Here is a 238214-nt window from a genome sequence, read left to right as displayed (position 1 = left end):
TTCAGAGGCCCCCCAGACAGACAGCAGGTTTGTTAAGAAACATTTTTACTATTTCACAGGAAAAGGAGGAAGGATTTGCCTTACTGGGCGCTGGCAGCACTGCCCGCTTGCTTGTGCCTGCGCCTTTCTCTGCCACCCTTCCTTCTGCCACCCACAGCAGTAGCACCCCCAGGCCCTCCCCTCACAGAATCACAGAACATTTAGGGATGGAAGGGACCTTTGGAGATCACCTAGTCCAACCCCCTGCCAAGGCAGGGTCACCTACAGCAGGTGACACAGCAACATATCCAGGTGGGCTTGGAGTGTCTCTGGAGAGGGAGACTCCACGACCTCCCTGGGCAGCCCCAGGGGTGCCCACGCTGCTTCTGGGTGAGTTTCTGCCCGCAGGGACAGTGCTAGGGGGTGGTTTTATTATCATTTATTGTCGTTGTTCACAGAATCACAGAACATCCTGAGTTGGAAGGGACCCATCCACAAGGATCACCCAAGTCCATCTCTTCACCCTGCTCAGTACATTACCAAGAATCACACCATGTGCTTAAGAGTGTTGTCCAAATGCTTCTCGAGCTCTGGCAGGTTGGTGCTGTGACCACTTCCCTGGGGAACCTGTTCCAGTGCCCAATCACCTTCTGGAATGAAGAACCATTTTCTAATATCCAACCTAAACCTCCCCTGACACAACTTCAGGCTATTCCCCCGGGGTCCTGCTGTCGTTGTCCCTAGCTGTTGTCAACGCTGTTATTATCATGCTTTTATTTTTTCCTGTTGCTCCTCATCCACGAAGGCACCAACCCCAGAACTCCCGACGCCTCTAGAACACCCCGCTCGAAGGCAGGAGGGAGAAAAGGAGGTACAGCACGAGAGAGCGCGGGGGCCGGCGGGGAGTGGGGCGGGATTTCTGAGGAGATGAGGCCTCCAGGGGGCGGGATTTTGGAGGCTTCCAAGGGGGCGGGAGCGGCTTCCCCCGCCTCGATCGCTCCGCGCTCCATCGATGTGCTCCGGCGGCGGCTGTCGGCGCCTGTCGGTGCCGGGCGCAGGTGCCGGACGCGATCGCGACGGCGGCGGGCGGTGAGTGACCGGCCCCGGCCCCGGCCCCCGCCCCGCTCCCCCCGCCCCGCGCTGCGGGGCACCTCCAGATCCTTACCCCCCACCACCACTTCCCCGGGCGGAGGCCTCCCCTTGTCTCTCTCCATTCGGCCTCCCCCTGCCTTCCGCTCCCCGGGCGGGGTCGAGCGCCGCGTCCCCGCCCCGGCTCCGGGGGGGAGGACGGAGCTGTCGGCGGTGGCTCTTGGGGTGCGGGGGCCGTCGCTGGTCTCCGGCCGTTACCCGGTGGCTTCCCGGCTGCAGCAGCTTTCCCGTGCTCCCTCAACGCCCTGGCAGGAGGCCGGGGACAGTACGGGGCGGGGAAATTCCCGTCACCTGCCACCCCCGCGATGAGCACACGGTGCCCCGCTGGGTGACGGCGGCTGCCAGAGGTCGGGCCCGGCAGCAGCAGCTCCGTGGGCTTTGCCTCTGTTCCTCATGGCTGTCAGGGCCTGGTGGGAGCTTCTGGGCCCGCCCGCTGCTCCGGGACACGGGGCTGGCCTGAGGCTCTCTGAAGTCACAGAATCCATTAGGTTGGAAAAGACCTCAGAGATCATCGAGGCCAACCTCTCCGAGATGGTCGAGTTCACACCAGTGAACCGTGGGTGTGCTGGATGAGGGAATAGGGGAAACGGGGGCAGGGAGAGGTGAGGTCTGACCTCTGAAAAGCTGGTTATTTACAGGACTGATTGGGTTTTAATTTTTTTTTTTTTTAATTTCGCATTTAGTGGTACTGTCAAGTTTCAGACACAACTCCCCAAAAACGAGTGGGTACTTAGGCGAGTGCAGTAGGAAAGTACCAGGGTAAGAAACATGAAAGGAATCGAAATAACATATACATGTTGAGAGATGGTTGTTTTCATTCAGATCTATCTGGAAGTGTTATACTTTTCTGTGACTTAATTTTTTTTTTATTTACTTCCTTCCCAGTTCTATATTTTTCCCTCATTTGCCTTGCAGTCCAGAAGGGTCCATGAGCTGGATGGCCAAATGTCTTTCCTCCTTCCTTCTATATCCTAATTAGGAACCTGAAAATGATCTCTTAGCAAGGGGTAGATATCTGAAATTTGGGATGATCTTGTTTCCAAAAGGGATTTTTTCATTTTCAACATAGTCTTCCTTCTTACACTGTCAGCCTTTCCTCGATTTTTTTGTCCTCTTTTTCTTTATTTCTTGCAGTTTGCTTGCTTGTTGTGGGTTAACAGCTTCTAGCCATAGGCTCAAAAGTTTTAATCAAAAGCCAGTGAAATAGTGATTTCTGCACATTTCATTACTATAAACTTTGTTTTGTTTTTGCTTTTGCCGAAGTTGTCAAAACAGTTAAAGGCTTGCAAATAAACAAACTTATGGCTTAGGAAAACAGGTCTGTTTTCTTCCTTTACCTTTTGCTCAGCTGAAGAAGGAAAGCTCTGTAATTCTTGCTTCCCTATTTTGATAGCATCTTATCACAGCTTGCACTGACCCAGCAAGAAGCAGCAAAAGGCATGTCCTGCTGCTGATTTCTTTCCCATGGATAGCTTAGTTTACAGTTTTTGTGATTTATGCCCACTTCTTGGACAACAATGTTTTTACTAAGATGGGATTTCTGTTGTCTGAAACATCACTTAAAACAGATGCAGTTATTTTCATCATACTGGTATGACTTAGTGAAACTTATTTTAAGTTGTAATGGTAAGAAGGTTTTCTCTATGGAAAACATAACTTTTTTAGGACGTGTCAGAGGTGAAACTATTCAATTAAAATCATGTTATCCATCAAACTTATGCTGGATTTTTTTCAAACAAAATCTAAAGTTGTCTTGTGTTTTTATGGCCTTTGTTCAATAAATTACAATATTTTTACAGACTTGATAGTTGTGGGTTTTTTAATCCTGTAATTGCTTTATCGTATTTTGGAGCTGAATAGCGGTCCAAGGTAATGAATACTTCAAATGAGTTCTGAAAAAACCCAACCATGTAAAGTTCTAAATCATGAACATTAAAAAAAAAATTAAAAAAATAAGTCTTTAAAGTAAATTATTTTTCACCTTGCCCTTGGAGCAGTGGATATTGTTATGTGAAGAAACTGTTTCGTCTTCAGTACAAAAGGTATTGTTCACTAAGTGTTTTTGAATCTGCAGTATTCAGATTTTCTTTTTAATTGTAGGATTTCTTGTGAGTATGAGCGAGGGTTTTTTTGCTAGTTGTTGAGAAGATTTGAGGGGAAAACAGGCATTAAAATATGTAATCCACCAATTGTTTTCCTGAGGTCCTATTAGAAAGAAACTCTATCCACTGATAGTCCTTTCTTTATTATGCTGCTCTTCCCAGAGAAGCTGGACTAAAGCAAAATAAGTAGGTTGACTAAAGAGGCAGAGGCAGTGGCAGTGACCTCTTTTAGTGATGAAAACTTCTAGGTACATTATGTTAAACCATACTTAATCAATTTCTTTCACTGTACTGGTACATTTAGCTGTAAATTCAGTAAGTCTTAAGCACTGTACTTAAAACAAAACATCAGTTTTGAGTTATTTTAATTCTGTTTATTTTGTGCTTTTCGGCTTTCCTACTTCATTTAAAAAAAAAACCCCAGCTAAAACCGAAAAATAATATGAAAAGAAAGAAGTCGTTATCTCAATAGGATGGTGACAGAAGACTGAATATAAACGATGTTCTTAAAAACACGAATTTTGACAGCTATGGAAAGTCTCCGTAAAATAATCTACAGTTAGAGCTTTGTACTCCAGGACAAAAGCCTCTGAAGCACAGAGGGAGACTACCTGCATGTACTATAAATACCCGTAGATCACTATTTACTTAAGCAAACAGGCAGAGAAAACTTTGCACAGGAGAAATAAGTAGTGCTTCATTTTACAATCATGGACTGAAAAATAGTACTCAGAAGACTGTACCTGTTACAGTGACTTTATTTTCTATGTGAGTTTTTCAGACAGAGTGAAATCTACTGCTCTACTTAAAAGTAAGCTTGAAGGTTCAAAATATGAAAACTGCTAAATTACTATCTTTTAGTAGAAGTCAGATGTTAGCTCTTCAGCTTAACTTTGACCTTCTGTCTTGGACCACCTACATTCTGTAAATCTGGGCTGTGCAACATTGTCTTTCAAATTACTTTTCCCAGGGGAGAAATATGGTGTTTGGTAATGGAGGGAATCTTGTTTGTAAAGGTGCTTGGAGGATGAGGGATGATTAGACAGCACATGTATAGCGGTCATGTCAGATTGATGTTTCATCTTCTGCGCTGAACATAAAAGCAAAGGTCTGTGTGTACAGCTTGCATAGTATGAGTTCAAAAATCTAGCTGATTAAAACTTTTGTAGCTTACCTTGGAAATTATTTTCAGGAATTTCACTCAGCGTTTCAGTTCCAAAGCGGTTGGACTTTTCTCTCTGTCAAAAGTTAGAGGAGAAGGGAAAGGCAGGAGAGAGAAACTCATTTTTGTGATCTCCTGGGTGGGGGGGGGAAACCTAACAAACCTGAAGCATGCAGTTTTCCCAGAAACTGAGTAATGAGAGAAATGCCTGAAAATAACTATTCATTGTGATCGCCATGTTACGGGCATTGCATAGGGAAAGGTAAACTACGTATTTAGTATTTTAAACAACACCAAACCAAACACTTCTCCTCCCTCCTATGGAGAAATTCTTCGGAATGGTACTTTGTATGTTGTTTTGGAAGCATTTACTGCTTTTTCTCCCAAAATAAATTGGGCTGTGTAGTCTTTTTTTATCAACAGAGGTTGTTATTCTGCAGACAGTATGTTCAGCATTTTCATTAGAAAATAGTGTGATTGCATCTGGTGATGAGTGTGAAAGCCTGTGTTTCCTTTTTAATTTTGTTTGCTTTGTTTTTAAGGAAAACAAAATTTCTGAGACACCAAGTCCTTAATGGATCTGGTTTTCACTTGACCTTAAGGGAACTGCAGATTCCCAGATTTCTAGTTTAATTCTCAAAGGCGGACCTTAGGCTATATTGTGCAGAAACCAGTGGGGTCTCTGGCAGTGTAAAAGTGTCTTTGGATCAGATTACAATATAAGTCAGGGGTTTTTAGGTATATTTAGACTTGTATTTTTTTTCTTTGACTTTGTGGATAACTGAAAAGTAATGTACCCTGTATTTTGAAGTTCGTAAAAAAAGCCTGTATTAATTAAAGATTTAGGCTTATGCTGAGCAAAAATTCCTTTTTAAATGCCTGCTTTTATATTGAGGACAAACTAAATTGATTTTTTTGACATATTCATAAAATGTCTAAATTAAAAAAGCAATTACTTTCAGTTTTATATGTAAGAATTCTGTGAGTCTTGTGACATTTCGAATCTCGCTGTGGTTTTAACAGGTGTACCCTGCTTTTTGCAATTGCACATTGGATATTTGGAAAAAAATTAAGAAGATGTGTATATAGCCAATGAGTTCTCTTATGTTTCCTTTTCATTAGCAGAGAAGGCTCAGGAACTTCTGTTTCTCAAAAGACAGCTTCACTGCTCTAAAAGCATGATAACTTCATACAGAAGGGATTTCAGATGCGTGAGTGGAAATGAAGACTTAGAGTATGTAAGGCAACAGCAGGCTTTTGTTAGAAAAATACCTGTGCACACAGTCTGTCAGGGCAAGACTCGAATGTGTGTTTGACCATGTGAACTGAGAAACATTCTGTAGTGTATGGCTTGAGTACTTCTCTGAGCAGAGGCCAGAAAGAGGTGTTTAGGAGAGAAAATGAATCATACAGGAATCTCAGTAACACAAGTGCACATCTCATCTTTTAAATACTTTTGAAAAAAAAGGAACTGCCAAAAAAGTCCCATGGCAATGTTAAATTTAGTGTTGCAGTCCTACCTATAAGCACCCAAGTTAAAACTTCAACCATATGAACTGTGTAATTACGGTGGTTATATAGTGTTTTTATAAAGAATATTGTGTGTAGTTATAGGGCTTAGAAAAAAAATCTGTGATGTCTTGTTTCTTTTCTCTAGAAAAAAAAATTTTCATCCCTTTGGGATTTATTTAGTTTATTTTTCTGAACTTCTGGATCTTTCTGAATGCATTTGAATAAACATATTTGAAAGTTTTTGATGCTTGAAGTATTGTTTTCAAATTTCTACCTGTGAATAGCAGAAGATTGAGGGATGATGAGGGTATTAAGATTCTTTACCATTTTCCTATTAACTGTAATGATGTACAGAAAATTATGAATAACTTTAGAACAAGAGAGGAATGAATGGCTTAACTGGAGGACAATAATGATAATGACTTCTGGATGAAGCAAACTTTGCTGAATGTTGGAGGTAGAAGCAGATGTAGGAAGATGTGCATTGTGAGAATTTAGAAAGTAATGGGAGATTTATGACCGTCTGTGATATGGTTTTGTATAAAGCTGAGTTGACTTTTTTTACATATATGTTTATATATACATGTTTAGGGCTTTTCTTCAAAACATTGCTGGATTATAGTGATGTGTCACGTAATAAATACAGAAGCTTTTACCCAAGGAGATGAATTAATTTCTGGGGATTTGTAATATAATTTATAATGGAAGTAGAGGAAATTTTGGGGAGAAACATCTGTGTTCAGACTTCCTTTAATTATATTTTCTTCTATTCTATTGCCTGTTTCTAGCCAATTCAGTATGACCAAACAGATGTTCAGAAAACTTCAATTGGTTTGACTTGAGTGTTGGTAATGAATAGGTGCTGTAACATTGAATATACCAGCAAAAGTGTTCATTCAAGAACTGGTATAAAGCAGCATGTTGACATAATTAATAAATCGGGGGAATAATTTATTTTCACTGTGAAGTTAAGGAACTTTAAAGCTAACTTTTTTGATAATGTATTTGATAAGGTGAAATATTTTTTTGAATTTTTTTCTTGAAGCTTTCCCAAACAAAAACATTTTAATCCAAGTTTATAGGGCTGTTTGGGTTATTGTAGTATTGATGGGTTTGTTTAATAGTGGCACTTGGAGATTGTCATTGTCACTTAGGTAAAAAAATTTTGAACTGAAGTGAAAATGTGATTGTGGTTCTGGGCTGCCCAGACTGTGTATATATTAAATTAAATTTCTGTGCTGGTGAGTTTGATGGAGGAGGTATGTGTGTTCGTGGTAGAAGAGCAGGGGGAAGGAAATCTTTTTTTAAAGTAGACTAACTAAAATAGATTTTATAAGTCTTCAAACATTTTATTCAGCTTTTTCTCTTTGAACAGGTGATATAATTGGCAGATGAAATGATCTTCTGAACTAAAAGAAACAAAGAAAACCCCCCATTTTAAAAGTCTCTGTTCATCTGTATTATAGGTTATTGTTCCTTTTAATCTATTTTTAGTGGTTTGCTATTTTTACTTCTTGCTGATGAGTTACGAACTCAGTGTTCTATGTTGGCTCATTAACTTCCTTCAGGTTGTTTACGGTGTATGATACTAATGAACAAAATTTCATTTTACAATGGAATGTTTTGTTTTGATGTCATAGGGGCATTTGTGTGGTTGATTGTTCTTTGCGGGGAGTATCTCCCCTCTCCAAATAAATAAATATCTCAAAACTCCTGATGTAAACATAGATCAATATATAGGTATGTTGTACATTGTAACTGACAGGGTGCTGTCGTTTAATATGTACAAGGAACCATGGATTTATGCTAGTCTACATTTTTTTTTTGACATGTGATAGATAGAAGGTTAATTGATGTTAAATGGATGCTTTATTAGCCCTTCATCAGCTACTAAACTAGTACAGGAGGAGTGCAAATCATTACTACAAAAGGCCAAGACCAGTATGTTTTCTTAGTGAGGTTTATAGGTCCTTTTTTATCCCTCCCTTCTTTCCCTCCTTCCCAACCACACAAAACATAACCAGCTGTAATGGTAGGAGGAGAGAGCAAGCAGCTTTTCTAAACACACACACACTCTCGCACTCCGGCCCCCCTCCTTCCCTCCTCATACCTCAGCAGAGTGACAGCTTCTAGATGTTGCGTGCGAGTGAGTTCAGCTGGTGCTGTGTGGTCTGGGTGTGTGGTCTCCAGCTCAACCGAGAGGCTGCTAACAGGGTGGATGAGAGAGAGCAACACTGTTTACTTTAATTTATTTCGGATGCCGGAACTGTGCCCGGAGTTTCTCCTGAGCCGGGTTCCACCGTGAGCGGTGTCAATCCCTCGCAGCTGCAGCCCAGGCTGAACTCCTCTGCCAGGGCTCTCGCAGCATCTGCCTCAGGTCCAAGCCTTTTAATCCCTTGTGACTCAGAAATGTTAATGGCATCGCTGAGTGCTGTGATTATTTTGCTTTCACTCTGTCAAGATACATCCCCACGAAGATGTACCTGGCTGGGTTATGGAAAGCAGGACCTCTGAGATACCGAGGAAATACTCGAGTATGGCTATTGTGAAAGCAAAACTGCTGTGCTCATTGCTTGGCTACCCTAAAACTAAAATCTCTAGTACACACTTTGTGGCTGGTAGGGAAATTCAGGAGCCCTTTCAAAAAGCAAAGGGTATCATATTATGTTATTTAATACTGCAAGTATTTTCTTTTTTCGTCATTTGCCCTTTCTGTCGCAAAACTCGCACATCCTCCCAAATTGAAAGGGATTTTTGGCATGTAGCGTTGTCCTGTAAGTTAACATGTTTGTCAGTGTTAATATTGGCTTGAATCAACACGCCGGATATGACAGGGCAAGACAAATGAGCCTTTGTTTTTTCTGTGTGACAGTGAAATTACCCACTTTTTTATGTTTGTTCATCTTTTCATTATAAGTAGCTTAGTGGTGTTTTGAAGAATTTCTTTCCCCCTAAATGTAAGATTCGTGAGCACTTCTTGTTTAAATTGACAAGTCTTTTATTATTTAAATAAACATGCATAGATTCTTAATATCACTTGGAATTTCAGCATTGTTTAGCTTATTCACTTCCCAGTCTTTTCTGGCAGGCTTGCAGGAATGGACCTTATATTATTAATGCAGTGTTGAAGGCTGTGGAAATTCTAGGGCACTGAAGATCTCCAGAGGGGTTAATAAATGTCAGTTATTTTCACAGTGCTGCTTTTTGGATGCTTTTAATTCTTGGTTTATGTAGATTGTCTGTCTGAATTTATGTTGTTGGGAAGATAAAGCACAGAAAAGGTTGCAGTAGTGTTTTTCTTCAGTTTGTAATGGTTTTGAGTACAAACATATAGGAAACATTTTGCATTGTCATCCTTCTTGGGGTCATTTGCCGTGTCCCGTCACTGACTCTGTCATAGTGTGTTGTTCTCAGGGGACTCTCCAGGTTTTCTAATGAGAACAGATTATTAGATTTACTTATTAGAAGCACAGGTTTGTGTAGTTTAAGGTGAAAAGGCCGTCACCTATGTACTGGACTCTGAGTATTTATTGCTTGTTTAAAAAGGCATTTCACAGATCTTTTAGTTTGGAAATTATTTAATGCTGTAATGTTAGTGTGATAAGAGGAACTCACCTATTGGTTTCAGATTGGTTTTCTTTTAAAAGTAAACAGCAACACCTGAGGCATACTGTGATTTGCACTTGGGTGATGCTTTGCTGTTCCTGCCTCAAAATTTTTTATATTGTATAGTTACATATATGTGACTGAGAACAAATAGTTGCTATGTGAAGACTTGCATGCTTGCTTGTAGCTTAGACTTCCTCAATGATGAGAAATTGGCTTCTACTTCCGTCCCTTCTTGACAGCTTTGATTCCATTTGCTAGATGACTGTGGCGCTTGCTTTGACCTTGAGTCTGCCTTCCTCTGAGAGAATCTTTTAGGTTCAGTGTCTGTGACAAAGTACTACTGAAAACTTAGCTGAATTTCCAGTCACTGGAACCATCTTTGTTTTAGAAGTCAGAAACTCCATTTTAAAACAATTCAACTGCTAATTTTCCCTAGAATTTCCCTGGTGAAATTTGTAAGGTGGCACCATATTGTTACTCACCTTCCAAAGTTCCATGCCTTCATGATGTTTGTAGTTTTTCTTTGGAATTTGAACTTACAGCCAGTGTAATAAGCGTCAATCCTGAATTTTTGTTTTTCATTTATTTAGTATTCTGGTGATCCTTCCAGAATGGTGATGATGATGATGATCTTCTCTGTTCGCCATTGAAAGTTGAATGTGGAAATTTCAAAACTCTTCTTTTAAACCAACTTTAAACTGAAGGCTTACCAAAGTCAAAAAACCAACTAAACTTGTGCTTTCACTTATATTGGACTGTGTTTCATTGCTTCATTATTTGTTTTTAAAGGGGCTTTTCTTAGGATAAAGAGGGAAGGTGTCCTCTCTTTAGCAAACTTGGAATGCTTACAATTGTCTGGATATTTTTTTTTTTTTTACCAAACCTTTGTGAGAGGACAGTTTGTTTAAGAAGCTCATGTAAAGACAAAAATTATGTTTATGAAAGGCATTTTTCAAGATGGCCTTGTAGTAGGTGGTCTTTGCGGAGACTTTCTAAGTCTTTGCACATTTGTAGCAAGAATTATGACAGAATAACAGAATAATATGGACAAGATAATGGGAGCAGTCAAACAGATGCCATCCATGTTAAACTGTTGGGGAGATACTGTGAGGAAATGAAGTTTAACAAAGAAAAGAATGGGGAGGAAAAAAGAAAGAAAGAGACCTTGGTGAGGGAGGAAAAAAGAGGGAAAGAGACCTTGGTTAGAGTAGAAGAAGATTGTCCACTGCAAAAAAATGTCTTGTTGACGCTTCTTCAGTGAGCCTGACTCCTCAGAGGAAATATCTTGTAGAGAAAACTGTCTATGTAATCTCCCCTAGTCAGGAAGAGGGCTGCTTTTTTCTAATATTATTTTATGCATAATATATATTTGTAAAAATAGATTTTATGTTTTAGGACAACATATAGAATTGCAACAAAAGCTTGTAATTACGTGGTTGTGTTGTTTTATGAAATGAAAAAGTAATTGGTGGAGTTTTTTTTTTTAGCTTTGCTTTAAATATTTTTAAACAAATTTAGAAACTTGCTTTTGGGACACAGTAGTAGTACACTGGCTAGACTTCCCAATAGGCAGTTCAGTCATTTTGGCTATTGACATGTTTGTCATAAGGAGAAGAAATATTCTAAATGAATTGAAGGCTCCCCTGCAGTTGTTTGATATTTATGATAATGACATATTCCAAAGATTTCCTTTACTTACTCTTTGAAATAAATGAAAGCAATTGCTGTTTGAAAATAATAATAATAATAATAATAATAATAATGATAATAATAATAATAGAACATCTCAGTGCTATAGTACTTTTGTAATGTGTTGAGATTTACTGTGGTATTCTCATTCCAGTGAGGTATTTTAAAGCAATTCTGCAGTAAGCATGGAAATACTTTGGAAGAAATATTAGATCTCAGAAGGCTCAGCATTTTTATTACATTTATTTAGCTCATCATGAAGGGGGATCTAGTGCCAATTTCTGAAATCCAGAACAATATGTTCTAATATTACTTTTGAGTTTTGGTATTGAAACAAGCCAATTACCTGTGTGCTTAGGTATTTTGAAAGAGACAATAGCTGCAATGCAAGGGAACTATAATGTTTTGGGGGGAGGGGAGTCAACCAAATAATACCACAGTAACTCCTATTTTACTTGTTTTCCTCGAGGTTTCTTCCTCTGCATATTACTTGAAGTTCCTGGAGATGGCTTTTTTACATCTCTATTACTGATTATTATTCTATGTAAATCTTTACCAAAAAAATTGCTCAAAAGTAAAATAGATGTTTTATGTTGATCTACTGATATCTAGACAGATGCTGCTTCCTGCAGAAGGTGATTAGGTGTGCATGTGAGGACACAGCACCACTGTTCCTTTGCTGCTGTTGTGCATCTTCAAACTCTGCTGAGAATCTGTGAGAAAAGCTCAGAAAACTACATAGGTAAGATTATGAGGAATAGATGGAGTTTGTTCTCCTCCCTCTTAATAAAATGAGACACTTTATTCTTCTCTAACATCCTCTTTGCACAGGACTCCAGAAGAAACTTCAAATGCAGAAAGTTCTGAGCTTCTGTGCATGTGCATCTTGTATAGGAGTAAACAAGACAGGAGGAATGTTGACAGAAGATGGGGTCTCGAATTTTCACCTGTGGCAAGGAAGTGGATCAGTAGTATTGTAGATGGGCTACTTGGATAAGGCAGCTTGGAGTAGGGAACGGGGAGGTAAAGAAGAGGAATTACCAAGGTGTCTGGATTTGAAAGGAGAATGGAATAGTACCACCCCTCTCCCTCCCTGCTTTAACTTATGGATAAAAAGTCAGATGGAGAATCAACAGGATAGGGGCACGAAGCAGTTTGTCTGCAAGACTAGAACCTGACCTCAGTTTTGAAGTGAGGCAGAGATTGTCTCTGTGCTAGGAGGGCGAAAAGCCAGTGCTGGGAAAGAAATAGGAGTAGGGCACAAGCACGGAGCACAGCTTTCTCTTCCGTAGCTGGATAAGACCTGTCAACTGATCTCTTTGTAATCTGCTGATACAGTCCTCTCCTTCAGTGCTGTTCTACCCACAATGTTATAAACTGCATGTGTTGACTACTGGCTTCTCTAGTCTCATGTTGGATTCATGTGAAATGAATGTTTTCTACATATAAGACAATAAGTTATACAATACTGTATAACTTAATTCCTTTTTCATCCATTTGTAGTTTGCAAAAAAACCCAGAGAAACTAATGCTTTATTAAACACAGAATGTAGTTTGTAATGTTATGAAGGCAACCAGTCAAGAAATATGAGGTTTGCTACTTGAAAATAGAAAACCAAACCAGCCCTACATCGTGTATGTTATCATGGGCTCTTACCAGACTTCCTTCGTGTACTGGACCTGGCTGACATACTGCAACTTACTATGTTCTTGCTTGTTTCACGTGAATTTGCATATCTTTTTAATTGCACACTTCAAAGGTGGTCTTAAAAGTTCTCTGAAGGTATTAAGAGTTCTGTTATGTTCAGAATATCTAGATGCCTTTTCTATATTGATGAATTTGTCTTCAAAAATAGGTTTGAGCATGATAGCACTCTTATTGTAAATATGCGAAACTGAAAAACACATTTCAGATCAGATGTAATTTTAGAATTGAGGTCGTTATTTAGGACCTCAATATTTCAGATCATTGTGCAGTATTCCCTGTATTCAGAGTGCATTTCACACTGACTTCAGGTGTGGCTGTGGATTCTGAAGTTGCATCAGAAAAAAAATGTACAGTTTTGTTATAAGTGACCTGCGATGCACCCATGGTATAGACAGACAGAGACAGGGTACTGTTCTGGTGGCATTACTTGATTACTTTCACCGTGAGATCCTCCTGCTGATTCCTGCCTTTTCAATTTCCATCTTCATTTTCAGCGTGCATTCCAATTTTGGAATGTGAAGAAAGAAACCAGTCTGTGGGAGCTTCTTTGATTCACACGTCAGATCTAGCTAGTAACACTGAAAAATTTGGGGAGGTTGTGTAGAAGCATGGTGTATGTTGGTACAATTAATTTATTTTTTATATGCAGAAGCAGCTGAAACAAATATGTCTTACTCAATTCTAGTATTTGCTGACTGTGGATGCTTGGAAACTGCAACTGTGCTGCAGTTTATTGTTAGGGATGATTTACAGAGTTTCTAGGTTTCATGGAATTGACCGTTTGCAAGTAAAAATAGAAAATACATCTCGATTCAAAATAGCAATAAGAGAAACCTTTTGAGGCTTGGCTTATATTCCAGTTTTTTACCAACCTGAACTTTTAAAATTGTTTACACTAAAGTGTTCTATGTGTGTAACTGGGGTTTTGGAATACTGATGGTATTTGGTAAGTGTTGTAAAAATGGAGAAGTTAGTGGAAGCTAACATACTTCAGATTATACTCATCACCTTCTTGTAGCTGCTTTATAGCTGCAGAGCTGCACAAAGGAAGCTGCTAATAAGCTATAGGAATTTGTGATGAATTGCGTGGTAAACTAAATGTAGGCAGAATAATGTGTTCCATATTGGTGTTTGTATGACAGAGCCAATTAAACTGGTTTGAGTTGACTCCTAATTTCAGGTGCAAAGGAATAGTCTTATGGAAATGGTTTTTCAGTGATTTTATGTACATTTTTGTTGACCTGTTGGGATATTACTTGTTTTGTTGGTGATCTGTGCTAGTGTAATGTCTGTAAGTCATGTTTTAATTTTCTCAGTTTATGTAAATGTTGATGCTTTATGCAAATAAGTACTGGGGACTTCTTCACATGGAACTGTATAGGCCAGTATGTCTAATTTTGATGGAGAAATTATCCAAATAGTCTATTACTTAGCTTAGCTTAGCAATTCTAATCTTTTTAAGGAATATAATACTTTCAAATAGAGATTTGAATAGATTCATTTGAATTCTGACATAAGTAATTTGGAGTGTGTATAGAGTTTCATTAAGAATTTTGAAATGTTTCATATTTTTCTGAATATACTTTTTCTTTGTAGTTCAGAACTAGAGCTATATTTAATTTATAAAAAAGGAAATGCAAAGAGGGTGTAGTTATTTTTATTGTTTTATAACTATGTGGCAGAAGAAGGCTTTGAGAGTGGTGTTCCATATTCACATTTATGTTTCTCTACCATTTTAGAAGAAGAGATTGAAAAGTTTTTAATAACTTTTTTTACGTAATATAACTATTGGTCTTTTATTATTTTTTGCTGAACAGATAAAACCAACTCAGATTTCAGTAACTGAATAGACATCATGTCTCGAGCACGGCAGCCCCCACTTGTAACTGGCATCTCTCCCAATGAAGGCATCTCATGGACAAAAGTGACAATAAGAGGAGAAAATTTGGGGACTGGGCCTACAGACCTCATAGGTGAGTTGAAAAGAAACCTTTTGATACTGAAGAATGTAACATTTTGGATATGATTAAAGATAATTTTTTTTGCATGGTAGAATCTGTGTTGGATGGTAGGAGAAATGTCCTTTACACAAATAATGTGCTTGAATCCAGAAATTCAAGGGTGCTGCCCAGTGTGTAAGTAATCAAACTTGCTAGATGAACCTTGAACCTGACTCAACATCCTGTTCTGAGCATGAACACTAAGAGTGAATGCTTATTGGAGTGTACTAGAAGAGGGTGGATGTAATGAGATGGACCTTTGTTACTTTCCCAGGCATTGAGAATCTCTACATGAAAACTTTCCTACCAGAAGTGTTTTCAATATATTGAGAAAGTCACTATAGGGTTGCTATTCCTTGAATTAGTGTAAAGTCAGTTTGTGCATCTGCAACAGATATGACAAAGCTATTCAGTGATTTAGCTACACATTATTTGAAGAACCATTTCCATTGCTGTTTTGATTTTAACATGTTAACTTCATTATTGCAAGAGGGAGCAAGATGTTTTCTCTATTTCTCCTGACAATACAGAGTTTGTTCATTACTGCCTCATTTCCAGCTGAAAAATCTTGGCTTATTTAAATTTTCTGCATGTATCTTTGGCCCTTCTTGTTGCTCTTTGGTGAATCTCTCTTGGTTTCAATACCATCATCTTGTGTACATGATGTGTTCAGGATATGAAAGCACTGTGGCATAACACTGTACTTTCACTTTTGTTTTGTATTTCTTTCATAGGCTTCTGTTTTCCATATAACTTCCACTAAGTATCAAACTAATGTTTTTTGTTGTTCTGCCTACTATATGCTTGAGGGTTAGAAGTCAATTTGAGCCTGTCATCTGTGAATTTAAGGTTTTGCCTGTGTGCATCATGTCTTTGTTTATTGAATTTTAGCTGTTGTATAGCATCTACATTATAGTGCATCCACTCAGTCTCATAAGTTCTATTCCAGGGTTTTTTTGGTAATATCATCAGCAAACTTTATAACCTTTTTATCTTGTAATTTATGAATATAGTGAACATAAGTGATCCCAGCATATATCCTGTGGAAACTTTCCTCAGTCAAAACACACCCTTTACCATAACCCTTATCTTTATCATAACCCTGTGTCTGTCTTAATGAGCTGTTTACCCATTTGAAGTTCATATCCTATAGCTGCTTAATTTTCATAAGTCTTTCAAGAAGGACTTTGTAAAATCTTCTTGAAATCCAAATTAACTATAACTACTGGAATTTCCCCTATTTCTTTTGTAAGTTATGCATATGTGTACTTTAGTAGTCATGTTAGAGACAATTTGTCTAATTTGTTGTGGAATCATGACTCCTCTGAAGCCCATTGGAATTTTGTTTGGCTTTGCTAGAAAAAATATTTCGTTTCATGACTGTAAATGAAGATTCACAAATTCCATTCATGGCCACCACAATGAGCTTTATGGCCAAGCATAAGCTACTACAGTTTTCCACTTCACTTCAGTTTGCTGTCTCTCAAAAAAGGAAGTAGTATTTTCCTGAGCTGCTAGATGAAGTTGCGGTACACTAATGATTCTTTATTGAGAAATCTCCAAATAACTGATGAGGTTTGAGGTGAGCATATTTCTTGTTTATTTGTGTATTTCTTGTGTATTCAGTAACCTCATTGTTGTGATCCTCTAGAAATTATCAGTGCTAGGTTCTTGGAAGGAGGACGTCTCCTGAACAGTATTACAGCTGATCAACTTCTTATATTTCCTGTATTTCCTTCAGAGTAATGATAGGAACACATAATTGCTAATAATTTTATGCTTTGAGGTAAAGATGGATTGCCTTATTTTTTTCACGAGCTCAATTGTCAGCTTTCTCCAGTAAGTGACTAAGGTCCAAGACATGTAAAGATTTCTTTTAATGGTTAAATTAAGCATGTGAATATTCCCTGTAACTCGAGTGGAAATACTTGCAAAAGTGAGGCTTTGTAGGCATGGGAGTTAACAGAGTTTGAGTGAGATTTTTATAAAGTTTATAAAGTTTGAGATGTGTTAGAGTAAAATGAAAAGCAAGAAACTTTTTTTCTATATATAAACAGAGTATCTCATATTAGAAGAACATGCTTTTTGTTTCATTTAAGAGAATGCCTTCTAATAATCTCTTTGTATCTTTATTTGTGACTCTTTAGGTCATTGTACAAAAAATAAAATCCAAGAGATTGCTGTAACATTTGTGTTTTCAAGGTTTAGTTTGTCTTTTAAGACATTTGCAGGTGTGTTTTGCAGGCATTGTAAAATTGTCCATATATAAGCTTAACCAAAATTGGAAAGTGTCAATAAGAGAATTACTTATGCCCATTTATTGAAAGGCACATGAAAGCTAGAACCCAAGTACAATGTTCTCAAAGGTGTTTGTACCATGCAACAGGTTCAAATTAAGTTTTATTTAAAGGGAAGTTTTTTCTTTTTGGAGAAAGAAATGCTATACCTGTACTATCAAAACTTCTCCCCCAATATCTCTTTATTTGCTCTAGAAATTGTGCCATTACTATATTTAGTATGGTATATAAAATGTTAATAGAGACTTAACTTTCTGTTGCATTTTTTAGGTACAGGTGAATGTTTCCCGCCATTTCAGAAGTGTTGGATCTTGCGGTCTTGTTCTCTTGAGAGCTTTTGGAACTTCCAATGAATAGAAAATAATTGATTCAAGGATCTTCTAAGCAGCTGATCAAAAATTTGCTGTAGCTTAGTTCTTGATTTACATAATCTGAGCATGACTTCAGACTTTTGAAATTCTAGGGTCAAAACCTCTTTATGAATGGTTTGGGCAAAGTCTTCTAGTTAGTCTTGTTCCCTACCACAATCTTTTTGCCTTTAGAGAAGATACTAGCATAAAACCAGAAAAGATCTAATAATATAACATAAGGTTCAAACCCATGCATCATAAATATATGGTTTTTTCCTTCCCCTGTGAAAACTAAAACCTGACTGGTTAAAATTTTGCAAATAAACAACCAAAATATTTTTTCATGTTAAGGCTTCTTTTTGTGTATCTGTATCTGATTTCGCACCACTCCCCCCACTTTATTCAGGCATCTTTTAAGTAACAAATCTGCTGTCCTTGCTCAAGTAAAATTAATTTCAGTTGTAATAAGATTCAATGCCTTTTGGGTTTTTATTTTTTGGATTTCACTTTCAAAATAGTTTTTGGCAGTGAATAAGACATTTTTATGTCTGACAACCATGAAAACTGCCAAATTTGTCTGCTGTGTCATGTCAGAGGCTTAAGTTGTGAGAAAAAGTAAGTGTGAAGCTTTGGTACTGAGCCACATATGCTGACCCTTTTCTGTCTCTAAGTATTTTTTAAATTGGTCAGAGCTTTCTAGAAATTAAAAACAAAACCCAAGCCAACAGAGAGAAACTGCTGTGCTTGACTAATTTGTACTCCAGTACAGCCAACACTCTAGTACAGCCTTGAGCTTTTGGACATAGGGCAAAATGTTCCTAGGTAGGGGTGTTATTTAAGATGAACTTAATGAAGGTGTTCTCCAAATCAGTACTATAGAAATTAGAATCTTGCTGGTTTTTCAGGACAGCAAAATTCCAGTTAGGAATATGGAAATTGTTGTTCTAGATCTCAGAAAATGATCAATCTATTTCAACAAACAGAGTCCTGATCTGACCAGAACCAGTCACATTGATTGGTTGGATTGACCAGACTGATTTGACATAAAATCTCAGGAAACCTTGGATCTTATGTTAAGGCATACCTTGACTTTTAAGTGTTTAAGAGGTGTTTTTAAACACTAAAACTTGATAAGTTTTAGTATACCACAGTCTCTACCTATGAGAAAAGACTTTCATGTATTTCATAGTTTGTCATTTTTGGTTCTGTTGTGAGAGAGTATAGAAGAGGGAATAGATGAATACTACCCAATTATTCTATCATATAACCAGGGCAGTTTATTCATCAGAATCAGTCTTGCATCATGGATTTTGTACAGAAGAGATTGGGGCAGAATATTTGTCAATACTACTTTGACCAAAGAACTATTCTGTGTCCACAAAAGTACTATTAAATAAGTAAGGCTGAAGAAACATTGTTCATTGTGCATATGTTGCACTGTCTTTTTTTTTTCTTCTTTTTTGCAAAGTCATGTAGGCTGAACTTATAAGACATTTGTTGCAAGCAGTTCTGATGGAAGTTTCACAGAAACACAATACTGAACCACAGTTCTCTAGTGTACTATATGAAGTAAAAGTCACAGTAACCCACAACTGGTAGAAGAGACTGAAATAAGTTCCAAGGAGTGCTGCGTGTGTCTCATGAAGTGTCAGTGGGACAAAAGACCTGAAGTCACCTAGGGAATATCTGAAAAAATTATTTGTGACACCTTGACTGTAATTGAGTGTAGGGGGCTGGTGAAGAGTCATGTATTTATGTAAGTACATGAAGCATCATAAATGTATTTGCATTACAGAATTTCAAAAGACACTTCTATTCACAGTAGAGTATTTCTTTTTTTTTCTTTTTCCTAGGTTTAACAATCTGTGGACACAACTGTCTGCTAACTGCTGAATGGATGTCTGCCAGTAAAATTGTGTGTCGAGTTGGACAGGCTAAAAATGACAAGGGAGACATTATTGTTACTACAAAGTCTGGTGGCAAAGGAACTTCAACTGTTTCCTTCAAACTACTTAAACCTGAGAAAATAGGTATATTTCTTGTTCAAATCCACATCTGTTTTCTTTGCTGAACAAATATATGACTGTCTCTTTATCTAAAATGTGTGTTTGAAATGGATCCGCCTCAGGATGATTTTCTGTTGTCTAGAAAACAGAGTATATCAATAAAATGTCCAAATATATGTAGAGATAAAGTCACATTATATGTAAATTAATCCTTTCTCAAAATCCTGATAAAACCCTCAATGACTAATGAAAAGTAACCCTTCATTTTTCTGCAAGGAGTAGCACTAAACTTCTAAATTTTAAAAAATTTAATGACAGATCCAGTAATTACTCTTAAGTAGTGTACTAGATACATTCAAAATATAAACCAGCTCATGAACTTTACACCTAAATCCTGAGCTGACAGTTAATCATTTAAAGAAAGTTGAGTCATCAGTGCCGTTTCTTATTTGTAATTCAAACCATCCTGCAAGACGGAAAGTCTTAAGTATTTTTCCTGAGATGCTTAACCACTGAAATGGTGTTGCCAAGCAGTCTAGGACCTCTACTTAATCTAGAATCCAGTCTAAATACCCTCTGGATTGGAAATGTTTCTTTCAGGACCCCTCATTGATGAAGTTGGATAGTTATCTTTTCTAAGGCAGGAGTTCCCACAAGAATTATTTTAGGCTTTTGTTCTCAGTAGTTTAGTGACAAATAACACATAATTTCTCCCAAGCTGCACTAAGATCTTAATAATAGAAAGGTGAATCAAGTGGAAATGTTACACAATGAAGCTTTTGGTGATGGGAGAGGAGAATTTATATTTTAAAAAACAGGTAAGTGTGGGGATTGAGTTAATTTCTGCTGTTGAGTATATGATGCGTATGTTAAAGGAGGGCAAGACCAAGAGTGTGACTGGCTTCATTTTCAGCTGAGGTTCAAGACCTCTTGTGCCTCACCTTTATGCTTTGTCTGTGCTAAGGCTTTAGAAACAAAGTCAATTCTGTGTCCTTTGAGTCATCTATCTTGACCTGTGGCCAAAGTTCACTTATGTACTCACCTTTTGGATAATTCATGGCACCAAAACCCTAAAGTATGCAAATAAGAAGACTTCCAGATAAGAGATGGTTTTGAAAGTAGTAAATGACAAGAACAGACACCAAAAGACCTGCAGGAATGAAAATACTAATAACTGTGATCAGGAAAATGCTCCTGTGCAGTCTGCAAGAGGATAATGTTTGGTGGTCAGCCATGAATACCTTTTCAGCAACTGTAATAAAATAATTTAGCATAATTGCATCCAGGTTGTTTTGCCATGTATCTTCCAATATATTACCTAGGCATGCATTTTATATTTATCAGGATTTTTGAAATTAATTCAGTATGTTAGAGGTTGATGGTGCTGGACCGCCCTTGTTGTTTTAAGGATCTGCACTTTGTTTTCTCTAGGTATCTTGGATCAGTCTGCTGTCTGGGTGGATGAAATGAACTATTATGACATGCGCACTGACAGGAACAAAGGGATTCCCCCCTTGTCCCTACGTCCAGCTAATCCTCTTGGTATTGAGATAGACAAGTGAGTACCAAATACCTTTAATCCACTTTTTTAGTGGTTTTCTCTATATGTGCCTTTGTGAATTCCAGAAAAGTTTAATGCTTTACAGGGCAGGGAAAGGTTTAAAAATGCATACATCTATTAGCTGTTGGTATGCTGGTTTGAACTGAAAGGAGTTGTTAGTGCACACAGTATCCTGCTTCATAATCCTCTATTTTGAATCATCAATTAGAGCTGTAGATAATCTAAAAGACTGATATACTGAACCCCAGTAATGTTTAGATTTTAAGGATTGGTAAATAACCCGAGGCTTCAGATTTATACATTGTAGTTATGGCATACCTACTGTTGCATTTGAGTTTCACGGGGCTTTTAAGGATGTTTAGATTGCTATCTGTTGCTAAAATTGTACTGTAAAATGTGATTTATTATGCCACATCAGCTAGTTTATTTTACTGTAATATTAATACTGTTTTCCAACCCACAGTCTTCTTTACTTTTGTTCTTAAGTATGGTGGAATTTATGTCATTTGTGTTCTAAAATAGAAACTTTATATTGAATGAAAATGGAATTAGGGGGGGTTAAATGGGACACTCTTAGGACTCCAAATATGTCTGACTCCTAGAAATAGCATTAGGAATAATATTTCTTTTGATCAAGATACCAGCTCTACCAAAACCACAGGTTATTTTAAAGTAAACTATTACTAAGGTCTCATCTGCAGAATACTCTGTTTGTGGGAGGTAGTGTTTTGAAGAAAATCTGCAGTGTCCGTTGTTACCTTGTTCTGATGGGAAAGCTGCACTTTGCCAAAATCTCAGTGTGATTTCCAGTGGACCCATCTTTACCTTCCAACCTCTGGCTATGCATTTCTCTTCTAGTTTGAATATGTATTTTTCTTTCTTTTCAAACTACTAACCCACTTTTTTTCAACAAGCTGAAGATTTTGTCTCTTTCTTACTATTTTTCTCTAGCCTCTGATATAACTTAGGTATTTGTTTCATATTCTTCAGTTTTCCAAACTCTGATAAAATATGGACCTTAGGACTGTGGACAATATTCCAACATCTTACTAGAAGATTTCCTGTCACTCCTTAACTCTCCCTGCCTTGTCTGTAAATTAAAAACCCCATAATAATGCTTTTTTACCACAATGCTGCACTGACAATAAGCAGTGAGTGGTTTGTTAGCTGATGCTCTTGAGTTGCAGCTTTTGCTGTTGGTATGGTTGCTCACTGCTCTGTAACAACTCTCTGGAATCCTTTATTCTAGCTTTATCTTCTTGCATTTGACCATATTCTTCTGTTTGTTGCTTCCTTGACAAGTCTGTCTTCTCAGTCCAGATGTCAGTCTTTCTTCCTAATATTTTTACCAAATATTTATAAAAAATTATTGGTGATAAATCCGTTAAATCCTGTTAAAAAGGTGATGTGGGCCTTAGTGAAACTTTACCTACAAATGTTCTCAGATTTACTTCTCCATGGATTTGTTTAGTTTTTGGGTTTTTTTCTGTAGTTAGTTCCTTAATCCATGTGATGTATTCTATTGCATATAAATAAGTTTTAATCAATCTTATAGTAGCAAGTCTCCTTTAAAAAGATGATATATTAATTTTGTCAGGTTACTTTTTCAATGAAGCACTTAATCTCAAAACTCATATATTCTCAAACATTGTCAGAAGCAGTTGTGACTGGCTGACATGAAAACTATTTTTCTCTACTTTAATCCTATACTCCTCAAACAACATCTTTTTCGATATTTTATCTGGGATTTAAGTAAAGATAACTTGTTCTTTTAATTGGGAGTGACTGGGATTTCAGTGTACAAAAGGTTTGAACTGTGAGTTAAGGGAAATAGATAATTAGGGGTCTAACAAGTTCTATTAATAATTACAAAACTGCCTCTAGATATATTGTAGGAGTAACGTGTTTGCTCAAAATATGCACTGGAATTCTCTTTTTGTATTCAAATGTTGCAAGGATGCAAAGAAAGAACTATGGATATAGACTCATCCTCCTGACTTTTTTTTGCATAGTCAAGATATTTTAAACATTATATGTACACACAATGTGTAGGCCATCATCTTTCAGCCTGCAGGTTTGACAAGTTGTAAGTATACATAATTTCTGTCGGATAATTTCTTCATATTTTCCAAAACTTAATTGCAGTTCTTGTGTCATGCAACTAAGAATTTCGCTTGCTAAATAAAAAAATAATTTAAATCGTAATGCAGTGTGAACTTGCTGATTATTAAAGTCACAAATGTATTTGTAAAAGAGTGTTCACAAGCATTTGTTCTCCTGCCTTCCTAGCAGTTGTTCATTCATCTTTTAAAACACAGAACTGATCCAATCAGATAAGGGTTTTTTGGCATTGCTGTAACTTAATGCCTGTTGTGTGTGTGCTATGAGGTATTTATTTCCCACCAACAGATAGGTATTTAAAATATTTAATCTTTGAGTTCTGTTTTTTTAATTTGCAGAATGAGAGAAAAAACTCATACAAAACTTTAGTGTTCTATCCCCATCTTTACGCTCACTTTAAGTGCAATGCAGGGCTGTGCCACCTTTCTCTTCCTGGCTGTGGTGTTACACAGATGTTACCAGGAACCCTTAAACAACCATAGAATCACAGATGGGAAAATCTCCAATGTCATGGAGTCCAGCCTTTGATTGATCACTGTCTCATCAACTGAACCATTTCACTAAGTTCCATGTCCAGTTGTTTTTTGCACACTTCCAGTGTTCAAGACTTCCACCACCTTCCTAACCAGTCCATTCCAATGCCTGATCACCCTTTCAGTGAAGAAGTTTTTCCCAGTGTCCAACCTGAACCTCCCCTGGTGCAACTTGACAACATTTCCTCTTGTCCTATCACTAGTTTCCTGGGAAAAGAGGCCAACCTCTGCCTCAGTACAACCTCCTTTCAGATAGTTGTAGAGAGTGATAAGGTCTCCCCCGAGTCTTTCCTCCAGCTGAACAACCCCAACTCCTTTGTCTGCTTCTCCTATGACTTGCTCTCCAGACCCTTCACCAGCTTCATTGCCCTTCTCTGGACGTGCATCTTTTAAAACACATCTCAATGTCTTTCTTGTAGTTAGGGGCCCAAAACTGAACACAGTACTTGAGGCGTGGCCTCACCAGTGCCGACTACAGAGGGACAATCACTTCCCTGATCCTGCTGGCCACACAGTTTCTGATACAGGCCATGATGCCATTGGCCTTCTTGGCCACCTGGGCACTCTACTGGCTCATGTTCAGCAACTGTTGACCAACATCCCCAAGTCCTTTTCTGCCAGGCAGCTTTCCACCCGGTCTTCCCCAAATCTGTAACATTGCATGGGATAGTTGTGACTCAAGTGCAGGACTTGGCACTTGGCCTTGTTGAACCTCATACTATTGGCCTTGATCCATCGATTCAGCATGTCCAGATCCTACTGTAGAGCCTTTCTACCCTCCAGCAGATCAACACTCCCACCCAGCTTGGTGTCATCTGCAAACTTACTGAGGGTGCACTCGATCCCCTCATCCAGATAATTGATAAAGATATTAAGCAGGACTGGCCCCAATACTGAGCCTTGGGGGACCCCACTAATGACCATCTGATAACTGGAGGTAACTCCATTTACCACCTCTCTCTGGGCCCAACCAGCCAACCAGCCAGTTTTTAATTTAGTGAAGGCTGCACATATCCAAGTCGAGGGCTGCTAGCTTTTCCAGGAGAGGTCTTAAATAAGGAAGGAAGAAAAAGAGTGCACAGTTATCGTCTCAGCCTGAGAAATGTGGAACTTGGTATGAAAATGCAGACCTAAACAGTGATGTGGCAGTACATGGGTTGGTTTTCGTAGTTTAGAGCTGTTGGTAGGTTATGTCCTACCAACATAGGATCGTTCAGAATTTTCAACAATTCTGGGAGAGAATATGTGATGCCTATGTCCTAAAGATAATGGTTGAAATCTGGTAGTGGAAAATTTAGATCTACATAACGTTTATGGATTAATTGCTTGTTCCAATGTACTGCATACTTTCCCCTCTTGCACGACAAGTCCTTGTTTAATCAAGGATTCCCTGACTCTTCTAACTACTCTGTCAGACTAAGGAAATCCATTTTCTGCAAAGCTGTAACAGCAGTCAGATCTGTGGTGGTTAGAAAATTTTTAAATAGTGTTTGTTGTTTTGCATGTAGCAGAGGTCACTATGGTGGATCCATCTCGTACATGAAAGCAAACGCTGACATGCTAAGTACATTCCACATCTGTATCCACCCACTCAATACAGATGCTTCCCTCTTCCCACGCCAGTTTCCAAAACAGTTCATCTGGGAGAAGGAAACAGATGATCTTACGCTGCCACCTAATGGTAAACATCAGCTTGCTACCATGACATAGGAAAAGACTTTCTGGAGACTGCGATGTTTATTTATTTTTAAAGGGCTTGTGTGGAAGTGCTGTAAAGTTCATCGTTGAATGTGATGGGCTTGTGGAAACTTGAACAGAGTGATGCATGCAGAAAAATTGTGAAAGCTGTAGAAGAGAGTTGCAGTATATATTCCTAGCTTTATGACATTAAAACATAAAGTAGCACTTAACTGCTTATTAAACTGATGCATCACTTGCAGCCACCAGCCTAAAAGCTCTTAGTAGACTTCTCTTACCACATTCTGTCAGTTGTCAAATATGATTGCCACTTTCTTTTTATATTTCTAATGAACCTAGTACTACTAGGTAGGAATTGCCAGAGCATATCCTTGTCTTGTTGCTGTTGGAGAGACCTGTGTTAACACCTTCTGATTTGTTGTGTTTAGTCTACAACAGTGTCCCTTATACTGGTCTTCTTACACGCATTATTAACACAGTACAGCTGATACAAAGTCAGCTTCAAGGAGTCTGACTGGTACCAGACAGAGGGGGGAGTGTACAACAGCTCTAGCTGGAGCTTGTTTATGCTGGTCGCTATTCAGAATCTGTTTATTTAAAGTTAGTTACTCCTTTTGACCTGTCAACTCCTGTGGAATTGAGGTTCAAGTTACCTTTTGGTGGCCGTATTCTGTTTTCGGATCTACCTTTAATCTGCAAATATTGTCACACATGCTGAAAAGCACACTATGAGATTCTGAAATTCTAGAAGTGAAATAATTTGTACAGAAAAATTACAACTTGCTGAACTGTGTTCGTAGTCAGGCTCTGTTCATTAGTATCCATTGCATCCTCTTGCTCTTACTTGATTGTGACTGCTTGGAGGCTGTGATTTACCCATGGAGATTTCAACTAATCTTAAATCTCTGGAGAATATAAATGATCTCTACGTGCACAAGTTCTGTAAAAGCCAATATATGCTGTGTTTAGTAGGTTTATTGACTGTCAAGCTATACAGAACGTGAAGTTTGGGGTAGTGGAAGAATGGGCTCGTGCAGCACAAGTGAATTGTTTGTATGCTATGTGTTTTGAATCCAAAGTAGATGTGCATGACCTTTACATGGAAGCAAGGACCACTACGTTAATGCTATATGACTGCATTAGATGTACACAAAATTGGTTTGAGGGAAGTGGAAGTGTATAGTGGCTTGAACCCAAATGTAGTTTTATTATACTTCTCATTAGTATCACCAGTATGCAAAACCTCATTTTCTTTCATATTTGAAATTGTTGCTGAGGGATGAATAAGACTATTTTAAAATGTTGACTATAGGTCTAATACGAGATCTGATTCTGTTTTAGATAAAATAGTGTGCCTAGCAGAAAGTACTACTATATAAATCCAATACGTGTACCTTTCCTGAAATTGTAAAGGTAGCAAAGTACTCAGAGTTGTCAAGGATTGCAAACTTCACTCTTTTTTGGTGGTTTTATGGATTCAGTTTGTGGCTCCCAGTTTCTTTTACATGATTACTCTTTAATAATGATGAAGTATCCAGAGTTGCTTCCTGAAGGGATTCTTGTATAATGAGCAAATCAACAGAAAAATGATCAATAGTTTAATTGCATGTCAGCATGGTGTAAGCTTTTGTTACTAGTTCATCTTCACCCTGTCATTCTGAAAAGAGTAAAATAGAAATACTTTCTCAAGTCACATATGGGCTTGTTTATGAGTAAACAGTAAGCAAGTTTTCATGAAAACAACTTCCAAAAACTGACTTATTTAATTTACTACTGGAAGTTAATGAAACAAACTTGTGTGTATGTGGAGTCAACCAGTCTCTTTTTAGATGCATCTGGCCAGACATTCTAGAAATACGGTTGCTTTCAGTTTGAGCATTTTAGCGAGCAGTTTGTTGTGAAGACAGCTGTAGCAAGTCATTCCAAGCTCCCCATATCTGTTAGTGGAAAATCTACTGGTAAAATTTATGATAAAAATAAGGATACTATACCATGGAGTATAGCGTATTGTTAACATACCTCACACATTCACATTCATGTTTCTACTCTGTTGTGACTATGTCTGAAATATGTCTGCACAGATAAAAGCGTTGTTAATTTATGGTTCTACACAAATGCATCTGCTGGAAGAAAGCTCCTAATAACTTTTCAAGACAGTCAAACATCAAATTGCAAAAATCCCTTCATTAATATACCGTTGCCTTTGGGCAAGATTCATTTGCAGGAATTGATTACGTGTCTAGCTTGGTCTTTCTCAAGATAAATATATATATAAATATATATATATATATAAATAGGGCGTTTTTTTCCCCTAGGAATTGTATAGTTCACATCTTATAAATTTGCAATAATAAGTAGCATTTGGTAATGGTATATTTGAATGTGTGTGCTTTTTGTCTTATATCAGTTTCTTTTGGTTTCTGGGAACATACATGGAAGTTCTGAAAAACATGAACAAAATTCTGCTTCTGTATTGAGTGCATCCCCTTTAAGTAGAGCTTGCACAGAATGTCTGAGTCTCTTCTCAGATAATTCAGATTTATTTTCTTGCTTTTGTTTTTTTAGCATTAAAAACTGTAGTTTTCCAAAAAGATGCTACCATATGTGGATCTAATATAAATACTTTTATGTACAGCTGTACCTTGTATCACATATGAAGTACTATCCTTGAAGGTCATGTGCCTGCTGGGCACTTTTGACTAATTTGAGTGAAAAATAAGATATCTTAAATTTTATTCAAATGAAGAATAAATTGAAACTTTCTTCTCCTTCTTACATAAATCAGCATTTTCTGCTTACTGTCATTCATGAAATTTAAAGTCATTGGAAATACTCAATCATGCTACTTAAGTTTTTAAGTTTTGTTTTAACATTATCACTATTTCATTGAACACAGAGAAATGTTGAGACCCTCATTTTTAGTTGCTACATTTGTTTCTCACACTATTTCCCCTGTATCTCTACTTTTCATATCTGTCATCACTTTTCCTTGCATCTCATTAGATTTTTTTTTTCTGGTTTTTAAAAAGTGTTGTTTCATGCCCCTGCTGTAATCAGGTGCTACTGATGAAAGACTTCTGTGCCATGTCATTATGTACGTAATTCCTTTGTACCTGCTTGTGCTAATGGCCATTTTGATATGAAAAGAAACTTCCAGAAAACAGCTCTTCCTCTATATAATTGCACTTTTTATTGTGCCTGCCTTTAGATTTCTTTCACTTAATCTGCTGTTTGCTTTTTGTAATAGAAACGATTTTAACTATCTTGAAACATGTTTAGATTACAGAAAAACTTAAACTAATAAATTGCTACTTTCGTGTCCATATAAATAGCTTTTCATACGTGTTAAATGTAATTCTAATAACTGACTCTGGGTTCCTGCTGCCACCAAGTTTTCTCTCAAATGCAAAGTGTGACATATTCCCCTTTGCATACAGTATGCTTTGCATAGCAAAGTTCACCTAACTTGTGAGCATCAGAGAGGGATTTTATTGACTTTTGAGTTAAATGTTGTGATCTAAAAATGACACAGTGAATTTTTAGAATAGATAAGAATATTTCAGTTGGAAGGGACATAAGTCCATCTAGTCCAACTGACTGACCAGTTCAGGGCTGACCAAAAGTAAACTTGTTTGCCACAATTAGTTTCTGAAGATGGGGTGCAGCTGGTGGTAAAGAATAAAGGGGGGAGCGCACCTAGTGATGTATTGCCAGTGCATGGTGGAATGAATATGGCCAAGTGCAGAGTGTGTGTCTGGACTGAGGGATGAAGATTGTCATGTTCTCATCAAAAACTGCTTTAAATATTTTTATTACATAGTCTTAAAATAACTGGAATACATGTTCCATATGAGTATCGTAGAAACTCTTGGTAGTTTTAAAAATGCTGGTGTAGAGAATCTGTTTTCACAAGGAATCGGCTCGCATGTTTCGTTATGCATTTGTAAGACAATAAAAACTAAAAAAACATGCTGGCTGTCACTTGGGATATGCCTGTTTTTCTTGTGTTTTGTGTACTATGAACAGACAGATCAGTGTGTTCTGTTTTGCAAGATAATTATTTTAACTCGGGATTTATTTCAGTGTTTATGTATAGTGGAGATATGTTCTGTCTCCCTTCATGTTTCTCTGACTTCTGCTGTACAGGGATCAATACACAATGATGGTGTGAGATCACTTGCAAGCTCTTAACCTGTTGATGCCCTGCCATTTTAAAGTTGAAATAGAAGCATTTTGTACAGAGCACATTTCTGTCATATGTGTAATGGTAAAATCAAAATGGTAAAATTCATTTTACTTAGATTAGATTTCAGTCTTTCCTCGTCACGCTACATGTGTCTGTAATAGCAGATTTAATTTCATGGTGAGATACAAGTTTATATTTCCATCTTACAGGAAAATGATTTGGGTCTTATGTTTTTGTTGAGTTTTTTTATGTGACTTTTAATTGTAAACTGTTCACAAGACTATGGCTCAGTGAAGAAATGAATATTCATTTTTCAGGGGCAGATTTCCTCAAAAAGATTTGGAGTCACTGTTTCCTGGGATGAGTGCTGATTTCACAAGTGAAAACTTTTCTGCTGCCTGGTACCTGATTGAGAATCACTCAACAACAAGGTTTGTTGCTATCATATAAGTAATTGCTTTAAATGCAGGTCAGTTGATGGTATTTCATTATACAGTATTGTGTCATTGGTGGTTTGCATTTACAGTAATAGACCTGTAGTCACTACTGTCTCTGCTCGACTACAAACTTGAATCAACCGATTTGTTCAATGTGCTTCTGAAAAAAACTTCATTTTGAACACCCCCTAATTTGTGGTGGGGTTTTTATCCCCCACGCCAGCCCCCCATGTCAGATGGAAGCTATCTTTCTTCAGACAAAAGCCCTTTATGAATCAAGAAGTTAGGCACCTAGCCTAGAGTGGAAACTCCAGGTGTTAAGTCATGACTAGAGGCACCGAGTAAGGGCACTTGAACAGATGACTAAAATTGTTACTAATATAAATTAGTGTTTAGTTAAAAGGTAACACTTGTGGAAAATGCTAAAGTAATGAGTGTTGGACAAGTGAGTAGGACCTTTGAAGTAAATCCCTTAAAATCTTGACCATTAAATCTTAATTTTTAAATATAGTTCATAATATGTACTTACATGAATGCATTACATAAATATATTTTTGCATATCTAACTGAGTTTGGAAACTTTGATCTGCTGGTGTTTGGACAATACTGGAAGACATTTTTAATAGAGAGGATGAGCCTTTTTTGTGAGTTTTTTCTTTTTTAGCTGGGTATTCTGATTAGCATTTTAAAAGGAAATACCACTTTTCAAATTTATTTAACATACTTTTTTTCTGTCTAATGGTAGATAGACCATTATCTGTCTGGGATGAGGGAGATGTTTGGCTTTAGGAGCTCCAGAAATAACCATTAGTCTACTTGGGAAATAATTGAATTTCCTCTCAAAATGATGGCACATTGAAGGGCTAGAGCAACAGCTAGAGAACATTATTACGTAGTATGCATGTAGTGACAGCATCTTTTGAAATGAAGTAACTAAGAGGAGTGATTAAAAATTTATTCAATCTGTCAGAATCTGGTAACTTCAGGGATCACCAAGTTTTTAAAAAAGCTGAGAGGATAATAAAGTGAGAAAGAACTGAGAGTGAGAACACATTTGATGTAGTTGTTCTTACAAAAATTCTTTATATTTGACACTTGGACTGTTGCCATTTTGTTGCTCATTCATATGGGCATCAGTGACACTGCCAGGAGAGATGTAGAACAGATCAAGAGTAGCTGTAGAGCCCTGGGGACAAAAGTGAAGAGCACATGAGCTGTTGAAGGGGAAAGCTTCAGGCAATAGGGGATGCATCCTTTAGATTCACAGATGGCTGTACCACTGGTTTCAAAGGCAGCCTTTTTTTACTGCTGTAGCCAGATCCATGACCAAAGAGCAAAGCCTGCTAGTGAGAAATGGGGTTCATTTGAAAAAGTGGGACAGGAGCATCTTTGCCAGTGGGTTTGCACTTTGGTGGCAAAGACTTCAAATTCAGAATATCAGGGGATGCTGATAACTGCTTGCAATTAAATGAAAGGGACAGAGTGCTACCTGTGTGGTTCAGTGATGGCATTGAGAGTGCTGTTGGTAGTTACAAAACCAGTTGGAAGCATCTAACCTCAAGTGTCTTTACACACTCACATGCTGCCCAGGAAACAAGTATGAGGAGACGGAACTCCTCAGGTGGGATTAGACAAACATATCACTGGAATAAAGTAGGATAGCTCATGTGCCTGGTATTCTATGGTGGATGGGAATAGGCCACCTGAGGAAGATACCCAGGAAAGAGCATAGGGACTTCACCTTCATGTGAAGGAACAGCTTCAATAAATACTTAGTCCCTCTTATGGAGCAGGATGGTTGAGAGCTTGTTTGGGAGGCTGGAAGGGGTGACATTACAGTGGGATAAGGAAATGAACAGAAGTTTTCCTTAAGCAACTTGAGGAAGTTTCCAGAGAGCAGACCCTATTTTTTGTAGAAGACTTTAAAGTCCCTTATATTTATAAGAGGGGAAGCAATCCTAGAGGCTTGTGGAGAGTTCTGGGAATGAGTTCTAACTTAGCTGTTAAATGGGCAGTCAGGGGTGCTACTTTCTTAAATCTGATTCTGAAGGCAAGGCGAGGGATGTGATAACCAGTGACAGCCTTGGCTGTAGCAATTGTGAGATAGTGAACTACAAGACTCAGAGGTATGAGGAAGGGAACAGCAGAGTACACACCTGGGATTGGACAACAGCCATACAAAATAAAATCCAGTGTTAGTAACATGCCATTAAATACCAGTTGACTGTCTAATGCAAATCATCTTCTGGGGTGTATCAGCAAGAATGTGTTAGGTAAGATATGGGAGTAATTATTCTGTTATTAAAACTGCAGTTGAAATGGTCTGCTCAGCTATGGCCACTGCTTTAAGAAAGATATGAGCTGAGCCACAGACCCAACAGTATATAAATGTTGGTGGCTATACAGCTTGAATGAGTTAGGTGCTTTTAGAAAAGAAAATAAAAGAAAAATCTGAGACTTTGTCTAGTATCAGCTTAAGTACTTCATCTTTCTCGCTGAAAAAAAATTTCATCAATTTGTGTCTTTGCATGTCAACAGTTTCAAGTCATGGTCCCATCGGTCCAGTGGAATAGAAAGTGTTAATTTTTGCTGTTAAATGAAGCAAATGGGTTTTTTGCATATTAATTCAGTTTATATTGATTTATAAAATCCAAGTCTTAGTGTTGAAGGTGCAAAAGGTGTGTGAAACTCAACTGGAATAAATGCTTAAAGGGTACAGTCATATTTTGAATCTAATTATAAGTATATTTTTAAACAAAGAAGCAGCAAAAATGTTTTGGTTGGTGTTTTTCTCTTCCCACTTCAAAATGCGTAATCTTAAAAATATTCTGGAGTTGTATAAATATCTGTCCTATATAATTTGTGCTGTTTTTCTGGAAACACAGCAATGGTTTAGTTCTTGTCCTCTGTATAACCTCAGGTATTGGGAGTGCTAAACGTGTGGTGCACTGATGTTTTGTTAGCTTATGTCTGTTTTTTCCTTGAAGAACATTCTTTTTAAGAAATCAATATAACATCTTTTTTATTATGTTTTTTTTTTACTCCTGGCAATATCCTGACAAATATAAATGAACTATTTAGACATCTTGTTAGATCATCAGATAACATGGAACAGTGCTTAAGAGGAGAACTGTACATATTTTTGTTAGTTTGAAAGTGCTGCTGGTAAGTACTTTTTGTAAGCTCAAGTAGACCAATCCAGCTATTGAGTAATGTGATTTCTGTCCAGCAGATGGAAACAGGAAATAAGGCATAATATTGTGACATCAACAATATAAAAAGAAAAATGCTTCTAGGTGCACCAGTGTGCTTTGTCTCCCAGCAGGTGGTGATAGGTTTCTTGCTGCTTGGGCTAAACTTTGGTTTGTTCTCTTAATGGTCTTTTTCTACCAACTCTTTTTAAAATGGGCACAGTATTGGTGGAATTGTCTTTTGTTGTAATTTCCTACTTCATTGTTTCCCTCTCCTCACTGAGGTATAGTGTAGTTTTTTGTTTGATTCTTTTGTATTAGAGAGAGGAGTTTGACCTGCAGGTAGGTGGAAAGACCTTAGGGATGAAAATCATGTGCTACATTTGTATTTTTGAGCTTGTTCATGATGGTGTTTTTATAGTAAATCCAGTAGTATAACTACTGAGATCACATTCATCATCAAAACCAAAAAAAATTATATGCAAATAATGAAATTTTCTTCACGACATAAGACTTCTCAAATAATTGCAGTTACTTGCAAAAAATGAAAATGTGATATGAAATGTAAAGTGGTAAGAATCGAGAAATATTAGGAAACTAAGGTAAAAAGAAGGCTGCCAAACGAACAGTGATGATGAATTGCAATTAATATCCCCCTACGAAGTGTCCTTCAAAAATATTTCAGTAAACTACATGTAAAAACTATACTTTCATAAAGTGGGAATGGGTTTAGCTTTTCTTTATTTCTGCACTAATGTTGCATTCAATTCTGAACTGTATGTTCAAACCAACATAAAAATATTGAATGAACCAAAAAAGTGAAAAAAGGTTGTACACTAAGCTGCAGAGTTAAACAGATGTCGTTATTAAAGAGGCTTCTAACATCTCAGTAGATAATCTAGTGTACTAAATTTAGTGAATTATAGTCACCTATTTAATACAGTACAGACAGTTCATTAAGAGCAATATTGCATGTGTAGAAGAAACTTATTGACTAATTTGTATTATAAAGAGATCTCTTCCATCACAAGTGATAGGAGCCCTCCATTTAGGATTGAAACTAAAAAAACAAGATTTGTGGACTAACAATAAACTGTCATTATTTAAAAGCACACTCGTTAGCAATCACTTCGTCCGTAATAGTTGTTCTGAAAGTTACTGGTTTTATTTTCCAAGTAGTTTGTTCTGTTTATTCATTAGCTGACCTTATTTGTTGTTTGAATGTCATGGAGGTTTTCTTGTTTGTTTTCAGTTTTGATCAGCTCAAAACGGCTGTTGTGAATTTGAAGAAACAAGCCAATAAGAAAAATGAGGGGAGTCTAGCTTATGTGAAAGGAGGTCTCAGCACATTTTTTGAAGCACAAGATGCGCTGTCAGGTAAAGATGCTTTGCACTTACTAAATACAGTATTAAAGGAAAGACTATGTGCATGTATGGTTACATTTCATATTAAGAATATAGTTTTCCTTCATACTCTATGCTAAACGTGTTAATGAGCCCAAAATCTGTGTTGTGTTACTGGAACTGGCTAGCTGATTGTTGTGGTATATTTGCAAAAGATGACATCAAATGATTCTTACAGGAATTGAAGGCATTTGATGAAACTGCTTAGACTACAAATGCAGGAAAGAGAATAAATATTAAACTGGAGATAATATAGATAATATATAAGATGACTTGAAAACTGTAGCAACAGAAAAACTAGATTTTATGATGCCTTATCCAATAGTCAGATGGTAATATTTATATGAATATTAAGTTCACTCTTACTTTGGGGAATCAAACAACCTTTATATTATGCTTACCATTGGGAAAATGAGGTTATCTTAGTTGCCATTTCAATATTTATATTTATTTTATACACACACACACACACACACACACACACACACTTTTAAAGCATAAAATGTCTCTCTGGTAAGAGCTCATTGTGGGCTTCTGTAGTCCAATCTAGTTAGGCTGGATAAGAAAGCAACAGTGTCCAGTAAACCATCCCTAATAGGTTTGTCATTTGCCGATTATCTCTCCTGGTCACTGATCCTGTGTTACAGGTATCATGGAGTAAGAAAGCTTATATCTAGGTATAGCCTCAGCTAGGCTAGCACTTTGGTTGGCTTTAGAAACACTGCTTTGGAGAAAAAGTAGTGCTGACAGACATCTGTGTTACCTTGTAAGTTTACTTTTTGGATCAGCAAATTCTTACTAGGATTTACAGAAAGCTAAGGCAAACCTTAAATGTGAGGTTTCAGAAAGCCTGAACACAACTATTAAAGTATAGGCTTTTTGCCTTTGAAGACTGATTTTCTGATAAATGAAGAGGTCTGAGAGCACGTAGAAACTTAAAAAATATTAATAAAATAAAGATAGGGAAAGCAAATTTATTTATTTTGTTAACTACTATATTATCAATTTTAAAAAAAATTATAATAGTTATATATTGTTTTGCATCTTTTATCTTTATCTGTGTTATTTTTACCTGAAATTGGAGTTTATTGGTGCAGTCCTTTAGCTAAATTATGAATTTAAAATTTGGGATGACTCAAGCGGTCCTTGGTGCCACTTTTTGTCTAACCAAAATGGCTTGGTTTTGTCTTCCCCTCGGTGATTCCCCCTTAAGTGCTCAAAAGGAAGCAGACTTGTAGCTTGTGCTGTTATACAGTGAACTAAACTGGTACAACAAATGACTAGTTTTGATGCTGTTGTAAAAGAAAATTAGAGACTTAAAGCCTTAATCTCTTATAAAATTCAAAACTGTAACACTGGAGTTCAAGTGACTTATCAATACACTACTTAGTTTTTAAATTCTGAAACCAAATTCTTAATGAGCATGGAGTACAGGTCATAACTGCCTTCTGTAACATTTTAATGCACATTTCTCTGTTGAAATTTCATATTAAATGCATGTGCCAAAGTGGTTTTGCTTCTTTTCAGTCAAAAAAACCACCCTTATTGCATATGAATTTCAGCTGGAAAAATTGCATAACTTTTTAAAGACTTAAACTTGTGGTAGATACAGTCAACTGTTAAGTTGGATGTGGAGAGGATTCCAGTAGAAGCAAGCAAAAGGGGTACCTTTGATGCCATCATCCAACCCTTCTGCCAGATGTCAAAACTTTCTCCAGAACATTTGATCACTGCAGTTTTCTCAAATGAAAGAGGAGGAGAATTAAGCATAAGCATTATTAGCATTGTTCTAGAGAAACAGCTCAGATGCAAATTTTAAAAAAACCTCAACAACAACAAAACTACCAAACTAAAAAACCCAAACAAACAAAACAAATTCTTCAGCATGCTGTTATAAATTCAAGCTTTTTAACAGAAGAACATTAAATTAAAAATCCAGTTATACTGTGGCTAGACAGTGTTTGTGCATATAATGGCACTTTCCTGCCCTTACACATGTAAGGGTGAATTTGTGTGTCTTATTTTCTCCTTTAAAAAGACGCATACAATACAATATTTTTGAAATGCATTTTGACAAAGCTGTATGAGGAATAGTTGATATTTGAAAGATTGTTTCAGCACAAACTCTTAGGGATGTAGCCATTGTTCTGCAAAATTAATATTTGAGGCAGAGCATACAACTGTCACAGATGAAAAGGGAATCAAAGGAAAATCATTATTAAATGTATTTGTTCTACCTTCCAATATGATTTAAATTTTCTGAGCTCATTTTGGTTTGGATTTTTTTTTTAACTTACTTCCTTTGGGAAGATTTCTAATATCTAATTTATTTTCTAAAGATATGTTTTTCTTGAGGGCAAAAACTCAGACTCTCAATTTTCCTCTTCACATATCTTTGAACATATCTTCTAACCCCAATGGTTATGCTTTATAAGCTGCAGATCTGTTCCATTGTTGTTACAGAATGGAGCTATCTGTAGGCAGTTATTTCTCGTAGGTTTCCCTAAATTAGTACAGGATGTTACTTTTTGTAGGAGGATCCCTTTAGGAGGTATAACACTTACTTTACCGAGTGCTTCATATTCATCTATTTGCAGAGGTTTTATACATGCTTTTTTTAACTCATACACATTTAACAAGGTTATTTTTAAATATATTACCTTGATCTAGGAAACCCTGAATTACTGATTATTGTGCAGCTTTTAGTTGGGACCCAGTCAGATCAGTTTGATCTTAAGCTTGCTATCAGACTGTATTACACATTTAATTGAGTATTAATATTTTCACAAATAAGCAATGGAAACCATAAAAAGCAGTCCTAAGATGTTTATTGTATTTTGTGATTTAGAAAGTGTTTACTAAGAAAATAGGAGCTCAAATAGGCCAGAACCCTTGCTTGTTTGGTTAAATTTCTGGGAAAATAGAATTGTCTTATCAGATCCTCATGTCTCTCTGCCTGTTAGCTTGGCTGACAGTTTGACAGTGACTCTGCTGCAGAGATGATGTTCAACAGGAAGTTTGTTTCATCAGCTGAAGGGAGCTGTAAACTGAGCTGAGGGGAACAGGGCTCACCTCAACTTGACCCACTTGTCAGCGTCGTGGAGTTCAGCTGATTTATTTCCTGTAATTCTAATTGCAACCTAGAAAGTGGCATTCCTGAAAGGTTGGCTGTTTATATGTTTGTAGTTAAGACATAATTTATTGTCATGAGCAAGTCATATCCCACACAGAGGTCTTTGGAAAGTTGGCAAATTAATTTTCTTTGAATATACCTTTTCAGAAATGCTCTTTGCTCTTAGGCCGTGGTTTCTTCTCATTTAAGTGAAAGGAAAAAAGTTGGGAAATGACTACTGCAGTCGTTCACTTAAGCAAAAACGTGCAAGTATGACAGTTGTACTGGCAAGTAAAGTTGTCTTTGAAACATGAATATCTTGAACAAACTCGAGGTTTAGATTTGACTCTCTAGTTTGCCATGGCAACAGTTCTTGTGCAACTACAACTGCAAACACATTTTACACGATTTTCAGGAAAAAATCTGTAGGAAAGAAGCACTACTGGCTATTACAGCGCTGTTCCTTTTTTCCTCTTCCCAGTCCTGTTCAGATGTGTGGCCTATGGGAATACCTGCATGATGGGCAACTTGGACTATAGTTGGCCTTTTTTGTATTACTTTACTTAATACATAAGCTAGGATAATGTTTAGCTGAAATGATCCTATATCTGGTCGATGCCTGGGGTTTTGATTTGGTTTTTTTTTTCTTCCTGTAGAGTATTTTCACTTCATCCCCTAAGGCTCATTCTAAGATGAACACGTTAATGATCCAGGATCAGATTCAGTCTGAATTAGCCTATGCTGTTGCCATTATGCCTGTTAAATTAATTTTCTCTGAAACTAAAACAAAAGAAATCACCTATTAAATTCTGAGTCAGAGTGGGAAGTTGAGAAGTCGAGAAGCTAAAAACTGAGGCTTGTCTGTCATATAAATGTCCCTTTGCTTCTGACTTTTGAGGAGATTTGTCATGTTTGAATTTAAAGGGAGTATTTAGAGCCAATTTTTCATTAGTGATTCTGTTTGCAAACTATAGACTGATGACTAGTTTTGAAGTGGTTTCCTTTTGTCCAATTAGATGTCGGTAGCACAGCATGGGTATGGTATACCAGGTTTTGCTGTTGTCACGTAGCTGTTTTGTAACAAATCTAATTCACACTTTTGCCTTACTTCACTCTCGTATATATTTTCCCAGATAGTAAGAATTTTTATTAAACATATGGATTTGGGTAAATCAAATTTAAAGATATGATTACTACCTAATGTTACACAGCTGACTTGAAATATCTAGAATAGCTCTCTGTCCTCTGTGTGGTGTGCGTCTGTTAATGTTGTCTTTCTCATCCCACTTCAAGTGACAGAATATTCTCTTTGCAGGGTAAGACCAGTCTAGCTACTATAGCTAGTAAATTTAAATATGGTCATTCATAAAGGTTAAGAAAGAACAGGGCCATGGAAACAAGCTTGCAAGGGTAAACTAAGATGCTGCATGTGTCAGCCATGTATCTAAGAGCGTATCAGTCACTTCAGAATAGCAGTTCCAATGCATGTATGTACCCCGCAGTAGGTGCAAGTTAGATTATTTCTGATTAAAAATTAAGATCATGCCTCCAAGTAGTCTTGAACTAGTATCTGATGTGCTCTCAACTCACTGTCTAGCTTTCTGAGAGGATGTTCCTGTCTGAAGACTTCAGTTAGCTTTGTGCTACACTTACACTTTCTGCTGACCGAGAAGGATAAGCACTATCATTGCTTCATTTTGTCCTTACATTTATAGGCCTACTCATGTATGCACAATGAAAAAATAGGCATGCTAAATTAAATTAAGTTTGTTTGTTGAAAACTTACATTCTGATCTTGCAGCACTAGATAACAAGGGGGGGCATTGAAATGAGGAATGTATTCTGGGAGAGAGATGACCTGCCAAAGGAGTGCCAGTAAAGTGTGTAAATGGTGGTAGGTAGTTTGGTCTTGGGCAAGTGCTTCCTTTTCATGCAAGGCCTATGATCAATTTCTGTAGCAAACCAATTTTTATTTTAATGCAACTCTATAAGAGCAAAAATTATGTGATCTTGGTTGATAAAAGGCTCAAACTAGCCTTTCATGCAGGTTCTAGCATGACATTGTCTAGGAGGTGTTTTTTGTCTCAAGCAAGAGATGATCTGACTTGAAAACGTGAAACAGCAGGAGTTGTCACAGTCCATAGTGAAAATTTTGTGCCCAGGCTTATACCTGCTTTTATGCTGACTGCTCATATATCTTCTTTGAAATCAGTAATTGTTTTAGAGATGAGAGCTAATTACTAGAGGAATTTTTCAAAATGGATGCAGTTATGGCAGCTTATAGCTACTATGTAGTTGTCATATTTTATGAAATTGTGTTTTTCAGGTAAGTTAACTTTTTTGTTTGCATTTGAAAAATAGTAAAGCATCAAAAAGAAGGAAAATATGTTTTGAAATTGAAATTTTCAAATAGGTAGTGCTGCAATTGATTGCAAATGTGCAAAAAGTTCCCTATAATTATATTTGAGCCAGACTTAACCTGCAAGCCATAACACCGGCTTAATTGCATGATACGTTGTTCCATTTTGATTTCCATATCACTTTTTAAATTCATGCAACGTTTAAAAGCTGCTTTTATTTCTGCCATCAGCTTTCACAGATTCAGGACGTTAGCACTGTGTCAGTAAAAAGAGAATATAATTTTGAAGTGCTCTGGTAAAGGCATGGGTCCAGCCCAGAATTTTTAGTGGATCCATAGGCAGAATAATAAACCCTATTTTCCTGTCTATTTCTGAGATGTTTGCCTAGAAATATCAGACTTGCTTAAATATAAGCCCATGTGAGAACAAGTTATCAGACCTCACAGTGTTGTTAGACTAAAAGTTTTGGTCTCTTATTTTCATAAAACCTCCCCTCCTAGCACCGTGCTTTAATTGCCTTAAATTAGCATCTTAAGTCTGTCCATTTTCTTTGATTTTTGCCACTGTGTTGAGTAAGCAAGCTTGAAGAAGTAAATACTAGAGAAACAAAACACATAAAGACAATTAAGGACAATACTACATTTACTTCATTTTTTTGTAATTTTTGCTTGGATTAATAATATTTACCAAAACAAAACCAAGTTTGCCATGCCAGTGCAAAAATATCTAGAAATCTCAGAAAACTGGAGGGATGACCAAACCAAACTAAACTTAGCACTACTGACTAGGGGCCATGGGAAAACTTTTTTTTTTTTTTTAAGGTTTTGATAGATAGTGTAATGTATTAAGAGCTCTGTTCATGGCATGCTGTCTTTATATATTGCTATGCATTCCTGTTGAATCTATTCAGAGTTTTTACCCTACATAGGGGGGTACTGTCCTCATCAATAACTTTCTTACATCTTGTTCAAGTTACGGAAAAATCACTGATCTTTTAATAAAGGAAAACAAAGGTATTTTTGTTCCAAAGGCACTGAGCATGAATCCTGACAGCATGTTAACATGTGTTCTTCGTTCCTCCATTACTGTGCTTTGGTGCCAGGTTCTTGACAATTACTGTATCAGATCTTCAGAAATACTTTGCTGAGTCGGTCTTTCACTTTTTGTATTTTTTTCCCTCCTGTTTTCTGCATCTGACTAAAAGGATGTGATTTATTTCAGGTGCTTTTTTCTTTAACGACATTTCTTTGGAAATGGATAAGCTTTTCAGATATATCAAATGCCATCTTTTAATCAGAAAATGATGAAAACTTGCTTCTATGTTGCTTTGAGCTGAGTTAGGCTGAGAAAGTTTGGAGAATACCTATACTCTTGGGGCCTATCTTGAAATATGTTTTAAAAATGTCTAATGAGTAAATCAGGAACGAAATTTGCAAGTCAAAAGCTGCATGAACCTGGCGAGTATGGTTTAATTTGTTAGATTTATGGTTGCCATAAATCTAAAAAAAACCCCATATCCTTCCTTAGATTCAATAAAACTGTTTTCAACACAAGTAGCAATTAATTAATTGCAGTTAATTTTACTGCAGTGCCTGTATTATGGCTTATTTGCCATATTCTGGTGTATTTAGTCACAGCTTAGAGATTGTGAGCTCTGAACTTAGTCTCTTTACTATTATTAGTTAGTACCTCACTGCAGCTTTTAATGCCTTTAAATATTGGGAAACTTGAACATAACAAAGATGATACAAAATGCAGTTAATTTTCTGGCCCTAGACTTAGCCTTTCCTCATTTGTATTTATTGTATGCTTCTTACAGTATTGCTCCTCAAAAATGAGGAACAGATTCTCCTAGGTTTGCAACTGCTCTTCCAACTTGTATAGTTTGTGTCGGGTAAATCCAGGGTAACTGGCAATTCAAGAAAAAACCCCATCCATCCTTTACTTCAAGGCTTCAAAGACCTAAAATTTTCTCCTTGCTCTTCTTACTGCAGCCAGTGATGAGTGGAGGGTACGAAGCTGCATTTGAAGGTAATCATAAGTATTGGATACTGTGAGGAGAATTAGACTGGCTTTCCACTTGCCCTTGGCCATGTGCTTTTTTTCCCTCTTCCTTTATACTGCAGTGCTGCAATTGGGGCAAGCTTTAGACAAGCTCGCTGATCAGTGAAGAAACGTTTCTTCCTCAGTGAGTTAGTTTTCCCCCAAATCATCTCACTACAGCTGCCCTGCAGCTGTGTGATTGCTAGATGGAGCAAAAGGAAGCATGTGGGTGCAGGAGTACAGGGGTTGTCCCAAACGTATCATTCTACTGTTAGATGGTTTTACTACTCTAAGAGGAAAAAAAAACTTAAATGTCTCTAGATTCTTTCCAACCAGATTAGGTCTACAGATATTTTTCTTGACTCCATACAGTTTTGCTTGTCTAAGCTTCTAACTCAAAGACTTTTTGTCTGGTCCCCATAGAAGGAACATACACGTAGCTTTTTAAAAATCATTTGATGCATACAAAGTAATCGTAGACTTTCTGATAAAACATAACATTTTTTGCTCTGAAAACTTAAGACTTTTTTATAACTCAGCTTAGGAATACAATGAATGCACTATTGCTAAATCTGTTTATTATGAGTAAAAATAACTTCAATACACAAAGTAGCACATTAACATGTAGAAGGAAATACAACAAATTTATTGTGTGTAGACAGAGTAACTTAGGTAGGTCTAGACCTTTACCATTTGTCCTAAATTAGAGTTATTTTTTTCCCCTTTGATGACTCTCAGAACAAAAATAATGAGTTGCTCTTGCATTTTCAAGAAAGCAAGACTTCCTGGAATTTTTTGTGTAGGATCAAGAGATTTAAGGGTCAACTTCAGATGTTTGAGAATAATGTAATTTTCTCTTTTTTTTTTTTTTTTAATCACATACTCCCATTCCTCACCTATTTTTCCCATCCCCCCCAGTGAAAATTCCGCCTTTGATAGAGTCTGGAGAATATCAAGGGCCATCATGTTTTGGAATAGCCACTTGCTGTAGGACTGAGGCCACAGGGCTGCCTTTACTAAAGGTGGTTTCTGTCCTTGTTCACTTGTTCTTAATTTGCGTCTACATGGCAAGGGCATGTAGGGATGGCACTGTAGGGGAAATCAGTTGGCAGTGGTGTCTCTAAGCTTTTTATGTGAAGTTTAGGGTGATATTTGAGAGTAGTTCAAGTACCACTTGGTGGATTGAATTCCAGGTATCTCTTACAGCACATTATCTATAGTCATGGAGTGCATCTTCTAGTGTTGTTTCATCTTAAAAGAATCCAGTTGAGGAGCTCAGGCTGCTCAGCAATGCAAACCAGAGCAAGATAAGCTGGGGCAATTGGGAGACTGGTTTCAAAACTGTATTTGTGTTTTGAACTAAAATATATAATTATTTACTTCTTTCAAAGCGCTGGATATTGCTCTTTTCAAGTATAGCTTAGCTTCACTCCATCCTACTGAGAACCAGCAGAAAGCAGTAGGAGGTTTTTAAGCCTCAAATTTATCTAAAGCAATAGGAGCTGATGGCTATTTGATAGAGCAAATTTTACAAATGTTAACAGATTAAAAATTTTAAAGGAAAATCATATTTTTAAATAATTGTTTTATATATGGTCCATATATACAGGGATACTACCTAAAAAAAAACCTGGATACTGGTTTGGATCAGTTGTATTGAACAGAGAAGAAGAGGGGAGGAAGGCTGTAAGAGAGGGGAAGTAGAAGAAAGGACTACCTACCCTGCATTCACTGTTCATATTTTCAGAGTAATATAGTATTATCACGTTGTGCTGATAAATTTCCCCCCTCCTGAAAAAGAAATTATAATAAAAGAAGAAATTAATGCTGTTACTATGCATTTTCGCATCCATTAGTAATACCACAAAGAAGTAATAATTGGGGATTTTATCATTTTAGGACAGGAGAAAAATAGCATCTTAAAATACAGCAACTTCCCTTCTGTTTTCATGTTGTTTTGAGCAAGAGTATCAGTGTTTCTGTGTAATGGTTAATGCTTCAAGAAACTCTTAAATTGTGTGTTTTGAGAGTGCCTTTTTATAGATGAAAACAAGTGAAGTGAACATGTTCTAGCAGATCATTTTGGGATCATCCAAATTCCCCATGACTGTCTTTCTGCCCTTTTAATTGTTGGTCATTTCTTTTTGGTAAGATCAGTGATTTAGAAAGCAAAGTATTTTGTGCTTAAATGATACCTACTTTTCAAAATACTAATTTGTGTTAGTACTACAAGATAGCTAATTTAGATTATAATAGCTAGTAGATTATTCTGTCCACATGGTTTTGTTTTCCTTAAGCATTACTGTCTTGTTCAAGATGATACAGGAAGTCTATGTCAAAGTAATGGTTAAAATTCTGCAATGTCTGGCTCTTAGCCCTTCATAGTCTCTGCTGCTATGAAGCATGTTTGTATTTTTACATGTCTAAAAAGAAAAATAACGCTTTATTTTTAATTTTAAAAATGTTTAGAAGTGTCACTTTGACGTAATGTATTCCCACCTATTAAAATGTTCTGCATTTTAACTAGACACTTTATTCCAGCAATCCATCAAAAACTGGAAGCAGATGGAACGGAAAAAGTAGAAGGATCCATGACGCAAAAACTGGAGAATGTACTGAACAGTAAGTTTTGTCCTTCCAGCAGCAACTATTTATGGATTTTGGACTTTCTAACAAGCTTTAATATATTCCTAGGGATATGGTAGAAAGTAGAAAACAGTACAGCCTCTTGTGCCCTGTTTGATAGTATGGTTTTATGGTGTGATAATACACCTTTTGAAGTAAGTAGCAGCTCTTCCCATGACTTTTGTCGGTGTTTGTGATAACAGAATAAATATCAAAGTAAAGACATGATAAATCATTTAACTTTGGTGGTATCTCAATTTTGAGTGGACAAAGGAAACAGAGGAACTATATGGATAGACAGAACTGTAGAAGGATGAGCAGAGCTAAATACCAGGATTGTAAAAAGTTCGAGTAAAAGCAGAAAAAAACCCAAATATAAGCTGTTTGCAATAACAAGGTCTATTAACAGGATCATTTCCACTTAAAGTGTTGGCATTTAGACTATTTGGCATAAGCATTCTTTCTAGAAACCTTGAAAAGCTGTCAGTATTTTCTTTTCTGTTTTTCTGTATTAACTCTAAGGTTGCATTGAGAGAGATGGCTTGAATTTGCTGCAGTTCGGCATGTGTTTCATCAGATCAAAAAAGTTACTTTTTTTTTTTTTCATTCTGGGACTTCTGCCAAGATAATTTTACTTTGTTTCATTGTGATTTTTTTCACAGAGGAAGGGATGTTTCCCTTAGTGCTGTATCAATAAGCAGGAATGACATGCAGATAGCTGACTCAGTGTTGGAAAGTCTGAGTGTGTTTTATGAAATCAAGAAAGTGACATGGAAGTTCACTGTTTTTCTTGTCTTGTGTGAAGAAAGCAGTGACTGTATGTGTGTCTGTGTGGGGAGCACAAAGAAAGCAGAGGGTTTTGTGAACAGCTCTAGCTCGTTTCAGTAGAGATTCATTAATGCTCACAATAAAGGTATAGTTTGAACATTGTTATTGCCTCATCTTGTTTTCTGGAATAAAAAAAACAAACCCACCAAAAATTTTAAAAATTGCCAAAAAAATCACAAAAAAATGTCACACCACTATATAAAGACTGTAACGTGTGTCTGTGTGTGCAAGATATTTGGTACATCTACGGTAGAAGTAAGAAGCACGTGCTGAAATTTTCCAGTACAATTCTCAGTGCTCTGTATTTATGCCATGTCATGCACCAAGCACAGATTCCTTGGAGAGCACTTTCCCTCGTACAAAATTGTGTGAAAGATTTTAAATAAAAAAGCAAAAACATTGGTTTGTGATCCTTTCCTATATACACTAATATAAGACAAATTTACCTAGAATGTATAATTACTGTTTCATTCGATAAATGGTGGCTGAATTCCGTATGTAGACAATGCAGACTGTATTTCAAGCTGGATCTGTAGAGGAACTTGTGCCAGACACTTCAGAGTGTTTTTAAGTTTGGCTCTGCTATGAAAAGAATTGGCTGCTTTTCCTCATGATACTTTGCAAGTCATGATGGGTGGGAGGCAGGGAAGTAGGAATACAAGGATTTAAAAAGAGTAAATAACATTATGCAAAGTAGTTTGGGATCAAAGCTTTGTTTCTTGTCTGACCATTGAAAAGCTTCCATAATCCATGAGTAACAGGGCCTGCTTTCAAACATGACTTCAATTCTTTAGTCAAATTTTACATTTTATGGGCTATAGGTGCATGTTTGGGGAGACACTTGGTGTTGTGTGAGCTTGGTTACAAACTCCTAAAAATAAGGATGTTTTCCACAGCATCTGAATGTATGTTAAGAGGGTGCCAAATTATTGAACTGAAATGACATGGGGTAGTAGAAGCACAGTTTGGTGTTATAGGTGGAATTATAAATGTTTGGAGTTTTTGCAAAATTTAATTGCTAAACAAGCTGTTAAATATATGTTATTTAAAACATACGGTGTCCTATAATGAATTTAATGAATAATTGCACATTAAAGGAGGTCAATCAAATTTCATTATGTGATGTTTTTGTCAGACTCTGTGACAGACACTGTTGGATAACTAGAGATTTATTTTGAAGTAAAAAATTCATGCACTGTAGATGAATCATTTGTTTTGAAAGCATAGTTGGTCAATATAAGACCTGGAACTTTGTCCATGGGTTGTTTAGGTTTAGATTGTTCATCAGTAATCAAGAGATAAAGATTGTTAATGTTGAAGGGATGAGGAGGGAAGAAATTTTACAATATTATAATTCTAAAAACATAGACTTGCATGAAGTATTGAATTTCATTAAGACATTAGTAGGTAATTTGATATATTTCGATTTCTTTGTAAAACAGAAAAAGTACCATTAGGAAAAAAAAAAAGTAAAATCATTTACCTGAATTAAGGATTTATACAGCAAAGTAATTCATAAAGAGATGAAGATAGAAATCACTGTGCTTTTCCTGCAGTTGTCAATTACCTTTTTAAGAGGTTTGCATTGAATTTAAAAAAAAAAAAACAAACCAACAACTTTTTGAATATAACTTCATTTCTCAGATACAGTACATTGCTTCTGGGTTGTTAAAAGAAAGCACAAGAAACATATGAATTCAGACAAAGCAAATGTTAACTTACTGGAAGGATTTACAAAACAAGCATTTTTTTTATAACCTTGAGAAAAATCATACTTTACCAGTGGTCTGTATTTAAATGTCCAGCTAGCTGTTTTCATTGTGCATTTCTCCTTAATGGATTCAAGTGCATACTGAATAGTATGCAGTAGAAATAGCTGTCCTGACAAAACTTTTTTTACATCAAGGCTTCAAAATTTCAACAAAGTTTAAACATTATTTAGATATAACAATTATTTTACAAAGACTACTTTTAACATGAGCGGGCCACCCACAGTGTTGACTAGAGAAAATGGCATGCAAGCCACCCAGTGAGACTGATGTAATTTTTTTCATCTTTGCTTAAAGTATAGTCACTAGACCAGATAATGTAGAAACTTCTACATGCAACGATCAAAAAGGCTAAAACAGTTCCACTTTTGTTTTTGTTTTTTTTTGGTTAATTAAAAGTAAGTCACAAGTTGAAAAATGCAAATATTCACATGCGATGAAAATCTTCTCTACCATAAATGTAATTTTATTATTCTGTGTTAGAAAATAATCTCCATTAGAAAATGGAATGCTTTTTAGTTTGGATAGAAAAGGTTTTAGGGCTATATTTAATGAATTTATTGAAGAGTATCTGCAGATAGTAGAGACTTAAATGCATGAAATTGTTGAGCAAGGCTTGATCCTGTGTGTAATGAAGCCAGTAAGACTTTTAATGCAATGCGAAGGCAATTCTGTTACAGTGACCAGCTACTTAGACTTTTTTCAGCCATGACACTGTCCTTATCTTAATCGTTGGTACTTCTTAGAGACTCACTTAAATATCAAATATTGCTAATAATTTTTAAGACTTGATTTGAAAACACGGAAAAATTATTTGCAAAACCTGGTCATAGCTTTTAAAGCAATGATAGTTAATATAATAATTGAATTATATTTTTTTAAAAAATAAAACTTTCTAATGCTTTTTCCATATTCTGAGATGCATAATTTGGTTGTAAAATGTACATCTGGAGCCAAAGCAAACTATAAAATATCTGCAGCAAAAGCTAAGCATTTGAAATAGGAAAGAGTGATTGTTTTTAATTGCACAGGGGTCTTACCACATTAAAATGCTAAGTGGTTCCCTTTGAAATAGTATTTCAGCAGTTGTAAAATGTTAACACAGTTAAACAAAAAAGTATGAAAATCAGCAATAATTACTCATTTACTCTAAAAAACTTGAATAACTCATTAAAATGAAGAAAATCTGTTCGTGATTTCAACTGATTACTTACTCTACTTTCTCTTATTGTCATCCTTTTTGAAATAGGAGCCAGTAACACAGCAGATACCTTATTTCAAGAAGTGCTGGGTCGCAAGGACAAAGCTGATTCAACGAGAAACGCGCTTAATGTTCTTCAGCGTTTTAAATTTCTTTTCAATCTTCCCTTAAATATTGAAAGAAATATCCAGAAGGTATAATCCTTTAAAAATAATTTTCTATTTGCTGAAAGGAATCTGTTGAATTTAGTCTTTTTCTTGACAAATATAAATTCTTGGTTTTGTTTTTAAGGGCGATTATGATGTGGTTATTAATGACTATGAAAAAGCCAAGTCCCTCTTTGGAAAGACAGAGGTTCAAGTATTCAAAAAATGTAAGATATGTGCTCTGTTATTTAATGGGTTTGGTGGTTTTTTTTAACTTATAGGCTAAAAAGCACATAGTAGACTAAAGAGCTTTATGTGGATTTGATATGAATTTCTATCCATACAAATTATGGATTTATAGGAACCATTTACACAGTATTTCTGGCAAGTATTCTGGGTGAGTTGTATATCCCACAACATGAAATCACAGCCAATTTAATTTATTTATTCAGGCTTGGTATTACTGGACATAAAAAATGTACAGTAATTAAAATGTGACTTTGGGTATCTCTCACTGGCATATTGTTGAAAGACTTGAAAGTCTAATTTTCTGGGTTTTGTAGGACTGTCATGTACAAAATGTTCAGATGTGGCTTGTTATTATAAAATGAATTATATTGATTTCCACGTTAACTCCAGAAGTGTCTGATATCCTATGAAAATAATGTAATTTTCAGTTCATAGCCCTGCTGAAGGACACATTGGTTTTGTTTCTGCTCCCTACTCCTAGATTACGCAGAAGTTGAAACCAGAATTGAAGCTTTACGAGAACTTTTGTTGGATAAGCTGCTTGAAACTCCATCAACATTGCATGATCAGAAACGTTATATAAGGTAATCATTTGACTGGTGCCTTCATCAGACATATGGTGTTAGATGTGTATTTAAATGTTTCCTAAATATGTTAGTGAGTAGTTTTACTGTGGTTTAAATACTGATTTTAAAGCTGTAAGTAGAGTATTTTGAGATTTTATGATTATATAAACAATGGCAATGGAATGTTACTTTTTTACTGAATGACTGAAAAACAGTTCTTGAATGAGAACAATGAAGCATAATTGAGTTTTGAATTTAATTTTTTTTAAATCTTTAAGGCATGTTTAAATTCTGTTGCTTTCTCTAAAGCATCATATTGCAAGCTATGTTTGAAATGATTACTTGCAGTTCGCATGCCTCAAAATAGATTCCTTATTTATTTTTCTTACACTTCAGCTTGGCTGGTGTTGAAATGGAATCATCCTGAGTCAGATAACAGGGAGATTTTAATCCAGACTGTCATTCGAATTTGGCTCTTTTACTGCTCAGGCTAAATAATGAAGTTACTTCATATTTCATGAACATGAACTGGTTCCCCAGTTTTCATTAACATTTCTAGATTTTCTGTTTTTCGCAAAGCTGATATCAAAGTGTCTTGTAGGGATACTGAGACAAGTTGGCCGAACCTTCTGCTGGTAGATGTGAATCTTATGGTGGCTGGTGCCAAACTTTAGAGTGCTCTGAAACATCTGATGGCTTTATTTAGAAAGCTTTTGAGGCATGGATGGTGCTAGGGCTCCTAGTGTGTCTTGACAACTTCACTGCTTTTTTCAGTTACCTTAAAAGATGTGGACTAAATGTGCTTTGTGGGAAGCATTTGTAAAATTCTGGCGCTTGCACGAGGTCTTCAATGTTTTGTGTGCACACCAGGCCCAGTCACATAGGACCAAGTGCAGTGTTGGTATCTTAGGTCCCTTTGTGTTGTGTGAGTTTGAGTACAATGACCTGTGTGCATTTATGTAGAGTGCTTCTCATGCTTTTGCATACTTTATAAATATTGCCTATTTATTGGAATTGTGTTTTGAGATAAATAGTTAAGCATTTTCTGTCTATGAATAAGTCACTGCTATTTCCTTTCTCTGTCAGTCTTGAAAAGTATAAAGAGCAACTGCTTTATCTAAGCCATTTTTACCTTTTCTAAGGATTCTTTGAAAGAATCGTAGTTGTACATGTGGCTGATTCTAGTTGCATTTTGTTTGGGGGTGTTTTTTTGGTTTTTTTTTTGGTTGGTTGGAGGTTTTTTTGTTTCTTGATTGGGTTTGTGGTGCATTTAGTTTTTGGGTTGGTTGCTTTTTAGTTTTTTGCTAGCCCCTTACCTTGAAGTATTGAATCTTTAAAAGCATCCTGGTCTACATTAAAATAGACTGTGTTAATGTAACTACCAACATGTAGAACAATATAATGAGGGAGAGCATGGAGTGAACAAATGTGGAATAATTTAGTTCTAATAAATTGACAGAATCCCAGCCTACAAAATGATTAAATTAGTTTCACTACTCTAGATATGCTAAGGTGGCTATACTAGTGTAAATTTTCTGGAGGCAGGGTGTGAAATAAGTTTTCTTCAGAGCACTTCAGCTAAAAGGAAATTAACAAAATCCTAATTTTAAAATTGTTTGGATAAACCCTGCTATTTTTGTGATGTTTTTTCTTCCTTGATACATTTGTTTTGTATGTCTCTGAAGTCTAAGGCTGAGCAAGACCTGAAATACTGTGATTTTTCTCCCTCAGATATTCAATGTTTATAATTAAGCTTCAGTTCATGTTTTCCTCTCATTGTCTTATGGTATTTACATTGTTAATTATTTTATACAGTCCAGGAATAGTTTACCATAGCACTTAGCAGCCAAGTAGGTATATTTCTTTCAAGACCAGTGATAATTTTGTTATTTTATTTGGTGCCTAAGAGAAGACTGAAGTCCCTCTTAGCATTGACGAAGGACTTGAGCTCATAATCAATAAATGTCACCCTGTCAGAATGGTTAGTTGTGTAATTTTCTCATCCATCCAACCAATCCTACTTTGACAGTTTATTTTTTGTTCAACACTGCAGACAGTTGGCAAAGACAGAATTTTGCAACACAGTCATAATTAATGTTAGGTATTATTGTAGTAATACAGCTTTTGTGAGGGAGTAAAACATTCCCGGCACTGCTTGAGGTAATATATCAGTATACTTCATGTTAAGCTTCTTGAATTTTTTTAATCTGCTCTGCATCTCATTAATGCAGAATATAATGGAATGCCTTAAATAGTAGAGCAGCTACATCTATTTTTGAAAGTACTATTTTGAAAGTACTGTTGTTAGATAGTCTTGAATGCTACACATTAGACTATATTCCTTCGGTGTTCTCTTTGAAACCGCAGCAGCTGACTTCTAATACTCCTCTCTCCCTAAAGACAGATGGTGTTTTGCTTCTGCAAATTAGAAGCTCCAATCCTTTTTGTAATCTCTCCCCCCTCCTCTTTTTTTCAGACCATGTGCATGCATAAAAACACCAGACCAAAACAAACAAAAAAAGCTCACCCAGTAGTTCGGGTTACATTTGCTTGTTGCATGCATGTGCTAAAAGTAATGACCTGCCAGAAATTAATTCTTTCTGTAATTACTTGTTAAGATTGCATGATGATACAATCAGAACATATACAGTAGGAAGAAAAATACCATATTTTATGTGCTTGAGATGTCATCACTGGTTCCAAGTGAAATATGAAACACTAAACTGCAACCTTGCAGATAAATAGTTTGGTTTCCCACATACTTTACTCGAGGCACAACTGAAAATGCATATTAATATGATATTAACAATATATGGTTTTGTTTATTTCTATAAGGTTTTTTGGTGGAATTTTGCCTCATTAAATGAGGAAGGGAGAATGCAGTGGGTATGAGCACATCTTAACAGCTGTTCTTGAATTTTTAAAATTATGTAGAAAAAAATATTTCTTAGTACGTCTTAGGTCTATTTTAATGAGGCCTTCAGTGTGTTAAGTCAGAGCTGTGATTTTTGGACTGGGTTTTACAGATATCTTTCTGATCTTCATGCGCCTGGGGACCCAGCTTGGCAGTGCATTGGTGCTCAACATCAGTGGATTCTGCAGCTCATGCACAACTGTAAGGAGAGCTATGTTAAAGAACAAAAAGGCAAGGACACATTTTTATTTTAAATATATATATATCTATTTGACATTTAGGACTTTGGCATTGCCTTTTATTTGACAAGTACAGATGATATTTGGGTTTTTTCCCATCAATTTTGATAGCTTCCTACAAAGTTGAATGCTGACTTGTATTTTTTCTTTATTCTATTATAAAACCAAAACAGCAGTTGGAGTTTTCTTTTTGTTTGACTTATAACTTCTAAGCTTTTTACATGGAAAAAACATTAAATTTCAATCATTTATCTGTAGTTTACTGTCCTCTTGAAATATTTCTTTGAGGTCACATGAAGTTTGGATTGTTCTCTGAATCTACCAGTTAGATTTCTTTGTCATAAGACATGCTGTTAGTAAATAGATACACAGGAAATTGGGGCACAGTGGAATAATGTGTCATTTCTTGATATGCTGTGAATGATAATATGGTATTCTCTTGTTCTTTGTGTGCAGTTTCAAAATTCAGGTTACAGTGTTTGGGCACAGATCTGTGAGCTCGACAAATGGGATATTTAGACAATGTTATGTTAAGACCAATATGAGTACATAGTCATGTCTTTGCCAGCATTGCTCCTCAAAGTAGGTACTGCTTTCAGGTATGGCAGCAACTTAGCTACAAGTTAACATTAGCATATATGTTAACAAAAGAGACAAAAGAGAATAGGTGTAAGGCTGTTGGCCTGACCTATCTGTAGTAAAATCTGAAAATTGGATTTTCAAGTTAGAAAATTAGAAGCAGTGCCTTGTTTCTCAAGAAGTCTTACAGAATTTGCTGCTAGTTCTGAAATGATTAGGCATATTGGAATCTGGCGTCCCTTGGCTTATAGGTAACTCCCACATATAGTGTTAGTACATGCATATCCCAAACCAAATAAGGTGTTTTATTCTCAGAAACCGCAAAAATTTTACTGATTTGGAGCTGCAGCAGAAATGTGCTGTAAAATTGCTGCAGGAGGCTTGAACTCCATCACAGAGGTTGTGACATTAGGTATAGAGTTCACAGGGTGCATCACATATGACAGCAACATCAGTAAGTTTTAGCTTAAAAGTGTGCACTGGCTATCTTTGTTCCATTACACGGTGTGAAGTGCAGTGGAACCAACTGGAATACCAAATTGTTTTCCTGGCCTCTCAGTCAAAATTCAGAACGTTTGCAGAACCTCCCTGTCTTCTCTCCTCATCAAAACCCTGAGACACCACCACCAGCCTCACAAGATACAGTTAGCAGGAGCAAAAAAAACAGCCATGTTTAATAATTCTAAGTTTTCTCCTCTTGCTTGCAAATTGTTGTATAGGCATCTCTCAGCTTCTTAGTTAGAAAAATAAGGACATGAAGATACTTAGTGCTCGAGACTTTTGTTTTGCTAGTCTATATAATTTTGATATGCAGGCTCCAGTGAATGAGTGGAAAACATGTGTAAATTCCTAGATTTATCTTGAAAAATCTCAGCCTTTTTGGTATTTTTCTTGCAACAAATCTGCTTACCTCAGCCTTACTTTCAAAGGGGCTATTATGTTAGCAGCTTTGTTTGGCTCACAAAAGAGGGAATTTAAAAAACTTGAATGCCCAGTAAATGCATGTATCAATAGTTAGTATTTTATGCATGTATGAAAGAAATGCTAATATGACTTTTATTAAAAAGTTCATCAACTTTCAATAGCTTTCTTCCAGCCTTCTATGTGGTCCTTATTGATTGTAGGTTTTTGTACAGATTTTAAAATTCTCAATCTTAGTTGATTTAACTTCTCACTTAGTACCTAGTAGGACAAAGGAAAGTTGCTAAGCTTGATTTTTCCTTTCCATAGATCTTTAATTTTGGCATACACCAGATGGGAGATGGAAAAAAGAAAACTCAGAAAGATTGGTTTTGACTGCCAAGTAGAACAATGCTGATTGTGATCAGAGACATGGAATGTGTTTTAATCTACTTTAACAGATGTATACTTCTCAAACAGGAAAAGTGTGGAGTTTTATTCATGGATATCAATTTTGTTATGCAAGACTTTGGGGCATATAATCAATTTCAACAAGTCACAAATGTTATTTATATGTTCATAAATTCATAGACTCTTTTTGAGAGAAAATATTAATTAATTTTCAAACATTTAATTCCTCCACTTAATACCGGCTTCCTAAAAAGATTTTTTTTTTTTGTATATCAAGCATTTGAAGGAAGAGGTGAGTCATAAAGCTGATTCTCCAATGAGAAGGGCATTAAATTTTTTTCTAGGTTTCCCTTTTTGACGGGGTAATGAAAATGGTTTCTAGCAGATGGCAGTCTTCATATTGCATATGCTGGAATAAGCAGACAGCGATTATGGTTCCACCTTGAGCATACCAACTATTTCTGGCTATTCTTACCTTAGTTCTTCTGCCAACTGAATGTATGCATTCAAATCGCCTAAATCAAAACTTTTCAGCGTAGTAAACTTAAACCTAAGTAGCAGATTGTATCCATTTTTGCATTTGTGCACAATTTTTCAGCTTTCAACTGAGCTTGTGCCAAAGCATTTTGCTGCTATTTTATTAGGTTTCAAACAGAACTGTGCTTTGAGTCACTACACATGAATTTTACTACTTGAAGTGCATTTGGAATTAGACAAGAGTCTCTTGCTATTTCTTACCTGGATAAGTTGTGGGGTTTGTTTTTTTTATTTTTTGAAAACCATTAGGCATTCTGGACAGGATCTTTGTAGCTGATTGTCAAATAGTAAATATTCTCTAAAGAATTTATTTGCTGGCCATGATGTGTTCAGGAAGGAGAGGTTAAGTTTGAGATTATTTTATCGCAATCCTAAGTGAATTCTGAGGAGAATGTACTCCAAATTTAGTCAGTAATATGATAAGCCAACAGTGTGTTCTGTGGGACAGAATCGTTCCAGTTGTCTCTGCATAGCTAGAAGGCTGACTCATTCATTAGTCATCTCAATTGAAATAATTTCATTTTCTTATACAGAAATAGCATCTTCTATCTTCTGTAAGAGATTTGGTGACATATCATCTCATCCAGACCAATACTCATGGCAGTCAGGAAAAATCCCCAATACTGACAAGAATTAAATCTAGTTTTCTATATCCTCTGTGGGATCTTCATCTAATAATTGTCCTCTTATTAATAGCTGCACTTTCAAGGGTGTCCTAGTTGAAGGAGAAGAATGAGCTAATTTAGATGCTGTTGGAAGGAGCTATCAGAAAATTGTGTATTAGAGATGTATTTAAATAAATGTTTGGTTTGGGTTTATATCTATTTTTCATCTGAGTGTGTGAATCCTTCGGTCTCAGTAGTACTATAACATGAAAAGTTTTTTAAAAAAACAAACCTCTGTGCTTGGATATTACTAGAGATTAATTCCACTTTGTATAAATACTCAGCAGTTGTAATGATGTCCTGAAAGTACAAAGTATCATAGTGCCATAACATAGAACAATCTCTGATGGAACCGGAAAGAAGAAACTGTGGCAAGTTCACAGAGCTGTAATGATCCTGGAGTTCTCTTTCAGAATTTTTTTCAGGGATTAGCAGAAGTCTTGCATGTTTCAAATGCTGTCTGTTTTCAGTTAATCCCACTTGTGTTAATACTATTTCCAAAAACTGGAAGGGTATATCAAGCTGTGCCAAGCTTTGTCAAATAATTTGGCAGTGTGACTTAAAAAGCTGACAACTACCAACAGCAAATTATTCAGTTGGATCTTTCCTTTGATTTTAATAGACATTTATTAATCATAATAGATGCAGTAATCTGATCATTAGTTAATTGGCTGCATTTATTTCTGTGACTACAAGTAGGATGGGGGATTCTCTCAAGTCCTGTGTGTGATGTACTTTACAGCAGTGCTTTGGAGTCTGTTATTTCTCTTGAGGAATAGCTCTGTATGCATGTGAACATACTGTTTCCCCTCAGTCTAAACAACCCTGTTGGTTTGCTGATTAGTCTTGCATTATGTAGGTTAACATTTCGTTATGTGCTAAGATGTGGCTGTTGTTACTCACCCATTGTTGCCTTTAGCCTATCTATTTCTTGTTCCCTGTAGCCATAGCAGACCTTCCTCAATTATGAGGTAAAAAAGTACAGGCAGATGATGTTCATGTTATGTGAAACTGTTTGAATCCAAGCCCACAGGTTTTAAGTAGTGAGCGAAAATGCAGATATGACAGCAGATCAAAATTTCTCCTGCTCTGAAGCATGAGTAACCAAGACAAAGAGACCAAATAGCATAGCCAAAGTCAGTAAAAGCGTGAGGCAGTACAAGGTATACCCAAATCATAAAGTTCCCATGCTCCTCTCCTTATATTAAGCCACTCTCCTGCTTCTCTGGTGGTCAGATTCTTCCATTAAAGGTGCAGCTGTAGATATGGGACCCATGTGCAACTGACTGGAGCTCTAGGTCTGCTGATGTAAATATGTAGGTTTGTTACATTAAGTAAAAAACTTAAAAAGTTAATCTGCCTTACTCATTGAATAGAAAGTTGTGCTTTTTTATTGTGTTTTATGAAGTTATTTCCTGAAGCATAGACGAATTCCTTTTATGAATCCGGTCACATCCTGCTGGTTTTGTCCCCTGGAAGGACCTGAAGTAGGTAAATAGAGATAGCTGCAGTTACTTAGTATGTAGATATGTTAGAGAGAAGGAGATGCTTGAGACTGAATAAACTGGAAAAAGAGCATTTTTTCAGGCCGTGAATATTAAGTTAACAGAGAAGAGCATATGTTCACTCAAAACAGTACTTATTAAATCTCTAATAAGAGATATTTGAATTATAAACTGAATTGTATGTTAGTATTTTTTATGCCTTGTATTGGCTAAAGTCTGAATTGCTGCTTCTGAACTTTAAACTTATGATTTGTGGGAGTCTAGGGACTTTTAAGTCTGGTACCTGGATACTAAATGGCTTCCTTCAATTAAGATTTTACATATTCGTAATTTTTAACTTTATTTTGCAATTCCTCTATCATTAGGACATAATTGTAGTTTTTCACTGTGGTTTATGCTTCCCAGACTGACTTGTTTGAGTGCAGGAAACATGCAGAATATAATGACGTAAAATGACATGAAAATAAATGTAAATAAATGAGGTTTAGTTTAAAATTTGCCTGGGGTACTGGGCAGATAGCCAAAATGAGTTAAGCAACGGAATTCTTAATGTGAGTATCAGGGATACAAGCTATGGAAGTTAAGCCTGTTTTCTGTGTGGCCAGTGGTTGTTTGCTTAGACTTTAATAGTGGCTTAGTAGGTTTCATGATCCTTTGAACTAAAATGGATGAGGATTCCCATCCAGTTTTCATCAAACTGGCTGAGAAAGCCTTCGTTTCCTAACAGGTTGTTGCAAACTTTAGGTCACACTTTTACAAATTCATATTAAAACAACTTTTGCCAATACCTTTGATGGTAATTCTTTCAGTGACCTAAATCTGTGAGGTAGGTACCATGTAATGGTGTTGCAAATAAGCTACCTGTTAATACCCATTAGAAACTAAAACTGTAAATGAAAAGACTGATATGGTTGTGGTGTGATCTTTTTTCTGCCTTTTGGGTTGCAAAATATTCAACCTATTAAAGTTCCGAAAATGAAGCCAGCTTTCCAAACAGGAATATGCTAGTTCAGTCACTGTGATTTTTATTTGCTTTTTAGTTCTTATTGCTGGAAAAAAGTATTATTTTTGCAGAGCTGAGTATGATGCACAGCTCTCCAGATATTGTAAAAAACTATGCAGGGTTTTTCTGTGCCAGAGTAGCAGCAGCTGTACGTAGTGTGAAGGAGATAAATGTATGCTTAAACCATGTTGCTCTTTCTTCTGTGCCACACTGAGATTCTATTCACCTTGCAATGAATGATCCATCTTTGTTAGATCAGACAGGCCAGCAAGGCTTGTGTCAAAAGGGCCTTTTCAATTTGTTATCCTAGCAGCTGGTTCTCTTCCATTGCCTTTGCTTACTGTACATCTGGAAGAAGAATTCTTGCAGCTGGGAGCCATTTCATGTCTAAACCACATCCCCTGTCCATAGCAGAAATACCCTTTTGACAGCAGATGTCAAGCAAACCCTTAATGGGTTATTAATTAAAAAAAAAAAAAGAGAGAGAGAATAAAAATTGATCAATGCAAAAATTAACAGTGGAATCATTTTCCTCTTTTACCACCCATATTTGTAACTTTAGTGCTATTTAGAAATTTTAGTAGAAGCTGACTTGATTAGTAGTGCAGGGGGCATTCGTATTTTATATATTATTTTAAATAATACTTAAGTATTATAAAGACAGTAAATACTGTGATTAAAAAGCAGCACAGGTAGCTTACAATCAAAATTTAAAAGGTTAGTATTACTGAACATAAAGTGAAACTCTTCTTATCTTCTGAAGGTAAAGTGAAGCTCTTCAGTGGCCAGAATTTTACTTTTATGTCCACCCTAGCCTTTTAAGTCCTTATTTGGGCAATTAAGTTGAAGTGAGTTGTTTTGAAAGGTGCTGATGATTTTAATGTCCGCTGGAGCTAGTGCTAGTAAAATGACATAATTTTTATTTATGTGCTAAACTTGAAGTATTTGGCTCTTGCTTCAGTATTTTTTGGCCTGAAGGACAGACAGTAAGCCTTATCCTTAGGCTGTTAAATACTTAGAACACCACTAGGATGGATATGCCCAATTACCCTTTTTGTGGTAAACTGGAAAACAGTTTCATTGTAAATATGTTTTCTATAATCAAGACTAGCCTTAAGATTTAAAAAAAAGCATCAATTTTTAAATGTATTCCAAAAACATATTTTGTGTGCATCAATTTTAATCTTCTGCACTCATGTCTTTTTCTTTTTAGAAAAACAACCCATTTTCTTTTTGATCTCTTAGAAGTGTCAAATCCCTATAAAATGTAATGTTAGAAAGAAAAAGTACTCAAGAAAAAGAATAAAATGCAGTCATTCATCTGTTGAGCAGGTTAATTTTTCAGTAATTTCTCCTGCTTGCCTAATTTCTTGCCTAGACAAATTGAAATGCTCAATGTGGTGTCCTTGAAAGGAATCTTATCCTGGTTGTGTCGGTGCAGGCTCCAGGCACTGTGTGTTTGGTCAGCAAGCAACAGTGGGTGGTCAGGCTGTAGCACAGGACAAGGGCCCGCTGTGCACAGGAAAAAATGTTCAAAGGTGTTTAAGGCTGGTAAGGAAGTCTGCCGCCCTTCAGAGAGTCCGGAGGCTATAGATCAGCCTTCCCTCACTATTGTAGCCTGTGAGAAAATTCACTATAAGATACATAATGGATGAGAAAATACAGTAACTGTATTCACCTGGTTGCACATCTGTAGGGTCTTTTTTTTTTTTAGTTTGATATTTCTCATATATATGGTGTATATGAGCAAGTCTGTGTAATGACAAATGTTTGAATTACCATGGAAAATCTCACTGAAAAATCATTTAACCTAAGGTTGGTCACTTGTTAACAAATTTTCTTTGTCACTTCAGAAAGTACTGGCACTATATTATCCCCTGATCACTAGCAGCTTTTGTAAAAAGCTTTACTGAATGTCACATAATTATGCACTGGAGTGGCAGAATTGCAGAGTGGCTGAGGTGGGTTACAGAAGGGATTCAAGAGGCGTGTGACTCCCACGAGAAAAACTTCCACCTGCCAGACTGCAAGGGGAAAAAAAACAGGCAGAGTTGTGGAGCGTCAGATATTGCAAAACAATTTTTATTCTCAGTTTAGTAATAGTTAAACAATATGAAAATGAAGCAGCTTTTAAAAGTTTATATCATTGACTGGTTTGCGTATCATGGAAAAATTTATTTTAGGCAAATTTCATGTTAGTCATCTTTTTAATGGAGGTTGTAACAGCTGCATGCAAAGAGCATGCAGGTAACATTCCAGAAAATGGTGTCAAGGTTTGTACATGAGCTATAGGTACTGTAGGAACAGTAGAACCCTCTAGTAACTCCAGTACTGATAAGCCTGCAATTAGGAGTCAGCACAGGTGACTTTTGATTTATAGAAAACGAAAACACAAATTAGATAAATAACATCAAAAAGAATTGTGCTTTTTTTTTTGTTCTCTAGATCCTTATTTTGGTGAGATCTTACTGTGCTAGAACAGAAGAGATGTGAACAAAACTGCTGAAATATTTTTATTTCACGCAGTGTCTGAATGTACACATTCAAAATACCTGTACAAAAAGTTGAAAACCTGTACTTTTTTCAAAAAAAAAATAAAAAATTAAGGCAGTTTTAAGCTCCTTAAAATTTTGTATTTGATCTTCTTGTGAATGTACAGTTTTAAATGTAATAAGGCATTAATTATACTTATGGTTTGTGATGACTGTTTGGTAGAAGAAGAAAATGTAGTACATTTATTTTTCCTGTGTTTCCTTGGTTAAATATATACTTGGCACTGGAGTCACTGACATATACACTCCATGTAGATGCTGTATTTTGGAAAAAATTACTTTTGTAACTTCAAAGATGCAGTGTATTATTTAAAAGTAGAGATCTACCAGGAATACTTTGTTCATGCTGTTTATACTTCTTAAAACCTTTTAGCACAGTAAAAAGTTAATTTCTTGAAACTGTAGATTGTTGCTGTCCTATATTCAGGATCTAGGAATGTAAAAATAGTACACAAATCACATAGTGAATGGGCAGTAAATTACTATTTGGTTAGTTTATTTAGGTTTATAAATATTATTGTCTACAGTCCCTACTACTGTTAATTCATTGTATTACATTATGCTGCTAAATTTAAGCTGCTGGCTCCAGAGAGGGAACAAGTTGGGATAGAAGAAAAATTGTTTGTAAGTTAACTCTCACTTTTTTTACAAGATTTATGCATTGATGTGCAGTCTTTAAGCGCTATCTTCTGGTAGGGTGAAAGCAAGATCAGCTTCGCTAATGTAGTCCAGATGTTTATTAGTCCTGAGGGTATAAGAGCTGTTGTAGTTCCCTGCTGCTGTGTTGTACTTGCTTGTAATGCTAGACAACCAATTAAGAAATTAGTTCATGTTAAACTTTCTTTTCCTGGTACGCCTGCAAACTGATGATGTGGTTTTTCTGGTGGAACAAGAAAAGTGTTCTTTACATGTTTTCTGTTACTGGTGAATACATAAATCATTTGGACTGCAAGGGGTTAGTGTATCAGCAGCAATATAGAATTTTCAAGTTTTCACATACCTTGAGCAAATGGTTTTAATTGAACTAATTCGTATTAAGATATTTTGGTAAGTGTGTCTGTTTTTCTTAATTCTGAGGTTTAATTGGCACTGTCATTTTTAGAGACCATCTGTTTACAAGACATTCCTCATATTATCAAGATGTCTGAAAGCTGAGAACTTAAATTCTATGCAGAGAGATTAACTTTTTTGTTATAATTTTTGTGAAAATAACATTGCTATACTCTTTATTTGTTTTTGTTGTTGTTTGTTTGGGGTTTTTTATAATGTATGTTTTAAATAGCAATGCCTGTGACAATTCTGACTTGGTCTTCTTGGCATACTTTCTCCCCTCCCACCCCCCAAATAAAATGCGGATATGTTGAATCTCAGTCAAATGCTCTTGGAAGCCCATGAACTATGAGAGACACTGAATTTCTGAGGGTCTTCTACAATTTTCTTTTTATTCTGTGTAGGATTTCTATAAGATATTGAATGTGTGGGTTTTTTACTCTGGAAAGGAATCAAGTTGATTTGGTTTTACTTCATTCTGTAAGGTTGCTGGATTGTTTTCATGGATGTCAATTACTGCAAAACTTTAGTTTTTTAATTTCTCATTAGTTTGTATTTTTAGTTCTTTTAAAAGGAAAAGTCTTTCCACAAATTCTTGTTAAAACTCACTGTAGATCTTATCTGTGGTGACAGTGGAAAATACACTTGAATCACTGCAGTGGATTCTGTGTTCTGAAAACTCATCAGTTTTAAAGATATCATAAATATGAGTTGTGTTTAATAAGTGGTGCAGGAGTTAGTCATTAGAATCATAACACAGCCTAAAGATAAAAAGGATGGGTTCACCAAGTCAGTTAATTGTGTCAATCACAATTGTGAACAATGTAGCAAATTGGATCTATTTACTTAGGTGTCTTATAGTATGAACAGTAATAAAAAGAATGGAGGAACCAACAGTTATCTTGGTAATGACAATGCCATGGAGAAAGGCCACAGGACATTTCTTTAAAGGCCTTTGTAGGAGGAAGAACTTCTTTCAAAATGAACTAAAACCCAATACTGTCACCTATTGGAAGTTTGTGATAAGTTTCACAATACTTAGTATTGCTCTTTAAGACCCAGCTGTTGAAGTAAAATGACTAGGTATATCTTTTCAGCCATGCTAGTCTGACACCAGCATAAATTTAAAATAAATGTGCTTTGAGACCTTTTTACTTTGTGTTACTCTTGAATCTGAGTATTGCAGTGTTACAGCTGGTGCTCTTCCTCTGTGGCCTTCCTATTATTTTAAATGAATGTAGGTATCGCTGGAAAAGATCAACAATATAAACTCAAATGCTAAGATTCTCACTACAAAATTTAGTGTGAATTTTCAGAGTAGTTTCATCTCAATATAAGAGAGGATTTTTTTGCCATGAGAACAATCAATCACTGAAGTAACCTCCCCAGGGACGTTTTAGAGTTCCCATCACTGGAGGTTTTCAAGATGAAATTGCACAGGGTGCTAGATAATCTCACCTTGGTTCCCTTTCCCATGAAAGGTTAGACCAGATGATCTTCTGAGATTATTTACAACCTGGACTGTTGTATAATTCTGTGAATTGTGATCAATTTAAATTTAGTTGTTACAGCTCAGTTGGGCAATGCTGAAATAATTTTTGATGGATAATTTCAGAAATGTATCTATTTTGAGAAATGCATAAAGCAGCATTATTCTTATGTGGTTGTTTTTCCAAAATGCATGTTAGACTCCAAGTATCCACCTCCATCAGATTAAATCATTGCTTAGGGCTTGCAAGTAGTGACCTACATATGGAGAGGCACCCAAAGAAAAAAAAATTGTTTGATACACTGGAAAATATTTTATGGGTTTGTAGATAAGTAAGGGGTGCTTTACAGACACATGCAAACATACAGTGCCATTAGTTCATCTGCTTCATGATGGATGGATTCTTTATACTTGAACTCCGTAGAGGTCAAACAGCTAAATAAGAGTTGAACACTCTGCCTTTAACTGCTTCAACTGGACACACAAGAAACTTTTGCTGTTGAAAAGTGTATTTAGAACATACACCAGAAAAAAAGCATGGGCTGTGTCACTTAATGCATAAATACATATTTATCCATAACTTTCATCAGCTAATTAAAAACACAGAAACATACAGACCAAAGAATGGTATTTTCCACATGGTACTTTTGGTTTTGGCTTTGCTACAGGAATCAGTAGTAGTATTATTGAACTGTGTTAATATATGTGAACAGTCAAGATTAAGAATGTTTTTGTAAGATAACTTTTGCATCAGTAAATTAAATTAGAATTCCACATGCAGCATGCAATTTCATGTCAACTAATATGCAAAATTATTCTAACTTCTGGGGTTTTTTTCCCCTATCTCTAGGCAATTCATTGCTCCACAGCCCCATGTTAGACCTGGAAAGTGATGTCCGTCCACCACCAATTGGCCATCTCAGTCAAACTGCGTCACTGAAAAGGGGCAGCAGCTTTCAGTCTGGCCGTGATGATGGTAGGCATCTGTTTTATTTGAAAAATCAAAGTTGCAACCCCAGTGTCCAGTGTATGGTGTAGCCAAAAAAACCACAAAAAAACCCAGAAACCCTGTGTGTTTGTTTTAGTTTGTTACCAAATACAAGTCTTTCTTCTCGTATGTTACTGTTGCTTACTAAAGGGGTCCTCTGTGTTTTTTGCAAGCAAAGAGCAATTCGTAGTCAAAATTTGCTTCTTGAAATGTAGTTAAAATAATAAAAGTCTTTCTTCTACAAAACCAGAATTATTTTTTTTTATGCATAGCCACCTATGGCCTACTACCTTTTGCTAGTTTTATACCTTTTGCATGTTTGCTAAGATGGTTCTCCTTGCATTTGCACCTTATGTGACTTCACATATCTGGCTCTCCAATTATCCAGACCCAGAAAGGGAAACAAAGTGTGTGACTAAACTCAAGCAATCTGTCTGTCCACAACCATCTGAGTCCTTATGTGTCTTAAGTGTCCTCAACACCCTTTCCAAACAACTTCATCTCAGGAGTCTTTCAATGGTGACATCACAGGAGACAGAAAACATGTTTTTCACAGAATAGATAATTTCTTACTGAAGTACTGTTTTACAGAAAGCAAGTTTTTATGAAGAAATTTCTGGGTTTGGTCTGCTTTGATGTTACTCCTCTCCCCGTTCTGTCAACTTCCTTGAAAAAACATCTATAAATATGGTTGTGGGAGTTCCTTCCAAAAAGAGGAATGAAGGGAAAGGAATCTTTCAAGAACGTAGAATGAAGAATAATAAGAATTCTACATTCTTGTGCTGCCATGCACATACAAGACAATTATATTGTCACAGTTTGTGGTTGAATGATTGTCTTTCAAAAAGTGAATTACACAGACTCTTCAATGAAAATATACTTGTATACTGAATAATTACACTACTGTCTTACTGTTACCCTTGTCATTTCTCATCCCAAAGCCTCAAATGAAGTTGATTAACAAGTCTTACAAAGCAAAACAGTAAATTATTGGTTGTTTTTGAATACCGTCCACTAACAATATGCGTGCCACGCTTAATGTAGCAAACAAATCCAAAATCCAGTTTATTTTTAACTTGTTTGAATTCTCTTGCAAGAGCAGAGACTTGTATGGCAGGAAATTCTGCTTCAATCAGTTACCTTTGCTTTTAGAGTATTAGTTATGGATCTATTATCTCTTACAAACTGGTAAAGGTAAGTTTTCGGCAAGTTTTGTGTATTCTGTAGCCACCAGTTTAAACGAAGATTCAAAGGAAAACTGTAAGGATTGGAGCACTATAATAATTCACCCCAAAGACCCTACAGTTAGAATGATTTACCTCCAAGTTGAGTTCCTTGGTGCTTAGGTGCACATGACTGATGCATGCGAAGGAGCAGTTGGAAGCTCTGCCATCCTTGCTCTTCTCTGAGTGCAGAGACAAAGAAAACCAACCAATACCTATGCAAGAGCTGCCATTCCAAATGTGCCATGATGTGCTCTGGTTTTGGGTCGCTTGTGGATCTTTTTTTTTTAGTAGATTTGAGGAATGGCATCTCTGGACTGTTTTGGTGTGTTTGGGTTTTTTTGTCCAATGTGTTTGACAGTGGTTGTCCAAGAGATTGTTAGAAGAAATTACTATGAATTCAAAACTGCAGCATGGATGTAACATTCAGCTCTTGCTTGAGCATATGTTCATGAGAATTTGTAAACAACAGACAATAGCTCTAGTTTCATCTTTAGGTTGTTATAGCAGAGATTATAATAGAATAAATGGAATTAAAGTAAATTTTTGCTTTAATATAGATTGGAGCTTTCTCTAGCAGCAAAGTAAAAAATCCTGAATTTCTGGCCAGAACCTTTTGTTATGATGTGCAATAGCTTATCCTAGGAAGTATCTGCTTTCTGTAGGCTTGGGGCTAAGCCTAAAGTGTGCTTCCTGGAGGAGAAAAGAATTTCAAAGATGCAATAAATCTTGCCACTATGTTTCCAGTTACAATCAGACATCCCTGGTTCCTTGGGTTAGCTTTTGGCTTTTGGCAAAGGTGAAATGGTTTCTTGAAGGAATAGAAATTTTTTGGTTAGAACTTGGGATTTGTAGACATTACAGAGCCTCTGCTGCTATAGGAGTGTTGGCACAGCTTCCTGACATAGGCACAGCTTATGTTAATAATAGTATTTCTTGCACTGGGTCTAGACTAGTTCTCTGACAGTCATAAACCAAGCTGGCAAAAGTATCTTATCTGTGTCCACACCACGAGCTCTTCTAGTTGAACTTTGAAGTGTTCATGCTTCCTAAACAGATGCATCTCAATCAGCACAGTTGCACTTGAGTTATGTCAGAACCTCTTTCCAAATTTTGGGCTTCCATTGTGATACTATTTTCAAATGCTAATCCAGATTGCCTTAATTTTTTGGCCATGAGAAAAAGTAATATTTTGGGTAGTGCAGACATTTATTTCTCCGCTGAAAAAATGGACCAGTATTTGACCTGCATCTTGACAAATGGATGCTGCTGAAGGCATGATGTACTTAAAGGAGCTTCAAGACTGTCTACCAACACAATAAAATAGTGAGGCTCTAGTGAAGCCTGCTAGTTATGTAATGTGGAGCTATTTTTGCCTAACTGGTGAATTCCTGTTCTCTGTAGGCAGTATTCTCCAGCAAAGTAAATACAAAAAGTGCTATTTCATGCAACATTTTTCTGCACTTCCACAGAGTTATGTAGGATAATACCACATTTTTAAATTTATCATTTGTAGAAGACCCGAGTTTATACACAAAAAAGCCTCACACCAATAAACATGGCATTTTAAAGTGTTTTTATTTTGTTTTGTGGGGGTTTGGGCTGTTTTGGTGGTTTTTTTTTTTAAATCTGTGATTTCTTTCTCCAGGTGTTCTAAAGTAGATTCTAATTCTTGAGGTGAAATACAAGTCTCTTATCACTGTTATGCTGATAGCCTATTTTGTTAAATGATTGTAATCACAGATAGTTATAGAAGAATATTTCACAAAGTTTACTTTATTTTTTTATGTATGTGTATATTAGTGCTTTTCTTCTGCCACTGTTCAGCTTTCTCTTTACCCTCTTTCCCCCCACAATCTCCATTTACCCCACTGGAAAAGAAATTGGGAAAAGTTACCTGTTGCCAACATTTCATTTGAAACTTTTCTAATATCTTGATTGCTTTCATGTAACCTTACTTTTTAGAATGGTTTGAAGGCAAAAGACTGGATGGATTGTTAGGTCAATTGCCTTAGACACCCCTGCAAAGAACCCATTCTATATATACTGTCATAGTGCTAAAACGTTGTAAGCATGTGAGAAGAGATGAAAGAGCTTGTATGTATACAGATTTTGTACACATATATGCACTAGGCTTTAAATTTTTTCCTTTCTATCTGAAAAGTTTTATATATACTCTATAGTCACATGTAATACAAAGCAGCAGCAAGCTAAAAACACATTGTTATTATTTGTAAAATTTTTAATGTTGCTTTTTACATCTCCTCTCCCCTTTTTAGCTTGGCGATACAAAGCTCCTCAGCAAGTTATATTTGTTGAGAAGTTGACAAAACTCGTTGTAAGTCAGCTGCCCAACTTCTGGAAGCTCTGGATTTCTTATGTGAATGGAAGTTTATTTAGTGAGGTATGGACTCTTCTATATAAATGAGTTTTAAGTAACAAAGGTCTGTAATAATTATGTTTGAAGTATTATATTTCACTGGAAGAAGACAATTTAATAAGAGGTTTTTATTTTTATTTTTAAAAGAATGTAGGCATACAGTGGAATTACTACAAATTCTGACGGTGGGGGTTGTATGAGTGTGTCTTTGTGTTTGTCTGTGTTCTAGTTGCTGGACTCTATATCTCTGTACTGTCACCTCTTACTCATAGCTGGCCCTTCATTGGTGATCTGAAGAAATAGCACATTGCATGAAAGATAGAGATTCGTAAAAGACAGAGTCATACAGAAAAATATTGTTTCCTTTCTTTGGAAAAGGAGTACTCATTTCTTGAGTTTTAAGTGTTTGGAAGTGAGGGTAGCTTGGAGACCAGGGTTGCAAAATGACCAAGGCCCAGAGTAGTATTCACAGACACACTAGAGAGAGTCCAGTTTGGAAGTGCAGTCAGCTGCAATCACCTGTGCTTCTAGTCCTTCTTGCTCCGGTTATCTGGTTGTTCTAAATCACGTAAATATAATCTTGATAATCCAAGAAGCAGGGGAAAAACAAAAGTAATGATTCATGACACATGCCATTTTTATATACACACTATTTCAGTTCTTAAATCATTATGCATACAGTATTCTACTACAAACAGAACTGCAGCCATAATATATCTATTATTCTTTGCAGCTTTAGTAGAAAATGAAACAAAAGCCTTGGAAAAAGGACATTTGGAAGCTTATGTTCTCGTTTTCCATTTCTTTAACTAAAGAATTAACGTATCAAGCATTCGTTCTATTTAATGCCACTATTTATAGCCCTTTATATGAACACATTTTACAGTGCGTTATAGCTCCAGTGAAATCGATTCTATTTGTGATCCTCATTTTACATGATAAAAGAAAGATACAGCGTTTACACCTAATGTTCAGTGAAGGAAGTAGAATCAAGAATAAACCTTAGTACTGTTGACTTTCACAAAAATAATTTCGTAAGGGAAGTGACAACCTTTTTATTTGACAGACAATTGAAAACCGAACTTTACAAATTCACCTGTTAAGTTCCTGTGATTTTTTTTTTTCTGTGTACAGTGAAAAATAAAGCAATTTCTAGAAAAACAGACTTGAACTGTAAACAAGGCTGAGAAATTCTGCTTATGAAAATGACTACAAGTGGAAAATGTAGTGATCTTATGTCATGCCTGAACAAAACATTGTTTCAATGTACTAAAAAAAACAAGAGAGGTAGTTTTCCTCTTCTTAGGGCCAAATTCTGAGCTGCTGAGAAATGAATCCCCATACATTTGATTTCTTCTGCTCCCGTGGTCCTTACAGAAACCCCACAAGTTCTTGGGGAGAGAGAAGGGATCGTATCCTTCATTCCTCCTTTGTGTTCTGCATGCCGCAGTCAATTAAGGATGAGTGAGACAAGGGGGTGGCATAAGCTAGGAGACTTCTAGAACACCTAATACTATCTGTGATCACCTTGAATTCAAGACTGAAAATTTGTATGTTTTTCTATCAGAAATAGTAGAGATTTTAATTGTCCATGAAGAAATTTCTTTTACTACATTGCTTGCTATTTATTCAGGAAGTGAGGTGATTGCTACTTTTTTTTTTTTTCAGAAGCATCCTGTGAAAAATGGCATAGAGGATTATTTCAGTTAGCTTATTCAAGTCTTCAAGACATTTTAAAAATACGGGAAAAATCTCCATATATCAATTTCAAGATGTATCTTCTCTTGTTCAGTTTGTAGGGTTTTTTTGGGGGGGAATTGTTCTTTTTACTTTTGAAAGGTTAAAAATGACTTAAAATATTGTCAGTTAAAAAATTATGTGGTATTTCAACAGTTTGAAAAGTTGAGTTCTTTGAATCACTCTTAGGTGAAATCACATATGTGAGGAGTAACCGTTGATCTTACCACAAGATAGTTTTGGTCTGTCTGTGCAGGAAAGGTTTAAGATTGGTCTTCAGCAAAACCACTAAGGAAAAAAGAAGATATCAAAGATCTATGAATTGTTCTGTTAAATCCAGCTGTAAAAGACTGTGAATTTTAAGTTGCGATCTGAGGTTTCAAGGAATACAGCTTATTTTCTTTTTAAAGCTTTAGATGAAAGAATTGGGAATTATATGCAGCAATAGCTTGAATGTTGTTCTCCTTGTCTGAAACCATATAATTCAGAGCTTAAAAGTACAATATTTTCATAGTTATGTATTTTCCAAAACTGTTAAATAGTTTTATTTTTCTCTAATTTTTGTTCACTTCAAATTATTTATTTTACCTTAAAAATCTTAAGTACTTTAATTTAGAGGGATTTTGAAAAATATAGCATTTCAAATTAATTACTTGAAAGCAAGCTGATTCCCTTTGAGAACACTCTTGTCATGTTGTTGCACTTCTTGTCCAGTAGATGTTGCTGTACAAGCATAAACCAGGAGATTTTCTAACTAAAATTCCACAGTATCTGCACTTAACCTGGTATTTGAAATAACTTTGTCAGTGTAATTTACTGTGTGCTCAGTAGATTCCACAGAAGGCTAGAACTACAAACCGGAAGACTACTAGTCAAAGCATGTTTTGTTTCAAGTGTAACTTTCATGCAAAGTGTACTCAGATTCTTCTGTTTTCAGAGGACTGACAGTGAAGATGTCACTTATTTTGCAGAGACTCTTTTACAAGTAATTGAATTATTTAAAGAGAATTTTCCACAAAATACTGTTCCTAAAACCAAACAAACCCCCCCTCAACCCTCTCCCTCACATCCTGCAATTCCAAATTACCCTCATTCCAAAAATTATCTCATACTTGACATTGATGTCTTTCTCTAGTCAGCTTCCATGCTGAAAAAATAGAGGTTTTTTTATATAAACCTAATGCACAATTGGACTATACATTCTTTAGTTCTCTCTAGCACTGTGGTGACAAAATTTTGACCTCAAGAAGTTTGTATTTAGCTATTCTTATGCTTGTCTCTGACTTTGTCTTAAGTACACATTGTTCCTTAGAGTTAAACATTAGCTTTCTGACCTACAGTAAGTAGAGTTTATTGAGATATATGTAGTCTTTGCTTATTGAAATGCCATGGGTTAGTTTTTATAATTGCATCATAAACTCATCAGTTTTCACTTCTTCACTTCGAAACCCCCTTTTTCAGAATTATTTGAACAGTGGTTATAAGAGACTTACACTTTTCAATTTTCTCATTTTCACAAGACTGCTGAAAAATCTGGCCAAATGGAGAGATCAAAGAAAAACGCTAGGCAAAGACAAAATGATTTCAAGGTAAGTAGTTGGGCAGATGTGGCAGGGAGAGCCTTACTTTCTTTCAGTTGTCCTTCATAGCAAGGTACTTTAGTATCACCACCTTGAAAATCAGATTTCTTTAATCATTTGTGTGCCTTTATGCCTCCTTCTCCTATACTCTGTACCATGTGTAATCACCTGTAAATCATGCGTTCATAGCTCTTATGTATAGCAAGTACATGTCTGCTTAAGCATATTGGTAGAGCTTTTTCCTTGATTTTTTTTTCTTTCCCATCTTCTGATGCAGAAAATGATTCAGGAAGTGATGCACTCTCTGGTAAAACTTATCCGTGGAGCCTTGCTTCCATTCAGCCTCAGAGAAGGAGAATTAAGACAGTATGGTGGCTGGGAGATGAAATCTGAACTTTCTGGCCAGTGGCTAACGCATGTCATCCAAACTGTAAGGTAAATGAATCAGTGGACCTACAAAAACATGCTATTCCTGGAATACGTGTGTTTTGAGACAAAATGTTTTGTTCATTGCGTTAAATACCCTGAGTTGTGAGAATGTTAACATTTTCAAAAATAGGATTGCAAAAAAATTTCTTATGGCAAATTTAGGATTCTGTGTACAAGTGTAATTACTGATGTCTCATGATCATACCAAGGTTGTGGCTTTGATCCGTGTATGGGCCATTCACTTAAGAGTTGGACTGAATGATCTTTGAGAGTCCATTCCAACTCAGAATAATCTGTGACATCTTCTATGATATAGCTTTATTACATAACAGTATATTCATTTTTTCCCCTTAGTGTCTGGTGAAAAAGTTGGAGTAAAATATTTGCCTGGCACAGCATAGACACTCAATGAACAAAACAGGATTTGATTCTTTAGGGTAGAAAGCAATTATTTGCTTCATTTGCTACATCTTCCCATCTTTGCAAAAATGGTTGAAAATATCATGCTTCTGACTACTGTATCATTCTTAGATCATAATTTACCATTACAGTTGTTTGATGGAAGGTGATATTCCTGCTTATAATGTCATTCTGCTTATCATTATATTTGTTTATAAAATTAGTAATATGCATCTCATTAATTAGAAATATCGCACTAATATGCAGAATTTGCTTCCATTTGTCTAAGGGGGCTACAAGAACTGTCATTATCTTTTGTAAACTTGAGTAATATCTGCATATGATACTGTGCTTTTTATGTAGAGTTTTCAAAGCAGGTAACAAGCAAAGCACAGATGAAGAAAGGGGTATAGCCACTTATAGATATACTTAGTGCAGATGGACCTAACAGTGATATATACTTGTTGTTAAGTCTGTTTAACACTTTCTCAAAGTCTGTTGTCACATTATCTGTACTGTACTCATTTAGAAAAAAAAATTCCATGTGAAATTTGTTATTCTGACTAAGTTTTATGGAAAGCTTCTGATTTAACAAGGAACTGACTTGATATTTGATGAAAAGATATAAAGGGCAGTGTTGCCCCTTTATGAGAAGCAATCCAGTTTCACTCAAATTATAAAATTCTAGAATTTAGCACTTGCACATCTGTAATATTGGCTTGGAAATGTAACCAACAGATTCTCTAAAGGTTAGTTGTGCTTTTGCCATCTGAGATAAGATCCATGCTGAGGTTATAGGGTATATGAAGGCTCTCTTTCAGAGAATCTCCTTTTGCTTTCCGGGCACTGCCCTGGTAATGAACAACTGAACTGAGAGCTGGGGAAATCCTCTTCTCCCTCCCACTCTTTTCCCCACCTCATGTTCTTACTGATGCCTGTGATGGCACTTTAGTAAAGTGAACTAGACTTTACTGCAAAGCAATCAAAAGTAGAGAAGAAAAGGGGGCAGTCTGGAGAAGAGAAATTAAATATACCATTATAGGGTGATGACCAGGTCAGAAGTTTATGCAAGTGTTGCAAGTACTTTTATTTTCAAGCCCCCATGCTTTGACAATCTGATAAATTCTTGTGGCTCGCACCAGTGATGAAGGTGGGCTGTTCCCAAGAAAAATCTACACAATGCATAAAACCTCTGTTTGTTGCAAAGTTATGTAATAGCTTGTCTTATTTTCATGGTTTGTAACTTAAAGTCATGATGAAGCACATAATAGAATTTTACTCTTTTATGTCATCTCACAAATGATTTACTGTTTTCTGCTTGTATTTAAGAATGATAAAACTCACAATGTTATATAACAAGGAGTTGTCATTATATCTGTGTTATCTTTATTTTTTTGGTCATATGCATGTATCACACAGCTTAAAGTGGGGTGGTAGCACAGTCTTTCTGTTGTACCCTATTCTGTCTTAACCCAGTATAAACAGGTTCCAGATCACATGGACTATGTGATCAAGTGAGCCATTGTTGGCAACACTTTTGCCTTACTATAAAAATATAAAAGGTATGTGTGTGTTAGGGTGAATTATATGAGGAAAAAGATGATCTTAGGCATATGACAGCTGTGTGCTCCTTAAGAAATGGAATCAACTCTAAAGTACAGGACTTCTGTTCAGTCTAAAGTAGCTTGAATTTCTCACAGATGGATCTTTACATTCTGTGTATCCTGACTGGCTGAGATAGTACACATCGTTTTAATCTGCTAATTCAGTAGTTGTGCTGAGCGGAGAGCAGTCTGATTAATATTGGGGTTTTGATGGTTTATGCCCAACACCAGGAGTATGGAACTGGAGCCTACAGGTGGATGGTTGGAAATGTTCCACTTGCTTGCTTGTGCCTTCGTATTCCTCCTCTTTGGCACTTTCTATTACCTGTGCTTTGCTCGGTGTTAGGAGTAGGGCAAACAACGTCTGCCTTTGAATTGCTCAAATATCCAGGAGTTGGATAAAAGTGCTTAACCTCACTTTGTGCCTCTGAGTCTTAGCACAACTTCAGCCTTTTATTAGAAAGCTGAAATGCTATTTCTTGCAAGCAGTTGCTATTTCTAAAAGGAAAAAACAGAAAATAATGTCTCCATTCTCACCTATAGTAGCAGATGATTTGTACCTGGTCAGAGTTGGAAGCAAAACAGTGAATGAATTCACTCTGCACATGATGTAATAGCTATATTTTGTCTCCTTAAATGTCTATACTCTTAGCGATCTGATGCATAGCCACAGCACCATTTATGACAGCTTAATCACTTCTACTTTTGCCATGCAGGTAAAAAATATCTCAAAAACCATGTTGTGGATCTTGTGTTTGATCTAGGCATTAACCTAAAAACAGCAAAAAAAACCTACTTCTGCTCCAAAAGGATTATTCTTGGATCATAGGACAAGAGATGGATGCAGAAGGGCAAGCGGTGAAACAAGAAGAGAGTAGAAGTTGGCCTGTTGCTGTGATGACATTATTGTAATGCTAGAGAAAATTAAATCTTCATTTGCAGTTGTTTGAATTAAGTAAAAAATCGATCTTCTCAGAATGGTGTAATTAGTTTTCAAAGATACACTGAGGATGGAGCTATTATATTTACATACACAGAAAATCTCTAAAAAATTTAATGTAGTTATATCAGCTTTAAAAACCCTGCACATTTATACTTCTATTTTTATTTGCTTTCAGGCTTAGTTCTGAGAGTCTTACTGCACTCGAGATACCCAATGATATGCTTCAGATCATCCAAGATCTTATTTTGGACCTTCGTGTACGTTGCATTATAGTGACCTTACAACACACAGCAGAAGGTAATAGAAGGCTGCAAGTCTCTTTGCTTACTGTCATTCTTTTTTGTCTTTGATTAGGCCAAATCACATTCTGAAAAATAACCATCTTTGTTACATATATTGTAGTGGCAGTGGACTCCTCTGAGTTCTGTAATATCTCACAAGAGTTACTCAAATATTTCATTTTTCTGCCATAAATAGAAGTCTTTTCCTCTCTTGGTCTGATGAATAGAGTAGGTTAGACTTGTTTCCTTTGGGTTGAGACAGTTCTACAGTGCAAGTGATTTATCTCATAATGCAGTTTTTCCATATTAGAAATATAATTATTTTTTTTTCCAGTTTTTCTATAACGTGAAGAATTAAATGAGCAGTGACCCACTCTCAAGGACAAAAAACACCCCAATCCACAGCCCTTTATGAAGTATTTTAGTTGTGTGTTTTCCAACGCTTTTTACTAACATTGTAGTCCCCAGGGCTTCCTGCTGTGTACACAATTTTACCATAAATGTCTGGATAGTGAAGGCCAGTAACACATTGTCTAAATCTCATGTGACTCTATGCCATCAGAGACCATTCATCTTGCCATCTTGTATTCAACTCTGAAACTTAAATTTGGATTAAATAAATCTTTCAGAAATAAATGTCTCTCTTAAAATAAGGACAGATTGATCTACTGATTCACTTAGCGGGGTTTTGGTTGTTTTTTTTCCAAAAGACTAATCACTCTCAATGCTAAAAAATTTGGGGCTTTTTTAATCTTACAATTTAATCACTTTTTAATCTTTAACATATGATGATTTTTTAGGCTGACATGATGCAAAGAGTTTTACTCAAAGTTTAAATGTGCCAAGCATAGGTGGCTATATTAAGCAAATTTTTAAACTTGTGGTGACGAGAAATCATTAGGCCTCTGTAGTTTATTTGATATAGTACTGATATGAATTGTATTCTTGGCTCTTAATTGTCTTGTTAAACCCTATTTCACTATTAACATTATTTTTCTCTATTAATATTAAGCTAGCTAGCCAAACAAGTACATATGTTGTCTTACCTCCGTAAAACTCTGTTTGAAAAGTATTACCACTATTTCAGATTTCACTTAAACGATGAGAAAATCTGTTTTGCCTATTTTTTTCTTAGCACAATTGAGGTCAATTGTTTGTTTTTTCGTCATAGAGGGTGAAAAAGATTTTTTTTTTTAATTGTGACATGAGGATGGTCTTATTCCACTGTCTGTGATTCCTCAGATGTCCTACTGTTTCAAAGGAAGGAAGTATCTAGCTATGAACTGATTTGCTGACAGTTTTGAGCTTACCAAATCTCTGAGCTATCTATGTAGCACAGTCCAGAGAGATCCAATATGTGATAAATGATGGAAAAAGTCTGCTGTCTTACTAGTTTTGCCTGCTTGTTGCATCATGGCAGTAGCCCAGCTCTTGGTTTGGATGCAGAGTTTCTGCTCTGTTATGTTCTGACTCCTGGCCACACACATTCTGTGTAGGAAAAAATCTTGTGGTAGTCTGTACCTTAGATTTTTATAAAAGCGCATTTACAAGTCTATATGTGAATGATTCTCTATTTGATCTGAACATCTTTATTCATACTTTTCTGTCTTGAATCAAAAGAAATGGATCTCTAAGTTGGCAGTGTGTTTTATTGGTTGGATAGCCATAACAGCAACCTTCCTTGACTGCAGCTTCCATCCCCTATCAGTAAAGCTTATGTATTTGCTATAGCATCAAACAGGAGAAAAGATGCCTGCATGTATTATGACTCTCATTCTACACTGCTGCACTGCACACCTTGTCCATGGACCCTTTTTTTTGTTGTTCTTTGCCAACTAAAGCAAAATTTTAACTGCTAGATGTATTTAGATAATGGAGGCTTTTTTCTGCATGCAACCAGGTTAATTTGGCCCTTGGAAAAACTATTATTAGGGAATGAGTGAAAGAACAAGTAATGGGTATTTTCAGTGTTCTCATGGAGCTATGTAAATGTATCTCAGATGTAGCTATCTGTAATACATAAGTCAAAAAAGCTCCTCCTGGACTTGAATTTTGCCTCTCTAATATCTCCAAAACATGAGATGCATAAGGTGCTGATATCAAGGTCAATCTCATCTCTCTCTGCATGTTATAAGTTGGTAAAGGCATTCACATGTAGTTACAATTCAGATGTAGTTAAAATATTCAATAGAGCACTTCAGCCCACGCACAGGGTTTTCTTGTCTTAGGATAAACACCATGTATACATGCTGGCCCTGAGAGGCAGTCTGTATTCTTTCCCTCCCATATGTGATCGCTGCTCATAAAGGTCATGAAAGACAAATTATGTGAATGCCAGAGTAGACAGGGGATTTACATGAATGTATTTGACTGGAATTTGGTGAACAGTGAAATATGAGAAAGAAATTTGGGGGAGGTTATATTTGTATTAGCTAAGAAGAGAATGCAAAAGTGAACAGCCAAAGAAACATGTAAAGGCTGACCAGTACAATCTAAACCCTTACAAGAATATCAGTTGAATTAAGAGGTTTACCAAGTAGGAAAATGAACAGAGTAATTATTCTGCACAACTCCTTAATGCTTTTTATCCTTACTGAGCCTATACTTCATGAGATACAGAACTGCAGAGTATGACGCTATGACCAAGCTTCTTAAGTTAGCTGATTAAACCACCTAGATAGTGAAAATACCTTTCAGTGTGAATTAGTTATCCTCTTTTCTTGTATTTTAAGGAGAGATGGTAATTCACTGAAATTTTTGCTCATTTAAAAGGGAGTTTGATAATGTGCAGACAGTTCTGATGAGCAGTTTGTGTGGGGGAAAACTGTATGTCAAAGCCCAACAAACTGCACACAGTTCATCTTTGTTCTGTTTACAATGTATAATGCACATGTCCATATAACAGTTGTGTTTATAGCCCATGAGCTTTGGATTCACATCCCTACTTAGCTCCTGTTAGCTTTAGTAAGCCAATAGAAGTTGACACCTTCTGAGTAGTGGAAGAGTGCTATTTGCATACACCTTCATGTATTTTTTTAAGAAAGTCTTGTGTCATGGATCCTTGACCCTGAGTGGGGACCTTGTGCCTCTTTTATAGTTCTGAATATGAATTATATGCTGTCCTTTCTGTCTTTGCTGAAAGGCTAGGCAGTTGTTCTTTCATTTTTAATTAACAGTTGGAATATAATAGACTAGAGACTTGGGTTCTTAAATGCAGTATTTTATGTTATGATTAAAAATTTACAAAATAAAAACACACTCAAAGCCTTCACAATATTGCTTTAATTTTAAGCTTTCCAGTAAACAATGTGCTGCATGTAACTCTTGCCATGTATCATAGATGTGTTTCTCTGTGTGGTGTCACCAGCATACCATGTATGAGTTCCATTCTGAGTCATTTGAGAGTGTTGAAAGCTTTGAAGCTTTTAGTGCTATTTGCTCGTATGCCTAGTCATTGCAGTCCCAATGTCTGTGGTTTATCTTTTCAAGTTCAAGGAGTTTTTAATAATAAAAATGAATACCTTCTCTCCCCACACCCCCATCCCCCCTTTCCCCTCTTACTCTGTCTTACAGATATAAAGAGATTAGCTGAAAAGGAAGACTGGGTTGTTGACAATGAAGGTTTGACATCGTTGGTGGGTATACTTGGTGTCTGGTAGGCACTTTGCTGGATTCTTTTTTTTATGTGTAACAAAACTGGTTTCTATATTGTCCAAAAATCAAGTAACTTTGGACTTTTTCTATATGTGTGCATACTGGTGTCTATAGTTTTATAAAAATATGAAAATATAACAAGATAATTTTTTAAAAATTGTATGAATGGTTACAATGTCTTTACAGCAATCTTAACAGGTGTCATCACAAACACAAATTTATTTGTTGCTCTTTTTTCCAAACTTTTTGTTTATACTTTTTATGTGTAGCAACTTTTTATGTGAAGTAACTTTAAGTGATAATAGATCTACTAGACAGCACTGTTTTTGAAGGTGCAAAACAAAAAAACCCCCATCATAAATAAAAGTTTTGCAAATTTGTACTGTATATTAAGAGAAAAATATAAATAAGAATTTGACATCCAGATACCATACCATGGCTTTCTGCCTTAAATAGGGTTATTTAAATGTGTCAGTGTAATTACTGCTGACCTCTAGCATGCTTTTGCTGAGATAAACAATAATAACTTCCATTGTTAAGCAATCTTATTTTAGGGATGGTTTACTAAAGTAAAAAGTCATATTTGAGGTCACAAGTTCAGTTCACATCAAAATGCTTTATAACTTAGTAGGCACATTACCATGGAATTGGTCTGTAGCTAAATAAATAGGTCACTTATATGTTATAATGAGAAATTGAACTGAAAAGCAACTAATTTAGGAGATTGCCTACATGCAAACAAGCAATGACTTGAAACCAAATTCAGATAAATTAGTGAGATACTTTCTGGAAATAAACAGTAATGAGTAATGCCTAAAACACAGCAAGCACGTTGTAGGTGTGACTTAAAAACAATCTGCGAAAGCAGAAAAGGCCTGTGGGAGGGGGAGTTGCTTTGTGTATATTATCTAAGAGAATGCTCCACAGACTTTTTTAGTTCTTCTTATTTGCTTCTATAAATATGTGTTAGAAGTTGAGTAGGAGGGCAATAAGCAGTCACAATATACATATTGTAGGAAGGAGTGTTGTTGGGCAATTGTAGTACTATAACCAGGTTTACAGCTTCTGATCTCAATTTCAGTTGCCGCAGACTTGGGCAAGTCCCTTAAGTTTTCTGTTTTTCACTATATTCATCTGTAAAATAGAGGCAGGGGAAAGGGTCTTCCACAAAAGTGTTGTTTCCTTATGCTCGTGCTGTATCCTAACTTATCTTTATTAAGAAACTGCTTAAGTCTTTTTTGTGTTTAGAAATTGCCTATTAATTCCTTGTATACTGCACTGCCTAGATGCCTTTTGAGGTCTTGGCTGAGACATGCCAGATTTTAGTGGTGGAAGTTGACTGTGTTTTTTCGTGGAAAGGTTATTTGTCTACTAGAGTTCATTGTGGTAATATTATAGCAAAAACTAGCAAAAATTGAGCATTATGAAAAAGGGCCAGGCAGTCTCTTTAGGGACATCTTAGGCTGGAGAGTGAAATTGTGTTTTAAGTTTGCAGGAAATACGGGTTGATAACCACTTTAACATTTATATTCCAGGTAAAAGATACAGTGAAACACAGAACTAGCCTTTCTTAGCTTCATAATATCCAAAGTAGCAAGTATCTGAAAAACTTTCCTCTCCTGAGGTGTGATGTTTTATTGTGTGGAAGCAAAAACCCAAAAGCAGCACTTTACTGCTGGCCTTTTTCTTTTAAGGAATCGAAAAATAATAAATATAGATTTTCTTACTGGCTTTTTTCATGATTGTAATTTTACCATGCGGGCATCAGTTTCACAATCCACCTCCACCATTTACAGAAATAAAAGTTACTCCTAAGCCAGTTGGTGACATGCCATAAACTATCTACTGAATGAAAAGCAAGTTTATGTGGCTTATAAACTTTTTTGTTCACTTTTACCCAAATCCACTAGGATGATGTCTTTCTTTTCTGGAACAGTGTCTGCTTCATGTTGCCTTGCACAACAGCCTCATGCCTAATACCAGCAGCTTTAAAAAAATAAAGTGTGAGTTACCAGGGAAGAGAGAAAGACAAGGAAAAAATGACTAATGACTCTCCTGTGAACTTGTTTGCACTTTCAGAATGATATTGATATATGTATCAAGATACTTACGCTTGAGGTTTGGAAACCTGAAGGTAAAAGAAGCCCCCCAAACCAGTGGGGGTTTTGTCTTTCATGTGAAAGCGATTTCAGTCCGATTTTCTTAGAAACCTTTTGCAGGAATAGAATGCAGAAATATCTGATATCCTAGGTGAAATTCTATTCCAACTTGGATCAATGAGGACAGGAGGAAGTGTGTCACAGGTATCTGTAATGCTGCCACAAACAGCTATGAAAATCTTTCATGACCCTTTTGTAAGAGGCTGTTTGGTGTAAAAGTCTCTCATTCATATAAAAAAATGTACATTCATCTATGGTAATAATTCTGTAGATAACTTATGTACAAAAGTGCATTAGTACAAAAGGATCCTCTGGCAATATACAAATTGTGATCCTCCTCCCCCCCTTATTTGGGATAAGTTGGAAATAAAAAGCTTACTGTATACTTTGGAAGCTTTTATATATTTGTGTGGTATATACTTAAGATGCTTGTCTAAAGCTAACAACTCATTTGACTTTCAGCCATCCCAGTTTGAACAGTGCATTATTCATTCCTTGCAATCTCTTAAAACTGTGCTGGACTGCAAACCTGGAGAGGCCAGTGTAAGTTTTGATTTACGCTTTTATTTTGTTCTTGTTCTGAAACCAATTAATTTACATAAAAAGAACTTTCAGAGAATGATCCAGGGGTAAAACTTTCCTCTTTATTTTTTTTCCATGTGCACCCTCTTCACTTCTGCCAGATTTTAGAATTCTGCTTGTGCTTCCTTAGTTAGAGCTAATTTGTGTGCGGGGCAGGTTGAACCTATATTTAAATCTTTAAAGTTGTTCTTTTGAAAAATAAATGCTACTCATGTAAGTTTCAGATAGCAGTTGATGTTACTTTACATCTGAAAAAAAAAAAAGGAAGGGAGAGGCCATTCCTAGGAGTTACTCTTCACTCAGTGTTGCATCCAAACTATTTGCAGAACTTGAACTCAGCTTTCTGTCCCCATCCACTCAGTACTTTGAGGCCCTGGTTTATTGTGATACTGATGTTTTCTTTCAGGTTTCAGCATTCTAAGGGAGTTTAACACTTTTCCAAACTCCCTTGGGCCCCTCTGTATAGATATGGTTTCTTTCTCCTCCATTATTTTAATCTTTATGGCTAGCTTGTCTAATTTCTTAATGAAGATTTTTCAGAAGGATCTGCAGTGAATTCACTTGCGTGATGAATCCTTCTTTATTCGGATGCAAAGATCTTTGAATATCCTGGGAGTTTTTGCTCCATCCTGGAGCTTTTTGCTCCGTTAGCCAACAATGATACGTATCACATGTACTAGGACTTCCTTCCTTTTGGTGTGTTATCTCCTCATGCTTATCAAACTATTTACTGGGACTTGTATTTTCTCTCCCATTTTTAGGATGGGAAAACACTGTGTCCCAGCAACCATTCCTCTAATTGTGTCATCTCTTTAGGGATGGATTACTCAGGCCTTCCTTGAGAATAAGGAAGCTGTTCTACTGAAATAATATGCTTGCATCCTCAGGTTTTCCAGCAGCAGAAGACACAGGAGGATGTGTGCCAGCTAAGCATTGGGATCATGCAGGTAACTGGAGCGCTTTGAAGTATGAAATAGTGAACACAAGTCACCATCCAAAATGTGTACTTTGTACCTTACCTACCTCCCAGAAGCTAGCTTGAGTTGATGACTGTATTATTCCTCTGGTACACTCTGGGATACTGAGAAATATTGACTTTAAAAGTATGTAGAGCTTACTAGCTAAATCTGATGAAGCCAAATCCTCAGAGGATAAGAGACATATTCAAGTATTTTGCTGATTGTGATTGTTCAAGATTTTACTGGCAATTGACACTTACTGAGCTGATGCCATCTAACATCTATATACTGCAGTAAAAAGAACAATGCCGATTTTCATCAGCTGAAGATGTAGCTTTTAATTTTTCTATCAGAGACCAATATTCTTTGTAACAAAATCCGATTTTTTTTAAAGCTATTTAAATGGCATTCTTTGGATTTTTATAGTCTCCTCAAATAAGAAATCCTAAGCCAAAGCAAAGAATGAATTTTAGTGAGGCTTCTGCAATTTTTCCTTGGGATCCAGTGTTCAGATTGAACACGACAACTATTACTAGTGCTTCCTTTGCAAATCAGCAGATTATCACTGTATCATTTTAGACATGCACGATGAAAATGACTTATCAGTATTAAAAATTACCGTGTTTTACTACAAGTAAACTATGATACCTACAAAGTAGAAAATATGCATTCAAAAGTTATAACTGAAATTTTACTGTGTTTATGTAAGGTTTAAGACAAAGAAAGGTGATGATGATTGTTCTGCTTCTATTGCCTGTAGTAAAAATGAATTTAAGATTTATTTTTTTTTTTCAGTTTTGGCAGAAAATGTAGATCTTCCTTTATTGTTTCCTAGGTCTTTATAGACTGTTTGGAACAACTGAGCACCAAACCTGATGGCGACATAGATACATCACAGTAAGTAAAAAGAAATAAGATTTAGGTGTAGTATTCTAAAATTGTGGGTGCAAGTCTTACATTTCAGTGGGGCTGTGGCTTTATCCCTTCTCTAGTTCATATTTCTTGTGAACACTTTTGCCTCTGAATAGTAATGCTTTGAAATAAGAGCATATACTTTTTATGCCAAACAGTTGCGTGACATCATGTAGTAAATATTTTAATATGATATTACCTATACAATGTTATTCAGTGACACACAAAACAAGTCAGAGTAGCCTGAGTTTCCAAGAGCTGAAAGCTTTCGTTTGTGAAAAGCCAGAGACTTGGCAAATATTGCAATATGCATTAGGAAATGGCAAAATAACTCTGTTTTTAATGCAATTTATTTTTTTCTTCCTATATGAATGATTGTTGGATGGATAGGTGTAAAACCGAAACAGAATCTGTGGCAAAACAGAAATTATAGAAAGAAAAGTAAAATGCTTTAAGAAGGAAACGTCTGTAGCTAGAATAGCACTGTCAGTCCACCAAGCTCCTGCAAGGCTTTGTGGGCATCTTGGAAAAACTGTACAACATAGGCTGCTTTGTTGTCTGTGTGAGGGGCTTTGAAACAAGATTCCATTTCGTTCATGTTCGTTTAAATCCACCATGTATCAAATAGTCAAAAGCACTTACTACTCACTTTTTAAACATTATTCCTAGTCTTTCAGTTGATGTTTCATCTCCAGATTTGTTTGGAAGCATTCATGAAGACTCAAGTCTTTCTTCAGTAAGTTTGGCTTCTGTTTCTAAAAGCTGATGTGAAAATATTTTTCAAAGTTGCAGGAATGTGGTTCTTTTTTATCATTGCAATATCGTAAGAATTGTTTATATTGTTTTCCTTTTTTATAGAGAACAATTTTGTGTTCTAGAGGTGTTTCCTAGATACATAAGCATGAGATAATATAAGGATATAGGGCTTAAATATAAGGCTTTTATTAAAAGCACTGCTTTTTGTGGTATCTTAGTATACTGTCTTAAGGTAACTAATGAAGATGATTTCTGAAAGCAGGTCCTTCTCAGAAACTAAAATGGCATCACAGAAATCAGTGAAAAAAGCACTGGTGTTATGTCAGCTGAAGATCTGACATTTGATTTTTTTACCTTGTTTTAAATTAGAACCAGTCTGATTATTAGTTACTTTTTAAAACCCATTAAGATACAGAAAATCAGTAATGTAGTTTTCCCCAGAAAATTTACTTGAAGTATTGATTATTTGTTTGACTTGTTTGGTTTTGGTTTTTTAGGAAATTGGAAAAAAGGTTTTTGATATTCTTGACACTTTGGTCAATGTACTTTCTTCTAGTTCAGCAGCTTATTAAAAAAATGTAGTTTTTTACCTGCAAATACTACTACCTTACCTGCAAAAACTACTGCATGAGATAATGAGAACCTCTTGTGAAGTTAATATTCCTTAGTACAGGTTTTAAATGTTGTCAGAAGCCCAACTTTGCCTCATTTACAAGAGCAGTAAGCATTTCTGCTGCAATAAAAGAATCACAGATTGCCAAATTGGGGCAAGTTTCTGTATTGCAGATGTTAATAATTATTACAAATTAGAATATCTAGAAATTATTAAAAATTTTTAGATATTCTTTATGTCATTATTGCAACACTTAACTTTGTCAACAATTAATGTAAAAATCTAACTTTTTGGGACTGGAACTTTCTGCCATATGTCATAGGTATGAACATTTAAATAAAAAAGAAGAAATCAACAATTTCAGACAATGTTTGGCTTCCATGGTATCATTATTTTTTTTATAGAAATCACAGAACATTTTGTCTTTCTGTAATGAAAACAGCGAAAGTGAATGATCAGAGTAAGATTGGTCACTGTATTTTTTAAATTCTCATTTTTTTAACAATCTGTACACTAACCGATTATAACTTTAAGTAGTGGGCAACTGCACATCTCAAAACTAGTCATCATATTACCAAAATACAGAACTGTCAGGAGTTCTGGGTCTGAAAACAAATACCATTTTTAATCATATCAGTGCTGTTATTATGACTTCATTGTCAAATAATTTTGTTTTCAAAATATTTTCTTGGTTGACTTTTAACTTCCATCTGAGGTAGAAAAATGTTTTGCCAATGGAAGAAGGAGAAGGGAAGAGGGAATACCCAATCTATTTAAATAGTGGTTCTGTCTTGTTTAGTTCTTTGGAAACTACACCTTGTTACATCAAGGTCAGGGAAAGGCAACTGTGGTACCTCAACTCCAGAATGTATTTGTTTCCCTCGTAATCAAAAAAAATCATTGAAGAACAGAGAGAAGTTATAACCACCTAGAATTTTTTCAAAGGACTGAAATTGTATTTTATTTGTCTGAACCTTCTAGTATTTTAGAGTGGGTGTGCATTCGTTCAGTATCTGTTTTTACTTCCTCTGCTTTAGCCAGCTTTGTGTAAAAGTGAAGATGATAGTCAGTTGATTTTAGGATGGTCATAATTGTTACCATATTTCTTGAAACACAGTAAAATCCAGAAACAGCTTCCTGGAAGGCTGTCCAAACCCAATTTTCATTAAGTCTTAACTGCGATTCTCTATTAGTCACAACTATTCCAAAGAATGCTCCGGATCCTGTAAGAAAAAGCATGAATGTTCAGTCATCATACCTGATACTCACTCAGTTCTCAGTGGTTTATTGACGAAAGTATTTGTAAACGCCACCTTATTTATGAGCATATTTATCATGCACAGAGAGCCAATAAAATACTCTCTATATGTTTACAGTATTGCTTATACTGATATTTCTTTTTTCTAATTATTATACTTTTTCTTCTCTTAAAACAAATTTTTAGGAACAGAGGCTTTTAATTGCACTCAGTAACTGCCGTTACCTGGAACGTCATACCTTCCTAAATATAGCTGAACATTTTGAGAAACATGGCTTTCAAGGTGTTGATAAAATAACTCAAGTAAGTGAGAACACTGGAATAATCACCAGATTTCTGTTTGGTTTACTTTCTGTGCAAAGTAGATGCAAGTATCAAATAGCCAAAAGGACTCTTAGGTGAGCCTTCCACAAATGAGGAGGACTCCAAGCATCAGTGGGACACAACAAGCGTATGGCTCTATGTGTTCATACAAGGCTTAAATAGCTGGTATAGAAAATGTGACCTCTTCCTCAGGACTTGTGTGTTCAATGGCAAAGCTTATCAGATTTCTTAGTAGAGCTGTTTAATGTCACTGTGTTCTCTCAATGCAGAGAGTAAAAGATTGTTATCTCAGAAATACTCTTGATAAATTATTTCATCTGGCAGTATGCGTTACTGATAGCTGTTGTTCATAAACTAGTTCATGGGTTTTTTGTTGTGTTGGGGGGGGGTTGTTGTTTTTTCTTTTTCAAAGAACGAAAATGTCAAAGTGGGTGGCAGTAGCTGTCTCATTTTCCTGCCTTTTTGTAAAGATTAATCATTTCTTATGAGAAATGTTGTGACTTAATCCTTAGGACCATAAAGCTAGTTTATTTCCAGAAATATTAGTTGATGGGAAGTAAAATGTTATCTTTTCCAGTACAGAGTACAATATTTCACTCAAACTGATTGTTCTACTATGTAGTACGTCCTTAGTCCCATAATGCCTGAATGTTGTTTGAATTTCTATGGCTGAAGTAATTTTGAATAGCATTTAAATGGGATTGCTAAGATTTGTATGTTTAGTACAATATAGAAAATTACTCTGGATATTGCCATTTTTTGCTACTGGGAGTTGAGCTAAGTACAGTTAGTGTTGTCTTTATAAGCAACTAAGACATCTGTCATGTATGTATTCAACACCCTGCCTTGTACAACCACGTCAGAGTAATGCCACTAAAAGTTTGGTAGGTTTATAAATTACCAAATTCGAATGTTAAAGTGGCAAATTGATTTCAAGTCTGCGTTAACCCTTTGAAAGCACTAACTAGTGCAATACTGCATATATGGGACACATCAATTGGTAATGCTAGCTGGGAGGATTTGGATAATTAGATAGTCATCTTAAGAGGGAAATTTTTGAGCCCTTCATTAATTTTAAAAGGATAGAAACTCACAGATGTTTAGAGGAGTGGGTTGATTGTTTCGGTTTTTTGTTCTGTCACCTAAACTTCTGTACGTTTTTAAATTTATTTAAATGTTAGATAAAAAGAAATGTAATAAAAAATTGCCAATTTTTTTTTAAACAGAACTAGTTTTTATCTGAGGAGACTGAAATAAAACTATTCTCTCAGCTTTATAAATTGAATTTTAAAGTGAATTTTCTAGTGTGTTTTGGTATAAGACTATCTGTTCTTTGGTTGGGCATTTTTTAAAGTTGCCTTTGTTAGTAGGGAAATCATTACTATCTAATATTCTGAAAATACAGAAATTATAAAATGGTAGCTAAGAACATTTCCTTACATTCTGCATGGTTATTTCCATTTTTTATTTAGTGTTCCAAACACAAAATTATATAAAACAACCAAACTTTACACTGTGCTTTAGCACGTGCTATCGTGGCACATACTTATGGTATTCACCTGTAATTATATTTTATTTCTACATAACTCTTGTAAGTACTTTTCTGTGGGGATTCTTTAACTCAACTTTTTATCATCAGTTTAGTCAATTAGAAAGGAATGATAAGGTGTTGATATTCCTCTTTTCTTTCTTGTCTGAATTCCCAGTCTGATCTAGAGATGTACCTTCTTCCTTGTGTTTAAACCCCTTTACTTCTGGAAATTATAATTTATATGTATTTTATTTGTGTGTGCTTTTTCCACTAATTGTTGAGGAAAAAGAAAACTAGTTTAAAATCTTTACTTTGATATTGCTTAAGCTCTTCTTATAAAGGTAAATACATTTAAGTCGAAGTCACACATGATATTTTCATCTTAATTTTCATTTTCATTTCATTTTATTTTCATTTAACATCCATTTAACATCCATGGAATTGCTGTAGAAGCTATAATTACAGGGGGTACCTATGTTTAATATGAAGTCTTGTATAATATTTAAAGTTGTTCAGTTACAAGGAACAAGCTATGCATATCCCTTTAGCTTTCAGTGTGGCTAAGTTGTGTGAATCACTAAAAAAAAGCACGGAGAGCTGTTAAAGAGAAAAATTCTGCAAATGTTGGTGAGCTGCAGCTTATGCTTCTGCTCCAGAGATGCATTCAAGTAGAGAGGGAAAGTCAGTATGTTCAGTTTTAGAAGGCAGAGGCTCCTAAATAAATCATGTATTTTTTGAATACAGAGTGGATAGTGAGAAATTATAAAATTACAATTGATAGATATAAAGTATCGTACAAAAGTCTTCATGTGTCATGATAGAGATTATTATGGGCATATTTTAAAGCACAGACAAAATTCAGTTGTTTACTTTGCAAGATAAAGACCTCCTGACATGCAGGGGGAAGAAATCATGCCAGTAGAGAATTAGCAAATGATCTGCCTGCTTCCTTAGACTTTTCACAAAAATGTCTGTTGCTGAGTACAATCCGAAAAAAAAATTAATCTAGGTAGGATGGACAGATAATATAGAAGTTCTTAGGCTTTTATATATGTAATTATGAATTGAAATGTCAGTAATTGCTACTTTTTACTGAAAATTAAAGAAGCCATGAGGAAATTTTTTGGACATGTGATTTAATTCTTGTAGTTAATGACTATTTATTATGTTCTTTCTCTTTCTTTTTTATCTTTTTTTTTTTCATTTTTAGGTTAGTATGGAGTCCTTGAAAGAGCTGGATCAAAGACTGTTTGAAATGTACATTGAATTCAAGGCAGATCCAATAGTAGGGTCATTAGAACCTGGCATTTATGCAGGATATTTTGATTGGAAAGATTGTCTTGTTCCAACAGGTAAATATCTGCTTACTAAACTATGAAATTATTTTAACAGTGATTGATAGGAGCTAAAATATACTATACAATTAAAAACTTTTTTCTAAATCTATGTTTTTAACTTTTGACAAGTTTTCATTATAAGTTCTTTCTCACAGACTTTACTTAATTCTTAAAGCATTTTTCAAATACCCGCAAATTATTAAAGCTGCTTTCATTATTGATAATCTCTTTAATACTTGTTTTTTGTGATTATTTTGCTTCATTGCTTATATATAATAGAAAAAAATTATAAAAGTCATCTTTGCTATTTTCTTATAAAATTCACTGAGGTAGTTTGGGATTTTTTCCAACAGAATCTGACTACATTGGTAATAGATGTAATTACAGTTCTGAAATAAAAAAAATTATGAGAAAATGCATATTGTAATAGTAGTTCAGCAAAGAATGTTAAACCATCGAAGGGCAGGCACTGTATTTAAAATTACTGAGATGTTAGTCATTATCTAGGTGCTTTAAGAGCTTCTGTTTTAAGGAAGCATAATATAAATTAACCTTTTTTCACAGTGGTGCATACTGTGCACACACTTTGAATATGTAATTTGTCGTATCTAAATCACTTATCACATTAATGCATGGTTAATACCAAGTAGAAATTAGTTGCAGTGACATAGAACATGGCATTTTGAAGGTGAACTTCTCTTAATCAATTTGCACTTTCTTGTTTTGATTTTTTAATGGAGTTATGTGTGGCAGGCTTAGTAGAAATTCTGCGGTACTTAAAAGTTGGACACTCAGGTAATTATAAGAAGCACACTGGTAACTGCGAATCAAGAGCTGCAGTGCTTGCTTGCTTAAAAGCACAAGGATCTTAGGGTTTATTACTTTAGAGAAAAGTGTCTCTTCTATCTCATTACTACTTTTATGCTCAGAATATGTGCTGTATATTCTGTGCTGTATATATATATATGTGCTTGTATTTCTGCAACATATAGCAGAAATAACTGAGATATTAATCTTGCACATTCAAATTTGTATCTGAATGATACATAACTTCTCATCATACTTGAAGTATGTTTTTGCTTGGCATGTTTGGATTCCCACCAGCTAACCAAGACAAAAAAAGTTGTGTCAGCTTTTTATATGCTCCTTTCTTGATCTAGCACATTGCGATCTACTTATGAGGTTCACGTTGCCTTTAAGATTATTTTGTAGTATTTTTTTCTTTAAAGGTAATATTAAATTTCTAATAGAGGTTGGTCTTAGCCTGCTTGTGGTCCTATTTATTGTTGCTTTTACATACTTCCTCTCCAACTTTTTGGCAAAAATCAAAGTGAAGACGACGTATATCAGAGACTCCTTTAGGATTACATATCACAGTGTTGGCCAATTTGAAGTAGTAGAAAAGTTGTCTGGGGTTTTTTTTTTTGTTAATCCCCAAGCTAGACACATTAAAAAGGAACATTGTAGTCACTTCTGTGCTTTACCATCTTGATGAACTACCTTTCTTATTAGTAACTTCTGACAAATGTACCCTGTTGACTATTGGTATAAAAAAGTGTCATGGTTTAACATCATCCAGCAACTAAGAACCACACAGCTGCTCACTCACTTCTCTCCTGCCCTGGGGGGATGGGAGAGAAAATCAGAAGAGTAAAAGTGAAAAAACTTGTGTGTTGAGATAAGAAGAGTTTAATAACTGCAATAAAATAATAATAATAAATTTTAATGATAAGGAAAGTAACAGAAAGATAAATAAACCCCAAGGGAAAAAAAAACAGGGAAAAAAACAAGTGATCCAAATGAAAAACAGTCACTCTCCACCACCTGACCAATGTGCAATCTGTTCCAAGCAGCAACCCTGGGCCAGCTTTCCCCCTAGTTTATATACTGAGCATGACATCATGTGGCATCATATAGTTGGAATATCCCTTTGACCAGTCAGGGGCAGCTTCCCAGCTGTGTTCCTTCCCAGATTCTTGTGAAGCCCCAGCCCACTCATTGGCAGGGCAGCATGAGAAGCTGAAAAATCCTTGACTTAGTGTAATCAGTGTGTTATTAACATCGTTCTCATACTAAATATAGCAATATACCAGCTACTAGGAAGAAAATTAACTCTCCCCCAGCCAAAACCAGGGCAAAGAGTAGCTTTGAGAACCTTCATTTGTCTGTTCATTGATCCTGGAAATATTTGATACTCTGAAGATAAATATGGTAAGTGATTAGTAAGTAACCTCTTGGACAAGGTAGAGGAACTTCATTATTGAAAAGGACTGGGGGGAAAAAAAATCTCTTTGTGGAGCATATGAGAATCTGACTTTTTTCCATATTCAATCAAAAAAGAAAAATATCACCCAACAGGCATATAATAGATTTTTTTTCCCAATAAACTAGTATTCACAAACAATTTTAAATTGTACAGTAAGATTTTAGTTGATAAAATATGCCCATACATAATCTAAATGATGCAGTTAGTACTACAGTAGACACGCTGTCTTTTTATTTTCCTCTTGGAAAAACCCCAAGCAAACAAATTACAGTCGGTCTCAATACAACATGAAAAAGGCCTACTTTTTAAAACTGAAATAGCATACATATGACTGGGAGTGGATCACACTGAGTCAAACACACCATTCACTCAAGGATTTGTTAAAGATTGACACATCGATTTTTTGAGGAAAAAATATTTGTGTATTAGAAGTTATTGGCTCTTTTTTGGTAATCCTTATGACTGCAAAATTTAAAGATTTTATTTTATTAATTTGCCCAGTTTAGATCTTGACTTTTGTAGCTTTAATTTTAAAAAAGTAAAAAATGTTGATGGCATTGGCAAGGCAAACTATTTAGGCCTCATCGCTTGTGTTCTGAGTGGTGCTATCAGTGATGTGTAGTGTTGCATAACTGAAGGTACTCCATGTTTCTTACTGGGAGGACATAGTAGTTTGGCATGAAGTTTTTTTTATGTGCTGTTTCTGTATTAGCTTTCAGATAGTACTAATGATAGTAAAAAGGCAAATTTTGACAAAAACAGTTCTCTTTTTTTTTGAAGGGAAAGAAAAGGTCAAAGACATCAATTTGTCTGTATTTAAAAGGTTAGGTAAAAGGCAAATAATTTCCCTGATGCAGTCTGAAACTTTCAAGCATTCCATCTGGCAAGTGAAAATTTGACCAGAGCAGGTCATGTTGGTGCCATGATTTATCTTTTGCAAAGGACATTTTTGAAAATGTGAGTATGAAAATACTTATGAATTGGTTAGGAATAACATTAAGAATTTTCTGATGCTGAGTTTCCCATGTTGCTAGTCCAGTCCAGAACTTCAAGACTACAGCTGTTTCTGAAGAGTTCTCTGCAGAGAACACCTGATCTGGACTATTAGGTAGATAATGCTTTAGGTAGATGGAATTGTTCATGGGAATAATATATGGACTGGACGAGCAAGGTAAAAACATAACTTGGGGTAGGATTTAGATATAAAATTACATAGAATTAATCCATTTTTATTCAGAAATGTAAATGAATTTCAAGGTATTATTCAAACAACAGACAGACTTGAATTGCAAATAAAAGGACAGAGAGGTCTGTTACTAGGTAAATGAGCATACCAGAAGCTGCCGTGTAATTGAAGAAATTCCCTCGGTTTTGCCCTTTTGTCCACTAAGGATAACAGCCTATTAATACTACTGATCACTTCCTTTGCACAGCTTACAGAAGTTATGTATGCATTACTATATAGCTAGAGTAACACTACAGGTAATGCTACAAGCTATGTATAGGCAAGTCCACTGAGTAACATTTAGGCAATAGCCTAAATGTTTTGCCTTGCCAGTGCTATCAGCGTTGTTTCTTTTTTTAGAATCACGGCTATAAAAGTCATATAAATTTACTCTACAGAAATTACCTGTATTTATTGCCAGTTCTGTTCTTGAGCCGAGTAGACCCCTGCAGTAAGAGAATTTTCTGGTTTCCATTCTCATTGTTTTCTTGCTTTCTTTTCCATATCAGTAAAAAATTATGTACAAACTAAAACTACACAATCATGTATAATTCAATCTTTTAATAATAACATTTTTTTCTCACATGAGTACATTTGACTTGCTTCATGAAATGTCAGCTCTTCCAGAGATACGACTGGGTTTTGTATTAAGTAGAATTGGTACAGGCAAAAATCTACCCTTTAGCTTTTACAAAATTTGAGAAGTGAGTGAAGTATAAACTAGGAGGGGAAAAAAGGTGGAGGCAAGTTTCTGTCCACAGTGTTTGCTATGTCGTGTTAATACTTCTCTTAAGCATTTTTGTCTTTAAAATGCCTTCTTTGACTCCTGTCAGTTTGAACATTCAGGGTTAGTTTGACTAGCTAAAGTCTTGTAAGGTATAGAATATTCAGAAAAATCTTGATACTCTATTTATTATGGGCATCTTTACAGGCATCTGTCCATAAGTACTGAACACAACACTTCCTTCCTTCATAAAATTCATGGGGAAAATAGACAAATGAGAACCGTATTAAACAAACACTTCAGAAGGAGAATTTAGAATTAAGAAGCTTTCCTTTTGAACAAGCTTTGAAAAATACATGATATTCAAGTCTCATACCATGTCAGTGTGGAAGAAGCATATACCTTGCTCACGTAGGCAATTGTCCTGCAATTATCAGTGATTTCCTTATACATATGCTTTTTGTTACAGTTTTAAACATAAAAAAGGATAAATGGTTTGCATGGGACAAAGTTTCATTTAGCCTATGTGCTAAAACTTTTATTGTTTAATTTTCCAACATGCATGTTCTTTTCAATATGAAAGTTCTGAATATCAGAAAGAACTTATGCACAAAGTAATTTTACATTTGGCCCTTTATTTTGATCTGAGGTGTGACTGCTGGAGTTAGAAGGCAGTTTTATTAACTTAATTAGATTTATTGTTAATAAACAACTCATTTAAATTTTCATTTTAATTTCAATGTAGACTTCAGAGTCTTTACAATAAAGACTTCAGTTTTAACATACAGCAACAATTAAATGTAGTTTGGTTCTTTTTTGTTGTTTGAAACATTGTTCTAATTTATTCTACAGTATTAACAAAATTAAAAGAGGTGAAAGGAACAATAGGAAACAATAGTGTTAATCAGTTGCCACATATAGGTTTGGATTATTTTTTGTGTATACTGATCAATCTGATAGTTCAGTGTACAAGTTGGGGTTTTTTGTTCCTGTTCATTCTCCTCTTTTTTGGTAGTAAGTTGTGTTTTGTTGTGGGTTTTTTAATTCTATTTTAGAATGCGTGTGTTACATCTTAGTCTCGTGACAAAATTAGGCTTTGTGATCTTTTCTGAATTGCAAGCCTACAGTCTTTTGGACAGTGAATGAGGTGGTTGTGTTACTCTGAAAATGGATAGAAAAGATTTCCGTGTATTGAAGTTTGTGCTATACAAGCAGAAGTAGTTGCATGTGAGCATTCGGTCTTATATATATTATATATATACAGATTATTGATGTGAGCTTTTGCATGCAAATGTCAAATTACTCTTCATAATGGGGCAAGTTTTATTATATTTAGTACATAAATTTGAGACTGTAGTAAGTGTGGATTTGTTTACCACACAAAAAGTTGATATTCATTTATTTTTCTGAGGAATTCAGATATGGTGATCTCTCTTCATAACTTACTTTTAAATGCTGGCTGCTGTTTAGTCTGATCAGCATTCACAGCATACAGCATGTATGTTTTGTGTTTCACTAGTGTTGGCAGATATGGGGAGGTTGTAGTACTTAAAATTTCACATTTCTTTGAAAGTTTTAGGTCATTTCACACTTTCAGCTGAAAGTTGATTGTTTGTGGGTTTTAGATATTCATTCCATACTTGGCATAAATTGAATGTAGTAGAGTTAAATCTGAATTTCTTCTTCTTTGGCATGTTAAGGGAACATCGTTTGAAACATTTCAAATGTATCAAATGCTGCTACTACCATAAAGGATTAAGTGCGTAAGATCTGCTAAATCAGGTTTGTTACACTTGTCACATCTCTTATCTGTTATTTGTCTAATTTAAAAATCTAGTAAAAAACTTCTAATGGCAATAGCCTTATGAAAAGGTACTCAGCAGTTAAAAATGAAATATTAAAAGGCATATTTAATTTGTAGTTATGCAGCGACATACTTGTCAACCGTAACTTTTCTTCTTTTGTTTAATGTGGGGCACCAGCACCCTGCTTACATGAAAGATGACAAGTACATTTACATCTTAAAAACGTTTGGATATAGTACAAATCTCTTTCATTTTATTCCTTTTTTTTTTTTTTTTTAGAAATAGGCAAATACTTTTTGACTGAAATGTGCAAAACAGTTTTGTTTGAAATCTCTGTCTGTAACCCTTTAGATTTCTGCTAACAGTTCAAATGGATGGCTTCAAAATTATCTTACTAGAGGTAGACGATTTGGAACTCAGTCCACCAACTATTGATGTACTGTGTTTAGGAATTGTCTGTCTTTTTATGCCAAATTCTAGTATTTTGGTGCAGGAAAATAATGTGCATGTATGTGAACAGGAAGAAAACAATGATATATTGCATATGATGTTAAAGGAAAAACAGTGTTCTGCACTGGCAAATGAATTTGGTAAAGGACTTGTCGGTGTGGGGAGTTTATTACAAAATGCCAGAAGTATTCTTATACACAGTACTCTTTAAATACTCCAGTTAAAATACATTGTTTTTCATTCAAGCTAACTGCAATTGCAACATACATTAGTAAATTGATAATTTGTCATTCTAGTAAGGAAATATTAACTATATAACAATAATAGTTTTGTTAGGATGAACTGAATTCAACATCCTTAAATGACCTGTTCAATCAGCAAGTAAAAAACCATGTGTTACATGACTACAGTTCTTGCATTTGGTTTACTTCACACAGTAGAATCATACAAAAATTTCAAAGCGAGGGGCCATCATATAGTAGCCTTTCAGTTAATTTTGTAAAAAAATTAGTTTGCTGCTTGAAATATAAGCAAAAATTTCACTGCAGGTTTCAAAATACCTTCATTTGTGTAATTTCATTTTAACCTCAGATTTTTCTTCAATTTCACTTTCAGACATTCAGGTTTTATTACATTTCCCACTTCTGAAAGCATTTGAGTTGTTGTATATTGGTGTCTTAATTACAAGTTTTAAGGATCATTCTAGCTGGTGAAATGGACTGGACATCATACCGTCTCTGTCCTTGGGAAAAGTTGCAACAAATGTGAAGAGGAGAAGGAACTGGCCCTCCAGCTTCCTGTAGTTTCTGCCGCCAGGTTATCTTTAATTTCTGACTATTACAGAAATCCCAGTAGAAACCGTCCCTGAGAGATATTGCATTTTCCAGTTCCTACCTGCCACATATTGAGTGGCACTTGAATGTAGACTTTATTAGATATCTTCTTGAGCTTCTCCACGCTTCTTGCATGCAAGATTTTCTGCTGCTAATTTTGGTTCTAGTTTTTGTTGGCTGATCTCAGAGGACTCTAGACTTCAGATGTGCAAGCATGCAGTAGGAGTTCATCTGCAACTTAACTTTTTTATTGCTTATGATTCCTCTTGCTTTACACGTCTACCTTCACCCACAGTTCTGTTTTATAGCATTTTCTGCTATTAAGCCTACTAGTAGTTGTTTACTAGACTGCCATCCATCTCTCTCCCAGCTTCTCTTTGGCTTTACCTGTCAAACTTCTTCCTGTGATAGCTTGTGGCATTTCTGTCTATGCTTTGCTAAAGACTATTAAGCTTCAGAAACATTTTATCTTCAGTATTTTTTCATTAAAAGTTGGAAAACGTGCATCCTTCTCAAACTACAAAATTAAGCGGTCAGCAAATTTGAAAATTGCCTGTTAAAGCAGTGTTTATTTTAAAAAGGGAAATAATCTTAAAAGTTTCAAGACCTAAAACAGACTTCATTTATATTGCTCGAGGGATGGAAACAACATGAGTACAAAAGCCTTGTATCTCTGAAGTCTTGCTGTGTTTCGTTGGTCAGACTGCATCCTAGTCTTGTTGTAGCTTGAGAATTGTCTACTCATGTACATTTTCTAACTGATGGTTAGAAAATACCTAATTTCTAATACCTAATCATCTCTAATACCTAAAGGAGATGATAATTATTGCAACTTCAGAGGATTTACTTATCAGCAATGTCTGACAACTGAGAAGTCTCTTCTGTTGTCTAGCCAGTTGTAGGAAGTTGGGTCATATTGTCTCCAGTTTGGCATTTCAAAGGCCAGTTTGTTCTTTACCTGGGATACTTGTCATCAGTTCAGCATTTTCTAATTCATGCAGTGTTAGTTCATGGTCTGTCTGGGTAGACATGTGTTCATGTCAACAACCTTTTTTTTTTTAGTTTGGTTTTGTTTTTTTTTACAAGGAGACCTGCATTTTTTTTAACTCCTCAAGCACACTCTTTGAGAAACACTTAAGATCTTTTAATATTATTTAGTATTTTTATGACTGCCTTTGATAATAGGATCTGATTTCTGCATTACTCAAAACAGAAAATTAACTGGGGATTGGAATCAATGATAATGCATAGAGGAGAAAGGGTAAGCATTGTTTTTTCCCCTGTTATAGCACCTCTTATTACAAGCATGAATGAGGGTATATACACACAAATTTTGTACTGCCTCAAACTCCTTCAATTAAACACATACAAAGTTGTGTCATCAAATACCCAGTGCTTGTTGGCATAGTTAATGCTTTCATGTTTACTTTGCATTTGATAGGCACAAATGGCATCTTAATGTTTCCTGTCTGGTTTACTCATTATTTTGGGTGCCCCAATGTTATGGAATGATGCAGGAAAGAGTTTTGGATCACTGGCCTGTTGGGTTTGCAGCTTGGGTAAGGGAGTAGAAATGAATGGATGGAAGTGCGGGAGAGGAAGAACTCAGTGGGATTGGTTCAGATGGGTTTGAAAGCCAGAACTGAAGACCGGTGGTAACATCATAGGCCAAAAAGCTTGAAACACTGAGTCAATAGTCATTACTACTATTTGCTTTATTTGATTACTAATTGTATTATAAGCCAAAATAAATTAAAACCTTGGTTGTGAATGAGGGGTTTGAGTAGGCTTAGTTTCAGACTGCTCCTTCAATTGTTACCCTTAGAAACAAGATTTTTATTATCTCGATAATCCTCAAGGTAGTTTCTGCGACAGTCTTTAACAAACTGAGGTGTAATGAAACAAGTGGAGTAGGGAAAGTAAGTCATATGAAAAGTAAAATTACCTGTAGTCCCAAACTTGTATCAGGTCTGTTCCGAAGTCCTTAGGCCTTTTTGCTTGCATTTATTCTCCTCTTACAAAGATTTGTTTTCACAGGTGTGCTAATTGTAAATGCTTTTCTATTTCTCTCGGAATATCAAGTTAGTAGTGGTATCTGTTAACAGATCTTGAGACTGCTCTCTTCTTGTACTCAGAAGTGTTTTAAAGTCCCTTTGGCAATCTTTAGCCAGTTTCCACAGGCATTCTGCTTGCACTGCTGTTGAGTGGCTGTCAATAAGTGTATGGATCTTGGCTTTCTGTATTGATGGAACTAATTTTTTACTATGCAGCATTTGTCTGCTGACAGATTGTGTTTTCAGGATTAGCTCTTTTTTATTTTATATTTGAATGCATATGCTCTCCTGGAACAGTTGCATTTTTAGTACTGTTTTGGCTAATGCATACAATTGCATTTCCTGTTTTGAGGTTGTCAGTGCTGCAAATAAGATCCCATGGAAAGCAAGGCATCCATTTTAAAAGTTGATTTCAAAGCAAACTGATATGCTGTAGAAACCGAGGAACTTTATACTGGGCAAGAGTTTATTAGCTCATACTGGGGTCGTCATCACAGTTTCTGAAGACAGTTGTGCATGGGAGCACTGTGAGGTCAAGAAGCATTTACAGGTCATAATTAATATTTGGGAAACTTTGTTGTTGTTACCTATTCATAGGTGAATGTGGCTCTCTTAAGGTTGATCTGTAGTAGACGTTTGTCTGCTACTGTTTAATGTAGCTAAATTATAATCCTCTAGCTCAAATTATAAAGGGTCAGAGATTTGTGTGTGATATTTAGATGGACAGTCCCAAATTAAAATCATGCTCTTGGTCTGAACAAACTCACCTCTATCAAAATTACCAGACTTTTTGGTGCATGGAGCTGCCTGTATGTTTCCTATAATTCACACTCTTGTGCTTAGAGAATGGTTCTGTCTTATTAGCCTTGAGCATATAGGTACTGGTTGGAAACAATCCATAACAGTGAGTGTTCTCACCTTAAAAAGGCTCTTAATGTCTTGTGGTGGAGATACTTCAAGGGCCATACAAAATACAGCATTATAGTACCTCCTGTGCAGATGCAAAGAATCATCTTAAAACATCTGGAATTTGCCCCAGACAACTCAACAAGGGAGATCCAAAAACCTCGACGCCCTTATTGAACCCACTGGTCAGTTCACATTCTTGATTGTGGTTTAAAGTGTTGCGTAAGAGATTTATGGTCGAGCATAAAACAATACTGATTTCAAGATGAAAGAGTAGTAAAAACTATTTATTTTCTTTACCCTGAATGTACGCTGTCATTTCTAACATTTTAAAAACATCAATGAAAATGCAGTCTTCAAGATGTAGCTTGCCACAGGACTGACAGCGGAATCCTACTAGCTGAGTGGGAAAGTAGCTGTCTCCTTAGTACTTCAGTAACACTGGACAGACCGGGGGAAGGGGAGGGTTAAGTTAAAAATTTTAGTGTAACAAAAAGCCTCAACTTTCTATACAAAATTCAGCCTGGAGCGTATTTTCTCCATAGCCAAGTTATCAAGCCCTTTAACTCTTACATTTTAAGTGGGAAAATACAATCAATTTCTAACAGTACAGCAGATTCATTGTAATAAAAAGCATTTCATTAGCTTAAACTTTCTTTAGCAATTTAAATTTAATGAAACACTTAAACTTATTGATGTGTGGATGAAATTATAGTGTTGGACTTGTTCGGCAGTTGAAGTAATTAAAAATTATTAAAAGCCTTTACTTTGAACTGTGAAAAATTTTAAGCTTTACAGTTATTGTGGGTCACTCCTGAGTCAAGATAGCTTCCAAATGTTGATTTTGGGCTAAACAGTTTTTAAGGATCTATTGTTCAGGTCATGCAAAGACATTCTTGATTTTAAATCCATGCCCTTTTCAAAATGCTGTAGGGATTGAGCGAAGCTTGGAAGTGAAAAATGATGAAATAGTAGCACTGGAAGTCAGTGCAAGTTCTAACCTTCACTCTAATAAATAGAATTAATATGTGGTCTCACTGAATACCGTATGTGTCTTGCAAAAATTTTCTCTCATTTTTTTCTAGGAGAGTAAGACAGTAAGGTGTGGGGGGTGTTGTTGTGCTTTGGTTGTTGGGTTTTGGTTGGGTGGTTTTTATGTTGGATTTTTGGGTTGTTTTCTTTTGTACTGCAGTAACATGTCTAAAAGGTGCTGTTACTTGGTTCCAACTCACTAGGTATTTAAACAGATAGATAAAATTATACATGAAATTGAATTTATGACATTTTTTTCCATAAGTTTAAGGTATGCTCTTGATATGCTAATCTACATGCATTTAACTGCAGTAGATGTTACAGTTTTAGATACGTACATTGGTAGAAATAAGGACTGTCTGAAAGTCAAAATGATGACTGCCTCTTCAAGGTCATTCCAAGTTGCCAAGTCTAGAGAAGAAAAATATAAACAATAACTAGATTTTACTGTATAATTCAAATTTGAGAATTTGGTGAAATGAAGCAGAGGATAGCCTCCTACTATGTCTTCCAAAGAATCTGCTGGATCTGTAACCAAGGTCCCTTTCTGTGGTCAGTTTTTTCCCATGACTCGATAGTTCCACTGTAACTATAAAATACTGCTACTTGTTAGTATTTGCTTGTAAGTTACTACCCTGGCTTTGATTTGGTTGCCGATTTGCTGAATTTAATTACTAAGGACAAATGAAAATCCCATATACACAAATGATACACAAAGCAATTTGGAAGAAAAAGTGTAAAAATATTAAGAATCAGTTCTGTTGTTTCTTTCGGTGTGCTGGCTGCTTGCATTTTTTCAAGTTAGAAACATTCACAGATCTTTGCAGAATCAGGTTCCAAAAGTATTAGGCTTTTTATATTATGCATGTGCTACATGCTTGTTGTCATTCTATATTCATATAAGCCAGTAGAAATAGCAACTTTAAACCATTAATGCTACTAACAAAACTCTACTGTAAAAACCATGAAAACTGTGTATCTTAATGCTGCTTGTAATCTTTTTCTCAAAGCACTACTTTTGAATTTTCTTACTTAAAAAAAAATGTAAAAGGTCCATACTCTACTTCCTCTTGTCATGTTTGCCTTTTACTTACCCAAGTATATCTGTCTTAAGTCACTGTAATAAGTGCATGATGTGTTTCATTGGTGACTGAGATTTTTCCCATAGCTTGAAGGTTAGAGAGACACAGACCAAAACCGGACACTAAAATTATTAGTGTCTGTAGTGTTCCAAGTACTTTATTTGTGAAATTAGTCTCTTTTGGATAGGTTGACTTCAGTTTTCTCTTTTCTTATAATAATAATATTTGAGTGACAACCAAAGTAAATTCATAAACATAGTATATCTCTAAGCCCATTCTTCGTGTATGAAATTGCTGTCATTTTGCATTTGACAGGCTATTATTACAGTACCAGTGACTTCAGGAATTATGAGAAGAACATACAGTTTCCTGAGTGAGTCTGTGTTTTGAAAGGTTTTAATAATTTTAGGTTTTATAAAATCCTGAAAGGACACCTTCAGGGTGCCTTAAAAATGATGTGTTTGAAAGAAATAAATTAATGTTCTTGCAGACCATGCTTGGTTTGTGTTAATGAAAGGAAATACTTCTTGAGATTTTTGGATTCAGCTGTTCTCAGTTTTGATAGAGATGTTGATTTTTAGTATACCTTACAATTAAAAAAGTTACTTGCTTTTCCCATCGAATCGGTCATCCTGTATCTTTATGATGCATATAGCTACGCTCTTTTACCTGTGAAACACATCTTTTTAAACTGACATTTCTTGCCATTACATAAATCCTCTTGTATGGGGATATCTGGGGGGAATATGACAGTTAGTCTGTGTTGCTGACTGTGATCTCCACTGACACCACTGGACGTGTGACCACACTTCTGTAAAATGAGAGAGGTGTCTGGGAGTGGCAAAGACAACCAAATATGATGAGTTATCACACTCAGGCTTTTGGAAGCCTCTGTCAGAGTTGTCAAGGGTTACAACTGGTTTCTTTTTTCTTAAGAGGCTCACTGGTGAAGAATTTGGAAATAAATAACAAACAGATTACAGTACTGGAAACAAGATGAGTACCAGGCTTCAGAAGAATGTTGGTACTAGTTTTATAAGATGATGATGATGCTCTTCAGTTGTCCACCACCCACCAGCTGGTCTGTTGCACAGTTTCTCAATTTTTCTCCAGAAACTGAAAAAAAAAAATTGAGAACTTTTAAACAGCAGAGCAGTTTCTTGGTCAGCATGGTCTCATTTAATGAGAAAACTGTTGATGCATGTGGCTTTTTGAAAATATGTCCAATATACATCAAATATTTATATAAAGTAAGTATATTACACTAAGTAGTCTGTTTCCTCTTAAATACAATATTGTGTCTTGCCTTCGTGTTTCTCTTGCTCGCAGACTTTAAGAACTTAAGAATGTTCTGTGCCCAGAAAAGAGCTGTTAAGTTCCCATTCTGCCACGTTTCCTGGATGCATACTGAAGGATCACAGTATTGTATTACAAACTGCTAAAATTGGTGAGAACCTGGTCATATGAGGGACATGAGCCCTGTTTTCATCACCTTACATGTTGACTATTAACAGTTTCTGCTTTTTCAAAAGAAAATCCTTCAGCATTAAAATTATTCTTGTAGTGGAAATCTAATGGTAATAGAACTTACGTACATAATGCTGTGACTATTATGTGCTGAAACTTAAGGAGGCAGAGGAAGGGAATTTGTTAAAAATTTTTCTTGTGGGAAGCGAAGCAGCATCCTACAGCTAATGGATTGGTGGTAGAAAAAGTTTGGGTAATACTGAGTCATCCTTAGATGTATTAATTTTCATGTCAGGAAGGAGGGTTTGTTACATCGAAGAGTCTCACGCATAAATTTCTTTCTTCAGAACCTATTTTTTTCCACTCAGGAAGAAAAATGGGTTTGGTTTGGATGTTATGTTGGGTTAAATGGCTTTTCTTATGCAATTTTTTTTTCATCTATCTCAAACCACCTACTTCAATATCTGATAGTTGTAATTAATTTATACGCTTGGGTTTCCCCTTGAGTCAAACTTACAGCCACTTTAATTCAACCAAAGCTGAAGTAGAAACGGTAGGATACTTTTAAGTGATACTAAATCTGTAGGGCAGTACACTGTTGGCTGTGAAGTGTTTGTATTCTTGTTCTGTCACAAGGCTGAGTTTATGGGTTACAAGCACACATCGGTGGGCCAGCTGCATGTAGAATACTGTGTAATGGCTGTAACTCTGCCAGACAATGTTGTTAGTGCTTAAATGACAACAATAAAAAGACAAGTTTCTGTGGGTCCTGTGTCTCAAATACTGGGCTCAGTTAAGGGTCATTGATGCATTTGTTTACAATTGATGATTTGGGTGAGCTGATAAATCTGCATGCTTAGATGAAGTGGCTGTAAGCTCTGAAGTATGTATGTACTTTTTTTTATGTTAATGTGTTAGGGATTTGGGGTTAAATGGTGTTCAGATTCTTATGTTTGTTTTTCTTTCATAATTTACCTTTCTTGTTACCAAATTAATGGGTTGAAATTTGGCTGATTCTGCAATAATATGAGTAATTTGAGAGTCTTTATGGTTCAATTCTAAGGATGGTATGCAGCATCCTTTGCTCTCATGACCTTCAGGTCCAGATTGGTAAAATGCCCTTTCTGCTTTGTTATTGTGTTTGATGGAAGAAATGAAAGTAAATCCATCTCTTAACAACCCCCCAAACCAAGAACATGTGTACCTATCAGACTGGCCTTCAGCTGCCTGCACCTCTTTTAAGTATTTAATGCTAGCAAACATCTCTCCTTCCCAAGTGAAGCACTGTTGAGCTTCACATTTCCTGTTGTAGTCTTTTGCCATTACAGATTTTGCTCCTTTTCTTCTTGATAATAAAGCAAATTGTATTCTATCCAGGAAGCAGTGGGGTTTAGTGTGTGTGTTAAGGAACAGAAAGCAGCAATATTGCATAGACCTATTCAACTATCCATCAGATCATTCTGTGGTTTGAATGGAGTAGCAGAAAGTTCAGAACACCCTCAGCAGCTTCTATTTTAAAGATATCTGAGTTTGGCCTATGCAAAAAGGCACAGAACTAGTATTATTCGCTTGTTATTTCCCTCTTGTATATTGAAGTTCATGCATAGACAAAGGTATTAATCACAGTACTGGCAGTCTTTAGAGATGTTGCTCCTCCAAGGCAGCTGAAATACAGGAACTTTCAGGTTCTTTGAACATCGTGATGTAATTTCTATTGCTTGAATTAGAATAGCTCAAAAACTTAAGGCTTGAAAGCCTTCATTTTTGATATTTTTAGAAGGTAGTTTTGGGGCTACTAATGTCAGGTTCTTCAAATGACATTCACTGTGTTAGATCAACATAGTGTCATGGCTGAAAATAAATGCAAGGCAACTAATTCAAAGATGTAGTGCTCTGGCCTTCAGATCTCAAAATATTTAGGAAGGTTCTGATTCTCAACAGTCAGCCTCTGTCCTGCCTTGTTTCAGAACTGTGCTTTGTAGAAGCACTTTCCCACACTGATTGCCAGTAAGTTTGTTAAATTTCAATTATTGATAGGTATTTTTTAGGTTACTATTAGTTCCTGGGATGACTTCTCAGATTCCTAAGGCACTGTATATTTATAATTACCGTGAGCTATGCAGATAAGAATTTCAAGAAAACATTCATCTGATTCACAGTTTAATTAGTATGGAGCTAGTAAGAACAATAGATTTATCAAAACGTTTTCAGTTTTACCGAGAAAGACCTGCTAATGAACTATTTATAGCACACTTATATCTATTTTTATCTGTAGTCTAAGGACTGACTTAGGACAAATGGGTTAAAAAACAGGAAATGTGGTTAAATAAGTGGGTAATCTCTCCAGAGAGTTTCCAGTTTGCCTACACGTTCACATTTTCTTCTTAATGTACTTTCAAAACAACATTAAGTACAGTACCTTGAAATCCATCTCCGTTTAAAGGAGGAATGTTTCCAGCAATAGCAGGAAGTGGCCAAGTGAGAAATTTTACATTCTTGGTTAAATTCAAATGAGGTTCTGGAGTCCCTATTTTTAAGTGGGTTTTTCCACTTTAATAACAATAGAGCAGTTGTATGACATTTAAGCTGGCTCAGGTGTATCATATGGATCCATAACAATCTGTGAATGCACAATGTAATTGTGTCTTTTGTTCTAGACTGGTTTTAAATAATTACTTTCCTCCAACTTTCCCGTTTCTTGCACATAGGACTGTATTTATTTGTTAATATGCCATGCACATATTTTTAAGAATATGTAATATAATCATGTATGAATGTTGTAAAAATAGCGTTATTAATCAGATTGCATAAATCTTACTTTGAAGGAAGGAATTTACTGAACATGATAATGGCCATTTAATTTTCTCAAAGGTGGTGTCTGTATTTCCTTGGGTAAAACAGAATCAATAAGTAAATGAAAACCATTATTTGCACTTCTTATTATTTGCTTTTTGACAGCTACTCATTATTAGCTTTTTTAAATCTATTTCAAAATTATTTGTGAGTCAAAATGAGGAGCGAATATAATAAATAAATAAAGTCGCTTAAGTGGTGGTAAAGGTTGTTACCTGGTGGAGCTCCTCTATTTTTAGAGCTACTGCCAGATATAAGGGTTCTACTTTTAGCATCCTACAAACAGTTTTCAAAAAATGTTTTTATCCAGGGCAAACAACAAAGCATGACAACAAATACATTTTTAGTAATTAGGAAGAAACAAACAGGCTTGTCTAGCTGCCTTAATTTAGAAAACAGGCCACTGGTACTACTTTTATCTGAAGCTGATTTCCTATCAACTGTCTTTGAAGGGAGAAACCTGTGTGCTGTTGTAAAGAGTAGAGGTGAGCTGCTTTGTTATGTCCATGGGGAAATTCCAAATCACATCTCTACTTTTTTTTATATATTTTTTTAACATCTACGGGGTGTCATGTTAGATGATATCACTGTGTGGGTGGGGACGCTTCAGTAAAATAGCATGACATACCCATGTACTAGTGCTGTAGTTCATGAAAGGCTCATATCTGCAAACAAGTTAGGTTTCTGTCAGTTCCACAGTTAGAGGACTATCTTGAAAGTTATAGGCTTCTTGGCAATAAAAGACTACTTTTCTAAATTAGGTACTGTTTTTACTATAGTAATTGCAAATAGTAGCTAGCTTTTAAAATAATTTTCCGGAAACATTAAATAATTTAGGGCATTTTCTAATGTGGCAAATACAGTTTGTTGTTCTGGAAACATACAAAATTAAACAGACTGTCAGTCACATTAAACTTTCCCTGATTATAAATGTTAAATTTCTGAATAGTTTTGGGGGCCAACACCTTTATTCAAATACATTTAATGTTGCCTCAGGCATGCTGTTGGTCCTCGTGGTTAGCAGGCATCACCCTTTTTCTTGTCATCCTGGATGCTTAATTCTAAATCCAAATTGTATATTTTTTTTCAAATCCAAGTTAAGTGCTTTGAAAAAATCAAGTAGTAAGTTTATTTAAAATAGCTTCACAATATCAACATAATTGAAACTGGTTTCTGCTATACATAGTTCACGGTTCAGTAGCCAAGCCTCTGAAATGTTTTGTATGTGAAGAACATTATATGTCATGTTTATTTGGAATGCTACATCCTAAAAATAAAAATATTGTGGTGTTCATTTGAATTTTCACTTTTAGTCTGTGCTGCCTCTAGTTCATTTCTTGGGATAAGGTAGTTGGTAGAGCTTGGCCATGCATTGGAGGTGTCAGGCAGTCACCCATAAGTACAGGAAGCCTAGAGCTATTCTGTAGATTTCTTAAATTAAAATTTTTGAACCAAGATGTGTCTGTACAGATAACGTTTTTTTCAATTCTTCTAGTAGCTTCTGCATGGAGACAGTGCTGAACTGCTCTGATGACCTGATGTGACCTCAGTGTTTTACTCTGTAGTACCTCTTCCCCCTCCTACCCATTCTGCCTTACCTGTTTATATTTTTAGTTTTCAGAAAGAGATTACTTGATTTTAGACTGAAGTTGGCGTTTAGGTAAGATTGAAAAGTGAAATTCTGTGGTGTGTGTTGGGCAGCTTGGTTTGTCAGGAGGCGTCCATCTAAGCTTGAAATTCCTGAGTAGACTGCACAGGGCAGGACAGTGCTCACTTGGTGTGTTGTAGAGCACAGTCTGCCTTTTCAAGAGCTGCAAACATACAAATAGTCATCTGCCATCCCACAAGGTATCCTGCAAGGCCGTAGTACTGCTTTGGTAACCGGATTTGCAGGGAGGAAAAAAATATTGTGACCATAAGGAGGAAAAAAAAAATGTTTTGACCGCACTGGAAATTGTGCTGGGATACTTGTAGTTAAATCAGGTATTAAATACTGCTATTGCAGCTGCAGTGCAACCAGAACCTAGAGGAAACTTAACAGTTAAAATCAGACTGTTTAAAAGAGTTACATGGCTTTGTGGATACCATTCATTAGTTTCTTTTTTAATGTGCACTACACAGCACTGATTAACGACTTGCAGTAGTTATGTGCAGCTTTTTTTTTCCAGCAGTTTCATATAGCAGATTAAAAACTTACAGAAGAGCTGCAGGAACTTAACTGACACAGTTCAGAACACTTTTTATGTGACTTGCTGTAATGTTTGGTATGATATATCTGAAGCTTGGAGATTAGCATTTCCAGTATTGATTCAGTTAAATGTTACAATAGGGTGTAATGTAACTGTAAAGAATATATATAAAAAAATTTTAAAAAACAGTGCCTTCCTTAGAAAAGAGCAGATTAAATACTTTTTTTCCATTTGTCCTCCTCTAAATTTACTATCAACATAGCAAATGAAATGTCCAGGAGCAGGCAAGTATCAGTATTCTGCAGCTGGGTATGAAAAATACTAATATCTTTAAATCACCAAGTCCTATTTGCTATTATTTTTTCAGGGAAGTTTTTATTAAAAAATAATCAGGAAAAAAAAGATGTTTCAGACTGGTTGACTATTACTGGCATAACCCGCCAAACAGAACAATAAATTGTAAAAAATATCTCATGCAATTGGATGCATTTTAAAATTTAAAATTTCAGACTCCCAGGCATCAGTTTTCCTAGTTCTACCAAGTCATGTTCAAGCCTCAAGACCAACAAATTTAGTACTCTCGTTTCAGAACGACTAAGGAACGTTGGTACCACCAGCAGCAGTTGCTTGCCCAGTTAAGCACTGACCCCCTACAGAGGCCAGAATACTCTCTGTTGTTCCCTAAATTGGTGGCTCTGTGCCTACTCAACATTCATTTCTGTTTCAGTCCCTCAGAGGTTAGGTTTCTAATAAGTCAGTCAACTCAGTCTTGAAACAGGACTGGTAGGTTGGTCAATATATTAAGAACCATTCAGCCTTCTTTGCTTTATTAAAAAAAAAAAAATTGAGTGACGGCTGTTGAACTGTAAAACTTCTTGTGGATGGCTTTTCGCTCCTCCAGACAAGAGCAGTAGCTTTTAATAGTCTTATCCGATTTTTATTTGACTGAATTTGCCTCAGAACTTTTTTCTTTTCTTTTGACCCTTCATAGCCTCTCATCCTCATTTCTGGCTTACTACCAGTAAGCAGAGGTACCTGCTGACATCACCTGCTTTTTCTAAACAGTTATGTGCATGTCTTCCCCTCCTCCCTTTTGCACGGCATGTAAGCTGAAGGACTTGTTCAGTGAGAGACAGCAGCAAGGTTACCTTTCCAGTTGTATGTCTCAAATGAGGTTCCAGTCTCACAAGAGTTAAAGTGCATCAAGCCAAGGCTGCCTGGGTTGAAGTTTCCTGTGTGTTTCAGTTGTCCTAGCTGAACTTCAGCTCATGCTTTGAACTCTTGTGTCTGCAGAAGGCTTAAAAATGTTTGAATTTCATATCATCTATCAAGTTACTGTAGAAGGATTGGAAACATTCGAAGACCTGTGTTAGCTAATGGCACAGAAAAAGCAGCCCGATGAGTTCAGTTTTACTGTGTGTGCAGCCTTTGCTCTATTTGTGCATGCAACTTTTTGTAGCCTGTCTGTGTTTTAGAATTACACATGTGGGATTGGAGTTCCTGCTCTTGCATGCTTATTCAGTCACTTTGGAAGTTTCGTAGTATAACACTGTCATATAAGTACTTGGGGGAAACATATCTCTGAGAACTATAAGTGGGACAACTGGTAGTACTACACTATCTGAATATCTCCTGAATGACTCCTGTATTGGCAAGCTAAAAGCTTGATTTCTGTTACTCCTCAGAACCACAAATCTTTTTTCCCTTCTGCTTTTCCCATAGTTCACAACAGTCATCCCTGCTACAGCTTTACACTGTTGCTAAAATTGCATGTAAATGTTGACTATCTGACACATTTCAGTTGTAAAAAAAAAAAATAAAATTAATAGGTGATATAAACTGGAGATTATTGGACAATTTAGTTAGGTGTTCTCCAGTAAAAAGTACAGTGGAGGGTCCAAAATTGGAAGATGTTATTTTAAAGCTTCTATCAGCCATTGTGATAGTTGATGGCTGAAATTGTCCTTCATTTTTATGTCTTAAGTCTTCCCATCCATTTTTCTTTAGAGCAGTACTGGGGCTTTGTTAGTGACAGCTAGAATTCCAGCAAGTCAGTCTTTGGTATACAGAATAGAGTGGGAGTGGAACGCATTTATGCTATAACAGAATAACAACATTTTCCTCAGAGAAATTGCATGGGCTTGTTGAGACTTTCTTTAACACATTTCTGTCAGAAGCTATGGAAAGGCATTGTGTTTGTGCTTCAATATGCTAAATAAGAGGTATTTTAGACTTAAGAATGTTATGTTTCACTTGATTAGCCTAATAGTTGCAACCTACAGTTATATGGTGCATTAGCTTTCAGTGCCATATAATAGGACTGGCAGCATGGAGTCCCAAAAACTGTAGTTGCGTGGGCTGCTGAACAGTTGTAGAGAAAGATGCACAAAAATTCTATTCTAGACAGAATTTTTTCATTTTGAAACGAATTTCACAACAAATTCACAGTTGGATGCCACTGCTTGTATTTCCAGTGAATTATACTCCAGAAGAGTAATACTTTGCTTCAACAAAGCCTGCCTCAAACAGTGCAGTGATATAAATCAGAAATTGGATATTTTTTAATTGTAATTTTTCAAAATATAGTACAGTTATTAACTATGCCTGCAGGTCCTGACACTCAGATATGTTTGGCTTTGTCTCCACATCCAAAAATTAAAATCCTTCACAAATAAGACAAAAAGAAGGGCTGGGGTGAAATCCCATTTTTACTTATGTTCTATTCATGGTAGAAAACTGACTCCCTGCAGCAATGGTTGTCACAAACCCACATATTTCATAGCATAGTTAGAACAAACCTGTTACACAGTGACCTACGATTTCCTGTCTAAATTTACTGATGGTCAGTTCATTTATATCTTCCATTCTTTCTTGTGCTGTATTGTTCTTTGGCTTAGACAGTGCTCCATTCTTTCCCTGTCTGGTTCCATTACCTGGCATTTTTGGAGTGCACTTGCATCTTCTTTCCATCTTTGGTTTGTTTTGCTTACCAAGACAAGGTCTTTCAGGTTAGTACATGCTGCAGCTAAGGCAGCTACAGTTTCATCCACATGGACTGTCTCTAAGCTGCTTAGCTTTGCACAATTTGTGCTGAATTATCTGCTCTTAAATCGCAAACCCTGTTTAAGAAACTGAGGAAATATGCGTGCTGGTGATGAGCCCCCTGATCGTACAGTCATGGTGTGACTGAATCTGCTATGAAAGGTCAGGAACACCTAATTAGTACTACTGGGATTGCAAGAAATAATCTCCTTTAAGCTCTCAGTTCACCCATTTGTCCTTGTGTGCAGTGCAAGGATGGAAGAAAAAATATGTCTGCTTATGCCCTTTCACTGAGGTTTAAGTTAATAATGTTATCATACAGCTGGGATAGGCTAGCAATATGCAATACTAACCTCCTCTCACTTTGTTTTCACCATAGGTTCTATCTCAATTCCATTTAGCCTGAGCTCATTCATTCTGAGCTCTTCAGTTAGAAAACTTAAGTAACCATTTCATCTTAGCTGTGCACCACCAGGCAATGGTGTTCAACCACTGGAGCCAATGTTGCTGACATTAGTATTTCATGCTTTCGGAAGTTGACGGGCCTTGGTTACGGCAACTTAGTGACTAACTCTTTAAGAAGTATGTTGTGGAAGGTTTCCCCAGACATAGTTGACAGGCAACTTTTAACACAGTCAAACATTGTTTAATTTAGGTTCTCACAGCAGCAGACAGAATTAGCAGCTCCTGTCCTGAGCCAAGTTGCATGAATGCATGAGAAGAGGCATGCTACCTTGGGATTTTAGGTGGGATGGGTGGGAAATGAGCATTCTTCCTCAGAACCACATCACCCTCTTACACAACCCACCCACTTCAGTCTTTTTCCATTCCAGCTTTTCACTCACCTCCTTGATAACACTTTTTCCCAACTCAGTCTGCTGGCTGCCTCTCTGCAGGAGACACGTGTGCCCTCTCTGACATAGCAGGCCACTCTCTGTATTTCCCTTATGGCTCCCCAGCATAGCAGGGTTTGAGTGAGATGCCTTACTGGGAAACAGTCAGTTGGGACAAAGAGATGCTGCTTAGTTCACAAATGAAATTGTGATTGACTAAGGAACATGCCATGGCAGTGCTCAGGGATTCGTACAGAAGGGACACAATCAAAATCTTAATCTTGTGTGGCATTTGTGCAAAAGTAAAATCACTGTTTCCACATGAAAGATCCTACTGTCACAACGTGAGGCTGGTAGGCAGCCAAAAGCTGAATACCGCATAGGTTTGCAGACCAAAAGCAACACTTTGCACACTGAGGTTAACTGAAAACCAGCTCCCGAATTCACCCTCTACCTCTTGATGTGATTTGCATACCACCGTTTGGTGTCTGGTCAAGTTGTATTTGCTTCTGGAATGTGATACAAATTTTGCCCTCTGTGACATGAAGCCTGCAGAGGATTTAAACTGTGGCAGAGTGAAGTAAAATAAGGATAACAGTAGCAGAGGAAAAAAGGAGTGTTGCATTTCCACATATACTTGTGATCTTTTGGTGTGATTCAAGTATTGGTGTGTAACATCCTTGCTTTGTTTTGCAAGGTTACAGGGCAGAGGAAAAAAGTCCATTTCATAAAAATTCTGGTATTGCTTTATTCCTCCCTCACTTTCTTGCAGTAAAAAGATAAAAAGAAATTTTAAGTTTTCAACCTGCTATACTTGTTGCTGGGTTAATTTAAATGGAAAAAAAATTATTGAGATTTTTCAAGGAAAAGAATAAAGATAGTGAGAAAAGGCACTAGAGATGTTTTGGAACGGATGGGGAAAGGCCTGAATTTTTCGTTACCTTTTTCGTTTATTTGCTCCTCTTCCAGAGTGAAAGTAGAACATTTATTCTAAAAAGGTCTTAATTCTTTTGTGTGTTCAGAGACCAAACTGCTTTTAGTGAGAGCAGTAAAGTTGTCTTTGACGTTTGCCTCTTCACTATGAGCTTTTGAAACAGACACTGCCTCGATACACAGACCTGGGTGCAGAGCTCAGCTACGCCCTGACTGCACATTGAAACAAGAGCCACTGTTCAACATTTCTCCCTGCACTTTCCCCCAAGCACCGTTGCTTCCAGATCCATAATGCCCTCCAGGAAGTACCATCCAAACTAGCTCCCAGGCTGCATCACATTGCATGTCAGAGATGCAAGTAATGAAAGTGTTTGTACCTCATGCAAGAGGGTCCTGTTGTCCTTGTGTCCTACTCTTATAAAATGTTTGTCCGTAATTGTCTAAGTAAGAAAGAAAAAGTGTCACCTTTTTAGATCTTGAGGCAAGTTGTAGGACCAATGGTTAAAAAAATGAGCATGACTGAGGTGGCAGTTGTGAGACAATACTCTGTTCTCCCACAGAATAACTCATTTTGACGATCTCTGGAAACTCCTTTTAAGCTGTTTTTCATAGCAGGATTAAGTTGCTGCATTGGTGTTATCTGAGGAAAGGTGGAGCAAGTAAGATGAACTGATTAAAGGTTCACTTTGTAATTTTTGTAGCAGCAGACTTAATCACACTGTGATCTCTGAGCTGTGTGGTCTCAACAGTCTGTGTCCATGATTCTGATATTTTACTGCCGATTGAATATATTGAAGGGAGTGATGGAGTCATTGCACTTTCTCTGATTCATGCTAGAGTAATCCAAATCAGAAGTTGAGGTCATGTGGATTACTGTCCCTTTCTCATTGCTTTGTTTGCACTTCCAGCATTTATACGTACTTTAATGAGTTTAATACTTTCTAATTTTCCTTTACCTACAAAGTGAAGTAGCCAGAAAAACAAATGAGGCAACTTCAGACTTTTTCCTACTCTAGAACTTAGACAACTGACAGGTCTGGAAAGTTACTCCAGAATTACAGCGGCATAGAGCGATTAAGAGCCTGTCCTAACTAAAGCACACCCTGCTAGATGTTGTTCTGTTTGGAATTTACTTTTCAGTATAAATTGATAAGCATTTCGTATGCTTGGCAAATAAAATGCTTATTTGACTTCTCCACACTCCCCAAAAGGAAATTTCTACTAAGGCATGACATATCCTATAAACTGCCATGAGTAATATCTTCTGAACCACTTTCAGAGAAACAAGAGTCTTTGCTATTTCTGTCTATAATCATAATTTACAGATAGAGAAGGTGATAAAGTAGTGAGATCTTACTGAAGACTGTTATACAAACAAAATCTCTTGTCTTTTCTGTTCTTTAGAATTTACTAATCTGTCACATGGTATATGTATTCTAGTAACACATAAAACAAATAAAAACAAAAAAATATTTTTTAATAATGCTAAGTTTTTATTAAATTGCAATTTCGGTGAACTTCAGTTGCCAGAGAAGAATACTGAAACAGGAACCTACTGGGTTTTTTAACCTTTTACTGTAAGGAAATGTGCCTTTCTCCATTTGATTTGAAAAAGGAAATAGACTGGTGGTGTGGCTATGGAACTTTCTCTTTCTGCCTCTGATTGCAAAAGTGGTAGTAAAAAAATGAAAATAAAAAGTACAGTATTGAACAGTAGACTGTTATGGTGTTGTTGAGACAACAGAATGAAAGTAATCAATTCTTTTGTTTGTTTTGTTTCAGGTGTCAGAAACTATTTGAAAGAAGCATTAGTGAATATCATTGCTGTGCATGCAGAGGTGAGGAAAAACTTCAGATTGTTTCATGCTTACATTAATTTGATTTCAACATACTTTTCATGGTAAATGCTGACTTTCACCAGGGTTTTTCACCCTTCTATTGGAGTGTCTTCATTATATGTAAAAGTGTTTTGGATTAGGTTTAGCTAAACAATGCAACTGCTAACTTTTTTACGAGCAGGAGGAGATGAGCAGTTCCTGTTTATCCTCACTAACACTCCATTACACCTTTTTGTTTCCATTACCTGATAAAGAGGAAAGCCAAATTCTGGAACTAATTCTTCCCTTTTCGTGCAGATAATATATAGATATATAGATAGTTATGATGCTCACTTTCTCTGATTAACTTTATTTTCCACAACATATGTGAATGAACTTACATTTCACCTTGAAAGAAACGTTCAACACATGCCACTCAGAGTGAAAAGCCAATATATGTCAGTCTTGTACATATGATGAAAATAAGAAACCTAAAACCAGAAAGTTTTATAGTGTCTGTACAGCTCAAATAGTGTTTGAAATACTTAGGTAGGTAACGGCTTAGGATAGGGAATGCATATTAAAATATTATTTTTAATATAATAAGCTTGGAGGAGCTGCAGTTATTTAGCCTTCTGTGATAATATGCAGGTATTTTCTATGGTCCTTTAAGTTAGAGCCTGTGTTTTACATACTCCTTCCTTCTAATCACCAGGAGTGTTACCAGATTACTGTTGCTCCTGGTAAAACCATTGGTAGTAATATCACTCTTGCCTTTTAAAAGGTATAGCTGCCCTACCTTTTCTGTGTGATTAAAATCTGATGAGATTCATTTGAGGCTTTTGCTTATTTTATTTCTTCCTAAATTACAAGGATTTAAATAAATTAAAATATTTTCAGAAACTTCAAATATGACACAGTATTTTTGATACAATTTCATTGTTAAATATAGCAGAAGCACTTTCACAGAAGTATCTCTGCTTTTACAAAATGCTTCCAAATGAAAGAATAAGCAACACCAAAAATATATTTCAACATGACACTCATTTTTGATGTTGTTTTTCAATGTAGTGGAAATTAATTAAAATGAAAATTAGAGGTTTTGTTTAAAAAAATTCAAAGGCATTAGTGATTTATTGAGCTAATCTTGTAAACGTACATACTTGTTAAAATGCTGCAGCAGAAGAGTGCACTGCCTTGCTCTCTTCATTGAGACTGATAGTGATTCTGGCCCAAATAGAATTGCTTCATAGATTTCTAGATGTGAAATATTACAGAAATACGAAAACATGTGTCAAGATGAAACTCCCATTTCCACTGGTGAAAATCTGTAAGCTAGGTCAGGTTTAAGTTTAGTTAGTAAGGCTACAAGTTTCTGTAGTTTGAAACAGCAAAAATTAACCATCAGATGAACAGTGCGGGTGGACTGAAGCAGAAAGAAAATTGTTTCTTTACTTTTGAATTTAAATTTAGCTGAAATCAAAATAAGGGCTCCTTAGTGCAAATTTGTGATGATTCACCCATGCTGAGAATTATTTTTCCTGGATTCTGTAAAGTAACTTCAAGAGTGCTCATTGGGGACGTAAATATTATCTTCTCAGTAGATCTTTGGGCACATTCCTGGTCAGTTTGTGTTGAATTGCTCAGCAATATTTGGTGCTGAATAAGATAACCCCCTTCCAGATCATTACTGGTTGTTTTTTTTTTCTTACTGTACAGCTAAGTATGTCACTTATGTAACTGTTTTGATCCAAAAAAGTGAAAACAACCTGTGTGTTGGAATTAGCACTGGTAACACCTGATAGGTGACATATATTTGGTCTTTGTACTTGGCCTATGGTACAGACCTGCCTTTTGGAACAGACAACCTTATGGGATCCAATCCCTGATACATTATCGAATCCCTAAAAACTGAGTAGGAATCTTGCTTTCTTTTTTTTTTCCCATTAATTTATTTTTACACACCTGTATTAATATCTTCTGTCAATTACATTTCCTTGTCAGACATGAGATCTAGACTTTGCATAAAGCAAAGGTATTTTAGTAACAAAATCATTCTACTGCTTAATTCTTTTGACCACTTTAAAGCAAAAATCAGGAAAGTGTTTCAAAACTTCATGCAGTTCATTTTCCTTCTTGCACTCATCTTCAACTCCTTGTGTCATCTCCTCTCCCAGCCCTGTGAAGTTTTAGTGCAGTTTTGTCTTCACCTTTTAGTTTTGATGGAAGTTTGGTCTGTCTAACTTATAATCTCACTTCCTCCTATATTCCAGCCCCTTGGCCTGCATTTTCCTCAATTCTGTGCAGAAAAATCATACCGTTTTTTTTTCATTCACCAACAATTTCTCGCTTCCTTAAAGTTCCCTTAAAGAAAGAATGGTTTCTTCATGCTTTCCATCAGATGTAGATTTAATATTTACTTCTGTGTTGCAGTTGCTATTCTGAACCTTAAGTGGAGGCTCCAAGTACCACTTAAAAAAGTTGTACAAATAAGCAGTTAGAAAGATGGTCTTGATCTGTGGGAAAACCAGTAAGGTATACCATTTTTGTCAGGGATCCAATAAATGGTGACAGTGGCAGAATCTAGATAAAAATCCATTGACACCATCATACTCTTAAAGCCTTTAAAATGCTTTTGTCTTCTGCAGAGCATGAAGACATTTGAGAGACATTGTCAAAAATAAAGGAGTCTAGAAGAAAGAGCAAAATATATGGGTAAAAGTGGCTGAATGTGTAATTGTGTCAGCCAGTCACACAGCCCTGAATTAAAGGTGCTATTTACAAGACAACAGTCTATGTACAACCATCCTGACTACCTGCATCCATCAGCCAAAAGCACATATTTTGAAGTCTAGCCACTTTTTGGCATTGCAAGAAGGTGGTTGTTATCACATATCACAGAGCTAACTTTGCTATTAACAGAAGGGATTAGTCAAAGTGCAGGGCAAGAATCAGACGACATCCTTCATATTCCAGTTGCTTTTGAATTTTTTTTGTCCGTTGATAAAAATGGAGGTGTCCTTTCAGTCAAAGTGTTTAATGTTTATTATTGAAATGTTACTATAGAAAATATTTCTGTTAATGTATTGTGCTTACAGTTCTTCTTTCTTAATAATTAGGTGTTTACCATTTCCAAAGACTTAGTTCCTCGAGTAATGTCAAGGGTTGTAGAAGCAGTCTCTGAGGAACTGAGCCGACTGATGCAGTGTGTTTCATCCTTCAGCAAAAATGGAGCTTTACAGGTACCTGAATACTTTGTACTGTCAAACATCTGAATCTAGAAAACTGAGAATAACAGACAGAGGTATCATCTGTGTATTTGTTTGATTTATTGTAGCAGTGAAAGCAAGGAGATAAAAAGGATTAGTATACAACCTCTTTCAGATTTATGGATAAATACCCTTTGGGATACTGGTTCTTGTGTTTGGTTTTATTTCAGTGTTGTCTTTGTGTCAGACAGCACAAAAGGCTTACCTGTTTCCTATGAGATAAAAAGTATCATAATGATATCTGTTTGAAATGTCATTAAATACTGTCTTTGGCCTGACATAAAAAAATTACTTTAAAAGAAAAAATAATTTTGTGATATTTTGAGGTTTAAAAGTCTTGAAAATATGTAGTAGGATTTTGTGAGTCTTTGCAGAACTAGTCACTTGTCTGTTACACTATTTCTATATTAGGAGTAGCATGGGTAGAACTGATTCTCTTACTCTGCTTTCTTCATTTACAACTGGATTGGTAGATGTACTTGCTATTGGATAGATTTTAAGGAACCCTAAGAAAAAAAACTCTTTTAGAAAAGTCTCTTTGAGTCAGTGATTGCTATGACTGTAACAGAAGAAGAGCAAACTCCCTGTTTTCATTGCACATGGCAGCATTCTTGCATTATGATAGGAAAATAATTAATCAGTTGCAGGCCTCATTTTCCAGTTGCTGGTAGTAATGGCACTGGACAGAGAATTAATGTAGTAAGATCACAGCCAAATAAGATTGACTCCCTATTTAAAACCAAATCAGTGAATAGCAACAAAGATACCCATATATCCCTTCTGTTTGACTAAACAACCTACTGTATGGACTTGTTGCCTAAACCCATAATTGAAAGGATTTTCTCTCCTTACTGTAAATTGGTCACTCATGGTCATTTTCTGTTCCTCTAAACATAGAAAATCCTATCTGGCAGGCAGCAGCAGTGTGAGAGTGATCTGAGCCTCATCAGGCTGATGAAAAAATACTTATTCAGGTCTCACTCTGTACTCCCACATCCCATGGCCAACAGTTTTGCAGGGTTCGCCCTTCCACCAGGTTTATTTAGGCTGTGGTACTTGAGAATGTGGCACTTCCCTGTGGTACTGCTATCTCCTAAAATGTAGAAAAGACTCCAGAATCTTATGTGTAGGAAAGCCCAAAAATCTTGAGCTTGGAGCAGTATACAAAAAGAGGTGAAATATTCTGTGGTGAGAAAAGCACTTCTTATGAGTATAAAATTGGTGGGTGGCTATGTCGTATTTTGTTCTGGCTCTAAAAAAGCATAAATCTTAGCTGGCTTCCTACTTGGGGGAGAGATGAGGGAAATACCTAGAAAGCCAAAGCCTTTCATTAGAACTGGAATTAGATGTCTGTGTTGCGTTTTTGAAAGTTTTGTTTTGGCAGATTAATGTCATATTAGTTGTGTCTAAGTGCAGATCAGTTACTGTAATGTCTAACTGGATTAAACTTTATGATGAACAAGAACAGAATGTGAATTTTGATGAAGTTCACTTTATATTTTTAATGAAATTGCTTAATGATCATTTGCAGAATGTTTCTACTTCATTTAAAAGTTGTGATGATAATGATTGCTTTTCAAAGACTAAAGGATATATGAAATTTGTTTAATATTGGAGTTTGTTCTCCACCATCAATACCTAGACACAGTAACAGTGCAGGGGTAAAATCCTCAAGCTTTTGTGCACACCAGGTGACAGACGAGAAACAGAGTACAATCATTCTACTTCCTCATCTGGTGGAAAAAAATAAATTCAACAGAAGAACCAAGAATAAAATGTGTATTGACAGGGTTTTGTACTCTTGTGTTTCCTTCCTCCCTGGCCAAGCAGTTCTGTGAGAAGTTAAGCTCACGGTATTTAATTACCACCAAAAAAAAAAATTAAGGTTGCATCCTTCTATCTCTCTATCACAGTACAGAAAAGATGGAACAGAACTGAAGATTTATTACTGTTACTGGGAGACAAACCAGTGTTTTAGACTGCTACGTAGTGACCATGCAAACAGTTTGACTTGAATCAAAAGTATGACATTGTTTCTTTATAGCAGTCTCCTGACATAGCAGTGTGGCAACGAAAAATACAGGAAATAAGCTGTTAAAAGCCAAGGCTGCTTGCAACTCCAGCGTGCAATAGTATTTGCCTCTCAAAAATGTGGGATACTAGTATACACTTGATGAAAGGACATTATGTCATCTTTTGAATATTTGTATTTCTCTCTTTAGGCGAAACTTGAAATCTGTGCATTGAGAGATACCGTGGCCATATACCTAACACCTGAAAGCAAGTAAGATGTGCTGTAATGTCTTTTTTCCATACATAATTGAATCCTTGGTAAACATGCAAAACCACATAAATTATGAATTTTACTTCAAATAGAATATGTGATCTAGGCAAATATATGAAAAACAGATGACTAGCAAGGTTTTATCAGTTCAAAGAAAATATTAGATTTTTGTTGTTTTTTACTTGAATTTTTAGACAGTATTTGCCACTCAAAAAAGAAAAAGTAAAACTTCTTAACAGCAATACAGCTGCTGAAGATAATTATGCTAAAGCAAGACAGAAGCAGATGTTGCTGAGTTTTATCCATTATTTCACAGCAATCTCATAAACCATACAACAAATAACCTGCTAGATACATCAGAGAGGTTACAGAACCAGACACTGGCAGATACCCCTTATAGGGATATGGAGAATTAGGGCTCTCCATGAGCTTATATAATACCCTACTCCTTCTCCACACACCTAATCAGGGAAAGAAAATTCAACTTCAAACTGTCTCTTAGAATCAAAGCCTTCAAAAGGCTTTCAACCTATTTATCATATCTCATTGAGGTGCAAGACCAAAGATGAATAGTGTGGGACATTAATATAAAGGGAGAATGAAAAGCATGAGCAGCATCAGTAACTGATGCAGTCAAGGCATGTAAAAACAGGCTAAGATAGCTGTCAGAAGTTTTGATTGATCAAAATTTCTGGGTGATTATGTTGGGAATTGGATATGGACAGATCCACTCATTATTTTATTTACCTACACTTCTTTTAGGATTAGCATTATATGTCTCTGCAGATGGAAATTTAGTCATCTTACCTAATCAACAGTTTGTAGGAGACATTGCAGGGCTTGAGGGCCTAAGGTGTCTTCCTAGTGTCACAGATAGTGTCCTATGGTGTCACTGCATTCCATTTCAAAATCCTGAGTGTCTGGTGGTGGTGAAGGCCTCTGGAAGAAAACTGCTTGGCACTGGCTCAGATTGGATAAAATGAAAATTATGTTGTCTCTAATCATCATGGGGCAAAGCATAGTGAACCATGAAAGCTGGAGCTTCATTGAGACCTTTATATTCCTGGACTTGTCACTAGTAGTAGTTGCCACAAGTCACCATACTAATTTTTGCTGAAAAGATTGTACCTGTGTGCAGGTCCTGCATCATTCCCTGCACTCCTATTCCACATCTGTTTCCCAGAGGGAGGTGGGAACCCCATATTTGGAGTTGCTCAAAATTTGACTGGAAAATGCCCCACAGAAACCTACTCTAACCTTGAAATTAGCCCTACTTTAAGAGCAGAGTTGGACCTGAAGATCTCCAGATGTTCCTTCCTTCCAACCTAAATTATTCTATAATCTACATTACCTCAATGCAAACCTACTGTAATTCTCTTTGTGGGCACCCTTCTGTAAGGGAGAATGCCATGACCTCTCTACTGAGCACAGAAAGCCAAAATCAATGTTTTATCTGTTCTTCATGCACTTGATGGCCACTTAGTTTGAGGCAGAGGGCAGGCTGGCAACTATCTGTTAATTCTTTAAGAGCCCAGGATGTGAAGCACAGTCTTAAACCAGCTACTGGTTTAACATTTCCTGTTGATGTATGGTGTACATCACATTAGGAATGTAAAGAGACCTGCTTGAATGCATGCTACTTTATGTTCAGTTTGCACATGCATATTAGGTCTCAGGTAAATATTTTGTCAATTTATTGAAAAAAAAAAAAGAAGGGATGAAATACAGCATCTCTTCATAGGATTTATAGGGAGAAACTGTGAATGCTGAAACTCGTACCGGTGGAATCTGAGCATTTTTGTTTTCCTTGTAGATCAAGCTTTAAGCAAGCTTTGGAAGCCTTGCCTCAGCTCTCAAGTGGGACTGACAGAAAGTGAGTACAATCACACCTTCTTGTCTCCTTTTAGTCTCTGGAGCCATTGCTCTTTACTCTTATAAGACAACTTTGTTATAAGAGGGTTAACTTTCACTGTATTTGACCCTTCTGAATTACAGAGCAGAAGCCTCTTTGGACAGAGTTAAGAATAAGCTAAGTCCTTGTTTATGACCTATTAAATTACACAGAAGAGCCAATGGCTTTGTGACATATCCTGCTTGACCATCCTAGTCTTATCAGTTCAATGTAGCTTTGTATTCGTCTTGTAATTTCAGTCTATTTTAGCCTTTCTTGTTAATCTTATACTTTCTGTGAGGTCCATTGTATTGTCTTACTGAATTTAGCTGCAATAAAAAAAATGGCCAAGAACAAAGTCCAGGCCTTTGCCAGCTGATACATGGGGAACTCTCAAAACTGACCTGTTTCATTTTAAAAACAAATAAGGGCCTCTGGTTCTTTCTTAACATCAGGAGGAGGAATTTTGGGTTCTTCCTTCTCCACCATGACCATCTCTGACAACCAAGCTGCTTTGCTGCATCCAACCTAGCATTTGGTAGTCTGTTTTACAAGCTGAAAAAATAGTATGGTAAAACTAGGACATATTTGTAATGAGTATAGTACTGTAAGTATAGATGGTTTGAATTTGAGGTTGGTTTTGTTGTACCTTCCTGTACCAAATCAGTTTTCACTTAACAGTCAGAATTTAGAATATTTTGTATAAAGAGACGGTTTGTGCAGCCCATGGTCTGTGGGCTGGACCTTCTTCCAGATGTCCTCTGTCTGTTTATTCAAACCTACTCTTTGCTAGCCACAACAAGTCTCAAGATATCTCTCTTTCTTACTTAGCTCTTGTGCTTTGTTGAAGTTAGAAATCAGTTTTGAGTAGGGAGAGTTCTTTCAACCCGGACTTTCCAAAACACCTGTAGAATTATTTTTCTCACTTAGTCACAAGCATCTGAGCTTCATGAGACAAATGAGAATCAAGAACTGCACCATTTTTACATCTGCCTCAGAGTTCTGAGCCCTAGACAGTGCAAAACTTGTTCTGTTTCCCAGGTCATTACATGACAATTGTCATTGTTCTAGGCAGCTCATTGTAATCTACATGTATTTGTGTAAAATAACACATTTGTGCACTGATTGAGAGCTGTTCATGTCTGTTCACTCGCAGTCATTATTATGATGCTAAATGATGAATGTGGACATTGTCATTTTCCAGAGGACCTGCTGAGGAAGGAGATACTGATTTTTGTGGTTTAAATCGTTGTTCCTGGGCTAGCTTGGACTTTTTTAACACACAGTGTAATTTTTTTCTGTTACTGGCTGTTCAATAATCACAGCTTAGGTGATACATGTTTGCCCTATATAGCTTGTTTTTGAAATAGGGCAGAAAGTTAAGAGATCACATTATTCCCTAGAATACAGAGAAAATAAAACACACAGCCAGAACTGTAAAACATCTTAATGCATCTCCATTCTTACCATAAATATTTTCTACAACAGACCCAACAATACCATTGCTCCTACACTTCTAGTTTGTGGATTATAATAAATATTATCTACTGCATCAAGTAACTTCTTGACAGCTCTATAGATGTAAATGAACCATTGTTATTCTCCAAAATGAACTTGTACATAGTTTATCAGTAAGGGACAAAAACACATGTTTGCCAGTGAATTAATGTTTCTCCTAGAACATCCATCCTACCATCTCTGATCTTTCAGCCATGATTCTTGAGAGAAATCTACAAAATACCTTCTAAAGACAAGGTTTAGAATTGAAATTCAGAATTCAGCTGCACAAGAAAAGCCAGAACCTTGCTAAGGGATATTGGATGGTAAATAGCCTGGCAGTTTCTGGATTTTCCTTACAAAAGTATCTTATGACACTCTCTAATAGTCCTTTTGCCAGTGTGTTTTACAAATATGTTTCTCTGAAGATGATGATCTTCAGCTGGAAGAAAAGCCATATAAAGGGCAATTTTATCATCTGGATAAAATCTCTGTGTCTAAGTCCTCCTCTGGCCACAGATGACCCTGACACGCTTGGTATACTTCTAAGTATCTATACTCTTCAGATATTTTAACAGATCCAATTTTAAGCCTTTTATTTAATCAGACAATGTATTTGAAATCACAGAGAGAATAGCCAAAACTTTTGGTAATTGTTCTCTTTACAGAATCTCCCAAAGCTGTAACTATTTTCCTTTTATAGATTACTAGAAGAGTTACTAAACAAGTTCAAAAGCAGCATGCACTTGCAGCTGACCTGTTTTCAAGCTTCGTCATCAGCCATGATGAAAACATAGACAACACAATGCAGACAAATGTGCTTAAACGTCACTCATTTTTTTCTGCACTACATCAATTCCTTTGAAGACTCCAAAGAAAACAAAACCAGTTTGGCTGAAAAATCAATTGAGATACAACTCTTTCAGTAATGGTATGGGGTGTCCTGCTGAGTGAAACTTTTGTTCATTTGTACTTCAATTAAATGGTTTTCTGTCTACTGTATTTCATTCTGTAGAGGGAATTAAGTTGGTTTTGTTTACATATATTTGTTCATGAAGAAATATTCATTGGTGTTCTGCAGTCTCAGTTTCATTTGTTAAAAATACCTTGAAATGTATTTTTAGCAAATGCCACCTTAAATTTGAGTATTACTCATGTTGTTCAGTGTATCAATCTGTTAATTTCTAGATGTAGACTAATACTGAAGTGACTGGAATGCTCAACTTCTATAAAGTGTTGAGAAGTATTTAATAAGCGTTGCCCCATAGAGCTGACTAATAACTGTCCAGATACCACATTAAGTACACTGCTTCTTTTGCATTTAAAAGGGTTCACTTTTCTGTTTTTCTGTTATCATCTATGGTTTTTAGTGTTTGTAAGTCTGATTTCTTGGGGGACTTTTATTTTCTTGCTTCTTTGCTAGTTAAACATGTCACTGCCTCTCATGTTTGTTTCTCCCTTCTACTGAAATATTGATGATAACCTTCACATTTGAAGTAAGCTCTACTTTCCTTGGCAATTAATAGAAAAGCGCTCCGAGTCTATACAATTAGTAGAAAAAATGTTCAAGTAAAATATTCTTTGGTATTAAGGAGTAGAATAGTTAATAGCCTTTCACATAATAAGGTGGTTAATAGCCTTTCACATAGTAAGGTGGATCATAAGATGTCATTTGTTTTGCTTCTTCCTTCTTACTCTTCTTGTTTTTTCTTGTTCTTACAGGCTTACTACCACTGTCTCTCTCCTGTTAGTCGTTCCTCTTTTCTTCTTTTACCACCAGTTACCAAATTTGTATGGAGGAAAATAGGGATTCAGGAGAAAATAATTTTTTTGCCATTGTTTTGGGGGGTAACGAGTAGGGTTAATTTTATAACTGAAATCATGGCTTGGAAGTAAATAATGCAGTAATAATATATTCTTTCAGTATTTACAGTCATTTTGAGTAAGATGTTTCAGAAGCAGTGCATAGTTTTCAAACGATTTTTTAATGTCAGCTGTTTTCTTTTGCCAGTTCAATTGTTGCCACTTCAATTACATGCTTTAGAAATACAGCATACAGTTCCTGTAATATGAGATATTGGAGAAAGTTTGATGTACATGTAGTTACTCCTTAAAAAACCTTTGTAAGAGCATGTTGAATGGGAGTTAGAAGCTTCATTATATGTCATTATCATTTAGCACCTGGAGCAATGTTGTTTTGTTAAATGTTGTCCATTCTAAGCTGGTTATAGTCTCAGTTGCTGGTATTAACTGAAATAGTCATCGAGTTAGCTCATTCTGTAAAAGATTTCACTTCAGAATAATAAAATATTAAGAAATATGGTCATAAGCTCTTCTTTAATTCCTCGCTTACCAAGACAGGTGATGTCTTTGAAATTTGCCAGTCTACAATTTCTACATTCGTATCAGACGTTCTAAATATTGAAAACATATTCTGTCATCTGTACTGAACTAACATATATTCAGGCATCTCTTCATGGTAATATCATTCTCTTACTCATCTTTTATGACAACAGCTTGTTCTTGTCTTTAAAACCTGAAATCAAACTTTTGTTCCATTGCCTCTCTGAAGTAACTTATTCTTCAGAACATCTCATTGACAGCAAACAAGAATAATGTGTAAGCGATCAAAATATTCCTTGAATTCCACCTGATATGAAATAAATGTTCACAGTCAAGTCAGAGCACCGTATTTCAATAAATTCACTTGGTGGATTAAGGAAGTCAATGAACATCATGCTGCAACAGGATGGATTGGAATCCCTCTGTGTGGAAGGAGAGTTGGGACTGCTGAGACTTTGTAACCAGCAGGCTGCAGTTCCTCTGAAAAGAAGATTACAAAAATCATGAAGTGGTCAGTGTGGGTTTTGCAAAAAAAAAAAAAAAAAAAAGCCTGTTAAAAGGTACAATTAGGTTTAAAAAATGTTATCGAAAGTGGAAAAAGATGGGGAGACCACATGAAAATATAGTCAGTTACAGCTTGTAGAGAAGAGAGGCAGCAAGGAAATTAAAGTAACAGAAGTGAAAGGCTACGACATTTAAAGCAAGGTAAATGCTGAAAACAGTACAAGAGAAAATTAATTATTACATGACCTTTGAACCTCTAGAAAAATCTAAAATCAATACAAATTGGAAAAAATATTGTCCTTAAAATAAAAACCTAGAGCTTTATTTCTCATATAAGAGAAGAATTAAGGAAGTAGTAAGGCTGTGAAACATATCTTACTAAAAGCAGGTAAAGACTTATGGGAAAATTTAACAATAATATGCTGTGTTCAGATATTCAGCCACTGGAGATGTTGAGACATTCTCCTATTACTGTATTTTGACATTTATTTTGAATAGTCATGAGTAGTTCAAGAGGTAGGCAAAGAGGAAATAAAAACCAAATGCTGCATCAATGTAATTAGGGAACAACACTGAAAAAAATATTTAAATCCCCCAAGAAAGTGACAGGAAAAAATGGGGAAAAATCATTATTTATCTGTGCGTTAATGAAATATATCAACAATGAAACAATGAAGCATGAAGACATCCTGCTCCTTCTCACTCACAAAATGTTTTTTCAATTGATATTCTTTAGAAAATGTGTATGAAATGTGCTCAGTGTCAAAGTTAATTGTGCTCATTGACACATTGACAAAGTTAATTGTGCTTTGACAATGTACTCATTGTCAAAGTTAAACACCTTCCTGTAGCTTTTTAAAAGCCACTAGCAGGACTATGGTTCTTTTTATATTATTAAACTATGTTTCATACCTGTGATGAATTTCAAGGATAAGAACAGACACGAGATGATTTGCGGATCGAGCAAGTTGTATTCTGTGTGCTAATCCCCTTGCATCTTCCTCTAGTTGCATGAAAAGAACCAGGACTCTGACCAGTTTAGTTTCAGTGTATGGCAGCAGAGATTAAAATAAGAAATCCATGCTGGAGAGTTTTGCTTTGCAGGGGCACTTCTGGCTGCACGATAATGTGTGACTGGTGCCATAGGTCCAGTCTCTCAACATTTGCCAAAGCTATTGCGTCTCCCTGAAGAGAGTATTTTATTGTGAAGGTGAGATTTGTTTTTGTTTTCTACCCAGGCAGATTTTTGCCATCCAGAACTAAGGAAACACTTCTGAAGTAACAGCATGTTTCCTTGCTCTATTGGTAAGCAGTGAGATGCAGATAGAATAGGACCCTAAAAACTAGATGTAATACTGTACAGAGCATGAGGCTGGAAAAAAAAAAGGTAAACATAATTATAGCTTATTCTGATTCTATTTTAGTTAAAAATATTCTTATATATGTTCAGAAAAAAACAAAGGAACCAAGAATAAGAATTGATTGTTGATATAAAGGAAGGTGTAATGGCAAATAATGTTTAAAAAAAATCACAACAGAAGAATTTCATGGAGCTCTTTGACTGCTGAGCCTACTAAAAGACATGCAGAAAGTCCCTTACTTGCAAAAGCCTAACACTTAGCTGTGCAAAGCCCTAGGAAATGTATCATAAAGTTATTCATATATTCAACTCCTTTTTAAAATTGAATGTACCAAAATTCAACTCCTCCTTAACATTGAATGTACTGATAAGACATTCTCTGTTTCTAATCCAAGAGAAGGTAGAAGATAGCAGTTTCCTAGATACAATTTTTGCCTTGTGAAGAAGGAAACATCAAGAATCTTTTGCCATGGTTACACACAATCTTGAGAGACAGTGCTACACACGGGATTTATGCTTTCAAACCTGCTGCCAGATGGTATTTAAGTCCACTCCAGCCAACATTGTTGGACATGTCCAGCTAAAATACTCTTGAAACACTGTGTTTTTCCTGAGGATATTAAATAATATGATATTGATTGTACCAGTGGATGCAAATACTGATCTTTGTGTCCAAGCAGGTGTCTGTACTCATAGCAATGAGGGGGTTTACATGTTCTACACACCATAAACGTAACTGCTATTTTGTTTTTTCATTCAATAATATCTATAAAAGTTAGAAGGAAAAGATCCTTAACCTTATCAGAACACGTTGAAACTGAAAATTGGATGCAGTGCTACTGCTGAAGCCAGAGATTCAGCATTCATATCTGGATCTTTAACACTGTCAAGCTTTGGCTCTCTGGATCAAATTAATCAGGTGCATCTTATCTAGGGACAGAAAGAGGGACCCCTGAGGGTACATAGCATCTGCAATCTGTTTGTGGTTGTTAGGAATTGCATGGCACTTAAAATTTTAGCATCAGTCAGGAGTTACTAATAGAGTCTGAGTACTGTCAAAACAGGCAACAGCATATGCATTATTTAACTACTAAGACACAAATATGATTTGAATTAGTTAGCTTCCAGTAGGCTGAAATATTTGGGAATTCGTTAAATTCGATGATAGACTTCAAATAGAACTTTGGCCTTTTGGCATTTCTGGTCTAGCCTTCTAACTGTAGGAGTTCTGGGTGACTACCCTCATCTGAAAATAAAAATAATTGTAACTTGTAAATTCATTTAAAAGATTTTTAGGAGAGAATCTGGTGTGTTTACAGTTCAAGGATGAAAAAATAAATAACAAAAAATCCTGCTTGAACTTTGTCCTTAGTTATATTCCAGCCTGTCTGTATAGTGATAAAGCAATGGTTCAATTTACCTGCTATGTCCTCATTAGCAGTTCTTCTATTCTTCTGTGTCAAATGTTAGTATGAAGTGTGCATACATTAGGTTGGTTGTAGTTAGGACTGCTTCTGCAGTGTTAACACAGGTCACTGTTTCTTTCAGCATTCTTAAAGCCATGAAAAAAGCTGGATGGTTAATTATAGGCAAAATTAATTTTGCACAAGCTGTGTTACGTGTTAAGGGTATTTTGGCTTCATGTGGTTGACAACCTGTTTTCTGACTTTGCATCACTTACTAGAGTTTTTTTGGCATGAAATCAAAGGGAAAACTAGGAGTAACAGGGAACACAGTTTTCATAAGGGAACACAACAGCCATTTCTGTCTTCACCTTTTTAAAGTTCTGTTTTTATATAATGCTGACAAGGGTTAAAAAGGAGATTTGGGCAATTCAGCTCCATTTCTCTTGTGCTGTTTGAGCTACAGAGCTCTAAACGCTTGTCTTTAATAAAGGTATTAAGAGAGCATGTCCAAAATGGTTTATTTATTTCAGAACAAGGTGTTTATCATGTAAATTATATACTCCTTTCAGTATTACTGGACAACCTAAGGGGGCTTTCCTTCGGAGAGTCATCAATTAAATCTTGAAGTTCTTCAAAATAATGCATCTTGATGAGTAACTTAAATGACAGAGTTTGCAACATTTATCGCTGCATGGAACGGCAAAGGAAGTGCTGCTTTTGGAGTAGCAGCACTAACAGATCTGCTGTGGGAATTTGGGGGGATCAAATGGCAGGACGGGGGGGGCTTCTGTATTGCACCTAATTACTTCTAGTCTGAACATCCAAGAAGACATCTGTGTTCCTTTTCTCTCATACCCTCACTATTTAAAAGTTTGTAGTAGGTTTTGTACAACTCGTGCAAGCAACCCTCCTTGAGACCATGACCAAGTAAAGGAAGTTTTCAGCCAAATTCCTTTTGAATTGGAACATTTAAACAACTTGAGGGAAAAGGAGTAAGACAATGGAAAGTTGAATCCAGCCTTATTTGTAACAGATGCTATTAACACATGCTTAGTTTTATAAGCCTATTCTGGCACCCTTTTGCCTCTTTCTTCTGAAATAACTTTAATAGTAAAAGTTCATTGCCAGTCCCAAGCAAAAGCACACAAATAAAATGGGCTGATAGTCTCAATATAGCTCATGAAAAATGCATTAAATACAAGGTAAGTATTCAGAATTATCTTTTCCTTCATTCCTGAAATGGGTTTGGGGCTGCAGGTAGAGGAAAGGAGAACTTAGCTTTATGCTTCTGGGCCTCGATGACATCTGTGTGGTGAAATTACTGCAGTTCTGGTGTGACTGCAGATAACCAAGGGGCTTGGTGTAGACTAAACCTGAAGCCCGGTATACCTAGTTATTTCTAAATATACATTGATATAGAAACAACCACAAGAGTCTTCATTTTGTTGGCAGGGGGTTTCATGCTGCAGTACTAATGCAGCAAAATTTTTGTGGCCACAGATTCTGCTTCAACCAAGTGGAGCACATGCCTCGCTTTTCTTGGTTCATAAGCAGATTTTTTAGCACAGAATGTCAAATCAGATAATTTATAAAGTAAAATTAGCAAAATGAGACAGTCTTTCTCACTGCTCATTACTCATTTTTTCTGATAAATTTCACTCATTTAACTAGATTGTACTTCTGCTCACAGAGGGGCTTCCCGTTCCAGCTTATCTTTTTAGATATTCAGTAGATAATTAAAATTCAAAATGTTAACAGTACTGCTTATTTTTAGAACCTGACATAAATATGGGTAGACATAGGTTTAAAAATAAATGAAGAGAGACTAGAGAGCTCTGAACCATTGGGGTTAAAAATGTTGGTAGACACCTGTTGTAACTCTCTTTACTACAGCATGTGTAGGAAAGGGAATCTCCATCACTGTCTCCTCAGACATCTCCATCCACCCATGCTGGGGAGCAGAAGGTGATACCTTGGTGCAGAAGGTGAGATGATTGTTTATAATAATTGAAAATGCTACAAAGCTGAATGAAACAAACCCCAGCAAAATTTTCTGTCTCACAAGGATAAAATCTGTTCTACATTTTGAAATTTCTAAAATCAGCAGCACAACTGGGCTAGTTCTGGTACCATCTCTGAGGAAGACATTTCTCACAGGCACGTCTTACCTTTGTGCTGCAGCATTGCCCAGGTTGACCTTTGTGGACTATTATTTAAGTGTTGAGTCACATGGGAAAACTGATTTCTAGCTCCTGTAGTCAGTGACAGCTTTACAAACCCAGGTGGTTCATGGATTAGCTCATGAGCAAAATATACAGTTTTTCTTATGGTCCCTTATATGTGAATGTTGAATCACTTTATAAGCGTTGATAAACTCTGCTCCCTTGGAACCCTGTGTGCCCGCACAATACGTTCTCTGTGTATGTGGTTTTCTCTGCCTGAGAGTACTCGTTACACAGACACACATGAATTCTGTAAATCCATACTTCAGTCCAGCCTTCTGAATGTAATTGGGGACCCATTTCATAGCACATCAGAACTTGTGTATGTACTTTTCCAGTACAAATCCCATCATTTTATACATCCAGCTTCTCAAGCAGATTTTTACATTTAGGATGGGATGTAGGCAAAAAGCAGCAGTTGAAGAGCAGCTGTGCCACATGGCACCTCCTTGCCTGTGCCTGCAGTTCCTCAACGTGGTGGACATGTGCCTGGTTCCCATAGTGTTGGTGGGGGGAGGTGGGGCTGTGCCTTCCTGATGCTACCTGTAGTTGAGTGCTGATGATGAGCTACAGGCTGCCGCCTGAAACATAACTGCAGCCCTAGAGCTGAACAGCTCTGGTGCCCTCCTACAAGCCAGGGTCTCCACATAGATGCCACAGTGTGGGTCTTCAAGACAAAACTGTGGGTAGAGTATATGTGCAGGAAGAAGACCTCTAGTTTTGTGTCCTCTCTTGCCTTTTGCAGCTGTGTCATAGCTTCTCTGCTGTAGGTTGTGCTATGGAGGGAGTCCCGATTCCCATGGTTTAAGCTGTGCAGGAAGGAATTGGTGGGCAAGAAGCTCCAGCAGTGTGCACTTGCAGACCAGAAAGCCAGCTGCATCTTGGGCTTCATCGAAAGCAGCATGGCCAGCAGGTTGAGGGAGATGATTCTACCCCTCTGCTGTGCTCTCATGTGACCCCACCTAGAGTACTGTGTCCAGCTGTGGAGTCCACAATATACGAAATGTTGGAGCAAATTCAGAGGAGGGCCACAAGGATGATCAGAGGGCTCCTCTGAGAGCACCTCTCCTTTGAAGACAGAGTGAGAGTTGGGGTTGTTCAGCCTGGAGAAGAAAAGACTCCGGGAAGATCCTATAGCGCCTTCCGGCACCTAAAGGGCGCCTGCAAGAGAGCTGGAGAGGGACTTTTTACCAAGGGCGTGTATTGACAGGACAAGGGGAAATGGCTCTAAACTAAAAGAAGGTAGGTTTAGATGAGATATTGGGAAGAAATTCTTTACTGTGAGGGTGGTGAGACACTGAAACAGGTTGCCCAGAAAGGTTTTAGATGTTTCAAGTGTTCAAGGCCAGGTTGGATGGGGCTTTGACCAATCTGGTCTAGTGGAAGGTGTCCCTGCCCATGGCATGGGGGTTGGGACTCGATGATCTTTAAGGTCCAAACTATTCTGTGATTTTATGAATGAGTCTATGAATTTAAGATTTCTTTGATCAGAATAAAGGAGCAGAGTGGTGTTTCATTGCCTAAAGTGAGAACTGAGGACAGGTAAAGACTGACATTTCAGTTTTGAAGACTGATGAAGTGTTGTGGCTAAGGACTGTTTAAAGACAAGCTTATGTCTTCTTGTGACTTCTCTTAACAACTCGTGTAGATGCTTCTTCGTGCAGCTTATATGCTTTTGAGACACCTTGCTAAGGTGCTTTTCTTACAATGTTCAGAATGGATTCTGCTGCAGGACTGAGGCATTGCAAAGCTGGAAACAACACTTCAACTCATGGCTCTGAGTAGTGTGAGACTGCTGTATCACCATCCTGGCCCAGCTTTCCACCTTTGCCTCGAATTGATCATCAGTTGCATCAGATCACTGAGCAAATGGTTATGAAACACAAGAGCTGCCACAAGGAAGAGGGTAAGGGCAAGGAACATGTGGTCTAGAGCTGGATGGGTCAAGAGGAGCCCTGCTTGTGGTGAGACAAAGTGCCCAAGGCTCCCCTCCTGACATGAGATCAGCCTTGGTGCCTCCCTTATGATCATATGCATTAATGCAAGAGCAGAGACATGAACCTGAAAATCTTTCTTGAGCAAAGTCATGGTATGTCTGGTTGGCTCATACGTGGCAAGCCATGCTTGATATTACAGTGAAGGCAGCATTGCTCTCACTCAACTGCCACGCTCACATGCAATCCATGAGCATACTGAAAACTCAATTTACAAATCAAGCATAGCTTCTAGTAGCACTCTGAGCCTTTGATCTCTGATTCCTAATGCATTTTGCAGGAACAAGCACCAGAACTTGTGAAAACCAACAGACACCGCCCATCAGCTTTGACAGTCCCAAAATCATATACCTGGCATTAGCTATAGCAGAGTTGTCCCATCAGGTATGCCACTATCTCCCCAGGAGATGCAGAGCAAGAATGTGGCTCACCCCCAGCAGCCAGTGAGTCAGTGCCCATGGCAGGGTTGGAAGTGAGATACTCAAAGCCCTGGGCCTCTGCTCTACCCAGCAGACCGCACCCTCCAAGGTTTCCTGCCTGCGGTGAATTGTGTCAAGTTTTATCTGCAAGACAGGTTTAAAAGGAAAAAAAGAAAGAAAGAAAAAAAAAGCCCCCAAAAACAAGCAAACAAACAAACAAACAAAAAAGACCAACCCAGTACTCATGAATGAAAAACTACCCAGTCTGCAAAAGCTTTCTCAGCCTTTTGAGGAGCAGCATGTCACTTAAATAACCAAAGAAATACTGTGGGTTTCCTCTCTGTCTTAAGTTTGACTAGCTAGCTTTTACCAATGATAGCGAGTGATAAACACTCACAGGCAAAAAGGGTTCCACCTTTCTGGGGAGCCTTTTTATCAGGTTGACCACTTCGGGTTGAACAACTCACAGATTTTGGTCTAAGCTTGGCAGCTCCATTGTGCTACAGAAATGAGGGGCTGGTCAAACACACACACCCTGCCCCCCATATATGCCTTTATTTAAGAAAAGCAAAACTAATACAATACTAGGGCTGTAATAATCAGTCTTGTACATGGTATGGTCAACATGACTGACCACATGGTGGTAAACACTCATCTATAAATAGATGTTTGAGGCTTGCTGGGAGGTGTTATCAGTATTCATAATACCACATTCTCTTCAACAGAGTGCTTTTCCCATCAGACGGGTCCAAGATGAAGTGTATTTGCAAGATCAGTCTGGTTGCTTTACCAATGTTGTTCTTTTTTTTTTTCTTTCAACTTATACAAATATGAGTGAATCTCACTAAATGACTCCCCTTTGAAAGTGGCCGATGGCCAATTTGCCATTGAGCGTCCTTCCTGTGCTTTTATCATGCTGCAGAGAGCAAGGAGGAAAACAAAGACACACTGGGCTGGTGGAGCATCACCTGAAGTGATTTGCCACACCACAAAATGTTGGGCTTTTTGGAATAATGCTCCCAGTTTATTTCTTTCTATTCTTCATCTTGCTTTTTTTGGTGTTTTTTTTTCCCACTTCCCATGTCTGCATTTTGTTTGGGTTTTTATCTACTCAGTTCACCATGTTCCACTGAAACCCAGTTGCTGTCATTTTGTCAGACTTTTGGGACTGGTTGGTCCTTTTGGGTTTTGTGCTTCATGTGTTTTACTTGCTCTTTTATTAGGAAGGGAGTTTTTATGTATTTGATTTATTGGAGGGGGGCATTATTGAGGAGAATTTTACAATGACAAAATTTATTTTTTTTTAAATTTTCACTTTTCACCAATACATTATTTCAGTCTTAGCTTCAGTGTAAGAAAGGTTTTCTGTCTGGCAAAACGGAATCTGTTTTACACAATCTGTTATATGACATTTGAAATTGTGCCATTTTGACCCTGGGAAAGAAGAGGATGTGTGGTGAGTACAACACTAACCGGAGATAGATGGGGGTGAACAAAGACTCAGTCTCCTTCAGACCTGTCCCTTAGTAGATCTACCCCTGCTCACAGACACAAAAACGGGTCCTTTTGCTTTTATGTTTGTCTCACAAGACAAAAACTCAAGCTAGGACTGCTCTAAAAAAGCATGATGCCTGCCTGAGAGTGAGGAGGAGTAAGTGCTCCAGCTTTATGGGACATCGTCTGTCCTTTCTGCCTAGCTGGTGAAATATTCCACTTCAGCCTCCCTGCAGCTCCTACAACCTGCCCAAAACTGCATCAAGATGGTTTTTCCTCAGCTCTACTGCGGTGCTTTTCCCATCAGCCTTATAGACAAGGGGTAAGGGGTTAACTTACGAGGCTTTTAATTTTTCTGAGCTATTGCCTCAGCAATGCCTTGTGGCAGTGAGTCCACAGGTTAACATTAGAGAGAGTGAAGAGCTACAAGTTTTTCCTTCTCTGCTTGTGTGCCATTTAGACTATTATCCTAACAGTTTATCATATACAGTTGCATTGCTTTTTCCTCAGGAGGGAGAGTTTTGGTGCTCACTGTATTATTGAGGACCTCTAAGCACACTGAGGTGCTGCCATTCCCATGTCGGAACCTTCCCTCATAAGTATTGGCTGTTCCTAGGTACAGTCACAGCGGCCTTGGCCCATGGTCTCCAGTACATGCTCAATGTCTCCTCATGCTGTCACTTGCCCATGGGGGCTGTGCTGGTCAGGCTGCATTTCTGGAGACACTTGTGCTTTCTCATTCGAGGGAATGGGAATCCTTACTGTTTCTCACCCTTCCCAGTGGCAGTCCAGGCAGCAGCAATTAAGGGGAAAAGAGGGACTAGTGCACAAAGGTAGGTCATTAAAGAGAAAGAGAGAGCATAAAGACCTGGAGGAAAGTCACAGAGATGAGTCAGAAAGCATAAGGAAAAATGAGTTGTGCAGGTCATACCTGGTTAGCAGTCCAGGGACACCTTTTCCCCGCCACTTTGGGGAAACAGGATGCTTTGGTGCCCAAGTGGGGTGGGTGATGCTGTCCAGGCAGCCAAGTCTTTCCCTGGGATGTCATCAAAAGGGTGCACTGGCTGGGATTATATCCCTGTGGTATGACACAGAGGCGACCCTCCTGCAGCCTGTGCCTCCCCAGGTGTCCCACAGGCCCCAAGGAGAAGCAAAGGTACATGGGATTTAATTCTGAATGTGAAGGCAGGCAACAAAGAGAGTGACAAGCCTTTTTGTGGGGCTACCCAAAATCTCCTCAGTTACCCCACTGAACTCTGCCTGGCCAAGATGACCAGGACAGTATGGTTACTTGTCACCCCCCAGCAAGTTCAGAAGTAAGGATGAAAGGCTCACGAACACATTTCATGGAAGCCAACTCAGAATAAAAGGTAGCCCTTAATTTCAGGAAACCGCATTTTTCATTTGTAAAACACTTTCATTCAGAAAAAGAGGAGGTGAGGGGAGAAGAAAAGCAGAGTGCTGCTTCTTCCCAACCATAGCAATTACACCTGCACAGCAGCTTACAGTCTTTGAAAAATGTAAAAATGGGGCACAAGAAAATCCAGCAGTTCCCTCATGCTTCCTAATTATGGTTGCTTGTAATGGAAGGCAAAAATATCCCAGGTTGGAGTCTGCTGCAGTATGTTTTCTCTGCCTGGAAATTTTAAGTGGTTGCTGATCATTTAGCTGGAAGAAAATATGCTCTTTACCCCCACTTCCATGCTTCAAGAAGCTCGGTGACCTTTTCCTCATGTCCTCAGGCTTTGGAGAAATGACTTGAAATGTGGCAGGATTTTGGCTGGTGTGGCAGGAATGTGCCACTTGCCTGTGAAAAACTTCCATCCAAATTTTGCCAAGTTATAAGCCTCTGAAGAGATAAATCATCTTGCTCACAAGCATTCACTAAAGCTGGACAGCTAAAAAAAGTCCTCCCTAGCTTTTATTCCAGACTCAGGTCTCCCTGGGAGTTCTCTGAGGTCTGCACCTGAGCTCCCCTGCATGAAACTTAGCGTTGCAGCTCTGGGGAGGATGGGTCTTGGGTTCTCGTCCAGGAGGAAGGTCCCACCACTGCAAGCCCAGATGGTGCTGGCGGCATCAGCCTGAGCTACTGCTGCCAGAGCAGAAGGAGCTGGAGGAGAGAGCAGACATGGCTTGGGGTGAGATGAGGGATGAAGGATGGAGGGAGAAATTTTACCTTAGAGCTGGTTGTGATGGGAAAGGGAAGCAGTGAAGGAGCAAGGGCCTGGAGCACGTCGCGACATACTGGATGAGGACTAATCAGAAGTATGGCAACTTGGAGTACCTCTAGGAGCCGTAGCAGCAGGCTGCAGCCAAAAAGGGTCCAATAAAATGGAACTCCATCTCTTTGCATAAGTTTGCTCTCCCTTCCCTTTCTGTCTCCTCAAGCTAAGGGAACTACATACTCAGGCACACAAACACTGCACAGACAAGTCAAATGCTGATATTCTTTAACTTTTGCCCATGTGGCCTTCATAATTTTCTCCTCTGTGTCAATAGTACTGTAAGTGAACTGCAAAAAAAAGAATAAACCCCGAAGCAAATAAGCAATCTGAAACTTCTGTGATAAAGAGACTTCCTATGAGAGTTCAAGGCAAGGCATTTTCATCAACAGGCTTTGTAAATAACTGGGCTTGTAAATGATGAGTGGTTTTGTAAATAAAGTATTGACTTCCTGACAAGCCAAATACCTACCACTTTAGACAGAACCACAGTGGGGACCAGCATCTCTGAATCACAGGCCAAGAGGCCTCTCTAAATTCTGAGACCTATGCCAAAACCATCCCTTATCTCTACTCTTTTTTCCAAGCTTGCTAAAGAAACACTTTCATTCTTCAACTCCTTTAGCCTCCTTTTGCACCCACAGAGGTACCTACCTCAGTGAGATGAGATGATGAGTAATCACTCTTGTCCAGAATTCTGGCATTTTTCTTCTTAATTAGGATAATGGATGCAATTGCTCATGAAAATAGGTTATTGGGGTTTGGGGTTGGTTGATTTTACTTTTGATAGGTCTGTTTTCATCACCTGGTCTTCTCTGTGGGCTCGTCTCTCCAAGGCATGGTGGAGAAACCTCCCTCTTAAGGTTCTGAAGGGATGCAAGGGAACTTACATCAGTTCCCAGCTTAGCTGCCGGTTTTCCCTCGTGATCCTTAGCAAGTCCATTCAAAAGCATCTTTTGAGGTAACCATCAGCCTACACCTGCCTCTCACTGCTGCCACACAACCACCAGGCACCATCCCAGCATCATTCCAGCCAGCACCTTGGAATCCATGGGAAAGTCACAGGTAAATTGACGCCACAAGCTCCCCACCAACACATCTCTATGTTGAGACCTCAACTGTCAATGCAGAACTGGAAAAGCATCCTGCTGGACCTGCCTGCAGCTATTTGTGTGCCTGATCCTTCATTTTTCAGATGCCTGTGAGTGTGGACAGTCAAGGAGCAGCATTAAGGCCAGTTCCTGGAAATGTTCCCTTCACCACCAGCTAGGACAGCACTACCCCGGCAAGGACAATATCTGAGACTGTGCGTTCACAATGGGGAGTTGTGGGACCTTCCTGGGGCTGGGCACCTGGAGGGCTGATTACAGCAGCCCTAAGTACCTGGGAAGATGCACGTCTGGTGCTTAAGACTGCAAAGGGGTCCATGGCGTGGTTTCCAGGTCTCCTAGGCATATGAATCCATTCAAAAAATGCTGTCCATGTGCTAAGTTTTTTATTTTTTTTACTTATCAAAACCTTCTTATTTTTATTATCAACCCTTTCATTGTATAGTTTTTTTTCAAAGGCTGGGGTAGAGGAGGGATCTAGTTAGTAATGCTTCCATTCTCCTGCTACTTGCCCCATTGATTTAGACAGGAAGCTTCTGAGGACAAGTAATGTCCCTAATTAGATGCTACTGCAGCTGTCAAGCTCATTTTGGTTTGGTGTCTAGGCAGTAAAGCAGAGGAGAGCATTAGTAAAAATTGAGCACCCAAATGCCTGAAAGTTCTTGTTTGATGGTCACAGGAGCTGCAATCAGAGTTTTTCAAGGGTTTGTGTTGGGTTTGGGTTTTTTTGGGCCTGTTTTGTTTTTGATTCCGACATGAAGATGACCTGATTTGTGTGTGTCTGTCTGCATATGTGTGCCCTGCTTCTATTAATCAAAGTAGGAAACTTCAGACAGGATGTACTGCTTTTTCAGAAGTTGCTCTGTTACTGCTGGAAAAAAGAAAGATCAGGTCTATTGTTTTAAGTGACCACTATGAAAAGATGTCCCTTGCTTTTAAATTCCCTGATTCTGAGTAGGGCAGCCTCAGTGTTTAAAAAGAGACATTTCTATTTATCTCTTCTTATAACCATGTGAGCCAAAGACATGTCTATGTGAATCTTTTCTAGGAAAATACCTCAGACTGCTTCAGTGATCTCTCTTCTGCTGTTATGAATCTCTGCTTATGTTGCCATAGCTTTGTAAAAATACCAAGAGAGAAAGAAACTGGCCCCCCACTTATGTGTTTTCTGAATTGCTGTCATAAACAGAGGCCTTGATTTATCAGTTTGGGAATCCTTGAAGTGAAAACAGGACCAGCTTACATCATCATGTCATATGCTGGGAAAGGGCAACAGGAATGCTGCAGCTCCTTGAGACATTAGGTTGATGGGTCAGGGGATCTTCTGAGTTTCAGACAAACTGAAAGCAGCCTATTGCCACCTCCAGCATCAAGGTGCCTGAAGGTAAGGTCAAACCACTATTGCTCTCTTTCCTTCCCTTTGAGCACAAGTTTCGAGGTAACATGCTTCTTGGAGATGGCATTGGGCACTTCCCTTCAAAAGACTGGAGGAATAATACAAGTGTTCTGCACTGTCCTGCATTGCAGGGAAACAAACCACTTAGTTTTGCAGCTTGGCTATGTTTCTTTAAAAAAACGAGGAAAAAAATAAAAGAAAGAAGAAAAACAGCAACAGGAAGGAAAACACTAAAGAAAATGCTCTTGGTCTATCCCTGGGGAAAAAGAAGAGCCCCAGTTTCATTTAAGGTGACATTAGCCCCACACAGCCCCTAACAGCTATCTGGTGGATGAAGTCTGCTCCCTGACACAACCCCTGCAGAGGGAACTCCCACATCCAACAGCAAACCAGCAGCTCCAGCTTGGCCAGGAGCACTCAGTTGTCCCTACACTCCCCCACACGCACATGCTTCTGAGCTGCGATTCATACAGTAACTGCTAAAGTAAAATCAGGAGAAATGGGTACTATATATAAAAGAGCTGGAGTAAAGGCAAGTGGCACCTCAATTCTGCTTCTGAGTAAGTCTTCTGTTTTTAGAAGAAGCCAAGCACTGCACACACAGCCCCTGAGCCGACTCAGCCCTGCTGTGCAGACCAACCCTGGCCTACTGCAGGGCTGATAGGAGCCCCAGCTTGCAAGGCACAAGTTTTCCCCCAGCCCCTGCCTCATCGCCCAGAAACACACTGCAGCTTAATCACGCAGGACCAACCCTTGCTCCTGGGGGGGCATACCCTCTGCTGGGCTTCCCTCTGGACACCTACAAGGCACAGCCCTGGAGAACCAGGCAGCAGGGATACTGCCTGCCAGTGGACCAAGAGCCAAACCCCAAAATCTCTGCTCTTGGCAGGGATAAAGGGGTGTCCTCTGCACCAGTGAGCCTCTTCTCCATTGAGTTAAAGCCTGCCTTGCTCGGCCCCGGCTGCCACCTCCAGGGACAGAGGTGTCTGGGCATCACAACGTCTCTGCTGACTCAACTGCACCTGTGCCTGGCACAGGTGTCCACACCAGAGCAGGCAGGTGACTGGGGAGACTGGACTGGGCCAGGACCCACCCCCGATTTCAAATTTCCTTACTGGTGCGATGTACTTTTGAATGATGTCACTTCAATTTTATTTTATTTTATTTTATTTTTTATTTATTTATTTTATTTTTTCTTGTTTGTTGGAGGCTATTTTCCCCAAGAAAAATCTTAATGAAATTTTGCTTTCCTCCCATCCCTCACTGAATTAAAAAAAAAAAAACAAAACAAGCAAACAAACAAAAGCCCAAACCCCAAATGTCACAAAACCCACTGCTTCTTCTGCAAAACGGAATTTTTATTGTCCAGCAGCCCCAACTTATTGACAGGCGGAGGCAAAGCAGACAGACCTGTGACGGCAGTAGGGAAAGAAAAAAAGCAAACAAGAATGAAAAAACACAAACATTCCCACTTGGGATGCAGCTCAATTCCCAAGGTGCTGCTGCTGTGAGCATGGCTCGGGCTGCAGAGCCGTGAGGTGGGTGTGGGGCCAAGGACTTACGCATCACTCAGGACAACAGTTTTCCGCATTCCGTTGGGCCAGAGAGGGGTTTAACCCGGGGTAGGGCCATGCAAATCCCAGGGAGCTTGTTTTGCTGTTTGTCAAAGCCAACCAGCACAGGCAGTAACAATGTAGCTGCTGAAAAAAATGAACACTAGGAAGCCACCTTGCCTGCCTCCTCAGCCAGTGCTGCTGAATTAGAAGGAGGCAGAAGCAGTGAGAATAAAAGAGCAGTGAGGCTGGAGGGAAAGGAGAGCAGGAGCTAACCCCATTCAAAATGGGTAAGAGAAAACAACAAATTAAAAAAAAAAATCACTAGTGTGAAGTTCCTGATGCCAACCACAGAACAAAGGAAACTGCCCTTTTATGTAAGTAAATGTGGTCAAGTAAATGCTGTCTCTGTATGGCTGGCTAACAAGAGCTATAAGGGTTTTATCTAGAGGTGAAGCATCCTGGTCCCTCCCAGCAGCGCCCAGCTCATGCAATCCCTGTTACTGAGCAGCAGGAGCTGCCCTTCCCAGGCTCAACTGGAAATGGAAACCATTTCAGACAACCAAAACATTGAATACCATCAACTGTGGGCATGGTTTGAGAACACGGGACTTCAGAGCCCTGGAACAGCTGGAGCTATCCAGTACAGCCATGTGCACCACATGGCCATGCTCTTGTTAACTTTGCTTTGGGCACATCCTTGGGTTATGATGTTGGGGGCGGGGGATGGGTAATATCCTCAAGAGATTTGGACACTCATTTAGTGGTATTAAGGCATCTCTGATCTCACAGGAGACTCTCTTCCTCTCCTCTCACTGTTTTCCCAGGGATGTCCCTGTGGCTGGTGCTAGAGAATGTTGAAGGACACACAGGCTTTGTCTTCCCAGACAGCCAGCATGGCCAGGATGGTTGTGCTCTACAGTATGCCAGCAAGTGTATGCTAGTGCTTTATGCATTGTAACGTGCTATAGCGATACCAGTTCTTGACTGCATTCATTATATTCACCCTGCCACCTTATCCTAGTCCTCGTAGTGTGGCACCATGAAGAGCTCCCAGCTGGACCTCTTGGTTCATGGCGCTCTGTGATAGAGAAATGCCCACTCACTGTGCTAAAGAGCCGGTAGTCTAATTTGACCTGAGATAAGACAAAAAAAATCACCAAAACCAGCATGGGAAGATCAGGATGGGCAGAGGGGAAGCCAGAGGTAGTGCCAGTTCAAGCCTGAGCTTTCCCAGATTTACGCCACTCTGTACATATTTGAAATGACAGAGGTGAGTCCAGAGCATATCCCCTCTGTTTAAATTGCCAAAATACATTAGCTGGTGTTGGAGGGGACAAATCTACATATTTATTTTATTTTTGCTGTTATGAATTTGAGGAGAAGTAAGACCTATTAGAAGGCTGAGCCTGACCTACACCGAGGAGTTTGGTACCGGTCAGGGGTAGCAGATTTCAGACTAGAATGAAATCTAAGCCGTAAGTAGGAGTGCAGTGCTGCAAAGGAATCCCTGCTCCAGTGCGAGAGGTGTCACATACTTTTCAGCTTGTGCCTTATCGAATACAGCCAAATTTCTGTGCTGAGAAGCACCTGCCTCCTCCTCTGCACATATGTACTCAGCTCTCTGCAGATTTGTGACAGAGGCAGCTACAGCCCCAACTGCCCTATGTGCTGCTTCCCAGAGCTCCAAGGGGTGAGGGACCTGCTACCCACTATTTTCTGTACCCTCACTGCTGCAGGTAGTGATGAGGAAGGCTCAGTCTTCATGCTGTTGTCTGGTGCTGCCTCTCATGCACATCACCCTCCTTTCCATTGCCTCTTGCTGTCACATAACCCCATGCATCATCCAACCATGCTCTTGCCAAACCAAAGGTACCAGCCAGGATTCCTCCAGGCTTATGAAGGAGGTGGCCAGCGCTTCCAGAAGAGAATCTTGCCAGGAATCCAAAACACATCTGTGATGGGCAAGAGCTGCCATCCCTGCTTACTGCCACCCTCCCACAAGGGGTGGATAGAGCCCAGGAACTGGCCCTCTCTGGGCTGCACCTTAGATCTATCTCTCTCTCAAGATGCTGACTGAAAGATTACACCAGTGAAAGGCTGGAATTAATTACTTATTGGCAATTTTGTTTTAAAATTAATTTCAATAAAGAAATATTTTCTCTTTATGCAAAGTCATCTTTCAGAAGGGAATTAACATTCTATAACCTGTCCTATAGGATGAAGCACCCAGAACAAGTACAGGTGGCCTTTTTATGAGGGAATAATGAGGGAAAGATGAACACAGGCAGAGACAGAGGAAGGTGCTATTAGACTCTTTTGGGTTACTATGCCTACTACAGCCATCAGACAGAATCTGATTCACTTCTGGAAACAACTCTGGCCCAACACCGCAGCCAGACTGCTGAGCCCATGGCCGCAACGTGGGCCTACAACTGGTGCAAGTATGAAGTGAATCAGCCACGCCATGGGCAGACTTTTTCTAGGTACGAGACTCCAGCTGACAGCAGGCGGTGGGAGTCCGACTGCCACAGAGAGAGAGAGAGCGAAAGCAGCTCAGCACTCCCAGCAGACAAACCACCATCTCCAGCCTGCTTGATGCGAAGTGATATTTTTTTTTCTGTTTCACCCACAGTGACTTTGAGTACCTGCCACTCACACAAAAGGGCGCTTTGCAGGCAAGCTCAGGGTGCTGCCTGTGTGTCGCGGCAATTCGAAATCGTTCCCATGGAGGCCCCTCATCTATTCTTGTAAAGGAACGAATTCAAGTAAATTCTGACTCTATATTCCCACCTTTGCTTGACAAACAGAACAGGGAAATGCCATTAACACGCAAGCCTTCCTCAAACCACCTTGTTTTTGCTAGTCACTCACTGCCAGTCACAATGGAAACAACACCACTTCCTCCCACATGCTGTCAGTGCCTAGACTGCAGCTATTCGCTTTTAATTGAATTAGGCAGCCCATTGCTTTTTTGTTATCCTATACAAAGCAGCCATGTTCTGCAAACACCTTGCCGGAGTGACTAAATCAGACAGTGAGATAATTATTTCCACCGCATCAGTTACTTTGGTTCTGAATTGGCCATCAAAACACAGGCAGATGTCCTCAGCAGTTAGGTAACATCACAGAACCACTCCCAAATTACTGAAGTCATCTCTGGTTTTTAAAAAACCAGACTTTACTGTTTGGAGTGACATCTCAGCCCAAAAAGTCAGTGGAATCAGTTTCGGACCTCTATCCCAGCCCTGCCCTACTCTAGCTTGTTAGGCTGTGTTTCACCAACACCTCAGTTTCCACTCAAATAATACTTATTCTGTTGTTGTAACTGCTGTCATTAACACAATTGAACACAGCTCACAATAGTCCTTAGAGAGAAAAGAAAACCTTTGCTTTAATCATCAGCATAAGAAGTGATAAATGGCACATTTGCTTTGTGTACTTATCTTAAAACTCACCTGCTTCCAGTACATTTAAAAGCAAATCTAAATGACTTCTCACAAATAAGTACAGGATTGTTTCAGGGGTGGATGGATGGCCTTGGGAAGCCCTTACTCTGGACCTACCCTAGACCTTTATCTGCTCCTTATCAAGCCTCACCAGATGTTTCCCACACACACTGGGGACAGGTTAACTTCCCGCTTGCCAGGCAGAAGACCTTGCCCCATGTTTGTACAGGACCCAAAACACAGGGGCTGTGAGCTTGAAGAGGTTTTACAGGCATTGCCATCAGCATGAATCCTTCTCATCAGGTAGATGATTTTTGCCTGGTACATTTAACCTCTCCCCTCCACCCATGGGATAGAGGAGAGGAGCAGTGGTTCCCCCAGACCAGCTCCAGAATGACTGCAAGGGGCTCACAGGAAGATGGAGACACCGGATGTGCAGGGTTGGCTGCATGCTCCTGGAAAGGGAAGGACCATTTCTACTGGACTGTCTGGTTCAGAGTAATCCCATGCATTCTGGGCAGCTGTGCTTCCCTGCATCCATGCAGCTCACAGCAATGCCTTCTGCTTGGAGCATGGTCATGGCATTGCCAGTCAAAGGAGCTGGACTTTGCAGAAAAGAAGTGTTGACTAGCAATGGCAGCTGGTACTTTTGCATCGTTGGCAACAAAATTAATGGTTAATTGAACTATTCACTACTTAAAATCAGCCTTCTTGGTCCATTAAACCCTTGGCAGTCATGACAAGATTCCCTGGTGGACTGCGCAGGAATTGCTGTCTTTGTTCCAAAAGTAATACTCTTCACTTTCTACCTCCAAACATGAAGCTGGAGATGGCTGGGCCAGAGCAGGAGCATGTGGGCGTCTGTGGGGAGATGCTTACCTGAAGCCAAGGAAGCTTTGCTTGACTTTGTTGAGGAACTGAGGAAATATTCAACATCCCACTTTCACTAAGGCTTCACCGCATCAGGACCACTTGTTAACTTTCACACCTCTTAAAACATTCTTCAGGCTATGCTCTGCTCCTTATCTGATCTCTGGCCTCTCAGTTCCTTCTCTATGGTCACCTTCGTCTCTCCCCCAGCATCATCTTCTTGTCTCTCCACCTGGCCTTGCCGTGACCTCGGCTGTATCATTGGCTGTGGCTTTGCTGCTTTTTTCAGCCTCCCCTTGTCTCTCTGCACAAAGTTCCTTCAGGACCACTCCAACAGATTTGAGTCTCCTGATTTTCTCTGTAGACTGAGTTCATTCTGGCTCACTCTATTCCAGCTCATGAAGTGCTTTTTCCCATTCTCTAAGTATGGATGAAAACCTCCTGGCAAGGCCCTCCAATAACCCTTTCCTCCAGCTCCTCTAGACCTAGACACACACGCAACATTGATTCCTCTAAACACAACCAGGTCCTTACTTCTGACCATCACCATCCTCCATTCTCTTCCTCTTTCCTGACCTCCTTTACTCCTGCTTGCCAGAGCACCAGTGGCTGCAACATCCCTCTTGCTGTGCCTTCTGCTCCTTTTCTCCCTCCAAGCTCTTCTTCAAGCATTCTCCCCTATTCCAAGCACAACTCCCTACATTGTATTCCTCAAACCCTTCCTTGCCCTCCACTTAGCAGCCCCACTATCAGCTTCCTTCATGGCCAAGGCCCCACTGCTGCCCCTTGGGGAGCTCTTTCACTGCCTTTCACTCCCTGTTCCCTCCCCCTCCCTCCCCTGGGATGGTCGCCAGGTGTGCTCCTGGCCCATTCCCTTGTGGTATCCCTCTCTCAACTCTCACAGAGCTCTTCCAGACCCTATCACAACTCCTATTCCCCCAACCCCATAACTGACTTTCCCTGTGCAGCCACAAGCATCAGCTCATACCTGTCCACCTCTTTTTCCAGTCAATTTTAACTTCTCTTCCTTTTTTTTTTTTTTTTTAGGGTGTGTGGGGGAGAGCTGCCTTTATGCATTATTTTTTTTATTTTTTTTTCATGCTTTTCCTGCTCCCCAAGTCTGCACGTGCTGCCTTATTTCTGAGAAATAGCTGACTTCTCCTCCTGGTCAAAACCCACTTCTCCACCCCAGACCCCAACCCTTCCCTTGTGAAAGGCAAAGCTAATTCACCTTAGTAACACGTACTAAATGGCCCTAATGATCACCAGCTATACCTGGCAATTGAACTGTCCTCAACCTACTGTCCTCCTCCACACCTGCTCCTTGCATCCACTGGGATCCGTGCCTGCAGCCACCCTCCTCCACCTCTTCCCTCCAAAGACAGAGAGTTTTCCAGGGGAAGACACAGTTTGGCTGGAATGATAAAGAGCAGTGCTGATAATCCTTGCATCCTGCCAGACTAATTTCAGTACTAGCCCATCCACAGGGGTGTGCCAGAGGGGCTGGAAGGAGAGGCTGCACATGAGCACTCACGTTCCCCTGCCCAAAGGCTGGCAGCCAGGGGAAGGGGTTGTGGGTGCCAAGAGCTACAGACTTCGTCCTGGGAACATCAAGCATGTGGAAGGAGGAAAAATGGGCTTATTGAGCCCTTGGAGCATATGGCTTGTTTTCCATAAGACCTTGCAGGTAAGATGGAGTTTTGGAGCAGCAGAATTAGCTGGCCATGTCCTACAGTGCAGTCTCTGGGGTTTAATTAGGTATAAGACATCAACGGACACTCCTGCCCAGGAGGAGTCTAAAAAATTAAGTGCCTAATATGTGTTGAGAGCCTGCAGCATATGCAGATTTGCACTTGATCTTTCTGCATCTCCTCTCCCCCACCCAATATTTTCATAAAACTTCTAGTGAATCATTAGCATCTCACTCACATGGGAATGGACCTTGACAGTTGTGTAAAACATCATTAAAGAGAGGAGAGGGTGGCTTGCTAGCTGCACACACACACTCTGTATGCAAAACCTTCATACATTACTTAATGGTTTTGGCTTTGTTACAAATTTTTCAAAAGAAAAAGTAATCAACCTTCATAAAAAAATGAAGCCGTGTCAAATAACCTTGCCAAATAAAACCACCTAGCAAGCTGCAGGATGGTAAGCAGCATGGTAAATCATGCTTCAACTTCCTGCATTAATCTTCTCTGTATGTCCCTGAGTGCTGAAGCACCCCCCACTACTGCCTTCCAGAAATGAACTCACTCATTTCCAGAAAACGCCACACTGTCCCCTCCCTGTGGCAGAGACCCCAGATGCCAGGGGTGCCTTTGGCTTTTCTATGGGCACAGGTGCCCCCACGGCACAGATCTAGACCACGAGACACGGGTCAGATCCCTGGAGAATGGCAGCACATGGATATGCGTGCTGGGGAGCCAGGACAGGCTGGTCGTGTTTGGCGGCTGTGTCACCTCTGTAGTGGATGGTGGAGGTTCGGCAGGGTCTCTCAGCAGACGCCAACCTATCACAGCTCCAGGCCGATCTCAAACTTCCTTTTTGTGGTTTATGTCGCCTCGATTTATTCATTTCCTTGTAAATTACAGATAGACATCGATGCTTGCTATATTTAGACAGTGTCTGTAACTGTGTGGGGATTGTAGGTAAGCCATTTTATTTGTAAAGTGATGGTTTTAAAGGAAAGTGAGACTTCAGAGTCACCCTTCAGTCTGGGGCTGTCTGCAGGTACGGGTGACCTGCATCCACACCCAGTGACAACAGGCAAACTCACTCCCCAGCCCACAGTCCCTGGGACACAGACAGCTCCCAGCTCTTCCACCTTCCTGCCACCACCACCAAAAAGGCTTGTCTGGCTCTCTCCCAGCAGCTGCACAAAGCTCAGCAACCATGCAGACTAATTAGTTTAAATAATAAAATTTTTAATATGGTGCAATTAAAACTTCCAGGATTCAGTTATATCAAGGGTGGGAGAAGCTCTGGAAGAAAAAATTGCATTTGGTTTAAAAAGAAAAAAAAAAAGAATTTGCACTCTTCCCATGCAAACATCTGTCATTTATTTCACCATTTCCTTTTGGAAAGTCCATGTCTGGCAATGGTACATAGGATGGTCATCCATGTTAAAAACCACACAGCAGCCACTTCTCTGGATGAAGGGTCACCAAACAGTTTGGGAAAAGATGAGGTAAAGGGTGAGGACAGCAAGAACTCTTCAGAACCAGTCTGGGTTTTTTAGCTGTGTTGTGAAAACCCCCTCGCTCTAAACAGCTCTGACCTTTCCTATTTCTTGGAGATTGACGTCTCTACAGTAGATACATGATGAGGTCATTCACCCTGTTTTCAAAGTCTTTCTCTCTCACTACTCCTTGCATGGGTTTTTAGTGTGGGAGGGGACAGTCATGAAGAGGGCTAAACCTCTTGATCATGTGTGAAAAAAGGAAATGAAAATGAGCTATTGGAGATGAAACAAGACCTGACCCATAACTTCAGTTTCCGAGGATATAAAAGTCATGAAACCCAGAAGTTTGAAAGGAAAAAAGTAGGACATCTAGCTCGAAAAGCAATTTTATATGAGGTTAGATGCTCTGTGCTAGAAATTGGAAATCCTCAGCCTTTGTTTTTATGAGAGAATTGTGAATGGCTGTGACAGGAGTGTGAGAAAAAATTGATTCAATCACCTCTTTGAGAAAAAGTATGTGGTGGCTCAGACTGAGAGAAGCTGCACACCGGCTTCCTATGGGAAAGCCTAGCATAAATGATTGCCATGACTATATTTTGCTGGGCAGTTCATGGTTTTGAGGGTGAGAATCACAACTGGCAAGACGCAAGGACGTCCTACTCACAATTATAGGAATTGTGGTGTTGTCTAGAGGCTGACCTTCGAAGGTCATGCCCCATCATGCTTGACACTGTGTAAACAGTAAGAGGCACTATCTGCCTTTAGATCTTGTGGTCAATGTAGAGGAAAACTGAGAGAGGACCCAAGAGAGAGCCAAAAGGTGGCTAGACCAACAACAAGGTATTTAGCAATGCACATTACTAGGTAGGTGTAACCACCAGGAAAAAAGGAAATTTCTTCATGGCCATGTGCCAAGGCCAGTGCTTATATTATCTCAGGAGGAGAAGACATAAGACTATATGAGATAAACAGTCCCTGATATATAAGTAGGACTTACCCATGAACAGAGACAGGCTAACGTATTTTGAAGACAAACAGCAGAAGTGCTTGAACCTGAAAGTGTCTGACAACTGCCTGTGATGTGCTGGCCATGCCCAGCTGAGAGAGAGAACCTGGATCTTGCAGAACTGAAGAAATCAGGGCTTTCCTCTAGCTGTGTGATCCAGATTTAAACATCGGCTCTTTACAAAGAAAGTTAGAAGGAGAAAGATGAACAACACGATGAGGATGCAATGAAATATGCTTCATGCACATGGTGATGTACACATTGCACTAGCACTGATATAGCTGAAAGAGCTTGGAAAGCATATTTCAGAGAAGATGCAAGTATCTGCTCTAACCTCACCAGATTCATGTGGACATTCACCGAACTTTGTCTGGCAGTTTTGTTAATACTACACAGACATCATTTCTGCTTGCCCAGGAAAGGGATTAAAAGCTGAGATGAGCAGACAAGACAACCAGACTCTGTAAGTTTTTGGATTTCAGACATTTCTAGAGCAAGAATTCAGAAGCTGGTCTTCAAACCAAAACAGAGTGAGCCCAAGGGTCAAAGATGAAAACACTTCCCAGGTATATGGAGGGCACACATTAGCTGTAGTTTATGAAGTCACCTGAATCTGTCTGTTCTCTTAGCTTAAAAGACAATTTTTTTTCATAATTCATGATCTGTCTTTTGAGGGGAGCAGGAAATGATAGCTGAAGCCTGGGAAACTGATTTGAGAGAAGTGCCCAGCACACAGTCCCAGGTTTGGCCTCAGCTGGCAGCACCGTAAACTGGAGTGGCAGAGGCTGCCAGCTGCCTGCAGAGACATGCATGGCAGCCATGCTGTGTGGAAACAATAAAAATGCATTTGCAAAATGAAGTCCTGTGTTTCATTACCATTGTTTACCAGGGCATGAAGCTACTCCTGTCTAAGAGCTGAAAACCTGGACTAGGCTCTACCCATTCTTGACAATTGGCTTTTTGTGGAACATCACCCTATGCAGAGCCACTCAGACATCAGCTTTCCAGTCAGTATGCCAGTGCCAACTGGAAAAACAAATCCAAGCACAGAACCAAGGTGTTTGGCCTCTTTTTCAGTTTCCACTTGAGCACAGGCAAAAGCTTTTTCCTCTTGCCAATTGCCAAAAGGGCAATGACAACCCATCCAATCAGCATGTTCATAAGTTATTCAATGTCTGTAGTTCAAAGAGCCTTATTCTGAGACACCTAAATTAGCTCGTCCTTGACTGTCATTTCAGCACGGTCAAGGCACTGAGCATTCTGCAGACATTTGGTCAGTTAGTTCCTAGAGCTCAGCAGTGGTTGTGGGTTGCAGTGGATGTAACCACTCTGTTGAGATGCAAACAGTATGTTCTTACCTGACTACACACTTGAAAGTTAAGTGCTTGAATGAGCTACACACCAGCTACCTCCTACCTATCCTGAGTCACGGGGACCTGTCAACTTCTCTTCAGAGCAGACCAAACTCACAAGCACTCAATTACAAATAAATAACTCTTAGCCTCCTACTAGTCAGATCAGAGTTCAGATAAAAACCACTGTGGCAATCTTTAACATCTTGCCATCCAGGTTCATCTAAATTTGAGATACAGTTTAGCCTGGGAAAAGAGATATGTTTTCAAACTACTGGGCTTTATTGGTGAGTACTCTTTCTCTCTGCCCTCCCCTCCCCCTTACCCCTTCTGTACAAGTATACACAGACAGTGATCTAAGAGTTTGCAAGAGAAAATGCTTTACTTTTTCCTGAAAGCCCTCTGCTGAAGGTGGTGTTTCCCCGCCTCCATGCTGCTGACAAACGCTGATGTAAACACCGTGCATATGCCTGTCTAAAAGGCCACAGGGTTTTTCACGTGAATCCTGTGTTTTTTCCACAAACCCCATTACGTTGTATTTCAGCTTAAAATATAACTCCTTGTTTCTGATTAACCCACAAGGCTAATACAGTCTACAGCAGTAGGAAGAACTACTCAGCAGAACCAAATTTTGAATATAGGTGCTTCTCTGGCATAGAAAAAACCCTTTCAACAAACAGTTGTAACTGTGGACGTATTAAAATCAGAAAAACCAATACTGACACAAATATCGTTTGAAAAAAAACCCCAAACTGTTATGCCTTTGGTGTTGACAGGAGTAAAACATGTCATTTACAATGCCACCGAAATCATAACAGGAAGGAAGTAGACCTCAGAAACTATAAACAGAATTTAACAGAGGTAGGAAGTACTTCAAATGCTTTCACATAGTGAGTGACTGTAAAAAAGATACTAAACAGAGAAAATGTTTCCAGGTTTTCTTCTTGTTTGCTTTTTCTTTCCTCCCCACTTTAGGTATCTGTAGTTATTTTGAACAGCAAGAAATGGTGACAAAAGTAAATGCAGCTTTAAAGTCCCCATGTGCAAAATAATTTATGGTACAAATCAACAGATTGATTTTCCTTCCACTCTTCCCTCGGCACCATCCCTCCAAGAGAAATATCTCAATCTCTTTGCTCAGTTAAAATAAGCCTTTCACCTGCATCTCTCTGCGTTCAAACTATGCAAGTTGTGTTTGGCCAGAACTTAGATGGTGCTCTTCTCCTTCCCTCTTCACAGCTACTGGCTTAAAATTATGCTACTTCAAGGAAAATAGTTAAAAGCTCATTCCAAAGCAAAAAATAATAATGCGCCTTGATAGTCAATAGGGGTCTCCACAAAAAGAGAAAATGGCCCCCATCCTCCATTTTCACACATTTCACAAATCTCGTAACTGTATTTCACACCTTGCTTGCTCTGTAAGTTCCTGCACCCAAGGACCCCTCTCAGGACCCTGATTTCCAGTAAAGAGGGGCTTCCTGGTGAATTCACTCCTGTTCAAAACTTTACCATTTTAGTTCACTCTATCATCCTCCTTTTCACCCTTTCCTACCTTTACTCACTTGAAAGTACTCCAGAAATTATAGCAACCAGCAACAACCACCTCCAGCTGCCAGCCCAGCCAATGGCAGTCAGAGGTCCCCACATGCTGGGCTGGGCAGGGGGGCACCAGTTTGGTCCCCAGCCCCAGACGTCCTGGAGGGGCAGGGGCAGAACATTCAGGTACGTGGCAGCACCAGATCCCTGGCTAGAGGGCTCTGCTGCATTGTCCATGGGCCTAGAGACCAACAGCCAAAGGGTAACCTACCTATTTTCCCCTTTTCTACTACCTGTGGCTAATATCGCAGACATTTCTGTAAGCAAAAACACTTACCTTTTGACCTTTCTCTGCACTTTTGGCTTAGAACAGAGTTCCCCATAGACAGCCAGCAGCGCTGCCCAGGTTCATAGTGCAGAACCACGCACGTTATATCTGTCCCACTACTGAAAACAACACATACAAATCGAGTTGGTAGGGAAATAGAACTTTATTCTAAGACATGAGCTGAAGCAATGAGCATATGAAGCAATGACCACTAGAAAAAAATTGAAAAAAACACATCAAATATTTGTATTGTACCAGTTAAATTTGAACACAAAAGTCCCTTTCTGTAAAATGTATGCACAGGACAAAAGCATATGCGAAGCTCTGAAGGTCTCCTAGAGCATTGCTTTTGATGCCTAATAAAGAGGTGTCCCCTATGGAAATCCTTAAGCCAGGAAAAAACCCTTCAAGTAACAAAGTTGAAATGATCTGTTGATTCTGCTTGGCACTGTGGAGAAGGAGGGGGATAATATATCCCAGAAGAGTATGCATCTTTAAGATGTATAAATTCAATGTCCCTAGAACACAAGTCTGCTGCCAGATCAAGTACCATTTTTTCTTCCTCATTTAGGAAGTCAAGTGAAGTATGTCTGTTAAGCATAAGGGGATCACATTCTGGATTTAAAGCTGCAAAGAGTACAAGGTCTGCTCGCCAATGAGGAAATGTCATTGACACACATACCCAACAGATCTCTTCTCTTTGTCTTTATAATGGCATCCTATCACTAAAGGTTGAACATTGCATCGAATTCTACAAATGCTGAAGTAAGTGTTTCCTTGACTGTCTTAATACAGGAGGTCAAATGCTGCTCTCCTTGAGCTCTCCCTTCACAGTCATTTCAGTACCACTGGAAAAAAGCTGCAAGTGCACACAAAGAGCAGAGGTGGTTCTGTGTAAGTCAGAGGCAGTGGTTATTTTAACCTGGCTCATGCATGTGACATCAAAAAAGGGGTAGCTGGACCATTTCTGTGCTATTTGCAAGGTCTGCCAACTTCATTCTAATGCATATATACATAAATATACATATGTATAATGCATAGTAGCTTTCAATTATAAGAAAAATGTAATTGATTCTTAAACCTGCTCTTTGGGACTCTAGAATTTTAGTGGTTATTCCACTAAATTCACAGGTAATATGAGTTGAACGGTCACTTTTCTTAACACAGTACCATAAATGCATCACCTCAGAAATTGTTATCATGGAGGCCAATTTAAGAAAAACAATGGCAACAAAAAAATTCATTGTCAGGACAAATGTCAGTCAGGCATTAAAAAAATATGTCTCTGAAGAATTGCATTGTTTTCAAAAAATACACTGAAATATTCTATACAAGAATATAGGCATCACACTTAAGAATCTAAATTTATAACCACTAACATGTATTAGCTGTTCTCAATAAACATCTACATTTACTAACCATCTACAGTAGCTACAGTTTCAAATTGGGAACACCACAAATTTATGTACTTTCCCTGAGATCAGTAATCCAAAATAAATAGCCCTGCAAAGGTAACAGTGTAAACTCTGGATTGAAGTCTTCGGTAAGTATCAATCCACAAAATCCAAGAAGAACATTAAGCAAACGTAAACAGCAATCATTTTGTCAGTTTTGAATTATTCTCAGCAACAGTGGAACTCTATGTGAGACAGAGCATCCAAATGTCGAAGACACGTCATTTTTATTGTACAATATAGTTGTCCTAGTTCACTTTCCTATCACTGAACCCCTGAACATATCCAGCTGTGATGTGGATCTCCAAATCGTGACCCAGATCTGCTCCTCCACTCTGCACAATCTTTACAGTGCCTTTAAAGACACTCTTTCTGAGGATCTTATTCTTGAATAGAGGAATGGCGAATAGATCTGTGATAATCCTCTGGACTAGTCACAAGTTCTGGTAAATCATAGCCTCTCAGCAGATGTCCACTGTTTTGTTGAGCAAAGTAATACAGCTGCCTGGCAAACATTGGTTCAACCTTAAGAACAGACAAAATGTTAATCAGACATGTGACAAAACCTCATGCTCCTCATCTTGATTATTTATGGTAGTTTTAAGTTGAAAACAAGGCTGGACAAAACAGTTCTGCTTACCAGAATGGGAAAACTATTTCAGTGGTCTCACTAATCTCTATTTTAAGATAGGTCTTGCCTAGCCTAGCCCAGCTCTGCTGCCGAGTGCCTTACTACCTGCACACACTTCCTTACCTCCACAGCCTTCATTTAGATGGGCATGTACCAGTGACACAGATGACGCATAAAAAATTGCAGTCCCTTAGCCAGCCCCAGGGTGTGAGTGGTGCCCACAAGACACACATGTCCATGGCTCCCTGAGGTGTTTAAATACATATGCAATATGTCAAAAGTCTTGTCTGCATTGGAAATTACTTTGAGGACTTAACTTGAAATGCTGGAGCCCTCAGGTAGACTGAGATACATGGCCAAATGACTGTTTGAAATTAGACTTCAACCTAACACCAAGATTTCTCTTGTTTCTCTTCATTCAAGCTCTGATGAGGAATCTGCTCAACCATCAAGTGGGATTTGTATGATTTAACACTGCCTTCACTTGTGCCTCTTCAGAAATCACCATTCCCCCTCAGGGCTTTGGGCTCTGACTGCAAATACTTAAGCTGTACACTGAGAACTAATACCTGAAGCTCTCCTTACTCTCAGGGGGCAGACAGGCTCGATGACACTTCTCCACAACCCTCTTCTGCTGGTCAGCCAGTCCTTCCACATTAAGAATGGGCACCATTTGGAAGGAAAACTATGCCATAGGGGAGATGGAAAGTCAGCAGGGCAGGTGAGCTAGACAGCTCCCATGACATGTTTGGTGGGATGGTGGAGCCCCATGAGCCCACGGGCCGGGACAGTCTAAGAGGTTGAGCAGGCTGAGCAATTGGTAAGGGGGAAGCAAAGCTCTAGAAAGAGCAGGAGATAGAGGCTCATAGAGAAGATGCCAGGACAGGAGATGGCTAAGAGGGCTGGTGAGAGGAAGGAGGGGTGGAAAGCTGGAAAGCCAAAACAGGAATGGAAAAGAGTTTAGGGAGAATCAGGGACGAGCAGCTATCTCTAACCAGCCATTGCACAGGTCAGGATGGAATTTGTGAGCTTCCCAATTCCATCCCAGAGAACTGCTAGGCAGCAGTGTGGCACCATGAAAGCCATGCAGCTAAGGGAAGGCCACAGCTTATGATAAAAGTCTGACTATTGAAGGGGCTACTACACTGTCCCTCTTCTGCTGCTACTGAAGAGGCTTTCGAAAAAATTAAGAGAGACACTGGTTTTCTCCCCAAGGATGCAATAAGCTAAGCCTTGCCACTACTGTGTTCATTATCACCTCTCTTGTGGTTTTATGGGCCGATACAGCCAATTCAGAAAGTACCTGGTCTCAGTCTCCGTCATCACCCTCTCTCAGAGAGCATCCTGAAACACTAGCTTTGAGTGTGTGTGAACTGTGGTCAGTCAGCCCATGAGCTTGCCAGCTACCTGAACCTTGAAGCTGCACAGGCTGCATCTCATTAAGGGCTGAGGTCCCTGAGATGCAGACTGGGATTCTGGAGCACCTTCAGGTGCAGTGGATGAAAAAGCACCACGTCCTGCACTGGCCAGGCAGTGCACCGAGCTGCGCAACTGGTCTGGTGATAACAGCACAGCCCATCAGTTCCAGGGTGCATTTCAGCTTTAGGTATTGATGGGATTTGCAACAGATCACAAATGACACACTCTACAGAGAGGGAAAATGAGGTGCTCTGCCCTACTGAGGGCTACTGGTCAGTCCTTGGCAGATCTGGGTGATTAAACCTTGCTGTGGATGGTGCCAGATTTTCAAAAATTTATTACCTCCCTCAAAACATACATGACGTTCAAAAGCCTGACTAGCAGAATCATATCCTTGAAGAAGTATGTTTCTTTTAGGTAAGGCAGAAATCCTACTTACATGGGCTGTAATTAGTTTCCTCTGCCTCTGTGGATCTGGAAATTCCTCCCCAAAGCAAAGAGCAACCTGGTATCTCGGCAGTGGACGTCCATGGTGAGCAAAGGCTTGTAGCTCTGGAAAGAGAGAAAGTACTGTGTTGTGGAATAATCATGGCAGGCAGGCAAGCACCATTCAGCTGCTCATTCACTCCTGCCCCAGGCATGGGGGAGAAAAACAGAATGGCAAAAGTAAAAAAAACTGTGCCTTGAGATAAAGACAGTTTAATGGGTAAAAAGAAGAATAAGAAAAAAAAGACAAAACAAAGAAAAATGGGTGATGGAAAAAGCAGTTGCTCACAACCGGCAGACCGATGCTCAGCCATTCCCCAAGCAACAACAACCTCTGGCAAATTCCCCCATGCCCTGTTTTACTGCAGAAAACAAGGTCATATGGTATGGAATATCCTTCAACTTGGGTCAGCTATCCCAGCTGTGACCCTTCCCAGACTCTTGTCCACCCCAGACTGCATGCTGTGAGGGCAGAGTGAAAAATAGAGAAAACCTTGACATTGCACTTGTGCTGTTCAACACTAGCTACAACATCCCTGTGCTATCAGCACTGTTTTGGTCACAAATCCAACCCATAACACCGCATGGACCTCTGTGAAGAAAATTAACTGTATTCCAGCCAAAACCAATATAAGCTGGTAAGACAGGCTTTGTGAATGACCCTTGGAACACAATGGGAAAAGATAAAGTAACTTCAGGGGAGGACGAGAGAGGTCAGGAAAACAACAAGAAGTAAAAAGAAGACTGATTTTGGAGACTTTCCCACAGATCAGGGGGAGCTAGTTACAACACCGTAATTTTTCTGTTTGTTTTGTCTCACAATTAATTTCATATGCACAAACCTTCCAGTTAGTACTTCTATTGGACCTCAACAGCAGAACCCCTGGAGCAGTAGCTGGGAACCAACAGCAGGACTGAAACCAATGGCTTAGTAGAGCCAGAGACTCAAAGTACTGCCAGGCATGAAATTCAGGCACAGCTAGACAGTCACGGAGCCACTGCCACCACTGTGTCTACTGGAGGACACGGAGGTAACAAAAGGTAACAACTGTATTTAAGCCATGTACCGAGCCAGCAAAAGAGCCTGTCTTCTGTGCTCCTGCACTCTCTTCACTAACTCATAACCTTGTGCAAAGTGAAATGGTCAAATTATATTATTATTCCAATAGTCAGTGTCCCCTATGAAAGACAGTGGGGGAGGCCTTTATAAGGTACTTGCACTCAGAAGAAAATCACCAATGTTGTGGACCAAACATTGTGTTTTAGACGCTGCATTTCCATCCACTAAAGAGAAAATTCCATCTAAAGCAATATCCTTGCTAAACTCTATGTTAAGTGCTGTACTTCTAGATAGCTGACTGGTAAAGACTTCGTTTTAATTTATAACCCTCATCATGCTTTATGGGAAAAGTTGAAATTAATATTAAACCCAATGTATTATAAAGAAGCACCCTCCCTGCTACAGAGGGAAGGGAGAGTCTTTGAACTTAACATGACGGACGCATCTTTTCCCAAAATACACCCCTGCCACTTCTACTCTAACTGTGAGCTTTTCAGGACAAGGGTGTGAATTCAGTGGCTACCATAATAGCACCCCAACCCTGGCTTGGACTACTGGTGTTATTAGTAGGGTCAGTTATACGAGTAAAACAATGGGCATCTCACTTGAAACATGGAATAAAGCATAGTTTTCCCCTAAGTCTCCCCAGAATTCCTGAAAAGTGCTATGAACTTTCTGGGGGTATGCCAAGAGAGAAGAGCTATTTTCCCTGGGACCCTGCTTCCCTCTGTGCTGCCACAGGACAGAAAAGGAAGATCCACCCAAGACTAGTCCAACCACACTGCTAATAGGGAATTTCTTTCACCTTCCTCTTTCCTGTTTTATGTGGCCTCAGCAACTCTCCAAATCCTGAATACCTGTGGGAGTGACCACAGCATGGACCTGGAGAAGAAAGCCCATTCCCACCACCAGGATAATCATGGCTTGAGGTCATCCCCACACTTCTCTAAAATTCTCCACTCACTCTGTCTCCCTTTCCAGGCCCAAGTGCATCCTCCAACACCAAAGGGTTCCCCATGTGACTCCCCAAACCTTTCCCATCTCCTGATATTCCAGCTCCATCCGCCTCTCCTTCTGCCAAGCCAACCCTTCTCTGGCTGCCACCCTCACACTCCAAGTTCTCTTCCTCTGTCCTCCTACTCTCCAAGCAGCCCAATTTCTGCATTTATGATGCATTTATCTCTCTCCCCAGAGATCATTCCCCTGGTTTCTCATTTATTGTCATTTTAGCTTTCTCAGCAGTAGAGGCTTCTCAACTCAGCTCCAGTGCAGCTTGCATCACAGGGTCCAGCTCCTCAATGGTTTCCTAACAGCTGCAGTCCATAGCAGTTCTGCATCTGTCCCTTTCTCTGCTGTTCAAGATTCTCTCTTCTGGCAGAGATCTCCTGCCTCTCTTCTCAAGGGAAATCCAGCTTCCTAAGGTGGGGGAATCCCTAAGCTTGCTTGCAGTCTGGGACTTCAGCACATTCAATTAACATGCAGATGTGATACGCCCATGGCAAGTCACTTACAAACCCATCCGAGCATCATCACATGCAAAAACTCACTTTGCACACACCACAGACTGTAACTTCAACCACACGCTTGGGTTTGCACAGGCACTGGTGCATAAGTAATTTAGGAGGGGTAAAAAATAACTATTGTTTGAGCTTCTCTCTGGGGTTAGGTGTCTAAAAAGAGATGTCCTGTCAACCGTTTGGAAGAACCCAGAGTACATCTAAAAAACCACCTGAAGAAAAGGGAAAGGGATTTCCAAAACCATCATCGGGGCAGAATTATACATCTTTAAATTAGCATGTGATTGAAGCCCAAGCCAATACCCTGACCTCAAATTCCCCTTTCTAACTGTCAATTCTCACATTCATCTAAGATTTCTCTCTTTAAATGCATTTTCTCTTGATGGTTTTTCTAGGACCATGCATCAACTCTGGAACATAAAGTATGCTAAAGTTGCTGGTTTAGGTTTAGTTTGTTGTTGTTTTTTTTTTTTAATTTTGCAAGGCATTATTCCCCTTAGAGTGTCATGCTGGTGCTGATGCTCTGTTCTAGTAAGGAAACACACCAAATCACGGCCACGCAATTCACCTCTAAGTGATGCCAGAAATGTCAAAAAAGGGCCAATGTGTATTCCTACTGCCTAAGCTGTCCTCTGGGACAATTACCATCTCCCACCAGTTTCTCTGGGTGGACAGCTCTCCTCTCTAACTGCTCAGGTGTGCTGGGAAGCAGAGTTGAGGCTTTGCCCCTTCCCTTTGTGGACTGGAAGGAAAAGGCACTGTCCTAAAGCATACCCTTCCCCCCTCTGTACTGCCCTGTTCAAAATCAGACATTTCCACAGAGCTCTGGCAAGGTAATGCATCTCCTTGCTCAGCATATTAGGCAATCCCAAAATTTCAGAGCTTCTGAAATCCTTTTTACCTCCAAGATATCTTTTAAACACTGGCACAGACTGAAAAGAAGGTTTTCTACTGAAATTTGTATGCCCTGAGCAAGACCTTGCTCTGAGTCAAGTTGAGAGCAGTGCAAGTGCAGATTACAGACCTATCCAGGACTTAGACTAGCAGATCCAAGATCAGGATCCACTTGGCCATGTCACTCAATCTAAGGAAAGACTATTTTGTTAGGTTGCTCCTTATGCTTCTTATAGAAATGTGGGAATTGGGTGTCACCAGCCAAGCATCAGTTCACTCCTGCTGGTCTGTTCAGGGGCATTGAATGTGCACACAGCGCAGAAATTAACAAGACTATTCAGAAGTCAACCACCTCTTGACTGCACTTGCCCAGAAGAATTAAGGGGTAATTCATAAGGTAGCATGAAAAGAGCACTCCTGTAAAGCTGATGTGAACAGCGACCAGGTGACATCTCCAGAAACAATATCAAAGCCATAGTGGGAATTACCTGCTAAAAACTGCTGAGTATCAAAGAGCTTGCATGTTTGGTCCCGCTCCAGCTTGTTGGGTCGGTCACTGCAGAGTGCCAGAGGCCCATCCCAGTAGATCCTGCTTTGGCAAAGTCTCTTAGCGTAGAGGCCATCAGGTGCCATCCACAGTATTACTCCTCGTTCCAGGTGGTTCAGTAGTTTTTCTATATTCTTCCTCTGGCCATTATCCTCTGGATAAGGGAAGATAACTTGGTCCAGGCTGCTGACCTCATAACTTTGGCCATGGGATATCCTACAACCTTCAGGACTAGAAGTTGTCACCTCCTTTACCAGTATTTCACGGTAATATAAGCAGATGTGGAGTCGGCAGTCTACAAGGAGAAACAAACAAACAAACAAACAAACGAGAATTACTGAGGTACATTAGGACGGATGTTTTATGCTTCAGATCTGTACTAAGGCCCAGAGACAAGTTTGCATGAGATTTCTGAGCCTGGTGGTCAGCACCACCCAGAAGTTCACATTAACAAAAAAAAATATAAAGAATATAAATATTGAAACTTGTTGTGCATGATAGCATTAATGCTCTCTCATTGTAATAAAAGGGCTACTGACATGTGGGAATTTGGTAGGAACTAAAATCCCACAAACTTCACATTTCCGTTTAAAAGGAAAAAACTGCACACAAAAAGTTGATGTTTGTCACATTTTCCAAGTTCACAATTAAACCCACCAGCTCAGTACACTTCCTCAGATTTAATAAGGAAGTAGCTATATTTCCTCCCAGATTTTGCATAAAAGAGGCTTCTGCACAGGGGACCTGCAAACTTGCACTCAGCTGCCTGAAGAGACTGCTGGCTCCAGCTCCAGCAGGGCTGTACCCAAAATCCCCAGCCTTACTTTCAAAAGGCCATTTGGTCAACTTGGCTGACTCCTAAGAATTCACATAGCACCGAAAATATATATATATATATATATATATATATATATATATATATATACACACATGTGTGTGTGTACAATGTATTTTATATATACACACAAACACACGCATATATATATACATTCAGGTGAACAATCCTGCTCAAGAAACCTGCCAAGCACCACATTACAGGTTTATCCATTATTCCCACACCTTTTTCCCAGTTCCCCAGCATCTGGACATCTGCAAATCTGGTTGAAATTACTTCCCTTTTATTTCCTGAATATCTTTTTTTTCCACCTGCAATAATGAAGCAGAACAAAGCCAGATGGCAACAGCAGGAGCACAATCAAGCACCCATTTTTGTAACACCAATTTTTGTGGGGGCTCCTCTCAGATGAAAAACTGAGCCTTAAGTCACTGACCCCCCAAAATTTCCAAACGCCCCTGGGAAGGCCTGATTTGGTGTCAGCATTAATATTGTGAGCCAGTGAAGCACTTCCATTAATTTGAACAACCTTCACCACTTGGAGCTGGGGCTAGAGGTGCTTAAGTACCCTGGAAAACAGAGGCTTATCACCATACACCAAATTCATCGATTAAAGAAGTTTCTTTTTTTTTTTCTTCTTTTTTCCTTTCATCAGAAAGGAGAGATGGTTCCTAGACAAGTCAAGCTGAAAGTCGCTTGTCAAGTTCCCCAGGAAGCCTGGGGGTTACAGACCTTACCTGACAGGGCGAGGGCTTCACCAGACCTTATGCTTGGCTCAATCGGGATGCCAGGAGTCTGGGACTCAGGAGGAGCACAAGCATAAAAGGTTCCTGTCACCTGACAACCTGTTTTCACAAACAAAAGTCAGTGACAGCGACCTAAATCCTGAAAGAAAAGCTAGGGCAGAGATCACAGCAATGCAAAAGTGAGTTTTTCTGGGCCCCAACAGGAACTCTCTCTCCTTCCCCTTCTTCTGAAAAAGGTCCTATTTCCCAATTTTTCCAGGTATGCCAACTCTACCAATCACTCCAGATGTTACTTGGTCTGTGTTTGTATTTGGGTCTGCATGAAATATTCCCTTAGCATTTCAGCATTACCTCTAGTCCTTTTCCTTACCTAACATGTTATTCTATTAGAGAAATAGTTTATATTGTTAACTAGACTAGTGCTCTTATAAGTCACCTGTATAAAACAATCCATTTCGTATAAGGAATTTTACTAGGGATGGGTATAACAATAAAGCTGGGATTAACACTGTTTAAATGTAGATAAAGAAAAACGTGCAGCAGAAGATTATTGGGGTTTTATTACCAGGACTCCCATCAGATGTTCCAATAGATGCCTCTCTGTAAGTGCATTATAACATGGGCAAGTGATGTTTTTCCTTGTTTCATTATGTCAATAAAAGTCTCTGGAAGATGATTCAAGTGAATTGCAGACAAGTGCCCGCTACCTTTCCAAGTGGCAGAACCCAGCACCATCAGGAGCTGAAGCGATGTGGATAAGAAACACCCACATCTCCTAACATGCTTTAGAGCCCAATGAGAAACCCAATACCAGCCACTACCAACTGCCTCCAAATTCAGCAAAGCATCCAAGCATGTTTAACCGCTGCAGAGGATGTACTTCAGGGCAGAGTTCATTATGCTTGCTACACTGATTTCTTTATTAGCAAATAGCTCAACTAAAAGCAAAGGATTCTGCCTAATAATTCCAATATACTGCCAGCAAAAGTTGCAGTGCACTGAGAATTTACTTTTTAACAGATCTAAAATTTTCTCTGCACCAAAACCTCTAGAGAGCTGTCCTCTGAAAAAGTAGCACCTACTCTAAGAAGTCCTTTTTTGCTTTCCATCCTTTCCTGCCCTTCTGAACCAGCTGCTTCTCCTCACAAAGCAAATGCCTGCATTCTCAGGTGAGTTATCCTAGAGGGGTCTACAGCACATGGTTCACTTTCTGTTATGTTTTATTCCCTGCAGGCTTCAGCATTGCCAATTTTCACAATTCAGGCTTTTTCCTAAGGATGCAGAGCTTGAAAAGCCATGATTATGTTAGGTTCTGGTACTGTGAGATCTTCAGGGAAGGGAACGCTCCTTTATTCTTCTTCTGCTGTGCCAGCCCCAAGAGAGTCTCAATCTATGACAAGTTGTCCCACTGCTGCAGCACTAAAATAAAGTAATAATTCCAGCTTTCTTCTCAGTAGAATAATGCCAGTCTAACCAACAAGGCTGGAGGGAAAACCTCAGTGACATGTGCCTCAAAAAGTCCAAAATCAGAAAGAAAAGCTAAAGAACATATGTTCCCATTTGGGTTCTTCTGTGGGAGTTGGTTGCCTTCTTTATTGCTCAAGGCTTTTAAGACAGCTGAGGACTTTGGGGGCTGATTTCTAGCAATTCAGAGGACTGTGTAGCCCACACATTACACATAGGATGGCAGGAAATGCAAGAGCCCAGACAAAGGCTCTTGCCACAGACGTGTGCCTCTCTTAAGGGAACTCAACACTCCTCTCTGTCCGCTTCTGTGAATTCCAATCAAAGCCACAAGGAATAAACCTGAAAACTGAGGTTCCTCTAGGTGACCAACCTCAGCAAGCAATCCTAAACAGGGGTGTCTTACCATTTTCACAGCCGGGCCCTTGCCAGTGATGACTGCGAGCTGGGAAAGGGACGCTAGCGCACTGGTAGGGAATGTCAGGATGCGGCTGCTCCGGGGCAAACTCCCTCCAGTTCCGTTCATGGGGTACCATGTAGTTCGGTACCTATTCAATTTAATGAGATATTTTTTTTAGTAGGCAGCTGTCAAAACTAATGCTGTGCTTTGCATCAGCTTTCATATCTAAGCTCCTTGATTTTCTCTGCCAAAGCTCATGGAGGTCTAAGCTTTGCCCAGGCTACACAAATGGCATTTCGCCACCACCACCAATGAGGCTTTCAAATGAGTTTCCCACCACTGGTGTAAATAATAAGTGGAGTGGAATAACAAAAGGCAGTCAAAGCACTGCTGGTAAATGTCTGCTTGAAAGAGCAAGGCTTCATTGGGTGCTTACATTCTGGCATCAACAGAATGGCAGTGCACTAGTATCTATCGTCCAACAGAAAAGAGCCATTACTCCGGGATAAACAACACCAAGGGAAATCAATTGCCCTGTGGCCTCATCTGACATTAGAAAAGTTGCTTCTCAATTTCTCAGTTTCCATAATAAAGTTTCTTCACAGAGAGAACCAGAGATCCCCACCAGCAAGGACAGACATAGCACATAGCACAGAAATTACGTTGCTCAATGCAGAAGCACCAAGCAAAACACTTAACTAATGCCATACCTGGGATGGTAGTGCAGTGTAAGGAGACGTTATTGGAAAGGGATGGTTCATCATTAATGGCTGCTCCTCCATACTGATCTGCTTTGCACCTATGTTCACCAGAGGGATGAAAATAAATTATGTCAACCACATCTGAAGAAACCTGAAATCAGCACATTGAAGACAAATCCATACAACCTGCCATTGAACAAACAAAGGACCAAAATGCCTTTGGGACCAGCTTCCCAGTGCCCTCTTGCAGGCAGTCTGTCCCATTGGCTTCCCCACGGAACAGTGCTGCCCAGCCATACCTAGTGCACAATGATGCCAAGCCTTTGCATCCTACAAGCCCTGCCTGGTACCAAGGACTTCCTGGAGAGCAGACAGTGCCCCTGCCTCTGCCCTGGAGGCTGCAGGTTGGGCATCCCTCTCTCCCAGCTCTTCTCCCTGCACTAGTTACTGATTGTCTGCCTCAAAACACTCTTTCCTGTATTCAGAACCTAGATCCTACATGCAATTTTTATTTTTTTTTTGCCTGTCCCTTGAGCTGCCTGCTTGGCTCTCATTACACAGAACTGGCAGGGAGGCTCCAGCTAAAAGAGCAATTCCTTCAGTGATGTGCAGGGTGCCTGTCTGCATCTTCTTGCAAGGGCTCCCTTTCAGTGCTCTGACTTAAATGCCAGCAGTCCTCCTGTAGACGCAGGCTCTAAAGTCATCAGAACAAGCTGCACTTGAGCCCTCATTTTGGCTCCTTAAAAGACTTAAAAAGTCTGCAGGGCCATTCCAGAAAAGCACACTTCAGTCCTCATATGTTTGCAATGAGACATATTCACACTCTGTTACACAGGGAATTTGAGATGCTTTACCTTTTTTAGCTCCTTCTGGCACTATTCTGTACACTTTATAGGGATCTGAGATGTCCAGCTGGCTTCTCTCCACCAATTCTTCAAAGTCGTTGCTCTTGTTCAAAGCACACCTTAATCTTGTCTTCCAGGTAGGGGGATCTGGTTTATCAATGCCCTCTCTGAACTTTCCTTTAAAAAGAGCCCAAGCCTGGAAACATTTCAGATAATCAAAAGAGCAAGAAAAAGAAAAAAAAAAAGAAAGAAAGAAAAAAAAAGAAAAGAAAAAAAGGAAAATCAACTACAAAGTACAATGTTTGAAACAGCCTATATGTGTGTGCTTATATGTGCATGAATTTACTCCCTATAGGTTTAGCCTAAAAAAAACCCAGCATGGTAAGGTAGGAAAAACAGTTTAGCAGGCGCAAGAAAGGGGAGAAAACAATCCAAGACGAATGTGGAAAAAGATGTGCTGCAGTCTCACCAGCACTTAACTCCACACAGAGAAGCGCAAAAGGGGGGTCTGTCCCACAAATACAGGGGACACCAGGGCACAGCCAGGGCCACCAGACAGGCAGCTGGCAGCAGCAGCCAAGCAGCAGAACCAGCCTACAGAAGCGGGTGTCAAGGACAGGACGGTGAGGGGCATCGCAGAGCCTCCAGGCATCCCTCTTGCCCCGTCTATGTTCCACAGTCCCAACCCCAGGCTGAGCCTTACCTTAAAGAGGGCAGCATCCTCCTCACGGTTGTAGTCCTGCTTGCCAGCATGCTTCCAGGGGATGCGGAAGATGCTCTTCTCATCGTTCTCCCACACCAGCCCGGGGTACTTGCCACTGTCTATCTGGTCGATCAGCCACTGGCGGAGTTTCCCGTTGCCACAGCTCACTGAGTTCATCCCGCACTCGCCCGGCTCCAAGTTCATGCCACTTGTGTCAGAGGTTGGGTGGGAGTTTTTGGGGTGCCCCACCGAGCTGACCTCTTTTTGGGGTGCCCCACCAAGATGTCCAAGCACCAGCTCTCTAGGGGGGCTGTGAAGAGGGAAGAAAAGGGCAGGATGGGAGAGAGGAAATCCCACAGGTCAAGTGCTGTGCAAAGTCCTCACCAGCAGTCCCTAGTCCCTGATGCCACACATACCACACCAAACAGCAGCTACAGCATGCAGGGGGGCCCTGGGGGGCCAGGGAAACATGGTACAGAGCCTCAGGAAACTGGGCACAGCCCCCCACAGCTCTCCCCAGGCACTGCTCCCACCGCAGACTTTGACAGACTTCCCCCTGTCCCGACATTGTTTTGCATGAGTATACATCAGTTTGAAATTTTCATTGCAAGTGACTTAAGGCACAAAACCCCTTGTCCTGATCACAGTTCAACTGGGGGGTTACTTTCCAACCAAAAGAGGAAAAAATTGCATAAAAATGTATTTGCAAATGACAGTGCACATATGTGACATTAGACACATGCACACAATTTGGAGGGCTCCACATGCAGTTATGATTTATATGGCATCTATCTATAACATCAAAGTAGTTTTCACAAGCTCCCTTAAGCAAGACACAGTTGAACACATGATGTCCTATACATATCTACCCCTCCAACTGCTCCCAGCACTCATACATAGCAACATTCAAATCTATACATCACATATACCTAAAATTGGAAAGATGGCAACCCACGGAGCCTGGCATAAGGGCACTGTCCCCAGTGACGTGGGAGCTTGCAGCCCACGACGGAGAGGTGCACACAAGCACAGGGAGAGGTGCGGCTCTGCAGTGACAGGCACCTGCTGGAAAGGTGCTAACGACGGGACACCAGTGATGGGGACCTGGCATAAGGTTTGTCCCATCAATCTGAAAAAGTGCTTGAATGCCCAAGAGTTTATTTTTGTGGGTCCTCCCCCCCTTCCCCCGCCTATTACATCTAAAAAAGGGATTCCTCACCCAGGAATCTTTTACTCAACACACGAAGAGCCTTTCGGAGCCCCTTGCTAGACAGGTGCACATCACTGTGGGCAGATGGGCAGTTCCGCTCCACATCCCTTACACCCCTCGGCAGGGGCAGCATCCCCCCGGACACCAAACCCGGTCCCTCCGCATCTCCCTTGCACATGGTGCGTCTGGGGGGGCGGGGGGGGGGGGGGCTCCGGGGCCGCGGCTCCCCCGCGCGGGGCCCGCCGGAGCCCGTGTGAAGAGTCCAAAAAAGTAATTTTTCCCTCTTTGACTGAGCATGAAGCGGATCCCTCCCACACGTTCCCGCGACCCTCCCGAAGGCAGGGGGAACCGGCTGGGCCGGGGACCGGGTGCGCGCCTTATCCTCGGGAGCACATAGCGGCGGGCATTAGTTTTTTGTTTTAAATTAGGGTAAAATAGAATAAAAATTTAAAAAAAAAAAAAAAAAACACTCGGAAAAAAAGGCCAAAGGGTTCGCTCAGGTACCACAGGAGCAGACCCGACGGGGTGAAGCCAAGGCGCCCGCACCGCCCATCCCACCTCCCTCCCCGTCCCGCCGGGTCCCGCGGCGGCTCCGCCGTGCCCTTGCGGCGGGCGGGGGACTCGGGGGCCCGAGGAGCTCCGCCGCCCTTACCTCTGTCGCGGCACTGGGAGCGGGCAGGGGCCGCCGGCTGCCGCGGTGGCCGCTGAGACGGGGCGCACGGCGACTGGGCCGGCGGCACCGGGAAGTTTCTTTATATGATGGAGGGCGTCGTGCCCGGGCTGGGGGAGGCGGGCCCGGGCCCGGAGGTGGAGCCGGCAGAGAGGAGCGGGGACTTGGCGAGCTGGAAAACATCTGAGGCAGTGACACATACCCATTGCTGGTAAACACGCGCTGCGGGCGGGAGGGCGTGCAGCCCGGCGCCCTCTCTGCGTCCCCGCTGGGTTGGGTTTTTTAAATCTATACAGACAGACACAAATACATAAATAGTCCGGGGAAACTCCTACCTGTGAGAGCCGGGCGGCTTTTACTGTAAAGACCCAGCTCGCTACACCCACCAGAAACGTCCTAGACGGCGCCGGCCGGGCCCCCGGGATGCTCGAGGAGACGGCGGGGGCATCCGCCCACCCACCAAGGCCGTGCCCGGGGTCGCTACCCTCTACCAGCACCCTCTGCGACCCAAGCCGACTTTGCCTGGGCCACAGAGCCGGGACCGTGGAGGGGGATGAGGCACGCACCCGCTCCCCGTTACCCCGGGGCGCGGGCTCTCCCCGTCCAGCCTATACCGTGTTTTGCATTCCCTAAGGTGTGAAATGGGGTCAAGGTGGGCAAGAGCAGCGGCGCCGAGCCCCGCAGGCACCGAACCCCGACGGGGCGGCAGCAGCCAGAGTGGGGCAGCAGCCGGGGCGGCTCTCGCCCTCCTGAGCCTAGGGCATGCTGTCTCAGGAAAGCCCATCTCAAGGCACTAGGACGCAAACCCACTTGCTGGCCTGCCTTCAAAGCCCCCTGCCCTAATGTGGTGGGAGCTGGTGGATAAAGGAGCGAGGTCCGGGCTTGCATGAAAGTCTCTCTTACCGCCTTTCAGGTTTCAAACACGTGTTTCATGCCACGACACTTTCTTGTTGTTGTTCTGTTCTAACGTCTCCAACACACATCCACATCCTTTCTGCTGTAACGTATCAGATCAAAAAACCAGTCATCGTGCACTGTGCTGGCAGGCTGCCGGCGTGGAGGGTACACACAGAGTTTAGGATATTAATTGCAAATCTTCAACGCCATCTTCTGAAATTTAAATGTAATTATCGCCACATTTTGAGGGAGAAGTGAGAACTGCAGGCATTTTTAGATATTGGGCTTATAACCACACGATCCATCCTCTAAAAAAAGAATTGGCAGTGCCCATCTGAAATCTTTTCAGTCCTGAGTTAAGGCACCTTTGAAACATTAAAATACATCTTTGAGATTGGAGGTGACTGCCACCATAAATCAAGATGAGCAACCGCAGCTTTACCAAAAGGCATCTGAAAGACTTTCTAAAAATCCAATTTCAATTCCTAGGGGTAAGATTGTGTGGTATTACTCAGGGCGCCAGCTGTAATTTCACTAAGTATAAAACCATCTTGAAATATATCACTGTAAAAGGAACACTTCTAGAGTCTTCTATTTTGCAGTTTTTAAACTAGCAAATTCTGAGCCAGTGTGAAACATGCAGATTGGATCCGCATTAGGTCAAGCCCTTCAGGAGAAAAATAAAAACTTTCTTTCTCAAATGCCGGAGAATATTTAAAAAAACCCAGTTGCTCTTGTCCAAAGAAATCCATGTGTAGATAGCAAAGTGGATGAGTTGCACATTAAGAGAAGATAAAGTCAATCATAAAAACTCCGAAGAGAACATACGTAGAAAATTACCTGGCTGGCTGGTTGGTTGCCGTCTTTGTGCAGCAAAAACTCTATTACTAAACTATTTCCAGTTGCCTAAATGTTAGAGAAGATGATTAAAGCCAGACCCATATATGTACACTCGGCCTTTGCAAATCAGTCTGCCCATGAACAAGACATGCTAATCTCATTAGCTTTGCTGACTTTGTTATTTGGGGTTTCTGGACATCAACCATTTCCATTTAAGATGGCAAAAGTATGTAGGACTCCCAGTAGAAAACTCTGATCATTAACACAACTGCAGTGTCTCCACTGCAGCAGTGCACCAGTAAACTTCTGTTGGGTGTTTTTTGCATATACTGAAACAATTCCTCCCTAACCAGCCTTGCTAATACCTCACCACCCATTCATCCTTTTCTAGTGTTTTCCACAACATTCCGAGTGCCTGACTCTTCAAACTTTATCCAAAAGCCCTGCTACCTTCATGGAACTTTTCTTAGTTAATGACTGAATTGAAGTCCCCTTGTGAAAATGCTCTTGCTGCTGTTTAACCACGGCAGTCACCACTGGGCCCCCTGCTTTTCACACTCTTAAGGTCACACTGACTAAAGGCATACCAGGAAAAGTGACTGTTTCTTCTCAACAGTCGCTCACAAGCCCTCAGCACATAGAAAGATGGCTTCTGCTTTCACCAAACCCCTCTGAAGTCCCAGCTGACTCACCTGGGAATTGCACCCAAGGCAGAAAAGCAAAGAGAGATGTCAGCTCAGAGCAGCTGCTGGGGACTCTCTGAAATGAGTCCCTATGGAAAGGGGCAGTGCTGAACCAAAGTGCACAAATGTTAAATGCTCTTGCACCCAGGAGTGTGTTTACTCCTTTCCTTCAGGAAGGTTGCCCTTCCTCTCTGGGTACAAAGGCTCTTCTGCCTCCCTAAAATACCACTGGGTTAACACAGACTCTAAGCCAGGGGGACCTGTTAGAAATATGCCAAAGGCAATATGTCTGGCACTGGAGGCTTTTTGAGGACTGTGGCTCATTGAGGGGCTCTGTCTGCACCAAAGACCATGAAATCCCCTTGGGCACCAGCACAGGGGGAGTTCCTCGGTGCGGAAGAGGAACCTGCTGAGGGGAGTGAGGGGTGCTCACTCCCTCATGCTGCTCCCTGGGGTGGGGGAGCTGCACTGGTTACACTGGCCATCCATCTGCCCGTGGCTCTGGTAGGAGTGTGCTTGTGGCAGCGGGTCCCAGTGGGTCTGGCCCCCTGCACTCCTGCTGCAGCCCAGAGCAGGACCACAGCAGCAAGTGAGCTCCTTCCCCAGTGGTTCAGCTCTCCTCTTGAATGAAGACCCTGACCAGGGCTCTTTAGGAAGCCAGCAAAGCTTGTGCTGAAGCTCTTGAGCAATGACATCAGTAAATGCATTTTTAAAAGTGGATTAAGCCCCTAAAAGAGCTTTTGGAAAGCACACAGCTACGTGTCTACATCTTTAGCTGTCCCAAAACCCCTTTCCTGAGGTGGAGGTATTTCAAGGTCTCAACACCTTGCTGTTGGCACAGGTTTCTACCAGGGGGTCTTCTTCCCTCAGAAGTCCTTGCCAATCCCTGGTTGCAAGTCCCTGTGGAATTATGTCCTCTGCTGCCCAAAGCAGCAATGCAACTTGGACCCCAAACAGGAACACTAGTAAAGCCTCCCAGCACCACAGCTCAGTCAAAAGCACTGAAGCATAGGGTTGACTTCAAAAGTCATTTATATATCAGAAAGACCTCTGTGGATGTGATTGAATTCAGAGATACTGTGGAAATTCAGAGCAGATTCCCAATTATTTTGATTTGTTCCAGCAAAACACCTGCTCTATAAGCAGTCTAACAAGAGCCACAACAGGCAATTTTAAGCATCTTCTCCTGTAGTAACTTCAACTTCCGGTGTCATAAGAGCTCCCTTCCCATTTTGGAAGGGTATTTACAGTTCCTCCATTTAAAATAGTGACCCCTAAGCCAGTATTAATCTGTCATATATTTTCCATAATACTAATTGCAGAGACATTTTAAGCTATTAGAAATAAACTAAACTGGCAAGCATAGTTATGTCTTTTAAGCAGAAAAGTCTCACAGCCCAGTTGATAATTATTTTGGGTAGATCTGGTGTATGTTTTGTTTTCTTTTCCTGTATTTTCCTCTGCTTCCTAGCCAAGAATATTTCAAGCCAATTTTCATTAGGCTGCTTTCGTGGTACATCAGCCCGTGTGCGAGACTGAAAGAGCCCACACTTTGAGATATCTTTCCTAACTTTGAGATATCATAGAATCATGGATTCAGTTTGGTTGGAAAAGACCTTTAAAATCATCAAGTGCAACTGGAAACCTAGCACTGCCAAGTCCACCACAACATAAGACAATACATTAACTGAAAAATCTATTTTTTAGAAACATCTGCAAATTAACATCACATAAAATGGGACTGATATTCTGTGGCTTTCCTTTGAAGGGAAAAGGTTGGCATGCACATCCAACCAGTGTGGTACACAAGCAGCAAAGTACCCTTCCCTGATGCCATATCTCCAGGAACTTGGAAACCATGGGTTAACACCTTCACATCCACAAACCAACAGCAAAATTTTTATGGACTTACCACTCCTCAGGAAAGGAAGCTTCTAACCTCCTGATTGAGCAGCCTCCCCACCTCCCCACAGATTAAAGCAGTTTAATCTGTGCTAGTCAGACTACTTTCAACAGCAAGCAGCAGCCATAAATCCAAAGAAAAAAGAAAAATTATGGGAAAAGAAAAAAATTGTAATCAATTTCAAATAAAGAAATAAGGAAAGCATAGTTGCCATCATTTAACACAGCGAATTTCTGAAAATTTCTGAACATAAAAATGTATTTATGAAGACTATATTTGTTTTATCTTGAAATAACGATTTAATTTACATGTAGTCATTACATAGCCATTATTCACAGTCTCTGCCCGAGCAGCTGACATGTCGGTGACCTTCAGCTCTCTCCCGGTTCTACCCGATGAGTTCAGGCAAGGGAAGGAGCTATCTTCTTGGGGAGATAAGCATCACAAGGGTCATGCTTATTCACTTGATGCTGAAAGGAAATCTTTGCTCTTACCTACTTTACTTTTTCTTGTTTCTTTGCATTTGATTGAAGAAACTGAAAGTTTCCAGTTTTGTTAAAAGGAGAAGCACTCAATTTTTTTAAAAACTCAATTTTTTACCAGCCACCATTTCCATTCTTTAAAATGTGTTGTACTAAATAATAGTAAGTATCAGTAGCAATTCCTGTTTTATAAAAGACCAGGATCTGTCTGGGGCAGGTTCTAGCTTTTAAAATAAAAACATAAAGCTAAACATGAAGTATTGCTGCAGGAATTTAAAATTTACAACACATAAAACCTCTATCATGGAAGCAGATCAAGAAAAAAAATCTTTTACCAGGCTATTTTTAAAGAATAATAGAGAACTCTTTTAGAAAAACTTTCATTTAAAGTTGTTCCATTTTCATATGAAAACTCAAAACCCAAGGTACTTGATATTTGACAAAATAGAAAAAGAAAACTGTTAGAACTCTCTTTTGAAGGTTTTAAAATTTACATGCTTTTGTTTGCTTATCACAGAATATTTTATCAACCTTTATTTTTGTGCTTTCTGGTTGGTTTGCTTTTAAGTGCAAAAAAGATTTAGTTTATAATGACCTTCACTATACAAATCAGCCAGCTCTGGTGCTGGCCAAGAGATGTTGACAGCAGCCTTTCTCTTAAATAGTTTCAGACTTCCATATCTGCATGGCAGCTATCAAGAACTGCCCAGGATGAGGCAAGGGAACCATGGGCCTTTGCCAGTGATGTGAAGCACCACATGGCCATGTGTCCCCTATTCTCTGGAGTAAGAGGTCCAGCTCACTGCCACTTGACAAGTGTTACCCTTCATCCAGTGAATGAGGTAAATCCAAATTATAGGAATTTTATTTTTTTTTCCATGTCCAACCTCCTTTATTTTCAGTAAAAAGATGGGGCTCACAGGGGGTTAGATTTCAGACCATCAGCCCACCTGACCAAATTTCTCCAGCTATGTTGTGTCCTCAGAGTATTCGCCATAAATGTAGTTTACAAACTGCACTCAAAGACATCCCAAATGTGACTAGCACTGACAAAAACCACTTATTGCATCTTGATCACCAAAGAAGTTAAACCAAGCTCTCCCCATAGAAGAGAAGTGGGACTGCTCCAGAGGGGGTACCTGATCTGAACATGATTTATTACAGCGAAGAACAAGGTAACAGCTGAATTCATACCCTTGGAAACACTCCCTTTTTGGAGTCCATTTCCAAACTGTGGGACACACAGGGAGAGGGCCAGGGAGACTGTTGTCAAAATGGGACAAAGATACAGCTGGTGACAGGGGCACTGCCACTGCCTGGGCTGAGACACTTCCAGGATCATTCTCTTAAGTCCGTTCCTCCAGCAAGGAAAAAGTGACTTTCCTGGGATTTGGAGAGCAACGAGCACTGGCTGGCACATTGTTTGATTCCTGGCACGTTTTGCATAGCATCCTCCACCACATTAGACATAACATGCATGTAGGAAAATCTGACATAATATTATTGCAAATCCATCCAAATATTTCATACTATCTCCCATACAACCCAAAACTTGTCATCAACAGACCTAGGCACATTCCCACACAAGGACATAACTTGTCATGTTCTAGGAATAATCCTGCTAACCGAACTAAAACCTAAAACTGCCAATTTTCGCATAAAATCCCCCTCAATACGAGGAACGCCACAGGACCTAGAATCCATGGTCCATGGACCACTCACCACTTAACCTTGCTCTATGTACCAACCAAGAAGTGCTGGGTTATTTATTAGTCGTACTCCTCACGAGAAACCAGCAACCCGGCGTTAGTAATGTTTATCATGTCCAGCTTCAGGTGTATTCTTTCCCTCTCCACCAATAACCCACTCTCATAACTTGCTCTTTGTCGCCTCTGGTTCCTCGGTCAGGGCCATAACTTGCTTAATTTTCCTAAACTTGCGCTCCGTTACTAATGTCAAGAGTCTGTGGCTGGATGACACGCCAAGTGTTGGACACCCCAGGATGTTGTGAGAGGCCCATGCCCAGGGGAAGGAAGGCTGCTGATGTGACTACTTTAAGTGCTTTTTGCTTTAACCGATAGTTGCCAGCTTTCATACCAGCAAATGTAAGGAGTGTGCTTGGATTCCTTTGTATCTAAGTTCAAACCCACATAATTTCCTGGGTTCAAAAGATCAACTTGGTTTTGTATATTTTCGGGTTGAAGTTCCACTTCAAAGAAACTGAGCTGCAAGGAGCTCAGTTAAATCAGAAAATGACTTAGAGAGGGAAGGGATTAGGGTGGTACAATAAGAAAAATCACTGAAAACTAAACACTGAACATTAAAAAAAATCCACAAGAGATATGCTGCATATGTGTCATCCATTCTTTTCCTACTACCTACTACAATTCTCTATTAAATATAATACTGAGTTTTCTGTCATTTTAAATTGGAGCGTCTTTCTGAAAAGCAATGCAAAGCAAGGATTTAAATGATAGGGAAAGGAACTCAGGTGGGAGGGAGCTTTGGGAAGTTTCACTAAAGTCATAGAGGTGGCTGCCACTAAGATTTCTCTTCTTTAAGGAAAATGGGAGGGTGTCCAGTGGCACACCTGTGGCACATACAACCCTTTAGAAGGAGCTGTAGAATTTCAAACATCTGTTTTCATCCTATGTTGATTAGTGAGGGGTAAATCCTCAACCTGGACTTACTGAGCAGATGGTGATGAGATGCAGATAGCTGTGAGAAGGAGGTGGTGATGGTCTGGCAGTTTGTGTTACATTCTTCTTTTTGATAGACAAAAGAGGAACTCAAAGCCCCAAAGGAAAAATAATTAGTGAGCAAGGGAGGCTATAATCTAAAGTATTTAAAGAAAAACTCCCTTATCAATTGCTCTTCCTTAGGCAGCAGCACAAAGAACCTGCCTGTGTTTTTCTGTTGAGGAGAGACCTGGCTCGTCATTCACAGGGGTACAGCATGAGTTTGGCTGTAATCTAGAGGGAGGTAGGGAGGGAGCCCTAAATGAATGTACAGTGGTATTTCACTTTGAAAAAAAGCATGTCAGTGCTCCTAGACGTGCAGAAGAATGATCTAAAAGGAAACAGGTCTTTGTAAGCAAGAATTTCGGTGGAGGGTGAGAATTGGGGGATAGCAAGCACATCCAGTCAGAATTTCTCCTGCTATCAATGATCAGTCTAGCATGTACATAAACTGGTGAATACCTCCTAAAAGTTTTCAAAAACATATAACACCTTCATTAGCTGTAACACCAAATGCAACCAAACATCAGCACAGCACTAGATGAACTACTCAGAGGTTTCAGCTCCAGCTCTTGGATCAGGAGGCCCCACAAAGCACTACACAGGTAAGGTGTCCTGGGCAGGGGGTTTGGTGCAAGATCTTGCAGGGAAAATTCATCCCTCTGCAGTCCTGTGACAATTGGGACATTTGTGTTTACAGTCCTCCTTGCCAGGTACCTTTATAAATGAGAGGGAATGAGTGTGGAGAGCACTTGACAAGTCTCTCCTGCAGTGTCAGCGTCTCTTGGCCTAAGACAGCTTTGGCATGTGTTTTCTGTACCATGGAGTAGAGTGGAAGAAGCAGCATAATCAGGCTTCTCCTCCTCACTGATGCTTGATCCCTCCAGGCATGGGGTCAGGTAGAACAAGAAGGTTGTGGCAGAACTCCTCAGGGCTCATCACCTTGCGCTGCACCCCATGCAGGAGCCAGTTGCATGGAAACCTGCCAGGGAAGAGGTGGAATTAGAGGCACAGGTGCTGCCCAAACATCAGGCTGTGGCTGGGACCAAGGGCTGCACTGCTTCTCTGCTGGCTGCCTGGTGTTCTTCTCCCCCATGGCTGGTAATGGGAGGCTCAGGAATGCTTCTCCTTCCTTGGAGAGCCCATCACCACAGTGCCCATAGAACCATATTCCCAAGGTTGCTGAGAGCATACCAAAGCCTGCAAAGAGCAAGTAAACACTGGGTAATGGAGGATAAAACTATGGAATGTGAGGGATAATACACAAGAGCTGAAACACTGCCAGAAGACGGGAGGAAACTTCACAACATAGTAACGTTGTGGCCACTTCAGAAAAAGAGACTTGGCTGCTTTTGGAAATGTCTCCCTGAACAATGAATATGTGAAATTATAGTAACAATACATTATTACATCTCCTCTCACCTTTCTCCACTTCAGATCACAGCAAGTGTAGAGCTGCATCCACAACTGTCTCATCAGGAGAGTAGCATTTGGGACCACCAAAGGCAGATTTGCAAGGGTGGAAGGGGAAATTTTCCATGGCAGTGAAGTGCTGCTTTCCTTCTAGTGAAAAATACTCCCCTTTGTAGACATGTTGCCCACATGGCTTTATTTCACTTTATCTCAGGAAAATCCTGAATATTCTCTTGATTTCACCTGACAGTTGATGCTGGCCCATGATGCTGTGCCTTCTAAGGAGTAAACAGCTGCAGCAACTGTTGACAGCTGATGCAGCCTGGATGGCCTCTTCCAATAACTTTTATACCAGGTTGCTCTTTTCTAATGGTGAAAAAAAGAAGAGATCTCTGCATGCATGGCTACCCCTGGTTAGCATGAACAGGAAGGATGCTCTGAAGGGTGACTTACTAGCATGGGAGAATGCTTCCCTTTTGAAGCAAAATAAATTTTTTCACATTGTCAGTGATGCAAGCTTTGCCATATACACTTCTGCTGAAGGTGCTGCATGCTAGAAAACACCAAGAAATTCCCTCACCCACTTAGCATTACTCATTTTGTTACATAATTTTTTTTTCCTTTTGCTGCAGATTGGGTCAATAAATACATGACCCTTAAAAAAAAAAAAAAACAACCAACATCTGTCTGTTGTGCTTCTTTATAGCAAATGTAATTCTGGCTGTGACTGAGCGGGAAGGCACCACGGGCTACTGGTCCAAGCAAGATGGCATGGATAACTTGCCATTGGTTTTACTGCAGCACCTCAGGCCCATCGTGGGAGAGTTTATCCTTCATTATCACCTCTGCATATTCAGACCTACCAGACTTACAAAGGCCTTTGGAATCCCCTTGCAGTGCTCCCCAGCTCTTACTGCCAAGAAAGGACACAAGTTGCTGCCGCTGGTTGCTGTAAGGAGCATATTGTCAAATGTGCTAGGTTGCTTTAAAGTTTTCTTTCACAGACGTACGGTCCTTGCAGATGGGAGAACTTATGTGTGACATGAGAAGTAAGATGAAATCACATTGCATCTCTATGTAAGGCAAAATCCTGTTACATCTCTTTGTTGCTGCATAAGCCTTTCCCCCATGCTAGAGCTGCAACTGGATTTGAGAAGGGGGAGATGGGGGTGGAAAGAAAGAAAGAAAGAAAGAAATGACCATTTGGTGGCCTTAAATTGCTACTCAAAGCATCGAATGCCAGATCCTGCTGTCAATGAATTGGAGAGGAGTTTCCCCACTGGCTTCACTGGGAACAGTGTCCAGGCCAGGGGCTGCCTGTTGCACAGGGACAGACAGTCCCAGTCCTGCCAGTGCAAGGGGCTGCCTGCTGCTACACTGCCCTAGCAGCTGTGAATTATGAGGTTTCCCTCCCCAGCTGCAAGGCAATGACTTTTTAAAAGACTTTTTGAAAAGGACAGACAGCAGTATTTAAGGGGATGCAAACAAAATTCCCTGCTGTCACAGTGCTTCTGGAGTAATAGTAAATGCTCCACATAAAATGGCATATGTATTGGGCTTCTGAGGCATCTCTGGGGTGAGGACTTTACTGAGGCACAGTTACTTCCAAGTCTCCACAGCACTGGCAGCATCATATTACTAACAGCAGTCTCAGGACACAGCTTCAGTGTTGTTCCCTATCCATCTAAACTCCAGCCTGAAACCTAGATCAGTAACCATTTAATGTGTGATATATCTCAGTATGATAGAGAGCAGTGCCTAGGTAGCCTAGTTGTCCTATGTCTGGGATAGGTGTGCACTTCCACATCAGGCAGTCCTCTTAAACAGAGCCTGGGAGAGCTCCAAGGACTGGTGCTTATATTTTATAAGGCAAATGAGGAACACATCATATACTGTTGGAGAAGCAGGCTGTCCTCATTAGGGAAAAAAAAAAAGTATCTGACAGAGTACGCAAAAACATCATTATTGCTGCCCAAGGCTCATTTGGAATTCATATTACAAGGGCTCTGCTTGGGACCAATTCTTTCCTCTTCCCTCAAAGGTCCCCTTGATTTTGATGCTTGTCAGAGATCAAAAAGGATCCTTTTGGCAATCCTCAATCCATAAATTTACACTTTAAAATATTAACTCACGCTTCCAGAGCACAGAGGCCATCCAAAGAAGGTTCATAAGGCATAGCAAGATGTTACAGCATGGAAAAGTGATCCAGAGCGGCACAGAAGAAGTAGAGAGTCACCTCCGTCTTCATTTCATGTATACACAAAGCAGCTACAGCACAGAGGATTGATAACTAGTGTAGATGCCTCCCAGTGCCTTGGGATGAGGATAATCGTTGGTGCCCCTAAACCGCACAAAGCAAAGGATCTGATGTTATATCTGCAAAACTGAGAAAAACTGTTCATCTCAGTGCACTTTCAGGAAGCTCCTCAGTGCTTAAGGGAGCAGAGGTTGGTCACTTGCAACATCATCTTCAGCTGCATTTTTTGGTTCCTTTCACCTCTCCACATAGGCAGGAGTTTGAAATAGGAAATACCAATGCCAAGAGTGGAAGCTGGGTCTAGATTCCCACTGCTCAGCAGAACATCAGAAGTCAGAATGGGCTCATGTAGTCAAGTCTGCAAGTCCAAAATCTTACCATGGAAGAATACCAGGTTGGAAGGGACCTCAAGTCTCATCTGGTCCAACCTTTCTTGGCAAAAACACAGTCTAGCCAAGATGGCCCAGCACCCTGTCCAGCTGAATCTTTAAAGTGTCCAACAATTGGGGAATTCACCACTTTCCTGGGGAGATTATTCCAATGGTTGATTCTTCTCATTGTAAAAAATTTCCCTCTTGTGCCAATTATAGTTTCCCTAGGAGTATCTTGTACACACTACCCCTTATCTTTGCCATGTGACTCCTTGTTAAAAGGGAGTCTCCATCTTCATTGAAGCCACCCTTTAAATACTGGGCATGGTTGTTCACAGAACGGCTAACTACTAGAGAGGCATACTGGTTGTTCACAGAATATATACCTGAGTTGGAAGGGACCCACAAGGATCATCAAGCCTAACTCTTAAATGAATGGCTCATCCAGGGATCAAACCCACAACCATGCAACAACTGTGCAAATCTCAGTGTTGGTCAATGGTGACAAGGTCTCCCCTAATCCTTTTTTTCTCAAGGCTGAAAAAACCCAGTTCTCTCAAACTTTACTCACATGTAAGGCTGCCCAGGCCTTTGATCATCTTTGTGGCCCTTCTCTGGACCCTTTACAGACTGTCCACAGCTGTGGGGACCAAAACTAAGCAGAGTATTCCAGGTGCAGCCTGACAAGCACTGATTACTGTGGGATAATGACTTCTCTATCTTTGATGGTGATGCCCTTGTTGATGCAGCCCAGCATCCCATTGGCTTTCTTTGCCACAGCAGCACACTGCTCACTCATCTTGAGCTGCTTGTCCACCAGGACCCCCAGGTCCTTTTCCCAGCCAGGTAAATCCCAGTCTGTGACAGATGCCTGGATTATGTTTTCCCAGGTGCAAGACCTTACACTTGTCCCTGTTAAACTTTGTAAGGTCCTTGTTCACCTGCTCTTCCAGTCTATCCAGCTCTTCCTGAAGGGTGGCTCTCCCTTCCAAGTGTCCACTTCCTCTCTCAATTTGGTATCAGCAAATTTCATCAGGGTATCCTTGATCCCATCATCCAGAGCACTTACGAGGGTATTGAACAGTGTTGGGCCCAATATTCTTCACCAATGCATTCATGCTCTCTCCGCATATTCCTACTCCTCACAGGAAATATTGGAACGGTGCTGTAACCGTTGCATTTTCAAGTGCAGTTTACTGACAGCCAGTTTGTGCATACACTCTAGGCTGAAACCATCAGTTTGGTTAGTCATCATGTTTTCATTATTGGGTTTGGGGATATTTTTAGTGCACTGAGATACAACAATCAATGAAATTCTTAATGAAGGGTCCTTTTCCTTTCGCCTTTCTGATTGCACATAATAATAGCCATCTTTTCTGCCCTTTCAGAAAATCCAGAACAAAAATTTTACCTCACTGTATCTTTCTCAGGAAAATTACACAGTTCCTGAAAGTTTCTCCAGCTTTTCCTTCCAACTCCCACAAGTGCTGCTATTTGCTTACAGAGCTTTTCCCTTGTGATAAAGCGGCAGTAAACCAACAGAACAAAATCAAAGCCTTTCTTGGCTTTTCTCTAAAAACATCATTATGCTTTTCTCTTAACTTCACTGAGCCGGACCACTACAAACCCCATTAAGATCAGCTTATCTGTTATGACTGTTCACCTCCAGGGACTTAACAAGCACGCACCATGGCTGTCCAACACTAACAGTGTTAGAAACTGAGAATCACTGATGCAAAGCTCCAGAAGACTGTAGGAAAAAGAGAGATTTCATGACAAGCCGAAGTCATACAATAACTACAAGCTTTTCTTTTCCATTAAAGGTTATGTGTTACTTTTAAAGACAATCACAGCACATATCTGCATAAGTCAAACAACTTCCATTTTTCTTGTTCCTGCAATCAGATGCCAGGACTTCAAACACACCACCTTGCTGGAAGATCTTCTGAAACCTTAAGACTGGGATATATTAGATCAGTAGCCTTGTTTAAATAAAACAATTACACCTCTATAGAGGGGATCTTAATAAAATCTTCTCACATCTAATTATTATTTACAGGTGGAAGGGAAGGAATACCCTAACAGGGGTCTTCCTTTTTCTGACTGCTATTACTTCCCTCTAGGACCAACTTTGCATCTGCAGGGCCTGACAAAAATCATCCCTGAAATGTGAAGTTGCTGTTCAATAAAGCTGCAACAACATGTGACAGACCAAGAATATTTATCACCTTCCTTTGAAGGATGGCCAGAAAACAAAACTGCCAAAAGCATCGTTGACTTCTGAACATGTGCATTAAAGGCTTATCTTAGGATTGTGCTCAATGTTTAAAGCTTCCCCTCCAGGTCTTCAGGCTAATCCTCTCCCAAACAGAACCAATTCAATATTACCCACACACAGTTAGCTCCCAGTTGGCTGGGGTACGGCTCATCCAGTTTGCCAGGAAACCATGGCATGGGTCTGTACTCAGCGCAGCCTGAGCTGGGCAGGGTCATTACCTTAGGCCTAGCCTGTCTCTGTGCATTCAGACATGGCTGTGTCCAAGCTCATCTCTGGGAAGCCAGGGCGTGCCATGTCAAAGCATAGAGCCAGCTGCGATGCAAAGGCAGGCAATCCTCATCACTGTGCAGGTTTTACTCTAGGTGATGGAGACACAACCATATTTATTACCATTTCCCAGGAGAATATGGCTATTTCAAGATTTCCTTCAGGCATCATCTTTGATGTCTTGTATTGAAATAGCATTTCTAGAGTCTCATTCCATCCCTTCTCAAAAAAAGTGCTCCTTAACTGCAACCCAACACTACTTAGAGAAGGCTCCTGCTTACTTTAATTGCAACCTCCTGTTTAAACTGGTTATTTGCCCTCCCTTTCCCCCAACAAGCACACAGGTGGAAATTCTCTTGCTCAGAGGTTCACAGGACTTCATGAAATATGAAATTAGAATATAGCTTGTTTAAAACAGCTACCAATGGCTTTCTTCTGCAGCCCACAAACCATTCTTGTAACCAAAGCCACAAAAAAGGAGGTATTTTTAAATGAGCCGTGCGGATTGATTCACTGATTACTGTCTCTTCCCCCCCTTTATTGCTTCCCATCAGAGCTGGCAAATCACTCTGAGAGCACTCACCAAACCATGCTCTCCCTACTCTTACCTCTACTATTTCCCCAGCCTGGTCCCCACACAAGTTATTTTCAGTAGGTAAATCATCTATTAGTTTCTAACAACCCTAATATACACGCTTCAAATTAAAAATGGATTAAAACTGTTCAACTTTGTTGAACAAATGATCAGCACAGAGTCCAGCAACTGTCTCCATTCAGACTTGAAGGGAGGGAGGAAAGCCTGGAGGGATTAAAGGAACCCTAGTCACCCAGCTTAGCAGTGGAGGCAACATCAAGGAGACTTTGGCCATCAGTAGAAACACAGAGGCTTCTCCAATACACCATTTGCATCTACTCTGGCTCGAAATTAAAGGTTTTCCTTTTTAACTACGGTGCCCACAGCAGGTGCTGCAAGTTCCCCAACACTGCATGGAGTTCAATGTTGCAAGGCACCGAGACCCCCAGATCACTCAAACTGATGATTGGAGGGTCAGTCCCCACGCACTGACCTTCCCTCAGAAATGACCTGAGAAGCAGCATTGACTGCATTTCACACAAGTGCAATGCATTCAGAGAAAAACAGCTAAGTCAAGGGAGAGTCCCTTGCTCTGCTGCCTGGAGTTTCCAAGCTGTCTTTGGAAATGAATCAAATTCATGTCTTCCATGAAACAAAAGTCCAAAAGTAGCAGCAGTAGCAGCTTGGCGAAGGAGGCACTAATTTTTGTTCATCCTCCAGTTCTCATCTGCCATAACAGCTTTTATTAGATGTATTCATCACGGTATTCACCATACGCACTTTTTTTCCAGAACAAGCCTAGAGCAAAATCAGGGAAACACTTTTTTTCTATCATCATAACCATATATCCAACATATAGAAAACATTGGAGAATTCCCCCCCCCCCCATTTTTTTTTTTTGCCTGCAGACTTTTTCCTGGAGTGCACAGAATGTATTTCAGCACATGCATCAGCAGCTTTAACCACGTTACCCTTAGGTATTCCAATGCTTTAATTTTTTACTATATGCTATTCCTCCTCTGCTTGCCGCCCACCCCACCCCCCATCACTCCTGAAATCACAGGCATACTACATATCCCTACCATTTAATTTTTACCTGAGATTTTATGTTCAACCAATGTACTAGTGGGATGAATTTCATCTAGGGCAGTCACAAACAGAATTGCTGTGGACCTCTTCCACTTCATTTTTTTCCATCTAGAAATTATGACATCTTCGCTTTATGTGATTCATGTTGCAATACAGCAGATGGAAGCTGGAGGAATAAGACCTCAAATTTTCCCTACTCACATCAACATCCAACTACCATCCTGTGCAGCACAGAACTTCATATGCAGGTGGGATGAAGGTGACAAAAAGCAAGAAGCCACCACAGCTTCTTGCCCTGCTTCAGAATCTGTTACAAACATATTTTAACATCTCTCAGATAGAGGGCAGATACTTCATTTAACAATACACAACCAACACTGATGCAGTGCTTTTCATCAGGGGCTTTTCAGAGCTGTACCAGGAAAAGTCATAACACTGCTTCCTGATTTTATTAGAAAAATTAAGCAAACCAGACTGAAACAACTTGCTAAGTCACACAGCAAGTTGCAGGAGATTTAGTATCAGAATCCCAAATGCTTCTCAGTCCAGTATTTTATGGATTGGACAAAGGTGACTGACTCAGTATACCTTCTTGACAAGTCCAAACCACAAGTTCTTTTCTTCAAAAAGGACTGTGGAAATTTCTAGCCTGTCTTACTGCATCAGAGGTGTTCTTGTAACCCTTTCTATGTTATTTTTAAAATTTATGTTCATTATCAGGGAGGTATAATTCTAAGGGAGAAAAGGCAACCTAGAAATATGTGAGATCTGCCAAGGCAAACATTGATGTAAGGTGACCAACCCAGGGAAATTAAGGTCAAATCTACAAGAAAAGAAAATACAGTTAAGGAGGAGAAGGAGTATTTAAGCTCCTTTCAGTGACAGCAAAGCCCAGAGTGCACTTGTAATGAATGTGTGTGTACATTAACGTGTAGTGCACTGTGTACATTAATATACACAGGTGGGTATACCTTTTCCCTTTCCTCCCCCAAAGCTGCTATTGATGGTTAACCTGAGAGTAATATGGCCTTACCCAGCTGAGAAACAGCAGTTATAATTGCACAACCTCCAAGATATGCAGAAATGCAAATTTTTGTCTGTTTTTCTCTTTTCTTCTTTTGAGACACTGAGGGATTTTATAAGTATTTTTTTTCTGGGAAAGCTACATGTTGCAGACTTAACTTGCAAAGACTTCCAAAATGCAGTTCTTGGAAAAATATGCAGTGAGCATGCATGCACATAATTCTGACACCTTCAACATACTTCCTCTAAGAACAGGGCAGAGTTTTTCTCTATTTAGAAACTTTCCACAAAGTCCCATATTACCTTAAAATAAAAGGAATTGAGAGAATGAAGTAAAATATTTGAAATCAGCAACCTGCATAGGGTGCTGGTCCACCAATGAAACATGGCTTTTTGGCACAAAAATAAAAGTTAAATATCCCTTTCTAATTTTTTTACTGTCAGGTTTAACACTGTCATGGATCAGTGTTACTTAGCCAAAGCATCCAGTGCTGTACAGGAGCCAGACTGCCATAGAAGATGACAACACCCAACAGAAGTCATGTCAGGCTTGGCAAAAAATCATCACGACCATAACAGGAGAGATACACAAACACCAGAAGCATAGTTATTAACACAATTATAAAATCAGCAACATGAGCATTTTTGAAATATAAATACACATTTACAGGAAACAAATTGTTTGCAAGCCACACTGTGGCACTCACCCTGACTCAAGAGTTTTGGGATAAATACCAGTTATTAAAACAAAACAAAACAAAAACCCTGCATACACACAGGAAAAAAAAAGGTAAAAGGATGGGAGGAAGGGAAGAAATTCAAATTGTAACAAAAATCTCATCCCCTGTATCCGTAAAATTAAATAAAAACTCACTTGCTTTCAGAGAAAGAAGGGAAGTAAGGGAAGAGGGAGAACTGGAACTCAGACTTTCAAAGGGCCCATTTGTAAATCCATTGCCCAGCTCTAACACTGCTTTGCCAATGCCTGTGGAATAACAACCCATCAAGCAAACAACCTAAAAACACTGTGCACTTCAAGTAGCTTCGATGTCTTGGTTCTGATCTCTCCATTCAGTGTTCAATAAATAATGGGGGCCACAAACCTGCACATTCATAATTGTCTCAACTGAAATGGAAACTGGGTGCAGGCCTGGCTGAAAAATCCCATTTTTTGAGATGGTCTGAAAATGAGTTTTATTCCCTGTTTACTGCAGATGTGTTTGGCTCACACGAGCAGAACTGAGTCTCCTACAAGGACTGAGCTATGCAGCTGCTCAGTGGCAAAAAGGCACCTCCTGCTCACACTTCATTAGCTGCCCACTCCTAATATTTATACTAGAAACTATATAGAAACTACAGGAAGTCACCTTGCTACTCACAAGCTACTCACTTTTGTTAAACTGCACTTGGCGTAACTCACTAGAGCAAAGTACACATTCAAACATGTATAATGAGAAATTTGTGCCCTGGCTGAGGGCAGAATAATAATACTGGACAGCAGCAATGAACTAGTTAAGCACAGGAGCTGGGGCACGTGGAAAACAAGACTCACGTTTAAAAGCTCTGCTGAGAACAAAGTGTGAAAATAGCTGTTCCTGTGGCATGCTTTGTGTCTCCAGGGGTATCTACAGAAACACTGCACAGTGCAACATCATCTTCCTCATGCTGTCTAATATTTTCTAAAGATCATCACCATTTTCCCTCTCTCAATACAGTCTTCTTGAGGAGAAGGAAGGACTCTCATAATGTGCTGGCAAAGCCATAACTCTTCATCAGGTTATGAGCACATGTTTGCCCTCTAGTTCCCTCAGTTGACTGCAAGGTGGGACAGGACTACAGGAATCAGATCAGAATGCCACTTTCCAGAACTCACAACAGTTACATGTAACATTGGAGGGAACTAGACACAGAGTTGGGAAGAGTAATACGGCACCATGGCCACAGGACAATTTTTGCATGTGATTTGGGTAAAAATTACCCTTGAAAAGTACTAAGTGGTCAAAACGAAGACAAAGCAGCAGTGCATTTTTCATTTGGAAACTGCTATTTTCCTTTAGGGGTAGGGGAAAGCCTCCTCTAAAACTTATAAGGTTTTCCTAGATCACAAGGGATTATACGTTAGGCATGTTTTCTGTCTCATCACTGCTATAGCACATGTATCTAAGACATTGCTATGGAAAACAGGTGGGAGAAAGGAAGTAATTACACTACTAATTCAAGTGTCATATAGCTGGTTGCATTGAATTTTAAAGCCTTTTCACAGAAAGACAGGAAGAGGACTGAAACATTAATAAAATCCCATTTACACTCAAGATGAACTGAAACGTATTATAAACAAGGTGCATCCATCACTTTCAAAGCTATCCACAGACACATTTACTTTATTTTAGCGGAGGCTACAACTAATTAGTTGAGTCCCCAAGATCCCTTAGGAAACACCAGCCACACATTCCCAGTATATAAACTAACAAGTGCTGGGAGAGGAAGGAAAAGGTAAAAAGAAAAGACTCAAAACTCACTGTGCCTGAGCATCTAACTTTGCCTTCATGATGAGGGACTCCCACTGCAAGAACAGTTCAGCCTTCAGCAATGACTAAAGTGGACATGAGATTTGGCCATGAGATACTTAGGCATGACTGATCATATTTTCAGATTGATGGGCATTTTGGTTTGTTTGGCTTTTTTTTTTTTATTGCCCAAATGTCAGAATTACCCTCTTAGCAGAGGTAGTGTCAAACCAGAAATTCAGTGTGTTATCTGTGGGAATTTCAATGGGGCATTTCCCCCCTTGAACTGTTTTTAAATATTTTTCCCCTGAGAATCATCATCTGCTGCTTACATCAGCTTCCTCTGACAGAGCACTCCTGAGAGTCTTGAGCACTGGCAGTCTGAAAAACAGGTAAGTTTTACAGCTGATCAAGCCCTAAATCAGTGTGCTATAGAAAAGAAGGTATTTCAAAATAATAAAAAAATTGGATTCACCACATACCCTGTTGCAAAGATAAGCTGGCAACAATAAGTAAAACAGCCACATCCAACATTCTCTTGAGAGACTATCAAGAGATTCTTGTGAAGATTCTTGAACTCACCTGGAAAAACTCGGTGAAGAGAGGGGAAGTTTCAAGAAGTCCGTGTGCAGGAGAAAAAAGTAATCTAAATACCAAAATGAGTTAGTCTTGTACTCTTATTATACCTGCAGGGATACAAACAGTGAGAAGAAGCCTTCTGGACATTATTATTGATTTCAAGAAATACAAACGCAGATCAGGTATTAACATTTAATTTTATTTATAAAAAAATTGTAGAACGTATTAAATACAAACATTTGGAAAAAGCAATCAAGGCTTCACTAAGATGCCCATGAAGAGGAAGACAGAATCAAGAAGTTTATCAGATTTAGAGTTTTTAAACTAGTGGAAGTAATTGCTATAATTTTTCACTGACATCTCTACAAGTGGTGGCCAGTAGTAGCAAACAATGTTATTATTGTCCTTTTTAAAAAACAGAGATATGATTTGCCATATCTTCCCACTCAACCACAAAATGTAAGGAAGCAACTTTTTCCAGGTTAAAAAAACAGAGTAATAAATACTAATAATGCATTTACCCATTACCTACATTCTATAACACTAGACATCTGCTTATAATCACACATGGATATCAAGTTTAACCCCCCGCAAAAAAAAAAATAAAATCAATTATACATTTTAAATCTGGATATCCAGTAAGGTGTTATAAACTTTATACATTTTCCAGTGAACATCAAAATGAGGACAGTGTTTTGAAGTACAGAAACAAAATAACTGAATGCATCATCTACACTACAAAGGCCAACTACTGAGAGGTGGATTGGGTCTAGTCATGTTCCAGATAGCTGGAAAGTCCTACAAATTGCCACTGAAAGGCTTGTTGGAAGACAAATCATGTCATGTTCTCAGTCTGTGTTAGCTCCTCTCCCTCTCTAAAAGGTGAGAACTGTAGTCACTCTCTCTTCCTGCACCTGTGGTAATTAGGGAGTAAACTATCATTGTGCTCTCTACATGGACAAACCACATTCAAGTTTTCTTGGACTGCTGTTGCTCTTATACTGCTCCTACATGCAGCACCCAGTTCATAAAGACCACTTAACAAGATGCTGAAGCAAAAGACTACAGAAAATACCTCTTCCATCTTTTAAGAAGAGAGAAGCATTTTCACTTGCTGACAATATGGCATTCCCTCTGTCTTCAACTTTACCCTGTATCTGCTTTCGAGCTGCAGCATAATGCACGTTGATGTGGCTATGTGGCCCTAAAGCCAAATTCAGTTCTAAAAAAATCCTATTTGTGAGACTGACTCTTTGGGGATAACCAAACTATTTAAATAAAAAAAAAACAGTATAGATTAAATCTCGGACACACGAACATTAATAGATATCTCCCATTCTGCCTTATATTTGCCAGAACAGCAAAAACAACTGCCAACTTACCAGCACTCAGAGGATTACTACTGCAAAGACTAGAGTGCCAGGAGTGTTATGGGATACAGTGTCAGCAGCCAGCTAAAGGATGGACTGGCTGTGAGACCACAGGCAGAATACTTCTGACAAAGCTGCCCTTTGGGGATGGACTGAAGTTGCCCTACATATCCTATTGTGAGTAGAGGGTTGAACAAATGGACCCGCATCCTGATCATGTGTCAGACCCTGTTACCGAGGAAAACATTTTCCAATTACCACATCTGCTCTCAGAGCATGGAAGGGACTGCCAACGTGGACACTGTTGGGCTGGAATTCTTAGCCAATTATTTGCAGATCAACATATTCAAGGGCAGCTAAATACCTCTCTTACCAGACAAACACAGAGCAGCAATTGCTAGATGTACCAAATATACAGTATATCCATATATTTGGCAGTGGTTCATTTAGCTGCAAGCTTGAAAACAAGGTCAATTCCAGCACTTTTCCCAATTCCAACTTCCCTTACTGCAACACAGATATGATTATCCTGCTCTCATCATGCTGAGTACACTTAAAGCAGTTAGTGCAATGAGAACCCTGAGGCAGGCTTGAACTCAGATGAAATGGTCAGGCCAGTTTCGCCCCATTCCCTTTTTTCCTTTTAAGCAATTATTGATATGCACGACCCGTATTTCACAAGCCATAACATATTTTTTTAAGATACTTAACAACAGATATTTAACAGCCAGAGCTTACTTGACCCAAAAGCCTTGCTCTCCTCCAAAGAATTCACTGCCACCCAAAGCAAGCAGAAAATCACATGTAGAGGAATCTTGTGAAGAATGGGAGGTCAGGGTACTGAAGAAACTGAAAGAGATGACAGTCTATCTAGTATGCTTACTGCTTCTCACCCAGTGCTCAGCTTTTAGCATGATATATACACTACATCTGAACAAATGAGGGGGTTGGTTTTGGTTTTCTATCTTGGCTGTTTGGGAGGTATTTTTTATTTTCTGGAATCTTCAAGAAGAGTGAGCCTTCCATCCTCCAAGTCAAAGACAAGAAATCATTATCTTGGCATCAGTGTCACCCCCCATTACACCATCAGAAATCAATATGCTGCACAGCATTCCTACTGACATGTTTGAAGTCACACTCTTACAATCCACTTGAGTCAGGTAATGGCTCCATTCCAGAAACACACAATGTTACCAAGAGCAGAGTATGGCCCCTAGTTTTAACCTAGTTTAAAATATATTTTACAAATGCGTTCCTACCAATTTGATCACAGCAAAATACCTAGTGGTGTTTAAATGGCAAGAAAGTTGAATTCCAACAACTTAATCTTTAAACCAGTGAGAAATATGGGCAATTTTAAAAGAAAACAATAAACTTCTCAAATACGGACATTTGTGAAATATACATGCGCACACACACTCACACTCACGCACCCACTTACTTCACTCCGTGTCAGATTAAGATTACACAAGGCAATTATCAAGGTTGCATTTACAACCACAATGACAAGAACAGCGTTTTTGAGGTAGCTGAAGTCAAAGAGCAAACCACAGCACAAGCAAAGAAACAGGTGCTCGCACTCACACTGAGCCCACTCTGGAGACACGTTATCATGTGCGCAGGGGTGTGTGTTGAAGAGGCACGTGCTCCATGGGGAATGAAGTTCAGTGGCACTGGAGACCTGGTAAGCTGTTCTCCAGGGAAGCTTATGTTGGGAGACCAGATGCACAGTCAAGGGACCATGGCTTAAATCACTGCACATCGGCTGAGCTGTGGTAACAGGCTCGGTGCTCTTGGTCTGTGGCAGTTCTACCGACAGCCCTGTCTCACGTGCACTGAAGCAAGTATGACTGTGGCAGTTGAAGGTGTTATTACTCAGAGCTGTCTGTCCCACTTCTCTCCTAGATGCTACTGCTTGTAGAAAGGTACGTGCACTCACATTTCACCCGCTCCAGCTTGCAGCCTAGCATTCAAGTTCAAACCCACCTCCACAGTATTACTTGCCAATGGACTGTGAACAGGAGCAGCAGACACACAGACTTAAGTTCCCTTTTTCAGGTGCAATAACATCTTTCCCACACTAATAGTGCAGAGATAACAAACTGCCACAGCTTGAATCACCGGACTTCATTTCTTCAAGCCCTTTGCTAGCCTACAACAAGAGGAGTTGAGCTAACCTCACACCAAATGCCAGGCAACATGAGCATAAGGGGATAACAGCTGTGGCTGGCGGACAAGCTGCCTCAGCCACAGTAACTGGATCCTGTCTCTGGGCATAAACAGAGCTTGATCCTGCCTGAATTATAAAACTGTGTGAAACACACTCATACACACACACACATAATGTTATCAAGAAGCTTTCTATAAATCAACTGTTTGCATGGTTTACTGCTGAAAGTCTTGAAGATGGGATGGAAAACACAGCAAGATGTTTTGCAAAGGTAGCAAGAAGAAAATCGACCTCCTACGATTAGGTCTCTGTTGTGTAGTTGCTGTATGAGAGAGATGGCACAGATGAGAAGTTGTTATTCCACTGTCTTCCTCCGGTAGTCTGATGCAACTCTGCCTGCTCTTTATATTTGCTCAGAAGATTTTTGGCTTCTTGCAGATCCTGAGAAGAGTTTTCCCCGTATTCTTCTTTCAGCCACTGCCTGAACTGCAGAAATTGAACATACATACACAGTATGATGAAACAATAACACAAGATTGACGGAGAAGTAATACTTCTTCCTGTCCTAGAGAATTTCCAGAGTCTTTAAGATTATAAGCAGAAAACCACTCCAAATATTGCATGCCCTTCAATAGCAGCACAGAATACATAGGCACAGGGAAACATATTTGAAATCACTGAGATTCCTTACATCTCCTAAAATGACACATTTGTGGAACAGCATGGCTGACTGGAGTAATATAGAATAAGGAACACCTTCTGGGCAGGTGTTTAAGTCCAGGAAATCCTGGACTTAAAATCTCCCTGTTCCTGCTGCATACATAAACAATAAGATGAATTTGTGTGGAAGCTAATATGATCAGCCAACTTGCCCAAGTCACAACAGGCTGCAAGAAGCTTGAAGATCAGAAATTAACTACTCTTACAGATGCTGAGCTCACAAACACCAGCAGTAAAAAATGTACTGCAGATATCCCAGAAGATATCCTCTAGGAAGAAAAAGTTCAAGAGCTTTACAAGCTATAGCATAGGACTGTATATGTTACTGACATGAATGACTGAACATGGTAACAGAAGTATCAGGTCCAGCTGAAGGACAACCCAGCCCTGTATCCTGGTATGAGAGCAGCCAGATGTAAATGCCAAGGCAAGAATCAAGCAAAGGTCCCAGTAGTGCTGGGACCTTTTCCCTAGCCATTTCCTCAGCTCACAGTAATTTTCAGCTCAGGTGCTTTCAGAGTCTGAGGCAGTATCTTTGTGTTTGATAACAACAAATTAATTTTTCTGTCATGAGATCACATTCTTAAACCCACAATTTTTTCCCACAAGATATCTGCATGTCAACAAGCTCCATAAGTGCATATTGTATAACACTCTCCCCCTCCTTTTCCTTGATTTGGACCTGCCAACTGATAATCCCATCTCAAAGGAAGGAGTGGAAGTTTCACATGTTCACTTTCTCTGTCCACTCAGTTTTATAGACCTTAATCACATTTACATCCTTCTCTGTCACATCTTTGCCAGTTGGAGAATTTGAGTCCAACGGAGGACAATTCCAGTTGAGGAACTGTCCAACCCCTGACAATTTTGTTGCACTTCTCTGCAGAAGCAGCTAGTAAACACAGTTGTTGTATCCCAGAGGGGGAAATATTAATTTTTCAAACCTTAGCCTTCATAGTTTTGTTCTGTTTGGGGCTCATGAACAGCTTGATCCATAAAGACCATTTGCTAGGACATTGGGAGACAAGACCTCAACATAGTTCCTCCCTCTCATTCGTAAAAGATCGTAAGGTCCTGAGTCAAATCTGAAGCCTCAGGCTACCAAGTGGAGGTTTGGAACAGGTACAAACCATACTGTGACCCTAGTGACTAAACCCCACCCTGTAAGACCAAGATCTAAAGGACACCATTCCAGAGAGTCTACAGGATACCATCACCCTGTAGTGGCACAGCAAAACACCCATGCTGCTGAAATCTGAAAAAAGTTCACACCCTTGGCAGATGGCATTATTCCCCTGAAATCAGGTGTGTAAACAGACACCTGCTAAGGATGTGGTTGCTGTTAAGAGACAGTAAGAAACTCCAGCCCAGCCAGTGAATACAGGTGGATACTTCTTTTTGCAACCTACTGCCTCCCCCTCAGTGAAAAAAGACAGAATGCGCCGTCCATGGTGGATGAAAAAAGAGAGACGTTACTGTCTTTATCAGGCTATTTGCATACAGCCCTAATTGTCATTGCTGTTAGACCAAACCAATTAGAGTAGAAATGACTGTAAGGGAGGAAGGAGACAAGCCTGGAAAGTCCCTCTCTGACTTTTGTCTCTTAAAAATCAGTTATTCTACCATTTATACCAGTTCCAAACGATCCAGGAAACATTCGGTTAAATATTAAAAAAACGCAAATATTTACAGTTGCAAACTGCATCATACAAAACAAATGGTAATTTCTAAACTCTGAGCTTTCTGCAGCAGAATGACAGGGATGGAATAAAAAAACAACATCCTTTGCCTTATGTATTTTGCTTTCCGATTTTGGTTTGCCTATGTTGTTGTTGTTGATTTTTAATAAGCACCATAAGCACAAAAGGTCAGAGAACAGCAACATGCTGAGCAATGGAAAATGAAGGGAGCAGCCAGACTAGGTTGTTAACATAAGTGGAAGTCACCAATCACCCACAGAGAGCAGGTCTTCTGCGTGGGACAGTTCTTTTTTGGAGTAAGAAACTAATTTTTGTCTTATGAAAACCACTTGGCAGTCCTACTCTTCCCTTAATTCTCCTAGTCATACAAAGCCTTCAAAGGCTAATAAGAAAAAAAAGGGTCAGATTTAAGACTGCCCTATACACCAGAAAATTTATTGTCTAAGCAACAGAATGTGAGTGGGACACAACATGTAAGTCATAATGAGAACCTAGTTTAACTCCTGGAATAGCAAAGACTTCTGATTATGATTTCTTTCCTGTTTACTATTCCAAGAATGTGTTGTGGGGAAAATAACTATTTTATGCAACTGGTACTTATAGGTTGGTTTTTCTGCTGTGTTCTGAGCAACTCACTCTTTAGTTTTTACCCCTCTAAAGGCATCAGTCTTGTACTGTGTCTTATCACATATGAAGCAATCACTAAATTGAGAGCACAGTCAGGCAGGAGGTGTTTAGGTGCTGTGCTTCATCCCTTCTCCCATCTAGCATTCCTTGATACTCTCAGTTCTATCTGTACCTCCTCAGTGGAGCAGGCTGGGCTAAGAAGCCACTCCCTCAGAGCAAAAACAGGGTCAGATAAACCACAGAGACCACAAACTAATGAAAAGTAGCCCATGATCTGACTTGGAGCTGTGTTTCACAACTCTTGTTTGTAGTTCATTTACCTGATCAACATCATGTTTTTCAAACTCCTGTAGCTGTCTCTGGAAGCCCATGTTTGGATTGGCACAGGATCTCGCTGCGCGGACAACAGACAGTGCATCTTCCCAACCAAAGTCTGTGATGGTCATGATGTAGGCAACCACCAGTGTTACACTCCTGGAGACACCTGCAAGGCTGCACAAAAAATGAGGTGCAATACACTGAAGCAGTACTATACTTCATCTGTCACAGTTAAAAGCACCATTTCTCAGCATCACAGCAGAGAGCTGTGTTGCTTGCCACAAGGAAGAAATATTAAAATATTTGAGTTATGTAGTTTTGGTGCTGCTTTTTCAAATGTAGCAGAATGAATCTACAACATGATTGAGAAAAGTGGATTCTGAGTGGTAATTCATGAGAGGCTGAAAAGGAAGAAATAAACACGAAGTCTTCACAAAAGCAGGGGACAATGCACACATTTTAAGTTAGATTTGGTTCTTAATAAGGCAGAAATAAGTCACCCACTTTCTTTCTTCTGCTTATATAGATCAGAGCAGTGAAATAATACTGTTCCTTCTCCATCATGAATAAAGGCTTCAATTTCATGGGGCCAAAATGAACTTTAACTGAACCGTTAAAAAGTACATGTGTCTGGTTGCTTGAGTTCCTCTTTCTGCTATCCATTGCAACCGAGCACCTTCAACTCTCAGGACTCCAGTTTCCTCATATGAAATGCTGGGATAGAGTAAGAATTGTTCATTATGCCTGGTTGGACAGCACTGGACAAACTTGGAACTTTTACTACTGTGAGTATAAAAAATGTGTTTGAGTTACATTTACCAGAGTAAAAAGAGTTACAGACTCTTTCACTTAGCATGTCAAAAACATATTATGTTTCTGAAATCTTCACAAATTTAAATATATGTTTTTCAAAATCCCATCAGAATCCAAACTACTTATTCCTATTTCCCATACACCAAGACTGACCAAATGACTCATGCCCTATCATAAGTCAATAGCAAAGTGAGGATTTATGCTCAAGGCCTGTGTATAAGACCAGTGTTCAAATCACAAGATGTCTCTGATTCCAAATATAGACTCAGAGATGTCACTTGGACATACAGCACAAAGACTACAACCAATAGCAGTTAGCAAGAAAAAACCCCAGGGTGGGATTTCCTTTTCTATTCTCTACAGTCCTGGGAGCATATCTCCAATCAGATACTTGCTATTAACAAATGCAACATTTAAATGCTTCAGCAGTTTAAAGACAAAAAAAAAAGAGGAAAAAAATTCAATTTCTCTTCAGAGGAGATTTTTTTAACAATTCTGAAGTTTTCAAAATAGTTGTTAGAGAAACTAATCAAATTATTAGGATTATGGAAATAACATTTAGAAATACAGCAATTAAAATAATGGGAAATAAATAATATGTCTTCAGTCAACACAGTCCTAGTCAAATTAATCCTACAAAAATGTTTGACAAGAGATGGTCAAGAAAAATTTTCTTTCTAGGCAGCTGCCCACTCCAGAGACTCAAAAGTCCTAGCATGAGGTTTTAATAGCATTTGCAAATCTTCTGAGGCTCTTTGAATAAAGGGAGCATTTCACTAACTTATTAAAATTATGAGCATTCAAATCAAGGTAGAGAAACCCTTAAAATTTTTTTGTAGGAAGCATATACATACCAATGAACTAAGCAGCCTTCACCTGTGAGCCGGCACTCATGGATAAATTTGATGCTCTCTCTGAAATGCCTTGCTCTGAAAACAAAAGCAGAAGGGGAATAAAGAAAGTGATCTATTTAGTAAAATCACTACTTAGAAAGAGAGAAATATATCTGAAAGCTCAACAATGTTTCTAGAATTCAGAACTGAATACAGGTCATACAAAGTAAAAGTTAGTGTCTGCCAGTGAAACACAAAACTCACTGGCATAGCTATTCTCCACTCTATCTGAATAAGAAACCAGTATTTTAGGCACTACAGTGTGATAACATTAAGAAACACTTTGTTCTGATGACTGTCAAATCTGTATTTCGGTTTGTGTTTTATTCCTCTTTAAACTAGCGACTTGACCTCACATGTCCACACATATGCCCAGATGTCAGATGGATCTCAGCACAACTACACAAACAGTTCTCATATTGTCTCTCACAAAGAGAGACTACTCGCTGCCCAAATGGACACTTAACTTTGACTTTACCTCCTCCTTCAAACCATGTGCTAGAACACATCCAAATGTTAGGCCTTTCTTCTTTGCAACGTGAAATCTCTCCCTGTTGTCCCTGCTATGAAAAAATGCTCAATTCAAGCCCTGGCTTCTTCAGGTCCTTCCAATTTTCTCCTCTCAGACAGCAGTACTTCTTCTGCCTGCCCTTATTCAGGGTGTTAGCCAATCCCTGCATACAGCCTACCTTTTTTAAAGCAACAGAGGAGACAATGTAGAGAAGATTCAGTTTACAAACCTTAAGGTGTGTAATCTCATTATCCTTTACATGTGCTCCTTCATTTTAAGTGGGACAAGTCTGAAGGACAATAACTGGGCAGCTGTCATCACCTCAGTAAGCATGCAGCACTGCTTCTTTGCATCCCAATCACAAGTTGCTCATCCTGCCATTCCGACTGCAAATCCTTTGACACTGCCTGCAGTTTTATTGTAGGTGCAAGCAGCACCTTAGTTCAACAGAGCTGGATGTCACTGTGGCCTCTTAGTGCTCTTGCAATTCAAGCTCACAAGCAGTAGCAATGTGGACAGAGGAAAGAGGGTCTTAAGGGGCAGTCATTACCAGGCTTATTAGCAAAGGCAAACATGAAAGCATATTGCGCTCAACACCCATGAAACACAACGTCCTGCATTCAAGATGTTTCCCCTCTCTGGGTGAATATTATACCACAAGGGTAAAACAAAAAAACCTCAGCCCAGCACCAGCAGCCACACAAAAATCAGGAATACCCACATAAAAGGAAGCTCCCTTTCCTGCCTAACAGTGCAGCTGCTGCTACTATAAACACTCAAGACCTGGAGGACAACACTGATGCAATAGTGACACTGCCTGTGGAACTTGCAAAGGCAATGATACCTAAAGCTGGGATATCACAAAACAGGGATCCCAAAGCCCAGGACTCCCTCTCTGAGGCAGCCCCTGCATCACTGGATACAACATGGAGAGCATAGCTGGAGAAGACCTGAGCAACTTATTTGGAAAATCTTAAGGCACCATGCAATCCCAAGCTTTAGGATAGCATGGCAACTCAGGGGTTTATGTTTCTCAAGGGACAGATGAAGTATGTGGGATTAGTGAAGACAGACAAAGCCTTACAAATGCATTTGTACTCAGACTGCCACTCCAAAACACTTTCACTGGTTGAGTTTTAACAAATCATGGTGCTCAGGTCTGCCAGAGGAGCACAAGAGGCTTCACATAAACGAACTCAGGGGACAAAGGAGATGTCTGTCTGTGTGTGCAAGAAGCATTGCTATTGCACAAAGAAGGAGCACTTAGCTGAGACTGAAAGAATTCAGTCAAACGCAACTTGGTTAGGTCTGTATTGACAACATCCCAATCTTCTCAGACATCTGTCTTTTCTCTTTCTCTCTAGAAAATCTGGCCATGAGGGCAGCTTCAAGCACCAGTGAATTCGCTTCAGTGGTCTAGCACAAGTTTTGGTTAGACATTTCAGTGCTTTGATTTGAAAAATATCTGTGACTGAGCCTAACACCTTTGCAAGGTATTAAACATAGTGAACTACATCCACTCAGGTTTTTTTGCCCTTTCTTATTGCTGATGCTCGGGCTGCTGAAACGCTGTCAAGTGTGTTTACAGGCATTCATGAAAACAAGAAGACAAACAGTCACATTTAGAATTAGTGCTGTTCTGTAGAACCACAGCCCCTCCTCACCTTGAATCAGAGAAGAGGAGAAATGTACTCCTCCACAACCCTATGGCAAAAGGGACTCTTCTGGAGCCAGCAGACACAGTTGCCTAAACTCATTTTCAAAGTTATGGTAAAACCATATTTACATGAAAACTAAGACTGAGGACCAGTTAGCTGTGTGGCAAATGCCAGACACAAAGGAGAATGTCAAGTCTTACATTAACCACAAAACAGTTGATTACCATCTCTAACAGGAAAGCACTTGACAAATGTGTTGATTTGCAGCCTATTTGTTGGACTTCAGGACAATTTATTACATGATATCTGGTTTCCACATCTCCCAGCTTAACGCATCCTGAACTGCATCATCTTCACAGTGGGAAAACACCACAGGAAGAACCACCAGTACAATGCCCCTACCAGCATGCTGTAAAGGTTACCTAAACTTACACATTAGCATGCTGCATAATCCAAAACTAGATCGAGCACAGAGTTATGATGCCAGAGCTTATTTTCATTTGTTGCTAGTTGGACTTTTACAAGTATTTATGAAGGTTAAAAAGAGAGCATCCAAATCAGATGGGACAAATCATCTCGATGTTTCTTTCCTTTGGTAACCTAAATGCAACAAAAATCCACCAAAATTTCCTTCTCTTAATAGGTCATCTGGCTTTTGTATTATCACCACTAATTGCCTGACTGTTGGAGGTTAATTCCTTAGAAAAGCGAAGCTGAAGACAATTAACTGGAACAGGGCAGGAAGGGAAGATTTAATTTCTACAGAATTTACTTTTTAGCGACAAGTTCTACAGGAGATGACATTTCTGGAGCAGCCACTGGCCCAGGGTAAAATTTTCACAGACTGGGAAAACACTGATTTATAACATCTAGGAAACACCTTGAGTCTCAAAAACAACTACTTGCTTCCTGTGCTTGGTAGGGGCAGAACAAGGGAGTAGAATCAAGCTTTTGAGAGCTTCAGTGGACATTCACATGCTAACAGGGGAATCCCTGCTGTATTTCCCTGGCAATTCATCCTTCTGAGGAAGAAAACTCCACTAAACAAGCTTACTAGGAGTAAATGCGCATTATACACATAAAAACCCAGAAGTTTTCTTCACAAAAACTATGCTGAAGTGCATTAAGAGCTCACAGTCCCACAATTCAGTGGATAAAGGCTTCCAGCTGGACCTCATCAACCTGCTAGCAAAGTATTAGTAAAGCTTCTGACAAGCTTGCTGTTGGGAAACAGCAGTGTGTATCTGGTCAGTTATGCCTGTCAACCACTGCTAAGAGAACACATGGACCTGCAATACAGGATGCTGCTTCAGTTGTTTGGGTTTTTTCCTGACACCAGCAGAATCCCTTTTTCCGAAAGAAAAGGGTAGATACGCAAAAGATGTTGCAGAGGGAGCAATTCCCTTTCCTGTTCCCCAGCTATCCCTCCCTGCACAGTGGGCACAGGCAATATGGTTAACCCCTCCTAGATAAGACTGTGCCCAGTCCTCACAGGCTGAACAAAGGCAGCTTCCTCTTGCTTTCAGAAGACTGTATGTGCAAAGCAAGCAACGTTGCTATTTGCGAGCATCATGATTTGATTTGACTTGAAGACCTGGACTGTATAAAGCAACAAAAAAAAGAAAAAATAGGTTACTCATCAAGTTTTATTTTAAGTGATAGAATGTATCAGTATTAGAAGTAATGACGTTTGCTTGCAACCACCTGATACCAAAGCAAGTATTTTAGATGCCTGCAGCGTAACAGAAACAATACTCATGCAAATATTCTATCTTCTTACTGAAGCTTTAAGAGCCTTGGTACTGCGCCAGACAGCTCAAACACAGGAGGTTTTTCAATGTAACTCCTTGATATTTAATAGTGAGAGAGGAGCTGAATTGTACACTGATTAACATTCATAATAAATGCCATCCTTTCTCCTTCTATTCCCAATCAATCCACATCTCTAACAAAGGAAGCAGATTGGCAAAACGTTTTCAGAAATGTCACAGACCTCAAAATGCCAACATGTGAATGTTTCCCTCTAATTTCATATTTGTTTTCCTTCTCATAAGGATTTTTTTTTACGATTACTTATTTTTATTAATTCTGAATATTAAGGCCATGGAGCTGTCCATGACAAAGGCAGTTAGCTATCTGCCTTCTCACTACAGACCTGTCTTGAAATTTAAGGGTTTGGGTGTTTTTATTGGGGGTAAGGGTGTGGTGCCTTTTTTTTTTCCCCCTTACCCTAAAATCATGACAGAAATGCAGAATGAAAAGGCAAATCATCACACATCAAGTGCCACACTGGAATCTTTCTAGCTTATGAGAAACATGTACTCTAAAAATATCCCCCGAAAGCATGAGCCGGAATACTGCTGTGATATGAGAGAAAAGCAGTGCTGCATTTCCTTCCGTACCTACCAGGTCTCTTTCAACTACTTGTTTCTCTACAAAACTTGGTAGCAGGATGTGGCTGAAACCCCCCTCACCTCTCCCCCAAAATAAACAGTGAGCTCTAGAAGAAAGAGCTGGTCACCATTCAAGTTCTCTTGTTTTGGTTTCTCCTTGGAATCAAGACTTGCTATGCTCAATTAAAACCAAGGGAAAGAAATGAGCATTATGTGAACGTTAGCAGGGATGAGAAAGAGCAAGGTTGGGACGCCCTAGTTGCAGTACATGCATCCTCAAGGTAAGAATCACTGCAGGGCAGAAACTCCCTGCCATGCCAGCTTAACTACTAAGGGCAGCAGGGACTTCTGAGGCAGGTTCAAGAAGTCCAGAGCAGATAGTTGCAGGGGTAGTTTGCATACTGGGACTTTGTTTTGGAGGCTCACTGTGAGGAATTTATTTCAGCCCTTGAAGCACCAGGCTTCACACCTCTTTCAAATATTTTATTTTTGTTAATGGCTGGAGATAGCACTAACAAAAACGAGGAGCCAAGCAAAAAGACTTACAAAAACAGTGGCTAGAATAAACTGGCACTGAATTAGGAGCAGATTCACTAGGGAATTCCTGAAGTTTAAGGGCACAAATGAAAAGTGTTTACAAACTGAGACTCCTACAAACCTTACACACAAAAAGGAGGCTGAAATAAAGTGTTACTGTGTTATCTTAAGTGATGGAAAACCACATTTGTGTAATCAAATCTTTTGGCAAATTGTAAAACAGGCATCACAGTACTAGGGGATTTCTGGGGGTTTGTGATTTATTTTTAAAGAAAACTTACAAGTTCTGCGAGGGTGAGTCAGCAGCAGGAATGCACAGATACTTCATTCCCTGTAAGAAGTAGCAAAAAGGCATGAGAAGAAAAGATTCAGGTTAAACACATTTATCTACTCAGGGGCAAGTCCTGCTCTAGACTGATGCAATATTAATGACTTTTAAGCAGCAACACTATCATTTACACATGCATAGATTGTCTCTATACAGTCAGATTTTAAACCACTTCTTTTCACATCACCTTTGTTGCTAAGACACCAGCACATAGTGCTTAGTCATTCTTCTCCCAAGACCAAATAGTGAGCTTTTTAAAACAGAACCATCTTTATTAAAAAGGTCTAAACCTCCTTCTGAAAATATAATTGCTCTAACATTTCTAGTAAAACTAAGTTACATGTTCTCCTGCCCTCCCCTTTCTCTGAACAGATGCTTCTTTTGATCCCATGCAATAATTTTTCTTTAAAGATGATAAACCAAACAAAATGCATTTCAAAGAAGAAACATGTTTGTGGTATGGATTTTGTCTTTTTTTTGGGGGGGGTGGGGGAAATCTTCAAGAAGGACAACCATAAAACTCATACTTTTCTTCCACAATGTTAGCCTGTCTTTCTTAGTCAGCTATCATAAGTTACGAGATCAATTAGGGAAGTTAGATAACCATTTCTGATGCATTAAAAAATGTTACTGGGTATATTTAAAACAACACTATACTCCTACTGCTTTGCATTGTCAACGTTCATTTTAACTGTCATTTTATTTTCAAAGCTTGCTTTGCTCCTATGACTGTTAAGAAACAGAACACTTCTGAAAGCATATTTAGCTGACTTCTCAAATAGGACTTCCAAGAATACAACTTGCAGCTCAGTCACAAAAAAACTAAACCATTCACTGGAACTCTTTAGAATTATCTCAGATGCAGAGTTACAGATTCTCAGATGCACTTGTAAAGATAAGAATTCAACCAAAGGGGTGACTATAAATCGCACCTTACCTTATCTTTTCGTAACAATGCACACACCCCTGTAATAACCCCACATGTTCAACACCACACATGTAACGTCACACATTTATCTACAAGAGATCCTTTGCCAACAAGGTGTAACACAACATTTCATCTGCCAGCTTGGAGGAGGGGAGGAATTTTCACTGCTTGAGTGTGATGGCTACCTGAGGCAGCACCGCCTCCAACACCTTTGCTTTGCTGGCTCAGAAAGCCCTCTTTATTTCCCCTACACACACTTGGCTTCTTCACTTGCTATCTCACACCAAAGAGCAATCCCTTTTATAACAGATCCTGACTCCTGCACCATGACACATCACCATGTTAATCCTCTGCAAGATGCATGAACTTCATCACTATGTCAGAAAGGTTGTGGTGATACCTCTACCCCATCTCTTCATCACCGCTTACACATGGCACCAATTATTTTCTCAACCCAGTAGAACCCCTGCAAGACAGTATCTTCTTCATAGCCACGCAGATTTAAGAGCCTCCGCTGTCCCCAACATGCTTTACCAGTCTTCCTCACAGTCCACCCCCAGCATGCCACAGCCAGAGGAGAATTGCCTCTGTCTGTGGCCTTCTGGTTTGGGGAAGGCAGAGTCAGAGTGGGGAAGGCTCTGCAGACAATGCTTAGCATGAGACGAAGAAGCAGCAGCACCTGAGGAGGGAGAAGGCACCATTAGGACAGCATCAAGCCAGGGACAGCACATGTGGCATTCTGCATGAGAGCTGCATGGCAAAATGCAGCCAAGGGGAGAGAATAAGAATGAAGTCAGTTTGGAAGCCAAAGCAGCCTGTGGCCAGAAGCAACACCATCAGCAAGCAACAGTCCCTCTTGCCTTGTATGAGGAAAAGGGATGCCCGTTGTAGGAAACCAGGATGGCTCCACAGCCACAGGTTGATGCACAACAGCTTGCACAGACATATTCATTTAGAAAGACAATGTAGCAGTAATACATATATTGATACGCTGCTGAGCCAAGGATGAGAATTATATTGTGACAGATTAATTACGATAATAAGCACTTTGTATGACACATCTGAGAGGTTTACCTCGGACACTAATATCACTTCAAGTGAGTCACCCCAGTAAAATGAGGGCCTGTGACCCGAAAGTAAATTTACATGCTATTCTTTCTGCAACTCCATGCCATTGAAAAATTGAAAATTGAGGGTAGGAGATAGGCTAACTCTGGAGCACAGTATGCCAGAAGGTTCGCTCCTCCAGCAAGTTGTTCTGCAGATTTCAGAAGCTATGGCACATGCTGAGTGCTTTTCACAGGCTGAGTGTAGAGGGACTTTCAGATAATGTTCACTTTAAAAGCAGAAGTAGCACCAGGACAAGTTTAAGACCCACAGTGTTCTTTTTTTGTCATGGCTGGCTAGTTCCAACTACTGAAAGCAATCACGAAACTAGCCTGTGAGAGACCACACATGGTACTGAATGGCTCATCCAAAGCCTGATCCTGGGCATCTTCAGCACTTACAATTTCCAGTGAAGCCCACAGCGCACTTTTCGCTACTGTGCTCACAAGTGCTCAGCATCAGCCTGTTAACCTTACTAATAAAGCTTCTGAGGCAGGAGATGGTTAAAGTTACTGGAATTTGGTATTTTGACCGATGCATGTCACCTGTGTTTTTGGAAGGCTGTGGTGATGGACTCCTCCCTGCGAGGAAATAATCACACACTCAACTCAGAAATAGTTAGAGGTGGGATTTCAAAAGTACTGTGCAGTGACCTAACCCAGCTCCCACAAAAATCAACAGTGAAACTCTCAGTGACTTCGAACCAAACATAGTTTGGCCAGAGTTGCTAACTCCTGAGGATCCCACCCTACCATCGAGTTTTGCTTCTCTAGGTTGAAATAATAAATTATAATAATAGGATCAAATATCATTCATCATAATTGGATACCTGAAATACAACACCACCACAAGATTGTATGGGCCAGGTATTCATAAATGAGACTCATAATTTTTCATGTAGATAGATATTCCTGCGTTGATTGCTGGAATTAGTTTTTTCTCACACACTCTGTATAGACTTTCTTTTTTAAACGTATTAGCAATAGAAAGATACTTCATTACTGAACTCTGCTGTCTGTGGCTCTGTTTGAAAAAAAACTACCCCAGGATCAAAATATTTTTATATTTGTGCCCCAAGACACTGCTGTCTTTCCTGTGCACATACCCTACAGATAAATTCGAAGAATTGTCCCAAGGGGACCTTTTGAAGCAGAACAATTAAAATCAAGCAAGCAAATAGCTACCTACAACATTTTAGATGTGGTACTAGCATGCAAGAAAGAGACATCACTGCTTTATTACCTACCAGTTTGCCATTCTGAAACTGCAAAGCATAAAAATGTTAGGTGGCAACAATCACTGAAACAGCAGCTAAGAGTAAGCTAAATCAAAAGACTTGAAGAATCAGGCAGACCAGCTCCTAGTGAAAATTTCAAAAGGTTCCAAATTAGTAGCTAGTCAGCAGTTTCATTAAATAAACCTGAATCTGGCTGCAGATGCAATATGCCAAGGTGAACCAAATCTGCATACTGAAGATGGAAAAACAAATATAAATTTTATGTCAACTATATGGAAGTCTTTATTTATTTTTTTTTAAATTAACTATACTTCATTCCCTAGGAATGACAATTTCTAATAATTATATAGTGAAGGAAGGACAGAACGATTCAAAACAAGTATTGTACCACTTCGTCTACACACACTAAATTAGGTGCTACAGAATAGCTACTCATCCCAAAACATGGTATTTATTCAAAGCAAAGTGAAAAACTTGCAAAGTTTAAAAACTGATGAAAAGAGAAATACTATTTTAAATCCTACACGAAGTAATACATCCCCTTTATTTATTGAATACTGCTGATAATATGTGGTTATTCAAACATTTCTTCAGCTGACAGCTATGTCAGTCATGTTGTATCTCCAAACACACTTTTTCCCAGATTACCCAATTAAAACAAAAAAAAATAATCAATCAATCCAACATTTTTAATTACACAGAATCTATTCAGGTTCTCAGGTAATAAAACATTACATACATATAGAATGTGTACAGACTCAAGCTCCTAGGTCAATGAGATGGTGAACAATGACATGCTTTTTTCTGCTTATCTCAATTCACTACTACTTTCCACTTGTTACTTCTAATCATTGCTCACTTTCCTTTCTTCATCAATCACCCTTGCCACCAAACACCCCTACCTTCCAACACACACACACACACACACACAGAGACACTCTTCTCTAAACTTTTTGCTTATTATTCACATGGTGATCCTAACTGATGCCCTCATCAAATAAAAGCAGCACTCCCATTTCTTCCGGTGTATTTATCCTGAGGACATTGTCCTCCCAAAAAATCAGTAAAATAAAATATAATTTACTTTTTTGTTTTCTGTTTCAGCAGAGTAACCACCAAAACTAGATTTCTGTCTCTCTTAGGCCCTGAAACTAAATGCTACAGTTAAACCGATACAGTGAGAGCTAACAAAACTAGAGCAAGTATTGTGATTTCAAGATTGTCAAAGCTGAAACAAGCGAGAGTTAAGTAAAATTTCTAAAATTCACTGTTCTTTGAGAAACAACAACAGAACTTGCACAATTTCATCACAAATTCTGGAATTAGTAAGTCAGTTCTGCTGCAGCAACTATTAAGGTATTAAAACCAGATTTAGGTGCATATATACAAATGCAGAGGTATTACACTAAGTTAAGGTATTCATGGAATTGCAGTCATTTTCAAATTTCTAATTATTTTAGAGGTCGATCTACTAAAGTTAGAAATGGAACAGTTTTCTCACATTTGGAAAAGTCAGCAAAACTAAAGAACAAGACTTTCCCAATATCATTAGCTTTTAAAAAAGATAAATCTTTGTTATTAAATCCAGTATTTCATTCAGTGCTCAGGACTGTAACAGTCTAGTTTAAGGAAAACTCTGTTTCTATTCTACTTACTTATAATCTATTTAAAAAACCTCCAACTTCATTTTAACTGAACTTGTCAAAACTGGCATTTAGGTTTTTTAGTAGAACATACAGAATTTTGCAGTAGCAAAATGACTTACCTTTAAGTGCTAAATGTCAGATAATGGGTCAGTGACTGAAAACAGGATCTCTCAAGAGCACACACTGATTTAATTGCACAATACCAAGAATGATTTCAGCTCCGAACTGGATAAAGTACAGAAAGTACTGTGAGACAAATGCAACACTTATAGGGATGGTTGCTCTTTTGCAATGATCAAAGATATTCTGGAGTCATTAAGAATGATATTCAGTTTGATTACACCCTAAATTATGCTAACATACAGTTTATATGTGAAAGAAAATTGTTGAGCGAATTTTATATAAAACAGAGTACTCTAGCAAAACATTCTGCATGAGAATAAGGACTAAAAATGCTACTCATTATTGCATGTTTAGTGGGTTTTCCAAGTAAATGTTTTTAAAGACATTTTTCAGAACATTGTCTCCTCCACTGCTGTATATACATTTATGAGGTTCTTGTTAGCACTGGAAGCCTGAATCTGGAATTTCAGATGTTAGAAGGTGAGGAGAGGGACAAAGAACCTCAGATTACGAAATTTCTGCTCTCCAAGGGTGGGGGGGGGGAAGGGTCTGTAAAAAAAAAAAAGTTTAAAAAGAGCAGGATTGTATTTTTGGCATTAAACTTCTCTATTTACAGTTATGTAAAGATACCATCAACGACTTCCAAGAAATTTTTTTTTAACATAAACCCCTAAACTTAAATTTGTGAACTGAGATGCAAATAGAAAACCTCCAGCACCTGGTAAGTTCTTTCAGGTTAGTCAAAAACCATGTGTTAATTTGAGTCGTCACATCGACAGATGAGGACAGGAGGACTTATTTTTGTTTAGGGGCATTTCAGCAGAAAGGCTAAAGTGGGAAACAGCCAGCACAAAGCTTCCTCAAGCCAAACCAACAAGAGTTTATAAAGAGTTTTGTCCAGTAATGCACCAAACTGAACCTGCTAAACTGAAAACCGTTCAACCGTTTGTTTGTCCTTTCAGTTACTTTCTGTAGCAATCACCATTAGTGCTGATTTTATTAATGACTCATAGAAAATGCATTTTTGTTTCAGCCAAAAAACAACCACTAATTGACTTTAGTGAACAACACACTTAGGTTTGGTTTTGAAAAATATTGTAAATGAAATTGCAATTACATGAGCAATACGAACAGCAGCAAATGCGATGCTCTTGCAGAATTTATACTTTGGTTAGTGTTATCAGGAATAATACATCACTTTTTACAAGTCAGAGTTTTTTGCAATGTTGGTTCACGGTTTTCTTAGGAAGTAGTCTCAGTGACACTTCTGAAAAGCTTGTTATTATTAAGGTTGGAATGTGCCAATCATAAAGTATCATGTTAAACCCCTCGTTCCCCCTCTCTCCTCTCTAAAATTATAAGAGAGAAATGTTGAAGACTTAAGGATTTTATTTTATTTGCATGGAGAGCTGTACTTATTATTTCTTATTCTAACCCTGAATTGCCATTCTAACCTGGCTCATCTGAAGGAATGCAGAGTGTGAGAAAACACCAATGAATTTGTATTAAATTGTGGTTTATCTCCTTTAGGTCACATCAAGAATATTTACAGAACTACATACTTCAGCCGAGAGGAAGGACTTTGTTAATCTCCCTTGACAACGTGACTTATTCAAGACCCTAGGCATGTCCGGGCATATCTAACATCTGAGCACTACCTATCACACTTCATCCCTGAACCCTCAAGGGGATCTCTGAGTACAAAAGAAAACAATATATCCCAACCTCCTCTTTCTTTAAGGGAATGCTGAAATATGATTACTCCCCCTCTGGAATACACTCACATTACTTTTTACAAGGGCACGTAGTGACAGGATAAGGGAGAATGGCTTCAAACCGAAAGAGGGCAAGTTTAGATTATGTATTAGAAAGAAACTCTTTACTGTGAGGATGAGGAGACACTGGAACAGCTTGCCCAGAGAGGCTATGGATGCCCCATCCCTGGAAGTGTTCAAGGTCAGGCTGGATGGTCTAGTGGAAGGTGATCCTGCCCATCGATGGCAGGGGAGGAGGAACCAGGTGATCTTTAAGGTCCCTTTCTACCCAAACCATTCTATAATTCTGTGATTAGAATCATGGTCTAACATACTCTCCACATCATGTCCTCTGCATGAGCAGGTCAGGGCACTTGTCCTTGTTCTGGTTAACACCGCATCCAAGCAAAAAGAAACACCAGGCGTTTACTGGTCTAAACATCTCTCGTGCAAACAGCTCACCATTGAAAGCTTCAAACAGTCCTCATCCTCTCCTTGCTGCCACTGTAGGAACGTGCTTCCCTTGGCATAGCTCAAGTGCGATGAGCAATTCAAACTGTGAACTCATTTAGTGTATTACCAAAGCAGCCTCTGCCAAGGGTACCCCATGATGAAGGCCTGGCCAGACACACTTTAAAAGCTGCTTTGTGGAAGTCTCTTGGTGGCTTCTTAGTGGGCTACCGATATCATTTTTGAAAAATTAGTCAGAGCTCCCAACTTCACAGGCAGAACCAATGCCAGACAGGGCATTACTTTAAATTAGAATTGTCTGGTGCCGCTACACCTGAAAGAAAAATGGTAGCTTTTTTGCTCAGCATGGTCTTCTGAAACGTCTCGTAAGGGGAAACCCTTACCATGAAAAGGCAGTGAAACATCATAGAAGAAAGTTAAGGTTTTTGTTAGAAGAAGTGCTTGTACACTTTCTCTTGAAGTTAGCACAATGGCTGAAAATCAACAGTTTCTAACATTGGTGATATAAGAGTTCAGCGCCATGGACGGAAAAACTACAGTCCGACAACTAAATTATTAATTTGTAGAGCTGATATTTATACAGTTGCAGTGACCTTGCTATATGATATCAGCAACTCTGATTTTGAAGGCTATCTCCCTCTTTAACAGTTTCTGTAAGTCTTTAGGTTGGATACTGATGATAGCAGAGCCTGTGCAGAGAACATGATGCCCAGCCATAACCCAGCAGACTTCACTCCTCATGTCATGGCTGATTGGTTTCCCAGTTTTCCCCTATTTAGTTATTTTGTGTTGAGCAGTGATGCTTTTCAGTCCAGACAAATTCTTTCTGGACTACTATCTGTGTGAGGACAGTCCTCAGATAGTGAGGGATGAACAGATCAAGAGCAGCCGTGCAGAGAAGGACTTGGGGATGCTGGTGGATGAGAAGCTCAACATGGCCCAGTAATGTGCACTTGCAGCCCAGAAAGCCAACTGCATCCTCGGCTGCATCAAAAGCAGCGTGGCCAGCAGGTTGAGGGAGGTGATTCTGCCCCTCTACTCTGCTCTGGTGAGACCCCATCTGGAGTGCTGCATCCAGCTTCTAACAGTACAGGCCCCCAGTACAGGAAAGACATGGACCTGTCAGAACGAGCCCAGAGGAGGGCCACCAAGATGTTTAGAGGGAAGGAGCAGCTCTCCTATGAGGAAAGTCTGAGAGAACTGGGATTGTTCAGACTGGAGAAGAGAAGGCTTTGGGGTGTCCTAATTGTGGCCTTCCAGTACATGAAGAGAGTCTACAAGAAAAAAGGAGAAGGACTTTTACAAGAGCATGTAGTGACAAGACAAGGGAGAATAATTTCAGACTGTGAGAGAGAGTAGGTGTAAATTGGATATTAGGGAGAAATTCTTTACTATGAGAATAGTGAGGTACTGGAACGGGTTGCCCAGAGAAGCTGTGGATGCCCCGTACCTGGAATTGTTCAAAGCCAGGCTGGATGGGGCTCTGAGCAACCTGGTCTAGTAAAAGGTGTCCCTGTCCATGGCAGGGGGGTTGGAACTAGATGATCTTTAAGGTCCCCTTCCAACCCAAACCATTCTATGAATCTGTGATTACAGAACAAAGCATTAAAGCAGCTTTCAGCACTTCCAAAGTTATCAGCTGGGAGAATGGGGGGGTATAAATTTTTCCTTTTTGTTTTAGCACAGGGTAATTCCTGTTACACACACACAAAAAATGTAAAATCAATCCAGAAAGTGCAGTCATGAGAGAAAGAAGTTTTCTTTCTATTACCAGTTTCCCCAAACTGGTGATGGAATGAAAGAATTACAGAACTTACAGAAGATGAAGCAAAAAGTTCCCCGATAGTAAACATTAAGTGCTAATAGCAGATATGATAAATTTCTATAGTCAAAACCAAAATAGTTGCAAAAATACTATCTACAAACTATGCCAAGCAGATTACTTGCATTGTGCCACAGCTGCCAGTTCAGTTCTTCTATAATAATTCAGTTTGCTGATATGAAAGTATTATCTGAACTAGGTCCACAGGCTCTGACCATTTGATCTTAGAAACATTTCTCAGGTTTTTATAGATGTTCAGCCATTTAGCTCTTCACTTTCCTACACAGGTCTGGATTTACCAGCCAGTCACACTTTTTTTTTAAATTCATAATCTTGATCCAGTACTTCCTCTTGTGATTTCCCCAGCTGCAAGCTGCTCATTCTTACACCTTATAAAACAGGTATTTCACAGCATTCAGCAGAGATAAAACAGGAGCAGAGAACGTACACAGCTTCACCGTAGCATCTTTATTTTTCTACGACTTCTCCTCCTCACACTTACTGGTTTTGTTCCAGTTACAGCATCTTTTCATTGCGTGTATTCTACTCATGCATATGACTGTTTACTGAGTATGAAAGATTGTTCTAAAAGATTATCACAGAGTTTTTTAACTCTGCTCTTCCCTTTCAGTTCAGCTCCTTAGACACTGAGTATTTGAAACTCTATTTCTACTCTGACAAAAATTTTAGAATTTCCAAGGAAAAAATATCTAAACTTCTTTATAAGACAACCTGGCTAAGAAGTTCTTTATTTCCAAAGACATAGTTCATTTAAGTTGTGCTGTCTGCGCAAGTTAACAGACTGGACAAGAAAGATCATAGAATCACAAAATATGCTGAGTTGGAAGGGTCCCAGCAGGATCATTGAGTCCAACTTCTGGTTTTGCATAGGACACCCCAAGAATCATACTATGTGCCTGAGAGCACTGTCCAAACGCTTTTTGAACTCAGACAGGCTGGGTGCTGTGACCACTTCCCTGGGGAGCCTGTTTCAGTACTCAACCACCCTCTGGGTGAAAAACTTTTTCCTGATATCCAACCTAAACCTCCCTTGACTCAGTTTCATGCCATTTCCTCAGGTCCTGTCACTGGTCACAAGAGTGAACAGATCAGTACCTTCCCCTCCTCTTCTTCTCATGAGGAAGTTGTAGACTGCAATGAGGTTTCCCCTCAGTCTCCTCTTCACCAGGCTGAACAGACAAAGTGATCTCAGCCGCTCCTCATACGGCCTCCCCTCAAGGCCCTTCACCGTCTTCATAGCCCTCCTTTGGACACTCTCTAATGGCTTATTATCTTTTTTTAATTGTGGTGCCCAAAACTGCACGCGGCAGTTCAGTCAGCAATTAGCTCTTCTCTGCCTTCCCTGTCCCTCCACCCACCTACCATATCAACATTTTTATTTAAGTAGTCATCAATTCAGGAAAAAAGAGGGGAAAACCAGTGTTCTGCATGTACCAGATTAAGCTGATATTATTAATGACATCAGAATACAAAGAAAAAACAAACAGATAACTGTCCTCTGAAGGTGCTCTGATTAACTATGTAGAGTGATGGGAAAAAAAAAAATCAACATATTGAAAATAAAAACAAAACAAATATTCTGTAGCAATAGAAAACAAAGAAAGAAAACTGACAGGCACACAGAAGCAGTACGAATGCAAAAAGCCACTCAATGCAGTTTGGCATAGAGTGAACAACAGAAAGCTTCAGTGAGAAGGGACAGTACAGGAATGCACCCATAAACTCTTACTGATTTAAGATCTGCATTAGTGTGATCATTACAATGTCTGAGTGCTGCGTACAAAGCTTCCTGCAACGCAGCAGTAGTCAGTTTGACAATGATAATGCTATAAATAAATTAATGCCAAAGGACTCCACAACCACAGGCAGCTGCTAATGGGATTCATACATTTACTAGATCAAACCTCTGGTGCAGGCCAAGAGCAGCAGTAACATTACTGGTAACTGACAAATGTGTGGTGGACTGTGTGAAAGAAGTTGGTAGTTTCAGTCCATTTTGTGACTGATGGACAGGTGTCTGCAATGCACAAAACAGTCACCACGATCGTCACCTCAAAGTGTCTCAGACAGACCAAGGACTGTGAAATGATATGGCTATAGAATGCAAAGCTCAAAGACCTCTGCATGCGAGAAAACCCACCATTGCCTCTGGAAACATATTTCAGCAATTACTAACCCTCATGGTTACTTCCAGTCAAAAACTGACTTGTCATTTGCCAGCCACAATGGCACACAGTTCTGAAGAGGGTTTTCTACATGGGGACCCAGAGAATCCCTATCCATCCTTGCCTCTGGGCATAATCCCTCTCTGGGACAGGGTCTGAGCACCCATCTGACCAGAAGAACTCTGAGCACCTCTCCCTCCCCCAGAACTCATGCTGTACTCCTTGCTGTGCTACACACAGCAATTGCTGCCTGCTCTAACAGGTTCACATTCTTCCTGTCCTGGGGACCTCAGAGCTGTGCACAATACCCCAAGTCTCACCAGAGAGGAGAATAGGGGCAGAATCACCTCCCTCAACCTGCTGGCCACACTGCTTTTGATGCAGCCCAGAATACAGTTGATTTTCTGGGTTGCAAACACACATTGCTGGCTCACGTCCAGCCTCTCATTCACCAGCACCGCAACTCCTTCTCCGCACGGCCGTTCTCGATCTGTTCATCCCTCAGTCTGTGTTGATACCAGGGCTTGTTACATCTCATAAGGTTCCAAAAGGCCCACTTCTTGAGCTTGTCCAGATCTCTCTGGATGGCATCCCATCCTTCAGGTGTGTCAACCACACCACTCAGTTTGGTATCACCTGCAAATCTGCTGACAGTACACTCAGTTCCACTGTCTACATCACTGATGAAGACATTGAACATTACTGGTTCCAATACAGACCCCTGAGGGGCACCACTCATGACTCATCTCCATCTGGACACTGAGCTATTGACCACTACCCTCTGGATGAGACCATCTAACCAATCCCTCATCCACCACAGTCCAGCCACTAAATCCGTATCTCTCCTGTATAGAGAAGGATGTTGTGGGGGACCACGTCAAAGGCCTTACAGAAGTCCAGACAGATGACAACCTGTTGGATAGACCAAACAGGTCACTGCCAGACACACTATTATTTAAAGCACACTTGGAGACATGTTTCCTTATCTACCTTTCAGTGTCTCACATTCTGAACAGATATTTTAAATCCTGAACTCTCGAGAAATAGAATAGAAAGCAGGTGGCAAGAAACCTAATTATTCTCCTCTGTATATGGCTCTTGTGTGGATTTATAAAACATCTGTGACTGTTCCATGGGCAGCCATCCAAAGTGCTCTAGAGGAGCCAACTTGATTCACCAAGGCTACTGCCTCTGTGCCTCTGCAGAAGCACACATGGTGCTGTTGGACACCGTTCTTACTCATTTCATCTGAAATAACACACCTTGTTCCATGCAGTATGCAGTCCTTTCTCTTGGACACGCTACCAGTTATCTACAGGTTTTTTTGTGAGATAGACATATATATCACAGGAACCCAGACAGCCAAAAAAGGCCAAATTCTCTCTGTTGACAAGTTACTAAAACACTACTGGCTTTTTAATGTCTAAAAACGCTTACCTTCCTTAGCTTGCACAGAAAGCTTTGTCTCATGAAGTATTTGTAGCATTTCCTACAGGCTGACTAGGAAGTACTTGAGATAAAATAGTGCTTGCAAAAGACAAAGGCAACTACCACAGTTGAAGAAAAGGCAGCTTTTTACAGGTGATCAGCATTCACGTAAATACATACACATAAAATAGGGAATCTCAAGCAAAAGATATTCTCTTATCACTGCAATTGCATGTTTAAAGGTCCAAATAACATCAAATGAATTTCTAAACACAAATATAGTCACTCCGTGAGTAAAATCTGAGGAGAAAGGTGATGAGGGATACACACAGGGAAAGCATTCCCATTTTATTTCAGTAGACATGAGAACAGTCCCCAAGCACAATGCAGATACACAAACTGAAAACAAACCTACCTACAATCTGGCAAGGATGTAAATAACAAAGGAAGTAACAAAACTTAACAGAAGTTTTCTAGGCTGTTGTTCCTAAACAGAAGCATTCAGTTGCAAACAATCACCACAGAAGGACCACGGCTGATAAAGTAATTAAAATTAACTCAGCTCCCAAACAAGCGGAATTTGAAATCCTTCCACTACTTTAGGAACTGGGAAGAAGTTTTAACAGTTCTTTTCCAGACCATTGTCACATAAAGGACTACACTGCATGCTGAGAAAATCAAAGACACAGTTGGAAGAAGGGGTGATTAAAGCAGATTCATCCTCAACCAGCCACTGCTTGTTCCCGTGACACTGTAACTTTTGAGACGCTGTTATGAACCAGATTGGGAACAGATCTGGGTAAATCTAATCCTTCATGGCTTTTGTGGCAGTAGCTAGAGGAAGAAATGGTAACTCAGTTATACTTAACTCTCAAAAGCTCCCGGATCTATTTACCATGCAGCCTCACAAACAGATGCACCACCATTAAGTACGGAGGTGGTGTATGGGCTGCCAAAACCACCACCACCACCAGAAACACTGGCCTGAGGCTACAGCTGATCTGTGCCATAATTAGTCTCCCTACTTATCTAATCATGATAAAACAAAACAATCTTCTATTCATTTTAAAGACCAGCATCCTACAGGCAACTTGATATCTCCCTCACTCAGCACAGGTGTTTATCTCTTCAACTAAGAGCACTCTTGAAATTCAGTCTGTTTCAGACTTAACAAGTATCAGGCACAACAGAAATCAAATAGGTAGTATAACAAAGTCAACACCTAAAACTCTAGTCCAGCACATTTATAAATTCGAGGTCAACCCTGAATTCATCGTTACCTTGACATTGGTTTTGATTGTGATATACTGGGGACACTTTTTTGTTCGGCTTACCTATTGACTTGCCTGGGACAGGAGGAAATCCTGTAGTTTAAGGACTGAATTCACTAGAGACTTTTTACATGAGAATGAAAAGCAGACATTCCCAGCAGCATACGGGGGGTAACATCAGCAACTGCCTTACCTGCTATTTTGCCATATTTCATGAGAAGTAGAATGCAAGGAAGCAATGAACAAATTTTAGGGGACAAGAGTTCCTGACATAAATCAAATAGCAGGATTTTAAGGTGTGGCAAAGCCCAGTCAGACTCCCCTTTTTCCAAAGGAAGCTGGTATAAAGAAGAAAGCATAATGGTCCAACACAGGAGAACTGTAGCCTGGTCCCACCCCAAGATAACACAGTAAATTACAGGTCTCCAGATCAGTTTTCCTGTAGTAAAATGGGGAATAATACTTTGTATTAAAGTGTTGGAGACTACAGATGCCCTGATATATTAGATGTATTTATATAATACATCAGGGGGATCACTGATTCCTCCTACACCCCAAGTGTAAATAAGGCTATTTCACATAGAAAAGGACTGCAAACCTCTTAGACAGCCATCTGCTATAAAGATTCAAGTAAGGAGCCTACGTACAAAGTAGGGCTGGAGTGGAGATGGAATGTTGTTTATGTGATGCTTGAACTCCACAGAGAAGGAAACGCACCTTTACTATTAAATTAATAACATAATACCATTACTTTGGTACATCGACACTGTAATTCTTTTCCTTTGTCAGTTAGATTTCTTGTTGTTATAACAGCAGCTACAACAAAATCTGTGTCTGGATGCCAAAACCACAGCTGTCAAGAAAATCAGTCTCAAAACACCAATTGCAGAGAACAAGAAATTAACCCCGAGATGACTGTAGCAGTCAACTACAAAGTAAGGATTTACTGTGGAGTCCCCCACACCTCTTACCTCAAGCATAGGGCGGGCACTGTCATGGATTGAAAGAATGTGCGTAATGTTATTCTTACTCAATTGCTCTACATCTCGGGCATCTGTGACAGAGGGAAAAAAAGAAGAGAAATTTTTTAATCTCTTGAAATAGCCCACTCCCCTTTCCATTGTGCATGTTGAAAGGCCACCTATCATCGGTACATTTTTCTTGAAGCTTCATTAAGGCAAACCCCCAAATGCAGCTATTCTAGAACACCATAATCAGAGTGGGTAATGGGAAGACACACTTCTAACTCCAAAACAAATTACATACTATATAAAGAACAAGCTTAAGTGACTCAGGAATGCGTTTTTAAGTCAGAAGTTTCATGTATTTTGCATCTGAAATATAAGTTTATGCATGCTTCCGTGCAGGTGATGACCATCTGAACACGCAGTCAGAGCTGTACAAGAAATAGTTTACCTCCTCTCTACCCACAAATCCCCTTTCAGGAGAAACATTTTCACTTGGGAGACAGACCTTGTGATATTCAGGTCTGAGAAGGCAAGCCAACCATATTCCTTGAATTATTAACGGACAAGCCAAAACAATAACTACATTCTTACTTCCTGTGAACCAGTAGGGAAAAATGTGCATTTAGCCAATACATACCATAATTTAGAGTCTAAAGAGAGATCAAGATGATAAAGATATCGAACGTATGAAAAAGCAAAATGCTACAGCAAGGAAGTGCAGTTATGAAAAGGTGTTTCCTAGACCTGTAACCAAGGGGTTTCTAACATTCAAAACTGGAAAGAAAACTGGGGCGACTGAAAAGTTGATGCTAGATATTGCAAAAGCATAGGCTTGTTTCTATGAGGAAAAAAAAGTTAAAATAGACTACCTGTCATCAGTGAGCAACTTTCCCCATATTAAACTATCAGCATGCCAGAAAATTACCTGAAAGAACCACCAATACAGGTAAAAGTTAGCGTGTCTCCATTTGTCCATTTACTTTTGACCCTTTTGCTTGAGAATGGCACAGCACACCATAGCAATTACAGCAGTGGTTTTGTGATGTGAACACCTGCCTTCGAAATCTGCCCATCCAATCTGTTCACACTAGCCTGGTTGCACACAAAAAAAGAACACTGACCACAAAGGTTTCAAACTGGCTCTCTCTAGGTACAAAAATAACAATAGCATCACCTGTACATTCTTTATGTACGTGCAAGAGTTCAATTAGCATCTCTTGTGTCATCTTATCCACCTACTATAAAGTTTCAATGCCTTTTCTACATCACAAAGAGGAACTGGACATTTAATTATACTGTCGCACAGACAAGATCCATGTGAGCACAGCAACAGGCAATAAAATTTAAACCCAATCCTAATGAAAGCTTTTCTACAGCTAAAAAATTGGAGAGGGAAAACTTCATTGATTTTACTCACTACTGGTCAAGCCTGCATGATGAACACAGACCTCTAACCCTTCAGAAGAGAATTAACACAAATTCTGTCTGAAACAAAACTAATGTCTAGCTGCACAGAACAATTAAAATTTCCTAAAAATCTCAGAGTAAACATTTTGAAGAAGAAATGCTCATGTTTGCCAGGAGAGGTCTTCTAATCCACTTGACCTTCATATTTTGTTAACAGTTTACAGGACAGTCTTGATTCCTTAGGGAAAAACTAAGCAGGCAAGGATTTGGAAGCCCATAAATCAGCCCAAGTGTCCCTAAAAATCACTGCTTTCTGTTTTACGAAGACTAAGAACAGATTTCAGAGCCTGCTGGCTGGAACTCATGAAACTAATGTATACCTAGCACAATGAGACCCCAATCTCTAATTATCAATATGACCTACATGGTAAGAAATGGCTTGCCACACAAGGCAAACTTCTTTAAAAGAAGATATGACCCAAAGTAAATGTTGGCTGCTTTGAACCAGTCTGAAAGGCCTAGTGGACATAGTAAAACTCAAAATGACTGAAATATCTTATTTCTCCAGTTAACCAAGACTTAGGCTAAGGGAATTTCAGCAAATCAAAACTATACAGTGAGATTTCAGATATTCCTAGAAACAAGCTAGAAATGGCCATCCCAGATCTACATCCCAGAGTAACCAGCAGGTCCTCAATATATTTAGGAAACAACCATTCAAATCACTGAAGTAGAGAAGAAAAAGCTTCCCAGTCAACAACTGTATTATCTGGATCTAAATTTCAAACAGTTTACAGAGGGGAAATTCCCCAGCACCTGCGTAAGTCTCTACAGATACTATAGATAAAGCTATTTAAACAGCAGTACAAATAAGATATCGTGTCACTCATGGTCTCATACCATAAATAACAAAGAAAAAAAAAGGGTTATGTAAAGAACCACCAAAAGCCAAAAGAACCACCATCACCACAGCAATTCTAATTTCTTTACTGAAGCACAGTGCTATACAAGCACATGCAGGCTCACATTTTGAAATCACAGTGTGAAACACCCTATTTTCAAACTTTAAGATCAAACCTAGCTATCAGAGCTCATCTTGTGCATCCTCTAAAGGGTCTCTCAAATGTGGTATTACTCTTTACAGCAGGTTACCTAATATTCTGTTTCATACATCAAAACGCTTCTCAGCTGATGTGGACTTATGAGTAAAGCCTTCTGGAAGATCACTCCTCACACAAAAGGACACAATTCACACTGGGGAAGTCATCTTCTCTCCCCCTGCATTTAGCCTATTTTCCCTCAGTTTGACTATGACTCCTAGTTCAACCTCTACCCATATGCAGAGAGTTGGAAACACTTAATTGTAAAAGCAATGCCGAAGTCATCAAAATAGGACCAGGGGGCTGTCAGAATTTGTTTCCCTGCAGCTCTGGGAAGCCTTATGGTGTGGCTGGGGAGCAAATCACCTAGTGCAGTGTGCTTCCATCCCCCATAAGCAAAAGGGAGACAACACTGTTCCAACCACTCCAATTATGACACATCAATGACTGAAGGACTCCAATACTAGAGTGGTGAAGTCTCAAATGTACCTACAACCATTTTCTCTTACTTTAGTATTTTAGTGCCTCCATAGAGATGCAAGGTGAGGGATAAATATTTCTCCCTTTGTAGAGTTAGATGGAAAGAAACAGCTGTGGAGTCTTTTCCACCTCTACTGCTAACAATAAAATACAAAAGCATGCTGCCAGGAATAGGGGGGCAAAAAAGCATTACAGTGATATGGGCCTGATCTGCAACACTTGACTGTAACTCACTTGTGAATTTAGAAGTTTAAATACATCCACAAAATAAGTGAGATTAGTTTCAGTTTATTTTCATTTTGTCACCCCTCTTCCCATTAGCCAGCTACTAAAGACATCCTCCCTTCTTGATTCTCCAAAGCCCACATTTCTGACTTTTTAAGTCTGAGAAGACAAACATACTCCTACAACACAGTAAGATAGTATTAAGTTTTCAGTATAACATTTTAGGTTAAGTAGAGAAAACCGAGGTAAGTGCTTAAAGAAGGCAAGTCAGCCCATTACATACAACAGTGTTAAGTCTTAATCTGCAGATGTATAGAGACTACAGTTTCATCATCACCAGATGTTGTAGGGTTTTTTTTAAATCAAGCAACTTTATTTTCTGCTTTGGAGAGAACTAGAGATGGACACCTAAAGAAAAACCTTCCCCATCAGGAGAGCTTTGTTCCCAGTCTCGTTATCTGCACTTACAGAGACACACACAGAAACTAAGCACGTGAACAGAAGATCCACGTCTCCTTTCTCCACTTCACACTATGTTCTAGTACATATTCTGACCCACCCTCTCGGAAAGACTTTTTTGGGGAATGAGAAAGGTAGGGAAACAAGTTCAGTACTCTGTTTAATCAGAGCACCTATAAATTGTCTTCCTTCAAAAGATGAACCTGAAAAAGGGAATGGTATCTTCACCCTCTCCTGTTTTCAGTACCTGAAATTAAATCTTAGAAAATGGAACTTTAAAACCAACATTAAGCAGATGATAATGGGAATTAATTGAATCTAGAAACACAGCAGAACCACTTGGTGGACACTGCCTTTTTATACGCTTAATAATGGGAAGGGCAAAAACTTTCCCAAGACTCTCCAGATCATCCACAGCAACACTGGACTCTTCGGGGGGAATTAAACCTCTTATTGTGGCTTTCCCCTTCAAATTAAAAAAACCCCAAATATTCCATTGGAAAAACCTTGAATGATTACAAGCAAGGCAGGACACAAGCTCTTTAATATTGCAGGGAGAAACACTCTTGCGTCCTTGTTCTTGCTACTGCTACACCTTTTCGTTTGGAAGCAAACTGAGCACCCATTTAGATCTGTTATCAGAAGAAATGGATTTTTTTTCCATTTGTGCAGAGAAACAGGCTGTCCTGTCAATCCTGTAAAGAACAAAGCACCCATTTTCATTGTAAGCACAGGTGACTTTCAAGAGACCTCAGGTCACCAGTGCAGAAGACACATGGACTTGCAGTACCATAGTATATTCTTTGTCTTTTGAGGCATTTCATCTCTAAGGTACAACAGAAACAAACCAAATTTTCCCCAGAACTAGAGGCAGGAAGAAGAGTTAACTGCCTCTTCCCTCATTTTTCTCTCTTAGCACTCTACCCTCCCATTTGCAAAGAAATAACTCCTCCTTCACTTTCACAGAAGAAGCCCAAGAGCTCTGTTTCCTTCTGGGCTTACAGACCAGACTCAGTCTTGGTATTTCGTACGGACACCTATGGTTCTTCTTGATTTTTTTCTGCCCTCTAGCTGTGCAATCTCAAATACACCCTCTCAGGAGCATACCACAATTTTAATGTGCTACTGATGAGCTTGTAAGATAAAAAGCACTTGAACACATGCCAAGATTCATGCTTTTTCAGGAAAGTTTTTCAGATACATAATCAAGCCCTGTGGACTAGGGGGATTTCAAGAGATATTTCAGTGCTCTCCATAATCAGGACTACACTAACTTTCTACCCTGAAGACCCTTAAAGTGGTTATTAAAGTCCCCTCATTCTATGTGCTTAAAGGTTTGCGCAGCAGCAAACGAAACAGAAGCAGCAAGCTCAGTTCCCATTTCTACCACAGGTTCATTTCACTAGTTTTTCCTGGGCCTCAGTTTATCTCCCAGTTAACTGCAGAAGAGTTCGCACTGCTCTGTCATAGATTGTTTTTATGTTGATTAGGCCTAAAAGTAGAAATATTTCTGAATATTGAATAATAATTCCCCAATCAGAACAATTGCTGACTGCCTTCTCCAGGCAACAGCCCTCCAAAATTACAGTGTTTAGCATCCCTAACACCATGCTTTCTCTCAGCAGGAAGGCACCTATCTGGAACAACTGTGCCTTTTCTCCGTCTGTCAGTATCCCCGGAGGGCTCTGAGGCAGCAGGAAGACAAGAGTGTGTGCAGAATGGTATTTTGATACAGCTCTGGAAACTGTTGCCTGACAAGGCTCCCCGAGGTGCCACTGGGGAATGCTATCCTCCAGAGGGCACATCAGAGCAATTTAGACATTCCTCTGACTCAGCTTTTGGAGAAGCTCCCTCCTCTCTAGCCCCTGTTCAAGGACCCAGACCCTCAGCCCAGGTGAGATGCACAAACCCAGGGAATCAGTGTTTCCTCCTGTTACTGACAAGATGCAACTTTATTCAATTCAAGCTACTAAGAAGAAGCTGAAGAAATGGGAGACTAGTCAAAAGTACATTACAGGAAATAATGTTGTAAACCCATGTCTTTATATGCATCTAGTCATTTCAGCTGCCCAAATCAGGACATTCTGACCAGTTCCAACTGTATATGCTGCCTAGTATTTCTCAGCAGTCACAAAACTAATCATCCGCTTTTTGAAAAAGTACCACAAATCAGAACATGCTCCAAGAACACAGTAATCAAACTCCGCCAGAAAAAAACACTGGTAATAAACCTGTTCCTAAATGGGATGACTTCACTGCATGGAGAGCTTATTGCAACTGCTCCTAAGCACTGAGGCATGGGGGTGTTGAGGGGCAGGGGATGCAGAAAAAAGTGAAAATTGTAAAAGTATGCTTTTGTATTAGTGAAGGACAGTAACACCTCTCTTCTCTCTTCCACACCTCTCTTCTCTCTTCCTCTCCAGGTACAGTAGCTTATCTGAGATTGAATCATATGCTTGTGATGGTAGAACATAATGATTAAATGCAATATGAGCAAAAGTCATAGCAGTAAATAAATGAACTTTTTATGTTTTTTAATCTGTTTAAAAAAACAGACCCCACAACACAAACACCGAGATTAAAACCAGCTCCTCTTTTACTCTCTCTTATGCAGGCAGCTGAAGCATTTCACCCTCTGCTTTTCTTTCAGCTAGGCTCCCAGAAACACTGCCCACTCACACCACCTTCAGTGCACGCCTGTGCTATCCACACAGGAGTGACTTGACGTGCCATTTAGGGACCGTTCCCAAGGCACAAAGCTGAACAGCCAGGGTAGCACAGGCGAGAGGGTCATGGGCCCTAGCACTGGCAGAGATGCTGACTCACTCCACAACTTTGGCCAACTCCCTTCCACTGAAAACAGAACTGCACCAGCAAACAGATGCTCTGGCTGAGTTTCACTCCCCAGGGCAGATCAAGGGCTTACCAGCAGGATGGCCACAGTGAGAGGGACAGATTGACTGCCATGTTACCACAGCTCATCCTGCCCACCTTGCCAGACTGCTCGAAACTTAAAGAACTCCAGTATCAAACATCCTCCCAATTCCGCTCCTCTCCTAAATTACTTCAGACAAAGAAAACAAAAAGAGGAAGCAACATGGCTGTGACCAAGTTAGTTAATTTTGTCATCAGCCCATGCAGTAGTCCATCCAAAGTGTTTTCAAAACTATCCTCTTCGCCTTATTTTCCTTTTTTCCTACTTGTTTCTTTTTTCTCCTTTTATTATCTACTTCCACCAATACGAATTCACCTCCATCCTCTCATTTTCCTTACCATGGCATGATTAACTCCCTCACATGCTAGCCTTTGTACTTGTATCTGTGGTGTGGCAAAAGGCAGCTTTCAACTTCACATATACCTCTGGGCTGCCTCCCAAGGTGATTGGCTCCGCTTCCCAAGGGGCAGCAAGCACTGGACCCACAGTGTGGGCCAGTAGATCCAGTGGCAGGTAAATCAGGCAAAAACCACTGAACTCACAGGTTTCGGGATGGGGAGCAAGGAAGGAAGGGTAGGTATGAGGCAGAGAGAATGTGCAGCACAATCTAAATCCAATGCAGATGTTGCCATTCTTAACAGACTGCTTGTAGTATCACTCAGACCAGGAAGGACAGGATATAGCAGTAGTCCCTGTGAGTCCTGCTCTATTTTACTGAAGCATACGAAATGTGGGGTCTACATCTATTAAAAAAAACTGTACATGCACAACTGGTTTACTTCTGAGTAGGGAGTGTCAGCTGGAACTGCTCTTAACAGAATGCTTTGAGAACAGGCCACTTATTTGGATGTCTTCATAAAGTTTCCTGTTTGCTAAATATGACTTGTTTTCTTTACGCAGAAAATAAACCTCATGCATAAAGGAAAAAAATCCAGAGAAACTTACAGCTGCAACATGGACAGTACAAGTATCAGTGGTCAGACTGCAACCAGCAGACCTATCAGTCTCACAAGCGGTGGTAACAGAAGTCTTTAGCAGTTGTTATAAATAACCAAAATAATGAAAGCAATGAGCATGAGGCATAGTAAGCCTTTACTTATAAGGAGGGCTTGAAATAAGACTTACAAAGAATCTGCCTGGATCACAGGCTTGTCTGCCAAGCACAAGAATCATTTAAAGCAAGCCAGTGTTTAGGAATTCCAGCTGAAGCATGCTCCAAGGAGATGGCATTCATTTTTCTTTTCTCAAAGTACTTGCAGCGCAGCACAGCACACGGATGAGAGAGCAAACGACTTCTTCAAGTTTACCAGGTGAATCCAGAAATGAAGCAAGATGGGGTTAAAAAGCTACAGAGATGCCAGAGAATTCCAAGGGCCTGTGAAACAACACCTTAAGACCCCTGTTAAGTAACCTAGAGATAATGATAAAACTAATCTTACCTTTAAAGTTGCCAATGAACAAGCCAGGCAGAATCTGCGAGAAAGAAATATAGTATCAAATATAGATATCTTGTGGTAAGACAATTTGACAAAGTTCAATTTGCATACAGGATGGAGCATACTACTTTAGCAGACTATTGTCAAATGCAATCTAAAACATGCTGACAACATTTCATGCCTCTTTGCAACCTTCTCAAACTAAACAGCTCTAGGCAAACCATGCCTTGACAGAGTTTGTTGGCAGCCAGGGGTTGTTAATCGTGAGGACTCTCACATAATGGAGGCTCTCCAAGGATAGCAGATGTGGTTTACAAATATGAAGTGGGCCTCGAAAAACACCCTTCCCCCTGCCACCCCAGCAGGGTAAGAGTTACCCTCATGGAACTAATGATGAAACTTCACACAGCAAAGGTGATTTGCCTAAAGTTGCTACAGAAACTGGACAAAGCCCTGCAAAATGACATCCTTCGAGGCTTTTGAAGTGCAAAGCCATGCAGGTCAGGGCTGCAGCACTGTAGGGCTCTTAGAGGAAATCATTGCGAACAAGGACTAGAAAGGAAACTGCTGAAAGTCCATGAGTTGTGTGTTTCTCTTCCAGATCTAACCACTCATCCTAACACTGCCAGAAGCCTGCACAGGTCTCGATTACAGGACATTGTTTAATTTGGGAGCCTCAAGGTCTGCCCAAGGACCAGTCTGTGCAGTCTGAGGACACGTGCACATACACAGAGGCAGGTGACACCACAGTGCTACACCTCCCACCCTCTTATAACCCTCTTAACTTGAGAAGAGCAGTAAGACCTCAAAAAAACCCCCACACACACCCCAAACACACATTTTCTGGCCAAGAATTTTGTTATCTGCCACCTGAAGTCTCTGACCCACACTCACATAGTTTGAAGAGACCAGAACTGTGGTGATGAAACCACACGATCCATTTTTCTTCAGTGCATGCTGAGCATACCACCAGTAAAGATATGTCAGTGCTGACTTCCTAAACCCTTAGCAACACCCGAGTGTCACCACAACAGCAGCAACAGACTCTCAGACAGCTATTTAAAGGGAAAACTCCACCCATTTTGCTCGATCCAGCAGCCGTGAAGTTCCGAAAGTCATGAAGGACTTTTCATCAGGGATTATCACTACAGCCTCCGTTTCACTGCAGCCTTTCTGCTGAAAGGTAAACCAATCCACCATGCAAAGGTTAGCAGGCCAGCAGAAGAGCCAGCAAAATAGCTTCTGACCTGCTTTAACTGCAGGACTTTGGTTCAATAAAAGCATCATCATGTTCGCTGTTATTTATCTCGCCTTGCAGAAAACAGAAAGGCTGCAACGCTTCTCGTACTCCCTGCAGCTTCAGTTTGTGCAAACATTCCTCTCTCTATGCTTTGCTGGGTGATCTTTCTCTACCTGCTGTGTCACATCAGCTCTAAACTCAGTTCTCAAACTAATTCTCTAAACTCAGTTCTCCCCCTGATGGTTTCTCGAGGACCCCTGATGGAGTTTAATGCTTGTAGACCCTTGCTTGCAAATTAAGGGCTGATTGACAACACTACCTGGTCAAGAAAATGGTTCTTGAGTCTGGTACAAATACACACCTGTAAGTGTTGCAAAGATAAGCTCAGACAGCTTTCTTCCCTTTCCTTCCCTCTCCATTTGTAGAAATTCAACATTCTTACAAAGGCAGCAAAAATCCTCAGGGGAGTCCCCAATGCCAGAGTATCGAGTAGGGAAAAGAACCTTTACAACATCCTGTGGTCCCTTTCCACACGCACAAGACTCATGGTTTCAAGGGACAATTCAATAATTTAAGTACACTTGATGACTCTGCTAGAAGTGCAGCTCCAAGGCTACCATCCCAGGCTAGTAAATAGAAGCCTGTAGCTGCTCCAGAGAGGACAGTACAGAAGAGTCATTGCAAAAGAGGCCAAATTCTTGAAACAAAATCATGTTCTAAAGCAAAAGGGAGTCAAGTTATGAATGAATGTCACCAACCAGATCACCAACTTCAGCGTAACAAATAAAAAAATCAAAACCCCTTGCTGATACTTTTAAACAGCTGCCTAGTATATCCTATCTGCAGCACAAATCTCCAATCACACCCTCACTACAGTAGACTATAGGACACTATTTCTGCATCAAATGTGCACTCTCAAGAGACGATAAAAGTTTAATTTCCAGTCACAGTCATTAAGCTTAGACATTAGAAATTGAAGGTACCACGAAACACCGGGGGGTTGCAGAAATGAGGTTTCTTGTTGGCAAAGGAGGAAAAATCCAGAAGTCTGCATTTGTGCACCATGAAGCAATCTTATACAGTAGATAGGAAATTAGGACACCCTGCAACCAAGGACAGATGTTACCCCTGTTGTCCTAGTCATTCTAGAAGCAAGAAACATTACTATGGGTGAAAGCTACCTGGAAAGAAGTGAATCTTCGTGTCATGCTGACTAATACTTCAGCACTCGACTATGGCTGGGAACCTTCAGCTGTGTCATCTCACACTGCCTTCACTAACTGCAACTCTGGGCTGTGCAAAATGAAGGTCGATGGCTGCTAGGGGCGTGTGAGAGAGAACGGGTGGGAGTCAGAAGAGTAGAAAAATAAGGTGGTTGTTTTTGTGAACTTTTCAACCACTGCTTTATGAATAAAAACAGTAGCCTCTTTACATCATCTGAAACATCATCTGAAACATTGAGAAAATGACCACAGACTAAATAACAGATGTAGAAGAATTCACAAGCAAGGGACAAGGACACCAATGCCTGTCTTCACTTGTACCTCGCATGTGAGAGCAGCTCACATCCTCTACCTTGCAGAGCCCTGCAATAGACAATGGTTGCTCCAGTTGCTAATGCTTCTCATCAGTCCTCTCTGATAATACACCCTTCAGGAAAATGGCTTAAAGGGCTGCTTCACTGCTGTTTCCTATACAGACAAATGCTTGTAACAAAGCATCTAACTCCTTGCTGCTTCTAGATGCATTAATACTGATGAACTTCCAGAGAAGTTCATGGGGCTTTCTCAGAGATGGCCAGGCTCTACTAAAAGGAACAGACAAGCCTACCTTTCTCCAGGACCACAGGAAAGTGGCATGCATCAGGGAGGGATATTTGCTGCTGACATGAACTGGCATAGCTTCTCTGACTTCCATAAAAGTGGTTACATCAGCTCTAAGTAGCCACGCTGGTTTAAATTTCTCATAAATCCACTCCTACAATGAACAGGGCTTATCTGCCCTTTTTGTAGAGATAGCACTCAAACCTTCTGAAGGGTTTACACAAATAACCGGCAGTTAACTGTAACAGGGATGAGCAACAACCAAAACCCAGGAAAAAGTCTTCACTAAGCATATCCTGTTCACCAATAACGAAATCTTGTCACCATCTCAGCTGCTAGACTTCAGCTCCTGGAAAACATCTTCGTAGTTTTTCAACCACAGACTTCAACTTGAACTTTGAATACAAGTCAACGTTAGACATTAAGCATGAAGACAAATCAGGTCACCCAGAAAATTTCCTGGGGTCCAAGTCAGACCCCATTGATCATTCTGACTTAACAGATGTAAGAAAAAAAAAAGTAAAGTACTGGAAATTAATAGTAGCCAAGTCAATGCACATTCACTAGCCAATTCTCCTTCTCTGAGCAGAATAAGAAGGGCATGTGTAAAACAATGCTTTCAATTTAATTTGGGAAAAGTCAGAAGGCTTGGGTGGACTGAAGGGAAAAAAACTACGCAGGGTTAATATTACAGAGAAAACTAGCAACAAAAGACAAACACCATCTAAAAAGAATGCCAGACCTCCAGCCCTTGATCAGCCCTAATGGCCACAAAGTCAGGTGAGACTGCTATTTGCTATGAAATATATCAGTATCAGGAGACAGAAAAATAAGGAGGGAACCATACCACTGAGAAAGGCTCCAAAAGCAGCCATAAAGGCTGTAGCAGTCTCTGGAGCTCCTCCTTACCACACCCATCACAGGTCACCATTAATCCTCTTCCCTTGGCATCAGTACAAAGAGATTCCTTAAATGAAATAATCCACAATTGAATAAGCTGATTATTTTCTCCTACCATCCGTATATAGCTTAACCACAAAAAAAAACCATTTCAGTTGGAAACTAAAGCAATTTGGATTGACTGACTAAGCTGAGTCAAGCAAATACCCCCCAGCATCTGTGCTAATGACTCCATGCCTCCCCTTGCCCCTCCAGCATTTGCTGATTCATGAGATCAAAATGAATAGATGATCCAGAGGCACATTCTGAAGGTGGCAAGTAGCAGACCCATACACGAGACCCCTAAAAAAATAAACCCTTATGGCCAGTATCCAGCATGGTTACAGCCTCCTTAAAGGAGCCTCCCAAATGCTGAATGTCTCATCCTCTTGGATACAGTCATCAGAAAAGCGAGAAAAATCCAAATAGTATTATGCTTCTCCTGAAAGCTCTGGCTGGTACATGCCAGGGCAACATTTAACAGAATTAAAATTACCAAATTGGCCAGTCACAGATTGCCAATTCCTACCCAACATGGTACCACAGCAAGATCTAATGCAGCTTCAAATGGCCAAGACTTGTCCTTTTGATTATTTTTTTTCTCTCCAGATTGCAATTTTAGCATCCCATATCCTGTCCCTCTAAATACTTGGATAATTTCAAACATTCATAGAAAAATACTAGAAACATACCAGAAGCCTAAAAGGAGTCTTTCTAGCTGTGTTTCTTCCTAACTGGCCACTCCTAGAAGATGACTGCAACGAGTGGCTACATATCACAATGTCATCCCCAGACTTCAAAAGCAAAAATGGAGAGAAAGACCAAAGAAGGTTCTACCTCATACCCAATAACTCAATTCCTCACCAGCCAGATCTTTCCTCTGCCTGAAGTTCCTATTTCCATGTCTCAACCTATAGGATGAAAAGGCTTCACCTTCCAGGTGGCACACTAAGCACTCTGGACATTCACCAATCTGACTTCCAGGGGCAAGGATGTCTGACCGGGACAACATGTGAGCAGCTATTTCTAGCTGTTCTCCTCCACTCTGTCGTGGGCCATGCACGCAGCAAAGCTACTCCCAAAGCACTCAAAGCAGGATGTAAGAGAGAAGAGATTACTCAACTCTTGTTCCTCATAGTAAGCTATATATAAAAGGCTAGTTACCACCACACTTTCAAACCCGGGTTTAAAACAGAGGTGGAGATACTGAGAAAAATCACAGTTGTCCCTTGATAACGACCATGACATGCCAGGGGAATCGGGCACACAATAAGCCCCCACTGCCAAAAGGCCAACACCCTTCGCAAAACAGATCCATCTTCCTTCCTCGCTGCGATCTCCACTGGGGCCGCGCGCTTTCCTGTCCCACTGGCACCGGGCCCAGCCCTACAGGGACAGCCCGTATCCACGGGCTGCTCCGCGCCCTGGGAACGGAGCAAGCCCCGCACTCGCTGAGAGTCCAAAGCCCCGGGTCCCGCCGCGGGTCGGGGGGTGCGGGCTCTGCCCCAGGCCGCCCCCCAGGGCGGGGCGACACACAAGGGACGCTGAAGCTCGGCGCCGGGGGGCACTGCGGCCGCCAGCGACCGCTGGGAACTCCCTTTGCCCGGGGAGGGGAAGCCCGGGCGCGCATCACCGAAACCAGGGCCCCCCTCCCGCCACCCGCCCGCGCTGCGGCCGGGGAGGGGGGGAGGAGGAGGAGGAGGAGGAGGAGGAGGAGGCGCGCCCCGAGGGAGCGGCGCGGCCGCGCTCCCCGTCCCTCCGCCCTCGCCCCGAGGCGGGGGACCCCCGAAGTCGAAAGGGAAAAGCCTCTGCTGCCCAGGCCTTTGTTTCGGGAGCGGCTGCCCGCCGCGCACGGGCGAGACAAAGGCGGAGGCGCCGCGGCATCCCTCCTGCCCCGAGGCGGGGAGGGACCGCCAGCCCGGGCACCGCCGCGCCGGGCCCAAGCACATGCACTCGCGCACGGCCACCACCGCGTTACCTTGTTCATCCCATTCCCCATGGCTTAAGCGACCCGCACGCCAGCACCGCGGGAGAAGCCGTCGGCCGCTGCTGCCGGCGGCGGGTCGGCGTGCATGGGACAGTGCTTGCCGGAGGGGAAGGGGGGGAGCGGATGACTGGGGACGAGCTAATTGCTAATTAAGGGCGGCTTCTGCTCGCCGCTGTCGGACAGGGCGAGGCGCATCCCTCTCTCCCTCCCTGGCCGTGGCTGTCTCCCTCCTGGAAGCCGGGCGGCTGGGGGCGGGCTTCCGCTCGGCCGCCCCCGGGAGCGGCGCGAGCAGCGGGGCCGCGCCACCAGGAACCACCTACCGCCACCGCCCCCGCCCCCACGCGCGGGCACGGCCCCCGCGGGCCGCCCTGGGGCTTGTAGTCCGCGCCACCGCGCCGTGCGCTCGCCGCGCGCCCCGCTGAACTACGCATCCCAGCGGCCCCCGCGCCGCCGACCTGCCCCACCTGCCGCGGCCGACGGCACCCGGCGGGCGTTCCGGTGGATAAGCGCCGGCCGCGACCGCAGCGGGGTCGGCATCGGTATCAGCATCAGCATCGGCCACCGCAGCGGCTCCCGTGGGAGGCTCCGCGGCATGGACCACCCGCCGTCGGTGGGCCCAGGGAGGGCAAGGCTGCGGTGCGAGACTGGGCAGGTGCTGCCCGCGCCTCTGCCATCCCGAACCCTGGGTTGTTTCGGCCTCGAACGGGCCCTGGCAGGACGCACCCTGGCCTTGGGCGCCAGGGCTGCTTGTCACAGCCTCCCGCTTGCCAGCCCGTGCCACTCTGGCGTGGCAGTCCGCACGCGTCGGGCGGAAGAGAGATGCAGGATGCAGGCGTGTGACGCTCCGGCTGTGCCGGGAGCAGAGCCTCGCACAGCGGCCTGTGCCTTGGCATGGCACGCTGCAGCAGTGTTCTGCCCTGTCATTCCAACCACGCTGCAGGCAGACAGGGACACAAAGGACATTTATGTCCTAACTGAAGCAAACAGAGAGGAGAAAGCAAATAGTTGGAAGCAAACATAGCAGGATCGTACTGGTTGACAGCACCGGAGATTGCCTAGTCTAGCCTTCCTCCTCAAGCAGGGAATGATGCTCATTGCTGAGCCTTGGCAGGCGTGGCTTCAAAGCCATGTCAGTACTTCCACCTCCATGCTTTGCTTCCTAAAACGTGACATGATAGAGCCACATCCCTCTAGCCACGGGGATGTGTTTTAGGGAGGTATGGTGATGAGGGATTTGGTGGTTAGTGAAGGAAATTTTCTCCAAAGAGTTAATGAGATAGGGGATACAGGGAAGGACTTAAGGGATACACAGAGTTCAAATAAGCAGGGGCAGGATACTACTACATAAGGTCTCTCCCATTAACCAGCGGAGTATCAGTGCCCAAAAAGCCTGAAATCCTTAGAGGCTCAAATGCAAAACAGAGAAGGATGCTGCTGTGTGACCACCATCAGGTTGCCTGTGCATTTATACATGCATCAGTGTGAGATGTTTATCAAAAGTGATGCCAAGATGTCATTTTTTGGGCACACCTCAGTAGGACTAGGCAGGTCAGGGGCATCTGCAGCTCAAAATAGGCAGTGGAAGGGTGAAAGATGGAAAACATGGTTAAGTCAACAAGCAGCAAAGCCAGGTACGAAATAACGAGTGGATGAACTCTCCAAGGGATAGATTAGTGATGGGGGGATTCTTACGTAGTGGTAGTGGTTGCCAGTACAAGCAAACTCTAAGGGAACAATTTCACAACCTCCAGTTGCAATCAAACATCTGCTGTTGCCAAAGAGGTGGTCACACGTCCTCACGCTACCCTTAACAGCACCTCTGTTCCCCTTTGCTTAAGCAACCCTCAACACCTGTCTGGCCCAAGAACGAATTTATTCAGAGAACAATCCCTGTAAAAAGCTGGGGAGTGACAACTCACTCCCTGTGGGGTCAGACCTGTCCATACAGAGACAGGGATCAGGACCAGACACCTCAGCTGTGGCTTGTGATTGTATTGCCACATCTTCAAAAACCGGTGCTGTTCCCACAGAAGCCAATGACATGCTTGAAAGCCAGCAGAGATTAAGCCACCAGTTTAACTACCTAGAATGATGGAAAACTCTTACCTTGAAACAGCCATGTCATCACCACAGATGCTTAAATTTCAGGGGAACCCTAGGGAACATTCCTGAACATTTCCCTCCCTGAACCTTTCCCTCCCTGAGGCTCCACAGAGTTTGCGGGGCTGTATCATGTCATCATCAGCCTCAAAAACATCATAGCAGTCTCTCTGTAAGGCCTGGAAGGATAACCACCCAACTTGAAGCACTGCACTTCTCCCTTCCCCTTCCATACTGGTGAAAAGCATAGCAGTGAGCTTTATCACAGATATTGGCTTTAATATTTCATTGGTAAAGCTCTCCAGAATGTAATGTACTTTATCCTCATGCCATACAAAATATGACTGAGGTCCAAACAGCATGAATCCTGGCTTGCCATAATAGCTACTAAACACATTGTATCCCCAAAGTGAAAGTTGCCAGCAACACTAACAAAAAGTGAATAATATCCCTAGTAACTGCAAGGATCTGTGTTGTGTTAAGAGGTCCATGATAACTGGAAGGCCTTGTGGTCAATATGCTGGAAGTCTTGGCTCATCAATTCACTTCCCCATAACTCAGTTCTCCTATCTGTAAATTGCAAGTAACAATATTTCTGGCCTTTTCAAAGAATGCTGAAAAGTACTGTGCATGGGCGATTCATGTGAAATTATTATACTAGGTAATACAGATGGAAAACAAGTATATCTAATTTAGTATCTGATATTTTTCTGAATAGGAAGTGTTACACATCCTCGTGGGAATTGTGATCCTCTGTTTCAATTTCAAGTTTTGTTACTCTCTTCAGGATGCCTATTTCAGCCTGCAGTACTTTCCCATATTAGACTTCTATTGCATGCATGCAACATTTTACAGTGAAAGAGCAAAAATCAGAGTGGAAGAGTGTAACATACCAGGATTAAAAAGCAGTGAGAGAAAATCCACTTCTCTCTTAAACATTTACTGTGGTGTATAGTATATCTTTTGTATATCCACAGGTCTAGAGAGGGAATCTTGATACTGACTTGTGTCTCTTACCCAGTTATTCAAAAAAGTGATTGCTTTTGTTCTTCAGCCATTGTTTAATAAACTACCATATAATGCATTTATGGGGGCAGGTTTTCAGCAAGCCTAAATCCTCATAAAGTGTTTATTCATTGTCACTTCTCAAGATCTTTTTCCTTGTGCTTAGTATCTGCACTGGTTTTATTATTTTGAAGTTCATTTTAAAAAGCAAGCTATCCTGAGATGACTGGACTGAATAAATGAACACAGAAAATAAGAGCAAAAAGGTCCTGCTGAATCTCATAATCTTCAGTCAGTATCCCTGAAAAGATGATCCCTTTAGCATGGCCTGTAATCCCACAAATCTGGGGATTTTCCTACTTCTTTGTGATATGAGGATAGTAAATTGAGTAATCCCCACTTCTTGACTTCACACACAAATGTATCTGGCAATGCCTAGTGTTCAGCAGCAGCGACCACTTCTAGGCAACTGCCTGAAAACTAACAGCCAGCCAAACTGATAATGAAACTGAACCTTCTTAAAAATTAGACAGAACTTCTGTGTTGACAGTACGTTGAGTTTACTATGTTAAAAATAAGTAAGTAAATACTCTCTACTTCTTATCTTCTGATCTCACGTTCTCTAAGCCCTGAGCTAACGTTCAGCCATAGGCAGAAGGCATGTCAGCTATCCATGATCTGTCAGGAACTGATAAGACCTGGGCTGGGTTCCTGTGAAGCAGCATCACAACTTAGTTCTCAGAGATGGCAAGACGGGAGATAAAAAGAATGATTGGTCAGAAATGGCCAGTGGAATGCTCTGAAACAGAGCATTTTGACAGAAAGGAACTGTTTTGCCAGAAATAAATAATGAAACCTTAAAATTCATAAATGGCACCAGGCTTGTTTTGTAACTGTGCTGAGAGGGAGATGAATGGAAGGGAAAGAGCTTGCAGGACTCCTTGCCCATTCTTTTAATATTTCTATTTGGTAATAAACATTGCCAAAGCATTTCAAGACCTGTTCTCTGGATAGAAGAGATTGATTTACTGCCATGTAGCCTCAGAGCAGAATTCATTCATCATTTGATAAATTCACTGTCTTAAGGCCAAATCTGGCTTTTATTATGTCACTGTGAATCTACAGTAACTTTGTCAAAATCAATGATATTTGAGCGAGCTTTAAGTCCTGAAAATGAAGGAATTTACCACTGTGGTTTACTTCAGAAAAAATTAGCTTTCAGGAAGCTGCTCTCAACAGGCAGAGTAGCTGGAAGACCATAATTCTGCCTTGTACTCCTCTTGCTTCCCCTTTCCATTACTGGATATCAACAGAATATAGACTACACCACAACGTAAGGGCTGAGCCAGCAGATGAGGCCAAAATGGCGCAAAGAAGGGCTTTGCAAAAGACAGGTCTTAAAAAAAAAAAAAACAACCACAAAACTAACAAACAAACAAACAAACAAACAAAAAACCAAACTAACAATTCAGACAGGAGGAACAATGCTAGAGAATGGCTGAGAAAAGCATGTAGGATAATTTAGAGGTAAGTTAGCTGCCATGGCAACCATGTACCAAATTACTGCACTTCTGTGTCTCTAAACCTGCCAGCAGCTAATTTTGTTTGCATGTACTTCAGGCTTTAAAATAAATTAATCCACCTGAAAACTCATGATGGACTGCGAATGAAGTGCAGATACTGGGGCTGCTGTGGGGTGTTTGGTTTAAGCATTTAGAAAATAGAAATACAGAAAATAATAGGCCTTGAAAATTCTGATTTCACTAAGTAGTTAAAAATTACATAATTTCTTTTAACATTCATAGCAGGCAGTTTTAACCCTGAATTTGTACTACTTTGCCTTGCACATATTATGCACATATCTGCCTTGCCAGATCAACCTGACACGTTTGCTTCCAATCCGTATATAAGAAAGAAATTGGTCTTAGCAGCACCTCTATTTATTTTTCACTGTGAGAAACTGCCATGTTAAAAAAAGAGTGAGACATTTTCTTTTAAAGCCAGATTCTTTGGAAATATGGTAAAATACTACATCCCTAAAGAATAGAAACAAGGCTATCAAAAAGCATGCTGCAAGGCACATGCATATTACTAGTTACTAAGAATAGTCCATTGCTGAGTGTGAGTGAAAATATCCAAATGTGTTCTCCTGATAAGCTAAGCATGTATTTCTCTCTCTGGGCACACGTAAAAGTGTCCTCAAATGGAAAAATAATGTTATAATAACCTAACCTCTTGCTTACAGGGCATATATGTGTAATGCTAGGGGAACACACACAGCCTTCACAACACCTCCATGGAGGAAGCCCACAGACCATTATATATTGGTCCATGAAAACCATTCAGAGTAGAAAGAGGTCAGATTTTGATGTACCCCCTGAAACCTGATGAACATAATTGAGATGTTCAGCCATCAGTTGAGAGCCGCTAGGTCTTGATCCCCTAAAATCAGCAGGAATCTTTGAACCAGCTGCAGAAGTAGCAGTGGTCAGTGCCAGGAGGTCGTTCCCCACCCTCCACCATCACATGATACCCATTGTAAAATGTGGTTTTCAGTAATCATGGCCTGGCTACAGCCAAAGTGCTGGGCAGAGATCTTTATTTTGTTGACATTTTCCCAATAGCTTTTCCTTAATGGGGTATGTCTTAAGATCTCCTGTGTCTGAAAATTTGAAAACAGTTAAAGCTACAGTTCTTAATTCCATGTTACATTTTCTTGGCCAAAATCTAAGATATTAGCCTTTAAATACCACATATGAAAAACATAATCCAAATACTTATATGTCCAGCATATTCACTACATTCTCCAAGAACGTTCAGTTAGTCTTTGAGGGGCTTGCACTGTTACTTTTCCTGGTGGCTCACTCTTGATACAATAATATTATCGTCCAGAGTCAGTTGCTTGATTTTTCTTGCAGAGTTTTCACTTGGTTTCCTTATTTTGGCCTGTTGCAGTTGCCTGTCTGACTGTGGCAACAGGGTCCTTCCAAGCCACATGATTACCTAGAAAGTCTGGCAGTATTTCTCCAGTGCATCTGGGATTCTGCATGTCCAGGACACTTCAGTGGGCTGGGAGTAGTCCACAGCACAGCTGAGAACAGAAGATGAGTGGGAAGCAGAGCACAGAGCATGCTTACAGGCAAGAAACATGCCTCTTAGAGTGTGTAGGTGTAAACCCCTAAGTTGTTCTCAGGTTAAGCAGCAAACTCATTGCCTCTTGCCTGTCTGCCTGCCTTCTGCTAGTTATAATAAAAAATGTGTTTTCTCTCCAAATATATGGCCACCTGAGACACCCTGGATCAGTATAATTGCTACTTCTCTCAACAGTTAA

General features: G+C 39.4%; 3 protein-coding genes across 7 annotated transcripts; 1 reads left to right on the top strand and 2 right to left on the bottom strand.

Moving 5' to 3' along the window:
* Positions 1–935: 935 nt before the first annotated feature.
* On the top strand, positions 936–125858 carry EXOC2 (exocyst complex component 2). 4 transcript variants are annotated; one of them, XM_051799509.1, is made up of 29 exons: positions 968–1068; positions 11815–11944; positions 14728–14883; positions 19411–19587; positions 20995–21121; positions 29980–30093; positions 34543–34667; positions 44751–44831; positions 48681–48826; positions 48924–49005; positions 49509–49611; positions 52620–52738; positions 64288–64413; positions 67928–68052; positions 71286–71354; positions 71623–71780; positions 74896–75017; positions 78575–78636; positions 81277–81357; positions 82284–82343; positions 83191–83252; positions 83937–84003; positions 86081–86197; positions 88960–89101; positions 114563–114618; positions 117717–117839; positions 120089–120150; positions 121964–122023; positions 124242–125858. In XM_051799509.1, exons 3-29 carry the CDS (start codon positions 14766–14768, stop codon positions 124333–124335), a joined length of 2778 nt encoding a protein of 925 aa, XP_051655469.1. In that variant the 5' UTR covers positions 968–1068; positions 11815–11944; positions 14728–14765; the 3' UTR covers positions 124336–125858. The 4 variants fall into 4 exon arrangements, with proteins under 4 accessions (XP_051655471.1, XP_051655468.1, XP_051655469.1 ...); XM_051799511.1 differs by lacking the exon at positions 11815–11944 and having other exon boundaries at positions 936–1068; positions 125261–125858; XM_051799508.1 differs by lacking the exon at positions 11815–11944 and having other exon boundaries at positions 936–1068.
* Positions 125859–153095: 27237 nt separating this feature from the next.
* On the bottom strand, positions 153096–167296 carry IRF4 (interferon regulatory factor 4). Its single transcript, XM_051799514.1, has 8 exons — positions 166988–167296; positions 166294–166480; positions 165449–165537; positions 164745–164886; positions 162866–162973; positions 161235–161588; positions 157229–157341; positions 153096–155264 (listed from the first exon to the last, which is right to left on the bottom strand). The coding sequence occupies exons 1-8, from the start codon at positions 167189–167191 to the stop codon at positions 155121–155123; spliced, it is 1341 nt and encodes a 446-aa protein (XP_051655474.1). The 5' UTR covers positions 167192–167296; the 3' UTR covers positions 153096–155120.
* A 21650-nt stretch (positions 167297–188946) lies between these two features.
* Positions 188947–232067, bottom strand: DUSP22 (dual specificity phosphatase 22). 2 transcript variants are annotated; one of them, XM_051798788.1, is made up of 7 exons: positions 231770–232067; positions 225793–225826; positions 217751–217833; positions 202760–202809; positions 197341–197415; positions 195676–195847; positions 188947–192794 (listed from the first exon to the last, which is right to left on the bottom strand). In XM_051798788.1, exons 1-7 carry the CDS (start codon positions 231788–231790, stop codon positions 192609–192611), a joined length of 621 nt encoding a protein of 206 aa, XP_051654748.1. In that variant the 5' UTR covers positions 231791–232067; the 3' UTR covers positions 188947–192608. The 2 variants fall into 2 exon arrangements, with proteins under 2 accessions (XP_051654748.1, XP_051654749.1); XM_051798789.1 differs by lacking the exon at positions 231770–232067 and adding an exon at positions 228860–229345.
* Between the last annotated feature and the right edge of the window lie 6147 nt (positions 232068–238214).

The sequence above is a fragment of the Manacus candei genome, unplaced genomic scaffold (genome assembly GCF_025592945.1).
Source record: "Manacus candei isolate 608988 ecotype Guabito, Panama unplaced genomic scaffold, ASM2559294v1 h1tg000049l, whole genome shotgun sequence".
Lineage (NCBI taxonomy): Eukaryota > Metazoa > Chordata > Aves > Passeriformes > Pipridae > Manacus > Manacus candei.
This window is presented reverse-complemented; position numbering and strand designations above follow the sequence as displayed.

What these genes read in the sequence shown, in the direction of transcription:
- EXOC2 (XM_051799508.1), top strand. Translation starts at nt 14,766, where the DNA reads ATGTCTCGAGCACGGCAGCCCCCACTTGTAACTGGCATCTCTCCCAAT. An exon ending in GATCAGAAACGTTATATAAG is followed by an intron (nt 49,612 to 52,619) that starts GTAATCATTTGA and finishes TGGGTTTTACAG; the next exon opens with ATATCTTTCTGATCTTCATG. An exon ending in AAAGACAAAATGATTTCAAG is followed by an intron (nt 71,355 to 71,622) that starts GTAAGTAGTTGG and finishes CTTCTGATGCAG; the next exon opens with AAAATGATTCAGGAAGTGAT.
- IRF4 (XM_051799514.1), bottom strand. Translation starts at nt 167,191, where the DNA reads ATGAACTTGGAGCCGGGCGAGTGCGGGATGAACTCAGTGAGCTGTGGC. An exon ending in AGGATGCTGCCCTCTTTAAG is followed by an intron (nt 166,481 to 166,987) that starts GTAAGGCTCAGC and finishes AAATGTTTCCAG; the next exon opens with GCTTGGGCTCTTTTTAAAGG. An exon ending in TACTCAGCAGTTTTTAGCAG is followed by an intron (nt 157,342 to 161,234) that starts GTAATTCCCACT and finishes CTCTCTTTCCAG; the next exon opens with AGCTACAAGCCTTTGCTCAC.
- DUSP22 (XM_051798789.1), bottom strand. Translation starts at nt 228,946, where the DNA reads ATGGAAGTCAGAGAAGCTATGCCAGTTCATGTCAGCAGCAAATATCCC. An exon ending in TCCTGTGGTCCTGGAGAAAG is followed by an intron (nt 225,827 to 228,859) that starts GTAGGCTTGTCT and finishes TCTTTCTCGCAG; the next exon opens with ATTCTGCCTGGCTTGTTCAT. An exon ending in GTGCCCGCCCTATGCTTGAG is followed by an intron (nt 202,810 to 217,750) that starts GTAAGAGGTGTG and finishes TACTTCTTACAG; the next exon opens with GGAATGAAGTATCTGTGCAT.